Below are 243,793 nucleotides of genomic sequence, written 5' to 3'. Positions count from 1 at the left end.
GGCTGGGTACCACACTCGTACTGTTCGCAGTGCAGGAACGCCGTCTTTTGGCATAATTGTGGACAATGCAGGTGAGAAAAGCCGTAAGGAAAAATATGAGTGCAACATTGATCTGTGCAGTCTGCCAGGGGGATTCACCTCAGTACGCTGGGGATGGCCACTTGGTGTGGGAGGACCCCCTCATAGGACCCTTCCCTGGCTTCCTCTCTGCTGGTGCACTTTGACCGGCTCCATCTTGGCTTAGAAAGAATGGAGTGAAGGCGGCTTGGGTCATGAGCTTTACAGCACCCCTCACCAGGTTCTTGCCACTTCCTGTGGCCGTGAACTTAGTGTTCACTGCGTCCTCTCTCCCTGCAGGGAGGGATGCCCTCCTCTCCCTCCACCACTCCCAGTGTTGACCACAGCCTGTGTCGTGTCCCCGGGGTGAGGACCAGCTCACATAAAAGGCATTAGGAGTCTGCAGTGATGCCGACCCATCTTGAAACATGGACCAAGGAGCCTTTGAAACCAAAACATTCCCATCTTAATTCAAGTTATATTAAAGAATTTTTAATAAACAAATGACAGTAATCAGCACAAGCAGACTGTGAGATTTACACTGCCTGGTTCAAATGTATGCTTTACTAAATAGTTCAAAACATTTTTAGAGAAAAGTAATCAAATATAATAAGTTACATTAACTTGATGAAGTAATCAAAATAATCCCCAAGCACATTTTAATGGGTTAATAGCAATCTGTATTACATAACTATTACATTTCCAAAGTCATTTTCATTTGGTGCTATAACTATTGGTGCCAAATTTTGGCACTGGAGAGGACGTCACCCCTGCAGCTTTACAGGAAACTTTCAGTGAAGCGTTAACAACTTTATCAACATCTTCAAATAATTAACTAGCTAGTTGGATAAGTTGTTGTCTTGGTTGAAGTTAGCCAAAACTCTTCACTAAAATCCTATTTAGGGCACTAAAACACTATGTGAGACTTTTTAGTACGTGCGAAACCTTAGTACGAAACCAATAGCACATGAATTGCACACTATTTACAGGGAGGTAGGGAGGGGTTTTAATTTGTGTGGTATGTAAAATGTTCTCAATAAATACCAGAATGTCCTAAATAAATAACTATATTGAATATTTTACAACTGAAATTACATTTTGGTCATTAAAGAGAGCGCAAATTACAGAATTACTGAAAAATCGTCCATTCTCAAAAACCACATTTTAGATTATTTACAAAATGGTCTTACTGCTTAGCACACTTGTTACCTGTTGTTATCTGTGTTAACATCTGTGTATGTCTCAGCAGTCATGTCAAACTTTAAGAATGCCTACTATGCAATTTTAACAGGTAGCAACACTGGCCTGTTGTCACACACATCCAGCTGATAGAAATAAACGCTGTTGGAATATTGATGGATGAAAAAAAAAATGGGGAGAAATGTAAGACCGCTTACAAATGTATATGTTTTTATTTTTTTGCCTTTACAACGCAGGGGGGACTCACACATAGCCACAGAGAAATCAATCAATAAATAGTTCTTTAAGTATAAAACTAAATACAAAACATCTATGGTAGTAAACATCTAATGTAGTCAACCACACACAAGAGCACACCCCCGCCCACAGGCACTCGCGGAGAGACAGAAGCACAAAGACACATAATGTACTATCGCATAGAGACACGCGGCCACATTCGCCGCAGTAGAAGCAGGACACATGGCGCACAGCTGCCGCTTAATCACAGACTGTGTAAAGCCATTCACATCAACATCTGATGTATGTCTGTGGATACTGATGATGTGCCGTCCCTCATTTATCCAACACAGGGCTCTTCTCCAGTGTGCGACACATTCATCAACACTAACGAACTGTTAGTTAGTCACTTGTTCTGTTTAGTTCATTTGCCTGTTTATGTTGTTTATGTTGAATGAAATCAAATACAGTTCATCAGAACTGTTGGAATCTCAAATAAGTGCAGAGACAAAAAATATTTTAGTGCTTAGTGCTGCAGTTTTGTTGCTGGATAATTATTTGAAATAGTAATTGCTAATGTTATAAGCTATGACTGCTTAGAGTATTACAACATTTTAAGGATACAATCAATAACTTTTTTTTTTTAAATCTATTAAAAATGTGAATGTGTTGATGGGAAAATGTCTTCAAGGCATAGCAGTAGTGATATTTTAGAGGTGTTTTTTGACGATTTGATGAAATTCCATCATTCACTGGTTCCGGACCCCCCCCTCAGGCAAAAAGCACCCTGGGACATGACTTTGGCCTGCAGGACATTAACCTCATACTGAGTACATTCCCTGGTGAGGAGTTAGAGGTCAAAAAGTCATGACAGGTCAAAGTCTTCAGGGGGCTTCATTTGGTCCGGTCCCTGCCTCTTCTCCTAGACCAAGCATCTCCCCGAGAGGCCGTCGGGCTAATCCAGAGCGCTTCACCCAAAGCTCGGGACTCACCTGGTCTCACTGGCCCGGCTGCGCTCAGCATGGTTTGGGTTAGAATCCCATCAATGTCCACCGTCGCTGTATCCAGGCTCAGGGGATGAGGAGGGCGGAGGGATGAGGGCAGGGAGCAGGAGGGAGGAGATGGGCGGGCACTGAGGGAGAGGGGGAGGTGGTCAGAGGAGCACTGCTGTGAGGGGGGAGGAGGGAGCGGCCGCTCCACTCGTCTACGCAGGGACCTCTCCTCCTCCAGCTGCCTACGCAACCGCTTATTCTCCCTGCTGAGGGCGTTTAACTAGAGAGAGAAAGGAAGAGACACTGAGAGAGACATATTCCCACAGGAAGACGTACAGACAAAGAGAATAAAAACGTTTTTGAAAGGAAGAATGTGTTAAACAGACTGAAGAAGGAGGGAAGAAGGGAAAGGGAAGGGAATTTTTTTGGGAAGTTTCAAGAAAGTTTAAACATCACACTCCTTTAGTTAAATCAACCAAATAAAAAAAAAAAAAATTAATCTGAAGTTACCAATAAACATCAAGCATCAAAAGTCAACAGCTATCAAGTTGATGAAGTAGCTGACATCCCATTACGTGCTTTATTCATCTTTCACAGTTACTTTCATGCCTGTTGAAACGGAAATGCAAATGGAAAAAAATTGCGAGGAGGTCTGAAATGGAAGTTTGAAATGGTTGCAAGTGGGAGTCATGCGACGGTGTAAATTTCTACATGAAAACAACCAATTTGAGCGATCATTAAAGGTCGATTTGACACAAAATCATCCGTGACACAAAACAAATCGCACATCGTCAGAACATGATTGGGCTCCCTGAAACACAATTACAGACTAGCTAAATTGAGGGTGTTTTATTTTTTGACAAGGACATTTGGGTAAAGGCTGGGAGGAGTGTGAGTTAAAAAGTGGCTTTAAATGCATAAAAATAATAGCATTTACATTTGTTGTACAGCATGGTAATTATATGCAAAATGTGCCAGTCTAAAAATTGTAATAAGCCAGATAAAAGAGAATAAAAGATTTGAAATTATGTATTTTTAGCTATGAGGAAGAGTAAAATAAGAACTTAAAGGATGGAGAGACAAAAAAAAAACACATTGGGTAATGACAGTTGCACTCACCCACATCTGTTTTTTTACTGTGTGTGCGTGTGTGTCTCTGTGAAAGCTGCGGTTAAAGAATGATGTCACATCGACATGTCTGGCCATGTGTGTGCGTAAGTGTGTGTGTCTGTCTGTGTGTGTGTGTGTGTGTGTGTGTGTTAGGGAGAGGATAAAAACACAAACGGAGATGAGACAGACACATTTCCGAACGGTTCTGCTAACATTACCCTTCCAGACACCAAGCACGCGCACGTGCACACACACTCAATAAATCAGAGAAAATGTATTACATCTGATGAGTACAAATAGCGAGGTCTTTGGCTTAACCCTCAAAGAGCCAACGACATGTCGATGTGTCAAAACCATCCTAAGACGCTTAAAGAGTATTTGCTATCTTCAACAGGCAAACATCCAACATCGTGTTGATTTTAGGTTATGCCAAAAGCAATAGAATTTCTGGATGAAAAACACTGAGGTTGACATTTATAATTAACCGTATATTCAAGGGAACCTGTTTAATTTTCCTCGTCTTTGGATGCTCTGGATGCTTTCCTAATTGCAAGGGAGGGGGGTGAAATTAAAAATCACAGCTTGTCTCCTCAACCTTCACATACAGCGGGTGAACTGGTGTGCATATGTTGGATGAAAAGGATGTGTAGAAGTGGGGGGTGAGAAAAAGAAAGAGACAGACCGAAAGACATGGGGGGGGGGGGCACGGTGCTTTATTGCTGGTGCGTGAGAGTGTTTGCACTTTTTCCATTTGTAAAGCTGGATTCCCATTCAAGTGTTTTAATGCAAAATTGTGAAAATTACTGAGCTGAATAGAGACGGCAAACTTTGAGAACAAATTTCTTCATGTCGGCAAAAAAGTTTCGGTAAGTTCTGTAATTTCTGAAATCGAGTTCCGGCTCCTGTTGGCAGCAGTACAAAAGAAGTTAGTTGAAATTTGGAAATACTGTGCAATATCTGTCAGTCCATCACTCCCTGCAGCCGCTTGTAGCAGGGCACGCACGGGAATATTGCCTCGTGCATCTCCTTTTCATATTTGCAAGAATGCATGAAACAACCTGGACATGAGCTGAGGCTACAGCACAAACACAGCTTGCCTAATGCTAATCAAGTCTTGCAGGAATCTCTGTTTTTTCCGCTGATGTTCATCTTCATCCCAGATGATGGAAAATCACTTAATTTGCTTCTAATTTTGTATGACATTTCAAAAGTTTGCATGAAATTTGCTTGACAGTAGGATGGAAATCACGCGGTCGTGTGTGTGTGTGTGTGTGTGTGTGTGTGTGTTGTATATCCAGTGGGTGAGTGAATAAGCAAACTGGTTTGTGACTATGAGTAAATAAGACTGATCCAAAGCAGAGATACACGCCTGATTTATAACCCAATGCCTTTCACATAGATAAACTGAGACATTCCACTCAGCTTCTTTACCGATATCTGTATGTGTGTGAGTGTGTGTGAGTGTGTGTCCAGTGCCTTGTGTAAATGAACTGTCTGTATCCCATCCTCTGCAGCTGTGCTTGTATGTTTGTGTGTGCAGACTGTCCATGTTGGATCGATATGTGTAATGATTCACACTAGAGATTAAGAGGTGCTATTACACACCTGACCTGCTAAACAACACCTCTCCCTTTCTCTCTGTCTGTCTCTTCCTGTGCTCCATCTTCCCCCGTCTCATACCTGCAGCTAATGCCATATGCTTTTCACTGAAACAACACTACATTAAAACTTCAACAAGTACCAGCTTTCGTCGTACCCCGTCAATCAGCGGGCCATTCCACAGACTAACAAAAGTCGGGTGAGCCGTTCCCCAGGCCCTAGAGTTTTGGAGAACTGAGGGGGCTGAGGAGTACTTTTGATTCGTCTCTCCTTTGGTGATTTGTTGACTCTTGTGAAGTTCAACACAGTAAAAAATGTCAGCTTTTCCTCAGAATATTCCTCTGTGTTTTTTCCCCCACATTGTTTTATCACAGCAGGCCATTTCCCTACGCTGTCATGGAGAGATCAGCACGGCTGTATTGATATACATCCCTCTCTCAGTTTCATGAAAGGGAAATCATTTACCAGTGGAAAGAAACGTCACTGCTTTTTCCCGATACGATTTGTCCCCCTTCCCCACACTGCACACACACCCCCACCCCGCTGACGACTTTTCACTTTTATCGTAGGAAGAGGAAATGGATGTCTGTGTGCGCCTGTGTGTAAGTGCGCGTGTGTGTTTGAAGTTGGACGCATGAAAGCTTCCTCTTCTGTGTGAGCTCAACAGCAGGTGGGCTGCTGTGTGGGTGTGTGTTTGTATCTGTCGGGTAAAAGGACTGCCAGGACCTGGTGTGTGCGTGTATAAGTGTGTGTGTGTGTGGATGTGTGTGTGCGCGCGCACGCTCTTACTTGTTGATTTAGCATTCCGATGGCCTCCAGGTTACTTCTCAGTCTGGTCTGCATGTCCTCGATTTTTCTGAGGTTTAGAGCAACACAACCCTGCTTTTCAATGCTGTAACCCAAGCATAAACACACACACAAACAAACATAAATAAGAAATCAACTTTGACGTCTAAGATTACAGTAAATTTTTGCACTGTAGCGATTTAAGAAAACAGAATAATAGAAGCGTTACTTTCACGCTGCTGCTTGAAACTGTGCACCATAAAAAAGCATATTAAATATACACTTGCTTCTGTCATGGTAAACTTTTAAACTCTCGTATTTTTGTACAATGATATGCATTTGCAAGACAAAACAGTTTCAATCAAATGTCCTCGAAATCTGGGGCATAAAGAAGTTGGCGCACATCATCTTCATTATAACCATCTTCATTATAACTTATTACTAAACTCAAAGATGGGTGAGCAAATGGGTTCCAGAAATCATTAAATTATATATGAAAGCGCATATAAAACTGAAACAAAAAAACAAAAACAAAACGAACGCAACCGCAGCCAGGGAACATTAAGAGTACAAGACGCCATTTAAGATTTTAACTGTTTATTAAAAACGTTTTGGGAAATGACAAACAAATGTTAGGGTCTGCTATCTTCAGACCAAGGGCTGACTTAAGGAATGTCTATTAAATTAACGACGGTGGATAATGGTGCTCTGTACGGGCTGAAGAGCTTGCTGCCCCCGCTTTACGCTCTTTCTTTCATGCCCCAGTGAACCTGTCCAGTTAGCATTCGGGAAAAAACCTTCTAAATACTTTATTGAAGACTTCTTAGCCCATTAAAGTACCACTGTACCTCCCCTATGTTAATTTTCTTGTAAAAGAGCAAGCTGGGATTTTCTATCAGAGCAGCGGATGGAAAGACGGTCCCGTTTTGCTTCAGTTGAGAAGACGCGCACGTTCATCGACGCGCTAATAAATGGCATTATTGTTCCTGTAGATGTGGATGAGCTGAGATACACACAAACCCACAAACACACACACGCAAACATTTGACCCTATTAGCCATGACTTTAAACATTTAAGATCTGAGGAGACACTTGAGGGAGCTGCTAATATGTGAACTGACATTTTTGTCTGAAAAGTTTGAGATTCATTAGTGGGACAATTCAGCTTCCTTGTATTTCAAACCAACTATGGTAAACCTCAACAAAGAGACAATAACAGCAACATAAACAGCAGTGACAGCGACAATGAATAAAAATGCTATCCACTGCACTATCCCCACAGTTTCTCTTCGGTTTTTCTATGGAAAAAGATGCAACCGTGAGTTACAGCACATGGCTGAAAGTCTGAATGAAAAACAATAAAAAAAGACAAACAGTTACAGTGAACCACTGATGAATAATATTTGTTCATGTGCAGCACCGCACTTTTCACGGAAGAGATCCAGCTACAGATCCACTACTATCCAAGCTACTAATTAACTAATCAACTATATATATATATATATGGCAGCAGGTGCTCTGGACTGATGAGTCAAAATTTGAAATATATGGCTGCAGCAGAAGGCAGTTTGTTCGCTGAAGGGCTGCAGAGCGGTACAATAATGAGTGTCTGCAGGTGGCAGTGAAGCATGGTGGAGGTTCCTGCCAAGTTTGGGGCTGCATTTCTGCAAATGGAGTTGGAGATTTGGTCTGGATCAATGGTGTCCTCAGTGCTGAGAAATACAGGCACATACTAATCCATCATGTAATACCATCAGGGAGGCGTCTGATTGGCCCCAAATTTATTCTGCAGCAGGACAGCGACCCCAAACATACAGCGAATGTCATTAGGAACTATCATCAGCATAAAGAAGTACAAGGAGTCCTGGAAGTGTTGGTGTGGCCCCCACAGAGCCCTGATCTCCACATCATCCAGTCTGTCTGTGATTACATGGAGAGACAGAAGGATTTGAGGCAGCCTACATACACAGAGGATCTGTGGTTCATTCTCCAAGATGTTTAGATGTTCAGACTGCGCTGAGTTCCTTCAAAAACTGTGTGTGTACCTGGAAGAATTGGTGGTCACGCCAAATATTGATTTGATTTAGATTTTTGCTTTGAATTTTGTAAATTGATAAAAAATAAATACGAAAATTTTTAATATTTTTGAAAGCATTCTTCAAACCTGCCTAAAAACCTTTGCGTAGTACTGTATATACATACAAATGAATTAATTCAAATTAAGAAACTTCCATACATACACCCACTGACAGAACATCATCTGAATCACTGCCTATTAACCAACTAACTAATTAAGCGTGGCAAATGTAAGCATTTTTTTAAAGAAACCTCATTTCCTGAAAATGACATTCATAAACTGAACATAATTGCAACTGACCCTTCCAAATCTTTTAATTTCACACCATAATGATGATACAAAGAGCGTTAATAAGAAGAAATGCTGAAATTTCCTTTGATCTTTGAAATTGTAAATGCCCTTTAAAAGATGAGTTCCGTGAGTTTCTATTGCTTCAAGGAAGGAAAAACAGGAGGCATTAACTTTAAGCACAAGCCAACTCCATAAAATCCAAATCGCCGCAGATTCTTCACATGATTTAAACTCCTTCCTAGATAGTAATGTGGTCTTCAGCACATCATGAAACATCACCACCGCTGAGACAACTGTGTGAGATTTATGCACCCGATGTGAGAAGGCAGCGATGCGCTGAGTGTTTGGCACGACGCCTGTGTAAACATGTGTTCCTGTGTTTACACGCAAACATGGATGTGTGTAATTAGCGGCCTAACCCAATCAGTGTGTGTATAATTACAGTCATTAGTGTCAAAGCCAAGCTGCCATGCTCTCTAAACCAGGCAATAAACTACATGGGTCTTCTTTTGCTCCAATCTTGCTCTCATCTTTCTTATTTACTGCTCTCATCTCAAATTTTATGCTAGACTTGACTGTCTTCTCACACAGCCGCCTTCGTATATCCTCTTTCTGTTTCTCTGTCACTTTGGTTCTCTGTGTTTGTACAAATCCTCTGCTGTGATCACTGGGCGCGCTTAATTGGAAGCACATTGTTAGTGGTGCGACTGATGAAGCCTGATGCTTTATGAGCACTTCCCCCACATTGGTGTCAGTCACAGCAAACAGCATCAGCCTGCTGCTTCCATCACCTAGTCTATTTCAATGTGCACTGGTATTTTGATACTTTTCAGATATTAATTGAGATCATTTGAGGTGATATGTGAATGATTTTCACAACAAATCATCTAATGAATTTGAGACTGGAGAATAATTGCTGTCAAGAAACGCACTGTTTGCATTTTCTCTGCTTTCAAATAGCATTTGGATTTCAGAGCGAAGCCACAGAAGTGCATCGCTTGACGGTATGTACCCTGCTCCATGTTTGGCACTAGATATCATTTTTGCGTTGTAAAAGCTGTTGTCAGAGCTCATCCTTCCTCTTGCGCTTCGCTTCATTTTAAACAGTTCTAAACAGAAGACAGGGAGGGAAAGGCAGAGCAAGTGGCATCTTCCTTCTTATGCAACATGAAGGCTCTGGAAAACATACCGTGCCATACATAGCTCCCTGGACAGACTTTCTACAGGCACATTGAACAACATGGCCGTGATGTGCGGGATTTTGATGGGGCTGATGATTGATACGAAGACAGTTACCTCAGGTGCGGCCTTCATTGTGCAATTAGAAGGATTTTCTGCAATTCCATGACAACTGGGAAACTCCATCTGCTGAGGGGGTTCATGCGATATAACCGAAAGGTCCAGAACAGCTACTAAATGGATGTGGAAAGCTAAGATCTGGAGAACAGTCAAAGATTTACTCTGATGAAGATATGCTTGGTGTCACAACATTAGGTGATGCACCTCATTAAAAAGCTCTTAACCGTGTGTACCAGATTTTATGTTCCGATCCAGTTGTCCTGTCTGTTCATGCACAGGTTTGAGCTTCACGTTGGTTGATGCGTGGAGATTTTTCCATCCTTTTACAAGGAAATGGGCCTTGTGGTTTCCTCAACTGTCATTATTATAACTGTGATAATATTTTATGTTTTCAATTGCGGCAGATTTGCTGGAGGGCAATAACAACGGTGGATAATGGTTGTTCAGTAAGGTTGCAAATGAATCCCCCATTACCATTTTGACTTAGATTTCCATTTTTATATGTCACGAAAACTGAAAATGAGCAATAAAAATGCAAGATTTACATGATTTTTCATAAGGAACCTCCTTTTGTATTTAGTTGTTTTTAGCTTGGGCTTGTTTCTGTGAGTTTTTTTTTTATTTTTATTTATATATATATATATATACGTATCTTCTCCAATCTCTTTTCCTCACCTTTCTGTGGACCTTACTGGTACACAATGCCATCGACAATGTGAAGCCGTGACACTCCAGCTGCTTTGGAACAGAAGGCCATGTAATCATAATAAATTTCTTTAATAAAGGCATATCTAATGACAAAACCCTCACGCTGTGTTGATTGCTGTCAGTGATAGTGACAGGTGGGAGACATTGTGAAGATATCCCCTTTGCCACCGGTAATGAGATTTATACACTGAATGTATATGGCTGCCACGCACATATCATGACATATCTGTTGCCTTATATAGTTATATGATTTTCATACATATCACATTTTGGGCAGGTGAGTGTGTGTGTGTGTGTTTGCCTGTGTGTGTGAGGGGGGGATACAATAATGAAATGAAATAAATTAGGAATCTTCATAATAAAGAAAAGAGGAGAGAAAAAAGAGAGAATGGATGAGGAGACACTATGGAAGAGGCTTTCATTCACTGTTTTTATCTGGTTCCATGTTATTATATTCGCTCAATCAAAACCCCTCTTATGCATACATCTATATGAACTGCCTCTCTCGCTCTGTCCCTCTCTCTTGCTCATTTGCAATTATGAGGGAAAGACAAAGAAAAGCGATTCATCTTACTGTCGCGGCCCCTTAATGATATCATTAAAATGACTGACAGCTTTGAATAGCATTGGAAACCTACCCTAGTCAAAACAAATCTGATCCGTTTTGGAAACAGAGCCTGGTGGTTTGTTTGGGGGGGGGGGGTGTGCAACATGAATGTGTGCTTGTGCGTAAAACGGGGTGAGGTGGGTATGGGGGTGGTGGGCTTGTTAATGAGGGAGACCTTAGGGGGTCACACTGGGGGTGAGGCAAGTACAGCTGCAGGCAGGTGCCCTTGCAAACACCCTCTCCCTCTCACGCACACACCCTCCTTCCTCACTGCCATCCAACACGCAATCCCATCTGTGCCACATTCATTTTAATTGACTTAATGAACATAATAAATATATCTCCTTCTATTGATGAATGCTATTTGACAGCCATGGGGGTGTCATGCAGGAGAGGATGGGCCCTTGATTGGAGTGTAATCATTGTTAAAGGCCCAGCATGAATAACATATTCAGATTGAAGAAGAGACATAACATGCACACACACAGACACACACACAGACATACACACTCACAGGTGGCTGGGCCCACAGGGTGTTTCATTCACAACTTGGCACTCCAGCTGTTATTATCATCATCAGCTTTGTTCAGGCTAGATTGTGTGTGAAAGAGCGAAACATGGCGGGCAATGCTTTTGTTGGATGTGAATGCTAAACTCTGATCAGCTGGTGGATGCACACAAATGTATGCATTTCTATGTACGGTCACGCATGCTCACACACACACACACACACACACACACACACACACACACAGGCGACTCACGTTCTCTCGTCTTGCCGGATGCCACGGTCTCGGATCTGAGCCTGCAAACAATTATAAAATGAAAAACAAACCTGTTTGTGATCGACTCTCTTTTGTCTCTCTCCATTTGTACTTCATTGCTTTTCCACTCTGCACTTGTTCACCTTGAAGCGTTCCATGTCTCTCTCCTTCTCATCCGCCACTTCTTTCAGTCTCTTTACCTCCGCCTTCAATGTGTCATTAGCCTCCTGAAGATGTCTGAGAAAGCCAGGGAGATGCAGAGGCAGAGTTAAACAGAGAAATATACATAGATAGGCAGCCACAGAGAGAGACAGGCACCTATTATCATCAAGAGACTCTTGCTAACATGGAACACAAAATATTCTGCCACACAATGGCAATGCTGCCTGTGTTTCTCTGTTTCCAGAACAGCCTTTCACTAGCAGTTCAGACATTATCTCTGACACACAAACACACACAAATATCCTGATCCATTATAATGAAATGCTATATTTTCACAGCCATTTATCACTTACCCTTGTGGCTATTTATTTCAATATTTTGTTATGCCACCAATTCTCAGTATCAAGAACTATTAAAAACAAGTTGTTATTCAGATGTTTATTGCAGTAATATACTACACATGAGACCATGAAATAGTTGTATGTAAAGTGAGGGCAAGTAGAAATATCATGCTTCTGTATACCCAAGGAAGGTCTCGAGCATTAAGGAGGAAATGTTATATGAAACACAATTTTATGTAGCCTGTGAGTTTCACGTGTATTAAGACTGTTACATGTTACAGGTTACCATCACAAACACACACACACACACACACACACACACACACACTCAGTGTAAGGAGAGGAAAGCTGAGGCAAAGCTGAGGGTATGGCACTGCAGGGGGGTGGGATGACAAAAGTTGGCAAGACCACTTTGATCACTGGAAAGAAGTATATGTCACGCCCCTGTCTGTGTGTTTGTGCTATTCATGCAGATGCAGATGACTGCCAGGTGCGAGTCCACCTGAATCACACCAGCACATGCACAGAAACACATAATACATCTAAAAAACACACACTGAGAAAAACATTGCTGTGTATGCACGCACACACGTGCTATGATAACAAACACTTCTGGTCGGAAAGGTGACCTAGTTTACAGGTGCAGCGGTTAGCTGAGCTCTTTTTCTCCTTTCTTTATTCATCTTTAGTAAGGATTAGTGCAGAGGATTGAGACACACACACAGATGCCCACACACAAACACATATTCACTTGTGTACCAAATTCCCCCTCAGAAATAAATACTCACTCTTTCTCCTTAGTGACGATGAGAAGCACCTTGTTTCGGGCCATCATCTGGGCAGTGAGGCTCTCATTGGAAGCCCTGGTAAATAAGACAGACTTCTGAAATGTAACTTTAAAACCACGCTACATAAGACTTTTATGAGGATATAAAGACCTGCCAGTTAAACAGTATAATTTGCAGCACTAATAAGAGGACACTGAATGCAAACCACTTAAAGTAAATGTAGGAGTGCAATACACTGCGGACACACACACACTATCACTGGAAAAAAACGGACAGAAAACATTGATATGTTGTTGAGTTGTTGAGTTTTTCACATGCAAACTCAATGAATGATAATAAAAAAAACACATGTGAGTGTAATCATACTTTTGTTCATTAATCCAATGATTGACGTTAGTCATGACCAGCTGGCTCTCATGGCGAAGTTTGGCATTGTCAGACCATGTGCTCTCCAGCTCTGACCGGAGTGTGTCCACCTACAATACACAGTCAAATACTGTCGGTTACAATGTGAGCCGTCATACAACAATTAAACTTGCATCAATGTAAAGTATTGAATATTGTGCAACTGTATTATTATTATATTTAAGATTTCCTCTCTAATTAGTTATTTTCATCGTGAACAAAAACTGGAAAACCAACAAAACAGAATTTTGCATCTCATAGAATAAGACTTTTTTGAGGAGAAGTATTAGCATCTTACACTGGCAAATTTGGTTTGGAGAGAGCCAAAGGTGTGAAATAAAGGAAGGTAAAAAGGGGGATGTATGAGGCTCTAATAGATGGGAAGCAAGGACAAGGTGAGAATAAATGTCAGAAATACAGCATAATAGCAACACAAGAGAAGAATTAGGTAAATGGGGAATAATGGGGGATGAAAGAGATGACATTTGCAGACGCAGGTATAAATAGCAGGGTGAGGTATTAAGCGGGTGCAAAGGAGGAAAGATGGAGGATGGGGGGGAGCAGAAGCAGACTGAAAACAAGATTGGAGAGAGGAGAGGACGGGTGAGGGGTGAAAACAGGGATGGGATGGCACTGGCCAAACTGCTGACTTTTTCATTCCGCTTATCAGTCAGGACCTTTCCAGGACTAAACTCTAGGGACCCTGACATATTACCCTTATCGCCATGGAAACACCTTGATATACCATCCCATCTTCTCACAAAGACTTGGGCAAACATGAAAAAAAAAGTTTCCAATATGTGCGCCATAATTTAAGTATCCAAAAATGTCATATGATTAACCTAAAATGTTGAAATATCAGCAGCCGTCTGAGGTGAATCATGGACTGTGTGCATGTGTGTGTATGTCTGCATGTGTAGAATGAGAATACCATATGTACACCAAAATGTTTTCAACTGATGTTTATCTGGAAAAGCACCACAGAGTTAAATGGACCACGGAGATAATAAGACACAGGTGATGCAGAGCTGAATTAAAAACATGCCATCAAAAATGTGATTAGGACAAATAATCATAATTACCTTCCATCAGTGCAACAGGACCATATAGAGGATGAGCCAATAAGAGTTAAGAGTTGGGGGGGGGGGTTGATGAATTATCAGCATTCTTCATAAAGTCTGAACTGGTCAAACTCCTATAGGAATGGGTTACAGGATCACTGCCTGATGCAGTCTGAGGTTAAAGTGAAAATAACATGCTTTTATTTGCCTGAGGTCAAAACCTTTTAAGTTATTTACAACTTTATCTAAGAGAAGCTAGTCTTTAATGTCTGCACCACATCAGCCCTGAGCTACGGAGTGAGCAGCCAGTTTAAAAGTTGACTGGTCAATGTTGTTACATATTCTATGAGAGAAATTCATGCAAAAACTCACAGGACAACGCAACAGATTCCGCCTGGGTTTTTTTTTCTTATGCATTGCAGGGCTGGAGAATCCATTGCATCACATCATCTAAAATGTATAGCGAAAAAAACAGAGAGGTTTACCTTTGTCTAATATTACCACCTGACTTGGGCAACCTCTCATTTGTCACAATAATGTGAGATAATAAAGGTGTAGTTCAAGGAGAATGATCCTTGGACAACACACATGAATCGGCTGCCTTTGACGTGAAAGGAAGTTGTAAAGATGACAATGACACATGATCAATAATTCAAATTTCATAACATGATGAAGAATTACTCTTTTAATTGCGTTTGGATCAAGGGAGTGCTGCATTTCAACAAATAAAGCAATGAAGAGAAACTGGGTGAGCAGTGAAATTACATCAAGCAAATCATTCAATTTTGAAGGGTAAACTGAATCACAGCATCAATTGTAATTACATTTATCAACAATGGAATAAATATTGTGAATCCCTTGTTGTTTGTGATTTCATTCCTACTTTGTCTGATGCATCAATACATCTTCATGAGAAAGAAGTTCTGTTGTGAACTGGCCAAAACCGCGCATTAATAAACAATATTAATTATATACACAAAATGACCAAACAGTGCCATCCACAAGCTCACATGCTCACAATGCATTTGCACACACTTGCAAGCATATACACACACACACACACACACACACACACAGTCATACTCGCATTGGAAGGATCTGTAGTGTGCTGTAATGACAGTAATTACCTGTGGTCTCACATTAACATCTCCCTCCTGACTGTCTGACTGGCTTGGCTGGTGGAGGGACGTAAATCGCAGCGCAAGTCTGATGTTGTGATTAGGACTAAATTACACACCATCACTCTGTTTCCACTACTGTCAAGGGAGGCAGCGAAAGGGTGTGTGAGAAAGAGGGGGAGAGAGAGCAAGAGAGATAGAGAGAGGGAGAGAGAGGGAGACATTTGGAGAAAAAGGGGACAAAGGAGGTGTGATTGCAAGCGGGGGGAGGAGTAAAATGGCACACCTGCTTAACATTTAGATTGGTTTTGTTGCACAAATATTTTAGCTGATGATGGGGGCTAAAAGGGGCAACAAAATGCATTTGGGACACACTTATAACCAAGTTTGGTGATACCGCTGGTCCTTTCAGGTCTGTGCTGGAGAATATGAGTTGACTACTGCAGTGCTGGTGAAGGATTTTAAATCGTTACAGTTGCTGCCACTGTATTTATCATTTTGATGGTTTATTCTATCAAAATAAGGCAGAGTTGTCCAGTCCATGGTGTGCACTTTTTGTTGACAATAGATACAAGATGGACTCATGCAATCTTTTTCTGAACTTATACATCTGAATGAACTTTCATGACAAACCACAAAGCATACCTGCAGACAGAAAAAAGAGATTGCGGGGACCTTAGCAGTTAATGGATTTTCCATCTTTTCTATTCTCTGTGAAGCTGTGGACTGGTATCATATTGCACATTAGCTGCACAGGACAAAAGTGCATTTTTTTCTAAAACAGACCAAACTGTCCAAGGTCGTGGGATAAATGTAATTCAGAATTAACTTTTCTGGGTAAACTGAGGAGCATGAAGATGAGAGAAAAATCAAAAACAGATAGACGAGTTTTTGCTACCATCACCATCAGACCGCCAGAGCTGAATGCAAGCCATTACTCTGTTCCACTCAGCTCATCAGAGCACATCCTCTCATCAAATTAATGAACACATTTATTGTTAAACACGTTTTTATAAAACATTCATTCATTCTGTCTAATTAAAAGACCCAACAGGCCTGACATCACTTAAATATGCATACTTATCACTCACAGGGTCTGAATTAAAGATCTACAAGCGTGTGTGTGTGTACTGTGTGTGTGTACTGTATGTGTACATGTGAGTGTACGATGGCAGGAGAGAATGAGGTTTCCTAAGCAGGTCTTCTCACTCTAGGCTTAATGGTGATAATCATGGCGTGACCCAACATTAAGACTGTGTGTGCGTGTGTTTATGTGTGTCCCAATCTCCCTAATGGTGACGATGATGACATGGTCTCCATTAGACTAGTCAGTGGGCCACAGCGGATCTAGCATATTAATGATGCTGATGATGGCTTCTTTAATTACCTTCATCTGCTGCTGCATGGCCTGACTCCTTTCCCCGAGTCCTTTCATCACACACTCTCCTACGCACACTGCTGGGTTGTTTATCAGTGGCTGCCATTATCGAAGTCCCCTATCTTGCATCTAGCCTGCATGGGCACAGCAACATTACAAGCCTTGGTGGAAGTTTCAAAAAAACAGCTAGATGAAGTTCCCCCATCTAGTAGGTGTCCTTTTAATAAACAGAGGGTGCAGAGTAAAATGTGTCCAAGTCACTGCATCTCAAGAACTGCCAAACACAGAAAGCGATAATCAAACAGTACTCAGCCTTGGAAGTAACTCAGTTTTACGGCGTTAGTCCACAAATGCTGCAATAGTTGGAGTTAGTCGTTGTTGAGGTAGAGGTACTGCAACAGGGTGATTGGCAAATAGCTTCTAGCTTCTTAGACTGCCATATTTGTCGGTAACCTCCAACAATGAAGAGCTAGGAGTGTGTCCTGGATGTGAGGGATTTCCATTTTTCAGACTGGCTGATGTTTAGTTGTCCTGGTGACCAGCTGGCAACAGTGCATAGCTGACAGCAGCAACACAAAAGACCAATTTTAGATTTTATTGTTGCTGTATTGTTTAGTGATGAGCTGATGCAGCAAGAGTTTGGAAAAACACTGCCAGGCCTGGTGCAAATAACTAACATACCGGGTGAGGGTTGCTTTTCCTGAATTGTTTATTTTTTCAGCTCCTTAAAAAAACGTTGGACAATAAAGCAATATATAGCCATGGCAGGTGTTTATTTATAATTAGCTGTTTTCTCCGATATGATTGATTTGTAGGAAACAATTTCTGCACAAAAAAAATGTGTGCTCAGACCGATCTATTGTCAGAGGCTTCCAAACTCAGCCCACAATACTTACAGTACGGTGAAGCAGCCCAATGCAGGGATATCACTGAGCATCATTGTGATCACTTGTGGTATAATGTTACATGTTCTCTCAGAAGCATTTATATGAAATGTGGGACATGACATTTACTAAAAAAAAAAAAAAAAAGAAAGAAATCACAAATTTTTTTTAATGAAAAAGAAACATATTTTCATAGATTTTCATTCTTATGTTATTAATCGTATCAATTTAAGCTAACCTGATTTTATTGTTTGGTGCTGAGATTGGGAACAGTTTTGAATAGGGTGACATTACACAGCTCTTCGTCTTTTGGAATCTGTGAGGAGGAATTCAGTAAAGTAAAACTTGCAGCCAAGGTGAGACGATTAAAGGTTAGCCTTGAATAATTGCATTAATAGCATTCTTACTTACTTTTATAAATTACACACTGTTAAATGAGTGGCAGGTGTGATTTGTAAAGGCTCACTTCCACTCATTTTTAAAGTGTTATAAACCTTGGCTAAGGTCACAAACACACAGGTATATAAAAGTAAAGAGTCTCAACTTTGACTAACTGATGTGAATTTGCCTTGATGTCTTGCTGAAACTAACAAGGTAAATACACATGTTGAGAATTTGGAGAACAAAAGCTGTTAGTAATCCAATGCTTTTTTCAAAAACTGTCTATAAAACTAAACTAAACGTGACCTAAGAATTAGAGAGAAACAACCTTTAAATATCCATATGCTTATGTCACATTTTTACTTTCTTCCTCTTTTCTCTTGTGCTAAATTAAAATCATCATGCCTTACATAGTATGCCTCTCCCATGAACCTTGGCATACTGCAACTTTTCATGCTTTCATACACATCCATGCACAGAGACGCACATGGCATGGCCTTCTTTGGTGAAGAAAGAAAGAAGGACACAGAAAGCTATGGAGACAACACGACAAGAATATCGGTCGCTTTGTCTGCCCGACTGTCTGTCCCATCTCTCAAATGAATTATAGCACTTTAGCTCAATGAGCTGTGTTTGAGGGTGATGGAACACAAGGACACACATGCACACACTGAACAAATAGCAAGTCCACCGCATGGTTAAACAGTTGGACAATTGGACCACTTCTCTTTATTCATCAACTAAACAAATGAGCTTCATTTGTCTGTCCTCATTTCTCCATCATCAAACCCATGTGTGTGTGTGTGTGTGTGCGCGAGTGCACAAAAGTAATCTAGTCTTGGTCATTCTAAGCTAATTAGGCCAGATTTGGGGCTTCTGTCAGGTATAATGAGTGAGATCAATGACCTGGTAAGACGTTCCAGAGAGCAGCTCTCTCAAGCATCACCAAAAAGACTACACACGTGTTTGTAAGGCTCACCCATGCGGTCACCTTTCAAATAAAAACAAATGCTTACAGGTGAAGATGCACATTTGTGATTAGATAACAGCAGCGTTAGGCAGCTAAACCACCGGCTATCACTGCTGGAGTGGTGAGGAGAAAGGAGGAAGCTGGAGCAAGTTACATTTTGCTTGTCTCCCCTCTGTCTCCAACTACTGCACAGAATAAAACAGTGCTGTAGCGTTTGTTGTTTTTTTTTCTTTTGATTCAACGTCTTGCTCAAGGATACTTATGCAGGGACCAGGCTTGTCTCTCTAATCACTAGGCAGACACCCCGCTGACTCGTAGTGATTAAAAGCTACTGTCTAATTGTATTTCTATAGAATGACATCAGTAGTTATAAAGATTTTGATCAACTAAGTAAAGTTTATGGGAATGTAAACATGCTCATAAACTTTTGCTATCTGAAAACTTATTCTCATTAAAACAGTTTGAAATCTTTTACTCCATGCTAAAAGAAGTTGAGGTAAACACACTAATGACTGTGATTGTGAGTGTGTGTGTGTGTGTGTGTGTGTGGCAGAGAAAGAGTGAGGCAGAGGGAAAAGGAGAGGGGGATGATCTAATCAGTCACAAAAACATGCCTCAATTTACCACGACTCGTTTTTGAACTGGACTCATGCATAGGGACATGATGGGGTGAAGTGTGTGTGTGTGTGTGTGTGTGTGTGTGTGTGTGTGTGTGTGTGTGTGTGTGTGTGTGAGTGAGTGTGAGTGTGTGTGTGCGCGTGCGTGTGCTGAGCAGCATACATGCAAGTCCAAAATTGACTGACAGATAACATGCAAATCCATTTCTTCATATCAGAAAAGGAACAGTAAATAGACCCAGAAAACACAAACAAGACCGTGCATGTAACACACATGCCAGAGACAAACACACACATATGTACACTGCGCACACAGAGACGTACACACACAGAGAGAGACAGAGCTATCTGAGGTTCAGCTACTGTGCACCGAGGCAATTTGTAATATAGATTTCCTCTATAGGCCACTGTAGTGTACCATTTACCATTTCAAACCCTTTGATTTTTTTCACCGGCGGATAATTCATCTTCTGTTGGTCAATAACAGAGATTGGGACCTAATGAAGGAGTCATAGTCAGAACGGCCATCACACTGGTGTTTAAACACTGTTTGGAGTCAAATTCATTGAAAAGCTCATCTGTTGTTGAGATGATGGAAGACAGCAAGAATGCAAAGGGGAAATGTAAAGCTGAGCGCGTGAGTTGGCTAGAGAAAACACATACACAAAGACATACTGATACACACACCGCTGAACGGTTTACTACATAAAGTTTAGACATAAAATAAACAAGACGTTTAACACCGATTGATCAAATCATTTAAAAACAGTAATGATAAGTCATGATTTTAACAACTTTAAAAAGATCAAGTGTCAAACGGCCTTTAAACACTGTGTTCATATGGCATACTCACAACTCAAATGTACTGAAGCTTTCCTTAAATAGTAATAAGCCAAACAAAAAAGTGGAAGTCTATGGCTGACTCAATAAGTCAACCCATTACCGCCACCTAAAACACTGTCTTCTTAACTGTCATAGTGAATACGTGCTTCTGATTGTTGTTACAGGCACAGCATCTATTTGTGGTTTCAGTCCCTTAATTGAATCTGTTTGACATTTTGGGATAGAAGTTTATTCACTGGGACAAGAGTTAGAAACACTGATCATTGTTCCTTCAATATACAGCAACTGCTAGCAGCTGGTTAGCTTAGCATAAAGTCTTGAAGCAGAGGGAAACAGCTAGCCTGGCTCTGTCTGACGGGAACAGGATGCCTCGGCCCGGAGCAAAAGCAATGACTTCCTGGAAACCGTTGGTTGCCTGGTAACCTCACAGTGATGATTAAACTGTAGGAAGTCACTGCACCTAGCCAAGAAATAATCTCACAGGACTGCTGGAAAACTGCATCTTGACATTTTTCACATCAGTTTCTGAGCGGATTAAATGGACAAGATGTTAATCCATGATCCTTTAGAGGTGTGGGTAGGGGCATTTTGCTAGGTTTGGACAGAGCCAGGCAAGCTGTTTTCCCCTGTTTACAGCTAAACTATGCTAATCTGCCAGATACAAACGAATTACTGATTTTCTCACCTAACTCATGGCAAGAAAGAATAAATGAATGAATTAAATATGAAACAATTTCTTTGAGAACACAGCAAAAATGATGTGGAGATTGCCTGCAAATATCGAAAAAGGTGCAAGAGTCAGTATTGATTCATAAGTTTTAGCATAGGAGAGGGTGATATCTCAACATTATTCTTCACTCACTTTCAGTGGCATTGTACAGTGATGATATCAACATGTCATGTTATCGCTTTAATAAAAAAATCTATTTTCTCTTTTTTTTTTTTTAAATCCAATTTTATAATTAATAATTCATTATTTAGCTGTGATGAAAACAAAATGTGTTATCGAAGTTCTTGTTTTACATGCCTGAAGAGTTGTGACTGATGCAGTGCATAACAGTGGAACGCAGTTCATTGTATTGAAGTTGATTCTTTTAAAGAAAATGTTTTGCTCATTAATACTGTGACCGTGATTGCTGCCCTGTCAACAGAATAACCATTCCTATTTCAGTCCAAAGAAACTGTTACTTCCAATACTAAAGAACCAGACCTTTACGTTCTGATTTATAATTCATACACTAGTATGAACTAACATGTCTTCCTCATGCAAGACTCTGACTTGACAGACCTATGACTAACTCTGACATGTCCTGCAATATGTTTGATCAGAAATTGTACAACAGAGAGAAGAGATGAAACAATTTTCAACAGCTGAGAAAAAGATGAAGAACCTTTCACAAGGCTTGGCTACTGACTGACCAATCAACTGGCCTAAGTCAGCGTCTTACTGGCCTTGGGCAAATACTATTGTCAAACCCTGGTGCACTAATGTTAAGAGAGAAAAGGAGAGCCACGCTATGTGGGCTGCATTATTCACAAGGACAGGGTTAAAAAAAGAGTGAAGTGGAAGAGCGAGTGAAAGAAAAAGACGGGGACTGAGAGGAAGACAGGGAGACACGTATGAAAGAAATGGGGGGGGATAGAGGACAGGAGAAGAGAGGAAGAGAAATAAAGAAACAGAGAAGCAAGGGGAGAAAGAAAAGGAGTAGCTAGAAGAATTTGAACAAAATGCAAAATGAAGATCCGAGAAAGCACCACTGCGCACAGAAGCTTAAGACGGAATTCAAAGTTTGTCGAATCTAAATGAACATCACTTCCCCGTCCTGGCTTTACCCTTAATTATCCATTCTGCCTTTGTACAGCGGCGGCTCAGCTCTGACAACCGCTCTCCCCTGAGACCCCCCCAACCCGCCGCTTGCAGTCAGAACATTAGGGAATATCAGGGAATATTACACCCAGGAATTAACGCTCCAAATCACCTTGCCAGGTTTAGGTCCCGCTACACCCCTCCCTGTCTTCGACAAGATAATCCAGGCTCCAGCACCGGATATATGCCACTAATCATCAAAAAGGTAAGAGGGGTGCGGGGGGAGAGAAGAGGAGGGAAGGAGAGGGGAGGAAGACCTTTGGAGGGCATGGGAGGAGAGGAGAGGAGAGGAGAGGAAACCTTAACATATGTGTATTTGTGTTTATGTGGTACAGTAGACTTGGCTCAAATATTTCTTTAACCCACTTTAAGTATAAAAAGGTGGGGTCAGCAGCAGAAAACAATACACTGGCTGACATAAGGATTAGATAAATACATTTAAATGATATTACATGAAAAACTTGGTACAGGTTTCTGTGAGCACACACAGTATCTCAATGGTTTCGATGACAAACACCTCACCTGCACGGTGCCTCAAGCTGATTTAAACAAACACAAATGTGTTATTTGCCGAGGCTATGTCACTCGGGCCTGGTGTGTATTTATTTACCTGGTCCTGTGCATCCTGTTTCTCTCGCTCTGCCTTAAGTTTGTGATCGACAGTCTGCTGAAGATTCCTCCTGAGCTCTGCCACCTCTATCTCCAGCTTCACAGCCATTGACCTGCACACACACACACACACACACAAAAAAAACACCTGAACTCATTACCATACTAGAATAATGTTGATTATTAATAATCAGTCACTATATTTTACTCAGCCCAATGTCTTGAGTGCATTTTTTAAAAGCTCTTTTCAATCCTTTCCCATTCATCATCACCATAAGCGCACCTGAAAACAAACACAAGCACATTTAAAGTATTTCATTCCAATATTAAGTTTTCTGGAAGCCCAGATCTGTGGGAATGTTTAACGTAGGCCCACAAAGTGCGAGTATGTGTGTGTGTGTGTGTGAGTGTGTGTGTGTGTGTATGCGTGAGTGTGTGTGGCAGCCGAGCTAAGGGAATGTGAAGGGGATCAATATGAAGGGGTCTATTCCTGCCACGCAACTGTGCGTCTGTGTGTATGTGAGTCAGTTAGTGTCTGCAAGTGTGTGCGTACATGTGTGCGAGTGAGTGTGTGCGTGCCAGCTGCCCTGGCTACAGCGAGATCAATACGACAAATGATTACCATTTCCACAAACCTCCCTCCACAGCCTCGCTTCGGCCGCTCAGTGAGCCTCAACACCCCCACCAACGCCCTCCACACACATACACACACGGGCCAAAACAAACCACCCCCACTCTTGACCCACACCTCTAAACGCAATTATAAAAATGAAAATTTTGGAAAATTAAGTTGATGAATAGTAAAAGTATTTGGGGCCTTGTACAGGCAAAAGTTTTGGGACAGTGAACTTAAGTTAGTACATTATGGATTTTACAGTTAAACCAAGAATGATGATGCAAGGAAAAGCCATTAGTTTTTATTGTCATCTGTGTTAAATTGGCACATCCAAAAACACCCCAAAATTAATGCACAGGTCAGTATTTAACCCTCTCTCTCTATCTATCATTTGTTATTTTTTCAGTTAATCATTTAGTCTATTTACTGTCAAAAACAATGACCCATTGCAAGCTGCCTACTTTGTTTTGATTAATCACTCATTTATAATACATTACATATTTTGTCTAACCAGGAGCCAAAGGTTGAAGAAAACCACAAAGTATTCATGTTTGAAAAGCTGTGACTGCATGATTTTAGTCACATTTACTTTTAAAAAATTACTTCATTTATTAATTAGAATTGGTGCCAATTAATTTTATGTTGATCGACTAATTGACAAATCATGTCAGCTTAAGCATTTTATTTTTCATCTTACAATCTACACTCAAAAGTGGACAGTAGACCTGTTTTTGCTTGAAGAAGAAAAAAACAAAAAGAAAACTCAAGTACAAAATTCTTCATAAAATGATACGAAAGAGTCACTATTCGCAGTTGTGAGGGCATAGCCAGCAAAAGGTTGGCAAATCATCAATTATCTTTTCATTTTGATTAAGATTTGATAAATACATTTTAAAATACCATCCAAATAAATTATAATAATAATAAGTTGACTGTCTGTCTGTGTCTGAACAAATGACTAAATGTTTCAACACTGAAGTTAAAACTGATACTAATATAGTAACTCGGTGGTAGTAAAAGCTGAAGCAGACGCAGAACAGCCAAAACAAAAAGGAAAGAAAATGCCTGATAGATTGGTCCGTGGAGAAAACACATGATAGGATGAACAGAGTGGGAGAGAGAAAGGAAAGAAGGAGAGGAGGCATCCTGTGGAGAAAGGAGGGGATTTCCCACAGCACAGATGGAAGCCATTAGTATGGTGTTGTTGCTTAAGAACCTTTCATGTCTTTGCAGTTATTAGATAATACTGGGTTAACAGTAAACAGCATGATTGTGCAAATGGATCTAATATGCAGACATGGCGATTGTTTTACCATTCAGGCCCTAAAATTGGTTTAAATGTAATAAAATGCAATAATTCAGAATGTAACCTATAAAGTCTCCATGCCGAGTTTTAAATTGTCGGTTGACGATGAAAATGTTCCATGGCTCAACTTAACCAAGAAACTCCCTAAGACGGAGCCTGTTGCAGTGAGGTCATGTCGAAGCCAAAGCCACAACCACAACTATGTGCGCACAAACAGACACACAAACACACACTCTACTGGGTGATACATGCTTGCTGATGTCATCACCGCAGCCTCGGGGTCAACCACGGGTCTCACCTCTGAACTCTGAACTCCATGACCTCACATCTGCTTATCTACCGTGTCCCATCAATACGTACTTTGATATTTCTGCTAGATATAGAAATATACAGAACAGAACCATGTCATTTCCAGCTGACATGTTTGGATGTCCAAATCTTCACATGCAATAATATAATGTATGACCTGCTTTGTAGACTCTTTTAAACAATGTATGTATTTAGAGCTTTGGGCTCTTCTGCTCCACACATGTTCAGTTAAACAGCCTACTGTACGCCGCATGTAAAAAAACGCAAAGTGTTTTTGATTACTGAGCGTACACAGGGGACGATGGGAAATGGGATAAGAGAGGAAGCTCCTTTCCCTCTCTCCCTCCTTACCTTATTTTCTCCTCTGCTAGCTTTCCCTCGTTCAGGCACCCCTCCATCCGCCTCGCCTCCTCTGCACGGGCTGCCAACTCCTCCACTGAGCAGGAGAGGGAGAGGACAGACAGAGGAAGAAAAGTGTGAGATAAAGAGCAACAGTTCACTTCAGACACTGTTGGTTAAGATTCATTAGAGAGTAGGCCTAATTCAAATGGCAGTGTGACAGAAATAAAAGACATTTTCCGATTGAGATATTAATAAAATTGTGTCAGGTAGCTCTTGAGGCTGAACTGATTTTTAAAAAAATGTAATTTAAGAAAGAAATATATAAAATGAGTACAGATTAACACAGTACTTCACATCTTCCTGCATACCAAGGCTTATAGATCTACAAAACACGCATATGCAGAGCTGATTATGATTCTCCTCAAGTTAAGCATGAGTGGGAAAATATGAACTGCGAACCACCTTCAAAGCAAAACGAGGAACTCCGCCACACAGGAGGCACTGAAAGCCTTTTAGAGGCTGAGAAGGAAGGAGTGAAAGTACCTACACTGAGACGGGGCAGCAGCTCTTTTGTTGAGAGACAAAAGAAGCGCTCCCCGACTTCGTCAATAGATGGCACTCTTTACCTTGAGCAGGCCACTTGCACTCATGCTACTGACTGCATCCCTTCAATCACAATCCCTTTTCAGCCGTCTCTTCCATCTACATGCAATAAAACCCCATTGTCCTACACTTAGTAGTTTAGCACATTGAGCGGATGCATAATAAAAAAACCACTAGTCAGGTTCCTTGGTTAGGTTTTGCCTTTGCAGGACCTTTTTAGTTTGAATTTAAAATTTAGGATTTGCCCCCCCCCCCTCCTCTTTTTTTTTTGTTCTGTGTGCTGTTTTGTGAGTCAATGTTTCTTCATAGCTCTTAAAACCTTTTCACTAAATTCAGTATTCATTGAATATAACATAAACTGTCAGCCATCGGTGGCCAAGGCTAGTGAATATTGAGAAGGTGTGTGCACTGAATATGTAGAGGTGTGTGTGCTCCTGAGTGTGTGTGTGTGTGTGTGTGTGTGTGTGTGTGTGTATGTGTTGAATATTTCCAGGATGGACCTTGACTTTGTGGGTGTGTATTTGACTGTGTGAAATAGAAATAGAGAAATGTTTAGTGTATTGCTGTAATGCTTTTAGGGCCACGCACCACACTGTGTTGGTAGCGGTGGGACAGACTGAATAGAGGGAAGCTAAAACCAATACCAGAAAGGAAGACATAGAGAAAAGAAAATCTACATTTAATAAAACTATGATTAATTTATGGTTTTGCACCATCCAAACTGTTTAAACTGAAGCCCTAAGAAAATTGAGGCGGCAACTGGAATTGCTAAATATTTAATGATGCACAAACACTTTTATTTGTGTGTGAATATGTGTGCCTGCTCCCTACCTTGGCTATTTCGCTGAACTTCAAGGTTAAAGTTTGCTATGAATCTCAATAATCAATAAAGCAGAGATGTGAAAACTTGAGATGGGGATCAAATTCGCATTCAAGTCATTAGTTTCGAGGTGACCTCAGTGACACCTCCCACCAGGGGGAGGCCACAGAGAGAGCAATTAGCTGCATAGACTGACCATTTACACAAACACTCCTATTTGCACCCAAAGACACGCAGGCAAAGGCACGCACTCTCACACACATACAGCTGAGACAAACATCAGCAATACACAGACGGACATACACCAGGTGTTTATATCAGACAAACAGATATGATGTGTGGTGTATTTAGCTTAGTGGGGATTGATGACCAAATATTGCCAAAACGTTCCACATTAAACGAGAATCCACAGAGGATTGTGGATTTCACAACAAACAATTGTACTTAATAGCTTACAGTAGAAAAGTAATCCATATTCTGAGGTCTGAGGTCTTTGGCAACCTGTTTTTAGTGGCTTCGTGAGTTAAGTTATGACATTAGTCCACGATCTAAGATCTTTGGTCCCTAACTCTTTCACTTTCTTGACCCTTTTTATACTGGCTTCACAACTTAAGGTATGACATTAGTCCATAATCTAACTCCCTCTCGATGCCTTCATACGCGCTTCAAAGCCCATCATACAGCATCAGCCTATAATCACAGATCTGCCATCAGATTACCCTGCTCTCACGGCTAACCTTTAACATGAGACGGACGAAAACCCGGCTAACCCTGAATCAGTGGTTGGGCCCAGGCTGGGCGCTGCCTGGCCCTCATAAAAGCTTCATAGGGCTTCATAGCGGCTTCCTTTGGCTTTGTTGGGGGATTCGTAGCGGGCTAAGGTGCTCCCGGGAGACGTCCCAAAGCCTCCCAAGACTCTTTCTCTCTCTTTCTGAAGTTTCATGGGCTTGCAACACTGCTTTTGGGTATAAGCCAAAAGGTGCAGGCACACAGCCGCACACCATCATGCACATAAATACACCACCACCAAAAAAAAAAAAAGAAAAAAAAAAAATTGTATGCACACAACAGTGAACACTCACAAAGACAAAGACTAACACACACACATGCAGAATTTAAAACTCACACACACACATACACCCCAACACACTCCCCTCTTGCTCTCTCCTCTCTGCTTTATTTACAATCCTCTGGCAGCGGTACAAGGGCCCGGGGCTATAACACACGGCACCTAATGCTCAAACTGCCAGGTAATCTCATGTCTGACATCCCCCTTTGATAGAAACTGATCAATAGACTCTTGTAAAGGAGTCATTTTCTCTGATGTTTCTACCAACCACTTCTCTCTATCTCTATCTCTCTCCCCTTCTCTCTCTCTTTCCCCCCTTCTCTTTTATTAGCCATACATTTATAATTCATATTTCAGCAGGGCTGAGTTTGCTCTGAGACAAAGGGGGGCTTCTTTGTGTAATAAAGAACAATGGTGGTGAAATGATGGGGAGAAATGCCAGTGTTTGCTGCTGGTTCCGGTGAACAACAGTTTTGGGGATCGATAGAGTGTGAAATGGGATTATAGCTAGTAATAGAGGTGAATTGGAGGAGAGAGGCCTGTGCACGTGTGCGTCCAGGGATCCGGATTGGATAGCAGCACACACACATGCATAGGCACACACTTGTGCACGCACACGCGTGCACACAATAATGATTTCATCATTTTTAGGCAGATGCACATCAGCAGCACAGAGGGGAGGTAATATCACATTTCTGTTTTTGTGGAAGTGTGGAAATATGGATATTGTGTTTTTGTTTATGCTGTTATTTCATTTGTTGTCACACAGCATCACATTTATTTCACATTAAGAACAAGCTTACAACACATCTTATTTAAGAGGTACGATGACACTATCAACCACATTTAAATATTTTAAACATCCATCCCTGCTTGTACTTCACAGGTAGGTGGAACTAAACTTTTTTTTTTCTAACAGTTAATCACCCATGCAAAATCTACCTCATACAGTTTCCTATTAAACTGATCATTAACACAATCTTTACTCATCACACTTTTCTACTTGTTGTCTGTAAAGGTGTGTGTATAGTTGTATAGTTTCAGACATCACGCCGCAAATCAGTTCTCATTACCCATAAATTTATATTGTCAGTGCTACATCATCCACACCAATACACAGTATGTGCTGTACTCTTGGCACCATATGAAGCTTATTAAGTGTTGTGCGATTCACTCTCTGGACTCACTTTTTTTTGCAACAGAATACCCACTGAACTAAAAATCATACAGAAAATGCAGGCTGTCAAAGAGTGACAGTAAATTTGACACATACAGTCATATGCCAAGTTTACAGACTTTTTTCCCTCTCTTTTTTAATCACCCCCTTCTTCCCCGTCTCTTCATCCTCTCCTGCCACATTCTGATTGAATCCAGCTGCCTTCAGATGCTTCACTCTCAACCATATGACACTTCTCTGGTTCCCAACTCATCCTCCTATCCTCTGTTTCTGTCCTCCGCTGGCATTCGCTCTATCTGGCCGCACAGACCTTTCAATACGATATCCATCACATCCCATCTACAGTTATCTATACACCCAGTTAACTATAGGACTCAGACAACACTTTACCAGTCTCACATCACCAAACAACACAGTAAAAATGCTCTGATGGAGAATATAAAAATGTCAATTCCAATATAATTGAACTATCAGCAGTAATAATTATATTCAGTAATCATACAGACTATCAAAAAAGAGAACAATGAATAGATATCCATTATAACAGTACATACAGGAATACAATGAAGTAATAGTTTAAAAATGTGTTTCTGATGGGAGAGTTACTTCTAGTCTATTGCTGTTTTTTCCTCATTATTCTACTGTATACCTGTTTGTGTATGTCCATATTGTTCTAACAATCAGCATTCCAACCTGTTTGGTTTCACTCCATCCTTGACCAGATCTACTGTTATCAAGCAACAAAAAGAATCATCACCACTCAAGGCAATGTTTTCATAACACAGAAAGAACCTTGATAAGGGCTTCGTGTTAATAAAAAGGCCTTTTGTTCATGACAGTAATTTCTCAAGCTTACTCCTCACCCAGTCTATTCAGGGCACTGCTATATCCAGGTAAACAATGCCCCCTTTGTTATAATAATGCATCTTTATTCTTCTTAAGTCATTACAATAGGCTCTGCGTTGCTGGATTGTATTTGTCGAATGTAAAAGCTGAATAATATGTGGTTTTGTGTGGAGCGTAGAGTTGAGGGAATGCGTTTTGATCACAGACAAAGGCCAAGCTACACAGCGTTGTCCTTCTGTCTCTATCTTGTTAATGAGCAGTGTTCACCGAGCAAGCCAGCCACTGTCTGCCACAGAGAGAGACCTCAGATTCATCTCTCTGCGGACAATAGGTGAGTGTGTGTGTGTATTTGTACCTCGGAGAGCAAGTGTGTATGTGCTAATTAAAGCAGTGGGAGTTGGGAGAAATGGCTGTGTGCGTGTGTGTTGCGAGGTGTTTGCCTGGCGTGACCGTAGATGTGTACGTTAATTCTTAATGAGACATTTCTGTGCCCAGAGAGACCCAGCCATCACCATTCCTGCACTGACACACTACTACAAAGGCCACTATCGGGCATGCACACGCATGCACGCACACACACATAACCCAGATCATTACCATACAGCTAAAGCAGTGCGCCATTAAATCAAACCTCTATCTACAGTGTGTGTGTGTGTGTGTGTGTGTGTGTGTGTGTGTGTGTGTGTGTGTGTGTGTGTGTCTGGGTTAGCACTGCGTGCAGACAGTCAGCAGCCGAATCGCCACATTGCTGTACCACTGCTGGCTAATTTGAGCTAACTGATTGAGCTAACTCTAACTAACTCTATAGCTCCTCCAGCATGCTACATGCCTCTGATGGTCAACAAAGTTCAACGGCACCCAAACACAAAAAGGAGGGCAACTACTGGAACAGTGGAGTGGGATAAAATCTTTTTAGAAAAAACACTCATATTAACTGTTACCCTGTGGGTGACTATCTCAACTGTACAGGTGTGAAAGCAGACAAATGTGTGTCAATTTAAAAACAAAATACTTGGTGAAGAAAACACTGTATATGTATATACGATGTATACGTATGCAGATGGAATGATGAAATAAGTAACTTGTGGATTTATTGACTGATCGCTACCTGTTACTTGGTGCTTACTGTGGAGCTCGTCCAGCTCTTGGCTCAACTGTCTGATGTGACTGCTCAAACTCTGTTTCTCTCTGATGGCACTCCTCTGCTCCCCCTCCTGCTTCTGTAACTCTTCCCGAAGTCTCTGCACCTCTCCTCTGTGTACATCCACCTCACTGCTCCTTGTCGCTGCCTCCTGTCTGGCGTCCTTCAGCTCCTCCTCTGACTGTCTGAGAAGGGCCAATTGTGCCTGCAGGATAAGTAAGGGCCAAGAGGCACAGTGAATAAGTGACCATGTTTTTCATGTGCACACATGTGCGATGTTTGAGGCCCCGCTCATATCAAGTATCTTGCTAGACATGTGTCTGGAATGCACTTCACACTTGCTTACATTTGCTTTATCCATGGGTAACCTTGACTGAAACTCAAAAAAAAAAAAAAAAAATAATAATATTGGCCTTGGCCATACAGCTAGAGACAGAAAGATGGTGGACATTTGGTACCTCGCCTCAGATGCACACTTTAGAATGTTCTCCAAAGGACAATCAACTGTGTAAGGGGGTTTTAGGGGCATACAGAAGTCAACTATACATATATATCAGGCTATTTAGAAAGCCCTTCACTGTGGTTACGGATGGATGAAGTTCACGCCTAACATTCTCATTGGTCTGTAGACATGTCCCTGAACACTTGTGAATGCGGCTTAGGCAGTCACACGTATTGTGCTCCTACTGTGTTCTAGGTGAGTTCATACATACAATTATCTGTTTCTAGCATTCAATGTATTTGTCCTTACACAACAAATCATGTGATATTCCTTGGGTAAATATGCTGGATGAACGGAAGAGACCTGACAGCAAGAAGGGAATGTACTTCAGTTGCCTGTGTGTGTGTGTGTGTGTGTGTGTGTTTGTGAAAAAAATGGTGTCTGTGCATGTATATAAGCCTGGTAAGCATGACATGTCTATCACTTGTATGTGTCAGAGGACGCACTAATTAATGTGTAAAATCAAATGTTCCCACTACCACCTATGTATAAAAGACTACGCACACGCACACACAGACACACACACACACACACACAATGATGTGTCTATGACTGCCAGCAATGTTGGCACTCTGCCAGGCTACAGTCACCACTTTGAGTAATTTGAATATTTAGTGTCCCATTGAGCTCTTAATTGGAGTCAATTTCACCAGCCTTGGCACGTTTGGTGCTTTAATTAATGGTAAGGCAATTTGTTTCTGCCAAGCAATCACGGGACAATCACGAGTGGTGTGTGTGTGGTGCCACTGGAGGTGGGTTGAGTACTCCTCTTTGGGAAGTTGAATTGAATCTCCGACTCAGGTTCTTAGATGCATGCATAGGCAACATTTTAGAACACTGGATGAGGCCTCTGAATTTAAAAGTAGAGAGTGAAAAGGTCAAAATAATATGGCTGTCTCTAAATTAGAGGACAGGTCAGAAGATACGCATTACTTTAATACCTTTTGGGTGTCCGCCAGCTTAAGCTCTAAGCGAGTTGCTTCTTTTTTTAGATGTATTACTTCCTGTTCCAGCTGGCTGCGATTGCTCATGTGTGTATGGTGGGACGTAACAAGACTTTGCTTCAGATCCTCTTTTTCCTGGCTCCTATGGGGGGAGAGGAAAGAGTGACTGGCCTGAGTGAACTGCTGTGTAAGGAATGCAGCAAGCAAAAAATAACCACATAACAGATTAGCCATATAAAAAGAAATCATTTGAATAGATTATATTAAATTTAGCATGTAACATGTAGTGTTGCTACTGTGTGGGACTTGGCAAGTAGACTGTTAGGAGAATGAGAGAGAGAGTAGGGGGTGGAGGCAGATGGGAAGGGCATTAGAGGAGAGACAAGGACAGGAACCAGGATCAGCAGAGGAGAATGAGAGTTTTATAGACTCAGTTATTACTGTCTCTCTAGCTCTGACTTCATCTGAAGAATAGCCTTTTCACACTCCGCGAGGCGCTCAACCTGCTCGGTACAGCACTGAAACACACACACACACACACAAGCACAAAGAAAATGTGAGTGCTGCAATGTAGCTTAATTGTTCTGCCATTGTAAATCTGAAACTAACTTTAAGTCTAACTCTGTATTCAGCATGTAAACAAATTTCATTTCATAATCATTATCTCTGAATGTAACTAAGTATTCCAGTGGACATACTCTAATGGTTTAGTGTGTTGATAACATGCACAGTGCAAATGCACTCTGTAACATGTACTTTAAAGGAGACAAATTATGCAAAATACACTTTTTAATGTCTTTTCAACATAATTGTGTGATTGGTCATCCAAAGTGTCATTACAGAAAGGATACCTACAGAGTTAGACCACTTAGAAAAACAGTCATTTTGCCTCACAGAACATGGGAATGCCTCATTTCCATCAGTTAGTTTGTTTATTATTGGAGGTTACATAAATATTGTGTTGCACCCAAACCAACCTTTGAAAACACCAAAGTCACAGAATAAGACAAACTAACTGATCGAGACAGCAGGCTTTGAACCGAGCGATATGAAGAATATTTCTGGATCTTTAATGTCTATCTCTGTAGGGGTGATTTTTGTGTTGTTAGGCACTTCAAACACAAAAAAGCATATTTAGTGGACATACTTTGATCGGACGTCATTTCCCCAAAGGATTTCATTATAGCCGTTCTCGGCAGCCGCTCTGATGATCAACTGGACCAATTCCAAAAGTTTTTGTACCTACCACCGCTCATTTTGAAGCCAAAATATGTAAAAACGTGGTCCAGGTTAAAAAATACTGGAGCTATTCTTTAGGAACACTAAACTTATTACCTTACCTTCTGCAGCTGCTGTCTGTGCCTTCGCAGGCTGAGATACTCGTCGTCAGAGTGAGAATGACTCTGTTGATACAGCCGTAGGTCACACTCCAACATCAGCTTCTATTAGCAGAGAGAGCAAGTGAAACAGACAGAGAGAATGGAGAAAAATAGCTAATGTTTCAAAGAACTAACATATTTAAATATCGCTTGTCTCTTGGTTGGCTGATTTCATTCACTCACACATTGAAAATGTAACCAACTGATTTAAAACAGAAACAAAACTGACACAAAAATCACAAAGGATACACTTTTATCTAATTGTATTTCAGCAGATTATATGCATTTTGGTTTACTAATTAATGACAATGACACTGATGTGACATTAAGGTTGCACATCATTATGTATTATACTCATTTGTGAATTGGTTTGTTGCATCACAGAGCACAGAGACACGTGGCCTTAATATTCTGAGCACAGTTGACAAACTCCAACAAAGCCAGCGTAACATTAACATGTTAAACTGGAGTGAGAAACTACAATATCCAATGGTACCTAAAGCACTGATCTCTTAATTACAAAGGAAAATCTCCTTGAAGAAATACCATGTAGCTCATTGTGTTTTCTAAATGTATCACTACCCGCCATCTTAGTCTATTAGCTGCTGTCCTTTATGTTGGCAAATTGTATAACTAATTTAAAAATCTTTGTAGGAAAGGAGAGAAATTTAACTTCTAGTGTTCATCTTTATGTTATAGTGAAATATTCTCTAATCAGAATACAAATGGACTTGAATAGAGATAGCATTAAGATACCATACTCAGGCTACAGTGTAAGTGTCCACTTGTTTTTCCATGTGTGCTCAAATTTGAAATGCTATAATTTGCACCTTGATTTTATATTCATTCATTTTTGATTTGATTTGAAAAGTTAAATTTTCTCCTAAACAGTGAATGAAGGCATTAGTGGTTTTAGGGTTAGCTGAGCCCAATAGAGGCATGAGGTAGTGAATTAGTGGGATGTGAAGCTCCATAAGAACTCCTAACCTCTTGATAGGCGCCTCACAATCAAAGTCATTAGCCAGTGTAATAAAGGGCCTGAGATACAGCCATTCTTCAACAGCCTAACTCTTTTATAACCAACAGATTAAAGTTGATTGGATTAAAATGACATTCTGCCCGTCTGACCTTGGCGGCAGCAGTTAAGTTCATCCAAATTAAATTTCTCCGTAATAAAGATGATTCATTTGTTGCTTGACGTAGTAAATATAAAACAGAAAGAAAAAGGAGAAAAGATTAAGTGACACACGTGAGTGCACACATGCACAAACGCACACTTGTACACACACACACACACACACACACACACACACAGGAAATGTACATTGCGCGCAATGACACATGCGCGCAAAAGATTATGCCGGCGCATGCACTGACACAACGTTAATGGAGCTGGCAAGCACCTGGGAGCACATGGGAGAAAACAGAGACACCCATACGGCCTAACCGAAACACATAACATCCAAATGTTTTTGCTGAGAAGTCAGGTGAGGTCACACGAAAACTGCATCCTTACAACCTACCTTACCCTACAACCACATAGAGGACTGAAACAATATTTGTTCCTTATTCTGAAATGAAGTGTGCCGAATCCTTCCACACAGGGATAAAGGGTAGCCTGAGCTGTATGTGTATTTATGTCTGGATTGTGGATGTGTTAATGCTGCTGTTGTGTATACCTGCTGTTTGAGTGTGTCCACCTGCTCCTGCGCGGATCCCATCAGACCTTTGAGATGGTCCACGTTTTGCTCACTCTCCCTCAGTAGATTCTGATTGACCTGGAGCTCATCCGTCAACAGGTCAAGAGCCTCCTGTGAGTTCTCCCATTGGCCAACCTTTTCCTGGTACCTCTGCACCATCTCAGCTAGCTCGTCCTTCACTGAGTGAGTTGCAGATTGGGACTCTCTGAGCTGCCGATCAAACACAGTGAAAACGGCAATGACAGAAATTTAGACTGCAATTAAACTCATGGTAGATGTTAAACACATTGTAGATTATATGTGTGGAATAGGCGGAGAGCTGATGGAATCTCTTAAGAGGCACTGACCAAGCAAAATGCAAGAATGGTAGTGGTACGTTATTACTGTAAACTATGATCTACCTGTTGCTGTGAGTACTGTAGTTCCTCCTCCAAAAGTTCCACTTGCCCTTGCACCCTGTTCACCTTCTCTATTGCCGCTGTGTACTTTTGTTTAAAAATGGTTACGGTTTCTTTCTGCCTTTGTGCTTGCAAACTGGTGTCTTTCAGCTCCTCTTCGGCTCCTTTCAGCTGCTGCTGTAGAAGTTCCATCTCAACCTCCTGCTTCTTTAGCGTCCCTTCAAATGCCTCGACCTGAAAGCAAACACAGTCAAGTGAAGCACAAGTGTTGATGAGGATAAACCGTTGCTCCTTATTTAAGTGGAACAGCTTTAGCCTGAAGGTTTGGTAGTGTTACCAAAATGCTGTAAAATTTCAAAGTAGAGTAGAATTTTGACTCTCCTCATGTGTGGGTGCCCTTTAAAATTGTGGAGGAAAGTGTGGAGGGTAACTGATAAATAAATGAAGCAGTAGGAAACCTTAATGTGTTCTCACATAAAGAAGAAGAAATAAACTTGAGAAATACTCAAACTATTACAGCAACAACTTCGTCATCATTAACATACTCTCACAAAACAAACAGTGAAACAGGATACTTGATACTTCTCTAAAGGCACCTGCCAAAGTAGAACAATAGACATATGCTAGTTTGTCTAATGTGCCATAATATACTGTGTTGCTCTACGGTAACCTTGCTCATAATGAAAGGGGAACCCAGGAAGTGAAACCAAGCTTAATCCCGGTGTTACACAAGGAATCCTACCGTAGCTCACCTTTCAAGCGGAGAGGTTGAGAAAGTTAAACCCGCTCTAACACTCATCTTGAGTTCATCCACGTTAATCCCGCTGTAATCTGGATCAGAACATGAGGGTTTACAACTAATGACAGCCAACTAGTTAGATTTCAGTGGTTCACCGCAGCTTGGTTTAACCAGGGATTAGCTAGGGCCATCGAGGACTAACACTGGGTAGGAGGCAGCATGACTGAGTAGAAAAGTTGCTCACGCATAGGAGGAAAGAGAGACGACCGGAGGAGAGGAGAGGAGAGGAGAGGAGAGGAGAGGAGAGTGATTCTCTACTTTAGAGTCAAAAACTGAACGATCTGTGTGTGTGTGTGTGTGTGTGTGTGTGTGTGTGTGTGTGTACACTCTTTAAAACCATTGACTCAGCCCATGTACACTCGATTTTTAAGTGTGATGGCGAATGTTTTACCCAAGGTTACGGTTTCAAAGTCACACTATGAAACACACACACACACACACACACACACACACACACACAAACAAAAATATAAAGTAATGTGTCATAAGCCAACTTTAGCTATAACTGTATAACTGAATATGTTACTTTCTCTCTGTCATAGCATCTCTCTGTAATCACTACCCTACAGCTCAAACACTAATGGTGGATTTAGCATTTCTTTCAGTCGCTTGATGAAAGGCCTTATTACAAGGTTTAATGGGAACACCATGGCTTTCTTGTGACCATAATCAGGAGCTTGTGCTTTGGGGAAACCCTCATTAAATATGATGGAAAACACATCGCTTTGACCTTCATTTGGCCTGCCATTTTATTCATGGCTGTCACATGACTACCCAAATAGACCCTTGGTTGATAACAACTTCATTTTCCTATTCTTTTTTGGAATGCCTTGGTCTGTCTTTCTCTGAATTCATATTTGGGCCCAATTGGATATGAGAGGTTGACAAACAGCGGGGTCATCTTGAGTTAAATGTGATAATGTGCTAAATCAGATGATGTAGATGGGGATATATGCAAGCTGACGGTAAAAATGAAGCTACAGTGATTTAGATCACTCGCAGTCAGACGCACAAGCACGTCTGATTATAATTTTTATAGTGTTTACTGGATTAACACCATAGATTGGTTTGCTGTAGGATCGTGGCTCAACCGGACCTCTCTGCCGCCATGTGCTTCTGACTTATTCCGTCCTTGAGCTTCATGACCTCTGACTCTCGATCTTTCAGCCCTCAACGCTGTATCTGACTGAGCTCACAATCGTTCTGCTTCAATCAGCACCACACTCCTCTGGCTGCATCGTTCAGCATTAATCTTGTGAGCCTGTTTCACAGCTTCCAGGTCAGAGTTGAACTGATCTACAGATTTCACCACAGATTTCAGCTGTAGGGGAGGTGGAGATGAGCTTAGGGGAAGAGGAGAGGAGAGGAGAGAATTCTTCCATACCTGTTGCTGACTAATGCGGAGCTGATCGTGTAGCAGCTGCTGTTCTGTCTCCTTCTGGTCTTTAAGACGCTTGATATCTCTGACCTGTTCACTTAACTGACAGGCCTCTTCCTGGTGTCTTCTGACCTTGTGTTGCAAATGTCTTACTTCACCCTCCAGTGCTGCCACCTGAGCGGGAGGAAAGACAAGAGCAGAGAACTGAAAGGGATGGAAATGGAAAAACTATGTGGGCACACAAAGCACACAGAGACAGATAGAAAAGATGGCGAGGGGGCGTCAATAGCCTAAAAGTGAGGGAATAAGGCTTGAGTCAGAGAGTTTCCCAGTTTAGTCTGAGGACCAGGTGGGAAAATGTGGGCACAGCAGACAAGAATGAGTAACGATTCCCCTTTTCTTAGCTCCAACTTTCGAGGAGCCTTTGAGCAAGGTGCTACGCCTCCCACTGCTCTAATGGAGCTGCTCAGTAGCCAACAGTAGAAGACTGTTGCTCGTTTGGGCACTTCCCTCGAGTGGATGTGTGCAACTCTGTGGGTGTGAAACAGGTCATTGTTGGAAAAAAAAAAAAAAACACAAGGGTGCTCACTCAACCTCGCCTCGGCATATAAAAGGAAAAACCAAAAAATAGTAAGACAGGTTTAAAACGCTTGTTGGACTACCTAGAATTCAATTTAAGCCCTGAGACAAATTCAAAAACCTAAAAAAACAAGTCCGATTTTTTTTATGAATTATACATTGTTCAGCAAAATCCTGAAACCTGAAAATATACTTTAATCACACAGAGATAAACAGAAAACAGATAATAAGAAATACAGTCGAAAAGATCAACATACAGACTCAAAGAAGCCACCCCACCTGTTCCTGTGTGCTTTGATGCTTTTGTTCCACTGTCTTCATTTCAGCTCTTAACTGCAGAATGAACTGATCTCTGCTTCGAACCTAAAGACAATACACAGGAAAGACGCTGCATTACAAGTTGAATACATTTAACTCACTATGTTCCTTTGATTAAATGTCTGGTTAACAACATAAGATTTGGCTGCATAGTTCTGACCCACACACACACACAAACACACAGACACAGAGCGAGATGGACCTCCAGGTGCGAGGTGAGGAGTTTCTCATGGCTCAGAGCCAAATCAGCCTCCAGTCTCTCTTTGGTCTGGTTGAGGTGGACACTCTCTCTGCTCCAGTCCTCCATTTTGGCTCTCAGCTCATCCCTCTCTTTGCACAGTTTCTCTGAAGCCTTCTGTCTGCAAAGCAGCTGGGAAATATGCAATACAATTAATCTACCAAATCAGTCTCGCAGAACTTGACAGCACCCACATTAGAACAAAGAAAGAACTTGAAATTAACTTTAAATAACACCCTAATAAGCAACCCTAATAAAATAATATTAAAAGTATAATTACATTGATTCTGATTTGATTTCCATTATCAAATAAATATAACAGTGACTACATTTCTCTGAGAGAGGAATCAACAATCAAATGTTCTTTTATTTAACATTCATTTGAATCATGAGCATTAAAAAAAATCAGTTTGATGAATTTTGGAGCTGTTGTTTTTACCTCTTTCTGACCTTCAGAGAGCTGCGTCTTACTCTCTGTGAGCTCCTTCACCAGCGTGCACATCTTAACCTCCCTCTTCTGAAGCTGGAAAACAAAAACATGTTTCTCATGGTTTAAGAATGTCGGATGATGCTTTTGGTAATTGCAAAGCAGGGATGCTCTTTTTGATGATATTTTGACGAAGTATAATGTTAAAGATCATATCTCCCTGAATCACTGGCAACACAAACTGTATCTCAGAAAACAGGGGAACTTAGGTCACTGTTTCCAAAAGTTGAGATAAAATATCCCAGTCCTGTGCCTTGTTTTCATATTTGTGTTTAAGGTAACGGCGGTGGTGGGTGAGAGGAACGTCTGTTTATGCTTCACATGAGTATACAGTATGTCTGACAATTACTTGTGTTTGTCTGTTTCCTTGGTGACCTTCTCTAATTATCCACTTCAGTTGTACACCAGATGTGTGTGTGTGTGTGTTTCCATGAGGGTGTGGGTGTTCCTAACAAGTTTCCTGTGAAAATGGTTTTGACTTTTTTTCAAATTTCCTTTGTATGTGTCCAGAGTCTCTATCGTATGTAGTTAAAATGGCCAAGTATCTGCTATAATATATACTATAGGACTCAGCAGTCCTTCATGCCTAACTGAGTCCAATGCTCTCCCTCTCTATCCATCCCTCTCCACCTCCTGTCCGTCCTGCATGATCCAAGGATTGTTTTGACCAGAGTTGAGGGCTCGTTTGTAACTGTCCATGGGGATTGATGGAGTTAACTTGGCTCTTTGACCTCTCACCTCTGGCTGTCAGTGGCCAGGCTCGCTAAACATACTAAACCTGGGCTATGGCAAGGGGAGAAAAAAAAAACACTGCCATGCACATAGCAGTTAAATCAGAAATGTAAACACTTACAGACTCTACTCTACAGTCTAATACCCCAGACAGGGATTATACGGGTTGTGTTCTGCATTCCATGGACATCAGATAAAACAGAACATACGCTTTTGCACTCACAAAAGAAATGACCAGAGCATTTATTCATGTAACGAATGCAAGTCATTCCCACTTACCCATAGCAAAGACTTCTTGCTTCCTGCCAATTGTTATGCCTTTGCTTCATTTATCTTTGAGTGTGTTTGTGTGTGTGTGTGTGTGTGTGTGTGTGTGTGCGCGTGTGTGTGTGTGTGTGTGAGTGAATTCCCCATGTGAGCGTGTGATAGGCAGAATGGATGTTGATAAACACTGGAGGATGTCGTGTCAAAAAAGACAACTTGTCAAAACGACACACTAACTAGGTCAATCACAAAGTTTAAGGAGAAACTTTGGAGTGGAGCTTTGGTTTATGCATATCTCTACGTGGATGTCTATGCGCGTGTGATAAGCTTCTGAACGAATCTGCAGGAGGGGACCTCCAATATCGAAGGTATTTTTAAATCAATGAGCTCTTAAGTGTATCTCAGTCTCAATGTGTTCACAGATATGCACGCACACAACACTCAGCGCAGATAGAATCCCTACTGACAGGCAATGACAAGATAAAGAGAGGGAGAGAAAACGGGGGAGAGGACGACAGGAGGGGGAGAAATAATATTTGAACAGTTGGGGGTGGGGGTTGGTGACAGAGGGGGGGATGAAAGGGAGAAGTGGCAAGGCAAGAAAAGAAATGAGCAATAAGTGAGATCAAGAGAGAAAGCGGGGAGAGAGAAAAATCAGTAAGCTATTCTGATGGTTGTAAAGCATTGTGAGCCGGACCAATGTTTGTCCAAGTCCAACCTTGAAGGCTTGAACAACTTTCAACAAGCTTACCTTCAACCGTACCACTCTTTTTGTCTCTTTTCATTCTTGTTTGCTTTGTCATTCCCCCCAGCCTCCTTGTCCATTTCAAAGAATATGCACTTTGAATTCTTTCATCCAGTGTGCTTTATAGAACAACTATGAGCGTATACTTTTAAAACTGAGGTCCCAGTGAGAAAGGTGGAGAAACACTCGGCGCGAGTGTTAACAAATGATCGGACATCACACATTGAACAAACACTCGCTCTCGTGCCGCGTCACATAGAACTGAAAATGCGTACACAACAAGCTCTCCTGCTACAACAACATGGAACAAAAGTGTTCGATACTCATTAATTATAGTATTTTTTCTTCTTTCATGCACATATTTACTAGGAATGATATCCATGCAGAATTGAACCATTGGTGGTCCAACAAACATTTCATAAATGATTATGATGGGTTAGAGAGACCCATCAGATACAACGGCCTTATCAGTCACAACAAAAAAAAAAAAAGCCTGTGTGGAAAAACCTGTTCAGCCTAACAAAGGTAAAGATGTGATAGCCACATTTTGTAGCTACTTGTGTCCCCAATCTCATCGCCACAGCCAAATCTCTGGTGATTTGAAACCTCTACCCACTGGATCACAAGTTATTTCTCCTCATCTCAGCTTCCTCCCGACATCCTACAATCTCTCACTCTTTTCTTCAAACTAAATCCACCCATCCATCTTTTCTCCCTCATGTGCACTTTTATGACCTGAACATTTACAAGAGGAGCCTCCAGAGAACCGTGTGTGAGTCTTTTAGGTCTGAGAAGCTGCAGCAGATCAGCCCCTTGTCATGTTAATGATGGCTTTGCTGATTTCAAGTTCCTCAATGGGGGAGCGTGGATCAGTGTAATACTTCAACCACATGTTAAAACTACAGCAACATCTGGCCATTTACGTGAGGATGTGAGTGAGCCAGTGAGATAGAGGGAACTACTAATAGAGATGGAGAGAAAGCAAAAGGGGATGTAGACAAATAAAGGCCAAGGGATTAAAAAGACTTTACGGAGGATTTTGTGCTTAAAAATATTATATTTTTGCAAAAAAAGCACAAACATCTGCTTTTATTTAGAGAGTTTGCCATGTCATTTCTGTTGTGTTCTCCATAAAAACAATGAACAGCTGAGCTGATTTTAACTGGACTGTGGATGTTCTGAACACCAAAATCTGTGTTTGGTCATTATTATTCCCACGGTCCTATGAAGAAAGCTAAGAATTTAGTTTCTAAAACATAACAAAAAGCTAAGAATCTTGTCAAATTCATTCCAGCAATAAAGTACAAACTACATCATAATATAACTATGTGGGATGACAATTTGAATGTACGATTGTTCATGTAAAATGTAGACTTCCTCACAGAGTTAATCTTATAAATAAAGAAATGTCAACCTGTGCCCTAAGATACAGTTGATGAGTGGCCAAGTGGTTGGCCTCCACTGTAAAACCCCCAGCACTCAAGTCGGGCCAGAGCCTCCTCTCCTCCTCTCCACGTCCCATGCCTACCTCCAAGCAGTTTCAGAGAATTAGCTCTAAAAAAGTGGGTGGACTATTTGTTCTCTACAGAAAATGCAGATGTCTTTCCCATTGTTCTGAGCAGAGAAGTCTAACTGAGAGGGGGAGAGAACGAGAGGGAGAGACAATCAGCGGAGTACATTTTAGATGAAGGAGAGAGTGTTGACAGTATCTGTTCAGCTCTGCTAATGTTAGGACATTTCGAGCTACAGATGAAAATACTTAACACAAAGTAACACAAAGTTCTCTCAGTTTCACTAACGTTCAAGTGGGAGAAGGCACACTCACTCTCTTTCACACACACCTACTACCACCACTGTCCATGCAATGATGGAATGAAGTGTGCATGAGTGAATGCAAAGCTGTAAGAGTGTGTGTGTGTGTGTGTGTGTGTGTGTATGTGTGTGTGTGTTTATGAGAGACAGCCTGTAATAGATCAGAGAAAGAGGAGTTTTGGTGCACAAAGCAGGGCCAGATGTGGAGCAGAAACCAGATCCTTGGACAGAGTGTAATGGTCCATTAGTTAACTTAACCAATCCAAACATCCTTGTCACAACCTCACACACGCTCTCACACACACACACACACACACACACATGTGCACGCACTTACACAGACACACAGTGTAACTAACTGCATACAGTGTACATCCACAACAAATCACACACAAACATTTGACCAATCTCACACAGCTGTACGGTGATACAGTGATAGTGTTTTGTCCTACAACACTTGTGAGATGCCAATGCAACACTTTGCTTCCATTCTGCAGGATGACCTCGATCAATGTTCACTCCAACAGAGTGACTTACAAGAGGTCAAAAATATGCTATAAAGTTTTTAATTAGAACATGTTATTTTACCAAAGCCAATTTACTGTCATATAACTTGAGCTACAGAGCGTGTACTTTTTTAAATGTGCGCTCTATGAACTGGGAGACTAATGTAACAATAGCTTCAGTGATAGCCAACAAAATCCTAACCTTCACCCTAACCCTAACAATATTCTGAAATGGGTATTGTCAATGAAGAGGTTTCCCAGTGAAAAGGACTGAACCTCGCATACTGCTTCGCTTTTTTTTTTAACAAATCCAAACCCTTGAAATTTAGCAATGGCTTAGTGAAGAGTATCTTTCTCCAGCCCGGTTAATTGAAGGTTAAATACAAACCACTAGGCACTAACATATGCTTTTGGTATATCACAGAAAGGGCAGAGGATAAAAAGCAATATAGCATATGAACATGTGACTTCTGAGTTTAAGCTGTACTCGGAGTTGGGGGGGAAAAAAATCCCATTTTAGCAAAATAATCAAAATTTCTGTCAAGTCTGTCTTCGTCAAAAGTGCGTGTTTTTAATAACACTCTAAATATCAGAACATCCCATTACCCATTATCTAAAACCTTATTATCTGCACCATTGTAGAAATAGACAATGCTTGTCACAGTGAATATTACATTTGAAAATTGAATATTTAAATGAATCCCTCACCTGTGCGACCCTTCTTATCAGCCCCATTGTGGGAAAAGACAATGCATTACATTAAAGTGAATATTACATTTCATCCCAATCCTGTTGAAATTGCGTATTTTCAGTTTAACAATTTTTTTCCTGACACTATCCACTTTGTGTAGAAAATGTTTCTTGACCTTGTGAGCAAGTGAATTCGCCGATGATGTATCAGTGTCAACAACACATGGCCAACAACAGGGGAGTCATATGCGCTTGTCTCAGTGTAAGTGTTATAATAAAATGGCAAAGTTGGACAAGCAAGGTTTTAAAAGAATTACCAATTTTACTATTTGAATGAAGACCTTGAGGAAGAAACCAATTACCTTCTTTTCAGCTGTGTGATGCACACGTGTCAGTTCCTGCTGCAGACGCTCCGTCTCTTTGTTGGCATGGTGATACTGGTCCTGGATCTGCTGCTTCTGCCGTCTTTCCGCGTTCAGGCTGTTTTGGGTCTGATCCAGGGTTTCACTGATGTCACTCAACAAGCACTCACTGGTTTGTAACTGAGGGGTGAGCAGAGATAGAAAGAAGGGGAGAGAGAGATGAAGAATAAGCACACTATGTCTGGTTTGAACCCTCTCCAAAGGCTCAGAGAGGGACAGTCACAGGCAGGCAGACAGCTGTAGAGAGAACTGAAGAGGAGAGGCACACAAGGAGAAGAATGCATGAACCGTGACAACAAGATACAACCAGGAGAGGAAGAAGATGAAAGTATAATTTAGGGACGTTTGCCTCTGCTCTGTCTCCATAGCAGTGAAAAGGAACATCATAAAGGCTTTGTGCCAGACTGGGGAACCCTACAGTTACTGCTTTGACTCAGGACCAATAAAACTGCTTGACTACACATCATAAAGTTGTAGGGGCCTAACTGTGGACTAGTGCTTCTTAAACCTTGAGACAAGGCTGACAGAGATCTGTGGTCTTTCTTCAATCTGCCCCCCCCCCCCCCCCCCCCCCCCCCCCCCGCTATCAGACAAGAGAAACAAAATGCTTTTATTAACATGGGTCCTTGGAAAGCACCATTCTTCTTTAATGCAGCTTCCTCCCCACCTAAGATGTTTAGATGGCCTGCTGCACTATTCTACAGCATGTGCACCGACATAATGGTGCAATGTCATGTACACATACCCTTGGAATGGGACGGACTTGTTTCAAATGGGTACTTATGTAAATGATTCAAAATCCAGGCAATGTTGAACCCGACTCAAACCCTCGATACTGAAAGCATGCAAAGTGAGCCCTTGAAGATATGAGGGAAAACAAATACTATCTTAAAATGATCCCATTCAAACCGCTGCCACCTTCAGAATACTCCAACAATGTTTATGAGGTAACAAGTAAATTAAGTTAGTGTTGAAAAATAAGGGCATAAAGTCGGCAACTAAGAGAATGTTTCAAGTGTTCCCTAAGTCAAGTAACTAACATGCTTTTATGTTGAATCTACTTCGTTTGCCTGGCTGGCAGGCACCCGCACCACTAAAGCACAAGCAGCAGATGAATGACTTGGTTTGGTCAAGGACACAGTAAATGGGTTAATTTAAGCCTAAAACACATCACTGCCACGCACCACTCTGATATACCTAGAGGGGCAGGAGGAGGAGGAGGAGGAGGAGGAGGAGGAGGAGGAGGAGGAGGAGGAGAGAGGGAGAAATACAGTGCGAGTGAGACAGAGAGAGGGAGAGAATTATAAGAAAGAGAGGAAAAGGACAACGAGAGAAACCTAAAGGCCATTCCATTCATCATGCGTATGACTCTTTAATGTTCCCATACATTACCATTGGTTCTCATTGGGGTGAGGGCGAGACCGGACAAAGGAGATGAGAGGGGAGAAAGAAAGACAAGAAACCAGGAAAGAATGATCTGAGGAAAAATAATGAACGGACAAAAGAAAGAAGGGAAAATAACATTTAACCCCTCCCCCCACTCCCGGTCCCTCCTTTTGGCTAAGTGATATTCATACGAACATGGTTTTTTATTGTACAACGAGCCAACCCTCTGCGGAGCTAAGATGGTGGCGATGAGTTATTAAATATGGAGAGAGGGCAAGAGAGGGAAGGCGGAGGAGGTGGGGAAGAAGGACGGATGATTAACTGTGAAGGAAGTAAAAAATGAGGAGAATTCCCTGATGTACCTGACTGGATTTGATTTAGAGAAGGTTGGCCAATTCTGTTCCTTATTTAAGAAGAGCTCCTCTCCTGTGTGTGTGTGGGAGACGGTGTTGCCTACTTTGCTCTGCAGTGGAGCCAAGGTTTCTTTGTGGTGTGTGTTGTCTTAGACCAGCTGTTGTGTGTGTGTTTCTCCTTCATAGCCAAGGTTCTCTTCAGAGAGTCCTGTGTGGCTCGCAAACCAACTACATCCTGGTTCAGGTGCCTCACATGCTCCTCTCTCTCTTTGGCCTGACACACACACACACACAAGGTCAACGGAACAGTGTGTACTGTACGTACACATATATAGCTACACCACTGTTGTGTCCGTGCTCACACCAAAAGGACAGAAAAACTAGGGCTAAGAGGCACCCCACACATTTTCTCTTTGGAATTCTGTTGTCTTATATGCATGAGCAACCATTGAGTAGGTATAAGAAAATATCCTGTAATAGTCTGTTGTGTGCACTAGATCTCTACAGCACCAAATCTAACTTATCACTGTGAGGAGTCTGTCCAATAATGTGGTTGGCAGATGAACTAAAAATAATTTAATAGAAAAACAAAAACGTTATCATGTGTTGTGTGAGGTCCATTAGCTTCTAAAACTCCTGCATAACCACTGATATCATAAATTTATATTAACATGTAAAACACACACATCATTCTGATCATCAACCTCAAAAATTAAAAGCATAACTCATCACCTTCATCACCATTATTCTTCATTTCAGTATTCATGTATGCTTGTACACTAAAAACAAAATGACTGTTGCTGTGTGTTGCTGCTCATGAATTAGTGTTGGAGTAATTATTGGGGGAAAGAGACTGATTATTTCTGAGGAAGCAGACAGCGGTTGAACTCCTCACCCCTCGCATGAATGTGAGTGTGTGTGGGCCTGTGGTTCAGAACCCCTTGCCAAATCAAAGCCCCTATTCATTAGCGCTGTGTTAAATGAGCCCTGTGTTAGATTAGTAAGGAGACTCTGCAGACAGTCAACACACACTTGCAAACATATTAACATACACACTTGTATGCACATGAGCGCATGCACACACCCTTCTGTATCAGACTGAATGAGTTAAGTTTGGTGAGACAGGAAGACCACATGTGGATATAACCACACATAATATAGACCCAAACACACACACACACACACACATAAAGGACACCTACACTGCAGCATCCTTCTCACCTTCTCACCTTCTCATCTCTCTCCAGCTCCGCACTAGAATGTGGATCTGGACTCATGTCTTGGCACTGACAAAGCCCACCTCTGCCTCCTTCAGTGAGCTCTCCAGACTATACAGTATATATATCATCCAACATATTGTAAAAGTGAGCCAAAGGTGGTCTTTCATGCAGTTAACTCATCTACAGCATGGCTAATGGATGGTAACAATTATAAGCAATGGGGCGGCCAGTATTGCCACACATAATTAAAATTACTCTTTTATCTGGATATTCCACCAATTTTAGTGTGACTATTGGGAAATAAAATAAGTTTTACAAAACTGAGACAATAATGTGTGAATTTCACTGCTTCAGCCAACTTCAACATATTACATAAGTAAGAAAAAGTCCATCTTCTTTGTGTTAACCCATCTATGGCGCAAGAGGGACTTCAGATGAAAAATGATTATGAAGCAAAAGAGCACATTTTCTACTCATTTAAAAAAAAAAAAGAAAAACCATATGTGTTAAACCAGGTTAGAGCTTTGATCTCCTAAGATTAAGCTTCTGTAACTATTTTATGACTACAAGACATGTTATTAGGCCATTTCATCCAAATATTACAGGAAAATATTTCTATAAATTACCAATACAATTCATATCATTATGTTTTTAACATGTGTACTTTGGACTAGTTTACAATGAGTATGTAAAGTTTTTGGAACTTCATGCTAAAGGAAGCTGGTAGACATTAGGATGTACACAGTGTTTTGAATACCCTGGTTAACCATTAAGCAGAAGCATCAAAGTTTTAACATCTGAGCTGTAAAAAAAATGATACGTATGTATCTAAATGAAGGTGACAAATCAGGATTGGTAAACTAACTATTCTGGTAAGCGATACTTGGTATGTGATAACTTTCAGTTGTATCAATATCAACGAATATTCAGTGTCATGATGCAGCATTGCGTGAATATTGCTACCATGGCAAAGGGCCTGAAGGACAATAAGTAGGGAAATGTTAGAAAACTGGTACTATGGGGACTTTTGTGATCTCCGGTGTCCAGTCACATACAGCCTTATACTATTTCTTCAGGTTTTCTGACCAGCGCTGTATTCAAGGCTGCGTCTCAAAATAATCTGGTCAATCTTATATTGGTTCTTGAAGATCAAATAGTGATAAACTGTCTGTAACTTTTTGCAGATTTATCGGACAAAATCATGATACTGGTCTCAGAAACAGGATTTCTTTCCTTATATTGCCAGTTCTTACGAACCTTGTTTTCTACTCAGATGATCGGTACATTGAATTTTCCACAATCCCACCCACGACACGGTCAATGCTATCTAGCCATGAGGCAGCTAAAGATCACAATGTCTGTCAAAATCCCTCCTATAGCCCAAGGTCTTTATGGCACTGACTTTCAGAACCCCATAATATTGTTACATAATTAATACATTACGGTGATTTTTCTCATCTCCAAATCTGCCTCCATCAGCAATGATTAAAGGCCCCCTTGTGGTCTGTGTAAAGTCTTAATTCTCCGGTGGGGGAGTATAGGACCTTGGCTGGAAGTCCTGAAGAAAGAATATCAGATTTGTGATTTTATTTCAAATTAGAGCTTAAGCCTTGGACTTTCATATTTGTAGAGTCCCCATTGAGAGAGAAACCTCAATCTGATCAAGTCTCATTACTTTAGCAATTAAAGTTTCACCCCCGGGGTCCTCCCCTTAACTCCTGCCCAGCGTCTCTTCCTCTTTCTCCCCTCCTGTCTCCCTTCCTTTATTCCCTCCTCCCAGCCATCATGTGTTTTTCCCACCAAGACGGAGGAGAGGAGAAAGAGAGAGCGGCTTGTGCAAATCCTTGATTGGCCAAAGTCTATCCTCCATCTAGGATTACGAATAAAATTGGAACATTTGAGGACAAAGGAGGGAGGGGTGAGATGGGAAGAGACAGAAAGAAAAAATAGAGAGATTGAGTGTGAGAGAGAGATGTGAGTTGCAGAGTTATGGGTACAGAGAGAGAGAGAGGGTGGCTAATATAATTGAATTAAAAAGATGGAGCGGGGCCATTTCTAAGCAGGTGGGAGTGTGGAGTGAGAAAGAGCAGGCGAGATATTAACTTCTAATAAAAGAGAGATTAGAAAGTGGCTAGGAGGACTGCTCTGTCTTTACCTGTGGGAGTGACGGCCCCCACATAACCTTTCACTGCAATATGCACACTGATATTGGCCGCCCTATTCTGAGTATACCACACACAAACAGACAAATACATATACACAAGCAGTCACGCACGCAGTTGTGTCTCTGCACATTTTGGACCCGGAAGAACCACACACACATTATATATACACATATATATATGTAGAAATGTGCTACATTTGAGGAGACACACAGGAACACACGCACACACACACACACGCACTCACACACACGCACATACAGTCATGAGCGCAGTGTGACACCAATGCATTATCAGCTCTCATTCAATGATCCAACAGGCGGCAGCCATCAGATAATGAAGACGCAGCTCTTTGGGAAGCCGCTGCTATACAGACAATTAATTAACTAATTGGTCTAACGAGCTCGTTAAAGCCATGCTTTTTTGGCAGCCGGCGCGAATACATTAACAAGGCTAATTCAATTAAACAGGTGCAGATTTCACAGCTGCCTCTCTCGCGGGCGCACACACACACACACACACACTCACACACTCTCACACACACACACACACACACATAAATCCTACAGGTGTTGTGTACATGCTTGCTCCATTTCACTCTGATGTCTCTCTCAGCGAAGCCTTGGCATTCGATCAAAAGCATAATGATATGCAGATCAAGTAGTGTGTAGCTGTGTGTTAGTGCGTTTTTGTGTGCATGTCTCTCAGTGCTTGTACCTCAATGGGCCGGTGTGCCTTTGAATCAAAAGTACAGCTCAATAAGCTCTAGCAGCATTGGTAATCTGTATAATTGAAAGGGCACAAAATAAGTGGGTTGAAAGCTGATTGAAATGATGAATGAGCTTAGTTAAATTAGCGAACAGAATCCCAAGGGTCAACCAATAATGTTAGCAAAAGCTTCGCAATGCAACATGATTTTTACTTTGCTCTAAGGATTTTCAATAGTATACATTAATGTGCGTATCTGTGTGTTTGACCAAAAAATAAGAATGATAATAAAAACCCAATACTCCGAGTGAGTCTACAATCACAAACACATTCATATTTTTGTGGAGGCCTCAGTTATAACTTAACCAGTCCAACAACAGGACACGATCATTTCAGAATCTAGAAAAACAACATAAAATTGTGTCTTTAAATTTTGTACAAACAACAAAAGCATCTGAAGCACGTGTTTGTGTTTGGAATCTCACCTTTTGTCTCACTCCATTCAGCTCTTCAGTTAGTTGGTTAATCCTCACCTCTTTCTCCTCCATCCTTCTATCGAATAAGGCGCCGAGCTCGCCTTTCAGAGATACCATCTTGGCCTCGGCCTGGAACACAATCAGAGGTCCACATTCATTCATAAATTGTCGACAAAGCTGTGATGTTTTCAGGCAGCTCCCTACTTTGCCTGCGTATTGTCTTCATGCAAAGATTCTCTAATGTGAAAACTGACAGAATCACATGGAATTATCCTCATAAGAAGACCAAATTAAATGGACAATTAAATTAAAAAAAAAATTACAACTCATCACACATCACACTGAGCTGTTTCCACGATTTGATTTTCTCACTCTGCAGACACACTGCTCGAGTGCACACATGCACACATGAGCGCACAAAAACATACACAAACAGCAGAGTGGGAGTTTAGATGGTACACTGCTTGTCTGACGGTGATGGGCTTATAAGTCTGATGTGTGATCTCTGTGTGAGTGTATGTGGAGGCTGTACGCATGGTGATTTGGTGGGTTTGGTCCGTTATGGCAGCAGCTACAGGAGAAGCTCCCTCATAGGCTGATAAAGTGCTGAGGTCGGTGGTTAGCTAAACTCCCATGGAGATGATACCACTGATTAATTTCCTCCATCTACATCGCCTCCGCCCCTCCCCCATCCATAGGTCCGCCTTCTTCCCCTTCCCCCAGCCCCTTCAGCCACTGCTGAATATTAAATCAGTCCCCTTTTTTTAATTTCCAGATAACCACAGTTCATTTTTCTCCAAGTGTCGTATAGCCATGACATGGTGTAGCAGCCAATATATTAGGGCTGGCTGATGTGAATCATTGTTATTGTTATCTTTTTTCCATTTACTGCCTGTGTGTCCTACTGTACACTACGCATGGCTAAATCATTACCTGCACATGTGGTACAAATATCGAATAACCCCATTAGTAATTTGCACTGAATTTTTCCTATCTTGACAGTTAGACATGCTTATGTTGCTGTGTTAAGAGCCAAAAGTCTCAGTTTCACCATGCCATAGATATTGCCTCTGGTGTTTTGTGTAGTGTTTGTTTCCTGCTTGTTAATAATGAAGTCTGTGTTTGAGTGTATATTTTTTTGTGTATATGTTGACCAGGGAGAGGGAGAGGTGAATCTATACTGCTGTAGTGTGTTTTATAGTGATTTTGATTTTTTCCACTGAGCTCTACCACTCAGAGACTGAAGTTAAAGAGGTAACTGACACACAGGGAAGAAATACACAAGCAATCCTGACAGCAATACTGCAGTTTGTACTATATATATATATATATGCACATATATACCTGTATATAACATTGTGTGAGTGTGTGAGTGTGTGTGTATGAGTGAGTGCGTGCAAACACACATCCCATTAACGTGCGCACGCATGTGAGCACAAACACACAAACACACCTACATACACACACACACACACACACACACACACACACACACACACACCACGGGTGTCATCATTCAATGTCCTGGCTACAAATGAAATCTCTCTCTAACAATTTGAGTAGCCCACTCTGAAATATCTCACTGCCTCCTGCCTCCCTACCCCCCTACCCCCCTGCTTATTACTGATCTGTACACCCTTTACTTCATCTTTCATCCAAAACACATGCTGACCAGAAACCATCACACCTGTGAGCGCTCATTTGTGTTTTTTTTTTTTTTTTTGCCGATGTGATTAAACATTTATTAACTCTTATATTTGCACACAAGTGAACACTTTGCTGTGCTATCACTAGGCTTGGCCCTGCATTCTGACATGTAACAACAACAGCTCCTCTCAGGTTTTAGCTTTTCCTTTCTTGCATTGTTGTGGCTTCCCATCATCATATTACTCCACATCACCTGCTTGCATAGCCTGGAACCTCGCCCAGGAAACTGGGGAAGTGGGAAGTGATATGGAAAAATGAGGGCAATAAAAAAAAACACAGGGATGAATGGAGAGATGTGATATAAGGTAATATGCTAACCCAATCAGCCGGCTGCTGTTTGGCGACAGTATAATCAACATATCGGCCTAATGTCATTACAGCTATATGAGAAATAATATTGCGTGAAATGATATTGCGCGGTGCGTGCATGCCTGTGTGGTGCACACATGAATGAGTTCACGCATCCAGATGTATGTATCATCCACCCTTTTGCTGCACAAATGGGCCTCCACACACATATGGTGACACAAAGATGCAAAATTCTGCATGCATGCACACACCGCAAAACATTTTGCGACTTATTCCTGTGCAAAGACTTTTTGCTTTCCTCCCAAAACAAAAAAGAAAGAAAGAAAGCAACTGCCATTAAGATAAGAAGATTCCCCTTGTTCAGGATGATTAATTGATTGATTACCTGATGATTGATATTGACTCGATAAAAAAGTAGTATTGTTTTACTCCCCTGACAATTTGTGTAATTTGTTTTAAGATAAGATTTTAAGAGGTAAAATTTGATTTTCCTGAGAGGGTTATTGGTTACATCAGTTGAAATTGATATTTTCACTTTAAGTGTATGTATATACACACACACACACACACACATACATACACATCTGCATATTCACACACAGGCTGTCCACCGGGTCTGACACAAGAGGATATTAGTTAGTGTGTGGCTTCCATATCCCGAATGCATAAGGTCGCTGATGGCCTCTATTGATGGACACTGGCGTGAAGCCATCACTCAAGTTATGGAGCTTTAATTGGAGACAGCATAAAACGATAAACCAAGAAACATGCATGGCTGAACAGCCCAATGTAAACCATTAATCATAGTGCAGGCAAAGACAAGTAGCCGCCACATACACACATGCACATGCACAGAAATATGCACACAGCTGCAGAAGCACACATTCTCTGCCCTTGTGCCACACACCTTGCATTTGTGTGCATATTTGCACACACACACACACAGATGCACACACGCACACACACACACATGGCAGAGACAAGCGTCCCAGTCACATATTCTCATGATAGATGACCCATTTAACTTTGATTTCTGAGAGAAATGAGCTCGCCAGCGATACAGGGTTACCTCACACACACACACACACACACACACACACTCTTTCTCATTCATTCAAAACACACAAACATACAGACTACACAGGGGCTACATATATGAACTCACAGTCTACCTTTCGTTTATGCCTAAATAACAGCTTGCAGTATTTTGTAGACATGTGTATTCATATATTTTCTCTCATTCTTTCTCACACATGCAGACAGACACAGGCACACATGGTGCCACTCATTTGCATGAGGGTTATAATATGGGGATGATTTGTGATGTAAGCAATCAGAAGTGAGGTAATTCATCAGTAGCTGTGTCTAACACACATCTCCACTGGTCATAAATACATCATCTACACACACACACACACACACCTGCTTGTAAAATCTACACAATCCCACGGAGGAGCAAATAAATCAGACACGCAAAAAGTTGGCATGAAAGCAAAACCGTTAATAATAAAAACCCTCACAAATATGCTCTCACACACATCATACCCTCCACAAATACTTGGAATTGGAAAAACTGACAGACACATGATATGCTTTAGGAAAGTTGGATCCAATGTAGCCCTCTTCACATGTGTAAAGCCTGGGAAACAAGTCAACGGTGTTGTCAACAAGAGTTTGTTTTAAAATAAGTTAGAATAACGTTATGCACGCAGCTGCTGTGTGTTTTTACAGTATGTCTTAACTCTTTCTAAAGACACGAATCTGGCTTGACTTGACACTGTTTTATTACATGATTACTGTATATTATTAATAGTTACTTTCAAATATTTCAAATAATTTGGCCCTGCCACCTTATCTAGCACTAATGTAGGGCTGGAAAAAACATTAAACAGGAGATAAAAGAAAGGCTTCTTATACGGGCTGAAAGTGAATAAGAGACAAGAGCACATTACCTGTATTACCTCATGCCTGAGATGACATGTAACTAAAGGGTCAAAATGTTCAATAAAAGCAGGAACATTTTCTGAAAGATTCAGAACTGAGTAAGGACAGAGGTTTGTTTATTACATTGCAATTGGAGTAGATAGAGCTGTGACTGATGTACAGAGGAGAGGCTGTGGTGAGGAATTTCTTGAAAAAATGAATTCTCACATTAAAAGCAAAGATGAGAAGTGACTGCTGCTCTGACTGGATTTATAAGGTTATTCATCCAGTAGGATGTGAGTAGAAGAGCATAGAAAACTCAAGGCCTCAATGCCAATGGGTTAAACAACTTAGGAGGCTGACATGGAACCAGAGCAAGAGAAAACAGAAATTACAAGCATTTGTGTTCTTTTCTGTCTCCACCATTTCCTGATGCTTTTACTCAGAAGTTTGGCTGCTGCCCAAACCAAAATAATTTCTGATCCAGCTTTAGATTCATGACCAGTTATTTTTTACAAAGTGACAATGTTGTTGTCCAGTCTTTTTCTTATTTGCTCCCTGATTGCAAATGTTGACGCCCCACAATGAACTTCGCCCCATCACAGCTGCTGTCCGGCTGATATTTAGATGGAGGGATAGTGCATGAGAAGGATAAAAACCTTCGAAATGCACACAAATGTCTACAAGGCCCACGCACACGCACGCACACACACACACACACACACACACACACACACACACACACACACACACACACACATACACACGTACGTTCCATCCAACGGTTGCAGCCCCTCAGCGCTCCTCTGTCCTCACATGCTTGGTTTCCCCATCTAATTGCTGCCATTCGTCAGTGCGCGTGTGTGTGTGTGTGTGTGTGTGTGTGTGTGTGTGTGTGCTTCTGTGTGTGTGTCTGTTTGCCAAGTGCTCCTGTTCTCAGTGTTTTTGTGTTTTCGTGATTCTGTCACTGTGAATTTACAAAACACTGTGGTGAAAAGAGAGAAAGTAACGCATAGCCAGACAGACAGGTAAGAATGGGATGGGACAGAAAGACAGAAAGACGCAGAGAGAGACACACACACACACACACACACACACACGTACATACATTCACAGAACTGTCACAGTGCCATAGGGCATACTAAACCTGTCAGCATTTAAACCTGCTGGCTTGTACTCTGGCTTGCCAAGTAGAATTAGTCTCACATAATATGCCAGCCTCTTTATCGAAAACAACAAACACCCACTTTAGTTATACTACATAAATATAATATTTCAAACACAATCATAATCTCTTCATCTGGTACGATAAAAGTATATGGCGCTCCATCCACCCACCTCACAATGCAGCTGCTAGGAATGTGATTACGTGTACAAAAAAAAAAACAGTTTAATATGAGGCAAAAAAAACAGAAAGGAGAACATCCACATCCTTGATCATTGGTACAAAATCTTCCAAATAATTCTTCAGCATGGAGCAAATCAAAACTCTAAGTGCATAAAACAAGTTAAGTGCAACTTAAGTTGACTAACATATATCTGATACTGACATGTAAACAAATGAGACTGATTGAACTCTTTTGGGCAATCATGAAAATGTGACTGTGCTGATGAATAAACCTGTTTATGTTCTGTGCGACTGGAAAGTGTGTGTGTGTGTGTGTGTGTGTCTGCAAAATTACATTTATGTGATAGTGTGTCTGTGTGTGTTTAATAAGAGGGTCCACGTTATTACGTTTTTTTTTTTTTTTTCACGTGTATGTGTATATGTATGTGTGTGTGTGTGTGTGTGTGTGTTCAACATGATAATTTGTCAGTTTATGTTGTGTGGGGCTAAACAGATAAGCAATCCACAGCTCAATCCTTCATCCTGCTCTGATTATAAATCAGCTGGAGCTCTCAGAAGCAATCAGCAAGAGCAATCTGCAGCCAGCACAGACACCTTATCAATCAGAGGGGACCATCACACTGTCACACATGCGCACATAAACTAAAGAAATACACACTCACATATTTGTATGGTCCTGAACCTGCACACACCCACAGACACAAAGACAGGTACGCCGCAATTGTAATTCTACATCCCCACCCAGCAGCTTCTTTCTTCCTTTTAAAACTTCCTCCTCTTTTCTCTTTTTTTGTCTTGTGAAACAGGATCACAGAGTCGCAACAAGAGTTTCATCCAGCTAGCTGCCTGGCGGCCACGGAACAGTGCGGAGCGAGACACATCATTCCTAATTACAGTCTGATATTAATAACAGAGAAAAATATTAATCTTGGAGGTAAACACTAAGCCGCTTAAAGGAAAATTGCAAATAAATCAGATTATCTTATAGGAATATCCTCCGAAAGGGCCGAGGGGGTAATGAGAAACCTGGGCCCAACCCCTGTCTCTCTCCCTCTCTCTCTCTCTCTATCTCTCTCTCTCTCTCTCTGTCATTTCCCACTCCTCATTCTCCTGCAGGATTGAAAAAGGTGTGACTGTGTGTACGTGTCTGGGTGTGTGTTTGTGAGCACATCTGTGTATTTATAAAACTGCAGTGCGACCCCCCCCCCCCCCACACACACACACCCCTCATCACCACCAACATCACCTCCCTCCTTCTCTCTCTCTCTCCCTCTGCTGCTGTATTCATTTTTCACCTCCAATTTTATTTTTTCATCAGTCGGGGGGGGGGCGCCGCCAAGCAGATTCAATTAGGTTCTATGATTGGGCCGCTGGCATTCAGCGGGGTCATGGAAAGGTTAAAGAATTCAGTGGCACAAACATGATTATGGCTCTGTAGCATTTGATCAGAAGTAAGGTTTGTCACGCCAAAGTGGAGCCCCTCTATTTCTTGCACTGGGACCACCAGTTTGGCCTGAGTGTGATGTGAGAGCTGTTCCACATGTTGGTTTAGCTGATTCTTTCAGTGAAAGGTAATTACATGCTGAAGATGCTGGATATACATGGAGTGATATACAGAGATATGCAAAAGCACATGTGTGCGCACAGGTGTGGCATGCTGCTACACCAGCAAGAATGAAAACACACAAATATATATGCACAGAAACATTCATTGTCTCCCTCTCCCTCTCTCTCACACACACACACACACACACCCACACATTGAGAGAGTAGCAGAGTAATAAAGCCCACCCTTGCAGTGAAATTAAAGCTAGTCAATGACACCGTGTGCTGAGTACACACTAAATCATTTTTATACCCAGATGAAACAGCCAACATAATACTAGCTCTGCACATGTATCCAATATCACCTGGAGACTATATAAAAGACAAAACAAAACAAAAAAAAGGAGTAATCAAATATCATATTGGATGTGTCAGATTCATGTCAGAACAAGAGATTAATACTAAATATAGGAAATATGGTACAATAACAGTGTGAGATCTTTTTATATTCAAAATGACCAGGCAGAGAGCACATTATGAGATATTAGATTGATAAACAGGCTGGGATGCTGTTGTTCGGTGAGTATAATAGAACAATAACGTTGCTCCTGGGTAAGCAAAGATTACATTATGATTTTAATGTGTTTTACAGACACAAGCCCTTCACTGGAAGGAAATGATGTCAATAAACAAGCAGCCTCACATTTTAAAACAAAGAGAATCATAGTCAATGGGAAAAAAAAACGTGCAGATATAGAGGCGTTTGGTTACTATCAAATATCTTACACTGCCATGCATCCACACAAACACACACACACACACACACACGTCACCATGGCACATTGTGAGCCCAGAAACTTAAGGTTAAGTTCTTTTTAACAAAACTATCATTGCTATACGCTTGTTTTCATAGGTTGTCCCTGGAAGTTAAATAGTAAAAATACAATAGAACAATATAACAAAGTCTGAAGTATATACAGTAACAACTTAGTAGCTCATATTGGAAATATTTTATGGTCAATAGCTCAGAGGCACACCAAGGTTGCAATGTACCCATATCCATATGTATTTATACACATGCGTTTCTTTCCACTTATACCTGCGTTTGCCCATGAGTAAATTCATTTTGACAGTGCATGTCAATCATCCCATTTTGGGAGTGCCTGTCAATCATCTCCCTCCGTCAAATCACCAGAAGCCACAGCCATCAGGGAGCTTTCCCATCTGCCACTATCTGCCACTTCAGGTGTGGAACAACACCCCGACGCAATCAGTCAATAGAGCTGTTTGGTACTCAGGTCCCTTGCTGTTGTCTAATTGCTGGTGCAACACTCAAATATGTCCTACACTTCCCAATTCTTGTGAACCCCCAACCCCCACTAAGCAATCCCCATTCCATACTCAAGATGGGTATTTACATGCCCCACACCGCAGAGAGCAAACAAGCTCATTTAAAAGTTCACATGCTAATGTGTGACATTTAATCCAAACTTTACACGGGGAAAAGGACACGCAACAATAGATTTTGATTCCTTTCTTGTCCGTGAATCTCATCATCTTTCGCCTTCCATATTTATGAGTTGGAAAGGCGGGACACCTTAGAGGGGAGTGAGGGGAAGGGACAGGGAGTTTAGTATTTGGAAATTGGGCTGGTTAGTGATATTTGCACTCCAGAGTCTCCTTCTGTGTTGATATTGTTGATATGCACAAATGACTCATTGTTCTTACTTGAAGCCACATGGCAGACATCCACTAAATAGCTGTCAAGTAGCCCGCTTCACATGTATGTGGTATTTAATAACTACAATATAATCAGTTTATTAACTTCAAATGTGTGCAGGCTTCTCGTTTTTAGCAGGCGAGAGTCGGTTTCACCAGCGGAAATGACAACTGTCTGCAATATCAGCTGCAGCTAATTACTGTAGTTAATTCCAGGAGTTGGCCAAACCACAAAGTGAAACTTTTAGCAGTTGTCTGGTACTCTGAAAGGCAGTGTCTGCACGCTCGCTCAAAGACAATGTCCTAGAGATACACCACTGTATCGTTTTGATATGTCAGAAGTGTGGAAAGAATGGAAAATGGAAAACCAATAAGTCAGCCAAAGGGGTTGCGGTTGGGAGGGGTAGTTTGTCTCTGGCTGCATTTTTGGATTCATCGACTCACACACGGCCACATGCACCGCGTATTACATTTCCATGCAGATCTGCTATGTTTTTATTCTAGATTTTATTTATGGGCATCGAGTATCAGGAGTATTTTTGTTTTTTAGATCTTCACTCTTGAGTCACTCCCATGATCACTTGCAGTAAGTATTGCTGTTGTGTATCTTTTGTTTTGTATATTTATTTCCCCCTTGGATGTGCTCTAAGCAAAAAGATCCAACTACGCTGACCCTCATGGCGAAATTGGGCCTTATGAGGCCAGATGATGAATTTTGCAATAGCGTGTGGAAGCTGTGGATTTTTAAGAGAGGGGAACCACACCATGAATGCAGTGAATGTGTTTTTTTTTTTCTTGTGTTTTTGAAGCGTCAGAGAGAAGCATCTCCTCCTTCTGGTGAAACTCCCTATTCTAGAATAATAAGAATAAGAATAAGAAGAAGAATCCCTATAATGGCCTACCTGAGCTAAGTAGCCTAAGTTAATAAGATACAGGGTAATTACATTGTACTGTACTGAATTTGATATCCTTTTTGCCACATTTCAAGCACTTGAGTCTCCATCTCTGTCTCTCTCTCTCTCTCTCTCTCTCTCACACACACACACACGTGCAAAAACACACACACACACACACACACACACGCACCCTCACAGATCGACCAGGACAGGCCAGGGATGAGCACACCCCATCTGATCTGTGGCCCGTTCATTCATTAGACCCATGCTCTCCCCTATTGATTTCAGCTTAAATAATGAGAAAGCTTATCCAAAAATCTTTAGCATTTGGGCTCCAACTTAAGGGAATCGATGGGGCCATTTCCCATTTTGAACAGCACATACGCAGGGGTTTTATGTACGGTGAACAGGACAAATCCCGATGCTGATAAATCAATAGGCCTTTTTGTCGATGGACAGGCATGCTTGCACACACACATACATGCATACACGGACACACGTGGCTGATAAATGGTATTTTTGAGGCAATTAAAGTGAGCTGTAAACATATGAAGGCCAATCAATTGGTCAGTGAGGTCTATTATCAAGGCTTTAACACTGATTTAGAAGGGGCTTTAAGGAGCCAGCGGCTTTAAGTGTGGCACAGTCACTTATGCAGATCAGCAGCAGCTAGAGACCTGCACAGATCACTGCTGCACTGTGCTAAGCTGCTCACACAACAAGATAGTATACATGTCACCACTACAGAGCCTCAAAACTGCTGCACACAGGGAACGATGGGGACTTCTGTAATTGCTGGCACTGCTGATGGCAAGTGAAATGAAAATGTGCTTCTAGGGACTTTAAAAGCCACTTTTTGTTTATTGGCTTATGTTATGTTCACAAGTTCTATTATTTAACCAGGCTTGACAAAGAAAAAAAACCTTTAGCCAATATTGCAGCAAGACATTTACAAATTATATTTTTGCTGCTTATCAAATCTTAAAATCTTAAATAAACAACATTGTCAGGGACGGTGCCAATATTAACTCCCCCTCAGCCATGGGCGTTGTTAAAGAATTGTATCATATGTTCTCTCCATAATTCATATATAGAAAAAAAAAATTCAGTTTGCATCTAGGGGAAATAAGGAGAGGGGAGGGGAGGAGCTGTGTGCTGGACAGTTCTATTTTAGCAGGGCTAGACAAGCTTGTTAGGAGGAAAACGAATACATCACTGCTGTCCACCCTCCAGGCTCTCCCCCCCACTGCTTCCACTTTGCTAAAGGTGAGACACATGCGTTAGCAAAGCTAACCTACAGACAACATTTCCCTAAGGTAATTGGTTCTGCATTAATATTCATCTGATTCTGTATTCAGCGGTTATGACAAGCCTCTCTGCTTTGATGCTCTGTGCCGAGGTCTCCTGGTCCACCACACAATGTTAACCCCACTTTTTCCTGCTATCTGAAATTCTACAGTGATATAAAGCTCAACTTAAACCGTTCTCCCCTCATAGTGTGTTACTTTTGTCTTTGGTTTCTGTCGTTTTGACTTGTACATGCGCCCTGCTCTTTCATTCCACTGTTTCAGCCTGGTTGATTTGGTGCGTGTGCATGTGTGTTGCTGAGGCATGACATTTCAATTGTGCGTCCAATCAAATTGGCAGAGAGGCAGAAAGGAAGGTTGGGGAGTGATGAGGGGTGCGGGGGTGTTCTGAGGGTTGCCGACCAACCGTTACCATGGTGAACCACTTCTGTCAAAACCACCAAGGTCACAACTGCTGACCTGCACTGTTATGGGACTTCTGAATAGCATACTGTATGTGGACATGAGGATTTCTCTCTTTCAATTTTTGAATCTTTGTTCTTTTCCTTTTTTTCCACTCCTCATTTTTTTCTTCTTTCCTTCTTCCTCTACACACTTTCCTATTTGCTTTCTGTTTTACTTTCTCGTTCCTTCTTTTTCCTGTCTTTCTTTCTATCTCTCTCCACTTTCTTTATCTCTCTCTTTTTCAGTTTTTCTTTCCCTCTATGTACAACCACATTTCCTTCATTTAGCCTTCCTCTTCCTCTTTCTTTCATATTTAAGATTGACTAATTGTACCATTATGAGACCTGTTGTGTCGCTGAATCCATTATGTATGGCCTGTGCTGGCACTGAGTGTGAGCACGGCCTGTTTTGAGTCATTATAATTCAGTTTGCTAACACACAGCCATTGTGCTAGTGTGGGGTTAGGGGAGATGGTATGATAAAATATTGAGGGCGAGCAAGGCAGCTGCAGATGCTGGCTGTCATGTGTGAGCGAATGAATGTTATGACAAGCATGTTTAAACATTCATGCGGGGAGGAGAGTTTAGGAGGGCTTTTCATTAACACCAATATGTCTTCGTCTCCCTGCTGCAGACACTGCTGGTGTAAGCATGACAACAACAGAGAGGAGAGGAATTAACATCTTGAGAGGAAACTGTCACAGAAATACATAAAGAGGGGGAGAAGCATTCGATCCTGTGCATGAGCACACACCAACAAACATTTTTTACATTGGCTGAGTACTCCTCAGCAGCTTACATCTAACACGAAAAGTACTAAGTGAAATTGACACACTACTTTCAGACTCTAACAGACAGAAAAACAACTTTCTCTTGTTTACTAGCTCAACTATCTGAAAGTGTAACATCGTGTTCTGAGCTGATCAAATAGCTCACAGTAGAACTGAGCATCACATTCAAATGGGAAGAAACAGGAGTGCAATGGGTTCTCACATCAACCACAACAATGACACAATAGAAATGATCTTTCAAAGGAAGAATAAGGATGTGGGAGGTTTCTAGGCCAAACTTACATCACCCACCATGCTGTTAGGTTGTCAAGAGATTTGACCTAGCAGCAACAGTGCAATCTCTTGACAGTTCCTGGAGACTAGAGGGAAGAAAAGCTATTTGTGGCATTTGCTGAGAGCACAGCAATGGCCAATCTGTTTACAGGGTATGCAGGGATGCTAAACTCATATTTACAACCTTTTAAGACCTTTTTTTTTTTTTTTTTTACTAAGACCAAACATTTTAAGGCCTCAGCATCACTTTGAGTTCTAAACTGTTACATTAGCGCCACACTTGAACTCACATCTTCTATGCTTTGTGAGATAACACAAGTAAACAGTCTTAGTCATGATAACTCCTCAGACCACTGTATCATCCATCCATCCATCCATCGTCTGGAGCCAATCCCAGCTGACTTCAGGCGAGAGGCAGAGTACACCCTGAACTTGTCGCCAGCCAATCACAGGGCCAACATATATAGAGACAGACAACCACTCACTCTCACACTCACACCTACGGGCAATTTAGAGACACCAAATAACCTAACGTGCATGTCTTTGGACTGTGGGAGGAAGCCGGAGTACCCGGAGAGAACCCACGCTAGCATGGGGAGAACACCACTGTATCAGTGCAACTTAATTCAGATGGATGGAAGGATGAAACAAAGTGTGAGAGAATTAACTGATTGACAAACCCAATGCAAGGTTTGTTAGAAAGAGTAATATCACAAGACCTAGAAACAAAATTTTGTTTCCCATAACACACACACAGACTCACTTGACCTATATATGGCTACTATATATTGATTCTTTATGCAGTTTTATGTACAGTACCACTTAAAAGTTTGGACTCGGCTGCCACAAAAGCTTCATCGAGTGCAGTCAGACAGTTGAGAGGACTGCTCTATATCTTTGAATGGTCTAATGGTCTTTCATGCTTTTAGGTTGTAGAAAGCCCTCTTTACGAATAGATGTTATTTCATATGATGGGTTTGTTTTGTCCATAGAGAGCAGAACGCTTCACAGTGGTTCAACCAGACTGACAACTGAAAGGGCAGAAGAGACAAAGATCTGTCTGAGCAACAATTAAACAAGAATATAAGAAATCACTAGTCATTGGTGAAAGAAATTAGAAGCTTGGCATCAAAACTTGCAGATTTAAGTGGACAACTGTTTTGGTGTCAAGTGCACAATAATGGCAACAACAAGTGAGGTTTAATGGGTATTCCTGTAGCAGAGCACTTCTTAAATCTTCAAAATAGAAATAGAAGGTTAGTCAAGAATTAGCACTACTGGAATTGAACAATTGGGGTTCGATAGTGATCTTGAGCCACTGACACATTTCTAGACTGAAAAACAAAATTGAAGGTACTTGGGGGGGATTGCATTCTCCCTTGTAAAACAAGACTGTGGGGACGTCATCTAAATGGGAGTTTTAATCATTTATTTATTCTTCTTTTGGAGCCATAACTATTTCAAATGTAAATACTACATTTGGTGTGTCAACAATAGTCTTCTTATCTATGTTAAAATAGGCAATTAGATGGAACGAAGGAAAATATCAATATAGCATGATTCCAAACTTTTGAACGGTGGTGTATGCTATAGCACAATCAAAAGAATCGTCAATCAAAAACTTTAATACATGTACTTGTATGGGGATTGGTGCCATGCTGAATATCTGCATGCAGCATTGGAGTGGCACCCATCACACACACACACACACACACACAGGTCACCATTAGGAAATGAAGTGGCAGCCGTAGTAGTAGCTTCAGTGGTGGTGGGTAGGGACGCTGGTGTAGCACGGAAATTCCCGACAGAGACCTGCTGTCTGTGTCTAATAACGACTTTGTGGCTAGCACTTAGCATGTGGGACAGGACGGTGTTGATCCCCATAGAGGCTACACTTATCGCCTTCAGAGACACAGTCATACGCCTCACAGTTATTTCAAAAGGACCTTAGCCATGGTTCAAACTCTTTGTCCTCTGACCATTTGTTAGATGTGCATTTCCCAACTGGCTGTGTAGTTTAACATTTAACATTATCAAGCAGCAGTCAGTCATTGGATCAGTGAGCGCGCTGACGGTTGTCCTTTTCAGATGAAGTCAAATCTAGCAGGATTCCATAAATAAAGTACACAGAATCCCACTGCACGTCTACACAACGATTAAGTACATGCAAACTTGACATCGGACAAATACTTAATACTTTTTAATGGCTTTAATTGTCACTTAATTGATTTATCAACTTTTCATACTTTCTAAGACCCCCGCGGACACCCTTGTTTACATAACCCTGAGGAACCGAGATGAACAGATACTTTAACAGACAGGTGCTGGAATAACAGTTCTTTGGTATGTGGGAGAATACTCTGTCTTAACAACAGCATATAACAGTTGTGTACCGGAACATGGCTACCATATTGCAGTAGTGCAGTCACAGAGATCGACATCATTATTTTGTTACTGTGGCATGTTATTATGGAAGAGGTATACACATTTTAGCTCACTAAAACTCCATCAAATGGAGTGCAAAATCAATACCTATGCTGATGATCTCATGAAGTCAAATCAAGCCAAAGGAGAAAAAAGGAGCATCAAGTATTCTCAACATAAGTGGCTTTGACTTGCAAAATGTGTTTGCATAACATGAGCTTTAGATAATGTCATAAATGGCTTTAAATGCCGCAAGGTGCATTAAAATATGCACAGTCATCTGTTTTACCTACACCTTGATGCAAACATTTAGAATTAATCTAGTTTTCACTGGTCAAGCAATTCCATTTTGATATTCAAATATAGTGTGTATGTGTGCCAGTGCACGTTCGTGCAAGACTGATCTAATCAGACTTAAATCAGTTAATAAGCCAAGGACACAGAGGAGATGACTCAGCTTATGTGAGCATGAGCTAATATTAGCATCTCAACCCCATTCAAGACCTGCGCTGCATAGAGTAGCATTCAGTGTTTGGTCTTCCCATTAGAGAAGTGCAGGCTTTGGGTGTTAAGCCCTGCAGTTTAGCTCATCACAGTGAATTCCATTAGCACATTAGCAAAGGTGCCATGACCTAATGCTAATGTTGGGTGCAGGATTTAATGCCTAATTAGTTTTTTTTTTAAAAACATCTTAAGTTTACTCAATAGTAAGGGCAGCTCTTAAACTGCAAAAAGAAAATCAAAGGCATTCCAAATAAGTGGGAAAAAACGGACAGGTAGACAAACAGGCAGATAGAATGTAGCTGACAGGTGGTTGTATGCCTTGAGATGAGAAAACACCTCAGTTGCCACTTCTTAAGGACGCCTGTCTGAGCTCCAACACACGATGTAGCTCTTCACATCCTGTCAAATAATTCTGACACTGTGTTTTAATTGAAGCTCATGCAGACCAAACCAGAGGAGCAGATGAGTGCTACTCTGTCAAAACTAATTCTCAGCTACAAACTCCACATGATAAACTGCATGCCTAAATGCAAACACAGGCACATGTCACACAGGCGAAGAGATACGCACACTCACATGCATACTCAACACATACAAATATATACTCAAGTGTCCACACAGGAACTTCAACTGACTATTAATTAAAAGCCACAGCGTGCAGTTGACTCCGGGTAGGCGGTTTGTGACACCACAAATCTGGGAGACTTCCTGTAAGACATAAATCTGTTTCTCTCTCTCTCTCTCTCTCTCTCTCTCTCTCTCTCTCTCTCTCTCTCTCTCTCTCTCTCTCTCTCTCTCATAGGCACAACAAAGACCGTCTTGTCTGGGTGTCTCCCTCCCATCTCTCTCCTCGCCATTCATTAGAAGCACAAGAAACTGTGGTCAGGTTCAAAGAAAATCTCCATTTTCTCGTTTTCAGTCACTCATTCACTCGCTCTGTCTTCTTCTTTCTGGTTTGCCCTCCCTTTTATTCATTTTCTCCCTCTCTCCCTCACTGTCCCTCTCCAAGTCTCTCTCCCTCTCCTCTCTAAACACTGTCTGTTCCACATGGCCCGGATAATGAGTGGTGAAGCTAAACGAGAGGAAACACGGCTCACTATTAGGATGGGAACGCTGACTGAAGGTTTTAAATAAACGGAGAGAACTTGAGGCCAAATTGTATTTTCAAGGACATAAACTAATGGAATAGGCAGACATTCTCTGAGCAAATACACTCTCTGTTTAAACTACCATAATAGTTGTAAAAATATACATGTCCGTGTGGATCTAGCAGAGAGACAGACTGGCAGAAGGCGGACAGAAATACATGGAAATGCATATATCCTGACATATGCTTGTAGAAAAACACAAACACTGTGTATGTAAACTCAATAGCACTCAGATCCTTGGTGTGGAAAGCCTATTACCTCACATTGAAAAGCACAACAATAAGGACATGAAAAAACATGAATGCTTGTGTATGTCATTGAAAACTAATTAGGCAAATGTGTTTTCTTAAGTGTCTCTGATATTCTCTCAGGCATATAAATCCACACCCACATATAAACACAAAGAGCCTCTCTCTATGAGGTTAATTGGGTTATCTAGGCTGATTAGCATAACTAATTAGGATGCTTGTTAACAGATAAGTATTATTTATTCAATTAGCACTCTGTGTGCATGTATGAAGCTGTGCATGTGTATAAAGCCGCTTCATCACTGGCATAAGTTCAAATGAAAATGAAGCAAAGCTAAGTAGGCATGAAGTAAGACCTGTGAGTGTGTGTGTGTGTGTGTGTGTGTGTTCACTTCATCATTTATCTATTTTACACACACAGATGCTCACCATCAGGTGCCAGACATCCCCCCCACACACACGCGTGCACAGCAAGCTTGCCATGCTGTAGCACTTTAATCCCTAATCATCGTCATTAGGCTTCTGTTTAGCATAATTAGCATTGTTAATCAGATGAGCTGAGTAGAGCCGGGCTGTGCCAGTCACAGCAACTGACATATGTCACCCTTCCGGCACCTTTTCACACTGTTGAAGAGTCTACTAGTGCCCATCAGGTGGGTTTATGGCATATTTGCATGCTTTCACTGATTGCTGGTGGATAATGTAGCAGCTGATGTCCACAGTGCATTCTGATGCAATGTGTGCAAAAATGTCCAAAGGGTTGATTTCATTTTTGAAGGCAAACAGCTTGTAAAGTGACACAGCTCTTGCACTTCTATCGGTTAATGGAACAATACTGAACTCATTTCGCCAATTTATTCATTCATGTTTGCAAATGCAGATGCTGTCTTTTGTTTGTGATGCTTAACATGCGCTTCAAGCCGACAGTAAACACGAAAAAAGCAAATCAACAACACTCCTCTAGTCTTCAGCTCACAAGTGAAACACACTCCAACACTCACAAATAACCAGAGAGGGAAAATGAAAGAGAGAGAAAGAGAGCGGGAGCGCTACATTTACTGAAATTAAACATTTTCTCATCAGCCTGAGGGTGCAGCAGGCCCACTAATGTATTATTCATCCCCACTTCACAAAGGAACATTAATCAATTATGAAGATATGAGGATCTTAAAGTATAGAGGAGAGACGAAGAGCGGCCCGTTCGTATTAATATGCGGCCGCAATCGTGCGCCCCCATCCCCCCACCCCCTTGCTCCTCAAATCAATATTTTGCAGATTAATTTGGAGCGGTTGTGGCGAGATGGCAGGATGGAAGGAAGAGGTGGGGGTGGGGGGCAGTGGTGTGAGGGGTGGAGTAAAGGAAGTGTCTGAGGTCTGAATTAAGGTGAAGTGTTTTGTTGTTTTTATTTTACAAGTCTGAGTACGTGCGCGTACATGCGTGCGCATCAGCGTGTCGTCTCCTGTGCTGCTGTAAGTCAACACACTGAACTGAGAGACTGAGACGACTTCATCGTACAGCACATGACTAAAAGTTGACACAAGTTCAAAAGAGGTGAGGTTATTTCAAACATTTAAATGATATTATTAATTGAACGATTCTAGTCTATTAATTGTGGATGAAGGTGTATTATTGTGTGTCATATTTTGACTTGAATTCATGATTCATGTCTTCAGCTTCCCTTGGTTTTACAAACCTTTCATTTGTAGGTAATTATCCTTAATGTTTTCAACAAAAAAAAATCATACATGAGAATGAAAAAAAAGGAGCACAATGAAGGGAATCAATGTTCTTATTTTTCTGAGTTTACACATTATCACCCATTGTGGAGTAGTCTCATTAGATACAATAGATCTACTTAGTACATTAATATACTCACCTCTGAATTTAAAACAGCTGCCCTCTCAGCCCACATTTTAACAGCTTCAGCATGGGCCTTTCTTTCCTCCTCAACCAGGTTCTTCCACTCTTCCTCCCTCTTCTTCTCCTCCTCCACTTTCCTCACCCACTCCCCCTCTCTCTTTTGCTGCTCCTGCCTTCTGCTCTCCTCTTCTTTTTGATGCTCCATTTCATATTTCAGCCTCCATTCCTCCTCTTTCCTCTTCAGCTCCTCCTTAAGCGCCCTCGCTCTCACGCCCAGCTCAAAGAGCTAAAGTCAGACAGAAAAAAAAGAGGGGAAAAGTGCAGGCAGTCATATCTCTGCACTCTGCAAAACAAATGAGTTACCAGTTACTTAACCTAAATCTAACCTGAAACATCAAGAGGCCCATCGAAAGGCAGCATCCTGTAAGACAGCTAAGGAGGAAGGAGGTTAGAAAAAGACATTTGAAGTGATTGACTGACAGCAAGTGAGTGCATTTATATTTACATAGTAAGCTCAAAATAAAAATGTTCATGTACAGTACCGTGCATGTGGAAATAAATTGAAAATAGGAATCCCAACTCATCAGCAGTAGAAAGTAACTTAAGTGCTTTACTTGAGTAGTTCAATTTCACGCTACTAAATTATTCAAGTCCAATTAATTTCTTTTTTTTTATGGTTTATAGTTTTATGGCTTATGTTTATAAAATACAACACATTTTAAATATTAAATCTGTTGTTTACAAACTTTTGTTTCAGGTGTTGATGAGTGGTAGCAGTTTCACCTAAGAGTCATTTATCCTCTAAACTTCTAACATGATTTCAATTCAGTGACTTGAATTATCTAAAATTAAAAAAGGATTGAAGTCCAAACTAGAATTACTGCCTAATGGGTTTAGGCCTCCGCCAAACAGTTTACATCGATGTCTGTCCAGACTTCTATAATAGATAAAGTAAAGACGTTGGAAGAATTTAATAAAAGGAATTAAGTGTATTTTTGGGCGAAATGGAAGTTATCGTTATATTGACACATAGTTGAATGATTTTCAGTGAGACACATGTTGTGTTTGCTTAAAAGAGAAGAGTTGAGAGGACTGACTCTTGTCTCTCTCTCTCTCCTTTTGTGCATGTTGTCTTTGTCTCTTTTTCCTTTTGTGTAAATGATGTGTTTGCCCTTTGCTGCTGTGTTATGTCTTTGTAGTCATGATGGTGGAGTGGAGGTCGTGTGGCTGGTGACACCTGCGGTTCCTCCCGGATCCCGTCTTCATATACATTTACAATCTGTCTAATTCTGTCATTGTGATTGTATCCGGTAGTGTTGGCAACATCTATTGAGTGCCAGTCCGTCTGGGGGAGGGACTCCACCTTTGTTTCTCTTACTGGGGTTTCTTCCATTTTGCCCATTACTGAGTTTTTCCTCATCCTAGTCGAGGGTCTAAGGGTAGATGATGTTGTTTGCTGTACAGATTGTGAAGCCCTTTGAGGCAAATTTTTGTGATATAGTGATGTATAAATAAAACTGATTTGACTTGACTTTATTAAGCTTTGCTGTTCTTGTTCTGCTGTATGTCTATTAGTGTGTAAATTCATTGACAGAAACAAAGAACAGAGTCAAACTCCTTGGTTAGTCAATAAAGCTGATTCTGATAGTAGACAAAGTTGTGGCCATGACAGCGGACAATGCTTCAAATATAGATGCTGCTGCAAAGAAGCCACAAATTCTAAAATGTGGATGCTTCACACACATCTTCAACCTGGCGTCATAGAAAATCTATACAATCACCACAGTTTCAAGGTGGGCACTCAACTCAGTAGCCAGTGATGACATTTTAGATATAAAATTTTTTGATGACATTTTATCTCTAAAATGTCATCACTTCATCATTTTTTCCGATTAGACATTTTGTCATAATTAGCGTATGAATTCTTGAGCTATGGCAAAAAATTTAATCAGTTCATCTTTGAGTCCAAATGGATGTTTGTACTAAATTTGAAGAAATACCCTCAAGGCGTTTCTGAGGACAAACAACTGGAAAACGTAATCCCTCTGGTCAAGACTATGCATGTAGTTGAAATTGCTGCTACACAAGCAATTACATTATAACAACAAAATGGTGTTTACACATTGATGCACCAGTACTAAAGTGTCAAACTATTCATTTAACATATAATAATACCACTATATAATAATACAACAGTCTTTGGAGACATTTTACTTCAGGATGAGTATTTTCACTTTTGATACTTGAAGCATATTTTGCTGACAATACATCTGTACTTGTACTTGAGAATGATTTTAAATGCAGTTCTAGAGTATTTTTACAGTGTCGTATTGGTACTTTTACTTATTACATGTTTACAGTTAACATTGTGAATACTTCCCTCCACCACTGCAACTCACGCACATGTGACTCTCTGCCTACCTGAGCATGCGTGCCGGTCCGCTCATGTTGCAGTAGCTGAATGGTAGCTTGCAGTTTGGTGATGCAGACGTCCTTCTCAGCAATTTCTTTCATGTTGTCTTTCTGGATCCGCTGCAGATAAGAGAGCTCGCTCTGCAGGTGCACCAGCCTCTCACTACTTTCCAGAACCTGTGCTGCAGTCTGAGCCACACAGGAGTTTAAAAGTTAAAGTTTCTCTCCAAAGAAGAAAGTTATTTTCAGTGAGTGTGACTAATTATCTTATGATGTGTTTCAGAAGTGCTTCTTCACAAATGTCATGCAATAATCTTAAGATATCTACCAAAACATCAGTAGCATTTCATATACATTTTCAAATTAATTGTTAATTTCTCATTTTAAAATGAAACTCTTTGTAATTATGGAAAATTGTCATCTGCTATCAGTATAATTTATTAAAATGTTTATATTTAGTCCCTCTCAAGTCAAGCAGCACATTCTAATGTGTTTTAGTTATTTATGATGTGATGATGTCAGACTGTACAGAGGAGAAAGAGTCAAGCAGAGAGATGCAAAGCGTAAACCACTATAAAAGAATCAGTGATAATGGTATGGGTTACATAAGGGGAAAACTGCAACCATGTTAGTAATTGACAAGACTTTACGGAAGAAAATCTACAACGACAAATACAAGGGAATTAAAAGTACACACACACATTGTTTCTATTGTTAAGGATAAACAATTGTTTTAATTGGGTCTCATTGGTGTCAGATTCTTGGAACTTATTCAGCTCATACAGAAACTCATTTATCGCTCACAAACAAAAATGAAATTCTGTGGCAATCATCGTTATCAAGGCTGTGTGTTTGTGCGAGTCTGTAAGAACAGATCTGTCTGCAGCTGCACTGCAGACGTACCAGTTAACCAGAAACACAAGTCGAATGAAAAAAAAATACATCAACATTTGTTGAAAATATGATTAACAGAACAAGCTCCAGTTACTCTACTTGTTTCTCTAAGGCTCTGTAATCTCACAAACCACTAATTAGCAGCAGTGCAAATGACTCAACTCACAAGCAGCATAAACAAACAGTAACCAGCCAACACACACATAAACAACCAACAAGCCTGGGTTTACCACAAGCATAAATGTATGTGTGTGTGCATGTGTGTGCGAATTTCTGGAAGTCTGTGTGTGTTTACGTGTGTCTTAACCGTAAGCCACAGAAGACAGTAAAACAGCAGTGGGTATAATTTAGTGACACCCTGTAAGGAGGTGTGGGAAGGCCGTAAAAAACTCTCCCTTTTAATCCCGGCCGGCGACGCCATGTTTGTTACCCAAGGCTCTGAGATATGCTGGTAATTCATCACACACGCCTCAGCTTCCTGTTAAACCTGGCTGCACATGGAGCGCTTCTAGCACAGCTGCCAAACCAATATCGTAAAAATAAAAGAGGAAAAAAAAAAGACTTCTCCACCTCTAGGACAGGATTCTAAACAACAGGCACGCTGCAAAAATAAAATCTGCTTAAATGATACAACATTGCACATTTACCTATTCAAGGAAACGCGCATCTTAAAATTAGGGAAGTTGGTCCAACTGTATGTAGGTGCACGCAATATACTGCACTGAAGTACAACAGAGAAATAGAGAAAAGATTGTAAAAAATAATCTTAACGTAGGCAGATGTGTTCAGGGAAAAATGTCAGGCTGGACAAAATATCTTGATGGCATTTCTGTGGTGTGATCCTGTAGTTTCTCCGTAGTTCAATCAGGATAAGTCGATTTGATTACCTTTTGCTGGAAATTCTCTCGGGGCTCCCTCTCCAGATTAGAGATGACCACGTCCTTGGTTTGCAACTGGATTGTCAGGTCTTCTAATTCAGATGCAATCTGGACCGATGAACCAGAACTACAGCAGAAAAGAAGGGAGGGGATGATAGATGGCAAACACTATATATGTTGCTCATATATTCACTAGTACAATTTCCAGCTTGTGCATTAAATATGTTAAAAATGTGATCTGAATTGCAGAGGTGGGGCTAATTATCATCCTACTGTATTAATGATGGATAAATAACATGGCATGAAAGATTGCATATGGTGATGTATATATATAAATATATATAATAAAGCCAGTCTTTGCTCTGGTTTAGTGTATTAATAATGACAAAAATGTTACACATGAGAAACCTGTCACAAAAACTAACCCTGAATGAATCTTGATGGTTAAAGATGTTTAAGTAATTCATGTAATACTGCCTAACATAAAATATGAAATAAAAAGGCAATCCATGAAGAACAGCAAGCAGTGTGCATACAATGTAATATGGGATTCATAACAAAATCTAATTCAGAAGCAGCACAGAGATGATGAGCCTGGTGAAATTTGCACTAGGTGACAGCGACTGGAGCTGAAATGCGTCTGTGTGTGTGAGTGTGTGCGTGTGTGTGTGTTTCCCAGCGGTAAAAATGCGTTAACTCTGCCCAGACACCTTTCTGAGTCACCAGTGACAGCTGTCACACACCCAAGATGGAAGGAGAGAGAAAAGAAAAAAACAGATCACAAGGCACTGTGCCGTACTCTTCACAAACACACAGGCACGTACACACACACACACACACACACACACACAATTTCATATTTACCAGCCTCATGAGATGAGTTATTCTGATGAAACTTTGCGCAGATTAAAAATGTTAAACTCACATTTGATCAAGCGTGTCTACACGTTCGCGCCAAGCAGAGAAGGAAAGGCAAGGTTTGACAAAAGTGACATGTGAGTGGATAGAGAGCGCTGAGAGTTAAATCTTCCACTTCAGGAGGAAAAAAAAAAAACTTTTCAGTCAAATTGAGTAAAAGCCACGAAGGAGAGTGAAAGAAAACTGACTTTAGATTATAGTCTGTTTCTGTCTCCAGAAGACAATGGGAATGTGTGTGTGCTCCTGTGCTACTAATTCGCTTGTTTTTGTGTTTTTTATTCCACTCTACCAGCGACAGCATTCTTTTGTTATGAATTATCACTTTGCTGAGTATTTTACTAAGAATAGCTGTTTAAAAAATAATGGAGAAAAACTGTGAGTACTCCTAAAAATCAACAGAATCCTTTATATTTATATAAATGGGAAGACAAAGACAATCTTCCCCACAAGATACATTCTCAACTTTTGCAAAGGACAAAACCCTCTACAGTTACATTATAACATGGTTTTCCTCATTATTTTACTGACTTTTATATGGAGCGAAGAAGCTTGGTCTATTTATTAACATTTTAGAAACTTTTTTCCCTGTGAGCTTGGTGGAAAAATACTTAAATCACCCCAAATTTAGTGGAGATTCTTCAGAGACGAATGGTCTGAAATGGGAACAAGTTGAAAATCGAAAGAGGGTTTTAAATGAAAAGTAACTGCAGCCAATTTCATCCCTATTTTCACCTGCACAGTGTGGTGGGGGGCTCAGATTGTTGTGTGTATGGGTTTAGAGTGCTGTGTATATGGGTTTAGAGTGCCATGTGTATGCCGGTGTACATGCGTATGTGTACTACCAAAACCACTTGCTAGCTGAGACAAGGAACATCAGTTTGTCTTGGCCAAGTGTTCTTTTTAAAAGCACATAGATGCATGTACACCAATCTAATATGGAGTCGAGAAAGATTAAAAAACAGAAGAAGAAAATAAGGTTTGAGTTACTTAATGGTACATATGAGTCTATTTTCATTAATGGTTGAAACTGAATTCAGTACAACAGGTAGAAGCTGTATTTAATACCTTTTTCCCATTTTTGGGAAAATAAATATGAAAACATGCAACATATTCTGATGTGCAATAAGTCAAAACGCTATTCATGCAAGGTGTGTGAGTGAGTGTCTGTGTGTGCATATTGGGTTATGATTGTGCACATAACAAATGAGGCTGTATTATTTACTATATTGTTATATATAATACAGTAGTTGTGCTAAATAAATGACACACTGTCAAACCAACAGATGAACAGGGAATTCCTATTTAGAGCCATAAGTGTTGTTATGATTACTGTGTGGACAGAGAGAGCACCGTGTCTCACCGTGAGTGTGTGTGTGTGTGTGTGTGTGTGTGTGTGTGTGTGCGTGTGTGTGTGTGTCTCACAGTGAGTGTGTGTGCGTGTGTGTGTGTCTCACCGTGAGTGTGTGTGATATTAAAGCAGGCTCTCGATATCTCAAACTGTCACTCAGGCCTATTAGGCAAGGCTAACAAAATTAGTCATGAATATGCAGTAATAACATGCAAATTGCCACCCCTTCCCCCTGCCCTGTGAGCGTGTGTGTTTGCCCTCAGGGCTGTAGACATTGGCTCTGTAAACCCAATTCTTTCTACATCATTACAGCAACAAGACATAATTCATAAGAATAATACAAACATACATGTAGCCTGGCATACATGTTCAGGCACACACACACACACACACACACAGGTCACAGGTCCCCTTCGCTGCCCTCTTCACATGCCAGGGCTAATATACTGCAGGTTGCTGTTAACCATTTTTATGTTGAGAAAGGAGTTTTAGGGTTTCAAGTGCCACACATTAATGCTTAGCGACACGAGCACACACAAATTTGTGCATGTGCTCACACAAACATGTAGATCGTCTGTTGCCTTCCTGTCCCCAGGGTGATGTTTGACACAGCCTGGGTGCTGCCACAGCAATTAACCTCCCTGTTAATGAGAAGAGCTCTGTCAAGCAGCCAGATGGCACCACCTGGCACGCTTCCATGCACATGCACAAACACGCACACTCACACACATATGCATGCATGGTACATTGACAGCTACACACTGTCACACGAAGACATGCACACATATGCACATGCACACACACACAATCCCGTCTCCCCCTGCTGTACACTTAACTGGTGCTGGTTGTCAGTGCCCCTCACCCCTCCCTGAGACACCCCCCTCCATCCTCACTTTCCCCCTGCATTGTCCTCTATGGCTCTCCATCCATACTTCCCTCCCTCCTTCCTTCCCTCCCTCCCTCCCTCCCTCCTTCTCTGGCAGCTGCTTATCCATGTCGCAGCACTGCAGATGTCACAACTCACCAGCTGGGAAAACAGCAGGGGAGGAGAGGAGAGAAGATTTGAGAGGAGAGGAGGAGTTTGTTGCATCTCCGTATTTGACAGAGAAGCAACAAACTGGATGAAGATTTATAGATTTGCACATGATTGATTGATTGATTGATTTAGCCATTAGATTAGTTTTAAGATTAGTGACTTTTTATTACAAATAGTTTCCAGAGTTGATTCTATTATTATGAATTTGATATATATAGATTTCTTATTTCTTATGATTTTTTGTGATGTGATTTATGTGTGATTGGGTAGATATGTATAGTGTACATGTCCTGCTGTGTATGTGTGTGTGTGTTCGTGTGTGTGTGTGTGTGTTAATGAGCGTGGCACTTGGCCGGGGTACGGCCCGCTGTGTGTGCCTGTCTGCATGTCCACATAGCAGCCCACCAGGCCCGGGTATTGATCAGTTAGCTTGGCCTAATAGGAGAAGAGGAGCCTGACCTGGGAAAGTCAATACGGAGAAAAAGAGACATATCCTCCTCCCGTCCTGAGAGAGAAGTGGGAGAGAGAGGGAGGGAGAGAAAGAAAGAGACGGGAGAGATAGAGACAGAGATAGAAAGTAATGTGCATCCACCACTGTCCTTGCAAAGAAATTGAGAAGGGAAGACTCGGGAGACTGTCAGAAAAATAGCCGGACAATAGAAAAACAAGCAAAGCCATGAGGAAAATAATAATGTAACAGTAATGAACCCCTAGTCTCCTAAGCCTAAATATCTTATCACTTTTGTTAACAAAGAAAAGTTTGGAGTTTTGAATTAGAACAGTGACTCTGAGGGATACTGCCAGAGTGTGAAATAAGTTAAGTTCCTACCTTTCCCAAATGAGAATCAGGATATTCTGTCAAAGCTTCTTTTTTTTTTACCTAACTAACTTCCAGCATTTGACTGCTTTTGGCAAAGGAAAACAGCACTCAAGTTAACTCAAGTGTAAAGAACTCTGCAGGAGATTATACTAAGGGAAAATAATTAATAAATTGGAGGGAGATGGAAAATAAAAAAACTGACACCCACTCACACATCAATACATCGATAGATCAATGTGTGTGTGAGCGTGTGTGTTCCGTACACCATTTCAGCAGAAATATATAAATAAATCTGAAGATAAACAAAAAACCAGAGGAAATGGAAAAGTAGATAAAAGACTTAGGTTTCACCATGCACACGCACACATTTACACACATACACACACACACACCTGGCTGAGTGATGCTACCCTGGAGGGTGGCTTCAATCTGATGTGTTTAATGTTGACGCTGGTGGCAAGAAACACACACACTCACCCGCTGTTTCAACCTGCCTGTCATTTCATTTCATGAGACCTGATTTACTCATTTCATTTATTTCATTTTTTTTATTATTATATGTGCAGCCATTTAAAACGCTCAAGGTGTGATGCAAATCCCCGCATCTCTGACAGCAAGTATGCTGACTGAGGATCCATCACGCCCTTCAGTGCCTTTCGCAGGAATGGCAAAGAAACCCTGTACAGCCAAAAACTCAATTTTGCCACATTGTGCCAGACCACCGATTCCTGCTTGGCCGGGTGCTTTAATTGGTTGCACCGCAGGCTGTCAAACTACTGACTGGTTATTTCCAACCCTATTTAGATGTGTTCTTAGTTTTCAAATTTCAGCTTCTGTAAAAACAAATATCGACTGTAATATCAAAACTGCGTTTGGGAGTCAATTGTTTTATTTTCTGTAATCACACTGCAAATTATAATGTAAATGTCTACTTCTTTATGTTGTATGTTATCAGTGCCAGGCATCAATGGTGAGGAAGTAACATGAAAGTGCATGATTGTTACATTAGTTCAGTTAGATTTCAGTGTTTTCAATAGTTTTCGCAGACAAAAGCACGATGTACCTGATCCTCCTCAACACTTCTCATTGTTGCTCAGCTGCTAAAGGCATTTACTGCAGAGCCAAAGTCAAACATAATGAAAACTGTCACCAGGTAAGTTCAGCCTTAGCAAGGCATGGAGATTATTGGAACTCAAGTCATTTTCATATCAAACCCCTCCCTGGCCCGGTGAGTCCAGGTGTCTGGCTCGCTACATATGTATGAGCATGAAGATTTAGATTCAGAAAATGCTCCTTTCATTAGTTTTGTCAAAATGTGTGAAACTTAAAATAAAAATATGTCTTTCCAGAAAGGTCTAAAGTAGAAACAGAACAAGTCTTTAGGGGCCTTGGAGCACTGCATGGCGGGAAATATCATATAGGGATTTGCATATTGCCATGGGGACAGTGGTGTTGCAGCGACTCCCTAAGGAGCTCAACCTCCCTAAGGAGAGAGAGTCCCCGAGGCCAATTCCGTTACCTCTCTCTACACTGGGGGACCTGTGCATGTGTGTGAGGCCAATTCAAGAAGTTATTATAAAGAAGTTATTAGTTATTTGAGTCAAGAGTAAACTTTTCCTGGGGAGAAAATGCCTTGTTGTTGGAGTGGAAAGCTGAGCAGCTGCCTGGCTATACAAACCTGTGTGAGATGTGAGAAACAGGTCCAACAAGCTCATCCAGCGTCAAAGTCCTGAGGTCAACTTCAGACACCTGGAAGAGACACGGAATGACATCCAGATTATATGGTCACATGGGGCATTTGCAACAATGATTATGAACACGAGGAGAGTGTGTAATGTACAGCTTGAAGTGAATATTAATGACAAAGCAGAGAGTGATTTATACCTGGCAGAACAATTTATGTTGCATAATAATAATGTCTTTAAAGGGAAAAAAACTAAAATGTAACTGAGTCTGACATAAAAAGAGAAAGAGAGTTACATTTTCATTTGAATACAACTGCAACTTCTATTTATTAATCTCTGCTCAATAAGGAAAAAATTATTTAGCAGAAAGTGGTTTCCTCAAGTGTCATAAAATGTGATGAGGTTTGACAGTGCAGGAACAGAGGTGTGAAGTCACTAATTGGTTGGAATTTGCATCTTGATGACCATGTTAACATGACGATAACGTCATGGGAAATTAATTAAAAAACAGTGTGCGACTGTGTAAACAATTGCTGAAAAATGTCTCTGCTTTCTGCTTGGCTCACTTTCAAAACAGGGCCAACTGCAGGCAAATCAGCAAAATCTAATCAAAAAGCTGAAAAAATAGAAGAAAGAATTAAAGATTCAATCTGAAATACGATTACTCTAATGACTAAATAATTTGGCTTTCCTCTGTGGGTATTTAAAAATATATATTTGACGCAATAGTAGCACAGGAAGTCACTTGCCCTCAAAGGAGGACATTGAGCTGAAGAGTGTACACACAAACACACAGTCTTCTGTTCACTCTCACATACAGTGTGACTCCTTGGACTCAAATAACCCTTGCCATTACCCTGTCTGTCTGTCTGTCTGTCTCTCTCTGTCTCTTTTTCTCACTGAACATTGGTCTGTGGAACACGGGTGGGAAATACAGGTCAGCTTTATCATTGTGAGGTCAATTCATACTGTACCTGTATAAAAACGGTACATAAAGAAAAAAAACAAATGAACCTCATTCAAAAGAGAGGTAAACAGCTACCATGTGCCACCTCCTTCATAACACAGGGATAAAAGAAAGTAAATAAACACACAGGGACAAAGGAAAAGAGAAAGATGTACAGAGGAGAATTAAAGGACCTCCACACGTCCAGAAAAAGAGCGAGAGAAAGACAGTGGGGCTGGAGAGAAAGAGAGAGAACTGGCACTACTGGTGAAATATCGGCCTCTCTATCGCCGTGGTGACAGGGGTCACTCTGGGAAAAGGAAATCAATGCTGACAGCGATGACTCACAGGTCAACACTTAGCCCTGTGTGTGAGTGTGTGTGTGTGTTTGTTTGTGTGCGTGTTTTAAGTATGAGCTTGTGTGTGTGTGTGTGTGTGTGTGTGTGTGTGTGTTTCAATTATGCATATGCTCGTGTTAAGTACATGTGTGTGTTTGAACACAGGATATGGGATGTGAAACAGCAACCAAGATATACACATAAATGCATCCAAAAGAGGAGCTGGAGCAAATGGAAAGATGAGATTCAGTCCATTATTTGGGAAGTTAATATTTGATGCACATTGCAGGCAGACTGGCGACCTTTATGTGTGCCAGGTGAAGAAGCTATTTCTTAGGACTCTACAGGAAAAAAATACAGGAAACAAATGAATAAACACAGACAGGCTTGTTAAGTTCTTCTCTACCTCATTCTTGCCTCCACTGTACAATCTTTTCTAAGACCTTGATGAGAATAAGTTATTTTCTAGTTGAACATTTTACAAATTGAACAATAATGATCGAAAAAAAGTGTTTTGTTGTGTGTTAGAGCACAGAAAAAAAAACAAGTATTTATTCAACCTAATGATTTTAGCATGAAGACAGCCGTTGTTTGGATTTTATAATGTCTAGTGTCTTAAGTAGTGTCTCCTATCAATTAAAATAAAGTGGGCTCCTAACAACATAAATAAAAGACACACAATTACACATACACACAGAACATACACACAATTTCCCCACTAATCATAAAACATTCATATTCCAATGCAGCTGCAATGTGACAATGAGAGGACCTGGCACACGTAAAGGTCAGTGGCTAATATAGGTGCGCTGTGTGTGTTTGGGAGTGTCAATGTGAGTGTGTGTCTATGTATGCGCGCCTTATATACCCTTGGGTTAGAAGAAGTTACGACCTGCTTACATTATTAAGGTGAGTAGTAGGTTGCGTTATGTATGCCTAAACAGCCAGTCCATTCATTACAGATGCAATCCCCTAAGTACATGAGTAGGCACACGGCCTACCCTCCCTCTCTCTCTGCCTCTCTGAACTGTAAAGGAGACAAAATGTTGGTGTGATGCAGAGCGCTTTAGATAAATCAGAAACAGGAGCAAATTAATAATAAGGAATAAAACAACATTAGCTGATTAAGTATGTATGGCAGAGTGGCGGCTGTAATTTACAGGCAGCTGGGGTTGGGTGTCCGGAATAAGGTCTCATTACGGATCACAATGTGTGTGTGTGTGTGTGTGTGTGTGTGTGTGTGTGTGTGTGTGTGTGTGTGTGTGTGTGTGTGTGTGTGTGTGTGTGTGTGTGCGTGTGTGTGTGTCCATCCCGTTAGTAATCCGTCACCAGCGGTCTCAGCTTTATGAAAAGGCCCTGTGAAGGTTATGACCACGGTAAACTAATTTGTTAGAGGCAGGGCATACGTGTATGTATGTATGTGTGTGTGTGTGTGTGTGTGTGTGTGTGTGTGTGTGTGTGTGTGTGTAATGCAACTATACCATTAAAGAGTGGTGAGGAAATATACTATTAGAGTAGTCATCAAAATCGGCAGAGCGCATGAGTGAGAGAAAGAGAAGTACAAGAGTGAGAGAGGGCACATTACATGGATGTTGCATCATATCACTTAGTTTTCTCCCCCACTTTAAAGACAAACAGAACGGGCATATGCAGTGTATTCTTATAGAAGGTGCTCTGTCTATAACAAGCAGTGCTGGTTCTTCCCAAGTGATCACATCTCCGTCTCCAGTAGAGGAGGTAAGGGTGTAGAAAGTAGTCAAAACCAAACCTGTCACTATGGGTCTGTTCACTGTTAGACAGAGAAAAGACAGAAGTAGTGGCAGATATTCTGGAGCAGTGCGAGTAGTCACAGCAGGACTAGTGGTATTAAAAGTAGAAACAGTAGCAGTACTTCTACTGTAAGAAACAAAACAAAGAAAACTTATTATAGCAAAAGTCATTCACAGAATTGCTTCACTCTCTTTCCTCCACTGTCACTGTTCCTCTCTCCCTTTCCTTTCCCCTCCATGTCTTATTCTTTTGTTTCCAGCCAACCTCTTCACATTCTCATCTCCTCCTGTCTCATTCACTTGCCCCTCACCCACGCCTCCTCTTCCCTGCTCTTTTTATTTTTTCTTCCCCACCTCACTTTTGCTGTTCTTGTTGCTTTTCTATCTGAAAATAGCCGTCCATTTACACAATCATTCCATTTTTCCACTCCCTTCCATTCCTTTTGTCTGGAGCTAGGTCAACTGAAAGCAACAGAGGAGAAAAAACAAAAGCAGAAGCGTGTGTGTGTGTGTGTGTGTGTGTGTGTGTGTTTGTGAGTCACCAGATCACAACAGAAAGCGGGGAATGAAAAAAATAGTATAATGCGACTCATGGTGATGGTGACTGGAGGGAGCATGCCAGCATCTTGTTCTACTATGTCAAAGCCTACACGTTTAGAATGAGTGTGCACTAAAAATGTGGGCTTTAATTTTGTCCAGAGTGAGTTTGATGCAAGTGTAAAGTGATGCAACTATGATGATAGCCTACGGGAAAACTCACACACATCTGCTGCCTTTCTTTTGTCTGTGCCATATTGAAAAGATACTGTATGGCTTTAAAAACTGCACTCAATGAACCTACAGTATATACTGTACAAATATACTGTACATACCTACACAAGGTTCTTTTTTCCCCCATCTTCTATTCTACACTCTGAAATCTTCTGAAAATACATTTTTCCTATCTATGCTGTCAGAGCAAGAGTCATATTTACAGTGACTTGATTGTAAAGGGACTCAAGTGCTCATCTTTCTTACTCCGCCGATTCATTGCAGAATGATTGGAAGAATGTGCATAAACCATACTTATAACCTAGTGAGGTTGAGGTGATACCAAAGCCACAATGGTAGATGTCTGCCTTGTTTATAGATTATGCAAAACATTTGGACAATAAACTTGCCCTATGTCTGTAGGAGGAAGAAACATTTGTAAACCTGGCAAATGATGCGTTAACTGCATTAATTGTATCTGAGCTGTAAATAACTTTAACTTCATAATTTTCATTTTCTTTTAATCAGTTTCTACTTTCGCAATTGATCGATTAATTGTCTACTTAAAATAAAATAAAATGTCACAAAAAAGTGAAAATTTCACAGTGCCCAGTGCTTATTTTGGCCAACAGCAGCCTATATCCAATATTCTTATTTCACTTGTATAAGACTGAGAAGAGCAACGAAAGTGACATAAATGATAAATTGGTTCACAAATTTGCTAAAGACTAATCTTCTAACAATTGGCTAGGCAATTAATTGACTAATAATTTCAGAACTGCACAGTAGCAAATCACATTATGTGCTTTTAATTGTTTGTTTTGTGCAACTATGAAAGTTTTGTCTACTAAAGTTTTGCGTTGATCTTCAAATACAACTGGAATACAATGATTATTATACAGATTAGGGAGCCACAGTCGTCCCTGTGGATCAGATAGACTAGTTACAGTTCCATCCTGTGGCTGATATATTAACAAAGGTTTACAAGGGCAGAGCACTACATATGTAAGTTTGGCCTTATGGCTGACCTTACAATGCACTTAGTATCCTGTACAGGGAGTAATGCTGCAGCCACTCCTACAAGCCATTTATTCCAGCTAACGACCGTCAAGCACTCATAAATCAGCATTAGGAACCTCTTTCGCCCTCTCTCTCCCTCACTTAGTATCCCCTCTCTTTGGCTCCCTCCTTCCCTCTGATATTTTCTCTCTTTCAAATCATGTTTTCTTGTCCTCGCCCTTGTCCCCTCATATTTACATTTTACCTCTAAGATTTTTAAACTTGCACTTCCTACGATCGCACTTGCGTCCTCTTCATATTTGTCGCCTCGCCCTATTTTTTCATCTCATTCTCTTTTCAAATAACTGCCTACTCTCCTTCTCTCTGTCCGTCTTTCTCCGTCTCTCTTTCTTGCTTTTATTTTTCTTGCTCCTCTCCCTTTTCCACGCTTCCTGTTGTTTACATATTGCTCCTCTCACATCCTGCCACCCGTCCTCTCATTCTGAAGATTCCATTCCCTGCAGATAGAGACGGCATCCCTGAAATGTCCAACTTGGTATTGGCACGTCTATTGATTTTAATTAAGCTAATTAGTTCATTATTTGAAGGATCAAACGGGGGCATCCATTACTGCACAGAGAGAGACTGGGGGTTTGGCGGGGGGGTGGTGGTCTGGGAACAGTGGGGGCAGTGAAGTTAATATGGTAATGAATACGATCAATTATCACTCACAGCTAAGTCATTAACAACAGCATTAGCATAGTCAACCATCGCAACCCCCTGACCTCTCCTGCTCTCACTTTCTCACTCCCGCTCTCCCTCCAAGCAACTGCCACACAAGCAAATGCATATGTCCGTGTGTGTGTGTGTGTGTGTGTGTGTGTGTGGGTGTAAAAGAGAAAAAGAGAGAGGGAGAGGAATGATAAAGGTCACACAGTTCAGAGACCGTTTTTAATGCAGACCTGAATTGAGTTTCAACCTTCTCTCATTGACTTGAGCCAAGCAGTCACTGCGACACAGCGAGTAGTGCTTCTGCTCATAATCATTTATAGCAAATAAAACACACCAAAAGAGCTATTACAACGAATCTCATTAAATTACTGCGAAAATGGGTACATATATTTGTCTCACTGCTATGATGTGGAAACAGATTTAAGCTGGCCTTAACGCATTTGTATGTGTGGTTGAGAAGCTAACCAGCTGCATGAATTCAAAAAGTTGAGGTCATTCTGAAAAGAGGGCTGTTTTGTTCATTCCAGAAAAGTTCCTCTTTTTGGAGATCAAGGCATTTTCATCCAACAGCTAAGCCATAACTTACAGACTTTTTCTTTTAAGTGCTGTTTTGTTGAACTACAGCCGGGGAAGCAAAATGGGCCTTAAGAGTGCTGCTACGGAGGGTGCTGCACATGACAGGAAAAATGATGTTCTCATTAGCATGGATTAAGTCATGAGACCAATTTTCTCATTTGGTTCCTGGGCCTTAAGATTTTAATAGCCCCTGTTCTGTCGTTTACGGGGAATGTCATAAATAGTCACTTTGTGAATCACACCAAAAAAAAACTGGAGACTCTCATCACAGCTGGAGATATTCCAGGCATTCAGTTAGCACATTTACAGGTGGCAGTTGTTATAACCTATTTGTTCTTTTTCTCAGATACAAATGAGACAAAAAAAATTATGTCTTCTTTGTAAACCCTGTCTTTTATAAAGAAGGAAAGCTAACAAGCATAGCAAAATGGACACTTCCAATTTAACATCAGAATACCACACATCCCTGGTGCAGACACACAGTCTCAAAAATGTGTTTACTAACATGTGGGTGTTTTGACTTCGCCTGGTATGGTAATAATTTGAGAATTGTGTGGGAATGGTGAGATGACAGGATGAGTGGATCAAAGAGAGGGCCAGTGATCCCAAATGATCCCTACTGATCTGTTCTGATCTACACTGATCCCCTCAGGCGTTCACAGTCCCCCGTACTGCCCTGCAGGCCAGGGGCTAAACTCTGGGAATTAAAAAATCTACCCAGCAGACAAACACACAAACACACACGCACGCACGCACGCACACACAAACACACACACACACACACACACACACACACTCACTTAAAAAAACAAAATGTGCAAAAAAAAACTAATGGACAGACACAGACAAACAGACATAAGGAGCCAAGAGATAACAGAAAAGAAAGAAAAAGGCTCACGTCGACATTGTGCATGTGTCCAGTATGCTGCATGAATTGTGTAACAGAGTCAAGTCTGATCTCAGATCTCTCTTCTCAGAGCACAGAGCAGACATACTTTGCCCCAGGGTTGTCCTCTGTTGATTGAGAGAAACTAAATTATTAGAGCCAAACAACTGACCATCTATGAGGAAAATACATAAAATTATATGAAATCCATGAAATCTTTTTATGTACACTCTCCCCTCAGCCCTCCTAATGTTTACAAGACGAAAGTTGCTTGTGTAATAGGGGTGGGGGGAGGTTAGGGGTGCAGGGGGTGAGGGAGGAATGTTTTTTTTAGATCTAATTATTTGATCTGTGATCTTTTGATCTGATATACAAATAGAGCCTATAGAGTCTGGTTATTTACAATTTCCTGAGTAAATGTCTCAGATTAAAAGGCAAGTGCTTTATTCATCCTCCAACTATCGTTGAAACCCAAAGTTGGCAACCATCTGGCCAACAAAAGTGTCCTCAAGCGAGATACTGAATCCCTGCCAGCTCCAGAAGTTGTTCTATAGCTGCCCTTGTGCCTTTGACCTGCCTGGAATTAAGCACATGGAAAAAACAGTTCTACGGAGATCAATAAAGTGCCAATTTTATTGCATTATATGATTACTAATGCTTAAGCTGCCAAAATGAGTAGAGCCCGAGAGATTGAAGGAAATTACTACAAGGAAGTTTTCCAGACATTTCCCCAAAACTCCCCGGCGCTCATAATAATGCATTTCATTGTAACCGAATGACACAAAGAAAGTGAATTTTTTTCCTGTCGATTTCAGTGGAGCAACTAAATAAATATGTCTACATCCTTGAAAATCACTAATAACCTCTGCCATTGAATACTACAGTAAAAGAGAGGATGGCAACCTCTAGCTTGTTGCTACAGCTTATTTGAATCTACAGGTTAACACAGTATTATTTACCACGTACTGTTTAAGTCCAGTTTGGATTGGATACAGGGAATAAGATGATGCTACATCCGTCTGCCTATGGATGATAAATAGACAGCAGGTTAATTGCACTAGTCTAGAACAGAGAAAACAAGCCTTGGATTTCATGATATTATGACCGCAAAACAAACTCTGTTTAGTGTCCATTACAGTTCAACCCTATTGTGCATCAACAAGACCATACACTACTATTCAATCAGACGTCAGCCAAGCTCTTATTACAGAGCTCATTGCATCGTTTACATGGTGGAACGGTCCATAAGTAGCTCTAAATGCTCTTCATTTGATTGGATTTCACATTATGGACATCAGAGCAGAAACACAGTGTTGTCCCCTGACTATCCTAATAGACTGTTGAGTGAGGCAGTCCATTTGTTTGTATTTGTTTACCAATCTAGACCCCGAAAACATACAAAGTAGCATAAACAGACAGTGAGAGATCATTTAAGACGGGTGAAAATGGAGATTCAAAAGCTCAGACGATGGGTCGATAGCATGGAAACAAAGTCTTGTGTTCAAGCTGTGTCCCTTTGGCTGCTTAAAAGGAGGTGTTGTTGACACAAATAATGACAAAATTGTGCAACTGGATGAACTGACGGAGTCTTGGCAACTAAGACAATGTAAACGCAAGGCTTTGTATTGCATTGACCTTTGTGGCCAGTGTAGAGAGCGCACAAAGCTAACCCTCTGACCTTCTCCATAATAGCACATAAGTACTTTGATGTATAATAGGCCATAATTACTTTTCTGTGTGCAAAATCCAGTCTGGCCATAACTTAAATGGCACAATACCTTAAGGTAACAACAACAAGTGGTGATGATATCTTAACAGTCCTGCCTTGGATTGCACACGACTTTCCACCTCTAGCTCAAAAAATAAACGACACTTTATGGTTTCCTCCAGAAAATGGCCGAGGCCACAAATCTAAAAGATAATAACAGAGGACGTCTCTCTGCTTGACTCCTTTTCCAGTTTACATGCAGCTTATCCAGAAGAGTTCATTGTATCTTTAACACCGTTATGCTTAAAACCTGTTGCACGGCTCCATGCTCAACTTAATTGCTTTGTATATTTCCATTGTTCTATATAGTGATACTATTCTGTCCAAACAATGAGGGATTTTCATAGACTTAACTGTGAATCAGTGTAATCTCCACTGATTGGATTCTTTAAGGTCAAAGAGGCCTCGGCTACGTGTAGCATTCAGAAACAAAACAAAAAAGGTGGAGACAATGGTGCTGCAGAATAGAAAAAAATGAGCTGTTATTCTTTTTGTATCCCTCTCTTGTTTTCTAAATTCTTCCTCTTCTTTTAAGCATTGCTTGTGATTTGAATATGGATGGTAGTGATGTGCATACATTTTATTTGACGTAATTATTCTATTGTATTTTTGATCAAATAAATGTTCCTCGTTAAACAGGAAGGTAGGTAATATGAAAGTATGTGTGTTTATTTGTATGTGTCCAGACGATATGAGTTGCAGCCAACATTCATGATGCATAAAAGTTTTTCAGGTTGATGTTATCATCAGATACAATCATATTTTTTCCATTGTAGTTATACTCTGTAATTTTGTGTATTGAAATTCTTTGTTATAAGAGACTGTATGCAGCCTGCAGATGGTTCTCTTAAAGACACAAATGCTGTATCTATTAAGGAAATAAAGATGATAAAGGTGACTGAGTGTTCAATGAGTGATGCTCTACCTGGACTGACTACTTCATTAATATGAAATGCTATAAAAACATTTATGAAACCTTACGTCCAAAATATGATCCGGGGTCCGTAGCTTCATTTCCCAACTGGAAACCTTGTGGTCAGCCTCCTTCTGCAGATCCTCAATGGTCTGAGCCAGCACCTGGTTTTGGTCTGTGAGGTCTTTCACATAAGACTGCAGGAAATTCATTTTCCTCTGCAGGAATAACAGCACAACATGATCAAACGGTGGTTTATTTGCTGTGTTTCAAAAGCAACAGTAAAGCCGTGCAGTTTTTTTTTTCTTTCATACAAACTGTTTTCTTGAGATTGAGATGATGAACTAAAGTTCCTGTCTAAAAAGGTGGGTTGTTTCCTAAAAATTACATTGATATACAACTATTTTGTATTAGCTTTGTATTCTTTGGGGGTAACAATAACATTTACATGAACATTTGAACACAATATTAATAAGTAGCTGCAAAATGATCACATTTGACACATTTCTAAATTTGTTTTCCCTGCGATATGGCAACCAAATGTTGATTTACTGCATTTACTGTTGAGAATTATGATTAGCCAAATAAGATATATTGTTGAGGTAAGAGAAAATATTAAATGTTTAAAAGACCTTGAATTACAGAAAGTGGGAATGGACAAAAAAGGTCCACGGTGTTGAAGTCAAGCACTAAAGCAGTAAGTCCATTCCCCCCCTGCAACTCTTCACTGTTTCAGGTCACACCACCTCTTACACGGCAGCCAAAAGTTGCCAATAAACCAGAAATCAGCTGCAATATGAATGTGGCTCCACAGAGACAGGGTTGCAAAGACAGAATGTCATCTTCTCTGACCTACAAATCTAGTACTCCCTCTTGGCAAATTAGTGTTCTTGAAATTGACAGATTACAGAAGTGAGATGCATAATTTTCCCCAAGATTCATCAAATGTCAAAGTGATGTCAAATATCACTTTGACACGCAGCTGGATGAACACAAAAACAGGGACCATAGGCCTACAGTAATGGCCTCACTGGGGAAACATGCAAGCTCCCCAGACAAACAGGATCTGAAAATGCATGCTTTATTTAGTTTTATCCCACCCTTGTCTCTTTAAGGTAGTCCCACTGAGAGAAAGAATCCGATTTAACAGGAAGATACATGAGGTGGGTAGTCAATAGTATCACAGGGCCGGTTGTGATTCTTTTAGTTTGTGACAAAATCACACATCTGAGCACGACTAGGTGAAATTGTGGTGCTGCCGACGGCCACGGGGTCTCGTTCCGCCGCAAAAAATAGTTTGCAGATTTTTAACATCTGGAAGAGGGCCCACAAATGGACAGCAATAACATAACAGCCAAAGACGATGATGCTTTCACATCAAACGTACGCAGCTTTTTTTCATATTGTAGGAACTTTTTGCCGCATTGTACTTATGTTTAGTATAATAATCTGAGTCATCGCTGTATGAAGCATCAGATTCGTGAGGGGCTTTGCACTGCTTTATTCTCCAAAACCCAAAACCTCTATATTAGACAAGCTGTGCCACAGAAGGAGGTGAGTCAGGGGTTAGGGCAGGCTCAGAAACATGTCTTTCCCTGTTGCTTCTTCTTGTCTGGAAGAATGCATCTCTCAAGTACACATTTTATTGTTTACAAAAAAATAGGTCACCTAGGCATGCTCCACACCTGACATAATATATCAAATATCAAATCCTCACAATTCTTCAGTGCAGTCTTTCAGGTCAGTCTTTTATCTCAGTTTAAAATCTGCTTGTGCGCTTGTTCCTTAAAGGGATTGTACAGGTAGCCGGATAGCCTACATGTGCAAAGATTGTAGCTCTGATAAAAGGGAGTGCTACTGAGTTTCTAAATTCTTTTGCCTTAGAGGTGCACCCGTACATCTGTGTTCATAAATGTCTGTCCCCTACAGCCAAAAGAGTCAACAAGCAGTTTATACCGTCCCCTGACGCATAATATAACACTGATGTATAGCTTCAGGGGGAGTAACTTTACAAAGATGGTAGATGTGACAGTATCTAAGATAACATTCTAGGGTTGACACTGTATATTAAAGTGTGGAACTGAAAATACATCCATTATTTAAAACTCAGTAGCATGGTGGCTTAGCTTTGGAACAGCTATTCGTGATCACGGCCCCAAACAATACTTAATATGAATTCTTTAATTGGGAGGTTGTTCAAATGTTTAAGCATGTTAGGAAACATCATAAACCTACAATGCGCTCATGGATGAATGGGCGCTGTGTTTTCAATGGACAAGCTTTATGATTAACTGTCCACATCAACCTTTAGGACTTGGGAGCTCCTGGGTTCTAAACACATAACCTTGTTAAGCAGGCCCGCGACTGGGGCCGGCTGACCGAAACCCATCTCTGAAACCTTGTTACACTTGCTTTGATGCACAGCCCAGCTCACACAAGCTACGTTCTCTAGCTAAATGATGTCACATGACAATCCTGATGATTAGAAACCCCTCTTTTTTTAAATATGAGTGTGGATCTGTGTTCCTGATCTCTGCCGCTCAGATGGAAACATAATGCAATTTGCCACCTGTTACAAGTGCTGCGGCTTTATGAAAGCACCCCTGTGCTTCCTCCTGTCATTTGTCTGACAGGACAGAGGTCATCTTCTGATGCCCGAGTCACGGTGGACAGGATGCACTTTGATTTGTATCGGATGGATGATAACCTAATGACAATAGATGTTGGCAGAAAACTACACATCTTGTACAGACTTTTGGTCTAAATGGGATACTCGGTAATGCTTTTTAAAAAAAGAATAATTTACGTGTCTGATCAGACATTTAAGTGACTCCTCATGATTGGAAGCAGACACAACAAAGTTATCAGAGGACGAACATCTTGTATTACTGATCATTAAGCTCCTTGTTAGAGATATGTCTCTGCTTTGAAGGTCTATTGAAGGACATAACAATGACAAGTTACACAGCTAGAGCATGTATAGTCAGCAATTCATAACTTTCAATGGTTATAATGGCAGCGGTGGGATTCGAACCCACGCCTCCAGAGAGACTGGAGCCTAAATCCAGCGCCTTAGACCGCTCGGCCACGCTACCCATGAACACCCACGATATAACATCCGGACAAACAGCTACTCACCTGCAGCGCTTCTCCCTGAGTTACACTGGTGTCCACGTCCAGGCGTTTCAACCTCTGCTCGTAGAGCTCTTTGACCTCGTTTAGAAGCTGTTTAATGTTGTCAGTCTCAGTCCCGGGACCCTGGATGGTAACTTTCCGCTCTGCTCCTCCTGATGGAGAGGGCAGGATCACACTATCACTTCCTTGACTCGACAGCTTCGAGCTTTCTCCTGTCGCTGGTCTCCTTCTCTTTTGTCTCATGGTTGCACTAGTTTTAAGCATTGCTCTGATAAAGCAGCTGCACTGTTGATGAAAAAGCTAACTGGCTAACACTCATTGTCACAGCTTGTCACTCTGGTCACGTCTTTGCACGGCTTCACAGCTCACAGCGTTAGACAACTGTGGAGCAACATGAAAAATAGTCAGTGCCTGGTATTTTGAGTTCATGTAAGCCATTGTCTGTGTTACTTTGTGTGAATTACCGTGGCTTCACCAACAACTTGGTCGCTATGTGCCGTTACCACAACGGAGGACTGTGAATGAATCATTCCTCCACACAGGCCAACGCTTCCCCCTGCAGTTTGCCGCTGCTTTGGCGCTGTGCGATCTGATTGGCCGATTTTATCCATTGGGAGCGTAATAGTGACGTTCCTGCACATCATTGGTGGGTTCTCTTTGAGAGGCGGGGTGCATTTTTACAACCCGGAAATACAGATCGTTTTCGTCGTATCAGGGAGGACTGGGCTGCCTTTCCCCTGAAAAGAAATGGGTAAATATATATTAGCTGTGTTGTTTAGCAAACATTCAAGTCTGCATTTTATCTCACTGTGTCCTGCTGCTTCCACACGAAGCTCAAATGCGGCACGTCAGCTTCTGTGACGGTGTAAAGACTCTTGGTGTAATGCTGTCACCTCCTTGTTGCTGTTTAGTATCAGTGTTGGGTATCTAAAGCGATATTTGTTCCATTTTCTCAACATATTTGCATTCAAACTCAAGTCGATTGTTAGTGCCTATGGATGTATATAGTGCAAATGACCATCTGTTGTGAATTAGTGTTTCTAACGAGTCATCTGCAGGTATGTTTACCAGCTGCAACTTTGGACAGTAACCTTGTGGGAGTGTGTTTCTTCAAGAGCATGTCATAGTGTTTCGCACATAATTCCATTATTCCCCCAAATAATCGGTGCAAGAGATCAAAACCTTCCACATTGAGATTCAAGGCAAAGTTGATCTTATTGATTTTCATCACTCCTCTACTCTTATCTGTCTCTTGGTTATATCTCTCTTTTCCAGTGGCTTTGACTGCACTGCTCCTGCACACTCTGCCAAAACCTAATCCCCCCTGTGATTATCACATAATGCTCTTGCCTTATTATCAAAATGGAGCAGATTTGGGTTTTGTTGTTGTTAAAGACTGATGGGCATGGGGGCTAAAAAAATTAAAAGACAATGTCATTATGAGGGGAATGTGGGGCGGCTCATTGCATGAGATTGAAGTATAGGCGCGTGTCTCTGGAGCTAAACACTTAGTGTAATGAGTGTGTTTTTAAGGGAGTCACTGTAGTCAAATTGGGCTGTGATCTCACTCTGGGGTCAGAGGTCATTTTATACAGTTTCTAGATGAAGGCAAGTGATAAAGGCAGTGGGGTTATTATCTGTGCACTTACTTTGAAAGAATCCTACCCTAGATGGGTTAGCTTTATAGTTTAACAGAACAAAAACATTATATGTTACATACATAGTGGCCTATGTCATGAAGAAAAGAGCTACAACCAATGGTTATGTACTTTTTGCTTAATAGTGCAAAGGTCTTTTCGTTTAAATACTTCAAACTTTAGAGGGGCTTAATCAGCAAATATTAGGCATTTTTCTGAATACATGGCACAATTAACTTATTATGTAATGTATCATTCGTTAATTCTCAGTCTATTTATATTATTTTTGTGATATTATTGCTACTCTAAATTCCATCACTTACCAGTTTAACATAGACAATAGGAACTGGCAGGCATAAAACTAGCTGTTCTTACAGATAGTCAATGTAAGATATTCTCTGAACATACAGTGTGTTAAATCAATTATTAATGCCTATACATCATCTTCATTTCTCTCCAAGTATCACAGTATATTTTTTTTTTTTTCATTTTTGTAATGCACTAGCTGTAATGTGTACATTGCCAGAAGGGCCTTCATTTCCCTTATTTTTGCCAGAATCTCAGTCATTAAACTTCAAAATTGAGATGGAAGTATTGCATGTCGACATGTTACTAGGAGTACAATTTGTAATGGCAGCAATCCAATTCCCCCAAACTGATTCATAGCTGCATATCAAAGATGGATCTCTCTAAAAGTAACATCTGTACGGTGGGTTTGACGGTTGTAGCAAACATTTATTTCTCTCATCCTGCAGTGGCCTTTACGGTCTCGTAGATTTCCTCTTCAGTTTAGAATTTTCCACTCCCACACACATTTTAATTGTTGCACAGATTAAAAAACAGACATGTCTGTGTTTTTCATGTGTAAAGAGAAGCTAAGAAATGTACTGATCAAATATTCCTCAACATAACTCATTTTATTTGCATGAGTTGAGGCCCCAGTGCACTCTCATTGACTAAGAAAGATACAACTACAGTTCTCTCATTTATTAGCTGTTACGCTTTTTCTTCCACGTTCATTGTGCCTGTCTACCCTCTAAATGTTTCATTACTTTTTAAGTTGTTTTTTTTGCAAACCCCTGTACTTATTACTCATACAGCCTTAGCATACCCAACCTTCGTACTCATGAAATCAATTAATTCTCTTAAATAATTTACCTTCTGAGCAAACCAGATTAAGCGGAGCACATTTTTTGTGTGTCAGATGTGCTGTTCCAACTGATGTGTATTTTTTTTTTTTTCGTGTGTGTGTGTTCGGGCATTAACTTGGCCCTCAACCCGTGGCTCGGAGGGGTCTTTGGTGATTAGAGAAAGAGGAGAGCCTTGATAAAGCATTAGTGTGTGACGCACACACACAGCCCAAAGACCCCACTGTGCATTTGCACACATTCATTTTTCATGAAACAGACTCATAACAATTAGTCTGGTTACCGCCTGGGTAATCTTAGCGTCCCCGTAATGCCTGTGGTCTGCTGTATGACATCACTCTCTTAAAAGTTCTAAATCTGACATTCTCATCCGTTTTCATAGTGAGGACATTAGCAGGCCATGGCTAATAGGCCCTCACTCGTTCCTGGCGAAAGAAGGGCTATAAAGTGAAGGAGAGGGAGAGAGAGAGAGAGAAAAGGAGACTGGAGTGCTCAGAGAAATAGGTTTTATTCACCAGAGCTTTTACACAAATTAATTTACATGAGCGAGAGAAGAAAATGTAAAGTTGTAATCCAGCGTGCTTTGCCAATACATAGCCTATTTCTTGCTACAAGCATCATAGAAAGCCAAGTGAACATTTATGCATTATTTCAGCAAATATATTATGCTAACAACCGTAGCTAAGTGCTCAGGAATTTGAGCACTACACCACGCCAGGAGCTAAATCGAGACTTTTCCAACTGGTATTGAATGATAGCCTTGCGAGCAGCTTCAGAGCAGAAAAGGCAAAACACAGTCCATCCCCCAGAGATATTTCACCTTCCCAGCATCCCTCAATCTTTAGTCCCCAGCCCCAAACACCCTCATCCCCTCCCCAGACACCAATGCCAAGGTCAAGAAGAAAGTGCAGCCTTTCTCTGTCTATAGGCTATTCCCTGGATGCCCAGACCTCCAGTATGGCTGAGCCATGTATGCTTCAGGAATGTTCCCTCCTCCTTTATTGTGACCGTCAGTCTCAAGGTCAGCTCCTAAGGAGAGGTTTGTGCTTATCTGTTTTTCCCTTCCCTCATTTTTTTCTCCTTAGCTATCTTTGCCCCCAGTTTTTCCCCCCATACTGTATCTGTAGACAGTAGCTTGACATGCTCTGTTTCATGACGTGCTGTCTGACGTGTCTGTGTTTTTTTGTCTGTCTCTTTGTCTGTCTGTCTTTTTGTTGGGTAGCTGTCATTACAGCCCGTTGTCTAGTTTTCAGAGGACCCGATGCAGCTGCAAGGCTTCAGTCTGATGCTTCGTACGCCTTTGTTGCTTCGTCTCTCCTTCCTCACTGGTCATGGCCCCTTTTGCCTTGAAGCTATGTTGCAGTGTGTTCCCTGTTAGATTGGATGTTGTTGTTGTTGTTGTTGTTGTTGTTGTTGTCTGTAGCTATGGCAGTCAGCCTTGAGTCAGTGCATTATCTTTGTCTGAACAAGATGCACAGGCTACGGGAACAAGGGGAGAAAAAAAAAAAAAACTCTCATCTGACCTGGATCAAAATACCCTTTAATATTTCCTGGAAGTATTTTATACAGCTCTGAAAGAAAAGCAAGACCCCAGACTTTTGAGGTGTTTTCCTGTTGATTTTCAGTGAACTCTTCTAACCTGCCCTCTGACACCATTGGTTGTCAGCTGCCGACTCTCCAAGAGAGGGCATTTTGTCTTTGGGTCGGTTGGTTGGCTGACCCAGGAGAGGATCATCTAGTCAATATATCACATCGGGTGTCTGTGTGAATACATCAGAGAAGAAGTCCGTCTGCTTTTATCTGCTTACTTTTTGTGTGCAAATGCTTTAGTGTGTGTGTCTTCAAACACACACCATGCCAGTACTCTGTAAACACTGGCAGTGACTGTGACTTTTGACTATTACATAAGGAACATGGATTTCCAGCCATCCATAGTAAAAGCCCTGTAAATTCAAATGCTTAATTTTTATAGGCAGCCCGGCATTGACTAAAGTGTCTGCTTGTTATATATTTGGCAAGTGCTGCAAGTCTGAAGGGAAGCTGTCAATAGCAATCCCAGCTATTGATATGGCAGTGGGCAGGAGATGTTACTTGGCCCCCGACTCCGGCATCCCTCTGATCCCTCTACATCATAATTACATTAATATTGACAGACCCTTGACAATAGTCACATTACTATTGATAGGTGGCTGTCAATACCGTGTTTCCCCAAATAAAACATATTCATTCATAACTTGTAAACTGCTCGATAAAAGGCTTTGAAAAGAATATTGGACCCGGCCGGGTTTACTCTCATGAGAGGGCTGCTGCTGTGACGGGGATTTCCTCCACCTGGATGTGTTTGTGTGCTCGCGTCTGTGTGTAAATGTAACTATGGACTGATAGATTAATTTAGCTCTGTATTAGAGCTCTGCATAGATCATGGTTACACTTGACATACATACATAGTCACAAACACACACACACACACACACACACACATAATCTGCACATTTTCTCCCATCAAGGAAAAACTTTCCGATTAAGCTAAACAAATGGACCTGTTTTTTGGTTACACATTCAGACTACCTCTATATATATTTTTTTAAAATCCAAACCCTACTTCCATCACGGGCAAGCTTCTAGTCACTAAACATGGCAGCATTTCAAATGCAGCTCAATGAATTTGTCACACCTGCTTACTTCAGCGTGAATTCACTCTTTTTTCATTCATTTGCTAATTCTAACTTAGTTGGACGGTGTATCCTGGCTCTATTGAAACATCATGAATACACAGATGGTCCTGTGCACCACAATAAACCCAAGCATTGCCACTGCATATTAGAATGTTTTTTTATACCTCCTTGAGAAACGTCTAAAGTGACCATCATCTCTCTCTCTTTCTGTCAAAACTGCCATATTTACCCGGCTGAAATCTCTTTTAAAGCCTCGTGACAAATCCTGTTCAGCGAGACACAAAAGCCACTGTCAGAAAAAGGCCTCTCTGTCTCTCTCTCTCTGTGGGCCTCTTGCTCTGTCTCTCTTTGCGTTAGTTAGTCTCCCACTTCTTAAGCGTTTCATTTGAGGAAAGGGCAGATAAAACTGGGGGAACTGTGAGCAGTTTGGAAACCTATGCAGCGCAAAATAGCCCAGACGTCACAATGGTGAGATCCCATATGGAGTCGACTCTAGGGGGAGGAAAATTGTTCCACATTTGGCAGATGTTTACGGTGTACCAGAGACTGTGCCGTTAGCCTAATCCCTAGTGATGTGATTTGTACACACACCCCTATCTCCAGAAGGAGCAGGCACCAAGAGCCCTTGGGCTTCGCCTCCTGTGTGTGTGTGTGTGTGTGTATGTGTGTGTGTGTCTGTCTATGTGTGTGTGTATACTGGAGAGAGTCTAAGACCCCCTGCTCTTCTGCATTGCACAACTCAAAGGTTGCATTAAGGACGGGTTTTACATGTGAAAAGTGATTTCCGTTCCTGTGTATAAAGAAAAAATAACCCTCCTAACAGGATGGGCCTCACCTCCGGGGCCTCAGTCCTCCCAACAACCCAGTTGTCCTTTTAATCGTTGTGACTCTGTATATATTTTGTTCATGTTCATGACTTCAACAGATCACATATGGTCTTACCTTTACGTTAATAAGGTATTTAGTAAGTCATGAGACATTTATGTGCCTGATTATTGGCAGCATGAGGGAAATTTCAGTTGTTTTTTTTTTCTCAACCTGGATCTTGTTTTTGTAGTTTTGGCCATTTTTGGGGGGATAACTCCTCTGTTTCATTTGTTTAAAACCTGAACTTGTGATTGTGCCCGTGTATGTCAGCAGAAAACTTTTTTGACAAAGTTTGTCAAATCTTCAATTAAGTTTTGTCTTTGTATTTGTACATGTAACCACATGTCCTTGTGTGTATTTCTCCAGCAGGTTTGGACAGCGAGGACAACCATAAAAGGACAGCTGGGAGTGCTGCTCCACAAACTGATGTTGACCCGCAGACCCCAGTATTGCGCATCAACCAGCTGGATGCCCTGGAGCTAGACTCAGCCCTTGATCAGCTGCTATGGAACCAGTTCTCCCAGTGTTTCCAGAATTGCCGGCCAGGCCTGCTCACCCCTCTGGAGCCGGAGTTGAGAGCTCTGCTCCACCTACTCCTGTGGAGGTTCACGCTGTATTCAAGCAGTGCCACTGTGGGCCAGTCTTTATTGAGTCTGCGCTACCACAATGTCTTATCCTCGTCTTCCCGTTACAGACCTCTCTCCAGCAGGCAGAAGTTGGGTCTGGCTCTACTCACCGCAGGTCCTCGCTGGCTCCAGGAACGTTCCCACAGCCTGCTGCTGTGCTTGGGTTTGAGTTCAGGAGGGCCTGTGTCTGAAAGATTCGGTGGTTTAGTCCAACAGGGTTTCCGCAATTGCCTGACCCTTGTCTCTAGCATCGCCCAGCTCACAAGTGTCATCAACTTCCTCGTGTTCCTAAGGAAAGGTCACCATCCTGTCCTGGCTGAAAGGATTGTGGGAGCTCGGTCAGTTTTCTGCAAGGCCAATGTGGTCCGGGATATAACCTACCAGTACATGAACCGCGAACTGCTGTGGCATGGCTTTGCCGAATTCCTCATCTTCCTGTTACCGCTCATCAATACAAGGAAATTGAAGGCAACAGTGTCTTCGATTGTTTTTGGGGGAGAAAGCTCTGCTGGCGAGGGAGCGACAGTCAGCCAAGAGGTGTGGAAAGAGTGTGGACTGTGCGGAGAGTGGCCGACCATGCCACACACGATGGGCTGCAAACATGTTTTCTGCTACTACTGCATCAAAAGCCACAGCATTGCAGATGCTTATCTCACCTGCCCCAAATGTGGTGCCGAGGCAGGGCAGCTTGAGCCGGTCAAGATGGAAGTGGAGATGATGAGCAGGTGAACCGATTATGACTGTATAAATGTTTCTCATGCAATTTTGATTGAATAAAATATAAAATAATTTAAACTAACTAACTTAATCATGTGAAAATATTTTGTGAAGACAGATTTATATGAAAAATGAAGACAATGGTTCAACAGTCCCTGTTCTGTGAGCATAGCTTTTTTTTGAAAGATTCACAAGGTAGTCGTGAATGAGTTTATGACTGGACTTCAGTCTTCATGATGTCGGTGTCTTTTCTGAACACACATCGACCTGCCATGTTTAATGTATGTGTGCATATATTGACAATCCTCTGCCCCTTCTGTTTCTCCGGCTGGACTTTGGACAGAACTATTTGTCTTTGGTGCACTGGACAGACTGCAGAGAACCACACAGAGCATATATTTGATGAGTGAACGTGTTGATTTATGCTCCAAATTGGCTGTGTGTGTGTGTGTGTGTGTGTGTGTGTGTGTGTGTGTGTGTGTGTGTGTGTGTGTGTGTGTGTGTGTGTGTGTGTGTGTGTGTGTGTGTGTGTGTGTGTGTGTGTGTGTGTGTGTGTGTGTGTGTGTGTGTGTGTGTGTGTGTGTGTGTGTGTGTGTGTGTGTGTGTGTATGTTTGTTGAAATGGGAATATTTGTTCTGATGAAAAATGCAGAAAGTCAGCTGAATAAATAATGGGAGGAATTTCTGATGCCTCTCATCATGGCCAAATTAGCATTTGTTGTGTATTTTGTGCCTAAATTGTATTTCAACATCATTAAAATTGATAGAGTTCTACCTCTTGGGTGTTTATTTAGTTAAGTGGAGGGGAGAGAGATGAGGGAAAGTTATAACAATCAGCACACTTCTCTCTAGACAGGCCCGGTCGTTCTAACTCCCATTATCCGTTTTCACAGCACCCCAACATGCTCAAGATCAAGGGGGCAGCCGGGGGCTTGGATTGACTCACACATACACACACACACACACACACACACACTTGACAGCCAGCCTCTCTTTTCCCTTGGCCTTTCTCTCTTTTGCTGCCTTTCCATCTCTCTCCCTCTGTAATCTCCAGGGCCCTCGCCCCTATAAGACTGTAGTAAACTGTACCAAAACCCTGGCAGTCGTCTCCTTCCTCGCAGGCGAATTACTCTCTAATCCCTGTAATGAGTCCAAAGATGCTTATTTATGCTGGAGTTAACCTCCACCAGTGAGCCCAGCCCCGGGCCAAACGCACCCCAGCTGAGTGAAGCCTTTCCCGGGCTGACAAGAGAGGAGTGGGGTGGGGGGCTACCCCCCACCTCTCCTTCCCTCCCTCTCCCTCCCCTCTCCCGCTCTGATCACTAGGGCTTAATTGCTGATTGCCGAGACGATCAATCGGAACTGCAGGCGTGATAGAAAGCCTATTGCGGAGAGCAGGTCTCAGATCTCCCAGCTCAGAAAGACGCACACATTTGCACTCAGATGAGGTTAATGTTTCTGTTGAGCAGAGAGGATAAAGCATGAAATATTTGTCCTCATGAGGTGCATGAATGCCCTCAAGAATGCTGGGTAGGTGTACTGCAGGGTTGATCTTCAATTATTTATGTTACTGACCAATGTGATCTTTATTTTTCCTAGAACATTGCAGGTCTGTGTGTCCTTGGTGGTAAAACCTAATCAAAATTAATACATTGTACGGTTAAATGCACATATAAAATTAGTGAAATAGCCCCATGTAGGATTAAACAAAACATACACCTTGATGTCGGGGTTACAAACCTAGATGATGATTGGTTTTGACATTATGTAAAAAACATAAGGCTCATCATGGGGAGGTCTTCTCTCACATCAAGGACATTTTGACTAATGAATCCTATAGTAAATGCATAAAAAGCCCAAGACAGGGGAGACCATTTGTCAATATTTTATGCGCTACATTATTTTAATGTACGGCAAGTCCCAGAAAGCGAGATAAAGGAGACGCTTGAAATTAAGGATGCATATATGATCAGCTGTAATGCCACTGGGACATGTCATTGTCTTAACATTACAGTCTTACAATTCAAACCTCTTTGCCGATATTACTCTACAACTCTAACTGAAGTCCCCAATCCCCAGGAAACAGAAAAGATAAAGAAGAAACAGTGCATTAAAGTCTATTAATTGAGTTAAGCCATGGATTGAATTAGTTGGAAGTTGGAACAGGGCTCTGGACTTAAGGAAGGTAGCTAAGGCTCCGTTAAGCTTATCTGTCTTTGGATCTTTTCTAATTCACAGGCTCCGTGTGGAGAAGAAAAAGAGGAAGAAGCCCAGATTCCCAGCGGCTATGCAAAGCAATCTGCACATTCACACACAGCCATTTAGGGAGCAAATTGGCCCTGTGCCCCCTCTGACGAAGGTTTTAAGAGAAAGGGAATTAGGGCGTTGAATCCCTAACTAGATCTCCTTCTTTGATGAGCCTCTTTATCCGCCTGTCCCTCATCTCCATTTCTTTGATGTTAGGCGTTGATTTTCCTGATTAAATAGTTTTTAAAGTAAAAAGCTCTTCTCTGGGCTCTGTAATACTGGGTACTTTACTGTACCTATTGTAGGTTCGTTTGTGTGCATGCTTGTTGAATGGTCCATCTGTGGTATTCTTTAATTGGAACGGAGCCCTTGGCTTGCAGATAATAATAAGGATAGTACAATAGCTTTGATTTGTACATGCATATTTTTCTCTGAGAGAGAATGTTATCATTTAAGCATATGCCTGGCTTTTACCTCTTCATTTGAGATGACTAGAAGGACTCAGAAAGCCCTATGCATCACTAATGAAATTAAAGGGTAAAAACAGCTGTGCTTTTTTCCCTCAACAAAATTCCATCTCTGATCCTTTTGCTCATGGTGTAAGCTTTTACCTACTTTTCAACAGGTAAGGGAATTACGTCCCTCTTGTAATGGGGAGATATTTCCAACAGCTGACATCACTTTCAAAGAGCGAATGACATTATTTTCATGCCAAGAAAAGATGAAACAAAAAATGCAACATTTATTTGTTGACACCTCAGAGGATTTCTGACACCGGTATATTTTTTTCTTGTGGCATGTCCAATATGTCAATAACAGTTACAAGTATCTCTCATATTTCATCTATTCAATAAAAGACATGCCAAACATAAAACACCAAAATTCCTCCAAGGTAGTGAAATCCTAGGTGTGCTCGAGTTCAGGGCTGCAGCCGCTGCAGGTACCTGTGTTATGAGAGTTCTTTCAACACCTGCCGGGCTTTGGATACCACCGGGCCCAATTATCTTAGTCTGCCTCCTCTTCTTAACCACCTCTTCAGTCTAACAGGTCAGGGGGACAATCAATCACTCCTAAAATAAGGAAGTAATTTCCTGAGCTTTTATCGTGGTGTTGAGGTTTTGTCTGGTTGCATTTCACACCTTGAGAAAGATGGAGCTGCGCTGGTTTGGGAATATATAGAATTTGGCCTTTCCTTTTTTGTTCTTAAGACCCAAGATAATTTGGGATCTATACAGGATCTATATGTTCACTTCGAAATATGTAGTTTGGAAGAGCAAGTACAAAGGTCAAGAAAATGTAATAAATAAATAAATAAATTCTGTATCTTATGATGCACATCAATAAAGGCTCTGCTACTGTATAACGTTAAAAAGTTTAAATGTTCCTCCACATCAGAAACAAAGATATCCCTGACAGCATGCACAGACCTTTACCAAACCAAAGTTTTAATTTGTTGCATGGTTATTTTCATCAACTTCTGTATATACTGTAATTAGCAATAGCTGATATTCACACACTTTAAATTTAATCCACTTAAATCCACCACTTGAACAGCGCATTATATTTTCTGCCCCGATGCACCATGGAGCACAGTTTTTTTCTCGACACTAAGAAATAAATTCTGACTGAACATTATATTGTGGTGTTGTAAAATGACCTGACAAGTGAGGTATTTGTGGCCACATCAAATTAAAACACCAAACCATGTGGGTTTTTTTTTTACTTCATTTATATTTCACATCCACTTGCACTAACACAGGGCTAAAGAGATGGAAGTAAACTTTACCTGACCTGGCCTCTGATTGGATGAGCTAGGACAGGAGTAGTGAGGGGATTGGACAAACGACCAGAGGGCATCATGGTGGATTATACACAGGTGTGTTATGGTGTGCCTGGGGTAAAATCTGCAAAAGCCAAGCCTGTTTGTGTATCTGTGTGCATCCTGTAGTCTATGTGTGTGCTTAGCCATCTTGGTCCTCTTCCTACTAATGTCTAGAACAGACTAAATGAGCAATAATCTGCACACATCCCTCCAGATGTCCCAGTGAATTTCCTGTGGCTTAAGGCGCCAGCTGAGCTCTTTGAAAGTTTTGATAACTTCTGCAAATGTGATTGAACCTCTGCTTGTTCAGGAATGTGGAGAAGGACACAATGTGCTTACTCCTATTTCCCCTAAAAGAGATGAAAAAGGAGGCATGCGCGCGCCTCCAGTACAACTACATCTATTGCTACGTTCTGGCAGGATTGTTCGAGAAGGCTATTCTGCGTGAGGTGTGCAGGCTGAGAGATGAAATTATTCTTATAGACTTGTTTTTTTTAAAGTCTGTTCCCTGTGATAATTGAGATGACTGAAATTATGATGAATTAAGATGAATATCAGAATGTTCACATTTGGTTTATCTCCAGTTTTATAATGTACAGATTACATGCAAGGTCGTGCACAAAAAATAATGAAGTCTTTATTTTTCCATTACTTTTTGTTTAGCTCTTTTTGTACCATCAACATGGTGAGTGAATATTTAGTTTTATATTGTTGGAGCTCAGGCTACAGACTAATTTCCATAAATATGTACTGTTATTGGGGGAAAAGCCTCTGATCATTGTGCAATCAACCACAAGTTGTCAGCAACAACAGAGGAAGATAGCAGCGTAGAGCAGAGCTTTATTCCCCATCATCTGTCAATCAATGCTACTACAAGGTCCTCAATCCACACAAGCAACCAAATACAAGCAAGAGTACATGTAAAGTGACATGAATATTTGATAATGGCCTGCCAATCTTACTACCATTACTTCAATTCATTGACTAAATCTAATACTTCAAATCTCAGAGCCAAGTTGAGAACAAAAATATGTAAGATTGTAAAACAGAAACACAATAATGGCCATGGATGGAAAGAATTTTCAATAAAGCAGCCTCACGCGGGCATTGGAAGAAGCACTAACCCTGCATGTAAATATAAGATGGAGTTACTGCCTGGGAAAGGTAACAAGAGGAATTTCTAAATTACATGTGTAGGCAATACACTGAACAATGAGAACAGCAGGCAGAAAAAGGCTAACCCTGTTAAGTATGAGGCTGCCGGGTAATGACAATGTATTTGTGCATTTCAGCATCTTGGAATCTCTGGCTTGCTGGGGAAGGAAGAAATATAATTTTTGTAGTTGCCATGGATGCCTGTGTGTGAAGGTTCTACAGCGAGTCTCGACTCCTCTAGGAGATCAGTGAACCGCATGTGTCAACCAGCATTAACCTGCTCAGTCCAACAGATGCACAGAGACACACATGCACAGGAAAGAATAATAAACACACACAAACATGCACATTAACCTTCACATCTCAACATACAGTACAGTGCAAACCGAACTGCAAACACACAGTTGTTATTGGAGCTACGCATTGTCGGAGCTCATATACCCCTGAGTGAACATGCAGCTGTAACCTGAAGGAAAAACTTTGATTATGATGTTGTTCTGTTGTACTACATGAGGTCTAAGCCTCCACTGTGGAGTTTGTGCTTTCCAAACAGACAGTCCTCCCTTCTTAAAACTCTAATGCTGTATATTTTCTGTACATGTAGTTTTTTCCCCTTGTGCATTGCTCTTAATAATTAGCACCTGCCAAGTCTTCATATAATCTAATACCCACACTTTTAGTTAAGGTTAGGATAATTTCAGAGATGTTTTAACCCATTGTCACTCACTCTCACACAATTCATGTGTGGTGCTTTAGTTTAATATGCAGAGCATTAAGCCAGGGTTAGAGGACTGTTCCAAGTGGGACCATGTCAACTAAATTATTCATTTATATTCCTGTAGCACCCACTGAATTAATATATATGCATACTATAACCGACCCTGTTAGTGCAGGGTCAAGTATAGTGTGGCATTATATACAAAATATAGCCTGCGCCTGATGCTGTGCTCCAAAAGCACATTTTTTTCACTTTCGCATGAACGCAAATAAACACACATAAACATGAACTATGAAGCCAGACGAGTGTGCCCAGTCAGCCCCAGTCAGCTGCTCTGCTAAGTGGGGCTAATGCGTGTGCTAACTTGGTTCACGGTAAAGTACAACCGACAGCTGGAATCAAGTAACAGACACATATTTCACACATATTTCAGGAACTCCAACTTCCTCACTGACCTTCTGCCAAGCCCACTCCTTTTTTTTTTTTGTCTGGTCTCTGTTTGTGTGTCTGTATGTGTAGGGTGGTGACATAGAGCTCCAGGTGCCCACGGAAACACCAGCTTTGATGTGTGCCATGCATACCGCGTCAGAATGGCACAAAATTATTAGCGCTGTGATTGACACTGACGTCAGTGCAGTCTGGACGTCCTGATGTTGCAAAATGGAGGAGCCATCTGTGGGCATCTGCTGGAGCTCTATGCCAGGCAAATTTGATGATAAAAGAAAAATTTCATTTGTGTGGCCTCCCCAGGCACAACTTTGTGTCTACTTATGTCTTGGCATTGGCCTTGTGTGTAATCACACAGAGCAAAAAGTTTGTTTTCGAAGTCTGTGCCTCACATTATCCTGGTGGGTTTTGGTTTTTTTTTTGCTTCCTCAAGCCTACATAATTTCAACCAAATCCTTGAAATAAAACCAATTTTATAATCATCAGTGCTCCAACATTAAGATATTTGTGGCTTGGCGGAAGTACAGTACCCTCCTCTGGGAGGCAAGGCTAGATTGTTTAATAACTAAACACATCTATAAAAAGTGAATAAATTGAGGCCCAAGTTTTTCTGAAATTCTAACTAAGAGTCTACTCTTCTGCAATCTCATAGACTCTGTTTTCATCCTCCTTACAAACATGCCAGACTTTTCTCTGTAGGGCCCCTAACTGATACTCTGGGCTCGTTGTCAAGTATTATGTTCTCAAGTGTTTGTGCTTGTCTTCTGCGCCAAGCTGCTGGAGTCCTCTCTGCCCCATCCACAAAGGCCTATACAACATTCAGCAGTCATATCTCTGCTTGTCTATCTAGGAGCCCGGTGTGTTTTCCCTCAAAGTCAAATTAAAAAGGTATGCCAGAAAAGAGAGCGTATCTGCAATTCAGAACACATTTTTCTATCAGACAGGAGATATATTGCCAACTAAGTATTGTCAGATGTTGGCAAATTCCACATATTTTTCATATCCGGCTCCCTGAAACTTGGGGCCGCTTCAAGACTCAAGGCACATCATCGACAAAGACTCTGTTTGACCTTAGCAGCACAGGCAGAGATGAACCAAATATCCATTCTGTTTTCTACAAAAATATTTTCTCTGATATAAATGCAATATCACCGGCCATAAATCATTTAGGGAATTCATTTGGAAATCATTTGAAAAACACATTTATTTGGGAGGGGGGTGTTCATCAATAAATGTGGCTCCTGTGGAACGTTTTATTTATATATTCATGCATTCAATAGATTCAGTTATTCATGTATTCACTCATTCACAAGGCCTAGTCAGTGGCTATGCGTCAGGCCCCTGTGTGTAAATGTGTGTGTGTGTGTGTGTGTGTGACCTGCGGCATAGTCCTGCTATGCTGTGGGCTAGTGCCGTTCCCCAGGGGGCTCTCATCTTTTACTGAGCCCTGACAGAAGATGGAGGCTGGGAGAGGGGTCCGCTGCATTAAAAAGCCTTTACCTAGCTCTGATTTATCACCCCTGCCTCACACATACACACACACAAACCTGCCTGCCATCCCCGCGCCATCTCACCATTCCTCGCTCGTAGCCCGACTCTACACTCTATCAAACACACAGACGTATAGATACATGCACACGTGCACGCACACAGACTCAAACAGACACACATTCACACACCATCAAACACATACTCGTTCCATCATAAGATGGCTGCCTCGGAGAAAGAGTGAGGGAGCGAGGCGCTGCACTGCACCGCAGTGGTGATTTTGCATTTTAATGGTACCCCTCCTCTCTTCCCTTCACCCCTCTCTCCCCTCAGTTGGTAATTCTGGTGTGTCACAGGCAGGCAGGCGGCAAGCCACCAGCTACCTCACCACAGGAAGACAGAGCGACACAATTACAGGACAGCATTTCCTGGGTACGTCACCTGAAAACGGCTGCATTTGAATGTGACAGTCAGTGAGGAGGTGAGGGAGGAGACCAGGGAAAGATGGGTATATGTGTGTGTGTGTGTGTGTGTGTGTGTGTGTGTGCACAGTGGGAGGAGGCAGATTGTCATTACACCACAACAAGCAACATGGAGTCAGCCTCTGCTGATACATGTACTATATAAACCTTTAATTGCACACGAAGACACCCACACACACAAACACGGAAAAGAAAAATATGCTCAAGAAGTTCTAATTCCAACCTAAATGCATACACCCTAAACCGAGACAAGGACAAAAGTAAACAAGGGTTTCAAAAGGCGTTACAAAAAACACCAAGAAATGCACATACAAACACACTCGCGCACACAAGGCTGTCAACAGCACACACAGGACGAACACAGCACTTTGTCCTTGAGAGGGTCCAAGACTTGGTAATCATATTCATTCATTCATTCATACATATGGGTGGAATACATTTGCTCCATCTCCGCTCGAGTTATTGCATGAGTACTGATAAAAACTGGGAGCAAAAAAAAAAAAGGGGGTAGGGGTGGGGGTGGAGGCGGGGGGGAGGGATGAACAGGGGATGAATTTAATCTTTGAATAAAAAAAAAACCAACACACATTAATACAAGCTGACTGCACAAGATGTTTAGCAGTATTCATTTTTGTCATTGTAGTGTTTTATTTAACTCCTATTCAGTCACAACATGCCAGGTGACATCAAGGATGTATTTTGATGAGTGCACATTTAGTTGTGAACAGGACACTATTTTTCTGGTCATCATTCAATGATTATGAAAAGATATAAAGCAAACTCATCTTTTCATTGATTGATGCTTGAGTGCTTGTTCACATCTGAAAACTACATTTTACTTTTAACTGTAGCTCAGTTCTATCCAGTGCTGAGGGGCATCATGTCTCAGTGGAGGGCAACAGCCAGAGCAGTACATAGACTAGTTGGCCACAGCAAAGCCATGAGGAGGTATTCTCTTGAACGTTTTGTCTTGTGAATTGGTCAGGATTATGTCTCATATAGCTTATGTGCATGTATGTGTGTGATTGAAGTATCTAATGAGCTGTGATGTGAAATTTAGACCTTTTGTGTGCAGCTGTTATCCAGTGCTATATATGCTGCAATAATAATATAAGCAAGCTTCTCCTCCATAAATTCACAGAGTGTGTGTAGTACTACTTGTGTGTGTTTGTGGAAGAAGAGGAGGAGGAGGAGAGAGATTGCTGGTAATGGAATAATTTCTCACTTCTTGTAATAGAGGTTGCTGGTGTTAAAGAAAAGATGATAATAACACTGTTCAGGCTGAAAATGGAAATAAATCCTTTGTTTAACTTCTATGAATTTGTGTAACAGTGCATAGTCAAACAAGTTGAACACAATCACATTATGGCACTGAGAAGCTTACATTTTGTTTCTATTGCACTATTGATTACTATTTACTTCCACATAATGCATTATAAAATGACATTTTATAACTCGCTCTTTTATGTACGTTTTTTCCTTTTTTTTTGCTTTTATTTCCTGCACATGTTTGTGTCATAGCAAGAAAATTCACAACTGCAGATCAGCTGCATGTCACCATCATTCACTAGTTTACAGTTTGATGTTCATGATCACTGTGTGTTTACATGGATGTGAATAATTTGCCGGGCATATGAAGTCATTTATTTTTAAAAGCGGTAGTAATATTTTGCAACTAATCTGTGTGTGTGTGTGTGTGTGTGTGGGTGTGGGTGTGCGCTAAGGAAATGGAGGGTGAGAGGGAGGCTGCTGCAGCTGTTCCCTACAAAACCATAATTCATTGTTGAGAATGCTGCAATCTAGATTACATCTCTTGCAGCTTAAAAGTGTATTTTCCCGTAAACAGCAATCTGCGGCTCATAAGAATTAATTCTGCTTCAGCTTAAACAATTCCCTTGCCCTCTCAGCCCTGCATATGTGTGAGTATGTATGTGTGTATACATGTATTTGTCCATATGGCATAAACAATCCCCTACTCCTGTCAGGAACACAGAGTGATCCATCAGTTTCTCCACAGAAAACCAATTTCACTGGAGATGTTCAGTTTTTCACAGACACACACCACCTAACCTCGTATAGAGAGAGAGGAGAAAAGGAGAAAAGAGGGAAACACACACATACGTAGAACAGAGGAAGATGAAGAAAGAGGAAAAAGAATGGCAAGGAAATAGAACAGAGAGGAGAGTGAAGCATAAAGCGAAATTGAAAGGGAAAGATGGGGGGAATAAGAAAATAAGAAAGACCCATCTCGCTGTGTTTAATAGGACACACTGTTATTTGCTGTCTCATCAGTTCAATACAGTACGTAAAATCTGTTCATCTGTTGCCCCACACCCATATGCAGTGGGAGCTGACACATAGTGCCTGTCAAACGGGCTTTATGTGACTGCTCCAAAAAAAAAAAAAAGCCACAGTTTCAGTCTCTACACAGTGGTGTTTGTAATAAAGAAAAGGAATAAAGATGAAAGACTGGAAGGGGAAAAAAAGACATTTTCTCGCTTTTGACCATTAAAGCTTGAAGTGTGGAATTATGAGTGGAGGAGCAAGGCATGCTGTGGCGGCCCAGTTTTGCCGTGTTGAAGCGGGCAGATGACAACATAATTACAGAGTCATCTCATAACACGTGATTAAACAAACAATGCATGTCGTCTCCTCCTAAGGTCCCCTATTCTGGCATCTTTTGTTTCTATGCATGTGTTTGCTGAATAGCTGTGTTGCATGTGTTTGTGCTCATGGGAAGGGAAAGCAGTTGAATCCGTGCATATATGTGAACATAATTGGGCACACACAGACTTAGCCAGACGGAAATATTGTATGCAGACAAACAGGCGATGGACAGCAGGCTAATGTATCTTTGTAGTAATGGGCTTAAGTTAAAACAAGATGAGAAAGGCCTTCATTTTAGAGGAGCTGCATTGCTACTAATGACTAGAGGGCCTCCAACTGCCATCTCAGCCTATTATAACTTAGAGATGGCTCTTCTGTGTTTTTAAAGATGAATGCAAATTAAAAAGCATTAGGCTACATTCATTTGCGGTCTTTGGCATATAGGCCACTTTTGGTCCGAGGGCCACTTAAGGCTGCCTTATTTCTTCAAATGACCTTGAAATCAAAGAAAGAGCAAGTTTTAATGATTTAGAGGGCTCTTAAAGACTCAAAAGGAAAAGCAACACAGGGCCTCATTAAAATTTTCATTTAAACATTAAAAAAGCTTTTTGTTACAAATGTTCCTGCCAGGATGCTGAGTTGATACACAAAGAGGACCGTAAGAATGCCGAGCATCTGAGCCAAATTGATGTCAGTGCATCGCCTCATCCCTTCATCAGTGATTCTATAAATTACAAGGCATGCTTATTTGGCTGCTTTATAATTTTCTTTGTGAGACTCAGGGTTGTGTGTGTGATAAACGACGAGCTGTGGAGCATTGTGATTTGGTGCAGGGCCTGTGAATGACCTGGGGAATGCAGCGTGTCACTTTATATTTAGCTTCTATTTCCTCACCGCCTGCTCTTCCGCTGCACATGGTATGATTTCAGTTTGTGAGTGTATGTGTGTGTGTACTCGAACAAAGAGTGAGACATATCCCATCACCCCCTAAAATTCCTTCATTCCCTCCTCCATTGCTCCCTTATTTCCCCAACGACTCAGCGTGCCTTGTAAAAACCTTAGCCTGGCTGCTCAGCGCCCTTTAAAATGTAAAGCAATATTACGAAGCCTGACACTTTGATCTCTGTTACTATGGTATTGTTTCAGGGGTCCAGTGAATGTAAGGAAAGCTGTGGCTGTCCAGAGTTAAATGGGTGTGTGCCAGGACATTCACTTTACAGACTGTTTTCACACTGAAGGAAAATATGTAAAGAACTGATGAGAGAACTGTAATATTGTTTGTTTGTCACAGGTGTTAAGGCATTATAAATGCCAAAAAAAGAGAAAATATGCCACATATTTCTCAGCTTTCTGCATGAGGTTCCAGAACCTCAGTAACTTCACCTCTCGTGTGTTTAGTTATTTACAGCCCTGACAACAAAAAGCCTTGAACTGTTCTGCAAACTACACAGCACCCTTTGTGTCACAGGCAAAACAGGAAATCAGACTTTTGTCCGCTCGAGATGGCATCAAAAAACACCTTGTTTCATCTGTCTTAAGCAATCCCATCTTGACGCCTTCACACGTCCCCATGTGGGGCTGTGCCGCTCCTCAGAACAGATTGGGAAACAGCACAAACGATCTGCCGGGGAAGTCCCAGCGGGCTGCCATAACATGCTCGTTTGCCGACGTACCTCTGTTGCACAGAGCCCATGTTTGATTTCTCTCAGGTCGCCCCTCCTTTTCTTTCTCTCCTGCTCTCACTCTCACTTCACTTCTATCACTTGCTCATTTTGCTGTCTATATCACCTACTTTCTTTCTTTCTCTCTGTCCCTGACACTCAGTCTCTGTCAGCCTGTTGGTCTGTCTGTCTGCGTCTCTTTTTCTTTTTCTCTCGGGCTTGCCTCCTTTTCTCCCTCACACCTCCTCCTCCCTCTCTTTCACTTTAAAATACGTGTTAGTTGGCTGTGTCTCTTGTAGAAATGCCAGCAGTGATTGTATCCTTCATCCACAAGGCAATAATAAGGCAGGTGTACTCCTGCCCCCTCCATTTTCTTCACCTTCCGTCTTTCCTTTTGTACCCCAGAAATGAGGTATTGCAGCAGTAAACACTAAAAGCAGGAGGGTCCAAAGAAAGATATATAGGAAAAAATTAGATTGCCTTTTTCATATGTTAGTTTGTCTGTGGCCTTTGTTGACACCTGGGTAAATCTAGAGAAAATGCTTTTAATGTTTATTTCCCATCTTAAAGGATGCATCACTACAAGAATTGTGCCTTTTGTTGCCTGATGCTGTGTCCTCTTCCCCACTGATGCAGTGCTGCAAACTGCACAAACAATATTTATCTCCTCATTTACTAAAAAAGCACACTGAATTTCCCCCTGGGGGTGAAAAGTAACAAAGTTTTGCAGAATCAGTTGTTGGATGAAGTGGGAAAGTTGTATTACACCTGTTAGCAGAAAAACAACAGGTTCTGTTTTGGTGCATACTCCCAAATACAGCCAGTAATAAATAATAAGATTTCATGTTGAGTATTTGTGCACGGGGGACAATGGCTTCCTGATTTCTCAGGTGTAATACTTTGGTGGATGAATCGCAGGTGTAGAAGATATTGTGTGGTGGATGGAACCCAGGTGCTGGAGTTATTTCTGGTCTGTGCCGTTAATCACCAACCTGACGCTGAAATATGGCTTGCATTTTAGTGGTTTTAAAATAGAGTTCCCCTGACTGCATATACTTAGGTAGAGAAATAATAATAATAAGGGCAAGATAAAGTCAAGAGACTGTGAGAATGTTGCATATGAATGTGTGCTGCAAAATGTGTTCTGGTTTATCAGCAAATGTAGCCTCAAAGTCGGTAAGATAATAGAAACTAAAAAGGATCTGATGCTGTCAGCCTGATAGCAATAATTTGACAGTTTAAATTCCAATGCAGCAATCAGGGCTTTGATGTAAAGAGCTGATTAATAACTAACTTCACCAATCCCTGTTACAGGATTTTATGCGCAAATGCAGCCTTTTAAGTAAGTGAAACAAATCAGTGAGGACAAGCAGACTCCACAAAACACTGTAACTTTTTTTGCAAGGCCAAAAAGTCAACATTAATGGCTTTGCACATGCAACAAATTCCATAGATGAAGTAATCAATTATTGTACTGTAAATAAACAGAGACACAAGACTTTTGGAGTGTTTGTCCTAAAACACGTTCTTTTTTCCTTCGGTCTTATTCCTATTTTGATTCATCTCTGTTATGGCCCCTACAAGGCTCAGAATGTGGCAAAGGTTGATATCAGAAAAAGACTGTCTAAATATCTGATTATAAGCTGTTTATCCTCGTTAAATGATGACAACATAGTAACGCCAATACGCAAGTGGCCTCAGATGTGATGTTGGTCAATATCTATTGACAGACAAATCATTGTTGTTGTTCTTTCGTTTCGTCATTGTCCAGGCCCAATGCATGAGGGGCTAAACTGGGAGTGAATGTGATTGGATTTTCAGTCTCCGTCATTAAATTCCCATGCGGGGAATACTAATTCCAGTATTTAGTGCGGTGATGCTAGGGCTTGCTTTCATCTTAAACTGATTCCAGTCTAATTAGATTGGGCATGTGGGGGGTGGTGGATGTATCCGTCTGGACTAATCCCTGCCTCTCTGTCCCAAACATTGTATTATCCAGAGAAAATCCATTGGCTGCAGGCTATTCAAAGGCAGATCTGCCTGAACTGCAGCCTCTGTACTGTATCATCTGGAAAGCTGTGGCTAGAAGGGTGCACTGTGCAGTGAGGGTGGAACCTAATGGTCATGAGTGATGTATGGGTTGCAGAAAACGCCATTTAGAATTTACAGTAAACCTTTTATCGTGTATTCAGGGCAAGACCGCTTACTGCTGCGGCCTCTTTAGCAAAGCTGTGTCTGAACTACTATGAACTACTCTTCTCTTTCAGTGGGCCTTTTTATTCTAGGACAGTGCAGTTAGGTAGCACAATTGGGTGGCCCCAAAAATACGGTCACATCAAAAGGGTTCTTTTTTTAAGGTGTTAGATTTTGTTTGACCTATAAACATTAATTTCAGATGATATGAGTCAGAATGGGCAAACAATACACTTGTGTACACAAACACACACACACACACACACACACACACACACACACACACACATTTACTGAGCATAGATCACTCTGTCATCTTGCTTGTGAATTACTGGCAGACCACAGTGAAAACATAGCGTAAAGAGGTCCTTCTTCTAGGCACCGAGAAGGCCAGAAAAATGAAAAGCCTTCAGCCATTGTTCTCCACAAAGGTCAAACGCAATTCAATCCCATAATATGGTGGGGGGAGCCCTACCTCGGCAACCGCCTGCGCTTTAAGGGTGAGCAACAGGAAAGGGCCATTCAGCAGAACAGTTGCACCCTGTGAGCCGAGCACATTCGTCAAGGGCGAGGGGTGAAGTCAGAAGGGGGGAGAAAAAAGCTGTTTTTGAGGCTTTTACATGTCGCGGCTGTTTCACTGTACGCTGTTGTTAAGCGAAACAATAAAGGCCACAGCCGATTCTGCCGGAGTAAAAAGATCCTCATCTTCCCCTTCATTTTTGCTGCCCTTGTGAAATTTCATTAGGTGGATTTAACGACTTGTGAATGTCGGCTTTCTCTGTGACCCTGACACTGGTGGCGGACATGTCTCGCTGGCAGGGTGTGATGTATTATGTTGAGGTGTTCTTGAGGTGCAATTTTTAATGTGACAGCATCTGTTGACCTCAGATCTAAAAAAGTCACCCCCCGTCTCACACTGGTGTGCGTTTTGCTTCTTAATAGAATTTTAAAAGCAGTATATGGTTGACAGCACAAAACACAATTGCACATCTATCTATAGAATGGATATCATGGGCCTAGGAGAGGATCAACCTTACCAATTTTCGTTAATAACAGATGTTATTTGCTCTCTGTTGTGGCTGTGTGTCTGTTCACCCATGGTTGCGATTTATTAGCGTGGACTTCTCCCTTTTAATGGGAGAGGTCTAGAACTGCACCTGATCAGATCCAGATTAGCAGACATTTCCAAACATAATCCCCTGCATCTGCTTAGAGTCAGATTACCACAAATAGCTTAATGACAGGAAATACCCATTATATGATTTAGAAATTTAGTCTGTCGGTGACTGGAACGACAATTATTAGAAGGATGTCAGCACATTACATTTTTTGTTATGTGTGACATATGTATACTTGACAGTTTTGTGTGATATGGAAAGTACATTTAAAGAATTGTAAAATGTATGGTAAATTACCTGTTTCAGTCTAAAATGCTACAGTCAAGGCGACAATTTCTATCAAACCACAATATAACATTATAATGTTATATCATAATATGCATAACATTTACAGAATAACATTATAATGCTATGTGTTCAAGAGAAGATTTATGGACACAAAGCTGTGATTATATTTTGTGTATAACTTGAGTTAAATGTTTTGTATGTATGTAAATATAAATCTAAAGAGTTAATTGCAAAAAGCTATAAGCCAAATGTGGGAAAGAAAAGCTATAATAATTGGAACATGAAGAGTGTACATGAATGAAGAATATTTGATGAGACCAAGCTGGTTTGCAGATACAGTTTTTAATGTATCACAACAATGAGCAACAAACATACTTGATGAACTATTTCCAGAAGTTGTTCAAATACCATCTACAATAAACGTCATTTCAACTATGACAACAGGTCTGTGACAAAATAAAAAAAAGGTTTCAAAACCATGTTATTACCGTGATACGGTTCAGTTGAGACCTCAAACAGTACAGTAACAAAAACTAATGCGACTACTCTCTATATATAAAACATCAATAACATTTTTGGTTTAGTTTATTTAAAGTTTTAGCCATAGGGGCTTCTTCTTATTAAAACCTCAGGGTGCATTTCCTATGTAACCCAGATGTTGAAGAGTACATATTGTGTAGGATATGATTGCGCCATGAAAATCCCTTTGACATCCAGAAGAACAATTCCAATTTCAACCTTTTGAAGGCTGTCCCCATAAACATGACACAATCCATCCATTTTTTTTTTAAAAAGTTCTTTTTTTTTCTTTTTGGCTGCTGTGCAGTTGCAATATCTATGTACAGTTATATTGTTGGACCATCCTTTTTGTTGGTTTGTTAGCTTTTACCAGTCCTTGGTGTGGAAAGCGTCCTGTCTGATGCTAACATCTTAGCACATGATGCTAGCTGACAGTTCAGTCTTATAATGCTGAGCCACAGAGTGGGGAAAGGCAAAAAGCCAGAGTTGTGAAAGCCTTTGGAATCAGGACAGTCGCTCATGTTTGTACAATGGCAGAATTGCACCTTGGGAGGCCAGGATGTCTCTTATGAAACACAATCGAAAAGTGTCTTCAGGATTAAAGTAAATGTTAAAATACTAAAAATCCAAATAATGACATTTAAAAAGCTCACGCAGAAAATTAAAAAACTGACATTTTGCTTTAAAACTTTGAAAAAAAACACCTTTACAATAATAAAACATAAGAGGAAATGTTACTTGATTTCATTGTTTGAAACAATAACTAAGCATGATTTGATTTAACCTGTCAAACAGTTGCATTACATGCTACTTGCTCATCTCAGAATAGGAAATACCAAAAGCAATACATTTTTGCATTTCTTCATATTAATAAATTTGTACCATGCACAGCCAACTACGAATATGTACAACAGCTTAGCTTTCTTTGTTCACAAGCCTTTTCTTTCATACAAATAGCCTTCTGTTACTTTGGAATGAATCACATTGGTTTCAATTACCAAACTAGAAAGTGATTCGTAAAAAATTGAACACCCTTTGACAGCTTTCACATTCTTAGTTCCACAGCAAAATAACAAAATAATATAAAATAAAAATTAGCAAAGCAAAGCAATTAATGGATCAGTATTATGTCTGTAGAAAGTTGAGAGAATTTATGGCAAGCAAAATAACATTACACAGTAGCAGCAAAACTTTGTAAGGTAATACTTTGCAATGTTGAAATCACTAAATGTGGAAAAATTTAAATGTTGATTTTAACTGTAGATGATCAGAAGTGCCCAGAGAGTTGATGGGAGGACGTCAACCTATGCACTAAATGGCTGTGTATAGGTGTAACACTGTTTTAAGTCCTACAAGTACATGAAAATGTTTTTAATATACAACAAAAATGCTGTTGTCCCCCTTTAAAGCAGCATATTTGCAAATGTATAGCAAATGATCATACCTTTTTTAACATTGTGACCAACTTGTACCTTAACAGTTTCAAGTATACAGTACTGCTTTCTTGGATGCACCAATTGTTAAATAGGTCTCTAGATTGTTAGGCATCAATCCTGTAACAAATATGGACCAATATGCTGCTGCAATAGACACAAATAATAATTAAAACACAAACATACATACATACAAACAGAAAAATCTATTAAATTAACAAAATGGCCTAATCAAATAATAAAAAGACAAAAAATGAAAACAAAATAAGTGCACTATAGTCCAGACACAAGCAGGTACCGTAACAGTACAGCAATTCACAAATGAAAAATGTTATATTCACATAATCCGAGAGTCTATCAAAACTAGAGTTATTACCTCTTCAGAAAAGGATGTGAGCAGAGGTAAAAGTGAGAGGGTAAGAGTTGGCACAGATTAGTATATACTACAAGAAAAAAGGGGTGGGAAATAGATACAGCTTGTTGTAATACAAACTGGCAAACACAGGGGCATCATACACATTTACTTCACCATTCTAAATTCCCTCAGTGGCAAAACCATACTGTCTTTGTAGGGCAAAACTAAAAGGATATGCACGTCGTCCACTGTAACAGTAATATTGTCTCTTGGTACTCTATACACATCAAGGAAATGCGTCCGATAAAGCTTGACATGTTTTGGTTATAAGCCAAGTGTACCCAGGCTTGTTGCTGCTTTAACAAATGAGAAATGTTATGTTCTGACCTGAGAATTTAAAGCTACTGAATTACACCTATCTAAACTAAGAGAGATTCTCTTTGAGGGTTCTGGATCGTCATCCCATACAGTACATGCTAGCATTTGGAAAACAATCCAGCTGAGGTGCAATTTGCTATCGTGAGAGTTTTTGGCTTGAAACAAGCCCCCCGAGGGAGCCTGTGGGATTTTTTCCTACTCCATGTTTTTGTATACAATATAAGCTCAGTCAAGCATCTGCAACAGTTCTGTCCATAACAAAAATCAATCAATATCTTGCCAGCATATCAATATGGGAAAAACAATCCTGAGTCAATCATTTGGTACTGTAATTTTTTGGGTTAAGAGAAACTTTGGAACTGCAGTTTAAAAAGTCTTATTTTTTTCTTTAAGCAAGGGATCCTTTTGTCACTCCTACACACTGAACATATCCATTCTGATACTACTGAAGCTCGCGTCTAGGCCAGAGGCCGACTTAGCCTTGACTTCCAACGCGTTATCTAAGTCATCCAGCTTCTGGCTTAGCTCATTGTCAGACTCATCTGAACAACTCTCGGTGGGTAGTGAGGTTGGAACCCCTGAGGTGCTGCAGGAAGTTGAGGTAACCGTTGAAGGTGAGGAGAGGGGGGGAGGAGGAGAGGCAGACGGGGAGGAGGAAGCAGCTTTCCGGGCTGTGGTGGCCTGGAACAGGACATTTGGCCAGGACTTCATGGACAAGTGAGAGAGATGAGGAAAGGTGTTATTAGAAGAAGCTGCAGACTGCGAGGTAGATGTGGTGTTAGGAGTAGGGGAGCAGACAGAGTGAGGTAATAATCTAGTATGCTCTTTGGCATTTCTCATTGCTTGTTTGATTGTTTTCTCTTTGTGCAAGCTCGACTGAAGGTGTTGGCCAAGTGCTTCATTCCCGTTAACAACCACATTGCAGGCAACACAAGTGTAGTTGCTCACTGCCTTCCGAAGCACTGTCTCTTGCAGGTCAGTAAAAGCATGTCCGAAGTAACAGAAGGACTTCTGATGACGCACCACTGAATCTTCGTCAGCAAAAATCATCTGGCACTTCCTGCATATAAACTCATGCTTGACGGACGGTACAATAAAAGCGTCTGGAAAATCCATGGTACTTTTGGTATCTGTTTTCGGTTCTTCTTTTGTGCTTTCTGTTGAAGAGCCTTTGTTGGTGTCATCCTTAGCATTTATAGCTTCTTTTGGTTTGGAGGAGTTGGTGGTGGGGCTCTGTACACTCTGGGGTGTCTTCACACAGGTTAGTTTCTGTTGCTGCTGCTGTTGTTGTTTCTGCTGTCGCTCAAGTTGTTTCTGCTGCTGTTGTTGTTGCTTCTGCAATGAATCCTGGAGGGACTGCTGGTACTGCTGGTACTGCTGCAGGAGAGCGGTTGGGGACAGACCAGCGGCCATGGCAGCTTGTGGGACTGCTGCCGGGCCATAAGGAAACAGGCTCTCCATTCCACACAGTGGTGGAAAGTACCCCCCTGTTTGGACCCCTCTTGGAAGCTGGGGAGAGAAGCAGTTGGGAAATCCAGGTAGAAAGTAGGGCAGGAACTGCCCCCCCAAGAAAGAGCTGGGATCACCTGCAGCAAGAACATTCTGAAGTGCCTGAAGCTGTGTGGCGTCCAGTGGTGTCTCACTTCCTGGTTTCCCTGGAGCTGGACATGGTTTCTCCTTTTTCTTGGCCATGCTGGGGGTCTCAGGACGTGAGCTGCTCTCGTTCTCTCTGTCCTTCACCTTCATCTGAGGTGGCTTGTCTCCTAGTTTCTTGCTGCTGTCTCTCTCTGAGTCTTTACCTTGCTGCTCTGTATGCTTTACTGCTGCCAAAGGTGTGGAGGGAACAGGAGGAGGAGGTGGAGGAGGAGGAGGAGGAGGAGGAGGAGTCTGCAGAAGAGTCTTGGTTGGGGTAGTGCTGAGAGACATGGCAGGAGAGGGGGTGGCTGGTGTAGGGAACCCAAGCATGCCAGCACCGGGAGACGCTAAAGCTGAAATACAGTGGTAATATGGAAATATGGAAATATTCAATATTTAAATATTCAAACCCAAATCACTATGGAAATTAGTTTGTATGACAAGATAAAGATGCTTAAATTGGCACTGGCTGAGTCTTTATCTCTTGTTAAGATTTTGTTATGGATCAAAACTGTCACATGCGCTTTATGATAATTTCAATCTGCCAATATAATATAAATATACCAAACCTATAGTAAGGGGAAAAACAAATAATACAAACAAAAGCCATGATATAGACACATTTGTTGTAAAAAATCTCTGAATTATCAATTAGCAGTTCAACTCTGATGATGACATTATGCATGCACTAACTCCCACCATTTTTAGTTCTAAAATAGTTTTAAAAAATAAGACTTTTTGACAAACACCACTGTGATACAGAATAAACAGTAGTACAGTAGAATAAAATAGTGCATGAGAGAGCTCAGTTCATAAAGCTTCTGGTCTATGTAACTTTTTTTTCACTGTTTGTCATACTAACTCACCAGGTGTGTTGGGTGGGAAAACAGGAAGTGATGATGGCCCATTGACCCCAGGAAGTAGCACTGGTGGAAGGCCAGACAACCCTGGGTAGCCTGACGGTAGGCTGAGGCCATGAAGTGCATTATTGTTATCCACTGCAGTCTGTTGCTGCTGGCCAGGCAGACTTAGTCCCTCACCAGCTTTCTTCATGCGGTCCAGCTCTTGCTGGGCCATCAGCTGACGGACAGTGGTTGGTGCTAGGTAGTCCTTTTCTCTATCTACCTGGTTTCCCAGGGTTTCTTGCACTTTGGTGATGTGCTGTGAGGAGAAGATGTGGTCTCGGACAGACATCCGGGCAGTGTACTTTACACCACACAAAGTACACTCAGGCCTGGGCCCCTCTGGTGAGCCTTGACTTATCATGAATGGCTTTCCAATGTTAATCTTGAATTTCTTTTCTTTAGCACGGGCATTCTGGAACCACACCTGGACAACACGCTTGGGGAGTCCAATCTCATTGCCGAGCATCTCACATTCTTGCATTGTAGGAGTGCGGTAGTCACTAAAACAAGCTTTGAGAACTTTCAGTTGTAGGTTGCTCATCTGGGTCCTGAATCGTTTGTGACCTGGCCTATCCCCAGCATTGCTGCCTTTCCCTGACCTGCTGAAGGGGTTACTTGACCCAAAGGGACTGGGGGAACTGGGATCAGCTAGGCTTGATGATTCACTCCTGTCATAGTTTTCATCCATTTCATCGTCTCTGGAGCTATAGTAGGAGTCACAGTCTTTACCAGAGAAACTGAGGGCAGGGCTCACCATGCTGAATAGGAACCTTTCATTGCCACCATCAGAATTTGATGCCAGGCCACTCTTGCTGTCAGTCAGCTTGTCCCCTCCATTGGCTGTGAAGCTCTCAACCTCATTGTTATTACCCTCATCTCCAGTTGTAGCATCGCTAATGGCTGTATTAATTGATGATGTCTCATCAAAGTCCATTTTATTGAGATCATAAGATGAGGCTTCTGCTGAATTCATATTAGGCCCTTCAATTTCATCACAGTTTTCAGCTTTTAAGGATGAAGGGCTTAAAAAGTTTTTTACTTGTGCCTCAGATGGTTTGACAGGAGTTGAGGATGCAGCAGGCAGCTCATACTCATTAGGCTCAGTCTTAGTAGGCAGCTGTGGGTAGTCAAAGAAATTATACTTATTTGGGCTTTCGCCTCTGTCATTGTCTTGATTCATCATTGGACTTGGTGGCAAGCTAAAACCTGCCTGCTTAGCCTCGTGCCAGTGTCTAGATCGTATGTGGCTATCTAGAGCAGATTTAGCCTTGAATAGTGCTCTGCAAAAGGGGCATTTCTTGTGGGACTGGGAGGGCCCTATGGCCCTAAACTGTCCCTTTCTCTCTCTTGCACGAGTGTTTTGGAACCAAACTTGCACAACTCTCTTTTTCAAGCCAACCTCTCGTGCAATGTGGTCCAACATCTTTCGTGTTGGGTTAGAGTCAAGTAGGTATTTGTCATAGAGAATCTCCAGTTGTTCTGGTGTGATGGTGGTTCTCAAACGTTTATCTCTGTGTTGCTCTTCACTACTGTTTCCACCATCTTTATCGTTAGTACTTTCATCCTTGTCATCCAGCTTTCTCTTCATTGCCCCAGAGCCTGCAGCAGAAGCCAAACCAGAGCTACCCTGAGAGGGGATTTGGGAAAGGCCTCCAGATAGCAGCTGGCTAGCCATGAGGGGGTTGTTGGGGTCAAATATCATATAGGGCATATCAATAGGTCTTTCAAGGAACTGAGAGTGAAGGAATTGGTTTTGGGCAGCCAAGAAATGCATGTGCTGGTGTTCCTGCCATAGCTCCACAGTGGGGAATGCAATCTTACACTGGTCACACTGGTACTGAAGCATCTGGTGGGGGAGGCTGTTAGTCAGTGAGGAAAGGGCCAGGGAGAGTGGACTTGAGGGCACTGCAGCCGCCTGTGGCTGGGAATGGGGTCTTGACATTGGTGGCTGGGGAGCTTTTTGAGGAGGTGGCTGAGGTGTGCAAGCCTTGGATGGTCTGGGTTCTGATAGTGACTTGATCACTGGAGAGGGGGCAGTCTCAGTTTGTTTAGGTTCAATTTCAGGAGCAAAGTCTGGCTTGGGGGAAGTTTTCCCCATGCTGGTTCGAGGAGAGGCCATCACAGGGGAACTTGAGCCAGAACTGGTGGCAGTTCCATGGGATCTGGGTGGCTCTACAAGTACTTGGGTAGTCTTAGCTGAACCTTGCTCAATATAATCTGCAAAATCGTCGCAGATGTTGTCCTCATTACCCTCCTCATCTTCATCCTTATAACATAGCTTTTTCTGGTGAGTGATAAGGTCAAAGATGCGTGGGTACACAGTGTTGCACTTTTTACACTGGTACTGCATGTTGCTGGTTCTGATGTATCGCTCATTGGTCAGCTCTTTTTTCTCATTATCTTTACAATCTGCCTGGTTTTCATAGCTCTTGCGAGCTTTCTGGCGGGCATTCTGGAACCACACCACAATGACCCGGGTTGGTAGGTTGAGCACAGTGGAGAGCTGCTCAATCTCATCATCCTTCGGATAGGCATTAGTGTCAAAGAAATCTTGAAGTACCCTTAACTGGTAATCAGTAAATCTGGTCCTGGAGGACCTCTTGTTGAGGGCAGAGTCAGTTCTGTAGTATTCATGGGCGCTGAGCTGGGGCTCCATTCGAATATCTTCCAATGTAGTAATGGGAGGAATATTAAAATTATAGGGAGAGTCTTTACTCCGCTGCCTCTCTTTGAAGAGAGTGTTACGGAACCAGTGCTTTATGACTTTTTGGGGCAAACCAGACTTCTCTGACATCTCCTGAATCTGTTCTTCATTGGGGGAATTGTTGATGTCAAAGTTGGCACGAAGGATCTTAAGCTGGTCATCCGTAATGCGGGTGCGTGGCCGCTTAAACTGGGACTGGCGGAGGAAGTTTGGATCAAGACCCAATTGTTGCTGGCAGAGCTGTGTAAGGTCTGTGGAAAGAGAGTCCATGGTGGGTAACTGAAGGGCAAGCTGAGGGGGCAGGCCTGGGTGCTGGACGGACTGCATCATTAGAGGTGGAAAAATAGGCAAATCCAAGGGAACTGGGAGCTGCACTTGAGGCGGCGCAGCGGGGGCAGTAGGTTGTGGAGGAGGGGGTGCTGGTTGAGGTGGCGGTGCCTGGTGAGAGGGTTGGTGTTGAGTCTGGTGGGGGGCAGGAACTGGTGAAGGTACTGGGGTTTGGGGCTTGGTCATTGATGCTGAAGGAGGTTGAGGAGCTGTCACTGGGGCTGGAGCAGGAGGTGGTGGAGGAGGAGGTGGTGGTGGCGGAGGTGGTGGTGGAGTCTCAGGTGACGCAGGATTTATTGGATAGAGTTTGTCATAGGCCTCTCTGTACTGCTGGGCAAACTTTTCCAGCTCCAGATATGGGAAAAAGTGACTGTGCACATGTTCCTGGTGGCTCTTGAGAATAAGCATGTTGGAGAAGAGTTTTCCGCACATCCCACACTCAAGCTTATCAGTGTTCATTTCTGCATGTTCAACTCCATCTTTGTTTTTCTTTTGGTTTTTTTGTCTGTTTTCATTGTACTGGATGACCAGTTCAAATCCAAAGTTCTCAAGCAGTGCTTTGGCTGCATTACCTCTTGCTCCTGACACAATACGTGGAGGAGGAATTAATGGCTCTGGGAACTTCGACTTTTTAGGTTCTTTATTATCTTTTCCTCCATCACTTGAAGCATCACCTGCATTTTCCATCTTTGCTCTGTTTTCTTGTTTTTCTAGATGGTCTTCTGCCTCTCTTGACATCTGAATTTCTGAAACTGACACTGTGCTACACTCCATTTTGGCTTTGTGGTTCTGCAGTTGCTGGTTTTTCTGTTGCTGAATTTGTGACTGTGACTGAGAAGCTTGCTGCTGTTGCTGCTGAGCCTGGGCCTGAGCCTGAGCCTGTTGCAACTGGTGCTGCTGTTGCATCTGCTGCTTTAGGTCCTCCAGGAATGATCCAGTAAGGCCAGGCATTCCAAAAGCTGCTGCTGAATGCAACGCAAGTTCTGGGCTAAGGTTGAACTCTGCTCCTGGGATGTAGAAGGGAAAGAGGAACTGTGGCTGCTGAAATTGCAGCAGTGCTTCTGGGGTCATTGGAAAATGGGGAAAGAAAGCTGGATTAAGGAACTGAGGCTGGAAGAAGGCAGCCTGTTGCTGGAGTTCATGTTGAAGCTGCATTTGCAGTTGGGCTGAGGACTGCGCTGACTGGTGGCTGCTTGCCTGTGTTGAAACATGGTCAGTAGTTGTTGCTTGTTTTGTGTTGTTGCTACTGTTAGCTTCTTTGGGTTCCACAGTGTTTTCTTTGTTAGCAGAGGGTGTTCCACTCATAGCAGTGTCTGAGTTGCTGTTGTTCCCTTGTGTGCTTGGGGCTGGGCTTTTTGCAGGTACTGGACCACTGGTGCCACTGCTAGTGCTGCTCATTTCAGTTTTAGCTGTTCTGGCTTTGGTCTGGTGGAGTACTGACCTCATGTGAATTTCAAGTGTTGAGCTTTGGCTGTAGGCAACATTGCAAATATTGCATTTGAATGGTTTGTTGTCAATGCTGTTGCTTGTCTCCTGTGGAACTGGGCTAGACGCTTCTTGAAGAACTTTCTTCAACTTATGCAGGTGGGATACTGAATTATAGTGGACAAGTAGGATGTTTTTCTGGGTGAAGGACTCCTTACATACTGTGCACTTGTAAGGCCGAGAAGGGTCCAAAAATTTCTCCATTGTAAAGTTTGGCCCTTTTCTAAATGGTAGGGTCCGTTTTGGTTCTGCCCCCATGTCATCTAGCAGAGAGCTACTGTCACTTCCTGTAGGACTGGGCTTCTCCTCCTGGTCCATTTCATCATCTTTGTCCAAGTCATGTTCAAAGGCCTGAGCTTCCTCCAAGGCCCTGGCCTCACTCTCTGTAATATCTCCATTCAGTGGCAGATTTCCTATGAGTTGCTGCACCTCAGCTTCACTTAGTTCAGGGTGTCCATTTTCCAAATGCTTCCTGAGGGCCAAGAATGTCCTGAAGCTGCGCTGACAAAGGCTGCACATAGTGGCTGCTCTGATGGCATGGTACTGGGAATGTATCTGAAGCTTCTGCATTGTCTTGAAGGCCAGGCTGCAGTGATTGCAACGATATTTGTAGACATGACGATCAGATACTGAGAGCTGCTGTTGTTGCTGCTGGAGCCTTTGGAGCTCACTGAGATGGTCCTGTAGGGTATCAGGGGACTTGCTATCATGTCCTAACCCAGTGGCTCTCTTCCAGCCAGGGGCCTCTGAGGCCTCCTTTGGGGGCTTGAGTTCCTCACCCTGCAAGTCCAATTCATTCTTGTCTTGACTGGTCAGCTCATCCTTGGAGATGTTTCCTACAAGTAAAAAACAACATTTCTGAGAAATAACCAACTAAGTGATCTTAAGAATTATAAATGTATAAATTAATATATCTAAATTAAACTTTGTCACTTGGACAAAAATGAAGGAAATAATGAAGAAAAAAATCAAAATATAAAGATCAAACTCTTCTCACCTTGTGACTTTCCTGACCCATCAGTAAGAGAGGTAGAGGAATCCATTAAAGAAAGACCTTTGTCTTGTCCAGTTTGGGGATGCATTATATTATTTGGTGTTGCTGTGTCAGGTCCGACAACCTGTCAAGACCAAATAAACGTCTTCATTATTATATCAGTTTAAAATAGCAAACTACTTTGTTTCAACTTGCACCTTGTCTTTAAAGCAGAAAAGATTCTAAAGACAGAATTTGCTCCTCTCAGTGGAACTTTCAAGGTTATGGCAGTACCATAAGGAAGTACAATAAATGAGTGGGAACTGTTTTATGTGGGCCTTGCAATAAGCCCCTGCTCTAAACTATACAGATGAGAGGAGGGACTAAACAGTCCTGGCAAAATGATTTTTAATTGCAGTTCATTTAATTTAATTAATTTCAATGTTCACAAAATATTTTGTCTAAAATCGCACCAAAAACGTTTTAACTGACAGAAATATCAGTTTGTATTTATTAAATAAACAGCTACTGAATAGTGAACTTTACTTTTTCTTTTGAATACTCTTTTCCCTTTAAAAAGAATTTGCACATTTGCAAAACTACGTACAGTCAGAATCAGCTTTTCCACACAGTCAGGAGCCACACTGTGAAGATGTGTGAGATGCAGCTGCAGGTGAATCTTGTTGCTCAGGACATCCTGGCACAGTGGGCAGCGAATCACTGGCTGCATGGAATGCTGGGACATCACATGGAGCTGCATACAGTTGGCATCTTTACTGCTGTAGTTGCAATATGGACATTGCTGAACCTGAAAAAACAAGATAACATATTAAGTATCTGGTTGGGAGTGGAGAAATAATGAAGTGATATCCAAGAAAATGGACATTCTGTGCAATGTAAAAAACAATCCAACAGTAGGAATTACTTTTTGCACAAGATGCACTCCTTAGTGGGTATCATTCTTGCACAACAGAGCAATTAGCATAGCTGGCTGTCCACTATCTGACTAAAGAAATGCCCAGAACCAAAAACATGCAAGAACAACGTCTGCTGCATTGTTAGGGGTGAAAATAACCACATATCTTTCCTATTCTTCACTGCCCATTCACTAAGCCAACCAAATTCACCTCTTCCCACCAACCCCCATACCCACCTTTACACAGACAATGTAGATAAACCATGTTTCATGTAATTCACTTAAGTCTCTCAACTCATGCAATTTTATTAGCAGAAAACACGATTGGCCAGAATTTCTAATCAGGGTATTACAGATGACAAAGGTGTGTACTCTCCCAAGCTACGCTTTGCCCTCATTACAGGGAGTACTCTGAACATAGCTGCCTCCCCACCACCTGTCTTAATAGAATCCATTTCTGAAATGACTAAGTCCTCCCTCCTTGCAGGGCCCAGAACCAGACAAGCTAATACTTCATAATCTAATTTAAAAACACATATAATTTAAAGAGATGCAAAAAGGGGGAAAGAAGCAGGGAGGGGGCCTAAGGCTAGTGCAGGTATTCCACTTAAGAGCACAAAGACTGGCCTACTGTGCATGATGCTAAAAAGCTCTGTCATAGAAGGAATGGTGGGCTGCGTTTAACCCTTTGATAGAAAGCTGGCGCCAGCAATTGCTAGATGCTTAGCTTAGCATTTCTGCGCCTCACAGTTCATAAGTATCTTCCCATTAGCTCATCCCAAAGTGACAGTGAAGGTTAGATTTCATTAGTGCCCGAAAAGGAGAACCTGCTTCATTAACTATTAACATTCTGTACCTAACATGGACCAATTTGTAATATGAATTGCTAGATGTCCAGTCTAAATGGATGTACACAAAGCTCCATAACGTACAGATGCATTTTCTTTGGAGAAGGTGAAAACAGCTATAGGTCCATGTTTGTCCTCAGAGTACCTCAGAGAACACTTTGAGGATCAGCTAGAACTCTTTGAGTTGCTACAGTAGGAACTACAACTGTACCACTTTAAAGAATGATGCTACTGCAGCACTACTGCTGCAGTTTTCTTTTACCTGCTCATTGGCAGAGGTCTTCCCCTCAGCAGACTTTGGCCTTTTGGGTGGACTTTCAATGTGTTGATCAGACAGGAGGGAATGTTTAACCATAGCATTCGGTCCGGTAACCTCTTTGGATATGGCATTCACTCCTGGCAGATGGTGAGGGGAGAGAGAAAAGAGGAGACAGAGTAAAGCATTAAATTTTTTCTCATTGACTTGACTTTACAACTTGTACGTCTGCATTTGTGTAATCTAAGTTTATATGTATTTATAATAAATCTCATTTTAGAACAAAAGGATTCGCATAACGATTTTAAAAATACAACACGAGTACTACAAACATGAGTACTGGGATAGAATGACATGTTAGACATGACATGAGAGTTGAAAGAGAGTAACAGTGTCCCATGCCACATTGATACAATAGTATCCCATAGATCACACATTAAACTGGACGATGTCAAGGACAGAAAAATGACACAATTGAGTGAATTAATTGAAATGTCTGACATTTTGTGGCTGTGCAAGATCACAATATGTTAAAATGACTATTGATATACATATAATAGAATGAATAATATAAACAGGTCTACCAAATTAACATTCATTTGGAAATAGGTGATGATTTAAAAAATGATTTGACACAAAGAGAACATAAGCATGGTTACGAGCATGGACTGCATTATTCACATTCATATACTGTGACGTGTTTCTGCCCCGAGGACATGTGAAATGGAGAAAACTCAGGCAGGCTCATTATCACAGCACGACATACATTAAATGTTATGGTAATATTATACACTTCATTAGTTCATATACATTTCCCCAGCTGCCTCTACAAATTCTCTGTCTGTACAAGATGCAAAATTTTCGGGGCTTGGTCACGGCTGGTGGTACAGTAGCAGCACAACTTGTGTGTGTCTATTTGTATGTGTGCATGTAAGCGTGTGTGACGTTAACAGCAGGGCTCAATGTGGAAAGATCAGCCTCTGGTTGTATTTAGTAAATGCTGCAGCCGCTGATAAATCTTTCATTAGCCTCATCCTGAGATACAGCCCATGCAGGCCCTGCTATACTCTGCTACTGCAATTTACCCACTCGGCACAACACAAAGACACAGCAACAGCATCGCTCCCTCCCTCCTTCCCTCCCTCTCCCTTCCTCCTTCTCTCCTTAAGCCATCACCCCCCATCCCCCCCTCTTGCCTCCCCTCCCTTGTCTGGTCACTCAAGGCAATATGTGAGCCTCACTCTTGCGAATCAACGCTTCACGCTAGATGCACAAATGGAAAAAAAGGGAAATCAAAGCACTGATACATGGAGAGGGGGTTGAAAAAAAACATTTTGTATTTCATATTATTCTGTGGCTCGTGTTTGTATTGGGTGCATATCAATTCCTCCGGCCCGTTCATGCATTTTAATTCTGTTGCATTAAGTAGGCGTTCCACTTATTTTATTTGTAATCCCCTATATCTGGAGCCTGAAATATTGGCCTGTCAAGGAAAGTGACAAGAGAAAGAGGGAGGGAGGAAGAAAGAGAGAAAGGAGAAAAAAAAACACAAGGGCACAATGTGAATTTCCAAGAACATCCGAGAATTGCTCTGCAGCTCAGAATAGCGAGGTAATCTCGTCTTCCACTGCTTGTGATGGCCCCTGCAGGGCTTGTGTGTTTGTCTATGTGCATGTGTGTGTGTGTATTATGTGCTTCATGACAGGCCTCTGACACTCCATTGGTCAGATTGGTCCAGCCTGGAAGCACCCATCATATCACCTGACCTTTCCAAAGCCTCCGTCCTGGCTCCCATATTTATTATGACCATTTCTAATTTCAACTTTCAATTTTTGCCCCCATCTCCCAGTCAATTTGCAACTAAATTACATCCCTGTGAAAGGAGATGAGGTGATTGTCGGACAAGGGCCTGCAAACACATTTACAATGCGGCGAGGAAAGAGCCCACAGATCACCATTGATTACTGTCATATTGAATGTAAATGTATGTTTGTGTAGTGTGTGTGTGTGTGTGTGTGTGTGTGTGTGTGTGTGCAACATAAAGATCTGTCCTTCTGGTTTAGATTCATCTTCGACCTAGTGCTTTCATCAACACTTATGACACTCGCACACAAAGAAAAACAGTTGGTTAACCTTGAATGTTCAGAGAGCAGTTCTGTCTATGGCCACTTAGGAGCTTTAAATAGCAAGCTCCATGAGTGAATAATAAAGTTGTTTTGAAGCACAGAATTGAAATCAAAATTGTAGAGTGTCCTCCAAGGATGTAATCACCTGTAACACAAATAAATTCAATGGCTAGCACAATCCAAACACTATCTATTAATTTATGAGAGACAATAAAAACATCCCTCTGCCAGTAGTTTTTAACCTGCTTCATATTCTTACCCTCAGTAGAGCATGGATAGCTAAAATAATTAGAGAGAAATAATAAAAGAGAGCAGGATTGAGAACAAGACAGGAGCAGGAGACTCTCGTCTCATTTTCCTTTGTCTCTTGGTCTGCACCCCACACTTAATGACTGTGTCCTTTTTCCTCCTCCTCCCTGTTCTTTCCCCTCCCTTCCCACCTTCCCTCTATCCCTTCATCCTTAGGTGGGCTCCACCAGCTGCAGCCCAGTGAAGCGGAGGGGCAGAATAAACCTGACATTGCCCCCCCCCCTCCACCAATGACAAATGTCTGCATGCAGCAGGACCTTGCTTGATTAGATAAATCAAAAGGTGATTTATGACACTCAACCCCTTTTGCATTGCAGGGGGAGAGAGCGGCACACTCACCACCCATCTTTATTTGCAACTGTCAATGGTGTTTAGGGAGCCGCGTGCACACACACTTATATACACGCAAGTGGGCGCTCAAATGGAGAGAAGTACAGAGCAATGGAGGGAGAGGCAGAGAAATGTAGAGAAAGAGAGAAGAACAACAACGAAGAGAGCGACGAGCAGAGAAGACCATAGCTCTAAATACCTCAGGATATTTCTGTCCCAATTTGTTCCTCAAAAGGCAGGAGGACCGACAATACCATCATAGCTAATGCTTTTCCCGTGGATCTATTTTAGAATCTGCCCTTTTGTGTCGGAAAGGGTGAGACATTTTGCGCAAACTGAACCAAGCAAATGAAATTTTCACACAAACAAGCATATCATTGAATCCTTATATCCTTCCAACTATGACTTTATATGAAATCAACTACATCTTGGAACAGGCTTTCAAAACAATCAAACCATACCTATTCAATCTTTTTCTCCCTTTTCTTTCTTTTACAAGCTGCAAAACAATTAGATTCTGTTCCTGACATTTCATTTCATGAGAATAAAAAAAAAAGCCCACAAACATAGAGCAAAGAGTGGGGGGAAAGGCTGTCAATTAAGAGGGAGCAGGCTGGGTGGCGGCAGCTTGGATTTAGTATTCAATTTAGCTGTCCTGAGCCCTGGCAGACTGGCTAAGGTTACGGAGCAGTAAATCTAGGAGGGAGAGCTGGCCAAAACGGGCCAGGGAGGGCTGACCAGCATGATTTACTGGCCTACTGCTCTGAGGTTACGCATTAGGCTGACCCCCGGTCACCTGATAACATTACAGCAACACACTCTGAACCCCAAACTCCCACTGAAGCACACAGCAGGCCCAGATCTAGCCAGAGGGGGAGAGAGAGAGAGAGAGAGAGAGGGAGAGAGAGTGAGAGAGAGAAAGGAGGCAGAAACATAGGCAGGCGAAGAGAAAGGCTGCTAAACAGCAGCTGTTTTGTAGTTTGTGTTTTTTAATGACTAGCCCTCTTTTCTCTTCCATCTCCAGCTTGTGTTCTAATGAGAGATAAATATGAGCATGGCCTTGTCACATTTGACAAATCGTCTGAGACGTTCAACAAGCTGTCATTACACAGAAAACACACATACATGCACAAAGGAATTGCTGCAGGCTTGTAATTAAACATGCTAATGTCTTTAATATATTTCAAACTCATCTTAGAGAGACAGCAAATGAACACAGTTCCCATCTCAAGTTGGACATATTTGCGAGATGCATGCAAATAAAATAAAAAAAAGTCTGAAATTATTCTGAATGTGAAGAAGCTAATATGGAATATTTAACATCTGATCTTGTTTTCATTCCATTTTGTTTCTCCCTTTATCTGCACAATTCAAAATTGTACACGAAATTAATACATAACATTTGACTGTAGGACAATGAGTAATTTCTTTGCTAATTTGAAGCAGGTAGAGATCTGTAATTTCCTTAGGCTGCCTGACAGGCTCATTTTCATGCCGGGGCCTTTGTTTTGTTGGTTATTTATAAGAGGAGGGCCCCTGAGCCATGGTGGCGACATGCACCATCTACACACACAGCACAAAGCTATCTGGAAGTAATCCACATTGGGGACATTTGCATGGAAAATGTAACATGGATTATAATTAATCTAAAGTGACATGGGATTATAAAAGACAATGTAAATGAAGCAAGGGAAAAAGCTCTTTCTGTCTTTCCTTGCCCCTCCCCCCCATCTCTCTCTTCCCCTCTCTATCTATCTGCCCCTCTTTGTTTAAAGGATCTTGGTCTTGGAGATGAAGTGCGCAAACACACTGCTCACTTGGTCACACTGTAATCCCTTCCCTGGAGATCTCCATACGGACACACACACACACAATCACACACATGCACAGATCTGAACGTTTCAAGCTTGCCAGAGATTTGGGGCTGAGGATGGAGATGCTAAATCTTACTACTTTAAGCTGGAAAAAGAGAAAAACAAGGCCCTGTCTCTGATGATAACCCTAGCATAACAACACGCTGACACACCACGCTCCCTTTTGCATTTTCTGGCATTTGACTTTCTGAAACCTCCTCTAATCCAAATGCAAAATAAAACACCAAAAACCCACCAGCAAATCTAGTTTCCTCGCCAAACTAGCAGCTGACCCCATGGCGCTTCTCAGAACAAATTATTCACAAAAAAATAGAAAAAAAAAAAAAAAGCACACATTTCTGCTTCAAGAAATAGATTTCTGACATCTGATAAACTACACCTGGGGACACATACATACGTAAGCGCGCTTTAAAGTAGGAGGGACGTTTTTGCATATGTGCGGTGGTGTTAAATGACGCTGGTGGTAATATGCGGTGGTAAATGCATGGATGGTGGTTCCCCACCAGTCCGTAAGACAGGCCTGTCAGAGAGATAGAGCTGAAAGATAGATGACTAGCTAAACTAATAGGCCCCAGCCTCACTCAGCTCTCCTTCTGCCTCATTGAGCCTCACATTATGGAGCTAGGTATGGCATGCTAGGGAGAGGAAGTGGGGAGGGAGCTTGAGATGGATAGAGGTTGGGAGTTGGAAGGTGTGTGCGTGTGTGAGTTTGGGGGGAGGGGGGCGGAGGGGTTTGTGGACTAAGTGGGGTAAGAGAGAAAGAGGAGGAAAGACATTAGTAGATGGAGAAAGAATGAGAGAGAGCCCCATGCAATGACAGAAAAAGAGGAGGAGAGAGACCCCATGCAATATTCATCCCCAGCCATGGATTTCCATCTCATACATAAAAAGACCATATGAATTCTTATTTGGGTAAATCAAATCTAACAAAGCTGGGGCTATCCCGACCACAGCCTCGCAGCAGAGGCATTATGTGCTCCCTACCTCGCCCAAAATAACAAAAACACCAAGCCGTCTTGTAGAGATTGTTGCCCCTCCCCGCTTACAACATTGCCATTCTTACAAACGAATAAACAGCTCTTTCTATCTTGTGCTCTTTTTCTATCTGAGGTAATGCGGGGTGATAGGGTCACAGATTGGACAACAATTAAGGCATGGATTGAGCCAGGGAAAAAAATAGAAGGAAAAGAAAAATGAAGGGAGGGTGCAGGAAAAAAAACTAATTTAAGGGTTGCAGGGATGCGGTGCAATATTAGAAAAACATACACACAGGCCCCCCCATCTAATCCTGCGCTTATGAAAAATTAATATGTCATCGGAGAGGGCACAAGAACGAGAAAAGATTAATGCAAGGCGCTTATAAATTACAAGCACGCAAACTGATTTGATTAAAAAATAATCTGGGGCCTGGACATTGCCTGGTAATATCCACGACACTCAACTTATCCGTCTCCCTTTCTCTCTGCTTTTTCTCTCTCCTTCTTTCTCACTCTCTCTCTCCCTGTCTCTCTCTTTCTCTTTTTCTCTTTCTGTCAGATGGAAACGATTAAAGCAGGTCACATGGAGGCTAGTCAGCAGCATTCACATGTTACACACACATGTTAGAACCTTATCTGAGGGAGCGAAAGAGATGAGCGATAACTTAGAAAAGAAGGGAAGCTTATGGTTCAAATGTATTTTTGTATATATGTGTGTGTGTGTGTGTGTGTGTGTGTGTGTGTACAGTATGTGTTGTGGACTTACGGTCAGTTCTCCTGCTGTCAGTCAAGTCACGGTCAGTGAGGTTGGGTCCAGGCCTGGAGGAAGTGCGAGGAGGTCTCTCTCCGTCCTCAGCAGTCTCTTCTGAAAATTCATAAAGAAAACAACTACATTACCCATGATGCTCTCTAAAAAAACAGCATTTGTTAGCCGGGGCACTAGCACTCAAAAAGAAACCTCCTGTGGTTTATCAGATATCAGATATTGCTATATCATATGAGAGTCATTTTGAAAATATTCCTGTTCAGTTAATCCTCATAAAACCCCTTTTTCTACACAAAGGGCAGGTTGATCCCACTGCACAGTAGATCTCACCACCAAATAATGCTTCCTGTGACTTGAACACATGTTCTGTTGAAAATAGCCCTGCCACATCACGTCTAGTGGGTGAAACATAATACACACACTGCCCGAAAGCAGGGAAGGCTTGTGACAACTAAATATGTCCTACAGAGAAACTTTTTCAGTAATTCTGGTTCCCTCTTTACGGAAGCACTTCTCAAAAAAAAATTATTCAATATGGTTTACTTGTCCATATATTTCCCTTTAAATAAATGTTACATATTTTTTCTGTCCTCAATATATTTCAAATATTATTTCTGGTTAGACAAATGATCATATTACAGCGCAGATGAAAATAGATGTTTTACACTTTTCATGTAAAAACACAATTGTATGAAAAAAGCTATCCATTTTACTTTATTAAAACTACTGTAAAAATAGGACCAATATTAACATTAACACATACAGGTACTCTACTCTAATAAAAGTAAAAGTTAAAAAAAGTACAAATTAAAAACAAAATTACATGCAGATGTGTAGTGTTGATGTTCACTACTGTACTGTTTATAGACATCGTGTCTCTGTATTTCTGTATACGTCTGTAAAAAATGTGCACACATCACACACTCATGCACGGACACACAAACCAACACACACATGTGCAGCTCTGTACTATTAGCAGATTAGCCTGCCCATCTCTGAGAGTTCAGCCCCTTGTTTGATAATTCTGTGTATCTGCAGTGTTCTGCCAGTGGATTAAAGTGTGTGTATGTGTGTGTGTATGTGCTTTGTGTGTGTGTGTGTACAAGTGTGTATGTGTGTATATGTGTCGCCAGCACAAGCTAACACTAATCCTAGCCAAGCCCCAGCGCTCCCTTTCATCCAGCCATCATTTGTCTCCGGCTGGGCTGATGTCACTTTGTAATGAATTTTGAGCAGTCTGAGAGAGGCCAGATAACCAGGCATGTGCACGCACACACAGCACACACACACACAAAAACATATACATACACACATATAGTGCCCTCCTCCATTACACACACAAATGCAAAATCAAACAGAAACACTTGCATGCAGACGTCAAATCATACACACGCAGTATCACATTCACACACACACACGGAGCAAAACCGTTAAAAATTTCATGTCTTCTAAATGGGGGGAAGGGGGGGTCTCTTTCACCACAAACCCCTCACTCTGCCAGAGAATGAAACTGGTTTATGTGTCTGTGTGCATGTGCGTTTGTGTGAGTGTGTATAAAAGAGCTGCGCTCATCAATCCGGCTCTGCCTTAATAACCATATTTTACAACACACACACACACACACTCTCTGAGAGTCATATTCATAGAAATCAGGCAAAGGGTGCATTGAGGTCAGCTTTCATTTGCATACAATCACTTTGGCCATTGTATGAAGAGCACAAGAGGTCTGCAAAACCCCCCTCGGAAACATGATATGATTAACCCTTTCACATACAGTGGGGTGCACACACACGCACACACAAAGACACAGACAGACACATAGACTAAGCGCTGGCGCCGTTGCTTTAAGCGTCAACACATTAAGTGGACATTATATACAGCATGAAATTTTCATGGCAGATGCTGGCATGTGATTGAGGAGGAAAATTCTGGCTGCAAGAACACTGTTGTATTTTGCCATTTGCACATGCGTGTGAGCGCTGTACACATTTTGCACATGTGTATCCACAGCCCATTCCAAGGTGTGTGTGTTCATCCTTCTATGTCAGTGAGTGTGTGTGTGTGTGTGTGTGTGTGTGTGTGTGTGTGTGTGTGTGTGTGTGTGTGTGTGTGTGTGTGTGTGTGTGTGTGTGTGTGTGTGTGAAAGAGAGAGACTGCACTCTGCTCCTGATGTTTTATTAATACGTTGGTGACAACGGGGATGAAATATCTCCTGTCAGCCAAGAGAGCCTGGGCTGCAGAAATTGCAATTTTCACTGCTGGTGCTGCAGCGTCCATCTTTGTATTTTAATTCACCCCACCTTCATATTGAGGGAAACAGGAGTGTGAGTGTGTGTGTGTGTGTGTCTGTGTTGGTGTGAAAGTTGTGTGCATAGAGGTTTTGAAGGCGTTCCTCACTGGTTCATCTTTTCTCTATACTTGACTTTTGTTCGATGCCAAGGAAAAACAAATGGCACAAATCGAACAGCATGTTTCACAGAAGAGTGAGAAAAGAAGGGGAGGGAGAAGGGTCAAAATAGAAATACAGAGAGAAAAAAAAAGAAGCTCTCGAAGATCTCACATTCTGCAAGGTCAGGACAATGTCTCAAACGAAAGAAAAATTCTCAAAAAGCGGGGGAAAACAAAACACCTTTTCATCTCCTTTGTCATTGTCTGCCTTGATTCCTACACTGCATTCTACTGTACATATACACACATTTATGCAAAAAAAAATTAGATATGCTTTCCCTTTAATTGAAACTTGTTTTCCTAGGTTTACTATTATTATTATAATTATTATCATTATAATTATTATCATTGTACAATACTATCACTATAATAAAATACTATAGCTTTTAATTTATATCACAAATTCATTTAATTTCTTACTATCCTTACACATTAAACAAAACGGTGGTAAATTTCAGCAAGTTAGTGATCATAATAGAACAAATTCAATGTTTTGGCATATGGCTGGTGAAAGAAGTGATAGTTGCAGTCAGTGGTTGATCATGAAGTTACTAAATCACCATCTTAACTAACCTCTAGGGGGCAGTCTACCTGTAGCTAGATAGGAAACAAGAGAAAAGAGAGACAATGAACAGAGAGGAGGAAAGAGAGGGAGGAATGAGGGTGAAGAGTGGGTGAAGAAAGAGGAAAAGAGGGAAGGAGGGGTGATCATCTGGGCCTCATCAGTGTTTTTTTTTCACTCCTTTCCCCTTCTAGTCAGTTAGATCTGTGGTGAGTGTGAGTGTGTGTGTGTGTGTGTGTGTGCGTGCATACGGGGAATGTGTTTCCACACTGAGGACATTCCCAGACGAGCTCTTTCAATACATCAGCACAGCGTCTGCCCTCTGACTGACCCTGACAGTTACACACCGCATGAGTGTGTATGTGAGTGCGTGTTTGATCGTGTGTGCCTGCACATGTTTGAGTGTGTTTGTGTGGATGTGCGCCATTGATCAAGTGAGTGAGACAGTGCCTGCATGTGTTTGCATGTGAGTTGTCATGTGCAAGAGTGTGTGCGTGAGTGTGTGTGTGTGTGAGAGAGAGAAGAGAGGGACAGAGGATTCTGTGGCAGGGACTCTTAACCATCAACTTAATCGCTACCAGAGGACACACAAAGCAAAACTTTCGCAGTCACCTTCCATTGCCTCTGTGCATAGACACACACATACACACACACAGACACACACACACACTCAGGGAGTGGGTCAGGCTGTGGAGGGTGTGTGATTTTGGCAGCCTGGTGGGACTCTGTTTGATGTGGGTCCGTAGGAACATTAAAGCCGGCCGGTGAGCTCGAGCTAACCACAGACCCTGGGTCCGATTACCCTGCAACCAACACCGGCCTATATTTAACCGTTACAGAGGGAGAATAATTAAGTGACTCCTGATCAGGGACACAGCCAAATCAGTGTGGTTTTAGATTTAAGTATTAATTGGAAGCCAGTGCAACCAATTAGGTCCCTGGATGAATAACTCTCTTGTTTGTTCAATAAATAAGTCCTGAAATCCCCAAACATAACATATTGGGTTTATATGATCTCGAAACAAAACAATATGTTCTGATTTACTTCAGCACAAATTTTAGTACAAAAATATTTTACAACTGCTCATGTTAAAACATTACAGTGAAAACTAAAATGAAAAAAAGTTTCAGACAGATCGATGCAGGAGGATAGGCAGAAAGATAAATAGAAAGAGATGTTTGCAAAGAAAAAATGGAGGAATAGACATATGGGAGATGGAGGCAATGGAGGATGTATTGAAAGTGTCAGCGCAGTGAGTTTGTGTGTGTGTGTGTGTGTGTGTGTGTGTGTGTGTATGTATGCCCTCTAGCTGTATAATGACCTGCTCTGAGACCACTCGCTCCCCTTCCCCTTTCCCCCTAAGGGCCCATAACCGCCATGCCGGGTCATTATGTGCCCGTTGGAGGACTCAGTCGTACAGCACACAACCATTGAGCAATGCCACAACGAGAAACTGGACACAGAGGCTCCAAAATGGCTGAATTCATTAGCTGGGCTGAGCTGCCTCTAATTTGCTTCCTTAAGGCTAGGATGGTGCTCATTAAAGGGGTAAAGGAGTAAAAAAAAAAAAATCCTTTTTTTACATTATTGTTTATCTTAAATCATAGACACGATGAAAGTGGAGCATCAAGTGAAACAGTAATTGCTGCCAAAGAAAATATCTTAAGAAATATATGTGAAATGCTATAACTAGACTGAGAAACTAATACTATATAGCTGTTACGACTCTATATGCTACAGTGTTATCAGTGCTGTTGTGCTATATGTCTAAAAATAATAATAACAAAGATTCGATATGGCCTGTGTCCGGTGTATCTGTAGTAGTAATGCAGCCTTAATGTTTTGCGTAACACCCATGACTGCCATGTCTCCCCCACTTAGCCATGATGTTGATGCTGATTTCTTCTTACAACTCTGGTCATGTCCCCTGTGAGACCATGTGTGTGTATGTGTGTGTATGCGAGTAATAGGGGCCCTGTGATGTCACATTCCTGCGCCGCGCGCGTGGCTCTAGTTTGGCCTCTAGGTTTTAAAGGGGAAAGCTTTGAAACATTACACCATCCCACACAGTCACAGCCATGCACTCACGCACACACACACAGTCAAGGGCCAGTGGTAATACTGCCGAGGTAATAACCTTACAGACTTACTGATCTCCCTCCCTCCCATTCTCTCACCCTCAAATCTTTATTTACCCTACTCTCCCTCTTTATCCCCCCTCTCTCCCCTCGTTCTCCCCGTACCTTTCCCCCCAAATTTCAGCGCGTTTAACAAGCATTTAGATCTTAACCAGATGTTGTTAATGTAGCATGTCTAAAATACTAAACATCAACCCAGCGGAGAGGGGCTACAGCTCCTGCACAGGGCCTGGGAATAACTGACACACACGCACGCACACACACACACACACACACACACACCTGCACTCGCTCACACACACCTCCACACGAAACCCACTGCATATAACACACATTTACTCCCACACAGCGTTGAATGTATTTCATGCACAGAGGTCCACAGCCCACATGCTAACATGTAAACAGACACACACCAGCACAAGCAAACACACGTGTTTCCATCCACACACTCCAGTCCACCCACACTCACCCACCCACTTATTGCTTAAAACACATGAGAACTTATTACACCAGCAAAAAATATCTATTGTTTCAGGTCGGCTCTGAAAGCCAGACAATAGGATTGTCACATTTAATACGCTCCTGGTGTGAATGTCAATAAGTTGAACTGACAGAATAAGCTGAAAAAATGACTTTTTTGTAAAAAACGCTTGTATCAGCAGCTCCAAATTTGCTTTGTTGTTGTCAATTACGACTTCCTGAGACACTTCATTGTATTTTCTTTCGCTCAAATTGCCCGCTCTGCTGTCTTGCAGGCGACTAACAAAACACCTATTACTCCTTTGAAAAAAAAAAAAAAAAAAGAGAATCATATGAATAAACATAGCCGAGATTAAAGGCTTGCATGTCTTGCTTGCTGCGCAGACAGAAACTGTTGTTTCGTGTTAAGAGGGGTTTCTTTTTCAGCGCTGTGAGCACTGGGGGGGATGATGTTAATGATTCTTTAATAGCAAATACAAAAGGTTTTCACAGGACAAAAATATGGCTTCAAAAGGTTCAGTGGTGGAAAAAAATTGCTGCAACACCTGGCCTTATACAATAGGCTAGCACACCTACTGTACGCCTCCACACGTGTGCATACACACACACACACACACACACACACACACACACACAAACACCTGCATCTTACACAACAACCATATTGCATTTCGGCTGTTTGAATCACCTTAGGCTGAGTAGGTGAATTGAGGAGGCGGCACGGCAAGCTTACTGAGGGATTTAGGAATAATTTGAAAAGAAGATTCCTCTCCTCTGTTTCATCTCCCCCCCATCTCTTTCTCTATTTTCTGTTTTTCCTGGTCTTTTATGATTCCACGGTCCAATATTTATCCAGCCCCTGATTATAAACATCTGGCCGATGGGGCAGTCTGCACAGCAGCAGCCACAAAACACACACACACACACACACACACACACACACACACTGAGAGAGTCACACACATTGTGGAAATATCACACACGCTCGCCAACGTGACCCTGTCAGGTTCAGACTGGCGAACGGAGGGAGGGAGAAACAGAGAGAGAGAGAAAGAGAGTTGGACCAGACAGAGACAGAGAGAGAGAACTAGGAGCTGAGGGTTAATGGCCTTCCCATCTCTGTGATAAGAATTCATTCTGTTCTATTACCAGCACTTATCTACAGAGGCTGCTGTCTTTCCCCTCTCTCTCCCTCAAACACACACACACACACACACACACACACAGCGAGGGTCCGAGATCGATAGATGAACCTAATGAAGAAAGCAGCTGTTTCTCGGCATACCTGCTCAACTCTATCAGCCCAACAAGATCTCCCTGCTGCATTCATCTGTCTATCTATCCATCCATTTATCTATCCACCTATCTATCCATCTGTCCATCTATTTCTATATCTTTTCTCACAGCTATCCATCCATATACCTATCTGTTCCTCAGTGCCTCCATTTATCCCTCTATCTGTCCATCCATCGCCGCACTGGTAAACAAAGATACCAGCAGGATAGATATAGATTCCAATTGACCAGACTGGTCCTTGTCATGTATTCAAGGTTTATTTATTTTTCGGAAACTAATACGAAGCAAGGAAAGAGGGAATCTAATAAAATGGCTGCCATGGTTTAAGAGAATGGCTGTGTCTGTGTGTGTGTGTGTGTGTGTGTGTGTGTGTGTGTGTGTGTGTGTGTGTGTGTGGTGTGTCTATGCTTAAAAAAGGCCTGTGACGGGCAGTGGCCAAATGGATAATGCTTAAACAGATCTTTATCCTATTGGGCTACTGTCCCGTTTTAGCTGCATAAGAACCATCTGCTTTCAGAGCCACCAAAAACAAGACTGTAATCCTGGATGGAAATCAAAGAAAATATTTAAGTAGATACAAAGGATAGATAAAAATACAGTTATAGGATAACGGAAAGTTGTGTTGTTTATCTATCTGTAGTTTTCATCACTTCATTTCTTGAAAATAAAATCTAGAGATTTAGCACAACAGGATACAACAGGATATTTCATAATATAACATGTTTTGTATGTATGTTGCATTCAATATATAATACTCCAAGATAATTGTGTTTTTATTAATTACAAATAAAGAAATGTGACAAAAATATTACTTGAGGTTTCCATTCATTCTATTCATTTCTAAAGCTTTTCTATGACTACATTCTTTATTGATGGGGGCTCCAGTTGATTCTGGAGCACCACATGCAGAAGCTGCCATTAGCACATAACAATTTCATATACTAACAATAAGTCCATGTGACACATCTTTTGCTATAGAAAAGTGTGCAAAACAAAAATGTGTGGATCATCAGGGCCTTATTATGTGTTGAGGTTAGAGAGGATGGAGGGACTCTTCAACATAAGAAGAATGGAGTCATGATAGAAAAAGAAAAATATCTTCAAGCCCAAATATTCATTAGGTTGCTCAGAATCATCTCCAAAATGACCACATGGAACCTGTAATACAGGCGCATACTGTGTGTTACAGTATGTAACACACACACACACACACAGACCTGGGGCAACTGCCCCGGAGATGGTATTTGCAGACGGTTACAAATAAGGAGTGTTGGCTTTCCTCTGACTTTCTCAAAAACATGCAAAAAATGTCCATTTCATTACTGGCTAAACAATGTCATATGGGCCCCCACTGGCCCTAATAGAAGCAGACAAAGACAGAGCAGCACACATATGCTTCGAATAAATCAGATTACTGAGGGAGAGTGGTGGAGGGAAAGAGTGGGAGAAAGAGGGAAAGAAAGAGAGACACCGCCAGACACTTAGAGGATTGACAATATTCCCTTTTCTTGCTACCTCCACCCCTCCCTTTCTCCTTCCCTTCACTTTCTTAACTCCCCCGACCCCCTCCTCCCCCACTCCCCCCAGCGGGATCTGTTTTAGATTTGAGCCAGTGCTAGAGCCATATCTCTACCTTATCTCTGCTAGCCGTCAGAAAACAGAAAGCTCCATGTTTCCATGCATTAGACTCGCAGCCCCTGACACGCCACTTGAAAATCTCACAGCCCCTCAAAATGGTTGAGCAGGAAAATAAAACAGCAAAGATATCATTTAATCAAATGAAACACAGGTTACCAGGTTGCATTGATATCATTTTTGGAGTGCGCTCTGGTACAGTGTCATATCATAGAAAATGTCAGCCGTGAAAATTATGGAAATGCATTTTGGCATTGTGACAACAAATGTCACCCAAAATCAAGAAAAATGACATCATTCTTTGAGAGCAACAAAGCGTCATTAACTGTATTTGAAAAGCCATCAGAATTTGAGGTGCTGTGACATTTTTTACCCCCTGACCACATCTGGGTATCGAGCCCCATGAAGATATCCCGTTGTGTTTTTGGCTCCAATTATGCCAAAGCCCTTCTCTGATGACTGTAAAAGGGAAGTATTGATTCTCCTTAAAGTTGTAACAAAAAAAAGAATAAAGTGTAGACAGGGTAGGGAATATGTTAACAATTTGAAGAAAAAGGAAAAATCTATATTCAAATGACTCATTATATTGATTTATAATTAAGTCTTAATTGCGGCTAGGCTGGGACTTTCAAACTGCCCTGTGACGGTAGCTGGGAAAGAAGATAGGGGAACATTATTGATACACTTTAACAGTGGTGGTCGCCCAGACATTGATTCAGCCGTTTTGCGGTGCCTTTGGCATGCTCTGAGGATCTAAATGCATGTGCATTTGAGGAAGCACACATACACACACATTACTGAGAAAAGATGCATATACACCTGCGTGCACAAACAAATACACACACCTAAGTGAACTAACACAGCATAATTAACCTTCATCCGGGAAAAGTCAGGGCTGCCTTATCTGCAAACTCCACTGTGCGTGCTTATGTGTGTGCGTGTGTGTGTGTGCTTGTGTGTATGTGTTGTAATTACACCATTAGGTGTGGAACTGATTGACTTCAGATGGGGTGGTTGGAGGTATTATTCTGAACAAAATCAGTGAGTGAAAGGTTTGAGTGTGTATGTGTGTGTGTGTGTATGAAATTTAATGGTTATTTTGGCTTACGAGCAGTCAATTGTGAACTGAGTGTGTATGTTTGTCTCTTCATGTGCTCCAATACACGTGGCAATGTGTGAGTGTGTGTTCATGTTCAAATCTGTGTGTGTATTTGTCCCCACGGGCCTAATCAGGTATCAGATACCTTTTGTTTTGGGAGCTCATTGATGGATGAAATCTTTATCTGTGCTATTGATCAGGAGGGTGCGGGTCCTAAACTGTCTGTCTAGCTGCCTGCCTGCTCCAGCTCTAACAAGATTGCCAGGGCCGAGTATATCAGTTAACATTTAATCAATGGCAGCTTAAGACACTGGGGCTAAGGGAAAGAAGCCCACCGCTTCAGCCCCCTGCCCCAAACCATTACCCGGGATTGAAGGAGAACTATACTTGTATGTGTGCGTGGGTTCCAGATGATTACAAGGGATTGGGTCTGGTTGATCACATGTCTTCAGGGGACAGAGGTGTGTGTATGTGTGCGTTTGTGCGTCAGTGTTTACAGTCATGCGAGTGCTGGCTTGTCGATACATGTTAATACGTCAAAAATGCCAGAGGGGGTGGTGTGTGCTACGCTGCCCGTGCCGCTCTGAAGAAAATGGGAAAACTGAATGGAGTGACTGATGTGTTCGAAAAATCACCATTCAAATCAAGTGAAGGCTTCAAATTGAACACGCCTGTGTGAAAATATACACACACTTCAGCGGAAAGATATGACATATCAGGCAATGCGTGATTTTTTTTTTCTGCTTCGCTTGCAAAAAGCCTCCTGATGGTAAAATGCAAAAAAAGGAGAGTCAGCAAAAAAAGAAATATGATCTCTTAGACTTTTTTCTTGCTTTTTATTTTACCATCAGCTCATCTTACTGTAAATGAAACCCCATCAGATCTAAGAGCCAGATCCATCGTCTTCCATCTCCAATTTTTTCTTTCATTTTCTTATTCATGCTATCGCTTGACCTGATCATCATCAAATCTCATATTGAGAGAATTAAAGATGTACTTACAGCATTTGCCTATGCACTGTGTGTGTGTGTGTGTGTGTGTGTGAGGTTCAACATGGGTGTGTTGGTGTGTATGTGTGCGTTTGTCAGGGGGTTGCTCTGACGGGGGAAGCCCCTCTCACGTCCCTGCCTTTCGTCCAAAGCCTGGGAGATTCCCACCACCAAAAATCAATGTGTGTGAGAGCATATGTGCGCCTGTGTGTGTGTCAAGGTTTTGTAAGACAAATCTCTCCAGCGTGCGCCGCTTTAGTGCTATTGAACCAGGCTTCGATCACTCGGCCACTGTGAATAATGCAAGGGAGGCTACTGCTCACTTACAGCACAGGATGCTTGCATGCGTGTGTGTGTGTGTGTGTGTGTGACAGGATGGTCCTTTTTCCTTCTTACAAATGCAACAGGGCAGTTCTTCGACGTTCCTCCACTTGGCCCTCTTAATCTCGTGTCAGATACAGGAACTCCCACACTGATACTGTCTCTTTGAGTGTGCGCGCCATGTACGTGTGTGTGTGTGTGTGTGTGTGTGTGTGTGTGTGTGTGTGTGTGTGTATGCGCGTAAAGACTGTGTACGCTGGAGGCTTCTACAGTAGACGGGAAGAGCTTAACTGAAGCAGACAGCTCAGGCCTGCACTTTGACACACCCTGACTCATTACACACAGTCGGCACACAGTAGAATATTGTCATTAAAAAAGACAATTAGATATGAAGTCAAGGGAGCATCACTTACACACACATGGACACACACGCCTGCAAACACAGGAAATATAGGTGAACACACTCTCGTCTTTATATCCCCAGGTATATGAAGTGGAGATATTAATAATCAGGATGCTACAGAGTAATTAAAATGATTCCAAATGATGTGTGTGTGTGCGTGTTTCCGTTAATTAAGCTGAATGATTTGATATGACACAAACCATAATGCTTTAATAGTGTCCTATACTTGAAGCGGCTGGAGGGGACGACAGTTGATGGGGCTATAGGGAGAGACAGGACACACACACACACACACACGCACAAAAACAGATACAGCTGCTCACTGGCCCTGCCTAAGAGGAGCATCTCTTTTTTCGACATAATTATCTGTGTCATCACTTATGAGGCAATTAAACAAACATCAGTTCCTATTTCCTCTCCCTCCGTCTCTCCTCTCTTTTTATTTCGCTTCCTCATCCCCTTCTCTCCTGCCATCTGTGCTCCCATCGTGTCTCCTCTGCTCTTTTTATTTAATCTTCTCCTTGCTCCTCTCCTCTCCTCTCCTCTCCTCTCCTCTTTCTCCGCTCCTCTTCCTCCCCTCCTGTGCGACTCCAGACAAGGTTTCAATTTCAGCATGCTGATTGTCTCATTGCCGACTCTATGCATGTCTAACACTTACTGGCACTCTGGGGACCGGCAATACACACCATAGAATGCCTATTACGCTCCCACACATTCCTGGTGAGTGTGTGTTCCTGTTTGTGTGTGCGTGTGTGTTTGTGTGCAAGGGGTGATGAGGGTGTAAAATGCCTATTACGCTGAGAGTCTGGTCTCTCTTACACTGGAGAGAATTCTCTGGCGCCTAAAGAGCAGAAAATTGCAACGCTCCTCTTCCTCACTCCCCATTAACCTGCTTTTGAAACAAAAGCCTGACCAAGGTGTGTGTGTGTGTGTGTGTGTGTGTGTGTGTGTGTGTATCTTTGCCCATTAGCCCTATGTCCCATCATGGGTAAAGCACCTTGTGGGCAACACCTAGCAGAAACACAAGTGTTTTTTCTGCATATACCTTACATTCTCCTTGTTTTCTATTTTTTCAAACCGTCTTGGACAGGCTACTTTTTGCACGTTCCACTTTTACATAACAACACCTTCTATTCACCATGTTTTTGACTCTCTAATCACTCATTCATGTTTTGTAAAATGTATATTTTTATGCCCTTAAATGAACTTGTCACTCATTTTATTCCACTTCTTTCCTTCCATCCTTCATCAAAAATGGCAGAGGGAGATGGCATCTTATGAAGAGCTTCAGATGACTAAAGCAGCAGGCATATTTGTCTAATTTGCACAAAGACATCCACATCAAAGCACAAATCAAGACCCAGGCTCATTCAATGGATTTTTATCAGTCTATCCATTCCCTGTTCCTTTTTTTCGAGCATCCTTTTTCCTCTCTCTGTCACATTCCTCTTTCTCTCTCTATTTTCAGAGTGTTATTAGAACATGATAAAAGCGAAAGGGATGTCATGACACGGGACCCCCTGTTAGCATTAGGAGGTGGGAGAGAGAAACGAACGAGAGAACGAGGAGGGGAAAAAAAGGGAGAGAAAAGATGAAAGAGATTTGTCTGGAAATTATTGCTCACAAGGCATTGATTCTCTGCTTTAATCTCACACAGTGTGCTCAAATTTCCTATTAGGGAGATGAAGAAAAGGAGAGAGAGGGAGATGGGTCTTATTCACATAGGTGGGGAGGTGAAACTTGGCATGCTTCTCAGTGCTTCTTTGGGCAGACAAAACATACCATTTCCCTTATTCTGGAGAGAGAGAAGCAATGTCCATCTTTATTTATTTTACATGTGCTGTCTTGCTTTTAGGCCACTGGTCTGCTGTAAGTAAACATTGGAAAGCTATTGCTACTGAACCGCTGGAGGGTCACATAGACACAGGCACGCACACATACGACAAGCCACTGACAGCTGGTATAGCTGCAAAGCTTCCTCCGGTTAGCGACGATTAGCCTTGGCTATAGGTAATCAATAGCTGCTATCAATTCCATACCTCCTACTGATGGATAGGGTAAAGGAAACCGAGGGGAGAGTGAGGAAGAGGGGTGCAGAAGAAGGAAAGAATTTGTTGCTGCTGCTGGACTTTTTACCTGACAATACTTGCTCCTAAAGTAACGTTCTTGCTTTCTTCTTTGTGTTAGTGTGTGTGCATATAGGCTGCCTTAAATGTCCATCTGTGAATTGAATCATCGCGGTCTGAGATTAGTGGCTGCTTGGACCCAGTGAGCATATTGCTTGGTTACCGCGGCTCCAGCTCCACACAACCCTCCTCCCATCACCGGATTGTTTGTCTTAATGCTGTGTGACATGGCCCATTGTTTTGTCCATCTGTGGTTAAGAGTCAATGGACAGAGGGTGTATGAGGGGATTGGGGAGAGAAAAGAATGGAGGTGAGGGAGAAGAAAATAAAGAAGAGCAGGGGGGAAAAGGGGGAAGGGAGGAAGAAAAGGATGAAGGGAGGAAAAAAAGGAGAGAAGCAAGATGGGGACAAGAGCTGAGAGGTGAAAAGAATTTTTTTAAGCGAAAGGTCAGAAAGAGAATGGGAGTGAGGGAAAACATGCAATAACCCTGTGATTTCAATATGGTTCTCTGACTTTACACTCACCACTTCCTTTTCCAAGACCTTCCAGAGGCTTTCAGTTCCATATGGAGCAGAGCCTTAAGCTCTTTGTGATATCACCGATGTGAAAGACGTCCTGGCCATGTGACGCCAGTACTCTCTTCAAAGGGTTAAGTCATATTTAGTATGCGTCCTCATAGCCCCACGGCTTTGTATTGTAAATAAGACTAATGTGGCATTGGTCAGGTATGCTAATTCAGATAATCAGCGCAATTTCTGCAAATTATAACTGTCAGTGTGGTGGGCACAGAACCTTGGCGGAAAACATGAGGGAACAATTTAGCCCGGGTAATACCCCTCCACCAAAGAGCTGCTCAACTCAAAGAAAAACAATCGGCCTGAGCCCATACCGCCCCGACACACCATTTCAAAAATAGTTTATGGTGAATGAGGCTCATTTTTTTCTGAGGCACAAGTCAGCCTGCTGCCCTTTTTTTTCCTATGTGCACACACAAACCACAAAGTAATTATAATTCGCTTGGATGGAATTATTCAAAAAATGACCACATCTTTTACTCCCTTAGCCATAGAGAATATGGTTTTGGGAAATTTGGGGTAAATTGCTACTTGCCGAAAATATAATAATATACATATATGAATGTGTCTTATTTTGATTTGACAAATGATTTAAAATGCAGTGTATTGTCTCCAACTAATTGTACAGCAATAAAAAAACTACATACTTTACAAAAATCCTCTTGGGTAAAATCACATCACTCTCATCAGAATAGCTCTCTGCAGGAACTGCGTTTTACTCATGTCAGGCACATAAAATAACATTCCTAGTTTTTATTATGCAAAGAAAAGACCCTGTCTGTCTGAAATATGTGGACTTCAACTTTATGTAAGTAACTTGCTCTTTCTCAGTAAATGAGACAGAAAAGGTCACAAATAATTGATTAATAATTTATAAGCAAATCAATATGCAATATAATTGGATGCCTTAACCTATTAAACATCTAATCTAAACATAGATATCTGATGGATTCATATATCAGAGGGATGGCATGTGCAATAGAAGCGCAAGAGTGACTAAAAAAGGAGAAATTTGTCCTCTAATGAGCCGGTCCACTGGTCTAACCTACAGCGTTCTGACTTGAAAAAGAAAATGGCCACCTTTGCGCTAACTCTAGTGGTTAGCTAGATCTGGGTGTGTGTTGCATCCTTTCTCTCACTCCTCCGGCCATCCGTGAATGTTTATGTAATGGCCACAAATTACTGAGACAAACCCTGGAAATAGACTTCTGTCTGAGGAGAGACCTTCTTGAAAAAAGGAGGAGAACCGCTGGAATGACAAAACCACCCCCATCACCCACAGAAAAAAAAAGTATAAGATGAAGGGGTGAAAGTGAAGGAGGAGGGAAAACCTAATACCTCAAAAGATGCCCTGGTGTCATCACATCGAAATGCTCTTTGGGAGAAGCCCGTTCCCACATCGAAAACTGAATGATCGTTTTTGGTGCTTTTTGGTGCTTTGGGTTGGGTAAATTTGGAAACATGGAATGTCGGTGCACTTGGAAACTATCAAGATAGCACAGTTGCTTTCTGCCCATGTTCCATCACTTCCTGCTGGACACGCACACACACAGCTACATCCACACACAAGCACATAGAAATAATAAGTGTCCATTAGGCTCAGTTTGTAGCCTACAGCTGCTATGTAAATGGTTAGCACGGCTACACTAATTTGACTAGGACCGAAAATGTCCCAGAGCCTTATCACTCAGAGAAAACAAAAGGCTCTGGATGCACACACACACATACACACACGCACACACACTTACATACACCCACACGCACATGATAAAAGTGTTGTTGGTCTCTCTAAGTCAGAGGAGGTCTTTTGTTTAAAAGGGGGACTCAGACAAAGAGGGTCCTCTCCCTCCCTCTTTAATGCATGTTGGGTGGTGGGGGGGGGTATAGAGGGATGGAGATGTGTGGGTGGTGGGGTGGTGGAGGGATGGATGACAGGCCAGGCTCTCAGAAATAATTACCTCCATAAGATCCCATCTCCCTTTCCTTTTTGTGAGGGACAGAGGGAACGAAAGGGAAAAAAAACATGACAGAAAGTAAAGTATGCAGAAAAGGCCCTAGTGTTTCTGCTTGGTCTGGCTTATGAGGAGCTTTACACATGATGGAGCACAGGGCTAATGGGCGAGGATCCACACATAGAAAAACACTCTCATGCACACATACACAAACCCCTTCACAGTGTTCTTTATGGCTAAACAAATGGTCAAATGGTTGAGACAGATGCAGCAACAGAAAACAGTCAAAGGGAGAAAAATCACTGTAACAACTAAACTTCAGAGATTGTTAATGTCTCCAAAAATCCGGCTAAACAAATTGTTCAAATTATAAAATCAATGATGAAATACCCATGACTCGCAATCTGTCATATTTTTCTTTTTCTGCTTGAATTTTACTAAACAGCTCTATTCAGGGTGTAACTTCATTATAGAGTGGAGAAGGGCACAAAAAAATCTAATTTCTCTAACAACTTTTGGACGACCCTCAAAGCAAAATGGCCTCCAAGTCTTCCATGTTGAGAGGCAATTCATTTATGCTCGCTCTTCTGATGCAAACTGGCATTTTTTATAAACTCAATTTTCTTTAACACTTCTAATTGTACACAGAGAGGGACGATTTATCTCAGCAATGCAGGCACAGTGGGCTTTTTGTCTCTGAAGGATGCCGCTAAAAAGATCACGGTAAAAAGTTTTTGCTCAGTGACAGTTTGTGTCCGCACAGGCACAGGTATCTATGCTCACACACACAGACACACACACACACTTCACTCTCACTTTACAATGGTGTTTACCTAGCATAAAGGATGAGACGACTGGGCCCAGGTTCGGGGAATTACAGACTCAAAAGGATAGCAGAGAATTAAGGGCTCTCAAATAAACATGCACCAGCAAACACATGCATTGACATGCACACAATGCAGTCCAGCAGTTGCCTGTACACTTCTGTCTTTGTTCAAAACACCTATACCCTTGCGGTATGTCTCTCCAGTACTGCATCCTTAATTAGGCCATAAAATCAGCATCAAAATTGTTTAATGAAAGCCATTCACATGTACATAAAGTCCAGAGCATTAGAACTCTTATTCCCAAATGGGCCTATAATTATCTGGCTCAGTGCCAGGTCCCAGGCTTTGAGAGAAAGATACCGGTCAGCACTTAAATTAATCTTTTTCATACCAGTCTCTAATGAACAGAAAGTGCTCGAGTCAGGAGTTGTAGCCCCAGAAAACTAACAGCACGCATACACATGCACGCACACACAAATAGAGGGTCCTTAAACTGAACACTGGCTGGAAATGTTGCCTACTATAGAGCCCTTTCCATCAGTGAAAATGTTCACATTACCTATCACTACAGGAGTCTAAAGCAGCTATAATACACCGTTTCCTCCATATAACATAAGCCGCTATAGAATGCGATGTCTGTGTGTGTTGCGGCGTAATCAAAAACAGAGATCAGCTAAAGAAAGCAGCTAAAAATATACAAAACAGAAAAAAAACATCTCTTCTTCTATTTGACTGCAGAACTAGAGAACAATAATATAACCCCGTTCTATTACATTAACTTTTAGTGTTTGATCTCTGGTTGAAATGCTCCAACTCCACCCTCTGCCTACACTTGCCAAATGTGTACGGTTGACAAGGAAGTACCTTTGAAACATTTACCATGTACCTTGTGAAAGAATACTGTTATTCACTAAAAATTATATAGAATGGGCAAAAGGAGGGCATCCAAAAAAGTGGCTTAGCATTTTGGTTGCTGCCAGCGTCCGCTTAAGCTTTGCACTAGCTTCCTCATGGAAATTCACCATGTGGCATCAAAGCCAAGGTATAAAATGAGGGCCCGAGCAACAAATATGGTGTGTTTTAAGAGTGGAACATTTGAAATAGGTGCGGCGGGCGAATATTGCTTTTGACAGGTTTAAAACCTGGTTGTGCTCACTGGTTTGAGATGTAAAAAGGAGAGGAAAAAAAAGAGGCTTGAAGCCGGGCTTGTGTTCTGGATGAAAAAACGGACAGGAGCATAAGCAGGACAAAAAAGGAGAGAGAGAGAGAGAGAGAGAGAGAGAGAGAGGGATACAAAAAGAGAGCAGAGGGGGGGGGGGGGGGGTAGGGTATGTTAAAATGTACAGTAATGATTTATCTAAGCATGCTTTTCTGCTGCACCCCAAATCTCACCGTAACTTTGATCCATGTGTAATTAAAACCAAACGTACGCCGGCAACAGTCTCCATTTCAGGATTGGGAGCTCTTCTCCTGTTCATGTGTGTGTGTGAATGTGTGTGTGTGTGTGTGTGTGTGTGTGTGTGTTGGGATTCACATATGTTTCGAAGCACTGGGCCCCCATCTGTTTTGGGAGTACATGTACAGTATAAACAGGACACTTTGGGGAGCACAGATTCATGTTGAAATACACACACACACATACGTGCTGACTTGCATACACACACACAGATGGATGTATGGACTAATGCTATGCTGGAATGCTATTCAAAATGTGTTACCCCTCCACCCCACCCCATCCCACCCGCTCCTTCAGGTCAAGCAAAGCAAAAACAAGTTAAGCGCTCATTTTCTCCCGGCAGCATTAACATAGGGATGACTAAATAATGGACCCTGACTCTTGGTCTTCTGGTTTAAATTACAGCACAGCCCCCTCCCCTTACACCCTGCAACCCCTCACCAACCATCCAACCCCCACTCAAAGAAAAACGATTAATCTTTTTTTTTTTTTTGTCTCTCTGAATGTTTTACAGTTCTGTTACACTTATTAGCTGCTGGCAGGACGGAGAGTCTTAAATGAAAGCCAAATTGCTTTGGTCATGAGAAAGGAAATGAAAGCTCACTCCAGGGAGAGACTGTGTAGCTGTAGCATACGTGTGTGCATGTGCGCGCGTGTGTGTGTGAGAGAGAGAGAAAGAGAGAGAAAGTAACGTATGTGTGTATGACTAACGTATGTGTGTACAGGCCTTTTCACTATGAGATACTCCCAAGGTGAAATTTCATAAGCTGACTGCTTGCCTGCCTGGGATGTCCCTGTGCACGGGACTGTGTGTGTGTGTGTTTGTGCGTGCGTGTGTGTGTGTGTGTGTGTTGCAGATATAAGCACGGCAGCCTAATAGGAACAGTATGCTCATTTTGGAGAGATTAGGAGGAATGGACGGGTCTGTATCGAGAGACGTGATCTGGATATGAAGGCCAAAGGAGGGAGGGAGAGAGGTTTGACAGAATAAAGAGGGAGTGGTGCACAAAAAGAGAAAAAGAGGTGGGAGGGGTGTAAGGAGTAACGAAAGATGGATCTGACTTCAGACAAAGAAAACTGACCACCACAACTGCAAAACTTCATTTAACCAAAACTTTAAAAAATTTTAAAAACAAAAGCAAATAGAAAATGAAATGAACAAACATCCCCCAAAATAGCCTTAAAAATAACATGAAACTAAAGTCACAAAAGTTTAGGTAAACAAACAAAGCAGGTTAAAGAAGCACAGACCTTGGCTGGGGGGGCACTCCTTGACATGGAACAGCTCCTGGAAGCTCAGTCCATCCTCGTCCCCTCCCAAGCCTTGCTGGTGCAGCTGGAGTTTCCTCAGCCCTTCGTTCTGCTGGTGGCGAGCTGAGCGGGCGTGCTGCACCAGGTTGAGGCGGGCCTTGGTGGAGTAGTCGCACAGTGTGCAGTAGTAGACACACAACTCTGGGCTGTACGCACTGTCCTGCTTCTGCAAGTGCTGTGGAACAGAGGGGAGGAGAGTGCAGATGTTAGATGGCGTTCATTCGGAATTATTATTCTCACAGCTACAGCTATTTCCTCGAAGCATTTTCATGATATCGCTGTTCGCAGTAATTGTGATATTACAGAGATATTTGGGTGAATTTCAGTGCAACAAGTGACACTTCTCTGCAAAATCATGTTCGTACTCTTTTAAGCTTTATGGCTATAAAAGTGTTCCCTTCTACTTTGGTTTCTAAAACTCCCAGAGATCCCACTTTCCTGGCTTCAAACAAGCCAGCAGAGAGTAAGTGGGTAACACCTCAGTCACTTGGCCTATTATTTTCTGCAGAATATGTTCTTCACTCTTTGCAGTATGTGATTTAAACTAATGAAGCAAAAAAGCTACAAGCAACAGTGCTACAAAACCCCATGAATAAGAGCAATGATTAAAATCATATGGACACAGTCATTTGTAAATCCTTTGAAATAGAGGGAAAATTATTAAGCAGTAACTTAGTTTTAAGTAATTATGTTTAAGTTCAGAAGCAGGTTAAGTTGTATACACAATACCCAATAAACTGGATATGTTTTAGGTGACATGAATATTGAAAACACACAAAAAGTCAAATAAGGGGTTGAGTTCAGAACACCATTTTTGTCTTTAACATGTACATTGTCCAGCTCTCTTCATTGTTAGCAGCTGCAGGGGTTTCTCATTCAACGTGTGCTGTCAGTTGCAAGCCCTTAATTTCCAGTTGCCTCTTTAATGGCATTGCAGCCATGCAAAGCTACCCCCTACCTCGATGCGTGTGTGTGCACACAAACACACACACACACACACACACACACACAGGCACGCACGCACACACAGCCCCCATCCCACCTTGCCCTACTCCCATACACCCAGTCAAGCCAAGCATATCAAGTGTGCCTCTGTTGTTGCTGCCGGGCTAATGAACAATGCACAAAAACAAAAGACCAGGCCAAGCTTTTATTATCTGATCCTCTGTGGAGGGAGGGAGGGAGGGAGGGAGAGAGGGAGGGAGGGAGAGAGAAAGACACAGAGAGGAAAAGAGACCAAGGCAAAGAGACAGAGACACAGAGGTGGCTCACGAAGGTTAGTTTATGCTTTGTTAAGATTTATTCATACAGCCATCTAAAAAACAGGTGCAGGGTTCTATGCATGAATTAATACACATAATGGTGCGTGTGTGTTTGTGTGTGTGTGCATGCGTGCTAACCCAACTCTGTCTCTCATGGCTCCTATGTGAAGAGGTTTCATTCTTGAAACATGAAAAGTTAGCAAGGTAATATTTTCTCCTGAGCCTTGTTGCATCAACTTATATGGAGCAGGAAGAAGAGAGAAAAATGTATGTGCGGGAGGTGTGTGTGTGTGTGTGTGTGTGTGTGTGTGTGTGTGTGGTGGGAGGAGTACGGAGGTGGTGTGGGGGTGTGGGGCACTGTTAGCTGCAGGTGTGTGAGTTCTACCCCCCCACTAACTCCCTCCCTCCTTTGACAAACAGGGATTAGCAACATAGCTACAGCCGCTAACACATCTTTTCTCTCTGTCTCTCCCTCTTTCTTTCTATTGTAGGAAATCTTACGAGGTTTTTCTCACGAGACGGTGGGACGTCCCCTCGCAGTCAGAGGCCCTTTCAGAAGTCTTAAGTTTTAATTAAGTCGGAGTTGTCAGAAGAAAGCTCCCCTAGTCCAGAGCTCAGGGCCATTAATTACAGCTATCTTTGTTTCTCTGTGAAAAGAGGCCTCCCTCGCTCCTTCTCTCTCTCTCTTTCTTTGCTTCTTTTCTTTCTTCCCCTCCCTCCCTTGCAGAAGAACTGGGCTGCTGAGGCTTACCGTGGAAACCACACACACGTGTGCTCATCGAAGCAAATGCACATACAGTACGTCACATGGACACAGTGTGCGTAAACATGCATTTGCAAGAAGGTTTGAGTTCATATCTTTGCGCTGAAATAGAAACTTTTCTGATTGCCTTGGCTTTTGGGCATATCCAACTGTTGGGGAGACCCCAAGTAGACCCAGAACACACTGGAGGGATTATATTTCTCATCTGGCTTGGGAACACCTCAGGATAGGACATACCCTAGGATGAGCAGGAAATGAGTGGGACATCTGGACTACAGTGTTTAGCTTGCTGCCACCAAGCAAGTGACCAAGGTGACCAAAGCAGTGTTCTTTCATTTAAGAGATATTGAAACGGTTTGACTGTTTCTATCCCAACAAAATGCTGAAAAACCTGTTCCTGCATTCATTTCAAGTATACTACTATAATTCTCTTCTCCCCAGTCTTTCAAAGCAATCCATTAATAAACTAAAATTAATTCAGAGCTCTGCTGCCAGGCTTTTAACTACAAGAAGAAAGAGAGAGCATATCACCCCAGTTTTAGCTAACCTGCACTGACTCCCAGTGTCTTTTAGGATTGATTTTGAAGTTCTTTGACTGGTTTACAAGGCACTTAATGGTTTGGGGCTGGTGTTCGTTACTAATTCTTTGTTGTTTTATAATCCTTCAACGACTCTCAGATCTTCTACTGCCAGTTATTCGAATACAAACTCACACAAATAAGAAAATTGGCAGCTCAGCCTTTTTTTAACTTTGCACCAGGACTATGGAATTCCCTACCCATGGCTCCATACTGCCGCTGCCACTTTTTGTGACACTTGTTTTCTTTCTATCTCTCACATATTCTATCACTCTTTGCATACCTGTTCCCAGTATCTGCACTTGTTTTAACTTGTCTTGTACATATTATTATTGTTGTTGTTAAAACGGTCTTACATATCCATGCATTTTTTGCTGCACACCATACTGAAATTTCTTTTTTTTTTATTTCCTCATTGTCATTCATTCTGTCATCATTACTACTTCAGTATCAAAACAAGGTAGCTTTTCACTGCTGCTCGCAACTTGTTCAGTTTTAATTCAATCATGACTCCACTCCAGTGCGCCTTTATTTCATGACCACTCTGTGACAAATAAGACTACTTGGAATTGAATGAAAAACTAGCAATCAAGGCTTTTCTTTCCTCCACTGACAACCGTCAGTATGACATTAACACCTGCCACAAAAGTGTCACTAGAAATGTGGCAAAGCGCATTATATAAGCCAACATGTTCATTTTCTTTGCAGAGAAGACAGGCATGATGGTTGAGAGTCTCATCAGGAGACACAGAGTTTCAGTGGAATCATCTTTGATTGCTTCCAGTGGTTCCTTACAGCTTTACCATTAAGTTCACTGCACCGTTTCAAAATTAATATTTTCATAGAAATCAGTAGTGACCTAAAATTCTTCCCAACCTTCAATGTTCTAACTTATATTCTATTTGTTTTTAGCATATGCGGCTTGGGCTCAGAGTAGCTGGATGATATACTTGGGGTTGAACTGGGCTGCCAGATAGGTTTAGGCCTAATATTAATTCTCTCCCCATCAGCACATTCCAGAGGGTTTGTTTAAGACCTAAACTAGAGGGCTGTCTGTCGCTCTCTGGCACTCTGCGGGCCTGAAATGCAGGCGGTCTGGTGATCACAGGCCAGAACATCCATGATTTATGAACTTTTAAAGGAGCACTTTGACTCCTGCCAGGCGTAGGCTGTGTAATGCATATTCAAACACACAAACACACTGTTCCTGCTTCTGGGTTTGCGCCTCTGTGTGTCTGTTTGAAATGTGTACGTAATTTATGCCGCAGCTGATTTGCGTGCGTGTGTGTATGTGCTGCACATACATTTGTGTAATATGAGTGTGTGTATTATGTGCGCAGGATGGCAAAAAGACCCATCCCTGTCAATATGGCACCTCTCCAGAGTGCCTGGTGGTTAATTGTTGGGGATTAGTGTTTGGCAAACAACCAAATAAGCTAACACTCCCTGTGGGCCAATCAAAATCAGCTAAACAGCACTCCCTGGGTGGACCTCAACATGGCACAGACTACTCAGAATGGCGGAGGAGACACATACACACCCCCATACACAAAGAATGCAAATTATGACACTTGGGACTTCCTGTTTACCTGTCAAAAACACAATGTTGTCAGGCTTGTCGATGACACACACACACACGCACACGCACACACACACTGGGACTTGAATAGAAGAGGGAAGGAGAGTCAATTTGACAGGTAGGGGAAGCTCCCTTGTGTAGTGGTTTGCTGGTGCTGTGTGTGGCTGTGTATGTGTATGTGTGTGGGTGAGGATGACAGAGGACTGCATTCATTATGCAGAATGAGATGTTTACAAAACACCTTCCTCACACACACACATAAACACAAGCGCACACACCTCCCCTCTGCTCGCTCCCTGGGTTTGTGGGGAGGATAGCAGCACTGCTATCTCATATTCATTTGTTCTATCTGTGGTGACAAAGCTGCCTCATTAACTGAATTCTTAATAAGGCAAAGCAAAAGACATCTCCTCACAACTTCTTTTATCTCTCTGTGCATGTACATGTACGTGAAAGTGTGTGTGCGTGTGCGTGTGTGTGGTTATTATGCATCAGTAATTTCGACATTTTTTTATTTTACCTCACAAGTCTGTTTTTGTGTCTGTCTATAATTCAACCCTGAATTCTTTTTTTCCGTCTTTGCCTATGATTGTGCGTGTGCACTGGTAACATGACAAAAATATTTTGAAAGCAGCCCAGAGCAGTAGAGTTATGTTTTCCTCCATAAACCAAATGAAAAATTAGAGTATTCAGTACAAACCTGACATTTCTTGTCATTAAGTGTAAAAGCAGGCAGCTAATGAACACATACTGAAAATAAGAACCCTCCTCTACTGCAACTATGTCTTAATAACCAGTGTGTGTCAGAGCGTGTGTGTACATGTTTTGTACATAAAGAATCAGTACATATATTCAGTTTTCCGTTTTCTGTCTGAAAGTATGTGCATGCATGCAAATGTGCATCCCACACATTGTGAAAATGAAAACCTCTTTATCTCCTTTCATCAGTGTTTTTTTAGGGGAAGCAGGGAGCTTGTTGTTGGGTATACCTTCTTTTTGGAACGTCACCAGCTTCCGGTGCTATCCCCTGGGCCCCCGGGGGCCATCGGAGACAAAAACAGCCCCACTTGGCCCAGCAAATAACAAAAGCGTGTTTTGTTCCTTGAAAGTATTTTAAACACATACCAGCGCTGCCTGGAAGGCTGCCAAGTGTAGAATTCCATCAGTGCTACCACCTCCCTAACACATGTTACTGCTAACCGCCGCTCAGCCCCCAAGACATAGATGTAACGCAAGATCACTGCCAATGGATTCGCTGGCAGACTGCACTGCTGAAAAGAGATGCTGAGGGCCCAGGTATGTGCCACCTCGCTTCCACGGATAAAGAGAGCAGCAAATATAGAGTATAGAGAGACAGATTCAGTGCTGCACACGCACAAAACAAATATGCAAATAGAAGCCAAATACAAAAACTGCTGAGTGCACCTTGCATATGCACACATATACACAAACAATGCACATCTCCTGCTTCTTTCTCTCTCACACACACTCCTACAAGGCCACTGTGTGTGATCTAAAGATGCTGGAGAGACAAAACAATCCAGAAAAAAAATCCTCCCCAACCCACACGACCTTCTTTTCTTTCCTGATGGTCGTCTTTCCTGTCTTTGCTACCAAGCCCCTCACTTTCATATATGAGATTTCACATAGAGCTAAAGTGCCTCTCCTGTATCTCTCAGCTCTGGCAGTAACATATGATCACAGCTCTGGGGCCTGTCCATGAGGAGCAGGGCCTGTGAGCAAGCTTGGCGTAGGTCATCCAATAATAATAAGCATCCATCGCATTATGGTCGGCAAGCCAAATAAATGAATTATCACAATCAGTCTTTCATGCTAGCTTTCTGCCATTCTTCTCCATTTCTGTGCTCTCTCTTTCTCTCTCTCTCTCCTTTCCACTTGTTCTTTCCCTCTTTTTTCTTCATTCCTCTATGCTATTTGTCAGCAGAAAAAAATGAGGAAGCAATAGTGATAGGGCTCTGTGAGAGCCTGGAAAATAATGTAACTCTGAAGTTCAGTTAATAGTCTTGCCTTCCATTTTTCTGACTCCCACACATGGACACACAGTCACTCACACATGCACACGTGCGCGTACACACTCACACATACACACTTGTAGTAGTGACGTAAGTGTGTCTGACGTATGGGGCAAAGGCCAATCTGGAGTTCACAGCTTCCTGACCTCTGGACCGTCTTATGGAAAAATCCTTTGTGACTCTCTATCTTTGCCTGGACACACACACACACAGTCACACTAGTTTTGCATTCCAGAGCAAAGAAATAAGGAAAAAAAACTATCCTGCTGATTTACAGCATGATCCATTTTTTTTTTTTTTTTTCTGGTCTTGGTCAATGAATGTATAGAAAACACACACAGTCACTACATATTTTATGTTGTACTGACCCAGCAGTTGGGAATGACTGATTTCGGAGACAGAGAGACCAGCGCAAATCTTACTTACTCATCGGTGCATGTGTGTATGTGTGTAAGGTGTCTTGAAAGCCAGCTCACCTCCACTCCCCATGTAAATGGATCAGTATTTACATTAGCATTAGATTTAGACAGCATGGCTCAGCCACTTACTCCCTATTAGCCATCCTGACCTTAGCCCATTAGGGTCTAAAAGCCCATGGTTGTCTCCATTGCTGCCAGGTGAGACTGACCAGACCTCCCCATTTCCCTAAACCATATTGCAGCGGAGATTATCTTTTCCATCGACTCGCAATGGGACAGAGATCATAAAATGCTGAGATCAAGATCATCAAAATGCAAACATGCTTGTGGGATTATCTTTTTCCAATTCTGTGCAAGGGGAGGGATACTGCTGAAACACTAACATGCTTTTGGGTAGGGTCCATCATTTTCCATTTTTCCCAACATGCAAAGACAAGGCAAGGCCTAATTGACAGGATCTATGAAAGACGGGGAGAAAAACAAAAATAAAGGGGTTGAAAATCTGGGGCTTCAGCTTATTGGCTGGTACCATCAAAGAGGTTTGTACAACACTGATGTTGTTATATTTAACTAAAATTGAAAGGGAAGAGAAGGGAAAATAATTTTGGTGCCGAGAGGAGCAGCAATTTTTGCCAAGTTTGTTTTTCTTCGCTCTGGATACTCGTAATGGATACTCGCTGAAAAATGTCTATTAGAGAGAGTTAGACAAAAGGAATGACAGAAACATACAGTGAGAGAAACTAACCAAGAGGATTGAGAGGCAAAGAGAGTGAGAATCTATGACAGAGAGAACAAAAGAACTAGAGACAGAGAGAGAGAATGATAGGGAAGAATCTAGGCGAGCGTAGTCGGGTTCAAATCACTAATTACACATTCCTGAGCCTGTGAAGGGGAGTATTGTTTTCCAGTTAGCCCCTACCCTGTCGCATGGTTTCACTTAGCACAAAACAAAAGGTAGAGGGAACAAAACACAAGCCTAATACCAGGCCCTCCTAATGACAGAGAAATGGGAGAAATTATCCTTGGGGTGGATCCTCGTGAGAAAATGGCTAGTGATTACTGGACAAAGAGAGTTCATTTTGAAACTGTCACAAAATGGCAGACAGTCTATGTCTTTCTTTTGAGAGCTGCATTTATTAAATGAGTCATGCTGCTTTTTTGATAAATACATCACTGCACACATGACTTGCTTAATTTATGCCTAACTTTAAATCCACTTCTTAGGACTAGAAAGTAACATTTTAACACACTTAGAACAAAATGCAAGGTTCGGGTTTTATTCCTACGAAACAAAGTGACAATGTGGCTTGCTGTGCATACAAGCTGTGTTTAAGTGTTTGTGTGTTTGTGAGTGCACGTTGGAGTGGTACCTTTGCCGGAGAGAGCACAATGAAAGCACCTCTTCAGCTGCACCGTTTTGCATATTGCCACAGGAAATCAAATGCCTTGCAGTTGACCTCCAAGATGGCACACTTGATCCCTCCCTACTTTCTTTACAGAAGGTGGCCGATTTCAGTCTGTGCCTCTCTCTTTTTGTCTGCTTAACCCCCTCTGTATCACGTCAAACATTTGAATAGTGACTGTGTATGATGGAGCACACACAGATAACAATTTCTGTAGCAATTTCTGACATGATACATAAACTCAGTCAGTCAGCATTTGACAACCTAGCATGTTCTGTGTATCCCCAAAAATCCATAATGATAAGGTCTGTGCTGTTCCGGTAACATAGAGTACCCCAACATTTTCTGCATTGAGGGGGGCTGCAAACAGCGTTGGCAGCACTGGGCAGAGTAGCCTTGCTGGTAGTGTTTGCCCAGGCCCCGGTCGTCTAAAGGAAGGATATTGTTTTCCCCTGAAAAAGCCTCAGCCGCAGTCCACATACCAGCGTCCACTCAACATACCAATGGGCTCTTTGAAGATTACTCAAATGTTTGCCTTTGTTCCCCCACCAACACTACCCCTCCACCCCCCCCCACCCCTTCCGCCCCTACCCCAGTCCTAACCTACACTCCTGCCAGAACGAGGAAGAGAGGAGAAAGGGCAGAATGAAAAAAATCAGACTTATATCTTCAGAAAACAGTGGGAAAGCAATACCACCCTCAGCTGCACTCAGATTCAAAATGGCCTCTGGAGGGGATGGGCAACCACTGAAAGGAATAATAGTGTTCTGGCCACCAGCATAGTAAATCTAAACATAAACAATAGGGATGGACAGCGTATTAATGCATAGGAGCTGATATTATACAAGACTGTTTAATGCAAGTATCCCATCTGGCTGCCGATAAAGTGCAACATGCTTTTAAAGACAGTCCACTGCTCATCCCTGTGCAAGCAAGCCCGCAATTAGAGTCGAATATGATAATTCCAATGGGTTAATTTAACTAAATGTGCTGAAAACCCAGAACCCCCACTCCCCACCGCCACCCAACCCACATTAATCCCGAACAAGTAAGTGGGCTTTCTATCAGGTCTATTTCAAAGCATTAGGGATTACCTCGCAGAAACTAAGCTGCTTGAACTCGCAGGAGGTCAGCGGTATTGTGCTGCTGCAAGGATGGAAGGCCAGTGGTAGAGACGGATAGACAGCGGGACAGGTCAGTTCCTCTTTCTCCAGCTCTCCAACAACATCCCTCAATCCTTCTCCCTCCCTTTTTTTTTCATCCCTGTCTCTCTCTTTCACCGTGTAATCGAATATCTCCCACTACTTATCTATTCACTGAGCACCTAATGGTTAAAATCAATTACAGCTGGAATGCTGAAATGCCGAATACTGGGCCACATGCTGATAATGACAGAGAGAGTGTGAGAAGGAGAGAAAAAGCCAGACAGAGAGAGAGAGACTTGGGACCATTCCAAGGGAGGCACAATTACCTCCAATCGATTGATTATTGATTTGGAAAGGCGTTGAGGAGTATTTCAGTTCAACTTTGTCCATATCAATATCCTGATAGCTTCATGAGAGGGGAAAAGCATGATTGTGGTATCTAAATACCATTTTCGAGCTGATGTAACATTTCGGACTCTTTGAAGAATAGAATACCTTCTTATCCCTCACTGACACATACTTTATTAAGAGACTTCTAAAATTTCTAAGACAACTTCCATAGAAAGTAGGCACACATTTTAATGTCAGGTGATTTCAAAAGTAACGCTAATGAACTTACACAAAAATACTTATCTGATCTCACTGCCATGTGATTTGTCTGAAGCGGCTCTGATCAAATCAAGGTATCAAAAGTGAAGGCAACGTGCTCCGAGAGATCATATCTAAGATCATGTGCCCTCTTTGATTATTGCTTTTTTTGTTTTTTCTACACACTCTTCTTAGCTTTGTCCCGAAAGGATGATCAAGGCAAAAGAAGGGAGGAGGAGTTGAGGAAGAAAAAAAGAGAAGAGAAGACAAGTGTGTGAGTAGTGGGCGTAAGGATGGAAGGAGGAGGGAAGTGTGTATTTGGGTGGGTGTTGGGTATATAGCAAGGGTGGGAGGGTTCAGATGAGCCAAGGGAAAAGAAAGACAAAAAAAGATAAACCCCTGCTAGCTCCTTTGTTCCTGCATCCCTTCTTTCTGGTGGTCTGGAAGACACTGCCTCCCGTACACACTACATACCCCCCCCCCCCTCTCTGCTATCGTTCCCATACCTGTCAGCCCCGATCTGCTTCACACTCCCTTGCACATGGAGAAATGGCTTGGCATTGGCCCGGCCAACCCAAATGACCCGCAGCTCAGAGAGGAGCGGGGATGATTATGAAGAGGATCACATCTGGCTAATAATATGGGAAAATCAGCCCTATCTGTTTCTTTGTCTTACACACAGAAAAACACACCTTGCTTGATGAACAAAAAAGGCATCAACCATAACAGTCTGCAGGTCTCCACTAAATCACTGGAGAGTTCAGAAGTAGAGAGGACAGGAGGGGGAGCTGGCTAGGGTAATTAAACTTTACATATGAGTGTCTATCAGGAGCTTGACCAAAGCTGGACATGCGCACACACACACACACACACACACACACACACACACACGCACACACTAATGCCTTGCCGACCATCTGGTTAAGGCGTTGGAGGGAGAATGGGCAAAACTCTTATTAATATCTATGAGGATTATTAGGAAGGAGGGGGAGGGTAGGAAAGTCCATCCATTCAAACCTTTCTGTTAAACACACAAAGCAACAGCGTACACACACAAGCACACACACATGCACACACCTGCCTTTATGCTTTAATTAGCCGCCACCCTTCATCCCCCACTTCACCACCCCTGGACCTCTGAAAGATTTCCATTGTAATCTCCACGCAGGTGAAAGAGGAGACGATTTGAATAATCTACTAACCGGCATCTCTTTGCCTCACAGAGGGAGAGAGAGAGAGAGAGAGAGAGAGCAAGAAAAAGAACACTTTGTAGAAGGGAAAAATGTAGAGACGGACAGACAGACAGACAGACAGACAGACAGACAACCATTTTGGCAAAAACAAGGAAATGAATTCATTTGTCTGTTCAGGTTTCCAGTGCTGAACTCTTGGCAGCAGGCTGCATCATCCGTCTCCATGACAGAACATGAAAATCTATATCTTGCAGTCAACTAGCATCTAGTGTGAAGTGTCTGCAAACATTCCCTTTTGAAGAGAAGAGCAACTCTTTAAGTGTGTCTGCGAGTGTGAGACAAGGACGCAGTGATCAAGAGCCTGTGTCTGGAACAAGCGGACATAGGCTAAAGAGAGGAAAATGTAACTTGACCAAGACTGCAATGTGTATGAGTGTGTATTTATGAGTGCATGTAATACCACACTTCTGCATGCACGTATGCATTTATGCGTTTGCGTGTGTGTGTGTCATAAATAGTGCCATGCATTTGAAATAGATCCACTCTCTTTTCTATTCCGAGGATCAGCACAATGGCTTTTTATGCAAATCTATGGAAGTCAATCTCCTGTCCATTTCCCCATCACACAAGTCCAAATGACAGTCCAATAATTTGAGCTGCATATATATAGGGCCATTTGATTTTCAAATGAGAGTGGGCAGGGTTGACCCTTGCTAATAGCAAAGGCACAGCAGTAGACTTAATATCACAGATGCATAAGCACAGCCATCTCCATCTGATGGAGATGGAGGAGAATAGAATATGAGAAAAGGGTGAAGTGAAAGAAAAAATGTCCTTTGGTAAATGGAAAAGATTCAAAAAATACAAAGAAGATGATAAAAATGAGTAGGAGACTCTTGAGTTTTTCTCTTCTTCATCTTCTTCTTTTTCCATCCCTCCCTCCTCCCATTACTCCCCTTGTTTAATTCCCCCCACCCCTTGTTTCCCGACCATGGTGTTGCCAAGAGGATCATGGGTAATGAGATGGCCTATCTGCAGCTCCCCAGGGGAGAGATAGAAAGAGAGAGAGAATGAGAGACAGAGCCAGAGACAAAACAAAGAGGGTGGGTAAGACAGTGGGAGTGAGAGAGTGAGACAGGTCCAGACAGAGACGGAGGGAAAGAGACACTTTCTACCTCTCTTCTCAGTCTCGAAGCGCTCCATTTAAATGTCCTTTGTCCTCCCTCTCTCCTGCCCTCTCTATCATAAAAAAGTTGAGCATTTTATGAGCCTAAGATTCCGAGTTCAAAGGAGAGCGAAGAGAAGGAAGGGGAAAAAATAATGACAAGAAAAACAGAGATATGGAAATGTGCAGTGGACCCTGGACGTCCATTTCCGCTTGAATTATGACGGAAAGCTGGACAGACAGACAGGGGTGGGGTGGTAGTGGTGGTAGCTGAGGACAGTTAAAGATTTATTCGGACGGCCATCTGAGAAACAGGTGCCATGGCCTATGAGACACAGAGTGTGTGTCTATGCATGTGTGTGTGTGGTCCTTGACCATGCCACATTGACCATGAACATTCTCAACTCCTAATGACCCAGGGGCAAGCACAGCCCAGATCTTAACCTCAAAGCTCTGAGGGGACACACACACACAAACACACATGCTCACTACAAACTAAACCCCCTACTTAGCTCTGTAGCACTTGTGAATGGCACTGACAGATTTACTCCTGTCTCCATGTGTATTAAGGCCAGTGTTTGTTATTTAAAATCATAACGAAGTCATACATCATCATATTCAACACTAAGCCAAACACGAGTCAGGCCAGGTATGGACACGCTATGCTACGGCAACATTTAATGCAGAGCTTACCTCACACGCTGCTACCATACAAACGTTATGTTCAAACATCTGCCATTTTGTCATTTACAATGTTTCTAGGGGATAAAGATTTGCACTTGGCAGCTGTGATAATATTGAAGTGAGGCCTCTACACACACATTTAATTTCCAACTAAAGTCTGTATCATGAGAGTGATGTGGAAAATCGCCCTTTGAATCAATCAGATTTCTTACATTTCCCCTCCAATAAGTAGACTTCCGCTTTTTCCATAAAAGGCCTATGATTTCCTGCGCCACCTGCTGTGCCCTGGACACCAGATGACTTGATGTCCATGTGCTGCTAATGTCATTTCCCTCTTGCTGTTTCAAAGTCTGGAAAAAAAACCACTTTCAAACTCTCAATTCCCCTTAGAAGTACTCCATTGCTGCTACAAAGCAGCCATAAAATCTCCTGAATATGCTTTTTGTTTGTATCTTCAAATGGTTTCCCATGCCATAAAGAAATTCTCTGTTTCTAAAAAACCAGATGGTAAAGTCATCAACACTCGGATCTTTTATGCGCCCGGCCAAGCTACCTCCATCCCCATGTGCTTTTCACCTCTGCCAATACATAAAAGGAGAGGTGTTTTTCTGGTCAAATAAAGAAATGATTTTTTTCCTCCGCTTTTGCTCTGCCGCTCTGTGCTTTCTCTCCCCCTCTCTCTGCTTTACTACCACATGTCCAAGGGTAAAATAGTGGGAATTCTGCCAGAGGCATTAAAAGCGTCATCTGTGGAACAGATTTGTTGAGGCCTGTGGGGTGGGTGGGTGGGTAGATGAGGTACAGGGGTGTATGGGTGCACAGAGGGGGCATTGGGATGACCCTCACTTGCCTTGGCTACGCTGGTGCATGTGTGTGCTTAAAAGGATACTTCCTTGCATTGCTTGATTTTCTTGGGAAGCAAAATAAGAACTATATTGGGAATATATCCAGACAAGCATGTTTGTTTCATTTCTGTACTGACCCCATAAGTTAGGACATAAGATAATGTAGGCCAAGGTTCAAGCAGCACTTTTGTTAAGAATTTATAAATCTAAACTACCTCAATGCAATTAGTGAACAATCCCTAAGAATGGAAATCTCAAATTCATCCCATGCCAAATTCAGCCATTGCCAGACTGTCAAGCCAATCAGGTGGCATTATGTACATCCTATTTAAGTCAACTGGGACTGTTTTAAATAACCTTAAGAAAGCCAAAGTGGTTAATCCACTCTAGGCATGGAACGGGAAGGTACAACCTAAGACAAGGTAGGCCAAGGTGCAAGCAGCACCTCCGTTGAGAATTTATAAATCTAAACTATCTCAATGCAATTAACGAATAATCCCAGAGGATGGAAATCTCCAACTCATTCAATGCCAAATTCAACCTTTGCCAGACTTTCAGCCAATCAGGTTTCAATGGTTCATTGAACTAGGACTGAGAAAGCCAAAGTGGTTAATCCACTCAAGGTTTAGAAATGTAAGCAAGAAGTGATCACAAATTTCTGAAGAAACACAACAATTGTAGTTGTATATTCTATTGTATATTCTACTTTTACATCCTCTTACTACTGTTGTCTCTACATTTAAAGCTAAGCACACTCACACAGAGACAAACACCTCCCACTGCCAAATGTTGCATACAGTAGTAAAGAAATCCTCATTAATGTAATGCACTTGATCCTGTCCTGTAGGTCAAGTAACAGCATCCTATTAAGCTGAAGGAGACGTCTGACAAACTAAATCACCTTAAATACATTGGAGAGCAGGAAGATACCAAACATTGGTCGTGTTGGAATTTCGAGGGCAGAAACTGTTACTGCTCAGTGTGAAGATTAATTAGTTAAATTAGTTAAGTGACTCCTATGTGATGGGTAAATAGTGTGTCAAGGCCATTTATCCAGTTATCCCAAGCAAAAAAAGGTTCACCAAGAGTGTGTGTTTCAGCAAACACTGATTATAAAATGTATAAAATTCAATACAATACAATAAAAAACAAATGTTTTCCTTTATCTGTGCATCACGTAGAGATCATATATCAACTGTTAAATTTATAGAGTGTTGTCTAGTTTCATTGTGTCATCAGTCAAAACTTGGCTCTACAACCTTATCCTTAAAACAAAGTCCAGTTATTCCAGAAGTATTTACATCTGGAAAAAATAAAATTAGCTGAAAAAGACTGAAAATTTCTACTCGCTTGCTGATAGTGTGTGACTTGTATATAATTAACAGTAACAGTACTGCCAGTTCATAAGTGGGACATATACCCCTATCTGATGAAATCATCCTGGTTACTCTAACGGTGACCTTTTCCATCTCTGTCATTCCATTCTCATGGGAACTTAATATCCATGTGACACTGTGGTAAAGAGGATGGAGCAAATTCCTCATAAACAAAAACTTGTGCACTTTTTATGAATCTGAACTTAAAATTAGTGGTGTTCCTCACAGACCACTAAGACTTCTTATAGATGTGTTATGCTGTATGTTATACAATAAAACATACTCATTGTTTTTTCTCAGTTAGGCCAAACAATTGAGATTAGAGCACTGAAGTTTCTGCAGGACACTAAAAACATGGGGAAAGAGTGTTTTTACCTTGTAGAGGCGGATGGCAAGCTCATGCCTCTGGTTGGTGGCATGCAGCCTCAGTTTATCCACGCTGTTGCTGTAGTAGTCACAGGCGTTGCACTTGAGGTGCACAGGGTTGCCAATGGCCACACACTTTAATCTCCACTGGTTGGCCTTGCCTCCCTCCTTGATGTGGGCCACCAGCTGGTGCTTCTGCATGTGCTTGTCTGTCTTGCAGTGCAGCTGAAAGTTGGCCTTAAGCTGTGTGTTGTAGCTGCAGAGCTTGCACTGGTAAACGTCGCCCACCACACAGCGCCACTCCTCTTCAGGCAAAGAGCGCTCGGCATTGACGTGGCCGTTGAGAGCCTCCAGGCTGTCCGTGGAATAGCAGTTGCACACAGCACACTGGTAGAGGCGCAGTGAGGGGTCATTGATAGGTGGCGACAAGGAGGAGAGGGATGGGTCTGATGAAGACATCCCCCCCATTCCACCCGAAGACACCAGGGATAGATCGTCTGCCATCAGTTGACCACTGGCAAGACGCAACTCCGCTGATATGTCACTATTCACTATGGAGAAAATGAGTGAGAACTCAGGTTAGACAGCAAAGAGATGGACAGAAATGTGTTTAAGGGGTAGGGCTTTTATCAGGATTACATACATGGAAGCATAGAAGAACATGTCAGATAGAAGGCAGGCAGTATGCACGGCAGGAAGAATGGTAAACAAAAACAAAAATGTATGACAGAAAGACAAAGCTCTGATGAAAATGAAAGGCTGGCATACATATGGGGGGGATAAAAGATTGAGAGAAAGAGAAAAAGCTCTTTTAATGAAATTAAGTGTGAAGAGAGAAGTGAGTCCTCTATGCGGGCCTCACTCATACAAAAGGATTTGATAAAATAAAGCCTCACAGAGGACTAGGGCTCCTTACAAAGTCTTGTCTATAAAAAACCCTAATAGGATTGAATCAGGATCAATTACAATCATCCTTTTCAACTTGCTAACTCGCTCATCAGGTAGCTTTAATTACTGTTCTCAGCAATGGTGGGACAACGGTTTTAAGGCTCCAGGCTTTTCACACATGCATGCAGAGATTTGAAAAGCTGATCAGTGCATTACACATGCTTTCTCTTTCTTCTACCCACCCACCCTAGGACAAAAAAACAGATCTGCCATTCATACAAATGTAATTAACTCTTTCATTTGATCCCTTCATTGTCTCTTTATTCATGTTACCATAGCTCATCATGTCTTTTTTCAGATAATATCTCAACACAGTCTTTGGAGCACAGAGGATTTTACAATTACATCTGAATTCTTTTTTTTTTTTTTTTTGAAGTTTAAGTATAATTCACCCAATTAGTGGATGACTAAATGTGTGTGTGAGCGTGTGTATGAAGATGAAGATGTGATGCTTGTAAAACAAAACACTTTTAGGATGCAAAAGGGTAAGCATGCATATTCATCCTTCATCTATGCATACATTTGTGTGTATGTGTGACTATTTGAATATATAAATATCCTGCTCACACCATCCAAACCTATGTACAGCTGCGCTCACTATGGGGAGCTGTGTGTTATCAGTGTAATTCACTGAGAGTACATCTGCTGGCTGGGCTGTGACCTCCACACTAGAGGAGGGAGTGGGTGTGCAACACTGCAGGGTCATTGTTAAATCTCTCTCACTCCTACGGGAATCCGCTTCCTGCTGTGTGAGAGTGTGTGTACGTGTGTGTGTGTGTATGTGCGTGTATATGTGTGTGTTCTCTCCAGGGTGAGCAAAGGTGGGGTGGGGTGTGTATGGGGGGGATTAAGCTGACTTAAGAAAATTACAAATGAAAGATTAAGAATAATTCTCATGTGGCGTCTCATAATCATTTTTTAATCAGTGAGAGGGGTCAAAGAAAGGAGACAATGACAGAGGGACAATATGAGAGCAGAGATAAGAGGGAAAGAGAAAGAGAAGAGGGTGGGGCAAGGGGGCCAAGGTAAAAAGGATGGGAGCAGAAAAAGAGAAGGTGAGAGGGCAGGGAGAAAAATGAAGAGCAGCAAAGGAAAGCATAGAGATAAAAAACAATACCCAGATGGCATCAGATATATGAGACAAATAGATAAAACTGACCAAGTGAAAGATGAGCAGAGGAAAATCGAATAACAAGCTTGAGGGCAAACATGTTAACAAGGAAAATACTTTGGCACACCCTCAGCAGAAATGCCTTTTTTCTGCATTTTAATTGACTGATGAATAAAAGTTATCAGGCGTGTATCCATGTGATTCATTTTAATTCTAGCATCACTCACCTAGACCAGATCCAAGAGCAGCCGCTGTTGCAGGATCTAGTTGGAATGGGTTAATCATCATCTGGGTATCTGGGCCGCTGCTGCCAGCTGGGTTCTCCAGTTTTACACCTGCCAGGCCCATGTTTTGAGCCAGGTAGTACTGGTAAAGCTCTGCCTCGGCTGGGGCCAGGCCCAGATGGAGGCTGTGTTGGATCTGCTTCATGTTCTGCTGCAGCAGCATCATGTTATGCATGTGTTTCTCACTGGTCATATGGATTCGCAGGTTCCGTGCCACGTTGGTCTCATAGTCACACACCTGGTGGAAGCAAGGTGGGATTAATTAAATATTTCAGAGCATCTGGTTCTACCAGTTTATTATCATCTTTAAAGCATTGCTTAAAACTTCAAATTAAATTATAATTTATTTTTATAATTCACTGTAATAAACATATGATCAATTTATTGTTCACATTTATATCGCATTTAAAACGGGCACTGACAACAACAGCACTTTATATAAGTTATGATGATGCATTTCTTACGGTTTCTACAATACATAATGCTAGAATGTATGAGGAATTCCATTTTATGGTGTCAAGAGGTCAGATGATGTGGCCAAGAAAAATAATAGACATTGTGACGCAGAGGGAAAGAACTGGCTCATTGTGTAATCACTGAACACAACCAAATTGGTATGTTGCTACCCTAGTGCTACAATGACGCTTTGTTTGTTTCATTACCTCACAGCGCCAAGTGGGCTTCTGTTTTGGCTTAGATGGCGAGGGTGCACCACAGCCTCCACCAAGGCTTGCACTGGGAACAGGGTTGGCATGGTTGTGGTTGTATTGTACCTCGGTGCCGCCATTCTGAAGTGTTTGTACGTTGTTTAGGTGCTTGTCCGACTGCATGTGGATGCTAAGGTTGCCTTTGGTGGTGGTTGAGTAGTTGCATACCTAAAAGAGAAGAAGTTTTACAGTAATGCATGATATACACTTTATGCATTTATAACAAAAAATGTCTGATGTGTGATAACTGATTTAATATTAAAATTCTGATTAGTCCATCTTCTGAGATAATCACCTTAACCTTTATAACTGTGATATGTGTTGTTGAATAACAAGAGTAACTCCCTCCCATCTGACACTGACACTTTCATTGAGTAAAGATGCCCTGCTTTAGAAGTTGCCATAAGTGGTAACATAACATAATAGATCACTGCATATGTTCTATTAGGACATTATATTAATTTGGAAGATTCAGAAAGATAAAAAGGACAGAGAAAACACAAATCCATTAAGATGAAAATTTAGATGGACAGACCTCACAGCGGAAAGGCTTGTATCCACAGGTATAGCTTTCGCCTCTGGCTAAACGAGGATGAGGCTGTCCTGTGCGGCAGTACACACATGATCCACCAGACTCTGGATGTTTCTCCTTCATGTGGGCGTCCAGCGTCTGCTGGTACTTGTAGTGCCAGTTACACTTGGGACACTTCAGCGTCTTGCAGGAGTTACGTGAATGCATCATTGTCATGTGTCCTCCCAGAGAACGTGAGGATCCCAAGACTGTGTCACACTTGGGACACTCCACACCACTACCTGGGGACCCCTCACCTGGTCCAGGGGTACCAGGTGTCCCTGGAGTTCCAGGTGTACTGGGATTTCCTGTGTGTTGATGCAGAGGCCCAGGACTCTCATCATCTCTGCGCAACATCATCATGTCAAGGGGGTGAGAGGATGGTGATGACCCATCCCGTCCTGCCAGGGCTTCACTGGTTGAGTCATTGCTGCTCTCCCGCTCTCTGGCAGCTGCCAGGGCAGTGGACAGGCGGCTCTTCTCCATTTCCAGCTTCTCACATGCAGGCAAGGAGGAAGAGGAGGTGGATGCAGGGCCTTTGCTGTCACTGTTAAACTTTAGCACACTGTTGGAAATGGGGGAATTACTTTGGTTTAAGAGAGGGAAATCTTTGCTACTGGTGCTGTCCGGCCGCTGGCCTGTCATCTCCATGGTCATGACCTGTTCCTCCTCCTCCTCTGCCTCCATTTCTACTCCACCACCATTGGAATAAGCATCCTCATCCTGCTCTGGACTTTCTCCTCCCACTGCACCGGGCTCCCGCTTGATAGGCGGGTACTGGCTCAGGTCCGGCCCATTGGGTTGCAAAGTGCGTGTGTCCCTATCATGGCCCTTGCACTCACTATTAGAGTTCCGACCTTCCAGGTTGCCACCAGTGGCAGCAGCAGCAGAGCTCCCGCTGGGGGTTCTGTGGGCACCAGCCCCTCCCCCGAGGTTTGGGTTGGTCTCAGCCTTTGGCATGGTTTGGGTTCTGTGGGTTTGGTCATTGGAGGAGCTGCTGGCACTGCCTTTCAGGAAGGCAAAACCTGCCTGAAGGGAATCGGCATTCTCCCCACTATTGTGGAAAGCATTCCACAAGCCGCGGAGCCCCGTGTCTGGCCCTAGGAAGTTGGCAGGTGTGGGAAAGTGGGGTAGCACAGAGTTGGGGGGGTTTTTTGGTTCCAGAAAGCTTATAAGAGGTTCTTTGTCCTTGCCGATGCCCTGGATGATGGCGGAGACGTGCTTGTTGCTCAGCAGTTTCTGCTCCTGATCATTCAGGGTCATACGGTGGTCATGGACAGCATGTGTCACGAAGGAGCGGCTGTAGCCAAAAGACAGCTTGCACAGGAAACACATCAGCACAGGCTTCCGCCGCCCATCGGCTACACAGCCCTCAAACTTGGACAAGTCCACATTGTTGGGGACATCTTTGGACACACAGGAGTTTTTGGCTGCACCATCCGCCTTCAGATAGTCTTTGTCATTCTTGTGGCGGAGGTCATAGACACGGAAACTGTGCAACACGGGAGCAGCGCCCGCCAGCCCTCCAGCTGAGGTATTTGGGAAGGAGAGGTGGTCGGTCGCCAGGGATTTACTCCCCAGGGATGAGGCGATGTGGAAGGTGTTGATGATCTGGGGGTAGAAGGACATGGGTGCAGCGGGCTGCTCCAACCGCTCCCCCCCTGGGCTCAGGCCACTCTGGCCACTGCTGACCTGGGCATTTGGGAAGGTCTGGGGGGGCAGCAGGCCCCTGAATTGGAGAGACCCAGAAAGCCCCCCCTGGTTGCCACGCTGCTCTTTGGAGTCCTCCAGGATGAAGGCAGAGCCATCGGGCTGGTAGATGATCTCGCTGCACAGGTTCTCCACATCACTATCGTCTTCCATCTCCATCTCACTGTTCATTTCCTCCACTTCTGCAGCACCCACCTCACGCTCTCCTTCATCTTCACTGTCCTCCCCTACCATCCCTTCAACCTCCTCACCCTCCTCCTGACCTCCAGTGGTAGGCAGGCGGGCGTTGGGGCAGTGGTGCTCCATGTATTTTTGTAAACTGGAGAAGGAACTAGAACATTCGTTGCAGGGGATCTCCTTTGCCGGCACCACGGGAGATGTGGCAGGGGCAGAACAGTCCGAACCCAAAGCTGCTCCTCCTCCTCCTCCTACTCCTGGTAAAGTCCCGGTAACACTCCCTTTGTTACCAGTAGTAAAGCTTTCTCTCCGACTCTGTTCAGTTACAGAGTCGATGGTTGCACTGACAGTGGTGGGGGTAGCAGTGGACCTCAGTGGGCTCACAGCTGGCTCTCCAAGGCCATTCTCTGGCTCTCCAATGGCGGTAAGTGACAACTGGTTGTTGTTGTTGGCGACACTGGTCTCCATGGCAATGATGGAGTTGTCCTCAGCAGCAGCATCCAGCCTCTGGCCACCATGTTCCTGCTGCCGCGATGACACCATAGGGGGAGAGTCACAAGTTGCCATGACGACCACTACATAGGGATCTCATCTCATCCAGCCTAACAGGGACCTGAATTGGGGAAAAACAGAAATAAAAAAGGACGACAGAGATTTAATAAATTGTGCTGAACAGCAGATAATGTTAGCTTCCAAACCACTGCTTAGAGACTTTATTCTAATTAAATTAAACTTCATCTCACCCACTTTCAAACCTTACGTTGTTTTAAGCCTTATTTGGATGAGATTAATTTCTCTAGGAGAGGAGCTTGAATTGTTGCATGATTTTCCTGCACAATTTTCCCTTCTGTAAGTTGGCATACTGTCTTAAAAGATGTCCGGCATAGGTTGCATAGGATCGTGGCAAATATTTTGGTGGACACCTACTTATCCACTCCAAATGGGGAACCAGACATTCTACAATGGTAGTAGATAGACAAAACAACATGACAATAATGTACCTCTGCATGGCCTATCACCTACAAGAAATAAGAGCAGCATTTAGTTGCTGCCACTCTGACAACTTTTGAAAAGTGTAGAAATCTAATATAAACTGCTCCCGCTTGCTTCTTTGTCTTACCAAAAAAACTACAAAATACCAAAAATTATGAAAATGTTTAAACAAAAGTTTCATCTCTTATTGGCCTCAGTGACCAAAGCATGGAACAAGGGAAATTAGGTATAAATGAATGGAGCAGCTACCATGGCAGCTGACAGTAGGAAAGTTTATAGGAATAACCCAACAGACTCCTTGGTCGACATACTGCTGCACAACACTGGAAACTAGGGACAGCATTTCTCAGAAGAAGCGAACGAATACACAAAGGTCTCACTTATTATTCAAGTTTATCAAATAACTTGTATGCAGAAAAGTTAGTGTCTTCCTTTATGAGGTCAAGTGAACTGGAGTAAGAGCAGTCTTCAGTCTTTGCTAAATCAGTCTTGGCATGTTCTTACGAGTCAGGAGTTGCTAATTAGGCAGTACCAATTAACCTATTAATGCCCTGAAGGTATCAGACTCTGTGTGGACAAGGAAAGTAAAAAACTGTATATTCTCATGCAGGTAAGTGTGTGAATGTACTGGAACATGGTGAATCTTAGGACACTACATGTTGGCAAATTTTCTAGACGAGGGTGCAGATGCAGGATTAAATCAGGAAAATCAGGAAATTAAAGGATATCTAATTCATAATATTTTGAATGTCTTTTCGTGCAGGAGCATTAGAGGAAAGAGAGAGAGAGACAGAGAGAGAGAGACGGAGCGCTTCCATGAGGAATGATGTTTAGAATACCAGTGAGATGTTATCAATCCTGGGCGGCTGCCCATCTCTCAGCCCCTCACTACTTCAATCTCTTGGCTTTTCACAACAAGTCACAAATGCAAAGGCACACACAAATGCATGCACATAATGTAGAAAAAAAATGCCCCAAAACATACACGGCTCTCTAAAATAGTTTAATTTATAATCAACCATAATTTCTCATCACTTAAAGAGAACAAGGAGAAACAACTAAGACAAGTCTATGAGGGAAGATAAAGAAAAACAAACTAAAGCTTTATTGCTGCTTTAAAGAAACTGCTTTCTTGCTCAGCTAAATGCAACACATGAGAACTAGCTGTGCATGCCAGTGTTTTTCACTTGATACAGTACTAGCGCCTTTCAGATGCTTGCGTGTAAATGAGCTGGCATTAAAAGAAAGCTTTAAAGAGCCATGTTAACCTTTAACCTAATCCACCTGCTGCTTCATTCTCCCTCTCTTTTTCTACACTCCCTCTCTCTCACAACAAAGCTACAAAGCAATTAGAGGATTAATCCTCAACAATCCAGGGCTAAACAATGCCAGTGGGAGGGACAGTAAAAGCGTGAGGAATGAAATCAAACATGTGTGTGAGTATGTTTGTGGGTGCATGTGTGTGCACGCGCTATAATCAGGTCTAATCTGACATATCCCTGAGATGATTCCATGAGGGCTAGTGATAGATTAAAAGAGAGAAATTATGTTTTCTCTGTCTGTGTCTCACTCAGTTTCTGTCTCTCTATTTGTGAGATTAAAGAAAAATTCACAAGGAGCAGAAAATGAATTGCGGTGCTTATCTGTTCAGCATGGCTGTGGCAAAAGGTGGGAGATAGATGTGTGAAATGTACATGACAAAACTGCCTCCTGAGCATAGGTATGTACAGTCGGGCAGTCAAGGGGTAAAGCAAAGTTCCATTTTCACATTTTCAAAGTGGAGTGTAAAAATGTCTACAAATTTCTTTGAAATCTGCCTTTATTGTCCTGATGCAGTAAACTCCACACAACTGTTAGATCAAGCAGAAACAAAGATTATACTTCGTCTGATATATTTTTTCAAACCTAATGATTCTTAGCCCAAGGCATAGATCCTGAAGATACCAACTACAGTTTTGTACACACATACTCCTCTCTACCCAAACAACACAAACACACCTGTCTCCATGTAAACTCACACTTGTAATTGCAAAGACATTAGCAGCAAATTTAGCTCTCGCTAAAAGAGCATGGAGTTGAAACAGGCCAAATATGTGTCACGACACAAGAATGCACGGTGTTAGCACACATGCAAGTTAAGCCTCTTTCACCACAAATGTTTGTCTTCATTTTAGATATATCTGTGCTGCCTGTATGACAGAAGAAAACAATGACTTTGGCAGTGGGGAAAAACATATAAAATAAAGGCTTTTTCACATCCACTTAAATTATAGCTCATTCAACTTCTTACCATAATTCATCCGTTACACTCACCTAGTGCCAAAACAACATACTGGGCTTGTTCCTGCAATCAAACATATATTTCATTTTTCCGCCAGTGTCCCTCTTACCGAGGCGTGTGTTAAATGTGATTGAGGGTAAAGCTGTTCAGAAGCAGTGGGTTTGAGAGCTAATGCGACACATACGTCAGGATTTACTACTTGTCAGTGGTGTCATTTCACTGCTTATTTCATTGGGGAGCAACCCCTTTGAATTGTAGCTCGGACATAAAACACTGCGGTTTATGAATTATGCATCTCCTAACACTTTAAGTATGGAATTATGTCTTATGGATAAGCCAATGTGTTAAGCACTTGGCACTGACATATCACCCCTAATGCTAACAGGTTAGCAGCTGTTTACATGTGTGCTGCCTGCCAACAATAATGTAACTGTCCATTATTTTGTTATCATTGGTTCTAATTGAACCCATTAATTGTGCCAGCAACAGGGCACTGACATCAAATGATCTGACAGCAAAGTAACATCATGTGACTGATGCTTTTTACCATCTCTCTACATAACTATTCGTGTAAAATATGCACGACAGGACATAGGGGCTTGGAAAGGCAAACAGCACACAATATGTCTATTAAAGATCAACCTTTATGTAGGGGAAGGTTGAGCTGTCTTTTATATTCAGAAGACCGGAAGCCAAGTAAAATGCTTAACTCTTAGCTCTTAACTTCATCTATGCTCTCTTAAGAAAGAGCAATGTGATGCAATGCAGCCTGGTGTAGGCATTTGAAGTCATGCTGATCCATTTAGCATGTGTTAATTTAACATAGTTGGACAGAGAAGTAATGAAATGTCTGGACTTTCTATCAAGTGAATATAGTCCTCCTTTACCTTGCTTTGCTCAAAGTACCATTTTGGTCAGCGAAATCTTTAGAGTTGCACCGATCAATATAATAACTTGTAATAAGCACTATAAAAGCTCCTTGTCTCAAGAATAAATACATGAAAAAGTTATCGGCCTTGCTGCTTTTTAGTTTGTTCCCTTCCCCAGGCTTCGCACCTTTCCCAGCAGTAGTGCCCACTACTGCTTCTTTTAAGGCAGATCATGTTACTCCTAGCAAAGAAACCTTCCTCTCTCTGTCCCCCACTGGCTTCCTTCGCTCTGCTAACCAACCAGACTACTTCCATTTGAGAGAGAGCGATAGATAGACAGATACATAGAGAGAGAGAGAGGAACTAACAATGAAGCCCAGGTTTTTCCACACAGCAGAAACAGTTCCCTTCTTTTAAGAGAAGAACAAAAGAGATGGCCTGAGCTGCTCCTACCTCTGTTTTTTAATTAAGCATGTCCCCCTGCTTTCACGCGCACGCACACAGACACAGGCTAACACACACACACCCAACCACCCACACACAAACACACATACATACACTAAGGTAATTAAAGTGGCAGATCAGATCCAGCGAGAGGCAAATAATAGCCCAGGAATGCCTGGTTTGGACACTGCTGGTTCTGATGGGAGAAAGGGGCTGAGAGACTCCTTGGCCTATTGTTTTTCTCCCCCCCCTCCTCCTCCCTCTATCCCTCCATCTGCTTTTCAGTAGCTCCCTGAGAGACAGAGAGGCAGTCTAAAGCAGGGGATTTCTCCACTTTTTTTCCCCCCATTTTCTTCCAACTTCTCCTGTCTCTCTCTGACTCAGGTTATTGTTAAAACGCTTCCAATTAAGACAGAAGTATGAGTGGACATGATCATCATCATCAAAAACTATTCTTTAAATACAAATCTGCTGCATGAAAGCTACCACGGGCCAAAACTGCATTTGTTATGGCCCGTATCAATCATAATCTTGTTCAGTTGTAATAAATGTGCTGATAATACATGAAGTGTTACAACAACTTGTCCACAGAGCAGACAGGAGGTACTGTCAGAGTCTCCTGCTTTTGTCCTCCTGTCAGACTACAACGCATTAGCCAGAGATGCAGCCTGTTAAATGCCAAACCTGTAATTGCAGAGTCGCCACGCTGCTGTCTTTGTTTACACTGGGATCTGTTAAGTTCAAATTCTTCATCACTAACTGTCTGATATTTTAAAGCAAGGGCAGACAGTGCTGTTAATACTGCTGTGAATATTTATAAGATCTGTAAACACTGGAATTAGGCAGATCTGTGCTTTGGGATGTGGTCATCTAAGTTCTAAAATGGTTATTTTCCCTCTACTTGTCAAACTGTTTGGACACAAATGTGAGAACAGTTAATAACTGGTGAAATTAAATCCAGACTGAGTCTTTAAGGTGACCCATGGTAGCTAGCAAAGTCAAACAACAAAGTCAGAAGACAGCGTGAGACTATGACTATGTGTCCATTCCTTGAGGTCTCCTCGAAGGTCATCCCTCTCTCAGCATGTGGCCCCTCAGTCTAACACCAAATCTTCTATCAAAATGTCACCAAGCGTTAGCCAAAGACAAAGGCGAAGGGCGCTGTGAAAGCCCCTGCATCCATCTCCCACTGTCAGTGCCATGAATAGGCCTACTCTGGTCTAATTAGACCTGTTTATTTGTTGCCATGCAGAAACGGAGGGATGAAAAACGAAGTGGATGAAGGAGGAAGGGAATAATCTCCTTCCTCACAATGTGAGAGGAGCCTCGGCTGCCATCAAAGAGCGCTGATGTATGCGTGCACAAACACATATGCACACATGCACACAATCACAGAAGAGGGCTTAATGCTCTCTGTTTAAAGTCTTAAAAGAAAGGACAGAGGGAGAAAATTGCAAAAGGATGAGAGGGGGAGGGCTTTTGCGTGACCAAGTGTTTTTTGTCTTCTTTACTTCTTAACCTCACAAAGGGTTTTCACGCAGCCCTTGTTTGTTGCCTGGAGGTGTAATATTAGACGCTAGATGCAGTCGATCTTCCCAATGCCCCCCACACCCTTTTCTGTCCGCCTGTCCTCTACCCGGTGTCTCCCTTGTGAGCAAAGGCCTTCATTACCAAAAGACACCTTATCATTATTGCAAGGCGCGGCCCAGACACCTAAAGCAAGCACCACTCCATTTAGCACAGGAATCTTGTTCGACAAATTACCTACTCTGCAAAAATGCCTTTTAGTAAATTAAAATCAAAATTATGCCTCCATGAGCAATGATCTTAGATTGTAGGAGGAGGCCAAAAAATGGATAGAAAGGTCTAGAGGAGGAAGGGAGACCAGGATAATGAGGAGATACGCAGAGGACGGAAGTGGCCTTTTTTCCCTCCTTTTTCTAGAGTAGTTATGCAGGTTCTACCCCTCAGGCTGATGACAAGTAAATTGGTCTTATTGGTTGCTCAGGTAACATACACCCAACTGCCCTCGGGTCCTTACCTGATATTTCTTTGTTAGAGAAAAAAAACATATCTAGGTAACACTGGAAACAATCAGCAACATGTGACATGAGACCATCATAGGAGACAAATATAGTCAAGTATGCAAAAACAAACTTGTTGACCAGATGAGAACAAATAGTGAACCCAGGGGCCATGTTTGTCTTTTTTTTTTCTTTCTCAGAGTAACAAAAGAATCATATCACTCAAGCCACGGATGGGTCCTAAAATCTGATTTAGGATCAGATTACACCAGCCCCTATCCCACCTTCACCCAGAATGAGGTGAAAACATCTATCATGTCCTCCAGTCACTGCTGAGAGGCAACCACCTCAAAGACTCTGGGATATCCTATTGAGTTCAGAGGCCAGATAAATTTGTTTCTGTGGAGTAGTTTTTCATTATTATTTATATATTTTGGATGTGTATCCTAGGTCAGTGTCTGTGTTTATCTGCTGCTTGTACAGTTTCGTAAAGTTTAACGGATTAAACACACTTTGACTGGATTTAACATTTTTACAAATGGACTTTGGGCTTACACAGTCCAGTCTAAATATATGCACAAGTCTCATGTCTTTGAAGAGGCAATATTTCAAACTAAACTCAAACTGAAACATGAAAATAAACAGTCAGACACTGCTGGGTCGCAGTCACCACTTACTGCCCTTGCTAAAGATTTTTCCAGCATCAAAGGCAAAGCCAATCTACATAGCTAATGCCTCTGTTTTTTTTACTACCCTTCCACGAACTCAAAACAGCAAAGACCAGGGGGAGTGAAAAAAATGGGGATTTTTCTTTTGCCGGCAATCTGGAAACACTCTCTAGTTAATTAGGGTTGATTGGAAATGAACCGCACAAACAAAGGGCAGCCTATGTCCCGACTATTATGACCGTGCATGCGTGCGTACACGTGCACAGGGGGGTACTATGACCACCTTAGAAGCGCATGCTGGTGGAAGCTCCACTCTCTAAACTCTTCCCCTTGCTCCCTTTACCCCCTCCACCTCCAACCCCCAGATTAAGGGAATGCACCGCCAAAGAATGTGTGACGACCTCCACTGCCACAGAGCAAAACTTCCAGCCCCCGACGCCACAAAAGGCAAGAAGGTAATTAAGTTTGAAAGAATAGAAGCACTGCCACAAACAATGCACCAGTGTCCATAGGGAGGGCTTGGAGGGGGTGCGTGTTGGTGTGTGTGTGTATATGTGTGTGCGTGTAGGGGTGGGGGGGGGGGCAAGGCAAAAAAAGCCATTAACATTCAGTGGCCGGGTGAGAGAGAGGAAGGAGGGCAAAGGGGAACTGAGGATGGCATTCTCTCTCTCTCTGGGCTTCTCCCTGTCTTTCTCTATCGCAGCACGACTTGTCTGTTCATTCTTTTTATTTATCTCTCTTCTTTTTATTTTCTCTCAATCGCCCTCACATCTGGTTTGGATGGACCCACCCCCTCCCCCAACCCTCCCAAATCATCCTTCTCTACACTGCAATAGCTCTCCAATGCTCTTTTTAGGCCCTTTGCTGCTCCTTGTTGCTCTCTATGTGAAGGATGCTCCTCAACAGACAACACACACACACATACAAATACTCTTAGACGCACATGGTGCTTTCTTTTATTCCAACTCCAGCTCTTGATGATCTGTTTTGCAAGGCTAAGTTTGACACTTTGCATATGTCGAAGCTTGAGGACAGAACTATCACACAGTGATACACACACAATATCCCTGTTGGTTACCACCTGAGAGTGCTGAGAGCAAACTAGATTACCACCCTACACACTCAGATTCACACACACACAGCATACAAACACAAAACATACACAGGGAGCTTTCATCTTTTTTGCCACATCTCCAGCAAAGCAGTTTAACTCAATTAGTAAAGAATGTAATTTTATTTACAGACTCCCCAGCAACACATAACACACACACACACATACACACACATCCAAAGACCCGCACAGTATAAGCAAACTGTCCCTCTCCCACGTGGTAGGAGCTAAGAAAGAAGTATTCATTGCTCTTGCATGTGTGTGTGTGTGTGTGAGCATGTGTGTTCGGACAGTGGAAAGATCATGAGACACATTTACGTCAGATGAGTGAATCAGACAAACCACCGCTAATTTCTACGAGGGGTTCTTTTAAAGAGAGGAGGAGGGTGAGAATGAGAAGTTAAAAGTCAGGGAGAGGCAGACAAACTGTGACTACAATAGGTGAGCAACCACCGGATGGTTAATTAAAAGCCAAACTTTGACTGTGTGTTTCTCCAGTCCATCTCTTTTTTTTCTACACAGTTGACGAAAGCAAGTCACCAACTAATTGTGGTTTAGCGGCGTGATGTGTTTAGTAATCTGCCTCTCTTTGTCTCTGCATCTCACCAGAGACATGGATTAGTGCTAAAATGATGACTGCTTAATCCTTGATTTGCCTGTGCTAAATAAATATTAATCTAGCCTCCTCATCATGCTCTTGTAAGGTACAACATACACAATATGAAAGGGCTTAAATGTTACATAAATTACAGCCTTATCCTCTGGATGAGGCAAAAGCATGAGACCATACACACACACACACACACACACACACACACACACACACACACATATACACACACACACACACCCACACCCTCTCTGCAATAACATGGCAAGTTGAAGGGGGTGGCAGGGTGGGATTATTTGCCAAGTGAAATTAATAATCCTGCTAAATACAAAGCCTGAAAAAAATCTGGTCTCAAAAATGCATGTTATCTATTGGGGTGTGTAGATGCAAACAATTATATACCGCTCCAGGAAAAAAATAACAAATATCACTCATTTGTGTTGATTCAGACCCCTCTTTTTCTCTCACTCTGCCTCTCAGCAGGTTTGTTTAGAAAAAATACTGCTGGGAACATGAAAAATGAAAGCTACCATTGCTGGACTCTTTCACACATGCACACACTCACACACAGACACACACACACTTAAACTGACAAGGCCGTGGTAGCGCAGCGCAGAAGAGGTTAAGCAAACACTGTCCACGTCAGTCAAGGATAGCACACACTCACAGACAGACACAGAGAGCAGTCTCTGACGCAGGCATTTCACATCCACCTGGCAAATATAAACGGCTGGTTATACTGTATCAACTACCATGAGCCTCAGATTCCCTGCTTATATTAAGCTATGATAACTGTGACACTTGTGAAACAACTTGTATTTGTACTTTTTTTTTTGGGATTCAAGAATAGCATGATAAATTCTTTAAATATTTGCCTCATCACAGACACAGCAGTCTAAAATTAAAAACATTAAGTACTTTTCCAGCCTTGAAATCATTTTTTGCAAGAGCAGTAAGACCGGCTGATATTCACAAGTAACTAATGTAGCAACTCCAGCTACTTGTTGCTTAAAGTTCATTCCTTTTTAGGAGATGAAGAAAAATGCCACAAATGTAGCCGTATTTGGTGAACTGATCTCTATAACTATCAAGTGACCAAAAAACCGGCAGGCCTGCTAGTGATTGGATAGTAAAACATGTATTGTACCACAGCAGTATGGTTGCTTGTCTCAAATGGTAGCTCTCTATTATGATCTGAACAGGTAGGGACATTTTGTCTCTCCATTGTGTTAAAGTCAGCTGATTAATGTTTGCCTAACCTGTGTTTATCTGCCCATTTACACTATCAAGTGCAAGAGAAGAGAAGAGAAGAGAACATCTGCTTCTACATTTAACTGTAAGGATACAGAGACACCTTGCTAATTGTAAAGCCAGTTCTCGGACATGGCCACCAAACCTTCCAGTTCTTTTCCAGGGGTAACAATAAAGTTTAAAGTTCAAACCCCCGCTGTTTTCTAAAGACGGTACTCGGCGGGACCCTAGCCCTGTTATTATCTTCATAAACATAATCATAGGGCAGGTATCCTGACTGACGCCACAAGCTATGTGCCCCTCACTTAAACATCTCCCAAGCACTTCTCTGACACGCCACAAAAAGACCATTAATGTCTCAAGCATCTCAACGGAAAAATGTGCGAGCCTTGCATAAGAAAAAGCAAAGATCAACACACATTTAGGCACACTTGTGTACAGAGATGGGAGCAGGCATAAGGGATTTGTGGAAAAACACACAAAACACAAGTGCACACATACCTTTTGGCTTTCCAAGAGCTCAAACACTCGTGACAGGTCTAATTTCTGGACCCAGGGAATTACTAATTAACTTAAGCTTTTGGCTTTCTATTTAATTAGAGAGGTCTCCAAATGAACTTTAGACCAAAGCCATTTGCTTTTTAAACAAACCCCCTTTTTCTGACAGCTGTTGTGAGTTTGCCCTCTTGTCACAAAAACCACAGGGAAAGCACAGTTGTTATTTATGCCATCATAGACTCTTTTTCTGGTTACCGTGGGAGGGAAGAAAGAGAATGGGGGACTGGGGGGGGTGAGCAATGGAGTTGAAAAGTGTACATTTTAATTGGATTTCACTACAAACAAACAACTGTCAGATGTAATTAGCGTGGTTTTAGATTAGCACCACAATATTCCTTTATCAAATAAACACCATGTCACGCAAATCCACGGCCAGCCTGCTGAGAGGGAACCGAGATGAAATGGACCCATTACCTTACTGTTTGCTGCAGGAAATAACTACTATTAGATATAAGTTACACAATTACATATTGAAATCTAACATGTAAGATAAAAAGTGTCACTGTGTGCTTACTGTTAAAATTATTAACATGAAATTAAGGCCTCTTTCTTGCTGTTTTCCCCCATGTTTCTGTCTGTATGTGAGTGTGTGTGTGTGTGTGTGTGTGTGTGTGTGTGTGTGTGCGTGTTACATTGCCCTTAATGTGACAACCAGGGGACCGTGGAGGTCAATAACAAGGCAGCTGAAGACCAGAGTCAGCAATATCCCCCTTTTCTTTTTTGCTCTCTCTCAAACACACACGTACACTCACAGAGAATGCTTATGGAAAAGCAAAGCTACATTAAGACAGACATCGTGTACATCTTGTTTTAAAGGTTATACATAAAATATAGTCTGAGCTTCATGCTCTGGTCTTTTAATAAAACCTCCACTTTTGCTTTTTCATTATTACAAAAAGGTAAGAAGAGGAGTGTCTCTGACAAGGCAAAAAGTACAGCGGACCATCCGTCACCTCATCTTGACACTTGTTTAGGTATTGTGTTAAGGAAGAGGTCCATTCTTCAGCCATACTTTGCTTTTTTAACAATTCCTCCAAAGCCCTCCTATATCTGCTCATCTAAGCTGGGATGAAACACGGCAAACCTCCCCTCTTTATTTAGTCTAGGGGCAGGGAGCTGATACATCAGTGAAACCGCTGACAAAACCAGCCTTGTTAATACTACAATTTCATATACAAGAACATTCCTGTGCCTGCTCTGCGCTTCTTCTTTACTGTCACAGAAAAAAGGAGTCATATATTTTTTTTTCTTTCTTTTTAAAAGCAAATAATTAAAGATTATTCCACGGCTGGTGCCAGGCCAGAAAAAAGAGGCAGGGTCTGAGAGGGATAGTGTTGGCTGGAGTCTCCTCTGGGGAGTTGTGGAGACACATGCTTTCTTGCCTGTATTAGATCAGACTGAGACCTACATTGGAAAGGGAAAGATTCTGTTTCGTTTTTAAAGAGTGGTTTTTTTAATGCTGTTCATTTGTCCCTGCAGTCACAAAATGGTCCAGAGAAATATTCACATTTAATGAAGCCATTTAAGTGGGCATTTTGGAAATTTTAAAATCTATGAATTTGATGTGTTCATGCTGTTAACTCAAAGAACTGTGTGCTTTAATAATAATAATAATAATAACAATAATAATAATAATAATAAAAAGGGCTCTCTGCAGCTAAAGCTTTACTCTTTGGTAAATTCATCTCATCTCTCATTACACTGTTTGTTTAAGCCCACAAGCCATACATAATTAATTAGCAACTTATTCCCTGACGAGCCCTGCCAATGGCCTTGATATCCATATGTTATTGCCTTCAGGGATACTGACTGCCAATCAGGTCTCAAATGAGGTATACATGCACACACGGATGCTGACACATACAAATAACATACATGGGCCGAAGAGAAAGTAAGGATAATTTGATTCAGATATCCAAACAGAGATCCTACCGTTGTTATCTATAAAGATTTATTTTTTAATTTGCATGGATATGGAGTATTTCTATCCCTTATTTCTTCACTTTTCCTTACATTCTACTAATGTGCATATGTCCTGTGACTGGGCTCTCTGCCTTTTCAATCCCCGCCTTTGTCTTTGGCCAACGAGGAAGAGAGTGTATCATTTGTCATGAGACATCTTGTGCTATTGTGGTGTATCTTTTCTCAGACCTGGAGAAATTTAGTCATTCATCAACTTTTCTTCCCTCTTAACTCAGAGCATGTCTTTTTAACTTCTCTTTGGAGGAGATAGCTGTGTGTTTCTTTTTCTTGTCTTCATTTTTCCGTGCCAGCTTTTCAGCTATGAAAATACTTCTGAGAGCAATCGATAAAATATGGCATATAACCTTTTGTACTGTGTATTATTTTGTTAGTAGGTACAATAGGGACAAACCGTTTTAAAACAAAAGCCTGCTGAATGCTTTGTTGAATATGTAAGATGAGGACATTCAGGCACTCACATGGACCTGAAGGGCTGTTTGAAGTGTCCTTCATAGTGACTGCATCAAGGGGCATGGAGGACAAGCAATGTCACAGTCTGAAAGGTAACTGCAGTTTCAAGTCTCCAGTGACATACAGAAATAAAATGAGTGCAGTTGCATATGTACAGTGATAAAGAAAAAGTTTGGAAATATCAGTGAGAAGGGAATCTCTTTGCATTTGAATTGCCAAATCACTGCTCTCCCTTCCCTACCTGACTGTCATGCCACAAAAAAAACAGAACATCCCAAGATGCAAATGAAAGGTGAGACAGAAAGCAACAGAGAACATGAGACAGAGACACCAACAGAGATCCACACAGAAAGCAAATCAGTGAGACAATATGAGCGAAAGAGGGAGGCCTCATTTTTTCAACAGCCCATTTTATTTCACCTAAACCCGAGAATCTTAGCCACCCCCAGGGCCCACAGGACCTCAGATCAAACAGAAAGAGTCTTCGAACACACGGCCCCAATTGTTCTTTCCCCACCCTTCCAAAATCCCCCCACTTCCACTTTGAAATGAAAAGAATAAACATATTATTCTAAATGAAATACCCAGACCCATGTTTTTCCACGGCTAATATCCTGTACGAGATGGCTGATGCAAAATAGGCAGGAGAGCCTGAGAACGGGACAGAGCACAGAGGGAAGAGAAAAATCCCCCTCTTTCTATTTTCCCTTAAGAGACTGATGAAGGCCTGGCGAGATGAGAGAGAGAGAGGGAGAGAGAGAGAGAGACAGACATAGAGACATGAGAGAGAGGGGGAGAGAGAGAGAGAGAGCGTAACGCAATCCTGACTGGCGCAGGACCAACAGCAACAAAAACATTTAGATAACCGCGCTCAATAATGAACGATTTCAATGAGGACAAAAATTACATTTCCTACAGATAACATGCCCCCTTCCCATAACAGAGCCAAAAGAGCCCCGAAATCACGTCATGCTCAACAGTGGTGCACTGGAGTATTATGTTAGGGGAGGGTTGTAGTAACTATATTAGTATCCTTTTACCCCGCCAGAGACAGTACTTTACTGGTCGTAAGAAGATGGAGTTGGCAGAGCTGAAGGAGACGGGGAGAAATACAGACCCTGTATGACAACTCGACTAGCTTCACTGGAAAAGCAACAAATCACTTCTCAACCAACTCAGCCCGAGCTGTAACACTACCAATAGCACGGCTCAAACGATTACTGATCTACAATACACACTACAAGGGCCACTCAAAATAACACTCCAAATACACATAACCAAGGATCGCTGCAGTGCACTTGATCCTCACAGGTGGTGCAGGTCACAGCGAGAACACCATCCCCACCTTTCCCATTCGCTAAGCACTCACTTCCTTTCATGCCAAAGTCTGTCAAGTTGTTGAGAGGGGAAGAGGCAAGAAAAGAGAAGATATAGCGTGGAAAGGGAGGCAGAGAAAGAGAGAGGGAGTCTTTGTCCTCCTCCACTCAGCTCCAGCACGTTTCCTCCTCGGGTCTGGCCAGCATTAGCATATGAAAGGCGAGGGAAGGCGTGCAAAAGGTCAAAGAAAGAGGATCCTGTCCAATGAGAGACAACAAAAACAGGCCACACCGGCCTTTGTGGCGTTCATGTTCTCCACTACCCAACCTCACGCCCCTCCCTCCACCCTGGATCATTTCCATACACCAGATGCAATAGCAATGATGACGGTTGATCATAAATTACTCACAAAGTCGAGTCGGGTCATATGGAAGTCACGGTGGCAATTTTAAGCTGCGTCACCACCCTCGTGCCCCCTCCTCCTCCTACCGCTACCACCAGAGCTCACACACATGCAGGCATTCAAATAAAACACACCTGCCTTGCGATTCCACAGTTCCCTCTACCCAGACGATATCCGACCAAATCCTTAGCAAACATCTCAATAAAGGAAAATGTAAGAACAGTGCAGTTTGATTTGATCCATGAAAGCCTTCCTTCCATGTAAATGCTACCTGAGCCACATCCATCCACTACATAATTGCACACTCCAGTGCTTTAGGGATGCAGTTTAGTATATACATGGAGGCTTAGGGAACCTGGAGTTTACCAGTCGCCACACTTACTCTATTATCATACATATTGCCTCACATGACAGCTTCCATCTGCTGGCATCCAAACAAACAGCCAAAAACACCAGCCTGGTGTTTCCGGGGTCCTCTCCAGCAAACACAGTGCTCTACCAGCAACAGCGGCCAGAGACAGAGGGACCGGAGGGGAGAGAGGGAAGAGAGGGAGGGAGGGAAAGAGAAGAGGGGTAGAGCATTTCATCTCTCTTTCATCTCTGTCACCCAGTCAAGCGTTCAATGCCCCATTCAGCGCCTGCCCAGCATTATGCAAAATAATGCTAATCCCCTTTCCCGTGCTTTCACACTTGTATAAACCGCCGTTCCTGCCTCTGAAAAGCAATTATATCAGTTTACGTTCCTGTCAAAAAACAGGATTAGCATGCAAGTACTAGTAGCACCAACTAGGCCCAATCTCTATCCACCTTTAGCTAGCGGGAAGCACTGAAAATTAAATGTTTGTCCACCCTCCCCCTTAAAAAGGAAAGTCCTGCTGCTTGGTTGGGGGTAGCTATAAAGATGTGTTGTAATTAGATATTTGGATGGAATGAAAAGAAGGGCTGAAAGTTTCAAAGGCAGAGCTCCTTGTCCCGGTTATTTAGGCCCAAGCTTTTCTTTGCCAGAATCTCGGTCTTGTACAATAATCAAAAACAAATTCAGCTATGTCGCTACACAGGGCCATTCCAGTCTCACTTTACAGACTGTGTCTGTGTGTTACACGTGTGACACACACAGACCGGCACACACGACACACAACTGAACTGCTGTCGTCCCCTCAGACACATTGCCACCACATGCGCACAACCTTTCCGATGCATGAGCGCACATGCAAACACACACACTGAGCAGACAAGGAAAGATGGCAGAGTATATTTTGAATATGCAAATGCTTGCACAAGCGGAACGTGTGTAAATAGGAGTCATTGTGTGCTGCTTTAATCTGGACAGTCGGGCCTCTCTCTCTCTAACCTTCTCATGTTTTTGGGGGGAGAGGGATGTACACCCATCCCAACTGACGACAGATCAGGGGACATTAGTCAGCACAATTAGCCAGGTCGTCATGGCGACTAATGAAATTTGGCAAAGCGGCCAGCCAGAGACTTAAATGAGCTAGCTGGTTATGTGCTAGCACGGGGGGCTGGCTGGCTGGCTGCTGGCTGGTTGCCTTACACACACCCATTATTCTCTTTTCTGCCGTGGTGGTACAATGGAGTCACTTGTATCTCAGCCGATACCCACCGGCGGTACAAGCTCTCCGCCTGACAATTTGCATATGTTAATATAATTAAGTGCTAATTACACTAAAACTCGCATATTCACAAGCACCCTCCCCGGGAGCTACGGAGGGGCTTGATCTCGTTCCAAGTCTTTAACCCTCCTCCGCCTCTCGCTCAGTGTGTGTGATAGAGAGAAAGTGTGTGTTAGCGGTGGTGCCCCAGGGCTGACAAAGGAAGCCCCCCTCTTTGAGACATAATGCTGAGCTGCTGCGGACTTCTTAGCTTCTCCCCCTACAGGCCTTGCTGAGCCAGAGGACCCTGACACTACTACTGCAGACCGTCACCCCTCTTTAACACATACACACACACTACATAAGCAAGACAACATCACACCTTGATCTGTCTAAAATATTCAGCTGTTAGACAGCTCCTTGCATCAAAAACTGCATGCTTTGAACAATTGCATAATACATGTTGCATAAAACGGTATCTATGAAAAAACTACGAAAAAAGACTGAATCTAAAAAAGACAACTTGGCCAATCAGAGTCATATACAATTGGTGCAAAATACTAGTTGAGTGTATATGTCTTTAGCTGGGATAATAACTTCACTACTACAGTTGGAAACCTTAAAATGAAAAATGTATTTTTACTTTGTAAATTCAACCAGCCATCATTCCTGAGGAAAATGCTGGAGATGTTCAATATTGAATCTCCTCAAAGCTGGTGACCAGAGTGATAGCAATTATTTGAGCCATAGATAAGAGACAAAAAAATCTACATGATTCCCCCCAGTGAGTATGCGTGTATGGATGTGAGAGTGTGTGTAGGCCTGCCGTTTTGATAATGGAGGACAGGCGGTTGTGCTTTTCACATCGTAATGGCCGTGAATCAGGGAGGAAGCCAAGCGGTCGTGCTACAATTAGAGCTCTTTTGTGCCTCTTCCTCTGTCTCTTTCTCCCTTTCTTTCCGTGTTTTCACTCGCTGACACTCTCCCTATCAAGGGTATGTTAAAACAGTCTACACTGCTCTACTGCAAAGGCTGAATGGGGGGGAATTGTGGGCCGAGTGGGGGGAAATTCTCACTGTGCTGCTGCTGGACAGACATGCACGTACACACACACACACACCAGATGGTACAGGAAGGAGGATTAAATAAACACACATGCACAGACACACACCTTTTGGCAGACAGACGCCTCTGTGTGCACTGTCCCCTAATGAATGTCTATGGGGAGTCAAAGGGTCCAAGCTCATTTAGTTGACTCTCAATGAGATGCAGCATTATGACTATGGTAATATGCTCCTCCCTTCCCCAATAATCATACACAGGTCATTGTGTCAGAGTGATTCATTTCTATCGTACACACACGCCAGATGTTATTATGCTGGAGAGTAAATCTCTCCAAAGGATGTCGATGGGCTTCTATGCAAAAAAAGGTGAAAAAGTGGAGGAGAAAGAGAAAGGGAAAAAAATATATTGTTATAGCAGTCCAGCGTGTAGTAAGCCATGCTGTTCGTTCAAGCATGACAGTTGGTAATGCAGGTTTGGATGTAGCTGTGTGTGTGTGTGTGTGTGTGTGTGTGTGTGTGTGTGTGTGCGTGCGTGCATGCGTGCGTGCGTGTCTTTGAGAGGAGGGAGGGGGGGGCTTCCCTTTACTAATACCTGCTACTCGGATTACCACAGCGTCTTAAGTATTCAACCGGACTCATATTTTCCCTTTCTGCCTTTTTAGCCAAATTGGCTGTCTTTACACTGTAAAGCAGCGATATAGCCCTCCTTACTAAGGGCCTATGGGGGATCCACGAAGAAGAACATTAAAATGCAGCGATAGCCTTGTTGCAAAGCTCCTCTCTATTTCTTTTTCTCTCCCTCTCTCTTTCTGCAGCAAAGGCTTCTAAATCATCCAGCCTCCTCTATTAGACGGGAGACTTATTGAGGTAGAAACCATAAAAAATGAAGAAGGGAAATTTAATCCCTGAAATATTGATTTGCACATTAATATCAGATAGGCAGAGGGCAATCTAGCCGGGTGGAAATGACACATTGTCGACCCCTAGGAGAGGCCCGAGCCAATCTTCTAGCTGCATGTGTCTTGGGCCCAGGAGTTATAGGACAGACTCAGCCCCTGTCCCTCTCCCATCCTCTCCTCCTCCCAGTACCCTCTCATCCCTCTCACCCCCCCTCCATCCGCACCCTTAATGAAGGCTGCAATGCTGAAAATGCATTAGCTTTTAATAATCAAGAAGCATTTTCAAGCCAACAGCTATTGTCCTCCCAGGGCTGTCTGCCCATCTCTCACACTATATGTTTTTTTATCTCTCCCCTTGACTGCTACGGCTAAAATGAACGTTACAAGCTGCTTAACTAACATGCAGAGATGTACACATCCAGCCTTTGATAGTACTAAGAAACCCCGCACACAAAAACAAAAACAAGGGGCCTGGGCTTCTGCAAACACAAACCTCAAAAATTCTCTCATTTGCAAGTCAAGAAAAATAACATCGGGATTCTGTTATTATAGAGTGAGACAATACCATCATTAACTGATGAAATTCACTGCAATTAGACAGGATCATCTCTTCTCGTAAATTTCACTTTTTGGATTTTGTTTTTCTACTATCAGGCCTAGGCTGTATTTTTGTAATGAAATGTAGGATTTCATGCAGATACAATTAAATCGTCTGATTTAAGAGAACAATCATCCTGTCCAAAAAAACCCACCAGTGATCATAGTTTGTCAATCTATGAAATTGATTTGATTTCAGTCAACATTTAAGTAATAAAAAAACAGAAGTGTTTTGTATTGAATTTAGTTTTTAAATTTGAATACCTGCCTGCATCTTCACACGTAATAATAATAATAATAATAATGAAAATAACAATAAAAATTATAATAATAGAACAGTGATAACGGTCCTAATTTGCTGTTTGAGATTCTACAGAAAATCCCGTATTTTGACTAAAAAGTAGGTTTACACTCTGCATATAAAAACCTTTACGCATTCAGTAATCCAAACAAATTTAGAAGTATAAAACACTGCTTTAAAAGCCTCTATTTTCGGGGGTAAATACGCTCTGAAATCCATAGAAAAAAGCCAGAAAAGCCGTGTATAAATAGACACAGTCCTGCAAAAAGGTCGTCTACCATATACACCGTTCATTTGGAGCGTATACAGTGTCTCCACGCACACACACTCACTACACCGTTACATACCCGGGTTGGAGACTGACTGGCCCCTTGGCCCTGATGTTTTGTTTTTTTTTTCCTCCCGTGCGATCGATGTCCCCCCTGTCACTGTCGCGTCCCAACCCGAGCCAAGTCTATCTACCTATCTAAAAAAAACAGCCATCAGTGCGCAAAAATACCTGGGAAGCCCTCCCTCTGCACCTTGTCTCCTCTAAATTAATACACTACAACACTAATCGGCAACTTAAAGAAGATGTTACATTCCGCATCTCTGGGAATTAAGAGTGAGACAATTTATATAAAGAAATTATAAACCCAGCTCCGCGGATGGGGACCGAGGGTGGAAATGGAATTTAGAGACTATGGATGGCAGGCGGGATTGAAAATGTGTTAATATCCACATATAACAACAGCGTATGAGCTGTGGATACATTCTGATCTTTCAGATAGCGGTGCTAAAGAAAAGCTGGGGACCCAGGAGTTGGCTGGCTCTAAAGGGACTCGCCGTGCTTTCAGTAGCCCAGCGATCGGTCTCCCTCCTGGGCGACGCAGCCACCCACGCATCGGTAAAGTGAGACTACTTTCAAAGCGCAGCAGGTAAAGATGTGTGGACTGTGATCGGTAAATGCGGGATGCTTGTGTAAAGATCATTTAATAAAAGCACTAGTTCGACTATTTCAAACACTTATGCACACGGGCAGGGGATCGTGTCGGGAGAGACTGATCGTGTCACTTCGGCCGTGAATGCCTGGAAGGTGCATGAAACCCGATGTGTTGAAAAACTGTCTTTGAGCGCTGCGGTGCTTCTAAACGATCCCTTCACGTGAAATATCTGAAGGCTGGGGAGTGGAATAAGGAGTCGGGAAGTGGCAGAAAGCATCAAGCCGGACCCCTCGACAGGGAACAAGCTCAAAGCGGACATGTCCGAGGGATCGGACTCCTGGAAAGGCAACACCATATCCGCACTGCAAAGCCACATTAGGGGAGAAACGATGGGCTCGCCTGGTTCCATCTAAAGTGGAGTGTTCACTGTGTCTGTCCACCACACAATCTCAGTAGCGATCGTCTAAACTTTGCAAAAGGCAGGTCTAGACGTGATACCCTACTGTAATAGCCTACCACGGATACATGCGTAAGAACGCCTCCGACCCTGTCACTCGCTGGTTTATTGTAGCCAAAGCGCCGGAGTTGCACTAACATCACGATATCCGCCTTCATTCCGGACTAAAAACACCCAGCACCTGTTATCCCAACAGCCCCGATGTCAAAGATCCACCAGTGAGATAGATAATCGATACCCGACCCCTAAATTTAACACACACCCCAAACTACTCAATAAAAGTTAAAGGGAGAGGTGGAAAGGAAAAAACTTACTTTCTTCCCCCTCCAAAGCCGTCACCTCCGCTTCTCTCTTTGCTCTTGGGTTTATAAAACAGTCACATCCAGCGGCTTGCGTAACTGGACAATCAAAACGTGGAAAAACAGGGAAAATTACAATAATCCTCCAACTTTATATTGGGAAAAGGGGGTAAAACCACAAATGTCAAGCGTTTAGAGAGCTATCCCTTATTTTGGTTCCGGTGGCGGTGAAACGACGTGTCGACGGGCTGCCTCGCAGTTTCTCTTGTGGACGGGGGTCGGGAAACGGAGGAAAGGAAATGAAAATCCGATATGTCTTTATTCTGCTAATTATTATCGTTTTAGCCCTGTTTAAAAAAATGGCTGATTAAGTTGAGTGCGCATGTCTTTGTGTGTCTATTTCCCGATATGCACTCTGGGAATGGGTAGAGAGAGAGAGAGAGAGAGAGAGAGAGAGAGAGGGCGAATGAGTGAGAGAGAGAGAGAGATAGAGAGAGAGGGAGGGAGTGAGAGAGAGAGAGGGAGGGAGCAAAAGAGAGACGGGGAGGGAGGGAGAGAGAGGAGAGAAGTGTAATTAGTGAGTTGATCAACAGTCTCCACATTGCAAATGACGCGCACACGGAGCCCTGGCGGCCGCATAGGTCTATGCGCGCAGAAAAATCCTTTTGTATGGTTTTTCTCCAAGGGTCAAATCACATGTAGAACAATGGACAAGCGCGTCCTGCACACCACACAGGCTGGACTCACATTTACCCAAAAGTACATACGAGTGATCTTTGACTATAAAAACAAGTTTTGCAGATGATTATTTCTGTGCCGACGCGCAGAATGCTGCGACACAGGTTTCTTTTATTTCTGACTGAGCAAACACGATGACTATTTTGCTCAGCCCACGATGCTCATTTGAGTATTGATTTGATTGATTGTGTCACTACAGGTGAATCGCTTTACCCTAAGATGCGCAGAGCGAACAGTGTTTGCGGATTCAGAGAAATGTTAGAATATGAAATTAGTGTGTGAGTTTCTATAAGGGTTTGGAATGATTAATTAAAATGAATGAAAGAGTTGAGCTTTATGAAAAACACCTTTTACCTCTAATAAGCGTTTAAAAAGAAAGAAAACCACCAAAGGGAGAGAATCAAAAACACTAAAGCGTCTTTTGCTGCGCATCAAAATGGGCCTGCACATAGAATACATGTTAAAGGTAACATCATATTTGTAGCTTACAAAACGCATTCACACACGTGAGTAATTTACGGTCCACGTGGATGCACACTTTGGGCTTTTTATATTGTATTCTCAAATAATGTACGCATTTTTTCTTGGAGTGCGGAGACAACATTTGATCTGTTGCAAATATGGTACATATAAACATTGAAGCTTCAGAAGCAAAGCCACGATGCATCACAGTAATCCGCCACATGTTGGAAAGTCATCACTGCCCTTTCGGGACCGCTGAGGCCCCGTGTGGGTTCAATAGAGCCAAACTGCAAAATCCAATACAGGGTCAAACAAAAATCCCCCTCTCTATTCAAAGCTCCATTCACTGGCGTTTATATTTAGCGTCCTTACAAAGTGCATCGGTCTGTTGGCCCTATATCCTTTCAATGCAACCCGTTTACTGTGTGTTTCCCCCCGGTTTCCTAATAGTGGCTTTTGGGCAAAACGGAGACTTTGCACAGTCTCAATCGGGGAGAAAATCAAGAGATCTTGTTCGCCTTCATGGAAAAAATCGAAGTGGGGGTGAATTGAACTGCATGAGCCGGGGCTTGGGATGTAATGATAAGGCTGCTGCTGGCAAGTGAACTACTAGGTCTACTTTGCAGCCACATTGACTGGACTGCACCCATACCAACTGGATCCTTAAGAAGCCAAGAGATCCGAGCCCGACCCGACCCGAGGCTGTTTATTCTGGGTTTAGAAAGGACAAAGGGGGTGGGTGGGTCGAGGTGAGGAACAGAGGCGTCACTTTTCACCCGGATCCAAGGCTCCTGCTGCTGCCGCTACTGCTGCAGCTGCCTCCCTGTCCTCCAGGGGGGTTTTCTAGCCTGTCAGCCTTGGGAGGCGTCGCTCACAGACGGCTTGGAGAACCGAGTCTGCCCGCTGCTGCAGCGGACGCGCAAAGAGTCCACCGGGGCCGTGCGTCGATCTTCCCAAAGCTGTATGGAGTGGACCTATTTCTCATTTGCGACTTAATACACCTAAACAGAGGACTTTTGTAGACATAAACCACCGTGATTTTTCCTTTTTTATAAGAGCATCTCCATTCCTGTGAGAGGATGTACTTATTATCCACTTTCTTGTGATTAAATGTGTGCGCGCTGTTGACATTTTCAGCGGAGTTGCGTTTGTTATTTTATTTGTTTTCAACGAGAAAAGGAGAAAGTACAAAGCGGATTTAGAGAACTGATATAGGCTACCGCTTATCTTAACCTCCTGCGTTTGGTAAATCCCCCCGGTCTCCACCCTCCCTCTCTCCCTGCAGACGATGCTCTTTCTCCGGAGGACCGCTTGACAATAGACCGCGTTAACTAATATTTCGCCCCATTTCCATATCAGCAGCATCCTCAATTAATTATAGATTTTTATCTGTAAACTCCGGTCTGAGGTCTGTCTGTGCCTGCTTGTGTGTGTCTGAGTGAGCGTGTGCGCGCGAGCTTGCGACTATTCGCGTGTTCTAAAGCAAATAAATTGCTCAGAAATTTCTCTGTGCCATCACCAAGATGATCGAAATTAAACTTGTAGTGTTCATTAATAAAAACGTGGTGTAATTACCATTTTAGACATTAAACGCACTGTTTTATTTTCTAATGCATCTACTGACAAGTGAAAGGCAGCAGTGAACACTCACAGTGATCTCATGCCACTTCAGGAGATCAATAAGTTTGAATCGTTCGGAGATATTAACATAAAGGCTTGTCACACTGGGAGATGCCATAGGATGAGACCATTGTTGGTCCATCAATACAGTTTCTCAAGGCAAACTGAAACGTGATTTGATGTCATTTCTTAGAATTTTGTAAACATTTGTTTGTCAATCCTGTAGCTCGTCCTGATGTTTACTACAAGCAGTCACCTGGTCAGTGTTTTCTGGATGTGCACACACTTCCACCTTGTTTGTCCTATGCGCCGGCGCCCTCATGGGGTTGCTTGGCTGACCCCTCTGCCTCATCAGGACTCACACAAAAACACGCAAAAGTCCACAGCTCTGACCCGCAACCTACCACAGTGACCCACTGGCCAACTCTCGTCCAGCAAACACACGCACAAACAAGCTTTCTAAAGGCCCATAAAACAGACAATAAGTTAAGTGGAACTCTTTCAACGCATGACACCAATGTAAGATTTTGCCCCTCACAGCAGAATAATTAATCTAAATTAAAATCCACATGAAAATCCTTCTTTGCAAATCTGCAATAATTAGAACTCTATTTGGTCCACAATAAAAAAAAAATCTGACACACAGAAATCCTCTAAAAGTAAAGCCACTTGCAAGTTGTCACCTGTGTTAAATTAAGGCGCAGAGTTGCAAAATCGATTAATTGCAAATAAATCAAAACGACAGAATTATTTCTGTGATTCCAGCGACATTAATGTCAAAGAAAAATGGTTCTCCAGCTTGTTTGCTGACAAAACATTCTACAGAGAAGTGGGCAAAACAATTTAGTCTTAAGCAATAAATGAAGAAAACGCAGTAAAAACTGTCACACAAAATGAAGTTTTTGCCCAAATATGCTGAACATAAACTCTCCCGACGTTTTCACACTCAGCCCTAAAGCCATCCAATACCGGTCCATAAATATGCAATCGTTATAAAAACTTCAAATTTACCTCCTCTTACCTCTTTTAAATCCTCAAAAAAGCATAAAGTATAATAAGCCATTGAAAGAGAAGATAAATAAAAATGTAGACTCTCGGTACCTTTGGTATAAAACATTCCGTTTTTCTTCTTTTCTGTCTTTCTCTTGCTCAGTAGCGATCCGATAATAGCATATGGAAAGTGTTTTCAAAATGCCCAGATTTGGCACATTGTCATTGAAAAGAGAGGAGCGCAGTGATGCGGTGCTACAACAGGGGAAATGAGTTGCGGATTGGACGCAGCCCGCCTCGGTGCGGACTTATCCCACTTTAATTTAATATTCCGCAATCACACACACTAGTGATGGCATATAATTCAAGGAGAAATTCAGAGGGAAGGAAATGCTTTTGTGTGTGTGTGTGTTTTTTTTACACCACTTTATTTGATTAAGGAGAGAGGCAGCACAATATTGTTTCTTTTTCACCCTGTTTCCCTACTACCCCCCCCCCCCCCCCCCCCTCCACACACACACACACACACACACACACCCCGAGTCAGTTTTTAGATTTTTTATACATGAAACAATAGATATTTATTTGCTTGTTTTTAGATCATTTATTTAAAAATCAACAACTCCGACTTCTTTGCGCATCGGTGTCACACTGGAATCACCCCTAACATAAAATCGAGAACCATAAACGCTTGTTTGTAAAACACTGAACCCAAAATCAATGTATTGGGACATTTCAATCGATTATATAAACGAAAATCCATACGCAACATGAGACCGGTATCAGCCCACTCTTCCGCTCCCTTTTAGAGAGAGAGAGAGAGGGGGGGGGGGGGGGGGAGTGAGAGAGAGACAGACAGACAGAGAGGGGGAGAGAGAGAGGGAGGAAAAAAGCAGCAGAGGGGAGAAAAAAGAAACAAAGACTGTCAATGCAGCCCTTTGCCTCAGTCACTTAGATCAGGGCTTCTCCAGCATTTTCATGTCAAGGACCCCCAAATGGACACACCTTATGCCAAGGGTCCCCATTTAATTGGATTTTGTCCCTGGGACTCCCAATATGGGTTTTTATTGTTGTTATTGATTTAGAATTGCATTGTAAACCAGCTGTAAGTGTGACGCTAATGGTCATACAAGTGAAACCTTTGCTCAGACATATGTTCTCTAATTGGAGTAATTTCAGGTTAATGAAATCCCAGTGAAATTAAACAATTCTTCTTTCTGCCGGGGGGGAACCCCCGCGTGGCCTTCGCGGACCTTTGAGGATTCTTGTACCCCACTTTTGGGAACCACTGACTTAGATGTCAAAGTGCTTCCAGATGCACAATGATAGTGCAAGTCCTGATGACAACAATTAGACAGAAAAATGCTCTAATCAAACGGGGCCACACGGGATTACGCTGCATTTCAAGGGTCAAGGGGAGCCGTTTCAGCACCCCCTACCCACCCCCTCGCGTCTGCACACCAAATATCACATTTCAGCATCACATAACCTACCCAAGCAACAATCAACCACTTCAGGCACTATAATCAGGTATGCAAATTCCCAGGGAAGAGCACGGACATGATAGCCGGTGCGCACTGTCAGATGAGCTATTGCATAAACTGTGCATTAATATGCAACATGATATTGAGGGGGGTAAGGAACAGGGGAATGGGGACAGGCGGAGGGGTAAAATAAGGAGGTGCCAATCATGTAAAATTTACATGGGACCACAGCTGCTAGGGCTCTCGAGCAGGGGAAGGGGTGGGGTGGATTTGGGGGGGAACTTGAGATTAGGAGACAGGGGAAGGAGGAGAGGGTGGAGGTGAGGGGTGGTGGGTCCGTGCAGCCGCTGGTGCCACTCTGTTTATTTGATAAGAGCAATCGATGGCCCCTGACTGTAAAGTCTTTACCCAGATGCAGGCGGGGCAGGGGCTGCCGTGATATTGCTCCCGAGGAAGAACAAGTGTTGTGGCAAGCAAGAAGGAGGAGTAGAAGAAGAACAGACACAAGAGAGGAGGAGAAGGGTGACTTGGCAGACGTCGTCGCCCGCATCTCGGTCGCTCGCGAGAGGAAATCAACACTATAAAAGTGCGCACACACACACACACTCAGAAACACACACGCACGCGCGCGCACACACACACACCCTCTCCGCTCCCCACGTGCACCTCTCTCACACAACACACACCACTGCTGTTTCCATTCAGTCTCACCTCGCCCTGCTGCCCTCCTCCCACTTGGCCCTTTGGTCCTCCGATCTTTTTCATTGTTGATCCCTCTTTAATAGACACGCGTCCAGAGAGTGTCCTCCATATATGGACAGAGGAATATAAAAAAAAAAAACCCAAAACTGCCTTCTCGTGATGCCCCAACACACAACACACACACCCGCCTCCAGCCTCGTTCAACGCCAAATTCTATTGATTATCATTCAGATCCACACAGCCTGCACTTATAGACCTGTAAAGCTGCTCTGGATGGGAACAACACCACCTGTATACTTAAAAAAAAGGAAATGCCTTGATCGAAATAATGAATTAGTAATTTACCTGCAGTGTGCATATTTAAACTACTGAAAGAACAAATGAGAAATAAATTAAATCTCCTATACTGATATATTTTATAGATCATATCATAATAATATATTAGAGGGGAAATTAAAACAAATAACGGATTCGATAATAACAATAACAACAATAATATATGATTGTACACACTATTAAAATTTATTATTATAATAAGATGTAAACCAGATGAAAGCAATTAAAAGGTAATTTGAAATCTAGCAGAAGGCCTGCTATTTAATGGCCTGACCAAAGTAAGACTGCTATGCTGTATGTTGTCACATGGCTTATTAAAGAGTTTTCTTTATGACAACCCAGGAGCTTGAACATGTCAATTTAGTGGTCTGAGAGGTCCTTTCCGGGGCCCCCCACTCCCTCTCTCTTGGGGACTGTCACCCCTCCACCTTCCCACCCCATCATCCATCCATCCATGCCCCTCACCCCCCTCTCCCCTGACACTCAGTGGGCCATCCCAACACGGCAAATAACCCGGTCAGTACCGAGAAGTCTGTTCTCCAGATTGACATCTCGACATCCAGGCGTAAAACGTCAGGAGCGTCTCATAACCAGTGCTGGGCTTGTTACTCAAAAGTCATGTGACCCAGGACTTAAGGGTAATATTGCTGTAGTCCACTGCTCTTTCGTAGCAGGTCTATATTTGTGACATCGCTGCTGCTAAATCATCTTCTTGCAGATCGATTTTTTTGTGTAAAATTGGGATATTTTAGTAACTTCAATTTATTTCCATCCCCACTTGCAACTGTTTTAATAAAATGAGGCCATGTCGTAATTTTGAATAATTTGATTCCATAGGCCATACAAATGAATGACTTAATTGTTTGTTTTAGTAATTGTCATATTTTGATTTTAAAAGATATAGACGTGAATATTCTTTTCACCACTCTCCATTTGTGTTTCCGCACGTTAAAGAGTAGAGAGTTACCACCCAACACTGCTGTCAGCTGTGAGCTTGTACAGTCAGTCAGTCTCCTGCCTGGACGCCATCATCTATCAAGCCAACCAAGTCAACCGGAGGCGCAATGACCAATGCGTAAATGCGCACGGATTAGCGGATGCGGCTCAGACAAATTGGCAACGCTTGGAGCGAAAGAGAGAATAAAGAAAGAAAGAGAGAGAGGAGGGAGGGAGGGAGAGACAGAGAGAGAGAGACGTAATTTTTTGAGGTGTTCAGTGACCCTGAAAGATGCTTGTTAGCTTCTTCACTGCATTAGAAGAGTCCTTATGAGGGCCCTTCAACCTCCTTTCCTAGTGACCATCATTAAACCGGATGACCTGAGTTCAAGCAGCCATTTCAGCGCATCTGCCGCGCCGAAGTTTCATTGAGCAAAACATCCCAGCCTGATAGAGCCTGCTCTGTGGGTGAGTCCGACCTCTGACCTTACTGTATTAGGGTCAAATGACGGAGGATACAACATGTTTTAGCGATACAATTTATTATGACATTATGAAAAATTGTAACACAGCAGAGGCCAATAATTATTTCAAAAGGTGTCTTCCATTTGCGGATTCTAAAAATTAAATGTATTAATTTCCACAATTGAGTGCTCATTAAGTTTTGTCAAAATACATAGCACAAAATTAAACAATTAAAAACCAAATAGTACAGTGAATATGTGAGAACTTTGCATGTCCTCATCATATATGTAAATGTCATACCTGCAAATTAAATACTAGATAGACAGATAGACAGATAGATAGACAGATAGACAGACAGACAGACAGACAGATAGACAGATTTTAGAAAGAGAGAGACTAACTTTGTATTATAATGCAAAGTCAATATTGTTTTTATGCAATAAACCCCAGAACTTGAACTAAATCACAATCAAACAAGCAAGCAAACTGTGGATAACAGTGAAATGGTGCAAGCAACCTCTCAACACACACACACACACACACATACAAAGACACACACAAAAACAAACTCTGTTATGTTTTCAATTTGGGTTGAAATGTAGACATTTTCCCTTGGTTGCATAACTGCCATCCGTATCGCCCCTCCCTTCAATTAAATGCTATTTCTCCCAAACAAAATGTCAGAATCATTCCACACAGGGTAGTTCAACAGTGATTTGTTCTGAAAGCTATGTGTCTTTCTCTGAGATGGTGTGTGTGTGTGTGTGTGTGTGTGTGTTTATATGTGTATGTCTGTTTGTGTGTCCTGACCTCAATTCTAACTGGGTTCACAAAGGGACGGAAAAAAGGTGCCTATAAATACATTTAATTCACAATCAGCCCAACTGAGCTGAGAATGACAAATCCTTTTAGAACGCCCCACAGTGAGATGTGAGATTAGGAAACATAAACACACACACACAGGCTCAAAGTTGTGCACACTACATACGTGCATGGACACACAAAAGAGAAGGTGAAACACAATCAGCTGTGGAAATTCCGAAATGAATTCTACTGCAAAATTATGTGCTTTGAGGAAAAAAATGATTGTGAAGACACGAGTGGCCTGAAAACTAAAAATACAAGAAACATTCTGCCTTCATTGTTAAAGTGGGTACATATTGAAATTATAATTCAAAGGAAACTAAATATTCTGCCTACTTTGTTCTGATGAATATTCAACTTTGTACTGTACTCCAAAGGTAACAATGAATCCTAAATTTCAAAGACTTTTGAATTATACAATACATTTAAAATTTTTTTTTGTTATCTTTGCACAGGTGTCCTGTAGCAGGTCAATGGAAAAATAAAAATTCAATCAAAATACCAGACAACTTTGTTTGACAGTGTCAAAAGGAGAGTGTGTGTTTTTTTTTTTTTTTCATTTTATCACTTGTAAATTTATTTAAAGCAATAAAACTGCTGCGCTGCCGTCGTTCATCTTTTCCGTACATGCACCATTGCACGGATACTCTGCTCAAGTCCACTGGCTCATAGAGATTCCAAGATGGCCGCGTACCTGTCATGGAGGTGGATTGTCCTGATTATGTATGAAGATCACCTCAAGGCCTCTGTAAGCTACGAGGAGCATGCACACCTCGAGTTGCTGGTTCAACGCCGGTCAAAAGCCCATCATTTTTAAACCACTGACTGCCCCTTCGAAAGAAAGGATAAACCCTGGCAGTGTCTTCTCTCTCTCTCTCATATTCTTACTTTCTCTCCGTCTCTCTCTCCCTCTCTCTCTCTCTCTCTCTGTCTCTCTCTCACCCCCTCTTTCACATCAGAAGCGCTGAAATGCACCCCAGGGCCAAATCGCACAGAACAACCCCTCTGAGCCAGAGAAAAAAAAGCTGGAATCCGTTTGCCCTGATATTTCACCAGCACCAGCCAGGAGCGAGGGGAGAGGGAAAGACAGAGGGAGAGAGAGAGGGAGAGAGAAGGGGAAGAGACTGGGGCAGAGAAAAAGGGATAGCTGGGAAAACGGCAGACCAGGGCTGTATTTATTGGGGGTGTGAGTGCCGCGCTGTAGGCTGTGGGATGGTCGGGAGAGTGCAAGGTGTTGCTATTAGGTGTGGTTGGGTTTACAGAAAAGGAAGAGCATGCATAGATAGGATGGTGGAGGGAAAAAAGGGAGAGATGGAAGGATTGGTCATGCGCAAGGTAAGAGAGAGGCTTTGTTTGATTGTATGTGGGAGGGGGGGGGGGTGAGGTGGGGATGAGGGAATGGGAGGGAGGGGGCTGAAGCTGTCATCTGTGGGGTTATTATTATTGCAGGCAATCTTTGTGTGTGTGTGTGTGTGTGTGTTTGTGTGTGTGTCTAAGAGAGAGAAGGAGAGATGAGGAGATATGAGATTCAGCTGGGCAGGGTCATTATTTTTTTTTCCTGACGTATGTCATGAGGCTAAAAGAAGGCTTGAAGTCATACACTTTCTGACATCACTGATTATGCAGGCTCATTTGCATACTTAACAAGAATTTGTCATGCAGGTACCAGCTGAAACATTGACTGGTGTGTTTTGGCCACCTATTGATCTATTGATTTGAGCGTGAGGACTGTACTCAAATACAGTGTGCGGCATCCGGTGCACACATGAACAAGTACACACTCGCAAACACAAGTGGGCCTTGCTGATTAACATCTCTCCCAATAGCTCAATAATAACTGTAGGAAAGAACAGACCATTTGAACAGTGCAGAGAGAACTGATAAGGAAAAGGGGCAGAAAATATAAAAAGGATATAGGGTTTAAATGAAAGAGAGATTATAAGAGTAGAGTGGGAGAGAGGAGCATTTTTTGCCATTTCACCCAGTTTAATAGGGGGACAGTTAATGGGCCTTTTTTTATCGGGCACAGGCATCAATCAAGAGGTGTCAGGCGGCCGCTGAATCTGGGCTGTGGTCCTCTTCACAGATGACTGATTAGCAAGCCAAAATCACCAGATCCATCTTCCAACGGTCACTTTTATTACAGTCATTTTTAAAGTGACAGCAACCTGCCTTGTCTCACAACACTGGCCACCGCATATATATTCTCATCTTCTCTCCCCCTCTCTCTTTCCCTCTCTGCATCTGTCTTCCTCTCGCGTTCTGTCGCTGGGTATTTGGTCAGTCACTCTCCTGTTGTTTCCTCCCTCCCCCTTTCCTTCTTCTTTTAACTACTTTTATCTGACTTTCTTTCTGTCTCTCTCCAATCCCCCCCCACCCCCTGTTGGTGATACATGTATTCTCTCACTCTGCTGGGCAGGTTGAGGGGAAGCAGGGTCAGGGAGGTGTGGAGAGAGACAGGGGAAAGAGGGGAGAGAGAAGAAAATAAGACCCCCTCCTCTTTCATTGTCTGAAGGGTGTGTTCTGAATCCCTATATCGTTCGCTCTCCAGAGATGGCGAGAAATTCGTTTTGCACAGTTCCCCCACTGTCTTACATTGGAGGAGGATTTCTCCATTCCCAAACACAAGATGAATGTAAATGAAACAGTTTCGGCGTGGAGTGTGTTGGTCACAGCTGCATTTACATGGCTGCACTCTGCAGACGTCATTTTAAGAAACAGACAGGGTGACATTAAAGCTAGAGGCCAGGGAGTGTTAAAATGTATTTTTTGGGGCCAGGATGTAATAATATGTTGCCGGGAAAGGGGTGTCAGGAGACTGTCTTGGGGTAGAATTTTGTTTTGGAGCTTGTCAATCAGATTTCTCATCCTTTCCTGCCACAGTTTACTTACAGGCTGCATTCAAAATAAATCACTGCATCAAATAATCATTGTGCAATCATTCAAAATGGCAGTTGAGCTATGTTTACCCAACGGTTTGCGTACATGTGTGTGTGAGCGAGTGTGTATGAGGCCAGGCTCTAAAGAGCACTCCTGTGTCTTGGCAGGAGATATGCTAATCGCAACTGACATCAATCTGAAAAACATCAGCCCAAGTAACATGTGTCTAAGATTACATTTACAACCTTCTGAGCAAAGAGGGACAGCGCACAAACACACACACACACACACAGTGAAGGAAAAGTGGGTCAGGTAAAACAAGCAAACGTATTTCAGAGACAGCCTGCCATTTGCGATGTCCTCAAAAAACAACCGATTGAGCAGCTTGTCGAAACATTAAGGCTCAAATTTGAAAGCTTTGGAGTCATCTTAAACACAGGGAGGATTATTCTATTAAACAAATGCGTCCTTTGTTTTTTACTGCCTGCTTAAATACTGAAAGCTTTTAATATAGAGACACAAAAAGCTATTACTCAGATGTTTAAAGTTAAGGTTATGAGTTCCTTCCTTCGTTTTTTTAGAAGGGGCGGAGGAAGTATGTCATTTTTTTTCAGGCTGTGATATGCATTAGCAGACAACCTGGGTCACATTTTAAAGTGAAGCACCTGAACATCAGAGCGACTCAGGCTGTTGTAAAATATGTGTCCTGCTAAAACCCATTTGGATAGGGCCCTTAGATGTGTGTGTGTGTGTGTGTGTGTGTGTGTGTGTGTGTGTGTGTGTGTGTGTGTGTGTGTGTGTGTGTGTGTGTTAAGGGGGCAGATAGACAGAGACATACACACACATGAAATCATAGTAATGGTGCTAGCAGCTGTGGCTTGCTAAGTGAACACATACGTCGGTAGATATACTGGATCGGTCTTCCCCTAAGCTTGGGATCAGATCTGTGTGCATGTGTGGGTGTGTGTGTGTGTGTATGTGTGTGTGTGTGTGTGTGTGTGTGTGTGTATATGAGTGCGCAGAAAAGAGGCTTTCATGTCTGTAAGTTTGAATTTGCACCTCGAACTCCTAAACACTCAGTATTCAGATTCATTTATCTCAACTGAAAAGCATCAAAATTGAGGCAACAAACTGTCTGTGATTAGTGTCTTCCTCCCTTTCTCTCTCACACACACTTATACACACACATTCAGTCTATCTGGAGGGCAGCAGGGCACTCAGGGGTCTGACAGTGAATTTGTCCCGAACATCCGCCAATAAAAGATCGCTGCAGTATTTTACGCTAGAAACGTTTGATGACAAGCAGTAACTAGCGTGAAATTCTCCCTAGATTAAATGTCCTAGGAGTTGTATTCCCATCCGGCAAATACACACATCTGTGAGGATGTAAGACTGCGCACACACACGTGCACACACATACAAGTTATGGCTACCCCTCAGCAGAGGCAAGGCACAGGAAACAAATATAAATCCTTGAGATGCACACATATATGGACATACAGTGTACTTATGCACAGACTTCATCCCATGAGTACAGACTGACATGAGCGGATATATATATATATATATATATACTATACATATACTATATAAATACAAGCACGCGTTGGCATAGAGAAACACTAACTTACTCACAGGCATTCAGACTGGAGACACATCGGGGGGTAAATCATAGCAGGAGACTTGTAGCGTGTTTGGCTGATTACCAGTCGAGCAAATAGCAGAAAGAGCATGCTCACACTGCCACCTCCATCCTCCTACACACACACACACACACACACAGACACACACAGACACACACACACAGACACACACACACACACACACACACACCTGTTTCTTTGTGGGTTTGTCAATGTGCTGATTATTAATTATTATAAGTTTTGCTTTTCTCCTCTTTTTTTCTTCACTTTTGCTCTTAATTTTTTGTCTTGGCTGTGGAAAGAATTGCAGCCAACCTCACCACAAAAGACCACAGCGGGATCTCGTGACACAACATTACACAGTTAGACAGAAAACACTGTTTATATAAAATGATTATTATTGTGTTTTGCCTGAATTTAAAATCTGATGGATGATTGAGTGAGTAAAAATTTGTTTTCATATCTCGGCTTTTTGAAGAATTTTACTCAGTGCTGTGATCTGATTGTCAGTGTTGTTGGGGTGAATGGGGTTACAGATGAGGACAGAAGTGCAGAAGGAAAGCTGTGACGGAGTGAGGGATAGGATGAGGGAAAGATAAAGGGGAGCAACATGTTTTAGCCGATGTACGGCATGGTTTTGTGGGAGGACTGTCTCTCTCTCAGTCCTGTTGGTGGACCGCTACAGCCTGCAAAGGGTCATGATACCAACAGGGACAGCTGAAGGCGTCTGCAGGCTAGATTTCAGAGGCCTTGCTAGTTTGTCTACTTGTACTGTAGTACAAAACAAAGATTTGTTGCAGGCCAACCTCCCTCCAAAATATATTATATGCACTATGAACATTCATGCAAACAGAACTATACCCACTGCAATGTGTCCACTGAAACAAAAATAGCATTGTCAAACCCACACCAGTCTGGTCTGTAAAGTAATCTTGTACCTCGCATGTCAGTATCGGTCAGTTGGCAGTAAACATGCTAGCAGATTAGCTCACAAGTGGTTATGCTAGCTTGGCCACCCCCACCGGTCACATGACCTTCACTTTGCCTCTCGCGGCGGTCCATCGAAAGTCTCCTGCAGAGAGGCAGAAAGCAGAAGTAGGCTCTGATTCCGGCCGTGTGAAACGCATAAACTATATTTAAAAATTCTGAAGATTGAGAACCTTGTGCCACAACCTACTTTTCGCTCATCCTTTGCTCTCCGTCTTTCCTCTGTATCTTTATCTTTTTATAACTACATGTTTCTTCATATTTCCCCTCAGTTTGTCACACTTTTTGACTTTAGAATGTTTTGACAGACTTATAACATTGGACAACTACATCACCCTGCAAAAACTAAAATCTGACTGCAAAACATGTCTTAAACAGTTTTATATTAATTTGCAATTAATGTTGACATTTAGTAAATCTTAAGGTGCCTGATTTGGTCTTAATATTTTAAATGACAAATCACATGGTGTTTGAATAGTTTCAAAATGTTAAAGTGGAAAATATCATCCATTTAGCAGAGTTTGAGGCACGGTCATGTCATAAAACAGTATATCCATCACGATAAATTTAATATATGTCCATTTAAAAATCCATTGGACTGGTGCAGTTTCATATATACAGTACGTAATGCCTTCTGGTTCTTATGCAAGGTTTCCTGCTGTTCTCACGCAGGGAAAGTCAAGGCGGAGTATGAGGAGGTCAGGCAGAGGTGAGCCTAAATAAAGTCTCTAACTGGGCTGCTTTACAAGCCTTAGTTAAAGATATTGATTCAGTCATAAAAAAGCAACATTCTGCTTAGCGAAAAGAAAGTTGCAGTTTACAGCTTGTATGTTCATATCATCTCCTGGCATGTGTTTCCCTTACCGCAGTTATGTGCTATAATTACATTAGACTTATGACCTTTCAGAAGAGCGGGAAGGGGCAAAAAAAATCCTTGAACATCTTAATTCGATCCGTTTCAAACAAGAGAGGCCGATTTTGGGAGAGGAGGAGGAGGCTGCACACATAACATATTACAAGGAGAGCTGTGCCAGCTAAAGTGCTGCCCTGTTTTTTATTTTCACTTCATATTCTTCAATGAAAGGTTCTTTTGTTGTCTACTGGCTGATTGACTTTAATGAGAAACATTCCATTGTACCAAACCTTGGTTAAGCAAACTGAACTTTGTGTTCCTCTTACTTGTTTTCAAATTAGATTCAAAAAGGGACACGGCGGTAAAGGCAGAGCCCGGCCGTTTGCGATCACAACAAACATGACACACACACATGCACGCAACACGCCCAAGTCATTCACTCACACGTACTCACACACAATGCTTTAATCCCTTATCCTTTACACTCCAAACTGTGTTATCGGCTGTAAAGAGAATCCAAAAAGCATGACTATGACAGAAAAGGGGGAAGAGCAATGTTTAGAGGAGGAAAGGGAGGGATGAGAGGACAGGATAAAGGATTTTGTTCTAACTATGCAACAGTATTCAACTTGATACTCTCGTGGCAATAAACATGGCTCAGTTTTAAGGCTGCAAGTGTTCGTGTGTGTGTGTGTGGTATCGACAAACTCAGCCCTTGATCTGTGAAGAGGAGGTGATGGTGTCTTAAGAGTTGGTTGTGCAAAAATTGTGTAGATTTAACCACTGGAAACAATCATGTAGTGTTTGTGTGCGTTTGTTCTGAAAGCAATTCCTCAGAATAACCGGTGAGTTGGACTACCTGCTGGCATGAGCTAAGCTGTAGATCGATAACAAGTGTTAGTGTGTGCGTCTGTATATATGAAACTGTTTGTCGTATGTTTATGTGTGTGTGGGTGGGTGTAAATATGTGTGTGCTGAGGCATCATACAGTTACTGGAACACTTACTATATTTGGCTCCTTCAGTGCAGCATCAGGTTTTATGAAAGCAATCCATCTGAATCGTGGCAGTAAATTTCCATCAGCCAACAATTTCTTAAGTGAAACTAACAAGTGTTTCTAAATTCTTTATAAAATTACATCTCAGCTAGAACAGATTAGATGTTAGAAACAACATTTAGGTCAATAATACAGTTTAGAAAACACATCGGATCAATACATGTGCATTCACACACCGCCGTGTACACATGCACACACACATATATACACAGATTCAGTTGCCATGGTGTCTGTATGCTTCTTGCGTGTTCCTGTCACATCTGTGACGTGTGTGTCATGTGCTGAAGGGCATGGTGACCCAAGCAGCCAGCAGCCTTTCCTCGGGGGTGACACGTCCATTACGCTTTAACAATAGGGACAGCCGGCGTCAGAGGCCCAGTTCAACTTTAAACAGGCTCTGACAGCCTCTCTGGCATTCGTCTGCATACCGCCACTACTCCTGTATCACCAAGAATCATTCCTAAAAAGATTTCAACATATGTTTGAATTTCAACAGCATAATTTCAATTGGTGTCATGGGTGCAATGTTCATGAAACATGCAGAAGGCCGCGGAAACCTTCAACCTATTGGCCTTTACTTTCGGCTGGTTGCTGCCAAGCGTATCCGCAGGCGAATAAAATGCACAGTCATGTGATTTTATAGAATATATTACAGAATGCGATCAGATAGGACAGATGAGTGACTGCGGCAAAGCTGGTCCGCCTCTGATCCATCTCTGCTGTTTGGTCAGATCTGATAGGTGCTCAGCCTAATCAATGCATCTGGTAATGTGGTAGCATTTGCAGCAGTGGAGAAATGCACAAATGGCTGCTACTGCTGCTGGACAATACATATACCTAAGAAACTGACACATATATAGCTAAGAAAAAGAGGATGTTACTTAAGAGCAAAGATGAAGTTACCCTACACATTTTCCAATCAATTTTCCATTGTCTAGATGTTACACTGCAAAAGAGCCAGAAAACACATAAAATAAGTTAAAAAGAGCTGGTGTAACTGTTAAATATATCCTGCTGCAGCAACACCTAAAGGTTCCAAACAAAGTGCAGCTCAGTGGTGACACAGACAACAAGAGGTCGAAGGGCACAGAGAACACTGCGTAAGTGCTATTGGTACTCAGCTACGCAAGTCTGCCAAAAAACCAAAAGTAAAAGACTGAACAAGGATGTTATGAAGAAAAAATTGGAGAATGGAAAAAGTAGTTATTGCTCTGGTTGTTTTTGAAGATGAAGACAAAAAATCTATTTTAAACTGCATAATGTGACTGAGGTTAATGTTACTCCACGGAAACTGCATGTTGATTACTCCAACTACTGTTAATATCCGCTCTGACAGAAATATCTTTTAATGTTAGCCATCCAAAAATGCCTGTGCCCAAAACCTCCATCACTCATCACGAGAAAAACACGAGGGCGCAGGCATGTTCAGAAAACCATTTTGAATACAGCGATAAATTGTGCAGCAGCAAAGTTTATGAGCATAGACAGAAAACATACCAAATGCATTCAGAGTTGTTTAAAATACTATATCATGTGTTTACAGGTTCCCATCTCGTACCGTGCTACGTATTTGCTACACATTTTAATTGGTGTGTTTTTACTTATTGCAAAAAATCCAAGATGTTACAACATTATTACAGAGCTACATAAAATGAACAACCCAAATATGAAACAAATTAAAATATCTCTAACTTTATCCCCCTGATAGGTTGTTAGTATTCTGGTGAGCATGTCTCTGAGCAAAAAAATAAAACAAAATAAAAAGTTGATATGTCTGGCCTGGCACTAAACATAATCACTCCCTGAAAACAAGGGAAAGAGTTTTGAAGCCCCTTTTGATGTAGGCAGCAGCTTGGAGTCAGTAATGAGGATGTTGATTTTGTTCTGATTATAGAATTTCTGGTCTGTTTGTTGATATTGCTCAGCTGTGTCCCTCCCTCCCGCTGAGCAACATGGACACCAACTGCCAACATGTGAATTAAAATTACTTACCATCCAATTAGTCACACTGCTCCCACTCAGAACAGAACATGTTCAGCACAACAAGAGATCAAATTCAGACTTTCTAGTCAAAGACCTTGCTGTTGCTCATGAGGTAAGTCCAACTTGGGCTACTGAGATATAATGTTAATAAAACAACAATGCTCTGATGTGAGTTGTTGCTGCAAAAGGAATTGTTTGGAAAATTCGAATTTGTCAAACGCTGCAAGACATTAGCTGTGAAGAAGCTGTCTGTGACATCTGAGATCTTTGTATTTATGTGTAACATTTTATCCATCACACACAAACACACCTTGGTTGAATTCCGCTCTGACCTATTGAAAACTTCAGATGATCATACCCATCCAACATTATGCCATTTACAATCTACAAACTCAAAAGAAGCAAATACACCATTCCGAGTCTCTTGCAAACGCTGTGCATCTTGAGATGCACTCAAAGAGCTGCAGAAACAACTCGTACACCCTCAAACCCTCTTAGTAAAAATGCTAAAATCTGAGCACTCCCATTATACATAATTTAGGGGAATCTATATTCATAGAAGTGCGGGGCGTGTTGTGCTCAATGAGGTAAAACGCCCCTGTGTGGCTAATGGAATGGCCTGAGTTGCGTGATTGAGTGAAATGTGCTGGAAAGATTGGGAGGAATTTTAGTGCAGATAAATAAAGAGGAGATTCTGCTTTTTACTGGGCGTCAGCATTAAAGCAGCATCTCCCCAGGTGATCAACACATTCAGATGGAGAGATGGAAAGATGGAGAGAGAAAGTGATGAGGGGGACAAAGAGAGGAAGGCAGTGAGAGACACAGAGAATGACTGAGAGAAAGAGAGAGCGAGGACACTTTAAGATATAGCCTGCCTCAACACGACTCCGCATGCACAAGGGCCATAGTATAGCATCTCATATATCATCATAATGTTACCATTGGAAGGTTCAAAGGAAGAAAAAAAAGGGAGTGAAAAAATTGGTCTACGCAAATTCAAAGTCAAAATAACCAAGGGACATTATGAAGCTTCTACAGTAGATGACTTTAGAAGGCCAGGCCTGTCACAAGCATTTTTTTCTCCTTTTTTCTCTTCTTACCTTCCATAATTTTACGTCAAATGCAAGCGGGCAGCCCTTTCTTTTCACCTCCCACTCTCCACATCCATTACCTTTGGAGAGATGCAAAGTGAACATTTCAATTGGATTGCAATGGCCAGTTAGCGCTGCTTTGATCCCCACTCTGCTCTTTGAGGGCTCCATTGTTCCTGATTTGCTGGCTTGATTTGCCTGCCTGTGGATAATGGCCAAGGAGCCGTGGTCTGGCCTTCTCCCATCAACCCATTCTCCTTATCATAGGTCTGAGGCTCAAAACATATATGAATTACTGTGATATACCCTTATGGTATGCAGCCCCTCATCCCCAGCCATACACTGTGTGTGCGCTGGGATGCACTGTATGTACTGTTTAGATGTCTTAATACTGTCACACAGCCTATGATACATTACTGACTCAGGTATTCAATCCCAGTTTGAACCTTCACTAAACAGATGGATGTAAATTCCCAGGATACCCTGCACTGGCGCTTGAATTCAGGCCAGTAATACTAAGAAGTGGCAGTTACAATTTTATTGGACCACATGGTTCTTCATCTCATCAGTCAAACACTGACACGATAAATTGGCCTAGAGGTGACTTTAAATGGGAGAGAGTTTCTTTTTTATCTTTATCATTTGAATTCGGGGTTAGCATCAGAGTAAAGCAGAGTGATATGCATGTTATCTGAATGCTTGGCAGATATAATGCCATATGGTCTATTTCAATGAAGTCAAGGCTGCCCTTTGACATCAAAAAGCATCTCTATTTTGTCAATAAAAGAGCATAATTTTATTCGTCATAATCAAAGCTACAATGCCTTTTCATATAGCATAATGTGCGGAGACTGGGCTCTCACAAGAGAGTACACTTCAATCATTTACAGGTAAGCCTAATATGCTATGGCTTTGCCCTACGCCTCCTGACAGTGATTCATCATTTTGTGGTTGTGTAGCCACTTGGTTACATTTCTGTTCTTTCAGTTAATTATTATTTTTACTTTATTAGACTCATACTAACGTTTAAAAAAAAAAAAAAAAAGAAAAGAAAGAAACTTCTGTTTGACCTTCACTGGTGCAGTAATTTTACATGTGGACTATTGAATGAGCTCTGCTTTAATGTTTTACAAAATACAAAATAAAAAACACTGCAGTGTAACTAGCACATAAAAAAAGCATTTCCTCTGCTGAGCAGTGCAGTTGTATGCATTTAATACCTCTGTAGGTTTATCCTGGAGGTGATCGTTGACCAGATTCGCTCTCATTTACACATTTGATTGCCTGTCTGAGACTTTAAAACAGCAATTGCCGGGGCCTCGCCTCGTTCTGGCTCTGCCACACCCCACCTCAAGATAACTTAACTGCAGCACATGTAAAGAGAGAATGCAGAGAGAATTTGCTCAAGTGTCTGGTCTCCTCCCAGATACAAATGAACAATTTGTTTTCCATTTCTTTCCAAACCTTCATCTAAGCCTTTCTGCTTTGATGTAGGGAGTGGAAAGGGAGGAGAAGGGGTAGGAAAGGGGGACTACAGATTGTGCGATACTGTGTTTGTCTTCAAAGAGTTCCGACTTGCTTACAAATGCACTGGCGAGTACAACACCTTCAAGGTGAAATTGATAAATCTGGTGGTAAGCTCTTTCGTGGCAATAATAAGCAGAATCTGAAGAAAGGGTGCATGGATTTTTAGATGCAAATGTTGTCGAACACCACCAGGCAAAAACTAGATTTAACTGTGCCAAGTAGATAAGAATATTTTGAAGAAAGCACAGAGGTACATAATTACATTCATGAACAATATCAAATAGGTCTGGCACAGCTTAATCAGGGCTGATATAGTGTTTTATACTGTTTGTGCACAGAACATCCAGTGTTTGCCCTTTGATCATCACTAAAGTTGGCCATCTTCAATGAATTTCACATTTCTGAAAAATCCACGTTTCCCCTTTACATATCAAACACATGATCTTATTGTAGTCATTCAGACAGAAACTTTCCAGAGGCTCAGACTGAGTGCAAACAAACAAGCCATAAGGAGAAAAAAACACAGAAAGACAAAGAGAAAAGAGAGAAAACTCATCAGTTGTCCATCTGGCAGATGACATCCTTTGTACCCTCTCTGTCATTTCTTTCTCATCTGCTAGGATGGACAGAATCTCCCCTCTCTCTCTCCCTGGGATGACTGCTTCACTGAAGTCCCTGGAGACACCTTTTTCCTCTGTCTCTCTCGCTTCTCCTCTCTCTTCCTCTCAGTGGCTGCTATTTTCCTGAAACTTTATGAATTAGTTACAACCCTTTTTTCTTTCCTCACCTCTTCTCTTACTTTCTCATCTCAGCCTGGACGCGAATTCAACACCTGCCTCTAGACAAACTGTCCGTCTCTCTGTCCATCTGTCTGTCTACCCATCCCCTCCGTCCCTTTCTTGCCCCTCTTTTTCTCGATGCCTGTCTAGCCCAAAAGCTCCCTGGGAAAAATACAAGATGAAATTGAAAAAAAAAAACATGTATAGATATATTTTTCAAGAAAAAAGTTAGTGCTCTCGCATTCGTAAATGAAATGCAGCTGTGGATCGAATGGCCTCACAACTCCCCGTCGTCCTCACACCCCCCTTCTCCCACTCCCTCTAAGATTGGGCAGACACAGGGGGTGGTGTGTATGAGTGTGTGTGTCTGTGTGTGTATTTGTGTGTCTAACTCCTTTGTGACCGCTTTCCTGAACCCGAACCCTGCCTGTACAGAGGGAAATGGTGGACTATGGCAACGACAGGGCAGTTTTACAGTGCACCGGGCTGAATGTTAAACTTATATTTAATGTATGACATTTCACACAAATCATCCGGCCACAGACATGACCCTGGGGTATTCCGCAGATTGCTTTTTCAGTGCCTCAGCAACTGTGGAATTATTCGTCCCAGAGAGAGAGAGAGAGAGAGGGGGGAAAAAAGCCTTTGAGTTTGGCGAAATGATCGCCCTCTCACTGCTCTGGCCATCCCAGACTGGAAGCTCCCTCTCTCGCTCTTTTCTCTGTGATATCATGATCGCAGGGCTGTGCCAAATTGAAAACATCTTGGCAGTCTGGAGGCTGTATGAAATAACCATATATTATGTGTAGTATAACACCCGATTGGATAGCAAAACAATTATGCTGTTTTGCAGTCTCAAAAGATTCCTTGTGCCCCCCTCAGCCCTCCACTCCCTTCATTTCTATATAAAAAATCTTCAGATGGGAGTGTGAAAATTATCTGAGATTTGTAAATTGGAGTTGGATTTTAACCCCATACCCCCTCCCAGAATCTCTTCTGATATGAATAAGTCTACAACAGTTTACTGCAATATGTACATACCCCAGCGTGTCCATCTGTACGGATTAAGAAAAATGCTGTAAATATCTCAAATTCAATTCCCCTCTGTGAGGCGTTTTTGCACCGACACGAAATGGAAATAGTGACAACCACAATAAGGGTTCATGAATACACAGTGAGGAGGACCCTTGCATCCCCCAAAACACTGCAGTGCTGAAAATAAACACAGAGCTGCCTTTTGCCGCTATGCCACGCTTTTCAAATTGCAGTAAACCATACAGAGAGAATTCAACATTTTCTTGGCTTTCTTGTCAGCTCAGCCTTGCAAAACAATGTATTTATACGGATGGGCTCTACAGTTGGGTCATCCATTTTATCTGAGGGGACATTTTTCAACATTTAGGTTTAGATGTGAGAGGTGCGCTGTCCACTACATCAGCGTCACTCTCTCTTCTCAAGGTTAGACGGCGGGCAGGGAGTTTAAGAGCATTAGGGCACAGCTACCCGTCGCACTCACACACACCTACACACACAAGACTCGTCATGCACATGTATTATTAGACAAAGCAAGATTCTCGGATACTGTGCATCTGTATTTCTATACTGTATGAATATGGCTGCTGTTCCTTCGTGCTTAGATTTTATACCTAAAGCAGTGTGTAAACAACTGAGATAAGAGGATTTGAATCTTTGCATCATGCCCAAATTATGAAGAATCATTTGGTACAGCTAACACCATCAGCAGTGTAAACATTACAGAAAGATAAAAAAAGAGGCTACCACCCACTGTGGAGTCCCTCTAAATCACGCAGACACACACTACACACACACACACACACACACTACACACACACACAAGCACTTCAACATATGTTTAATAGACAAGGCCCAAAAATGTTCAGAAACAACTACACTCAACTATATTCGCCTGTTGTGCCTTCAAGCTTAGATTCATTGCACAACAAGATGTACAAGTGTGTGTGTTAGGCTCAGTACTCATGATAAACAACTAAGATAAGAGGATTTGAATCTCTGTATCGTGTCTAATTAGAGGAATCATTTGAAACAGCTAACAACGTCAGCATTGTAAACATTACAGAAAGATAAAAAAGAATATCATACACTGTGTTAGTCCCTCTGACAACACACACACACACACAAATACACAAAACACTCTTAGTCACAACCACAGTCAACAGCATAATTATCAGTTTCCCCTCAGGGCGTTAGGAAACCTGTTCCTAATTGGAACCCAGTTGGGACTTTACATGGATTAAAATACATGAGGCTTCTGCAACAGGGAAACACACACACACACACACACACACACATACACAAGTACACCAGCCCAATGAGTTAACGTTTCCCCCAAATTTTTTATTTACGCTAAATCTGGCATGATCCCCGTTGTCTCGCTACACACGGGTCAAACGCAACAACACGAGTCTCCAAAGCACAATTACGCCACTATTTTCCCCCTGTTTTGTATTCTGTTTTTCTTTATTTTTGTTCCATTTCCCTGACTTAAGCTGTTGTCTAATGGACAGCATCGTGACAGAAAGGAGTTTGGTATCAGATTGAAGCCAGTTGCCCTTTTTGCCAATTTGCGAGCAGCCTCCTCTGTACTTGTAAGATGGCCAATTAGCTGACCGTCTGACAGAGGCTCTCTGACTGTGGCTATTAAAACACACACTTGTAGGCGCACGGATGCACACACAGACACGCAGTACGCAGACACACATGCATACATATTTGCGCACCCACCCACACACCCACACACACACACACAGTGTAGTGCTGCCTCTGACTGTCCATCTCTATCTGCTGTTTTTGCGAGAAGTGTGCCTAGGCCTCACCCCTCACCTTCTGCTCACAATTAGGAAGACTCACACACTTGCACACACACACACACACACACACCCCTTCATTTTCCTCGCAAAAAGACGCTATGCTCCCTGACCTCTTTCCACCCCCACCTGTTCTTCCTCCAACTGCCTTCCCAACTCTTTCCTCTCTTCTCCCTCTCCATGTTAACCCTCCTCCTCTCCTACCCCCACCTCTTTTTCTCTTTCTCCTGTCTAACCTCCACCTCCTTTCAAACTTTCCTCCTCTCAATCTTGTTCCATCCCAATTGTCTGACTCCTTTCATCTGCTGTGTCTTATTTAGACACATCTCTGACAGAGCAATGTGGATTATGGGTCTCACACGCTTTTTCACTTCAGCGGTACTGTGCTTTGTTTTTAAAATGGGAAAAACAGATTTTATGTAAGTGGTAGTCTTTTAGTTAGTGGAGTTTAACTCATATAAAAGCAGAGATTATTAACATTCAAACTTTAGGGCTTACTTTTTGCTTTGTTTTCTGCATCAAATCTCTGTTGGACTAAAAGATCTAAATGATCTATCCACATACATGGAGGACAATAGTGGGATACACACAAAAGTAACATATAAACATGACCATTAATGCACACAAACATTTGAACACATTATATATGCATGCACACACAGCACAGACAGTATGCATATCTTAGCACACACATGTTGCTGATGTGAACTAGCTTCATCACCACTTTATGCATTATTGTGGTAGCATTTGGCCTGCTATAAAAACCTTTAGAAAAAAATGCAAGAAAACATAAATTTTGAGAATTATACATAATTTCCGTCTGTCTGAATTATTGAAGGTGGATAATAAAAAAGTAAAAAGTAAAAAAAAAAAAGTAAAAGAAAATTGTATGACTGAATAAATAAACTACACATGGACACCAAAACAAACACACATACACCCTGGGGACCTCCCCCCTTGAATCTCAGCCTTTATGTACCCCCCAACCCAAGCCAACACCCCCCCCTCCACCCTTGTCTTTGTTGTCCATCACAGTGGTTTGGTCTAAGCCTCAGCTCCAGTCCTGTCACCTCTCTCCCTCCACGGTCAAGTTCAAGGGTCCTCTAGAAACACACAGTGTGGTTGTGCGGGGAGCGGTGGGCGAGGTCAACAGTTCCCCGGGACTATAAATATACAAGGCGCGGACACCTGCAGGCATACATGCTTGTGCACCAGCCGCACATGTGGACACATGTATGGGTTAACCCTAACCCATATTCACCACATGATAAGGCATGTATATATGCCAATATAACACAAACATAAGCACATAAACATTCAAAAATTCAGGATCTGAAAAAAAAAAAAAAAAATCACAGAAGCATGCGTTCTCTCTCAAGAAAGAAAATGAATAAATAAAATGTTGTGACACCTACGCACTCATCCCGTTGCACCTGCTTCCTCAAGGTCTGTCGGCTGCAGTCAAAATGGTGGACACAATAACACCGGGCTTAGCTTTGATTCCTAATATGGAGGAAACAATTCTATTTTTCCGTGGGGCCACTGATACTTGGAGATAGAATTCAACCTCTCTCCCTCTCTCTCTCATACACACACATGCGCGCACAAAAACACACACACACACACACACACACACACACACCACACCCTATCTCACTCCCTCTTTCCATTTCTCTTTCTTGATATATCTGGACATTACTGTGTGTGTCAGCTTCAGCAGAAATATGGGGAGAGGGGGAGAAGCTAGCAGTTGTGACACACACATCCAAACACATGAATCCATTTCCAGAATTAAATAAGGGAAATATTGTCATGTGTGATAAAATTAGGGTGAAGGAATAAATTGTTTAATTTAAGCAGACCATCAGTTGACAGTTAAATTCTATAAATAGCTTCAGCATGCCATGTAAAGTTAAAGTACTGGAATAAAAATAGTCTTCTTATATTTTTTCTGGTATTACAGAATAATAATGGCAAAAAAAGAAACTTAAGTTCTGCTCTGATAAGATTTATTTGCATTGTAAATGCAATCTGCATGTCTATCTGCAATTATTTCTAATTAATTTTCATCTAATTCTTAGGAGACTATTTCAGGCCCAGAATTAACACAAAAGAACTTCCTGCCTCAGTTCTCACACCAAAGATAATTATAAAGTTAAGAGGGTTTGCTAATTTAAAAATGCTATCTGCATGACATCAAATATACATCTTTGATCTCACTCTGTCCCTGATGGTTAAATGCCTTTAATTATATTCAGAAAAATTAACTTTCTCTGAATAATTAACAGTGACTCTTCTTTTTGTTTGTATGTAGAGTGTGTTGCATACTTTTTGCTTAATTAATTCTAGCGACAAACAAACTCCCATTTCCCAGCATATACACATACAAATGTGCAGAAAATCCATCAACTGCATATCAAAACAGTGCACTCAATTGTGCATTCCCAATGCAATTGCCTTGATGCGTGCAAACAGTGCAATGGCTTTGCCATTCTGCACACATATGACTTGCACTTGGAGCAATTTCCTTAAATCTCTGCATACCGTGAACCATAATCCTTATACATTGTGAAAATTGCACAAAGCACACATATGACCCACATGTGTTCTTGACGATCAGGGGGGGACCTTCTCCATATCTCATTATATTCCCCTATAGCATATCAGCTTCTCCCTAGGTGAGTGTGTATCCATACAGAGAGAAAGAGAAAGAGTCAGATGATTCATATTATCTTTATCACCCAGCTACAGGAGCCGGCTCGCCTCCCGTCTTTCCTCCTCCCCATTATGTAAAACTATGGATTACGTTTGGTATGCGCATGAATCCTGCATTCAGAGGTGTGTTTGTGAGTGTGTGTGTGTTAGTGACTTTATAGCATGTGTTTGAGAGGACAGGGGGAGTGGGGTGTATATACATTCGTGCATGCATGTATGCATCCATGCAGAGACCCCCTCTATCTCTCTCTCTCTCTCTCTCCTCCTTTCTTCCCCCCCCCCCTCCATCTATCATGCATCCATAGGTCTATCAGCTTCGGGAATGAGGTGTGGAGAGAGAGGAAGGGGCGAAGGGTACACGGGGGGAAGAGAAATAAATTTAGCCCCCCTACTTTAAAAATGCACATACATTTCCATACATTGAAAAGGCAGTGAGGTGCACACACCCTTGCTGCTGTATCCCCAATATGCGTCCCCCCGTCACAGTCACACACACACACACCCCCCAAAACACCAAATACAGCAAAGATAAATGTGTGTGTCTCGTTCAGTGGGTGCGGGTGAAAATCTACCCCTTGCCATATTTATCTTCATAAGAGCAGAAGGTGCATGTGTGTTTGTCTGTATACATACTGGTTGTGTGCCTGGAGTCTGTGTGTGTTTGTTTTTGTGTGTCTGTGTGTACATAAGTTCATTTACCTCAACTGAAGAAAAAAGACCCTTGCTGCTCTCATGTGGTATAAAGAAAAAAAAAAAAGAAGCTCAACAACATAGATTTTCTTGATTCCTCAATGTAATGCACATCAAAATATTGCAGCATATACTGCAGGTCCAAAATAAGCAATACAGTCAATCGAACGTCTCAGGAGTTTGCAAGTCGCAGAACCTTCACGCTAAATCCACAAGTCTCAAACTCCTTCCTCTTTTCATTTCCATATCCAAATGTATTTGTTGATGCATAGATTCCAAATAGTTTATAGTCTATTTGCCATCCGTCATGTAGCAAGGCTTTCAGACACCAAAACAACAACCACGACCTTTCCCTAAAAAGCAGCCGAAACACCCACCCCTTGTAGATAATGACGGCCTGTCGTGAGAGAGGAGAGAGAAACACGGGTGTGGTATTATTAAGCAGACTAGTTTGTTCGGGAGAAGTGTTTTTGGCTTTTAAAAAGTTCCATTTTGCACTCCCCAGGCACCACATATGGGGTACCCCAGGGAGGCGTGCGTGCGTGTGTGCGTGTGTACTCTAAAATATTCTGACTGAGCTGTCTAGCGGCTCACAGAGCAGAGAGATGTGTCCTGTCTCCTGCATTCAAATGTGAGTGGGTTTTGGAGAGCAAAAGTAAACAGATATGCTTGCTTGAACACACGAGAGCGTGTGTGTGCGCACACCTGCTGTCTCGACATGTATGCATGCATGTACGCACAGCCACACGCAAATACTGTATGAATATGAGCATACACATGTGAACACAAGACACGTGTGTAAGTGCGTTTCCCCATCTGCTGTCCATCCATATTTCCACCTATCTGCCCATCAAGCTCATCACTTGAACGTCTGCTCAGCTCGGCCACACCGACAAACACAGCAGCGCCAGTCAACCCGCATTATGGCATAAATAAACTAACATATTTTAAAAAGAATGTTTCGCACAGGACCAGCATCAAGAAACTGGTCATCACCGACTTGCCCTTTTGTGGTCTGCGAAGCTACAGTTTTATATGGCAGCGTAAACCTCTACATTCTCAATTCTCTCCTTAAGCTATTTAATGGTTCGTTCATATCACACCTGCAGTATATGGACTGTAATATAAGATAGCCCAAGACAATGAGCTGCCCAGTTGCCGAGGGGGTTAGCTGACAGCGTATTATGAGGGAGCAGGCAGGAGGGATCGAGAGAGCACTAGTGAACGCTAGGATGAGGCCCTTCAAACAAAATATGACCCTTAAAAAGCCTAGCAGATTGTGCGATCTGAATCCTCCTTGCTACCAAGTTTCCTCCTACTCTTCTGTCCCTCTGTCCCCCCCCCCTCTCACTGTTTTCCCTCTTTCACTTCCCTCTTTCCTCGGTCAATCCATTCACACACAGATGTGTTGTCTGTCATGACCATGATGATAAATTAGCGCGGGTGCTGCTGGTGAAATAGGAGCTGGTGTCTAAGTGCAGAGGGTGATCCAGTGGACAATGCCAGGGATGAACCGCTGATGGTTCAGCTGTGGCTCGATCTGGAGAAACGCTTTGGATGGGACCGTGTCGGAGTCATATTTGCTACCAGTGCAGTTAGAGTGTCACTGGATGTTACTTTATGGGAAAAGCTCAAAGGCCAAGAAGAGATTTAGAAAATACTTTTCAAACACGGGGTTTGTATTTCTTCTTTTCTGCCCTTTTATTTGTTATTTCCCCCTAAAAAATTGTTAACATTTGAAATAAGGAATAACGATAAAAACAGGTTTCAAACAGTTCATATTTAAAAGACAGAAACACCATTAGTGTTGCTTTCAAGGTGAATACTGTACATAAGACAGAGAAGAACAACTGTGTCTGTGGAAAAGAAATATGGCACCATACAGTTGGAGAATGTTTGAGATACCTGAGTGTGTTTATGTCTGTGCCAGCAAGTATGATCCCAATCTTTGGTTACAACAGAATGGCCTTGTCTTGTCACCTGGAGCACTGCAAAAATTGGTCTCATGTATGTTTGTATGTGTGTTTGGGTGGAGTGGGGGCTGGAGGGGGCTGCATACATGTGTAGCAGTTTTTTTTCTATTTTTTTTTGAGTGTGATTCTTTTACCTGCAGGCTTTGGTTTTTGTGTGCCTGTTTGTGTCTATGCTCGTGTTTCTGTGTGTGTGTGTGTATGGACATGTGTTTCTCATGAAGGCCCATGCCGGGCAAATTAATTCTCAGAAGTTGCATGGCGGGGGCTCTCCTTCCCTTTGAAATGGGGCATACTGCTCCCTGTAATCAATAAGTCAAGCCATCTCGGCCGCATGTTGCAACCCCCACGGCACACAGATGAAGAAGCCCAATTTACTCATCATAAATTCTGATTCCCACAATAAATATGAGAGGAGGTCCCACGGTATTAGAATATCTGGAATCTCAGGGGCGTTTGAAATGCCGGCTGGCCCTCGCCTCGGCCTGGAGTTGCTTTGTTGGTTAGAATATGTGTTTTGTGTTGAATAATAATGATGCTGGGTCAGGAAAATGTATTTCTGATCAGAGTAGAAAATTCAAAAAGTATTTGATTGATATATAATAAAAAAAAGAACATACACTATTTTTATACCAGCATTCACACAGTATACAACATCAAATCAAATATATGTTCCCACATTCAGTTAAAACACATTACATGCATGCTAGACATTTTTGTCTACCTTTTGACAAAATTTCGCTGTTCCTTAAATCTTGGCATTTTCTAATGAACCTCGACAGGCACCTCCAGACAAGTGGTGACGTGTGCAGGCGAAGGCATGTGACGTCGGGGACACACTAATCTAACCGACAAGTGCTGTCTCTCCTGTTTAAAGCCTCTGTGCTCAGTAGGTCCAGGCTCATGACAGTGACCTGGGGAGGGGAAAGTGTGGCAAAAATGTGACACACCTACAGAGGGTGGGGTGGAGGCTGCTGAATCAGCTCCTTGAACAGGGGTCATCTTAAAAAGAGAGGGCAGGAATAAAAGGTGGAGGAGGAAGAGTTTGTTCACACATCTGTAATATCTCTGTATGTTTGGTTGGTGAACACTGCTTGCACACCTCTCTGTTTACAAGCATAAATGTTGGCAAGTGTCAGTGTATTTGTATGCATGGTTGCATGCACATCTGTACAAGTGTGCACGTGCATGTCTGCATTAGTGTGAGCAAACATGATTTAATGCAACATGGCATCCCCAACACCAGTGGCGCTCTATCTATCTTCTTTTTGGCAAGGACTTCCTGCTCTCCCGAGCGGTTCCATCGATACATGACATTTATGAGGCTCCCATGAGCCCGGCGCATGTTGCCCAGACAACTGAGACAGCTTCAGCGCCATGACAACAAAACGCCAAATACTGTCACGGCCAAATCTGAGTGGCCCACTGCCAACATGGCAGCTGAAATTGTCCAGCAGAGAGCAAAATTTTAAACAAAAGCTTGCTTGGGCTGATAAGAAGAGAAAACACATGACGTGAGACGATAAGGAGAGAGGATAGGAGTAAGGCTTGAAGAGCCGACCGAGTCTGGCAAAGCAAACTGGAAGAGAAAGTAGTTTTCCATGCTAGTCAATACAGCTGTCTTCATTTGTAAGGCAGTGTTAAGAGCACTAATTCCTGACCTGTTAGTTACATCTGAGAACAGAGAGCTGCACCGGGTGCTAATCCATAAGTCTGCTGCTAAGTGGTTCATCAGTGAGTGCCTGAGATCGAATGCCACCAATTAAGATACCTAAATGCCTGGCTAATTGTGCTCAAAGTGTAGTGCTCCGTCTCTCACATGATCGCACATGATTAGAGACAGCACACACTCACACACACTCACGCAGACACACGTTAAAGCAGCTGTAAGTATAGGAGAAAACACGAAAACACAAGATTTGATTGGAAAACAATTTACCCACATAGTCACATCATTAGCAATTAAGATCAAACACATTTCAGCTTTATTGGCCAATCACACTGATGGGTGTTTCTAATGGTATGATAACAGAAAACTATCTGAAGAGCAAAATTGAAGTAAGCTGAAACAAGCCAACGTTAAACTACAACTACATGCAAATCAATGCATTGTAAATCTCCTTGATGAACTTATTAATGGAATTAAATGTAAAAATTCCAGTAGCCACATTTAAAGAATCATATTCTGTAACAAATATTTCAAAGCTTATATTGATTCATTTTTTTAAAATAAAAAAACCCCCTGCCCTGTCCTATCCTTGTCAGTGTATCATGTTCCTCTGCACCAAATATAACACTTATGAGTGCTTGTTTTGAGGAGGAGAGATCTTGTGAAGAATGAGAACAGATAGCATCTGCTCCAGGCCTCTCCCTGCCTTGGCCCACAGGTTTGAAGAGCAGAGCGAATTGTGTCTGAAAGGGGATGATACCCATCGGAATGTTAATGGTGCTGAATATTTCAGAGGTGGGATCATCACATGGCAGGAGGAGGACGGGTGGGTTTCCCGAAAGCATTTAGTGGTCGAAGTTCCTCTCTGTTATTGTAAACCCGGAGTCAAAGATGATTTCAATGCGCAGCTAACAAGGCCCAGTTGCTGTCAGAGAGGTTTGAGGTGGTTGTCTTTCTCCCCGTCTCTCATAACACACTGAAAAGTTAAAGCTTGTTGGAATTTCAAACGGCTTTGAATATAATTCTCTTTTTAACTTTTTAGTTTCAATATATTTCATTTAGCTTTATATAAATGGGGTAACTAAGCAAAACTGAAACAAAACAGAAATATCTTTTTTTTTGTCTCCTTTGTCTGAACTGGATGTGCATAAATCTCAGGATGTGCAGCGTTTTGTAAAAGAGGCTGCCATCAGCCTGAAATCCATTCAAAAGCAATAAACACAGGTAACTCATATTCCTTGTGGCTCTTTTACAGTATTTGTCATGATGAAATATAAACTAGTATTACACATATGGTAAATCCAGTTACGATAGCTAGATGACATAAGTGGTTCTTAAGGCTTTTTTAAGCAAGACAGAAAAATCATGGGAGCCATAAAAAAACAAGGGGATTGCCCCAACAGTCCTTATAAACATCTGGCAACCACTACAGTACCTTTATTCCAGCCGAAATGACTGGTTGTGTTAGCCTTGAGAGAGTCAGAGAGAAAGAGTAAGCTCTTTTCTTTTCTTTTTTTTTGCCAAAGTGAAATGCAAGTTCTGTGAAAAAAGAGGCAGCAGAAGGAAGAGATGGGGTCTAAAATTAAGAGAATTATTGCATGCTCCCAGATGTGTGCAGGGAGGATGACCCGGGAAAGTCAAAGTTGTCCCCCATCAATCATTGCCATATGCTTCTAGAGAAATGGATCCTGCAGGACACTTCATATTCCTCTTTCTGATTAGTTCATTTGAGAGATGAAGAAGGGGAAAAATGGATGGCAGAGCTCTCTGAAAATGGACGGCCCCCGCTGTAACCCAAGAACAGAGAGGGTTCAATGTCAAAATTAAGGCCTGCTATTTAAGACTTCAGGGATCATTTTTTTGTCGGTCTATTCCTCACTCACCTTTTTTTTCCCCCTCCTGTGCTCCATCTTTTCTTTTCAGAGGTTGGTGTCAGGGAGCGATAGAGCGAAGGCAATGTGTTCTTAACTCTGATCAAAGGAGTGAGAGAGGAAAGCTTTTCTAATGACTGGCATTCACTCTCCTTTCTTAATCCATCTCTCCCTCTTACCCTCTCCTGTCTCCCATCTCTCCCCTCTCTCTTTCACTCGCCTTTCTCTCTCAGGGCATTGGTAATTATCGGTGAGGTCTTAGTGACTGCAAATGAAATTACCATTTAAGAGAGAGGGAGAAAGAGACATCCCCTTTGCCATAGGAGAGGGCTTAAGTGAAGCGGCTAGGGTTTCAGCTATTGATTTTTAAACTGCTACATCAGAGAGTGTAATGCTTTCATAATTTCAAATAAACTGTCTGGTTACGAAGTACTAATGAGAGAAAGAGTGAGAGCACACCAAACGAAGTAAGAAAACTATGGGGGTTGAATTTTAAGTGTTGACGTGCGTAGGGGGAAATTAAGCTAATGCACTGGTCAGACTAAATGATCAATGTGTCAAAAATACTGCAACAACTAGCAGTTTTTAAGACACATCTGATGGCTGCTAAATATCATCTGATAACCAGTGTGATAATTGATTATGAATATGTAAATACAAATGCCTCTGTTGCACCGGCGCATTAAACGCAATGTGCTTTTATATCCAATACTCCCAAAACTCACCAACAGGTAATAAGTAAAGCAGAATGTGTCGTGTTCATTTCACGCCAACGTCGCCATTCGGCTGGAAAAATATATTCCTCCAAAAATATCCAATTTCCAGCCCTCTTTTAAAAAATATGAGTGTGCTAGGTAGTCACTCTTTCTCGCAGATATAAGTCACATATTCATAAGAAATTTCAAATGTGTGATGAGTAAAATAATATTTTTGTCCAAAGGTAATTGGAACTAATGGCAGTTTTTCTACTGATAGGATACAGAAAGATGATGAAGATGAGGGATACAGAAACGAAGATGGATTTTTGGATGACACTGCATAAACCTAAATCTCTCTCTCTCTCTCTCTGTTTTCCTGTCTCTCTCTCTCCTTCACCACAGACCGCAGGCCGTTGGAGGCAGCTTAGAAATCTCTTACATCTGGAAGAGCCATAATTCATGGGATTTGGCCTAACAGCCATGACAGGCATTGGGGCGGCCAGCAACAACTGTCTCCTGTGTTAGCAGCAGTGTGTGTGTTAGCTCCGCATGTGAGAGCGAGACAGAGAGTGAGAGACAATATAAAGTATGTGTGCGTATGCTTGCGACTTTTTATTTACGCGTGAAGATTAGTTTCACCTGACCGAGGTTTGCTCAACTTTTTATTTGTGGAGTTTGAGTTTGGAAGCTCACTGGGGCCTCCTGTGTCTCTGATGTACATTCACAGAACAGTAACCTTGTACATTTACTCAAGTGCTGTACTTTTAGTTCGATGCCATTCTATGCTATCCTATTATGCTACTAGACTTCTACTCTACTTCATTTTAGAGGCAAATATTTTCATTTTCTTATTTTTAACTACATTTCACTGACTACGTATGATCAACAAATAAGATATAACATATACAGTAAATAAAATCTCAGTCAGATACAATAAAATGCTGTTTTGAATTAATAATGTGTTTAAAATTGTATGTAATAACACTCTAAAGGATGCAATTCTGCATGATTCGTGGTATTACCTCTGATACCTTCTGGTCCATTTTTGCTTCTTTTCAATGGAGGATTTTTTTTTTACGAGTGCAAAAAAATTACATTGCACTATTACTACTTGTACTTATGTTAGAGGTCTGCATATGTATTCTACCATGTGTCATACAAGTTATCGAATTTGCATAAATAATACGACTTAGAAAAAATAAGTGCCTAAGAAAAACTGTTTTTCTTTTTACTGAATTTTCTCTATTACCATACTGCAGATATATCTGCCTCTGCACACAAATGTTTCCACGCTTTTGTACGTGAATATGCACACACACACGCATGCAAGAGACATAGACCGACTTGCAGCAGAAAAACGCAGTGCCGTCCATGTGTTTCATGGCGTGCCAGAGGCTCCCTGTGTCGGCCCTAAATATTACACACAGACAGTAGCTATCACTTCCAAGCCTGAAATCCCACATTCCACATTCCTGATTCCAGCGGCTCGCCTGCTAAGCTGGGCACCACATGAAGAGCCATTGTTAGAGAGAGAGGGGTCATGTATCTTTCTCTCTCTCACTGTCTGTCTGTCTGTCTGTCTGCCTGCTCTCTCTCAGCCCTTCTTCTCTCCGCCCAAATATCTCTCACTGTCATAGTCTCCGTCTGTGACTCTCTTGCTCCGTCTATCTTTCTATTTCTCCCTCTACCGGTTTATCTTTATCTCTCTTACTTATTCCCTCTCTCCTCCACTGTGCTTTGTCGCCCACTCTCCCACTCACTTTTTCTACCGCATTTGTTTGTTTATTTCTTTCTATACCCCGCTCGGTCTCCTACTGATGCTCTCCTTCCCTCTCTACAAGACCCTTACTTTGCTTTCTGCTTCTCCTTTGTCTCTCTCTGTCTGTATCATGCTGTCTGTCTCTCTGTCTCTCTCTCTCTCCCCGTGTCTCCAGATATTCATGTCGAGATTTTCTCACATGTTAGATATAGATTTACGACCCCAGCCAGATCCCTGTGGCCACTAAATTTGATACCATCCACTAAGCCACATTGTTTTTTGTGTGTTTGGGCTTGTCTGTTATGTGTGACTGTGGGTAAGTATGTACGTGTGTGTCTGTGTGTGTGTGTGTGTGTGTGTGTGTGTTCATGCATTACAAGGTGGAGGCGGGTGACTTTTAAAGGGTTAGCTTGGGTATGGTGGGCGCAGAGGAGGAATTTACAGTTTATTGAAGCACAGCAGCCAGGTGTGTGCATGTGTGTGAAAGAGAGAGAGAGAGAGAGAGTCAGAGAGAGAGAGAGAGAGAGAGAGAGAGAGAGAGAGTGCCTGTGGGTGCCAGGTGACCAGGCTAACCTCTTGGCTGGTGTTTTGGATTTAGCCTTTGGATAGCAGTGAAAAATAAAAATGGAATGCTTTTTCAATTACAGATCAGAAAGGGGGTGAACAAAGGCAGGAGTAAAAGAAAAGATGAGTTATTGAGATCTAACATATCAAGGTTTTTCTGACGGGCACATTCTAAAAATCCGAGTGCATTAATTTTGACTTTCAGAACATTTTGTACTTGAACATTTGGCGAGTTCTGTAGGCTCCTATTATTCTCTTTAGGTGTTGAAATGATTTATGTCATGTGTTGTATTTTAAGATATTATGCATGGCTGTCAAGTAAAATTGTATAAGAACAAAGAAGTGCTAAAAATATGGGAGGAAAAACTTGCTTTTGTTTTTTTCCTTGCATTCCTTTCTTAATCTGAGCTTCTCGTGCATTTTGACATCCCATTATAGAGCTGCGTTATATTTGAGGGCGCAAACATGCAAGCACACGTAAGTGCAAAAATAGAACATGGATAGAATAGAATCTGAAGACCCGCAGACAAACACCTGTGGAAGACAGTCACTGTGTTCGTGTTTTTGTGCATGTTATTAATTCCGACAGTACTCAGTTTAAAGGTAGTCGTCCTCTGCCATGCATATTTTATTGGCTGTAGGTGGTATTTGTTGTGTATTCATGTCTGTTTGTTTGAATCCTCCTTTCCGTCAACTCATTCCACAAGTTGTCAAGGGTGGGGCATTTGAAAATGGCATTGTTGAGTACCGAGGATTGTAATATTGTTGTTTGTCTGTGTGATGTGAGATGGTATTCGCCTTTTGATGTTTGGCTAGGAGGAAATACACAAAATAAAAGCCTTGCGAGATAAAGGTGAGTTTTTGCACATGTTTGAGTGCGCGTCTACGTGTGTTCCCTCAAACCGTTTATCTGCCAGTCAGACAGAGTGTGTGCACATTGTTTGCGCTAGTGCACGTGTTTGCATGCAGGGATTCCTTGTGTGCGTCAGTGTGCGTGCGTGTGTGTGTGTGTCCGCATCCACATCTAAAAGCCATATCTGGCTTCACATCAAATAGTGTGTGAAGGAGGGGAATGACAGAGAGAGAAAGTGATAGCTCTTTAATGTTACCTATCCACTCTCAAACCCAAATATGAGACCAAGAACACAGAGAATAGGCAAGTGTGTTTTAGGGGAAAAGGAGTGACATGAAACACTTATGTAGAAAAGCTCTGAACATGACGTCGGCTTTGTAGCTGAGGGGAAAATGTCTCACCAAACAGGAAGAAAGAGGGTAAATTGGATGGAAGGAAGAGAGAAGGCAGGGGCACGGAATGAAACAGCGACATAGACTTTATTGTTTGTTTGTGCATGTCAAGGTACAGTGATATTTTGTTTTTGACTCAATGCTGACTGTTTTATCAAACTCACCTTTTTTTCTGCTCTGAGGTGTCTAAACTTTCACTGTCATCACCGTGTGGTAAAACTTGTCTGACAGCTGCATTTATGTCCATATAGTTTTGATTTCACTGAAATTACTGCATTATTGTTTCTGGGTAAGACATTTTTAAATGTTAATATTTTTGTGCTTGACTAGAATAACCTTTTTGGAAAATTATACATATAAGACATTGTTTTAACACCAAAAGAATATAGGTAAATTAATATGTTTGCCTTCTGGCTTTACCTTTTCCCTTTGTGTTCCTCTTTTTCTTCTAATAGGTCTGTAGAATGAGCTGACATGGATGAAAATATTTCCCGTGTACACTCCTGCTACAAATCTCTTTTCATCTCTGTCTTTCACTCGTGTCTCTCTTGCTCTTTTTCACCTCCTCAATCTGAACATCTGCTTGCTAAGACACAGATATGTGAATAATAAAGATACTTCTGTCCTTCCTACATGGGCTACTGTCCTTCTTTCGTGGTTCTTTAACACACACACATGCGCCCACAAAGTGACTCACGCACACGGACACACACACACACACACACACACACACACACTCAAATCCTCCACATTCCTCTCCACGTTGCAGGCCTTGCACCCTTGTTTCACTCTCTCTCCTTACCAGGAAATTAACCTTGACATTTCCAAGTCGTAATTCCCTCTAATAAAAATGTGTGTGCAAGTATATATAAACAAACGTGTGAAATATTCATAGAGGAGGGCACATGTGAGGAGGGCCTGCATATCAAAGATGAAGGCACCGCTGGGGAGGATTTCGTTTCCTATCTGCCATCTTAACACGGTCATCATCCAAGAATCAAGTTCCTGCTATGAACATTACTTTGCGTAGGCTCGTTGGTACATTCAATAGAAACCTTCGGCTTGGATAAATGAACAGTCTGCCTCAGATGTACTGCCTATTCAAAGACAGAATAAGAATTACAATCACTATAATGACCAAAGTGTAGAAATGGAGGAATGCAGAATGTTCATAGAGACATACTGATGGCTTACAGACTAATAAAAGACATTCTGACAGGTTTCAAGGACACCGGGACCAATGATACACCAAGAAAAGGCGGAATGCAACACAAAATTTGGATACTGAACACAGGTTAAATTGTGTATTTATTAAAGCTTGTGTGTAAATGCCTGTGGTTTAGTCCTAAAAATAAGAAATATATTTAAAGTGCATCCATAGGTAGAGTAGAGTAGTCCACTTATGCCACTACAGGAATAGATCTGTGGAGTCACAGTATACCATGTTCCCTTCTAGCTATGCTGTATACTGACATTTACAACTGCTATAATGCTGAATGCCTGTCAGCATGTAGTAGCCACAATTTCTTTCTATCCCAAACTGATTTAACTGTGTTGGATATTTTTGCGGGTGATTGTACCATTGTGAAACAATGTCAGTGTGTGGCCATGTGTGCATTACTCCATACATTTTTGTGATCTTTGCACGTGTACGTGCATGCTTGCATGCTCCCATTATAATGGAATGACAGTGATGCGGATCCAAAATGGCTGGTTTTAGTATTTGGACACTGGGGTGAGGCTAAAATGAGGCAGAGGGGATACAGAGGAAGAGAGATGGAGCGCGGGAGAGGGTGAAGTAAGCGTGCAGGTAGGTAGTGATCGTATAACACCATCATGGAGCACCATCACTCCCTATCTGACCGGCCTCATTTTAGGGCAATGGAACTCCAGAGGAAAAGGCGCCAATGGCACATTATTCTGCCTTGGAAAATCACCCTCATGTTTTTATTCATGCCTGCACCACAAACAACAACAGAATTTGATTTTCAGTGTAAATATTCTGGACAAATACAGAAATGGAATGAATTATTTGAGAAAATGTGTGCATCAGAGAGGGCATACTATTTTTAGATAGATAGATAGATAGATAGATAGATAGATAGATAGATAGATAGATAGATAGATAGATAGATAGATAGATAGATAGATAGATAGATAGATAGATAGATAGATAGATAGATAGATAGATAGATAGATAGATAGATAGATAGATAGATAATGAGGATTTGCCATAGGAAGACGAATATTACAGGAATGCTACTGCAGTTTGTGTACTAATGTTAGAAAAACAATCACCATGTGTTTGTGGACACTTCTGATCATTTCCCAGTGTAATGGCATCTCCATAACCCTGTCCCGCTCTAATCACTACCCTTTCCTGCTGGGCCCATGTCATATCCTGCTGAGCCCAACGACGGTGACTAGGATGAGGTACATGTACCTCCCGCGGATTACACTGCTGATGTCTCCACAGTGACAGAGGCCTTCACCATGACAACGAGATCTGAGGTTAGGTTAGGTTCTTAACATGATGGTGAGATTCATGGACTGGCAGATGGAGATCAGTGACATAGCGCACAGGCAACATGGAGAGAGAAATAAAATACTAACCTGAGGGCTCATTTAATATGGACAGAGGAAACAGACACTGTATGAGATGGACTGAGAGAAACTGAAAACAAACAAACAAAATAAATAGCATACAGTGATTTATGGATTGTGAAACGTGAAAGGATTAGAATTAACATGCACTTCTAATAACTTAATATTATTAAGTAACAACAATCACAAATAAAACACCCAACAAAAAAGCAGCATCCTTATGAGGAGCAGAATCAATATATCTTCATGAATTTGATCATTTAACTCCATTACTGCAGTGAAACGTGTTTTTTAAATTCCTGCCATTTTGAAAAGACAGAAGATGTGCTCTGTTGGCCATAACCCTGTGTGTGACATCACTAGAAAGCCCAGGATGTCCTCTTGACAGAACAGCACAACTCAAATAGATTGCATGAATGGTGCTTGATTTGGAGGCCTCAGACTCATGCACCCCACACAGGACAAAAATGAACTGTTGGGTCCCAGGAAGCTATGGCAGCTATGGGAGCTCGATCGCAACAAGAAAATACATGCAAATAGATAAAAATGCAACCAGATTAAGCAAACACATGCAAAGCATTTACAAATAAAAAAGAATCTACTAATCTACCAATTACAGAAACATGATGAAAAAATGAACACTAAAAGGTCTGGAACGTGCTTGTTGCCATGGTTAGTGACTCATGAAGTTATAGCTAGTCTGCTATCCATAAATGATGTTTGAAAATTAACTAAAACACTTTAGGAATCATGGAAACTTTTTGTCTGGGCTACATGCAGCTTTTCTGTATTTGGTTGTTCATTAATTGTTTTTTTTTGTATCAGTCAAAGACACATTGCTTGAATAACAATGGAGAGATACATAAAGCTCTGGTTCTCCTGGCCAGGTAACAGCCTGTTTGTACGTCATACTTGTGTTATGTGTTACGTTCTAAGTGTTATGTGCCAATTAACTGCTTATGATGCAGCAGAAACCTTATGATTACTCAAGTGCTTTATATGGATCTCACTACATTGGTCAATTTTAGCACTATAACACTTGTCTTGGAGTTATAGGTCTTCAAAGACACTTGCATCTCTGAAGAGATAAAGAAAATGCATCGTCTTGAAATTTTGCTATTCAGCTTTATTGCTATTCACTTGCCCAGACACCTATCGTTATTTCCAAAAACATTCTTAGCAGATACTGTTAAGAAGAGGCCAAAGTCCGTTGTTAATGATTTGTATTGAGGTCCCACGTGAAGGTCAATCAATGCTAAGATCTTGCCAGATTCTGAAATGTAACCTTGAGATTTGTGCACTGTGGGCTAAAGCTTGTAAAATACTGCACTTGCATCAACTGAATAACTATGTAAGTACTTATATTCTTTATAATTCCCATTGCTGTTTGCTTCAGAAAGGTATAAAAGCAATATCAATAGAGGTCTTAGAATTATAGTAAAGAATATTGGACTATAATGTTTTCAGTGCAGGCCAAACATCTGAGTGTGTAGGCTGCTTCCAAGAAAGCATCTCTTGCATACCAGAAAAGGCGATTGCCTTTTTCTATCAGAACACCAGGGTGATTTGTTGTTTTTTGGTACATTTAATGTGCATGGACAATAAGGATCAAAAGATCTGTGTGTGTTCAATTACCAATACATACATATGGTATTTGTATTCTCAGACTGGCATAGAAAAGAAGGTGTACTTAAGACTTAAACTAAACCAGATCTGGTGACGTACCTAAAGGCCTTTAGAGGCCTAAACCCAAGCCTTTGCTTTTTTTCCCCCATTTCCTCTTGAACTCTAGAACTATGTGTATATTTCAATGGAAGGATGTCATTTTTTCCCTCACAATATGTCAAAAGCTGACAACAAGGCTGAATATCTCATCTATGTGCCACTCTGGAAAAATCTAAAACATAACTCCTGCTCTACACCACTGCTATATGATATTGTGAAATAAAATATTGACTTCATAAACACAACAGCAGTAAAAATAAACCCGTACCAGCCTGTGTTATGCCTAGCTGCGAGCATCTTTGCCTTTAAAAAGTAAGATTGAATGTGCAAGAAATGTGAAATTCACAGAGAGAGAGAGGGAGAGAGAGAGAGAAAAGAATTCCCAGCATGTTGCAGAATACCAATATCCTTAAGCAGGCGGGGTTTTTGATGTATAGACTCCTGCCAGTGAATTGTACAGATGAGACACTTAAGGCAAGACAATAGTGTTATAGATTGTGGCAAGAGTTAAATCAATAGACCTTCTGAGGAGTAACAAGACACCCGGTAGCAAGTGCTACTGCTACACACATAGGAGGGGCTGGGAAACAAATGAGGACTGGCAGACAGGGGCTAAGACCTCAGTGTCACTGACTAGCCATTAGATGTTAGTGTGTATGTAGGTGTGTGTGTGTGTGTGTGTGTGTGCATCCTAGGCCTGCTCAGAACACGTGTTATAGATGTGTGTAAGTGTATGTGTGAATGTGTTTGTAAGGCATAAGCAAGAGCAGATACCTGTGTTTCGGTTGTACTTTTATCTCTGCTTCTTGGCCCTGTAATCTCCCACTGGGCATCAAAGCAGAGCCCCATCACTAGCTTTACCACACCCCTATATATCCCCCAGATCCCTGAGTGTGTGTGCGAGTGTGTGTATGAGAGAGAAAACAGAAATAGAAGGCAGCCTGCAAGAATACGTGAGAGACACAGTGAAGAGAAGAGAGATAGGATGGGAGAATTAAAAACAGGAAAGGAGAGACACAAAGTTGTGTGTGTGTTTATGTGTGTGTGTGTGTGTGTGTGTGTGTGTGTGTGTGTGTGTGTGTGTGTGTGTCATTGACTGAGAATGAGTCCCTCTTCTCACCCACAGACAAGAGAGGAGGGCTTTGCATGGAGCTTTGGACCGTCACCTAGCCATGGCTGTCATCCAAGCTCAGCCTGCGAGCACCTCTCTAGGGCAGCTTCTACTAAAACCCCCCGGGTCTCACTCCCTCTAACTCCACCTCCTCAGTCTCTTCCACCTCTGATCCAGGATCAGTGGCTGCCGAGGCCCTGATAGGTGTCAAGGTCCATTAACCTGGAGCAGGTCTTATCATATTCATCAGGAAGATCAGAGATCAGATTTATCTCTGTTTTTATCAGATTTGAGGCTTCAGAAGGCTGCCAGAGATGTCATGGCTGTATGGTAATGTGATGGAGGCTGGTGACAGACACCCCATAGTGGCAGGCACACTCTCACAGGTACAGCTGTAGATCCACACATAGTCATGGACACACACACCACAGAAGCAAATGTGCACATTCACACACATAACACATTTCTTTTTTTTTTCTTTTCTTTTTTTTTTTTTTAGAATCTGTCAGCAGTTGCTTGGACCTTTTTGATGGGGTTGTCAGGTTTGATTAGTTTATAAAACAGGAGTATCTCACCCACTGACCTTTCTAGGCTTTCCATCTTGAACTAAATCTAATCTAATGTAAAAACAGTTGTAGCCTATGAGCCAACCTTGCGAGGCATGATGAGTATTTTTTTTGAGGTAAAATGTAAAAATGTTTAAGTAAAAAAAGTAAAATGAAGTCTGGCTTGTTTTTCTCGGGTGTGCGTGAATAAAATGTGAATTATGACCAACATATTAGGGTCACTTGATAAGGTAAATCCACGGTCTATTGTGATTGTGCACATTTAGATATAAGAAATCATTAAAGAAGACTCACTGTAAAGACCCGCAAATCATACAATTCTTTGAGAAAAAGGACATTATGCAAAATCAGCTGCAACTTAATATCACAAGTGAAGATACTTTAATTATTTGTGTATTCATTATGTTGAAAAGATGATTTATGAATATAGTTTTAGTGGCAAATGTTGGTGGTTCAGCCACATGACATACAATATTGAAACCCTTTTAAGACGAACACATCAACAACAATATCTGGATTCACTGTTTTAGCAGTTCTGAATTTTTTGTACTTGTTATCTACATATTTTCAATATACGTTTTCAATTTCTTTGACATTTCATGTCCCCACTGAATTCCACTAAATGTCACATATTTTGATGGCACACGTTCCAAGGCTGGCCACTTATTTTCATTCAGCGAGCAGTTCCTCCCACATGACCTCCAACTCTAACCCTGACCCCCAGCTGCTACCCCAACCGTGCTCTCAGGCCGCTAATGAATTATTGCTGACTCATCATGGTCAGCGGCGAGTAATCAACCTGACACTTTAGGCACAAGACACATGGCTGTGGTGCTCAAATAGTCATTTAGGTACCACACTTTGTCCCCTGCACCCACAGGGAGCTGGAGGCTAATGAGCTCAGGTTTGGAAAAGAAAAAAATGGCGTTCTGAAGGTTGGATATGGCAATCTATATTTTCTTATACAAAATGGATGTAGGGCATATTTAGTGGCTGTAAGTGGCAACATATCATTCAGAGTTTTGTGAGGCTGGGAGATTAATAAAAAATATAGTTTATCTTAACTGAAACCTGCTTCATTACTCTATAGGACCAGTTTAGTATCCATATCAAGAGAAACAAATTACTGAACAAATGTTACTTTTTGTTGAAAATTAGAGAAATCACAAGGTTAAAGGGCATATATGTATATATACATTTATATACACACATATATATATATATATATATATATATATATATATATATATATATATATATATATATATATATATATATATATATATATATATATATATATATATATCCACAGAGACACAAAACTGGCACGCAGTAACCAAGGCGCACACATACACACATCTCCTGCAATCTGGCCCTCATCAACATCCTTCTTGGAAAATCACTGCGGCTCTGAAAAGTCATTTCAGCCACAGTAGCAGCAGCAGGCCCTTAAAGATTCATATTCCTATTTACTGTCTGCCTCTCCTCTCATGCACACACACACAAGCGCACACACATGCACACACTCATACACACCAAACCAACTAACCCAGCAGGGTTAGATTCATGAATAAAGGAGGGAATTAGCGCGGACCTGGAGAAGTCAGATAGACAGATAGAGAGAGGTGGAGGAAGAGAAGAGAGAGAGCTATTAAATTGTATGAAAAGCATCAGACAGAGGGGGCAAATCTACAGAGGGGAGGCATAATCAGTAGAGATCAACAGAAAAAAGGGAAATTTGGAGCAAGAGAGAAAGGAAGGAGAGAGGAAGATAGAACTGAGACGGGAAGATACAGAGAAGGAGAGGGATTTAAGAGCATAAATAGAAGAAGACATGTATAGAGTGAGAGACAGAGAGGGAGAGAGGGGTGACCAGTAGCTTTAATCCTAATTCAAATTGCTTGTGTCAATCCTATGCTACATATAGATAGAGTACAAAATGTCCATTTGTCCATGTGTGCAAAGAGCTAGATCACTGTGATCGTGAATATCTACACACAGCTCAACATGCCCGGTATAATCTGTGAAACCTCTATACAATCCCTACTACACACACACACACACACACGCGCTCTCTCACACACACGCTCTCTCACACACACGCTCTCACACACACACACACACACACACACACACACACACACACGCTCTCACACACACACGCTCTCACACACACACACACACACACAAATAACAAATTTATTACCGAGGTAATAATATGTTTTAAAGCAAGGAGCCCATAAGTGAATAATGCTCGCTGATATGAAGCTGCCGTCTACATTACTGAAATCGGAAATATCATTGCACCATAAAATGACATTACGTATACTGGGGGAACATAGGCAGAGAGAGGAACTGAGGGATGTCTGATGTTAATTCTCTGTAAATAAAAGAAGCGAGAAAATAATCACAAAAACAATGGCAGATGATGAAAACTGAAAAACTGCAACAATAGGGCCAGTAAACATCTCTCAATCACTGGAAGGGTTACAATCATCACAGCACGCTACACTACCCAGATACTGCACACACATTTTCTAATATGTGTGCAGTCTACGCATGCGTGTGCATGTGTGTTTATCTGTGTGTGTGTGTGTGTGTGTGTGTGTGTGTGTGTGTGTGTGTGTGTGTGTGTGTTTATCTGTGTGTGTGTCATAGGGGAGAGGGAGCCAAGAGGCCGTTACCCTGCACCCAGATAATAACCTGGTTTTATAATGTTGCATATCTATATTCAGGCCAATTCCCCCTGGGGGGGAGCCAGAATAATAATGCTGGCCATTTTACCCCTCCTAGCGGACGGCCATTTTCTGCCCTGATTCTCAGCATGGACCTCTCCTCATTCCCAAGGTAGCACGTAATGGATGCTGCAATGAGATGGAGTGACATTGTGGTGTCTGAAATGTGAAA

General features: G+C 42.0%; 3 protein-coding genes and 1 non-coding gene across 5 annotated transcripts; 1 reads left to right on the top strand and 3 right to left on the bottom strand.

Moving 5' to 3' along the window:
- Positions 1-2,367: 2,367 nt before the first annotated feature.
- On the bottom strand, positions 2,368-93,049 carry LOC139221412 (trichohyalin-like). The gene is given in 30 exon segments (XM_070853340.1): positions 2,368-2,745; positions 5,964-6,066; positions 11,707-11,747; positions 11,850-11,943; positions 12,998-13,072; positions 13,364-13,473; positions 23,132-23,243; positions 25,713-25,797; positions 31,327-31,564; positions 32,803-32,947; positions 33,247-33,323; positions 34,146-34,247; positions 35,864-36,094; positions 36,286-36,516; positions 38,466-38,633; positions 39,318-39,401; positions 39,559-39,726; positions 40,034-40,117; positions 45,193-45,372; positions 47,096-47,152; positions 47,155-47,265; positions 51,567-51,686; positions 60,919-60,960; positions 62,931-62,968; positions 70,016-70,289; positions 72,425-72,604; positions 74,197-74,314; positions 79,988-80,058; positions 89,740-89,889; positions 92,810-93,049. Coding segments are annotated over 30 exon segments (4,107 nt in total).
- Positions 92,685-92,766, bottom strand: trnal-uag (transfer RNA leucine (anticodon UAG)). The gene has a single exon. It is a non-coding gene; the product is annotated as a tRNA-Leu (tRNA).
- Positions 93,050-93,504: 455 nt separating the features above from the next.
- Positions 93,505-101,122, top strand: pex2 (peroxisomal biogenesis factor 2). 2 transcript variants are annotated; one of them, XM_070853090.1, is made up of 2 exons: positions 93,505-93,557; positions 99,500-101,122. In XM_070853090.1, the coding sequence occupies exons 1-2, from the start codon at positions 93,554-93,556 to the stop codon at positions 100,486-100,488; spliced, it is 993 nt and encodes a 330-aa protein (XP_070709191.1). In that variant the 5' UTR covers positions 93,505-93,553; the 3' UTR covers positions 100,489-101,122. The 2 variants fall into 2 exon arrangements, with proteins under 2 accessions (XP_070709191.1, XP_070709192.1); XM_070853091.1 differs by having other exon boundaries at positions 93,522-93,557; positions 99,503-101,122.
- Positions 101,123-117,058: 15,936 nt separating this feature from the next.
- zfhx4 (zinc finger homeobox 4) lies at positions 117,059-176,925 on the bottom strand. The gene is made up of 11 exons (XM_070852684.1): positions 174,422-176,925; positions 173,842-174,054; positions 173,123-173,417; positions 170,846-171,387; positions 155,378-155,612; positions 135,818-135,916; positions 129,442-129,575; positions 128,023-128,223; positions 127,440-127,560; positions 121,888-127,278; positions 117,059-121,374 (listed from the first exon to the last, which is right to left on the bottom strand). Exons 1-11 carry the CDS (start codon positions 176,909-176,911, stop codon positions 119,801-119,803), a joined length of 11,295 nt encoding a protein of 3,764 aa, XP_070708785.1. The 5' UTR covers positions 176,912-176,925; the 3' UTR covers positions 117,059-119,800.
- Positions 176,926-243,793: the final 66,868 nt, after the last annotated feature.

Source organism: Pempheris klunzingeri, chromosome 21, assembly GCF_042242105.1.
Source record: "Pempheris klunzingeri isolate RE-2024b chromosome 21, fPemKlu1.hap1, whole genome shotgun sequence".
Lineage (NCBI taxonomy): Eukaryota > Metazoa > Chordata > Actinopteri > Acropomatiformes > Pempheridae > Pempheris > Pempheris klunzingeri.
Note: the sequence above shows the minus strand (reverse complement) of the source record. Positions and strands in the feature narration are given on the sequence as shown.

Bases quoted from the DNA above. Each gene is read 5' to 3' on its own strand.
- zfhx4 (XM_070852684.1), bottom strand. From the start codon at position 176,911: ATGGCAACTTGTGACTCTCCCCCTATGGTGTCATCGCGGCAGCAGGAA. The intron at 135,917-155,377 runs GTCTGTGCTTCT...ATGAATTTTCAG, and splicing joins GGAGTGCCCCCCCAGCCAAG to AAGAGACTGCTGAGGACGGA. The intron at 129,576-135,817 runs GTAAGTCCACAA...ACCATCTGCCAG, and splicing joins TGACAGCAGGAGAACTGACC to GAGTGAATGCCATATCCAAA.